Raw genomic sequence first — 276,523 nt, forward strand, 5'->3', positions numbered from 1 at the left:
GTGTGTGTGTGTGTGTGTGTGTGTGTGTGGGTGGGTGTGGGTGGGTGTGCGTGTGTGCGTGCAGGAGATTGAGAGAGAGAAAGAGAGAGAGACAAGCACATACCTGTCCCACTGCCCCCTGTAAACCCTGGAATGACTAGGAGTCAATATACGAGAGTGAGGACCACCACAGTTTTCAACAGTTGTTTCTATCCATTAGGCTTTACTGTCACTATAAACCCAGAACTTGGCAATATTACCAATCACAAGGTACAGGACTACATAGCAGTGGTGAAATATCTTTACCTGCAGTATTCTGCATATCATTAATTAACAATGTGGCAAAGTTATTTGCCTATTATTTATTATTGTACATCACACAGATTACTCTATGTGAAACTGATTTATTTTAAAACTCCACTCTTGGAACACATTCAGTTTGGTCATATACATTGGGCATAAATAAAGTAGACCTATATAAAGTATTTTCAGGTGCTAATCTGCAAACTCCAAAGCAGAATCCGTGTGCTTTTCCATCTTCTGAAGAGAGACATGCTATAAAAAAGATAATTCCTTCCTGCATGATGAAGCAAACCCTGGAGTCAGTCAACTGACAACGAAAGGGACACTTCCTTTCTCAACACATGATGAGAACCAAAGCAACTGAAAAAAAAAAAAAATGATCTGGACATTTTCTGGGTTGCAACTATAAGTAATTGAGATTTTCATTTTTAAATTTCAAAAAATGTATGATAATGATCCACTTAACATTTCAATGCTTTCTTCTAAATTAAATGTCTGTTAAAGGTGCTGTATTTTCCTGTGATTTTCTGTTAGTCATATACTGTCAGGTATCTATGCTTAAAACCATCAAAGTTACAAAACTTGATGTAGAAATGTTCCCTGCAAATTAAGCTTTAAGCTTTAATTAGTCCTGAAAGCTTTATTTGCAACATTTTTTTTACCTTGACAATGAGCTGACATCAGCACATGCCATCTGCTCCATAGCCTTTTTTTGCCAAGGGTTAATCATGAGTTGTCTACTCTTATATTTTGGATTGTATATTAGCTTGATGTATGGATGTATTTAAGAGGTCGACATTTCAAGTAAAGACTGACAAAAAGTGGTAAACAACTATAGCTTGGTTCATGACCAATCAGAACAGAGGGAGGCCTTAAAGAGACAGGAGCTAAAACAGCTTGTTTCAGATAGAGGCTGAACTCAATGACTACATAAATGGTCAGTATGAGTTAAATAAGACTTTTATGTAATTGTTAACTATTCAAGTAGAGCCCCAGATTAGCTTAGCGCAAAGATAAAGCTAGCCTTGCTCTGTATATCCTATATCCATGTATAGTATGTATCTTTATTGTTTAATAGTACTTAACTCTAATGTCCTGTAAACAACATGACATTTTTTTCACTTCAGTTTTAGACATATGATATGCTGATTAGTGAGGTTCAGCTAAAACTAAGCTAAGCTAAACTAAGAAGCTTCAAAAAATGGAACTCTTTAACACTAGATTTACTTTGCAGATCCTAACAGCTAGCCTACTTATACTGAAGTTTCTCTTATGAGAGATTTTGATTAAACTTTTCATTCTGAAAGCCTACTTTGTACTCTTTTCTGCCAAATTTAGTTACAAAGAGGTTTGACAGTGAGAATAGGAACTACAACTATAGCAAAATGGCAAGACGCTGGCAACATGGCAAACTCTTTACTCCAAACAACCCTGAAACATCAAGTGGGGGGATAAAACGACTCCTCCTGTTTCTCATTCCTTCCATCTGTGTTTGTCTTTGTGGGTTGAGACAGTGAGAAAGGACAGAGAGACAAAGAGAAATCAGTCGATGGAGAGAATATAGGGAATAAGTACAAATAAGAAAAACATTAAAAAATGCATTGAGGAAAAAATGAGATTAAAATGAAAAGTGAAGAAGAAGAAGAAGAGGAAGAAGAAGTAGGTAAACTGAGGAGAACAGAGGCAGTAGAGTAGATTTTAACCAGATGCAGAACTTTCACAGTGGACGTCAGCCAACAGGCATGTACTCATGCTTTAGCTATGTCATGGGCTGCCCGTGCTCCCCTTAAACCTCCTCCCCTTCCTTAACTCTCTCTATTTCCTTCAACCCCTCTCTCTCTCTCTCTCTCTCTCTCTCTCTCTCTCTCTCTCTCTCTCTCTCTCTCTCTCTCTCTCTCACACACACACACTCTTTCTCACTTTACCCCTCTTCTTTTAACCTCTCTAAACCCTGTTACCCCCTCGTCTCTCAGTGTTTGGCCCCTCCTTTCAATCGTGCCTCTGACTCATTCACATACTGTATAAACAGATGTCTGACAAAAGGAGAAATATGGACTGAATATGTGTAGATTGTGGTGATAAATACAGGTTATGAATTTTGTCTAGTCTTGGTAATAAGTAGTGCGGCAAATTTAAAGAACATTGTTTAGGAATACAACAACTGGTTTCATGTCAGCCCAGTTACACTCCAGGACTTTGTGTTTAAGTGAGTTTGAACAGACGCACAGGCGAGTATTTGCTATGATGGTGATTTTCCATTGAGCGGTCAAGAAATGAGAGAGAGAGAAAATCATCCACACAGACAGAGAGAGAGAGAGAGAGAGAGAGAGAGAGAGAGAGAGAGAAAGAGAAAGAGGAGGAGGAGGAGGGACTAGACAAAAGAAACTTGGGGGGAAAAAAATAAAACCATCTGTAATTCTCAAATGGAATTTCTTCCATCATTAGCCAAACCTCCAAATGTATTGAAGGAAGTCAACACACACACACACACACACACACATGCACACTAAGTCTGGTTTATCTAGTAGTCTACATTAACCCATCAACACAGAAACCTCCTATGACTACTATTACTAAAATGAGCTTATTCTTGGTTGTATTATCCAGAATGCATGGCTTATTCAGAAAACCTAAATTGATTTTTTTTTCATGATTAAATCACCTCATTTTCTTAGTATTTTATTTTAGTTTCAAACCACATGTAACCTTGATAGTAGTAGGTGGTGGTAAGTTAGCTTAAGTTGTTACATACCCTAAAAAGACAATAAGGGGTCCACCTCACCCAGCATGTAATGACATCATCGGGCCAGTCCAAATGGCCAAGCTGGCAGGGGGTGCGAACTTTAACAATAACTTTAATGTGGGAAAGACAAGCCCCTGCCACTTTAAGACTCATGTGCCCACCACATGGCTCCACAGGGCTGTAATGTGTTCCAGGTGCCAGGGGACATACACCGAAAAACATCAATTCACTCCATCACACAAATACTTGTATACATACACAGACAAATAGTGTTTATTACACTCTCTGGACTCACCAAAATGGTTTTGTACAAAGAAAAATTCACATGCCACAAATGAAATACACACGTACACATTTTCTCATTCAAGTGAATGGGAAGGCGTGTCCAAACTTTTGACTGGTACTATACTGCTTGTGTTTTTTTCCAGATACATCATATCAAAACTTATGAGATTAAGTTCGACCTTCCATAATCTGTTTCCTGTCAACTTCTTTCTCACAGTGCAAACCAGACAGTTAATCATGGCAGAGTAACATATTCAGAGGACTACACCGGAAACATAAAGCACTTAAAGCCAAGCAGCAAGCTCCTGTGGAGGAGACTGTAGCTGTAGGAGTACTCACATTAACTCTGAGCAATTTACTAATTAGCAAGTTATAGTAAACACGATCCCTGTCTGTAGAAGCCTTGCTGTTCCTTGTGATTTATATTTTTATAACCAGGAACAGCTTTATTATGGACAGAAAGGGAAATTATTCATTTGACTAATTATCTTTTTCAGGGTTCTTCACAGTGCACATGAGCCTGCACATACAGTAGATAATAAAATACCTAACATTCAATACTACATTGTGATCTTTGTTGTTTCCTCATATGTGCAACATCATTACAGTGAATATTTCATTCTTATGTTGCACTGTATAGTTTTAAAGGCAGCACTGTGCACTACAGTGGTGTGTAACAGTCTTCACCTCAAGGCCTGGCTGCTTGTAAGGACTGTAATAAACAGACTCGGTCAGCCACTAACTCCCAAACAAACTACCTGCACTTACAGCTGCTCAGCAGGAACTCACCTGGGGTTTTCCTGAAGCAACCCACATCTTCACCAATTAGTGAATGTGCTCCACTTTCCTAATAAAGTCTCCCTAATGCTCTAGACTCATTGGAGTAGATGGACTGTCACTTAAGGATCCACAGCTAACAATTTCTTCTATTTTTAGAGTAGTAATAAAGTAGAAGTAGAAACACAAACACTTACTTTACAGCTAATCAGATGTATTCATTGTGCTATATTGTGTATTGTATTTCATATGTAGTAAAAGATTGTGTGTGCTACCTAGGGACTGCCAATGCTAGTCAGCTAGTGCTTTAAGCAAGTAAGTACATAACGGTATTTTCCTTAAGCACCCAAATCTAAAGTCTTTTTGTCAATAAAATAAGTAGCACCCTTTAATGTTCAATTGTCTTGCACAAATATGAGGTTATTAGTACAGCATTGGTTTCCAGTAAGAGTCAGGTTCAACTTGCAGAGAGGAGGGACCATCAGATTAGCCTCCACCCACATTGTTTAAAAGCAATATTACCCCCAAATACGTTTCAACTGAAAATGCTGCCCAAATAAGCGTTTTTCTGAGCTTTTAAATAAAACAGTGAGAATCCGTATCAAGTACAAACAGCAGTGTTTTAAATCTGTATCTTGAAACCGTATCACAGGACGTTTAAAAAACGTTTCCCTGCACTAACTTGAGTTTTCTTTTTTTCTCTCTCTCCTTTTGTTTGGCTCTGCAGAGTGTTTTCTCTGGACAGCAAACCCTAACATTTGGACTGTGATCCAAACCCATGGATCCAGACAAGCTGTGCTACAGGCATAGAAGAAAAGAGATGAGAGGAAAACTGAGGGAGAGAGACACGAGGAGGAGAAGGAGGAGGAGGAGGCAGAGGAGGAGGAGGAGGAGAGGAGAAGTGATGATGTGGAGCTTGTGAAACTAGAATGTAGTCAGAGTGAGGTGGATTTTTTAGAAAAAGAGATAGAGAGGAAAAAAGGGATGAGTATGCCATGTGTACTGTGCATGCATGTCTGTTATAGAAGAACAGAGTCATAATACTTTATAAATTACTTCTTTCAAAACTGATACTAAAAGACAATCTAATAATTTGTTTTTTGTTGACAAACAAGATAGATCTAAATTGGAAAGTGTCAATAATTCACTTCAGTTCAATTAAAGCTTCTTTGAGAGAACAAACAATGTAATTAAAGGTTTTGATTAAATTAAACATCAGTTAATCCCTTGTTTTTTTATTAGAGGGATTTCTTTCCCTCTTTCTCCTTTGTAGCCTGCTCTTTTTGGATGACTTCATGCTGCATGTTGTGCTGGGTCCTGCTTATGCAGAACTTCCTCATCATCAGCATCCCCCTCATTCCAACTCCTGCTTGCACGACAGCACGGGGGTCTCGAGGCAGAGGCTCCTCCTGCTACAAATCTAGATCAGAAGGAACTTCCTTGCATTCTTTAGTTTAGCAGAAACTGCATTTCTGGTGTAAGCTTCTCACCTCCCGTCACCTCATGACAACATGGCAGCTAGGCTGAACACGTGATCTATAAGTTCCTTAACATCTGAGAGCCACGTCAACATACAGAAGCCATTGTCCAAATCAGAGTTGGAGCTGTGATGTACTGTATATGTAAGGGGATGAATTGGTAATGGTTACAAAACTGAATTTATTTTCAAACTACTTTTGAATTGAATTATTTTGCTATTTCTCTTGTGTAGTGTACCTGTCACAAGTAGCCATAGCCTAATATTTCATGTATGTAAAAACTTTGTTTTATGCAACTTCTGAGGTGAGCTAAGAAACTTAATTGCTAGCCAGTGATTCTGTGTTTTTTTGCAGGAGATCATTATTCTGATTATGGTGACCAAAAATGCAGTTGTAAGAAAATACCTAATATTTGTTGTAGCTTATATGTTTCTCAAACAAACATCAAAATCATTTCAGTTGTAAAATAGTTCAACAAAATCAAATAGCTTTGTCCAACGCGGTCTTCAATGAACCACTAGCTGGTTTTTCTGCTGCCGATAGGAGATGTCTTCCACCCACTGCTTCAGCTTCTACTAAAACAACCCTCCTCCCCCTGGCTTAGCGGGTGGAAAAAATGACACAGCAGCAGACTAAAATGCAAGAGGTGAAGCTGCTCCCAGACAGAATGATCAAATGGAGACAGACCAAAAAAAAAAAAAAAAACACAGCCCCACAGCTTACTTCTTTAGGCTTTATTCAGAACATACACTGTTCATGTACTTAACACAAAGAAAAAGTGACATACTTAAATGTGTAACACAAAAGATTCAGATTGATCACTAACTACAGAGTGTAACAACAACATATGGAACATGTTCAACTGTGGAGACGGATGTAGATGGTATTCCAGCCCACCTACCACTCACTCTCTCTCACACACACACACACAAACACACACACACACACACACAGTCTACTTACTCTTACCCAAAGCCATCAATTTCAAGAGTGTAGAGTTTGGAGTTTACATGTGCCTGCCATGTAAGCACCATAGTCTTCATAATGACTGAAGCAAAGTACATCATTTTTTCATGTCCACTAAATATCTTCTTTTCACAGTTGTGAATCTAGAAATACAATCATTATTTCATTGAAGCTCAAATTACTAATCTAAGTTGTCACATTACTGATCAAAAAATGGAGATTTGCAGGCAACCAAATAGACTAGCTTCATATAACTTATATGAAACCACTTCTTTGTTTCTCCTCCAACCTGATGAGTTAAGGTTTCAGCTGTGACAGTAGTTTTATCTTTGTCCTCAGGCTGCATCATTTTACCACAAGTATGGGGAAGTTTAAAAGGCTGATTGCCCTCAGCAAGCATCCACCAGGTGTTTTATGTGGCAGGTGGTGGTTTGATTGGTAGCAGGTGGCAGACAGTTCAACAACTCATTTAAGTCCATAACCCAGTAAAGACAGGGCACAGTCCTATACAGAGGTTCACTACACCAACAAATCCCCTCAGAGACAAGGAAATATTTGCTAAAAACAAAGACACTGCAGTGCTTTGAGCTGGTCTCAGTTCAGTTAAATTGACCATCGTTCTACAATGGTGTAAAATACACACAGTGCTTGGTTCACAAAATTGAGGGATACAGAGTTTGTGATTATGGTCAGCATTAAAGTATGGTTAGTTATACAATTCATTCAACATTTTTATCCAGCTGTTTTCAACACTGAACAATAGGGCATGACTGATTTGTGGTGTGGTCAATATGTATTTCATTATTCTTGATGAAGTATGAAAATAAAATAAACCTGAAGGGCATTTTGGAAATATAAAGTGAATGTGCATTTCATAACCAAGCACCTACATAACCTAAACAAACCAAAGTCCAATGTCCACCCTTTCACCCAATATTGTCAACCTTTTTTATATTCCTTCTCTAGTATTTTTAAGGCTAAACATAAAACATACTAACACGATCTTAAGTCAATACCTATTCTAAACTAGAGATGTCCTGTGCCCTTTTAATACAATCAGACTATAAAGTAACACATGAAAGCTCATTCTTGACCTTGGAAGCAGTTGTTTGACTATGTTCAAACAACTGCTTCCAAGGTCAAAACTCAGGTTTCAATCACCTTTGTATTATAGATATATATATGTTTAACTATATCACAAGGTCCACATCAGTAAATGGGGTTTTATTATATATTTTTATTTCCATTTAACTTACACACCAACAGAAGTCCCAAAAGTGTCAACAGGTCCATCTTCATGACAACTGAGCAAACTCAATCTGCTCATGAAGATTGTGGTATGGTTGAACAGCCACACTACAAGAAATGGTCACCTTGTGTAGTTATATACTGATACATGCACTTTTGATACTTCTGACATAATATGCGCTTTTGTGGTGTTGGGTGTTGTTGGTCAGCTACAGACAGTCCACTGCCCTTAACCCTTGTGTATTTCAGCTATTTCTAACATTGTCATATTTTTTAGATTGTATGTGAGTAAATTAATTGTATGAATTGTAATGTACTGAATGTGTACTTGTTTGTAAACTCGCTTGCCTCAAATTTCCCCTTGAGGGACGAGTGAAGTTGAACAGTTTGAAAGCTTTGTCAGACACCTTCAACTATATTGTAGCCAGTTTGGGTCAATTTACTCTAGAAAACTTCTCTCTCAAAGAAAGATTCCTGTAATGACTCTCAAATCTAACCCTATGTCCAAGCTCCATTCGAACTGGTCAGTGTTAGGGTTTGTCCCATTTCAAGTCCATAAGCCACTTGCTGCTTCTAAGTTTCAATTCAAACTATTGAGACTCATTAAAGAATAACTTCAGTCATTTCAAGTCTTTTGAAATGTTACTCACGCACTTCCACTGTTTCACATTGTTTAACTTCTAGTTTGTATGACATACAAGTCATAATTCACAAGTTTAATCAATAATATAATCAAATAGCCCGTTTACAAGTTTACACAGCAACATGAAATAAGTAAAAACTTTCCCCCTGCATCAAAAACCCTGCCTAGCTTTACAGGATCCAGCAGTTTTGTTCCTTCCCATCTGTGAAACCATTCAAGTGCAGAGGAGGTCTGGAGGAGTCATCTTACTTCCTTGTTGTCACACCGATTGCAGCCATAAAAAGCCTGGAGAGTCCAGGCACTGGAGTTCTCCCTGACAAAAACTCACACATTTTGCGAGTAAAGATAAATTATTTAAATTCATATGTGCCACATCACTGAAACTAATTTGTATCCGAGAAGCCCTTCAGCTTCTAGGGATGTCATGAGCCACAGAACTTTCAATTTTGCTCTCTCCAGTATGTTTCCTTTGAGACAACAATACCTGCAAAAACTGAAAAACTAGCCTTATAATAAGAAATACTGGTGAAAGAAGATGGAAAAAATGGTGTTTCATGTCAGGGTTCCCTAAATGCATATCTGCTCTTTACAACACATGGAAGGTTTGAGGTCAGGAATGAAGAAGCTGGCATATGTGGGCCTTTAAGTCATGTGTGGAGGGGTTTTTTCTCTTTTCAACTTTGACCTCACCTCTATAACTCTTGTTTGCCACCCATCGTTCACACTGCAGGGACTCTACCACCTTTGTGTACATGTGTCTTGGAGAAGAAAAAAAGGGGAAAGAACAAGAAAACAGGAAAGAGGAAAGAGGGAGCTTCCAGACCATTTCCACTTATTCCAAACTGCATCTGCAAAAAACGAAACTCAACTATCCAGACAGAATAAACTGTGGAGGCAGCTGAAGTAATGGAAGCAATATCATTGTGGTATGTGGACCTGGGACTGAAGGGAAACAGTTTCCATACTGGAAAAAAAGAAGTGTAGAGATTCCTCCCTCCCTCTTGAATGCTCAGCCAGTCAACATCTATCATCAGAAAAAATAAAACTGCAGGAACCAGAGCAATTTGAAAGGGGCGGACTTATTAAGGGGAAGTAATGGGAGGAGTCAAAGAACGTGATGTCTCAGATTTCCATTGATGTTAATATTAATCTTACAGTTTGTCTCGTTCACATCTTTTTCTGGGCTTTTGTTTAACAGTATGAAGATGTTTGTTGCTCCATACCAGCCCTCACATTCTCTGTCTTAGAGTATAGCGTTAGAGTTCATTTGTTCAACAGAGCTAGTTAGACCATTTAGCTTTTTTACATTTTTGGTTGTTTTCAAACTGTTATTCATTTATCACAGAGGTTGGTTACGGATAGAGAGCATTGTCTCTCTTTTCTCTGGTGTGTAATCCGGGGCTCTGAGTGCATTTTCCCAGATGTGTAATGATATACGGCTGTGCTGAACTTGCCCCTTACCAGCTAGTGAGTGAGAGAGAGAGAGAGAGAGAGAGAGAGTGAGTAAGAAAGAGAGAGAGGGAGAGAGAGACTCCAGACAGCTGAACTCACTTAAATGTGTTCCTCATGTGTGCTGTAATATGGAAAAGATTTCAGCCCCTCCACTCACCATAACTGGGCTCAGCTTAACCCTTGAACAGCCGGCACACTCTGACTTCTGATTACTGAAAAGTGCAGGGCCTGTTGTCCATCTTTTACTGTATCAACAGAACACTCTCTCTCTTTAACATAATCTCCACATTTGCCATCATGTTTATTACAGTCATATGATAATATTCAATCAAAAAAAGACAACTGAAATTAGTTTAATTTAATAAAAAAGGGCTAAAAAAATATATGCTGTCAGTGTAAGTGGCCCATTTTTTTATGCTGTCGTATAGTTCTTTGAACAAAACTATGCTTCACAGCAAGAGTAATTCTTCATAACACCTTCAATACTGTATAAAGATGTTTGTGACTGCAAGATAGAAACCAAAAGTAAAGACACATAATGTATGCATGTATGCTTGCCAAGTGGTTGAGATTTTGATAGCCAATCAATGTTTGTGTTGGCAATGCCTGCAAAATAAAAAGCAGGTAAAACAGCTGTGCAAAGACACGCAAATTATAGGGTGCTGCATCCAACATGAAACTTTCATAACTTATTGTTAGTTTACACTAATACGCTACTACAACTAGTATGATGATATTAAAATGCATATTTGATTTTTTACATTAGCATTTTTCCACCATGGAAGTAAGGTAACGTTGGCTTGCATACGTGAGTTAACAGTTAGCCAGGATGCTACCAGCCAAAACTGATCAGCATTGCTATCTTTCTAGCTCAAATTGAAACAATGTCAAAGTGATATTTAGATGTTCATATTTTTATAGCAAATGAGAAAGCAAAGCCGATATTAACCACGCTTTTAAAGTGTACTGTAAATATACATAATACTTGACTCTACCCTTTTTTTCATATTTAAAAGGCACTAGCAAAATATCTAGCTTTAGCTAACAAAGGATAAACTTCAACGAGGATAGTGATACCTTTGGCCTGCAGCAGGCAACAAGCAACAATGAGAGCTGAGATCAAAATCTATTCAGTATGCTGCTGCAACTCATAGAGTACTGTTTAACATCAGAGTTTCCTATAATAACACTTTGTCTAATGCTATCCAAGAGTTAGGGATACTCAGGCAATTTTTGGGCAATATTGCAAAAGTAGATATATTTTAAAAGCATCATAATAATTAAAGTGTAGCAGACTATTGTAAATGAATGAGTAAATCTGAGACTTATCCATGTGATGGTCTGAAGGCAACTTCATACAATATCATACAAAGCAATGTTGATTTAAGAATATGCATTACGTAACTTTTTGGGCAACATACCTGGTAACAGAAAATAAAGGGAAAATATATACGATATAATATGTCTGTGCAACAAGAAATAGCCATATAATCATGATGCAGTGTTGAGATATCCCCTTTTGCAATATTGCCCAAAAGTGTTTTGGGTCATTTTTCATGGAAAGGTGATTATGACGCAATACTGTCCTAATGTTTACAACTTACTAAGATTCTGTGTAATTTACTCAACATAACAAAATGTGTCTGGAATAGTGGAATAATAAGTGATTTTGCATAATTTAAATAATTTAATTAATAGTTTAATAATAAGTGTTTAGTATAGTACTGCATCTACAAGCAGTAACTAATCATCATTAACACTGTATCTAGCAGTACTCTTAAGTAATTTATCATTATCTACATCTACAGTGCCTATTAAAAATATTCACCCCCTTGGATTTTATTGCTTTTATATGTGAAGTGAAGTGAAAATAGATTTCTACAAAGTTAATGTCAATTAATTAAAAATATATATTGTAAAATAGGTGATTGCATAAATATTCACCCCCCTAAAAGTGACTGGCCTAATTCAATAGAAGTCCAGTCAATTATTGCTAGTATTCTCACAAATAGTGAAATGGAGATCACCTGAGTACAGTGAATGTGTCTCAAGTGATTATAGTATAAAAACACCTGTGTCTGGAAGGTCCTATCACTAGTTCGTCAGTATTCATGCTAAAGTTACACCATGAAGACAAAAGAACAGTCCAAGAAACTCCAAGAAAAGGTTATTGAAAAGTATAAGTGAGGAGATGGATACAAAAATAATTCCAAGTCACTGAACATCCCCTGGAGTTCAGTTAAATCCATCATGAAGAAATGGAAGGCATATGGCACATGTGTCAATCTGCCTAGAGCAGGCCGCCTGTGACTAGCAGCTGAGGTGGGAGAGACTCTGCATACGACAACTGTTGCTTTATGGGAGAGTGTCAAAGAGAAAACCACTGTTAAAGAAAACTCATATTAAATCCTGACTAGAGTTTGCCCTAAGGTATGTGGGAGACTCCAAGTTCAACTGGAAGAACGTTATTTGGTCTGATGAGACCAAATTGGAGCTTTTGGCCATCAGACTAGATGCTATGTTTGTCTGACACCAAACACTGCACGTCACCACAAACACATCATCCCCACCATGCAAAGGTAAAGGGTAAAATGAATACAGCAAACTATAGGGAAATCCTTGAGGACAATCTGATTCATTCTGCAAGAGAACCATGGGAGAGGATATATTTTCCAGCAAGACAATTACACACAGCCCACAGTGAAACCTACACACACACACCTACACACATTTGTGGCTGGACTTGAAAAAGGCTGTACACATCTGATCCTCTTGCAACCTGACAGAGCTTGAGCAGTTTTGCAGAGAAGAATGGAGTAAAATTGCAGTGTCCGGATATGTAAGCCAAAGGTGCATCTACTAAATACTGACTTCAAGGGGGTGATTATTTATGCAGTCACCTATTTTACATTATATATTTCTAGTTAATTGACATTACTTTGTAGAAATCTGTTTTCACTTTGACATTAAAGAGTCGTTTTTTGTAAATTATTTTTATTAAAAGCCAAATTATATTGACCATGATTCAATTTATAAAAGCAATAAAAGGGGAAAACGTCCAAGGGGGTGAATACTTTTTTATAGGTACTGTATATCCTGGTATTTGTGATATTCAGAAACTACTTGCTAGTTCTTAATTATTAATTACTTTTGCAATCTATGTTTCCAGGTTCCTTAGTAAACATTTTGTAAAGTTTATCCTTGAAAATGAGAACATTAGTTTTACCAAAACTCAAAGCTCCACTGACAACTAGCCTGTGGACAAACATAGAGCTTTTGATAAAGCTACTCGGAATATGTTGAGTATCAAATTATAGGAGTTGTATTGATAAACCAGTGTGATCAGGGAAAAGGACATTATAAAAATTCATTCATACATTTAAACAAAGAAATGCTATCCATAAACCAGCTCACCATAATTAATCATGGTGGATGGAGATAATAACCCACCAAATAATGAGTAAATCAGTGGCTGGATCTATGCATAAATAGAAATCGGTTGTGTTTCATGGATTAAACTTCCATAAATTCCTGAACTCACTTCATGATTTAGTAAAATTTTGCTTCTAGAGAATAATGGCCACGAAATCCTTGACTGAACTTACAAAATAAAATTGTCAGTTTAACCCCCTTTGCATATTTGTGCAGCCTTAAAAAGAAAAAAAAACATTAAAAGAAAAATGGACATGGACACTCAGTTGCTCTGCTCTTATATGAACTGGACTCTTTTTTTCCCCTCTCTCAAACCACTGCCCAGCGCTATCTAGCAATTAACTGCCTGCCGTGGACTCTGGTGACATTGTGTGGGGATATTTCTGTCACGTTTATTATGCCTTTGCTGACCAGACTGTGAGTCATGTGGACACACAGTCAAATCTAACCATGTGTTAGTCCCAGCCAAGGGAGGTTCCCTACTTTGATTTTCAACCTCTTGCCTCCAGCTCTTTTAGTTATTCTCACGTTCTTTCGCATCACTTCGGTTCGTTCATTGACAAAAAGGCTTTTCAGGGGAATTGATTTTGCTTAAATATTGATATGTCCTTTGAGATACAATTCAAGAAACAAAGAAGAATCCATATTTAGTAAAGGTTGTCCTGCTTTAGCTTGAGAGGGAGAATTTTCTTTGGCTTGTTGGTATGTGTATCTCCTGTGGAAGAACTATTCCCTCTGACTCAACTTCTCCGCCTGTCTTGTCTTTCCTGACATACATTTACAGTCTTTCCCCTACCCCTCACTCCCTCTCCTTTCATGCACCCTTTCCCAAAACGACATTAGATCGGCTTTTCAATGACCCCGCCCCCCCCAGAGCTAAGGGCTAAACGCTCTAGAAAGATATTCCAAACAGCCTGCAGATGTGGTAACCTGAGGGAGTGAACACCACCAGGGAGGAAGAGAGACAAAGGCTGTGATGGTGGTGCATGCAGAGGGAAACATTGACTTATATGAGAGACGTAGGTGGAAGAGAAAACAGTAAAAGCAAGGAAGGGAATTAGAGTGAAATGGCGACACATCACATAGACACATCACAAACGTGGCCGTGTAGTTGTATATTTTGAAGCACTTAAAGTAAATGAGTGCTCCTTAAAAAGCCGGGTCTGTATTTTACTAGTTTTACCCCAGTTCCTTCCTTCCTGGGTGCTGCACACTCAGTCAGTAGGGTGAATAATGTCAGTGGCCTCAGCATGCTGATATACGCTCGGGCCTGTCGGGCCAACAAGTGAGCTGAATTCTTTGACTCAGCCTGCCTTTTTAATCTTGCTTAAAGACTTAAAGACTTAAAGACGGAAGTGCCAGCTGCTTCCGTTTCTCTTCTAAAAAACAGAATGGATTTTTGGTTCAGTTTTGGACTAAAGAAACATTTTAGTGATAAACTAAACTAAACTAAACTAAACTATTCCACTGTCTGTAACATGTCTTACTGGCTGACTGACTGTCTGGAGGAGCAGTGACTCACTGCCTATCACATTGATATAAAATGAGTTACTATGTTGCTGCCTAATTTAATCTGCTGCCTGTGCTGCCAGTGGATAAGCCATTATGTGCAAGTAGTTTCCAAAGATACCATGTCAAGGTGAAGTTGAGGGAAATGTGTATTAAAATGATGAACAAGACATTAAGCATGTTTTCATTTGATGGAATGGTACATGGATTGCTTGGTTTAGATTCAACTTCAACTACAACAAAAATAATTAAAATCTACCTACAAATGAAAGCTACATTCATAAGCATTAAAGCACAACAACACAGTTAAAATGCCCTACACGGTCTGGTATGACCAGACGCTTGTGGTTGATAATTTTAGCTAGTATACGATGACTTAGACATTACTGAGCCAGTTTGCTGACTTTATTTCTTTTCTGAACTAGCTTTGCTTTAGCATGTCAGTCAGTTCTCAGTCAAATCACTTAATGATGCCTTTAATCAAATAACTTAAGAAAATCTTAATCTTAAGAAAAAAAGCAAATACAATAAATAAACCTTTCTCAGCACACAGTGCACCAAGTGCCACAAAGCGACATTTTAGTTATATTTACGTGACAAAGCCCTCTAGTGGTTGTAACAGTCATGACAGGAGCAAAAGAAATCAGATGACATAGTTATATAGTGACAATTTTTCATTTTCCATTTCCAGCTGAAAGGCTGAAAATCATTTTTTCACACCATTACAATGATTGTCCCCTAACCTGAAGCACATGGTTATAATTGTAACCATGACAATGAAGGTCCCCTAACTGTAAAGGAAGTCATCATTTTAACCCAAATCACAATGTTTCCCTAAAAACATACATATTTGAACCCAAACTATAATGCTTTCTTAAACCTAACCAGACTTCACTATAACATTGTGATTTGTAACAGTTTTGGAATGCAGAAACAAATGCTGTCATATTGCTAAGGGCGCTAGATCTGAAAATGCCTGGATGTGGCTAGCTGTTTTCCCCTGTTTCCAGTCTTTAGCTAAGCTAACTGGCAGCTAACTACAGCTCCATACGAGAGTGGCATGAATCTTCTTTGTTAACTCTCTGCAAAGAAGAGAGAATAAATGTGCTTTCCAAATGCTGAACTATTTCTTTAAAGCAACTTAAGTGGAAAATGATGGGAGAAAATGAGGACTGAACAGCCTGTATTGTCATTTCATAATCAAGATATATACTATGTTCTGAATCGCATATTTCTACCTTTAGTACATATTGAAGCTGTCCTTAGAAAGTATACTTTTGCATGCATTAAGTACTTATGCATGCATACAATTGGGACAAACTGCTTCATTTGCCATTGCAGCTTCTGTGGTTGCACTGTCAATGCGCTATCATTGGTCTGTTTTCTCTCAGTGGCTAGGTCAATGTGACGTATCTTCAGTTGCGAGGATTTTGGGTCAATAGCCAGAAAAGCATGCTGACCTGCATGCGACCAGATGCAGTAAGACATCCTGGTACTTTTGGTGCACTGCATTGAATATACTGTGTATCAAGACATATTCAATCTTTTCCCGTTACACTACATATTATGGTAATATGAATCAGAACCCACCCATACACTGATCAAGATCTCTAAGAAAACACTGTTGTTAGTTACTGCCAGAATGTAAAATAGCCGCTAGTGCTTATTTTTATTTTACCACCCTTAACTCCACAGATTAAAAAGGATAATTAATTATTCAACAAAAGCACTTTCATCACAGTCAAGCTAAGTTTCACTGAGTTCCTAGTTTTAAAAGTTTCTTGTGTGGAAAGTTTGTGACAAGTTTTCAGGGCAGAAAAAGAAAGAGAAAAACTGCCTGAAATATAGGCTGTAATTTGGAAACCTCAACCGCTCCTGCATGTCTGCTGATGTGTGTGTTACTGTGTGTGCGTGCAGCGCCCTGTTTAATTTGCGCCTACCTCTCTCTCTGTCTGAGTGTCACAGAGGGCAGCGTGTCTGAACCTTTTATTCCATCACTCTCTACTTCCTTCAACCCATTTTTTGATAGTCTCCCATCTCTGTCTCCTCTCCCTTTGCTTCAGTCGGTGAGACGATTACAGGTGTGTGTGTATGCTCCTCCTCTTTAATTACTAACTCTCTCTTTCTCTCTGCGCCATCACCAAACTTCCCCTACAAATAAATGCATGCATCTAAAGTGTGTGGGCCACATAACCATACCAGCTACTTTATTCTACAGGAGAAATACAGGTTTTGAGATGCAGAAGAAGGTGGAAATCATCATCACCTCAGGATCAGGTTTTCACCCTACACATGTTTTGAGTCCCCTGCAATTTATATGAAATAAAAAGCTCCCAGTTCCAACAAACATTCAGAATATGGCTTTAAAAAGACAAAGACCTATGGCAAATTAAAGGAAACATCTGAATAAATAAGTGGAGAAACAAAATAAATGCAGATGCTTCTATACAGGAGTTACATTTTCCATCTGGGGATCAAGATCCCGTTCAATGTAATGTAATCCTATGCAATCCTATGATGAATCATTTCTATGCTGATGGAAGTGGGGGCCTCCAAAATAACAGTGCCCCACTTCAGGTTGTTTTGAAATGAAAATGATGTGAATTATATGCCATAGCTTCCACAGTCACCAGCTCTCAACCCAACTGAACCATTGGATTGAACATCTGTGAAAAGCTGGTGTGGTGTTCACCCCTCCAGTAGAGTTCAAGACACTTGAAGAATCTTTGCCAAGAAGCACTGAAGCTTTAATTAACTTGCCACATCAATATGAGCTTTGCTATTATAGATATTATTGTAAGATATGGATTAAATTTGACTTCATGATAATCATTGGAACATTTGTATGTATTTATTTAATGGAGTGCCATGAGTGCTAATTATTTTATTTATAATTCACATACTGACATTCATTTGCTGTTTTCAGAGCCTTTATGCTTCATATCATGTCAGCTGATGTGATACCATCCGATTCTTTCAGTGATTCGTGAAATGAAAACATCAGATACACTCTGTTTTGCTTCCAAAGATGCACTAATTTTACAACTCCAGCAATCTTATTTGAACCTAATCTCTCTGGTTGCCTGCTCTTTTGCTTACCAGCTGGCTGACAGGTGGACAGCCACTCTTGACATGAGAGGATCTGCTCCACCCATAATCCTTAGCGTTCGCCTCCGCATCAGAAGGGAAATATGAGACTGAGGACAGTGAGGAAACAACTCAGACAGCCAATTGGAGCGCAGCACATCTGGAGGAATCTGTCTGTAGACCCAGCTGGCAGCACTATTGGAGACAGAGGAGAGAGGCAAGATGTTTGATTCAAAATGGCTGAATTATATACCCAACTGGTCTTTCCCTCTGGAACCTGCTTATTAAAAGAACAAATCCACGATTAAAGGAACAACTACCTTTGAAGGCAAAGATTTAGCTAGTCTCCACATTTGACTTTAACTGAAAGTTGAACTAAGAGATGACAGCAGTGAGAATGGGTTACCAGAGTCTCTGTCAGTACCATTTGCATACCATTTTTTCCCCAGGAGTACATTGAAATATTTATGAATGATTTAAGATTTAGTTCTTGAATCTGTCATGTCACATTTCTTAAAAGAAGAAGAAGCTGTATCAGCAACTTTAGCATATGCAGAGCTTTAATACGTGTAGGGTAACCTAGCTGTCAGTGATGAAAATCTTGACCTTGGGCACCATCCCATTCTTGAGGAAAGGATGAATGGTCCATGCAAACTGCAAAATTAAACTCAAGGAGCAGTTGGTGAAAAAAAAGAAAAAAACTTTTCATTATTTTGTTATTACTACAGGACTTGTATTCTGTCCTGCTCACAACCCATTGCTTTTAGAGTTAAACTGACTTTTTTCATATTGTATAATCTTCTAATAGATGCTTTAAAAATGATCTACAAATAGCAACAATTGATAAGGATAAAATAAAACTGTGTGTTTGACGTGGAAGGTTGTTGAATCAATAAGAAAAAAGGCTGATGATGTGGAGCTTTGCGGCCATCTTTGATTTCATACGCCGCCTGTCTATTCTCTCCAGCTACTTCAAGGCTTTAGCTCCTCTGCAAACATGAGAATGTAACTCTGCAGTGAGTGGGAGCTCTGCCATCTTTAAAACACGTTTCATCTCACTCACCCCTCCTCCCCTTCTGTCTCTGTCTTTCTGTCTCTGTCATTTGACTCAGGAAAGAGTTGAGGTGAAGTTGTCGGGAGTGTCCAACAATGACTTTTTTCTTGCACAGAGGGGGAGGGAATACAGCAGGCATGTCCATAGGCAGTAGGAAAAGAAGAGTTGTGCAGTTATTTGGGAGAGATTAATAGAGTGTAAGAGGGCAGAGCCAATATGTAACCTTTCTGAATCCTTTTCATATCCACCTGCAACATTTTACTTGGCAGATGCACTCCTTTACATATTTAATGTAACAGGCAAATGTATCTTGAGGAAATATAAAAAATAAGGCATGTCCTGCTGATTTAAGTTGCAATAAAAGCATTTTCCACACTTCCTGGCTTCCACATACTAGGAGAAAAGGAGGAAAATTATTTTTACCTTTCGTTCAACTTGACCAAATCCTGAACTCCAAGATAACCTACAACCTGCCCCCATTTCATCCATCTTGGCTACAGGGCTGCCCAATTTAACCTAAAAACACATATTTGTTTTAATGGTCTTTGCTTTCTGCTAGTTGTGAAAATGCATGTGTTTAGACATTGAGCACATCCCTGCTTTTGTCCATATAATGATTTAGGATTATGTGCTATGTATGTTATTCACTTAAATTGACAGGGAGTGTGTGAGGGCCACACTGAGTGATGTTAGAGTGGTAGTAGAGCAGATGACATGTCTGGTCATGTGGGCAGGTAAGAGCTGCTCAAAGAGAGAGAGAGAGAGAGAGAGAGAGAGAGAGAGAGAGAGGTTGGAATTAGATCTCTCCTTCACACCTGCCTATGTGTAAAGCTGCAGCAGTGTATGTTGTATATGTTGTACGTGACACACTTTACAAAGTAAATGTTCCAGTGAATTATTTTATTAGACTGTTCAGGAAATGATTGGTAGGCTACATATGTTCTGCACGTGAGTGGAAAAAATGAAGCATGACATAAAAATGGCTTGACTGCATTATGGATATATATTATATTCATATATTGCGCAAAATAAAAAGTTGAAACTAGAATGCCTTCCATAGCAGTAAAAAAAATAAGGCTGAAGTATCAGAATTGTTCAAAAAAATATATCCGTGCGTAAAAATGGCAGACTAAAAGTCCATGCTCCATTTGATCAAAAGGAATTCAACCGATATTCATACACTCTCCCTAAAATATTTTTTCCCTATGAAATCCAATGGAGAGAAGACCCAGGCCCTCCCGGTGCCAACTCATGCCCATCTATACGCACCAAACCGGGCATATTTTACGCGCAAATCTAAACTGTGCGCAAGGTTGAACGTCTCGCGCCCGTATCTCCCTGTATACTGACACTCCGGATTCACTTCAACCCGTAAAAGAAGGAAAAAAAGTAGGCCTTCTTCTCCCTTTTAAACCTCGACGCTGTCCACGTCCTCAAAAAGAATGGATCTAATTAAACGTTGCACTCGTCATCATCGCCAAAGTTTTGCCAAACGGTTTCTGGTGGAGAGGAGGCTGGGAGATGCAGGACCACATGACTGACTCCGAGCTGCAGAGGGATGGGAGTCAGATTGGGTTTCTCTTCTCTCATTGGCTGGTGGGCTGACTTTTGACACGCAGACCAGGGACCCTCCTGCCGTATAAATAGGCCTGATAGAACTTTATTATTCTAGCATCACGGCTGCAGGCTTCTGCTAAGTTTGGAGTTACTCTCGTCACCACAACTGTATGCCTGCTTGAAGGTGGTTTAAAAACAAGGGGCACAGCAGCACAAGGAGTCTGCATGTCCATTTAGACATGCTCAGCTTTGTGGATACCCGGATTCTGTTGCTGCTTGCAGTAACTTCATACCTAGCATCATGTCAATGTAAGTTTTAATATCTGCTCTTTTCTGTGATGGATATTTTTTTTCGTGGTCCCACTGCTTGAGGATCTTGCGCTTGGCTTTTGTTTGGGACTTACATCAAGGTCAACCTGAAGACAGCTCAAAGCACTGCTGAATAAAACTCTACGGATTGAGTTCGTGCTGAGGATTCTTCACTTTTTTTTCCAAGGATACAATAATTATCATTTGATTAGTTTCCGAGAGGGATAAGTCGCGCTCCTCAAAAAAAGTTGTGTGGCTTTGAAAGAGACGTGTAAAGTAGTTTGCCTAGAGTCTTTTCAAAGCATATAGTGCATGCAGAATGATCAAAATAGGATAAATGCGGGTTTTCTTTTAGTCATAGGATTAAAAGGTTTGGGGCGTTGGACACATTGTTCCATGCAGACGTCCAGGGAATGAAGCTTTATTATAGGAAATTACATTATCTCCCCCTGGTGGCCGTTTGTGCAAACATCCTCTTGGCACCAATTTTGATTTTCTCCTCCTTCAAAGGAGACAAATCTGTTTCTCAAAGCCAAAGTAAAAAATGTAGCTAAATTTTTAACATTAAACAGTATTACTAGATGTTGTTAAACTAAATAGCCTTTTCTATAACTTTATTGACAGTTAAAGTCTGCATAGTTTAATGTCAGTTCAGTCACAAAATATGTAATGAAAAGTTTTTTTAAAACTAAGGCTTTAAGCTTTTTGCAACGTTTTCAATATTAAAGTACCTTAAGTGGGGAGATGAAAAGTCTCACATCACTCCAAATGTCTTAGTGCGCCACCTTGTGGTCCAGATTTGACATGATGTTTTAAGAGTTCATGGGGAGGTCCCAGCTGGGCCAAACCCAGTCATATCAGCTGGTCCAGACTCAGAGAGGGCAGCTGACGTCCAGTTGCACTGATCTGTAATACCTGCAACCAGGTTTTGATACAAGATACAATCATCAGCCAAGTGAAGGATACAGTCATCAGATGATGATAAACAACACCTTTTAAACACATTTGGATGACAGAAATCAGTCTAATTGGGATCAAATTCATTCATTTTTAACAGCCCTGTGTGTCTTCATATTGCAGCATTAATATCAGATATCGCAGTGCTGTAGTTCTTATCTTTGCAGCAGCAGGACAACTATTCCTGTCCTGAGGGTATGAACTACCTGTTCAGGCCTGTCAGCAGTCACAGCTTTAATATAAGTCTGGAATGCTATATTGAACACTGAGATTCACATTCATTACAAAGTTAGACAGTTTGAAGTGTGCTGTGATTCACACACAGTGCAGAGATGGAGCCCAGCTATACTTTTGGTTGGGTTGAGACATGTCGTAGAGGAAGAAAGTTGTTAGTAGAAAAAAAAACAGTGTGGGGAAATTAATTGGTTTAGGCATGACAGAGGCATTTGCAACATTGTGACTCTGACACATTTTTATGCCCCAGATGTAGCTTAACACCCGCAGAAAACACATAAAAAGTCTACATTTCTATTTCACACTGAATATTCTTTAATTACTGTCATGTTCAGCCTTAGTTCTACATAATGGACATACTCCTTTTTCAGTCTACATTTTTCGAGACTTTTTTCTCATGCTGAGGAAAGAACAACACTTTCCTCTAACAAATAGGAAGAGGTTAACACATTGAAGAAGAATTTAAAAGGATGCAAATGACACTGTTTCTTTTTCAGATGACTGTTAAAAAAAATGCCTGATATGTTTTAACGGAGTATTCCCTTTTCTCTCCCCACCCTCCTCATCTCCCTCTTCCTCCTCCTCATCTCTCCAACGCCACAGACTCGGTTAGTACATATGCATGCAATTATGACAAGAATTTTCTTAAAAACAGCTGTACCTTCTCATTTTTGCCTTTTTGCCTTCCAAAACTTGTGAAACATCCCACTGAAAGAGGGCTTCTCTGTTCTTCTCGACCGTTTGAGCAATCTCATTGATGGCAGAGCATTTTCATTTAGGATTGTCAACCCCTGACCAAAGTTGTTTCTCTTGAGTTTTCTCGCTGCCTGTCCATGAATAGGTGAGGGTCCTATTGGCTAAAGATTGTGTCAATGAAAGCTAAAACTGCAGTGCTGAGGCACCCATGGGGCCTGGTACAAAGGATCCTTTCTGAGGATGGCAGTGAGGGGCAGAGGGGGATTTACTTATAACAGCTGGCTTTGGGTCAGTTTGCTCCTTCATTGGAATTTGAATTAAGGAAGGAAAACCTGGTCTCAGACCAGCAGTTAAAAGTTGAGATATACACTTTAGATTGAACAAAGAAAAGAAAAATATTTAACTAAAATGTTTTTGAGGCCCAACATCAAAGACCAAATAGTCCCTGATGATTGTTTCTTTGAATTATTCTGGTCATAATTGAGATTTCCCAAAATGAAATACAAGACAGAATGTTCGCAGCAGAATTTTAAAGGTTTAAAGGTGCAATACACACTGTGTTCCTATGGTAATATTTCATTGGATTAACAGTCTCTTATTGCTAAGAGGCTGTTGAGTCTGCTTTGGGACGCTTCATAGCATCTCTGTGGACATGTTGATCATTTATATCACATGCTCATTGCTCTGCTCTGTTTAAATCTTCATTCCTGTATCTGCATGAGCATGTTCCAGGTATCCTTGTAAAGGATACAACAATATTTTGCATGCGTTATTTGATTCAAAATGTTACCTCAGTATCATGCTTATGCAAAAGGAAGAAATATCTTTGATTATATTGAACTGATATTCAATGTAACCGAAATGTTAAATGACATGAAGAATCCCTGAAAAGACTAAATAAATAAATCTTACATTTATTTATCTTCTTTTCTATTTGGGGAACCCTCAAGGTGAGCACATAATGTCATTTTTATGTGTCATTTAGCACCTAGAGTGTGGCATATCAGACACGGAAAAGGTCAAAGGGAATCACTGAGATGTCTAGTCTAAACTGAAATGTGTTTAACTTGCTTTTCCAAGTTTGTTTGCATACACATTTTATAATTGCAAACCAGGTCATTTAAACACAATTCAAATGTGATTCTCACTTTGCCTTTAGTTATATTTACTATGGTTCAGATGAGAAAGAGTGGTCTGCTTTGCTTGAAGAATAGTTTGGAGCTGACAGATTGTTTAAGTCATTGAGCCATCTGCTCTGTGTTTTGGGCTGACTGAGTGATTTTTCTGCCGCAGGGTCCCAGAGGAGACAAAGGACCTCGAGGTGACAGGGTAAGCTGAAGTGAAACTGCTATTTTTGAAGCAACAAAGTTGTTAAAAGTGTAATTTAAGTGTTTAATGTGGTATGTTTATGAAGCATCTTTGGCACAATATTTGTTGACATCATTTGACCTCCTGACCTCAGTAGGCCACACCCCTTTGTTTACATCCCCAATTGTATTTACATTAACAATTGTAATGTGAATAGACGGATATGTCAGGATGGAACAGATACAACAGATGCTATTTGAAATATTGTGACCTGATTTATTTTAATACAATAGCTTTTTTTAAACAGAAACACAGTTTTTCTTTTTCTTTCTGACATTAAATCTACGCCCATCATGCAGTATATTACAAAAACATATTAACATATGCTACAACAGCTGCTTTATCTGTTTATCTGCATATCTACTGTGCAGTGTGCTTATTCATGTATTATCACAAGAAACAAGCCTTCCTGCTACTGCAGGGTTCACTTCGTGGCAGCATCCTTAGCCATCAGCAGCTGTTTTTTTCATTCAATCATTTTGTTTACTCACAATGTATCATCTTTGTTTTACAGGGTCCTCAAGGACCTAATGGAAGAGATGGCCAACCCGGACAACCTGGCCCCGCTGGCCCCCCTGGGCCCCCTGGACTCGGAGGAGTAAGTCTACTGATTGTATTTGCAAAATAACTAGCCTGGCTTCACAGTGTTTATCTCAAAAGCACTCCAAAACTTTGTATTGATTATTTTTGGTTGCCAGTATTGTTTATAATGCAAACTCAGATATCTTGTATGAATGACCCACATTCAGTACATTTAGGGATACCCATGAAACCCATAACTAATTTGTTTAATTACCCCTGTTGACCTTACTGCCTCATTAATGATGTCATAAACTTGTGACCTTTGACCTTTTGTCCTTTACTCATTTGACCCAATGGCCTTCATAAAAGATTAAACATGGTTGATACACAATCAGGCTACAAGTGTGAAAGCAAAATTGCTTTCAGGTCAAACCCTTAGAAATAATATAGGTAGCCTGCTTCCAACTTATGTTAAATAACTTTTTTTGCCAACAGGCACATATTTGTGTTAGATAATGATTTATTATATTTAATTATTGTATCATAACAGGTTTGTAGTATGCACAACTAACCAGTTACTTATTTGTACTGTTTAACAGAACTTTGCTGCTCAGTATGATGGTGTGAAAGCTCCTGATCCCGGCCCTGGACCTTCTGTAAGCACCCCTTCCTCTCTCTCATACACATGCATTTACCAAAGCATAATAAGACAAACACACGCATTCACCAAAGCATATAAGGCCATCACACACATTGCCCAACAGTACACTGATGCATGTCCATTTATAGCACTATTCACCAACATGTTCCAAGCTATAAGCTGTCAATTATTTTTGTTCATTTCTCTGAATTTTAAATCAAAGTCATTATTTATTGTTTTCTCCTTCTCAGGGTATGATGGGACCTAGAGGCCCACCTGGACCTCCTGGACCCCCTGTAAGTTGACTCTTTCACATAGTTGTATTATCTATATTGTATTGTCTGATCCATCAGCCATGAACTAAAAAAACAACCTGTTGTTGCACTTGTTACGCTGTCTACATCATGACTAATTGCTGTGCCTCTTATTCAACAGGGAGCTCAGGGACACACCGGACATGCTGGTGAGCCTGGAGAGCCCGGACAGACAGTAAGATTATCCTCTAAAATATTCACAATCATTCTAATTCTTAGAGCTGCAACAATTAGTTGATCAATCAGTTGGTCGCCATCTATGAAATGAATCCCCTACTGTTTTGATAATCGATCATTTGGAGTCATTCTTTAAGAGAAAATTGTCAAAATAAGTCCAGCTTCTCAAATATGAATATTTTCTGTAGTATAAACTATATATTTTAGTTCTGGACTGTAGATCAGGACAAAAAACAATTAAAGGATGTCATCTTGGCCTTTGAAAAACAGTGACTGACTTTTTTTAAGCATTTTTTGACAATTTATGGACCAAACAACTAATAAACTTTTCAAGAAAATAAGATGAATCAATAATGAAAATCATTGTTAGTTGCAGGCCTACAAATGATTATATTATATAATCTGTGAAATCTTATCAATGCTCTGATTTTCTTTCCAAGGGACCCCTCGGTGCTCGTGGACCCCCAGGAGCTCCTGGCAAAGCTGGAGAGGACGTACGTATATACATTTGTTTTTCTGCATAAGCACTTTTTAGGAGCTATTTTTGTTTTAAATGTTTCGTAAAGTCTTCTTGGGATTGTATTGAGTTGTTGATATAGAGTTTCACGTTAGTTCAGAGTCAAATGTTAAAGGCTATTTTTGTTGACTCACAGGGTAACAATGGCAGACCTGGCAAGCCCGGAGACAGAGGTACCCCCGGCCCTCAGGTAAGTGATTTTCACCAAAACACCAAATACAACCAGTGACATAATGTGAAGTGCTTAAAGTAGTAAATTAGTTGAACACAAAAGGTGAAGTATACCTTAGTAATGCTCTCTTTCTTTTGACTTCCAGGGTGCTCGTGGATTCCCCGGAACCCCTGGACTTCCTGGAATGAAGGGACACAGAGTGAGTGCTAATCTTTTCTGGCTTCTTTACCTGCTCTGTCCTGCTCACCTGAGTCCTGCTGGATTGAGCCAAGCATCTGAAACTGCAAAAGAAAATATTGGAGGAAGATAGACACACCTGTCCTTTATAAAAGTGGACGTTATATTTTGGAAGCTGTGTTCCACATAACGAAGGACACTGGGAGTCAATATGGACCCAACCTTCTTCTTCCTGTCTCCTGAGGAGCTAACTAGAAATACCGAAGTACTTTACTTTACTTTACTAAATATCTGTTGATTGGACTGACAGAAAGTAGCAAGCTTTACTGCTGTCATTTTTGATGCCACCTCATAGATGTGGCTAAGGTGTCTTCCATATAAACCAGAGCCAGAGGATAAACCTCCTGTGGAACTAGCTTTCCTTCATGTTTCCCATGAGAGTTTGAATGTCTCCTATCCTATATGTGTTCTTAACAGGGCTCAAAAAGATTATATTCTAGAATTTGGGTACATTGAACATAGATCCCTGTCTCCTCAACTGATCCTTAGCTTTCCTTTTTTGGCTTAGAGTGTGGCTCTAGGGCAGTACACCACAATTTTTTCTCCTTATCCCTCAATTCTAGATATTCTTGACTATTATCAATTATGTGATATCTTGTAGCCCTTTCCCTTGTAAACATCTTCCATCATTTCTTTCTGTCTGTGTTTTAGGGTTACACTGGTCTGGATGGACGCAAGGGAGAGCCTGGTGCTGCTGGCCTTAAGGTAAGAAAGGCACAATAACAAATTTTATCCCAGTTTATTGTAGTTATGTATTGCTTTTGAGTGAGTTTTGAATATCCCAGAGGAATAGATTACTTTTTGTTGCATGTTTTTTATCTGACCTATTAACTTATAACTTTGAGTCACTCATCACCCTAATCCACCTTCTCCTGCCTCTTTATAGGGTGAGCCTGGTGCACATGGAGCTGCTGGAAGCCCTGGACTTGCTGTAAGTTCTTGATCAAGCTCAAGCATCACCATTTATGCATGAAACATTAGCAATGTGTTTAGCAATCAGTTTCACATAGTTTATTACTGTTCCAACCAAATGTCAAGTTATGGCAATATAAACTATATAATATAATATACTACATATTCTTGCCTGTCATTTTTTATTCTCCATGAATTGTCACAAACATGTACAAGTTATCAGTCATGTTATTACTTCTGCTCATTCACCAGAATTCATCCTTTAGCCATTACATGATTGGAGTAAGGACATTTTTTCTGATCTCTCCTGCTTTCTGTTTATTTTCCCTTTAGGGAGCTCGTGGTTCTAATGGTGAGAGAGGTCGCGTTGGCCCTGCTGGCCCTGCTGGTGCTCGTGGTGCTGATGGCAATGTTGGACCCACTGGCGCCGCTGTAAGTATCAAACACTTTTTATATTATAAGATTAAAGCATTCTGTGAATAGGTAATAGTGTCATCAAGATACATATCCAGAAAGTACCTAAGGACAGGTGTCCTAAGTACCAAAAGAAAAAGTAATTAATGTCCCATTTTAGACATTTAATGTCCCATTTTAGACAAAAACTTTTTTTTTAAGCTTTGACCTGAATTTGAACTCTGACCTGTATGACAAGCATCCTGACATCATATCTGCTGCTCTTCTTCACAGGGACCCATTGGTGCTGCTGGTCCCCCAGGTTTCCCCGGTGGTCCCGGCCCCAAGGTAGGTCCTGTGGCATTTCCTCTCCTTTGACGATATTGCCTCCCACAGAGGTTCCTGTTTATGGTCGCAAAAGGAGACACTTCTAATTAATACACAGTATAAGCATCATTCAGAGGAATGTCCATGTCTTACTTACTAATCTTTTTGATGCATCATCTATCATTGTTCATCATACCAATAGTTTATTGTACCGTATAATATCCCCAAGGGAATAGTTTACACACAACAGCTCCAATTAATATTTCAACATTAAATACAGTACTGCTCACACTATGACACTAACAGCCACCAGGTATCAATGAGACAGTGTTTGATTATGGATGTGTTTGGTCTTTGACAGGGAGAGATTGGAGGTGCTGGAGCTACTGGCCCATCTGGACCTCAGGGATCTAGAGGAGAGCCCGGACCCAATGGTGCTGTTGGCCCCGTTGGTCCACCTGTAAGTACACAAATATGCTGCTGCCATGATTCCCATTGTCATTTTCTTGTCACTCATAACCAGGCCTGCAACAATTATTGGACACAAGAATGTTTTTTAGTTTGTGTTTAAATTCTCTTGATTTTCAAAAGACTGTTGTTCCTAGCAAGATCAGTCAATTTTTTCGACTGTCCATTAAATAAGTATTTAAGTTGCTGAAGTTCTGTAAACTTTGATATGTAATGTTATCAAATATTACATATAAGGTTTAAGATTACTTTTCAAAATAAGTTATCTTTGTATTCTTGTTTAATTTTAATTTGTTTTGATAAAATTCTCTGTTTTCTTGTCCTTTTTCCCTAGGGTAACCCTGGTAATAATGGCCTGAATGGAGCAAAGGGAGCTGCTGTAAGTATTCAAACAGTACCAGAATGTGTCAAAGGTCATCTAGGGTCACCTACAGGTTACAGCAATCATGCTACACACACCACACATAATAAGGTTGTTTCAGTTACAGGACACATTACTGATAGAACTGTGTTATCTATTTTTCTATATAGATTTATAAGAATATAATCTTTATTAAAAATGTATAATGGTAAATCCAAAACAAATGAATTAAGGGAAGAGATAAAATACAGACAATTTTTCAAGTTAAGCTGTTGAGTAATGCTCACCTGTCCAACATGGCTGTCATTTAGGGCCTCCCTGGTGTTGCTGGAGCTCCTGGCTTCCCTGGACCAAGAGGAGGACCTGGACCCCAGGGCCCTCAGGGTGCTGCTGGTGCCAGAGGTTTGGCTGTGAGTACTAGTGCACAAAAACATTCACAAAAACAAATGTACACACTTATTCATATAATGCATACACCATGATTAATAATTATTTGTGTTCAGTAATTGTCTGTTTATCTATTTTAGGGAGATCCAGGTGCTCAGGGTGTGAAGGGAGAGTCTGGTGCCAAAGGAGAGCCTGTGAGTTTTAATCATATCCCAATCATGTTCTTTATATTATATATATATGAAAATATATCAAACTGTTTCTGCGGATGTCTGGGTGGTGCCCTTTACCTTCTCTGTTGCCTTGCTCAGGGTAACGCTGGACCTCAGGGAGCCACTGGACCTCAGGGTGAGGAGGGCAAGAGAGGACCTACTGGTGAGCTTGGTGGCCCTGGACCCGTTGGAAACCGTGGAGCTAGAGTGAGTACCAGATCACTGCTTGTGATAGGTGGTGTTGTATCCATACAGATCAAAATCCATAGGCATGGATAACCTGCTAATGCTTGTGTGTGTCTTCTACAGGGTGCTCCTGGAAGCCGTGGTATGCCTGGTTCTGAGGGAAGAACTGGTCCCATTGTAAGTGTTCAATAAACAAATCTCATTCCACCAGCATGCAACATAGTCAGAAATATAGTATAATACAGTCAGCATTCAGTCATGTGATTAAACTTCCTCCTCATTTCTGTTCCACTTCTCACAGGGTATGCCTGGTGCCCGTGGCGCCACTGGCTCAGGTGGATCTCGTGGACCCCCTGGAGATGCTGGCCGTGCTGGTGAGCCTGGTGCTGCTGGTCTCAGGGTGAGTTCTCTGCTAAATTCTCTGCTAAATTTTGTTTTTGAATAGTATATAGGGATCTGAAGTCACAAAGAAGAGATGAGAAGGAGGATAGGCCTGTGGTCATTTGACATAGCTGTGTTTAAATAGTTCAGAGACATTGTGGTATAATGTCATGAGTATCACGTTATTGTCAGATGTGAACTAGTCTGTTTTATTTTTTTATTTAAAACCCTAGATTCCATAAAAGACAGCTGTAATCATCTCTAACTGGAGAGGTCAGATTAAACAGCACAATTTAATGACATTACATCTAAGACTGACCAATGTTTATTTTCTACAGGGTCTCCCAGGAAGCCCTGGAAGCTCTGGACCCCCAGGAAAGGAGGGACCTGCTGTGAGTAAACCTGAATTTTACAAATATTAATTTATTTCAATCACACGCACATAGTGCCATTGGTCTCAGTCATCTCTATGATCATGTTTGCTCTAATGAATACAATCAGCATCACTTCCTCCTCCTACTTCCTGTTTCACCCAGGGTCCTGCTGGACAAGATGGCCGCTCTGGCCCACCCGGCCCAACTGGACCCAGAGGCCAGCCTGGAAACATTGGCTTCCCAGGACCCAAAGGACCTTCTGTAAGTAAAAACAAGGCCACGACTGGACCAGGAAATGATCGTGTGAAATGATATAACATGTTTTTTATAATAACTTCATCATAACCTGTGCTTAAATTACCTCTTTTTACATCCTTCAGGGTGACGCTGGCAAGCCTGGAGATAAGGGAGCCACTGGCCCCACTGGACTGAGAGTAAGTCAAATGATACTCAACAATTTTTTCCTTTTTTCACTGATTCAAGATCTTGAAAAAGAAGAAAGGAAAGGTCTGTTGTCTGTTGTCATGACATGTCACCGTGTACCTGTCTCTGTTTTTAGGGACTTCCTGGAGCTGATGGCAACAATGGAGCCACTGGAGCTATGGGACCTGCTGTAAGAATGCTTGCATATATACACTTTGGTAGCATTAAATGTAGTAGAAGTTTCACATTTTTCTGACAAATACATAGAATATTCTCAATTCTGCTGCTATATCCATCAGTGTGTCTTTTTTAAAACAATGGTCTTCTCTCTTTTTCCCAACAGGGCGGCTCTGGTGAGAAAGGAGAACAGGGACCATCTGGAGCTCCTGGCTTCCAGGTTTGAATCCATCATCTATCTCTATATAAACGAGCAATTTAGACTGAATTTTAACTTCACTTTCCAGTTTAGTTTTACCCAGTACATGTTTTATTGTCCTTAAGGCCAGCATTTTGAACCAAGTTTGATGCACCAGTCATCAGTTCATTGTTAATAGAGCTAAGAAATAACCCCAAAAGTAACATGTTCACAAACAATGAACAAACTCTAATTCTACCTTTCACCTTTATTTCAGTGTACTTTTTTGGATAGCAGTATTTGCATAAATATTACTTTTGATTCCACTGGTGCTGATGTTGCAACTTGATATTTACAGGGTCTGCCTGGCCCCGCTGGACCTGGTGGAGAGGCTGGCAAGCCTGGAGACAGAGTAAGTAATACGGAATAACACGTGGAGCTTGACAACGTCAGCAGGCAAAAGCCCATGTCATATACAAACAAAGCAATAAATTGTAAAAGTCACACTACATCTCTAAGCAAACCATTCATGTATCACCTTTCAGGGTATCCCAGGAGACCAGGGAGCTGCTGGACCTGCTGGTGGCAAGGTACGTTCACCTGTCATAGCCTTTGTTTTCTGGAGCACACAGCTACTTATAGCACCTTCTTCATATTGCTAGATTCTATTGAATATTAACATTTTCAAATTTTAAGAAGCACTGTGTCTGTTTGTACCAAATGAGTCAAGGCCTATAGCTTCCAATGCTCTTTTATTTCCTAGTTTGCTTACAGTTGTATAACAAATCAAATTATTCCAATCAGAAAATTTCCCTTAGATTAATTTTGCATGTTTGTGATGAGGTATACATACAGACAATAGACCATCCACTGACTTACTCTGTGTGTTCTTCAAGGGAGAGCGTGGTAACCCTGGTGTTGCTGGAGCTGCTGGATCTCAGGGACCAATTGGACCCCGTGGACCCGCTGGAGCACCTGGTGCCGATGGTGGCAAGGTATGGTAGCTGGGGAAAAACCTATAAACAAAGGTTATAGATGATCTTCAGACATATAGACTGCACTGGAGAAAATGTTATCTGCAGAAGTTGACTAGTTCTTAATCAAATCTATATAAACGATTTTGTGCCTCACATACACACAGCTGTATTCTACAAAAGGGATCAGTAACATGCATAATAAGCCAGTGCCAGATCAATAGATATAGTAGTGTTTCAAAACCATCTGTGTTTTCAAAAATGAACCATAGTTTGCCTTGTCCGTTTCCAGGGAGAGCCTGGCGCTCTTGGAGCTGCTGGTGCTCCTGGACACCAGGGACCCGGTGGCATGCCTGGTGAGCGTGGAGGTGCTGGCACTCCCGGAGGAAAGGGAGAGAAGGTATGTGCAAAAAATATATCATCCAGAAAATTGGCAGGAGTCAGGAGTGACATGCAATAACAGTAGGTCAATTTTAAACGAAGGTGCTACCGCTACTTTCATTAACAGCTGTTAATGAAAATGAATATCCTCTCTACCATTTAGGGAGAGCCTGGACACAGAGGACCTGATGGCAATGGTGGAAGAGATGGTGCCCGTGTAAGTACATATTTCTTCTTTAAGCTGTTGATATTAAAATTGTAGCCATTCAGTAGTTCGATCACAACAACCAGACTCTTGATCTTAGCATCCTTTTTGTCTCTTTTTCTAGGGACTGCAAGGACCCAGTGGACCCCCTGGACCTACTGGAGCCAATGGTGATAAGGTATGTAGGTGACAGAAACCACCACAATGAAAGTGTTTAGGGTGACACTGTAACATCGAGAAATAGCACAGAACTTTATTGCAATTTAGAAATGGCTACCATCAACTTTATTCAACAAGATGGCAGACTGACTTCCATACCAGTGATGCCTCACAGTAGAAAACCATCAGTACTATATCCTATATCCAGTCCTAATCTAACTGAACATGGTCAGTCTATACGCTTAGACCTGTCACTGCTCTGAAGCAGCAATTGTGATAACCCACTAACAGTGTTGTACTATAGAGTACGTGAAGGTAGGACCTCAATACTGCCACCTGATGGCCAATGTATAATATTACATCACTGATTCACCCACATATATACTTATATTAATAAATGCATCAAACAAATAAACAACTTTGATACATGTTAAAATATTTTCTGCTTTCTGACATTTATATAAACAATGAATTACCATCTATAGTACTAAGTCAGCTGATTAAGTTTTCAGTTGAGGAAATATTATTAAATAATCAGATGGCAGCAATTTTTTGTTTATCTTTGTTGGTTCTACTGTTATTAGTATATTTGGCACAACTCATTAGAGTACATTCCATATCATGCTCAAGGGTTAGGGTTACTCATGCACATAAACATATCTACTCTGCTGACCCTCCATCACTTTTCTCCTTCAGGGTGAGAGTGGTTCCTTCGGACCCGCTGGCCCCGCTGGACCCCGTGGATCTCCTGTAAGTAGCTGCGGCTCCCTTTCCTCATATTAACAGATATCAGCTGCTCTACTATATTTACCCCAAATGATCTGTGGACATGAATATTGAACAAAATAACCCAATACAACACTTCAATGGCTTTTAAATCAGCCAGTTTCTAACCAACTACCTGTTTTCCACAGGGAGAGCGTGGAGAGGGTGGACCTGCTGGATCTGCTGGATTCGCTGGACCCCCTGTAAGCCAGCAGCCAATCACCTTGCAATATAATATACCATATTTACAACCTGTCCAAGCTACAGAATATCACCTAAATTTATATCAACACACAAATATTGCACATAAGCATATACAATTGCACGGATGTTGACCCAACCCTACTGCTTCCCCACCCTACAGGGTGCTGATGGTCAGCCCGGTGCAAGAGGAGAGCGTGGCCCTGCAGGAGGAAAGGGAGAAGTTGGCCCCTCTGGCCCTGCTGGACCCGCTGGACAGTCTGGACCTCCTGTTAGTATCTTTCACAGTGGACAAATGCACTTTTCATTGCAGCATAACTCTCTGAGATAACACGAGGATTGTTTTATTTTGTTTATTAATTCTGATGACGTTTTCCTCTGTTTATTTAGGGTGCTTCCGGCCCCTCTGGACCCACTGGTGCCCGTGGAGACAATGGCCCTCCTGTGAGTATTTAAATATACAAATAATTAATTCCTGATGACGCATCCATAAGTGCTGTATAAGAGATACACACTTACTTGAGCTGTCCAGGCATTATTAGCCCTTTAATACCAAGCAATCAACCAGCTACAAAATAACATGTAGTGGTTGGAAATGATAATCAAGACACCTTGAGAGCATCTAATCATTAGACTAAATCAGTAATGTGAGTTTTATTTTTTACCAAATGACAAATTCAAAGAAAGGGTATATTCATTTTTTTTATATGATTTCCACAACAAGCACTACAAAGACACTTTTTCCTGCATCTTGAGTTAACAAATTCGCCAATATGATGCTCATTTTGGCCCATCATTGTTGCAGATGTTCACCAGACTCATTACATAACCTTCATCCCTTTTGAACAGCGACATAGGTACCTTTTATTTTAGTCAAAATCTCAATCTAGGTAGTGAAATGGGACTTTCTTTGTTCTTTCTGAGCGTTTTTTCTTAGTTCAGTAAAGGAAATACTATGATCTTATCTCTGACACCCACTCACACATGCATAAACACACACACACCACACGTTCTCAATGATGGCTCCATAACCTTTGACTGTGTGTTTTTGATGTCAGGGTCTGACTGGTTTCCCTGGAGCTGCTGGCAGAGTTGGTGCTGCTGGTCCTGCTGTGAGTATTGATTTATATTTTAAATGATATGACTAATGTACAAACACACATTGAATTACAATAACTTTCACAGACCTCCACACTTATACTTTGTACTTTCTCACCCCACTTACACACTCAAATACACGTGCACACACACACACACACACACATATCTGACATTAACCCACTCTCTTCCTCCTCCCTCAGGGTATTGTTGGACCCCCTGGTCCTGCCGGTCTCGCTGGTAAGGATGGTCCCCGTGGTCTCCGTGGTGATTCAGGTCCTTCTGGTCCCTCTGGAGACCAGGGTATGGTTGGACCACCTGGTCCAGCTGGAGAGAAAGGACCCTCTGGAGAGGCTGGTCCCCCTGTAAGATATAGCCTAATTGTTTCCAGCTAAATCAAGTCAAATTTACTATTTACAGTTTATACAAACAACTGAGCTTATGTTTGTATTGTACCAATATAGACCTACAGATCTCCATTGTCAACTCATGTTGTGTGTGTATATTTAGGGTCCTGCTGGTATGGCTGGAATTCCTGGTAGCATTGGTCTTCAAGGATTCGTTGGTCTGCCTGGAGCTAGAGGAGATCGTGGTTCACCTGGTGGTGCTGGTGGAGCTGTAAGTACAAATAAATGTTGATGTTACCCCTAAAGGATTCACCTGTACTATAACCACCTCAGAACCATGTTATAAAAGCATTTCTAATTAATTTGAATCAATATAATCATTAGAATTGCCCCAAGTATGTATTGGCATTACATTTTATCAGTTCAAACAATCAATACAAATTTGTGAAATTACACTCATACTGAGCTGCATGCATGCAAAATTAACTGTATGCATCAATGAGAAATTATTTTCAAAAATGTATACATTACTTAATAATTACAGTCACATGACCGTTTGGTTTGCTGGTTCGAATTAAGATATGCACCTTTATTCAAGCGAAGATCACCCAAAAAGTAAAATAGATAAATAAATAAAAAATTACATATCAGTACATATTAGTTTAGGTACAGTTTAAAGTCTGAAGTCAGTGTGACTCAGTGATTCTCTCTTTATCTTTTCATAGGGAGAGGCTGGTAGAGTTGGACCCACTGGTGCTCCTGGAGCCCGTGGTCCTCCTGGCAACATTGGCCTGCCTGGTATGACTGGACCTCAGGGAGAGGCTGGACGTGAGGTAAGGATTTAACATGCCAATACGACGTGGTCCAGAAACCTATAATGATGACCTGTGAAGTATTCAAATATCTCACTTGAGTACAATAACTTGCTGTACAAAGTACGTTTTTTAAATTTAAAACTCCACAAAAGCTCCTCCATCAACTAATAACAACTTTGCCATTCACAGGGTAGCCCTGGTAATGATGGACCTCCTGGCCGTCCTGGTGTTGCTGGATTCAAGGTAATGTCCACTCTTATGCCTTAAAGCATGTGTGTTCACATAGTACACTCATACATACTCTGCTCTGACCTAAATGTACCCTTTTTCTCCATGCTTAGGGAGACCGTGGTGAGCCTGGATCCAGTGGAGCCATGGGACTTGCTGGAGCCCCTGGACCTGCTGGACCCAGTGGAGGTGCTGGCAGACCTGGAAACCGTGGAGAGTCTGTGAGTATCAACAGCAGCCCATTTTCATCACTGAAAAATAGCAACAGGACACAAAATTGCTAACATATATTTTGCTCATTCCAGTCTTTTATTATTTTTTATTTATTATTTTATTCTTGTCTTTCTTCATCTCTAGGGCCCCAGTGGACCTGCTGGAGCTGTTGGACCTGCCGGAGCTAGAGGTGGCGCTGTAAGTATAAATAAAAAGTGTAGTCATAACAACAGCACATAGAAAATTAAGTTGTTGACCAGCAAAAAATGTTTTGTACATGAAAATTGTATCCTGCGACATGATAGTCCTGGCAAAGTCCATATGTTTGTCTGTGTGTGTGTTGTAGGGACCTGCTGGACCCCGTGGTGAGAAGGGAGGTGCTGGAGACAAGGGAGAGAGAGGCATGAAGGGTCTGCGTGGACATCCTGGTCTGCAGGGAATGCCCGGACCTTCTGTGAGTGATGCACACATAATATACAACCACATGTGCTGATATTTTGACCTACAACACATATTGATATCATTTACATGGAGTCCAAATGTATCTTAGGATTGGCAGATGTATGTTAAAATTTTATTAACACTGTCACTACCATGTCATTTATTGATGCGGTTTCTCTCCTCTTAGGGGCCTGCTGGTGACACTGGACCCGCTGGTCTAAACGGACCTTCTGGACCTAGAGTAAGTGGAATCTTAATTACCCACAATACAACAGTGGTTAGGGTGGAGGCCCTAGCAAAACCATTGTGTCCCTATCCAAAACTTGAATTAGGAGAACTGAATCCAGGTAAGCAGGGCAGATTTATATCATATAAACAGAGGAGTTATCCAGGGATTTCCATTTTAATATGATTAATTACACTCATGCAAAGCCCATCCAGAATTTCCTGTTGAATCACTAAAGCACCACAAGTAGGGCATTCTCTATTTTGTAGTTATATAAATTATGCTTAGGTATAATACAGTATATATGATGATTTCCTCTTCAGGGCCCTGCTGGACCCCACGGACCCGCTGGTAAGGATGGCAGAGCTGGCGGTCATGGTACTATTGGCTCCCCTGGTGCTCGTGGACCCCCTGGATACGTTGGCCCCGCTGTAAGTACACTGTTTTCTGTTATTTTGTAAATTAGGAAGTTGAGCTCTGTTGTCTTTTCCATCAACTGTAACTGTATCAATCCCCTCTATTATCCATCTCAGGGTCCTCCTGGATCTCCTGGTCTGCCCGGACCTCCCGGTCCCGCCGGTGGTGGATACGATGTCTCTGGTGGTTACGATATGGAGTACAGAGCTGATCAGCCTGCCCTGAGAGCCAAGGACTACGAGGTTGATGCTACCATCAAGTCCCTCAACACTCAGATCGATAACCTTCTCACTCCTGAGGGATCCAGGAAGAACCCTGCCCGTACCTGCCGTGACATCAGACTTAGCCACCCTGAATGGAGCAGTGGTAAGATGAAAATTCATTTGATACAGTGCGACAAATATCCCCTAGCCTGTATTAAGAGCTATATTCTCTATATTCCATCATTTTGACTATCTGTTCTTTCCCTTGTAGGATTCTACTGGATTGACCCCAACCAGGGCTGCACCAATGATGCCATCAAGGTCTTCTGTGACTTCACCACCCGTGAGACCTGCATCTACGCCCACCCTGAGAGCATTGCCCGCAAGAACTGGTTCAGAAGCACCGAGGGCAAGAAGCACGTCTGGTTCGGAGAGACCATCAACGGTGGTACTGAGGTGAGCAACTACAGAGGGGAGGCATATTTGACTATTTGAAATAAATGGGGTTGTGACGCACCTATGTATAGAAGACTGAGGTAGTAACATCTGTTGTTTCCTCCCTGCAGTTTACCTACAACGATGAGACCCTCAGCCCCCAGAGCATGGCCACCCAGCTGGCCTTCATGCGTCTGCTGTCCAACCAGGCTAGTCAGAATGTCACCTACCACTGCAAGAACAGCGTTGCCTACATGGATGGTGAGAGCGGCAACCTGAAGAAGGCAGTGGTGCTCCAGGGCTCCAACGATGTGGAGCTGAGGGCAGAGGGCAACAGCCGCTTCACCTTCTCCGTGCTGGAGGACGGCTGCACTGTGAGTAGCTCTTTTGCTTTTGGCCATCTTTTATGTTAGTTTCATTGTCTCAGTTTAATTCTCAATCATGAGAGTGACAGCATACATCAGGGTAATATTAGCCTTTTGCCCAGCTGTGGCACCATTAACAGTAATGATAAGCAATGTGCATTGTCTCTGGTAGATTAACTGCTAAATAAATGCCATAGTGTCATCAGACAGAGCATATCTCTGTGTCAGAGCTGCATGATGTGAATTGTTTTGCCTCTATGCACTATTCTGAAATTCAGTCTCTCCTTTTCTTCGTCTACCCCTACAGAGACACACTGGTGAGTGGAGCAAGACAGTGATTGAGTACAGAACAAATAAACCATCTCGCCTGCCCATCCTCGACATTGCACCTTTGGACATTGGTGGAGCTGATCAGGAGTTTGGTTTGGACATTGGCCCAGTCTGTTTCAAATAAATAGACTCATGTTAAATTAACACCAAAAAAGAGAGAAAGAACGAAAAAAGAAATCTCTGCCCTTTCTGTGTTGTTTTTTTATACCGAATGCTGACTTCTCTCTGCGCATCCACTTGCTTAAGATGGGCAACTATCGGAGAGGACTGAATGGACTGAACGGAGCGTTTGTGCAATGCAAATTAATACAGCAACTCAAAGGGGACGAAGGAAAACACCTTGTTGTGGGACATCATGTCATCCTTTTGTAAAAAATAAAAGAAGTGTAATAAAAACGCTGAAAGTATGCATCACTTTGTGGTCTTTGTATATCTTCCAAAGAGGAGGTTTAAAACCACAATTTCCATGAAAATAAGGTTTAAACTACCTCATGCCTGTACTTAAAGAAAATACTATTGACAAAACCTGGGTCCACAACCGAGATGTTAAGACTTCTAATGCTTCAAGCTTTGTCCCGTATCGGAAGGTGCTCAGTTACTTGAAGCAGAGATATATGGTGCTAATATGCAGCTGTGGAGCAAACCACTTTTTACTGTATTACTTTGTATTGACATCTGAGGAGTCTTGCATACGTCCCCTGATACTCCCCCACTTTAAGCAGGTGGAACCTGATGTCTGTTTTTTTTTCTTTTTTTTTGGTTCTTTTTTTGTTTTGTCTAGGCGGTTTGTTATTTTTGTTTGTTTGTTTGTTTTGGTTTTTCTTTTGTTTTTGTTCAGGCTTTTTACTCTTCAAATCCAACACAGTGTTCATACTGACAGCACATATTTCATCCAATTCTGAACGGTTTTTAGGCGGCCTCTCTCTCTCTCAAAAAGTGACATCACAAAGTCTATTGTACCTATTTTGTATATGTGAGATGTTTAAATAAATTGTGAAAAGTTCTGAAATAAAGCATGTCCAATGTTCCAAAACACACTACTCAGTGACTTAAGTGCTTTCATGTTTTAATGACACCATTGAAGGTGTGTCACTGTATTTTGGTTCTAGTTCAGCTGATGATTTACACATCATCACTGACTTAAACATCTTCCTTTTATGGAAGCACAGCCATATCCTGATTTACCTTCCCCCCTCTTCTTGCTTTACAACAGTACATCCAATTTTAAATGTACAGTAAATTCCTGTGTACATTGTCCATGCCAATGTGTGATTACTAACGTGCATTGTTTCTTGTAAATATGCATCCTCTGATGTTGCCTTTCCTTGCATATTACAGCTTTTGCATCCAAATAAATTTCTGTGATTTGGATCAAGGCTTGAATTGCAGTGATACATGCACACAATTATTAGTTAGGTTCGTTATAGGAACATTACATTCCTGTGGATATCACTTGTTTTGTCACTTTCTCACAGATAAGAATCAGTGTGAGTTTAGTGTGTTGAAGGAACTGGAATATGCAGACTTTGTGGGAAAATGTCATTTAATTATACATCCACATAGAGGCAGACCTACTCAGGGTGAGTTGCGGCAAACGCAATAAAAGGTCACCTGCAATACTTCCTATAACCACTAGAGAGCAGCGTGACGTTTTTTTTTTTTTGTTTTGTTTTGTTTTATTTTTATTAGCAATACAACTTAAGGTGCCATATATACAGACTTTAGGGATTGTGAACCACTCTCCCCACCCAGATTTTCTCAGTCAGTCATCACAAGATGTATCTAGGTTCTATGGGTCCTCAAAATCTTTCATACCTAGAACCAATAATACTAAATCCACAGTTTGGACTTTAAATGGTATAGACAATAGGCTACAAACACACACTGCATTTTTCCTTTTTTTACATGAAATGTGTCTGTCATGCCCAGGTGAAGGAAAAAAAATCAAGCAGTGTGTAAATAATGTGACAACAGAGTGGAGAGTGAAATGGTACTTCAAAAAGTTTCCCAGCCATGTACAGAAGAGCCAGGGCATGGAGTATGTCGGAGGCATCCAAAGAAATGCCAGACATCTTTGATTGATTTAAAGGCCAAACCAAGATATGTGAGCAGCCCATGCACAGATTACATAGACTGCAATACAAAACCAAGTACAAGCATCTCAGTGAATAAACAACTCAACACATTATATGTTATTCAAACACACTAAAGTAGTTTATACGACTAAATAGTGCTAAAAAAGCTTAATAATTTAAATTTTAAATAGATGAAACAAAATTATTAAATCAAAGTAAATCAGTTACATTAATTCATATTACATTTTTAATGTAAAAATTGTGATAACAATATAACAAAAAGTAGACAAATTCCGTAAAAATTAAATGATAAAATCAACCGTCTCCACTGTGTACTTTATATGGGCATTGTAAAAAATTGTATAAAATGTTACCAAAAACTAAAGTAAAAATGATCAGATAAAATTAAAATCAATAAAATTAGAAATTAAATCACATTACAAATGAAATTAATTAAGTTAAATATCAAATAAAAAATGTAATCAATTAAATCACACTAAATTAAATCTGATAGACAAATATTTATTTGTTGACTGAATATCATGTTATTTTATGGTGTTATGACCTGAGTCAAGTGGCCACAACAAAAAGGTAGACACGCAGGTACTAAACATTAACAGAAGATGAGACTTAACTGAACATTTAAAGCATGGTGTGTGGAAAGGAGTGTATAAGTTTCATAAGTGGAGAATGTGGATGTGTGAGTGCTGTAAAGTTCTGGAAAACAAAGCAATAAACTTGCATAAACAAAAAAAAAACAGATGCCTGTAGGGAAATAAGGAGCTGCAGTAGCAAGGCAGCCAAGTGTCACAGAACCTTAGGGGGACTACAGATTCAATAAATAGGCTATAGATTATAAGAAAGACTTATGTTAAAAGAGAGTTTTCAAAAGTAACTTGTTACATTTTCCATTCTAAGATTCTGGGGCAGTTCGTTCCATAATAGCGGTACCCTGACAAAAAAGGCTTGGTTTCCTTCAGTCCTTGGCCTCGCATTAGTAACAACTGGGGGCTTCTTGCCAGAGGACCTCAAACGGTGAGCAGGTTGCAGGTCCACTTTGCTGCTGTAAAGCTGTATCTCATCTTATCTTACCTCATCTTATACAAGATTCAAGTTTATTTGTCATTTTACATGTTTGCACATGCAAACGAAATTTGTACTCAGGTCCAGCAGCGTACAATACAATTAAGTCTACCACAATGAAGTGGTAGACTTCACAGTGTTTTCCAGCCATGTACAGAAGAACCAGGGCAGGGGATGCAGTATGTTGCTGGCACCCAAAGATGTGTCAGAAAAAGAGTGTCAGGTGAGAGTGTACAGAGCTCAACTAGTATACAAAACAAGCACACGCACACACACACACACACACACACACACACACACACACACAGAGAGAGAGAGAGAGAGAGAGAGAGAGAGAGAGAGAGAGAGAGAGAGAGAGAGAGAGATCACAGATCACCCCACACACAGATAACAGATCAAAGTGCAAGCGTCATCAAACAACTCATCACGTTATTTACGTATAGGTCATAGTAGTAGTAGGCCTACATATAATCCCTCCCTGACCATTTTCAAGTACCAGTTAAAAACCTTTCTCTTCAATGAACACTTCCTCTTCCTCTTCCTTGCTCAGTCTTGATTTAAAAATATATATATAGCCTATATCTCATTTTTTTATTGTTAGTTTTGTTTATTTGTTTGTTTTATTCGCGTCCTTGGGTTTGTGAAAGTAAGGCGCTATACTATTTAAGTCTATTTTTATCATTATTATTATTATTATTATTAGGCTATAATCAAACACAGTAGACCTAAACATAGTAAGAAGGTTATATGACTCCTAAATGGTGCTGAAAATTCCTAGCAAAGAGTTAGATGTAAGTTTAACGACAATACCAAGAACGTTCGGATATGCACTTAGGCTACAAAAATAGGTAATTAAAACATTTACTAATTGCAAATGATATCATAAGTGACTTAATAGAATACCGCAAGGAACCAAATGTGCAAGGAAAAACAGTCAAGTTAATAAAACACAAAGGACCACCCATACACCGTGAGCAAACCCCAGGTAAGCCACACCTTGTCACTTTTAAAGAACAGTTCAACGACATTCCACCTGTTGGTCTACTGCCTCATCCTTTGAATGAGCTTTACTTTCATATCATCCAATAAACTAGTCTACAGAACTGCCAGTGGCTTTATTTGAACGTCGGTCACCCTCAGCCTTATTTTGAGCTGCACCTGCCCGCTGGTGATGGAGAAGGAGGCGGCGGCGCAGCATGCAGCAGAGCCGGCAGATGGTGCACCGGGAGGAGCTCAGCCGCCAGACCGCACAGCTGCCTGTTGTCATGGAGGAGCAAAGATGGCGGTCCTGGCCTATAGCCTGGGCAAACGCGAAATAAATCAACATTTTACTGTTAAAAATGCTAAATCAATATCGCTGGTAGTCGTTATTTTACTCGTCGTGTTTCACACAGCTTCGCGGTACTATGGAGGTAAGTGAGGGCTCCTGCTTGTTAACGTTACTGTTTACGCAAAGCAGGGAAACACTAACGCTAGTTAGCTGTTTGTGTCTAGCAGTGGCTCCTCTGTGCGGATGGGCTGCACTGTTGTTTTCCAGTGCTAATTTTAAAAGGTGAAACGCACATGTTGCATGTCTTACGTAAAGCAGATAGATGATAGCATACGGTTAAATTCAATACTGGTTAGCAGCATTAACTTAAGTCGGCTTTGTCCCACTGGCTAGTTGACCAAAGCTAACACTGCATTTAGCTGTGTTTACATGCTCCTGTCAGTACACGCATGTTTTTTTCTGGGGGAACCGTGTGTAGGTTGAGGAGGTTTAACTAACATCTGACAGGACAAGACTTTTGGTTTTGGGTGACTAAGGCTATTTAAATCGCCAGTACTGTTACTGTTGAGTAAACCTCCAGCTGTCAAATGCTTACTGTAAGTTTGTTAAGCTAACGAAACAGCTCAGCTTTGTGGTCTTCAGCAGCAGCGTAGCAGCCTGCTTTCAGTCTCAGCTCTTTTTTTTTAACTTCGCATCGGGCATAAATATAAACATATAAGTAGCTGTATTCCTCAAAACATATTCATTTTTTCAGGTAATTTCATTTTGCTTGTCCCACATCCCAGGACCAAGAATGCCAGCGATGGCACTAAGCCCAGAGCTGTGAATATAAAGAAATATTACGATGGCATACATCCACCTCCCAGCTGGGTCGCATAGAGTGGACTTTGTTCATGAAAGGGAGTAGGAACCAGAGACCTCTGTGTACACGCAGAGAGCAGCTGCTCTGGCTGGCGATGACACCAAATGCCCACGTCTCTCGCCAGCCTGCAGACCCTTGATGTTCACTAGTTTCTATGGATTGATTCAATTGCAGATGGCTCTATTCATTTTGCACACAAATGAATAGCTGGAGAGATTTATGGTTGAGATAAATTGCTGATGGCTTCATTTTGTACCATGGCCCCTAGCAGAGCCATGCATTGTATTCAGGCCCTTTGACACCACTGAATGAAAAGTCAGGGTACTATTGAGAGAGCAGGTTTCAGTCATCGTCAGATAGTAACGATGACTGAAAGCAGGAACAGTATATCCTGTTTGGTCTCACAAGCAGGCTTCTCTGTGTCTTGCCTCCAGGCGGAGACTCATGTGAATGGCTGCTGTCCAGAGGACGTTACTTGGGAGAGAACGTATGGCAGCCTCATGGCTGCATGATGCACAAATACAAAAGCATGTGAGTCACGCAAACAGTGCAGGGTTACTCAATGTACATTTGAGACAAAGAGCCAAGTGTGTAGTAGCAGTGTGTTTGTGTTTGTGTATGTGTGTGCATGTGTCTGGAAGGGTGGATGGATAATTCATGAGTCAAATAACCAATTAAGAAGATAATATCACATGTACAGACTGTGTAATATGATCCACTTTTGATTAAGTTATAGAAAACAATGAACCACCCCACCACATAAATAATTTCCATCTGCAGTTGTCATGATGTACGTCTTTCAGATTCCTCATTGTTATTTTTGTCTTACAGTGAAGCTGAAAAATGCCTTGCTCAAAAGCGAGTGGCCTTCATTGGTGATTCACGAATAAGGCAGCTATTTTACTCCTTCATCAAAATTATTGACCCTGGACAAAGAGAAGATGGAAACAAGGTATGGTGGGGAACAGCACTTTGTAAACCCAGGGTTTTTCTCAGGAAATAGTTTTGGCAGATCTGTGGCACAAGAACTGTAGTGGTAACAGTGCTCAGTATACTGTTCCATGGATGTGGAGCACAACTGTGTATCAAATAACCTAATTAATCAATGTAATTTACATAAATTCATAAAAAAAAATTTCATTGTTTCATTTATTATGGAGGTCTTAAACAAACAGCTGTAGGAAAAACTTAACATAGGTAGCTTTAGAAATAAAAATGATAAAAATGGTTTGCACATGAAGTCAAAAAATGTGGGAGAATGTGTGGCGGTAATGCAGCAGTCATAACTACTGTATTTTGGTCTGATTTTAATTGGGGGCCACAACGCTATCTGCCTAACACACTCTCTCTCTGTCTGTCCATCCACATGTAATTTTTGAAGCACAAGGACATTTCCTTTGAAGATGAAAGCTCCTCTGTTCATGTGGTGAGCTATTTGTAGCTGTGTTTTTATCTCCTGTACTGAGTTTGTAAAAATGTGCTTAGATAAAAAAGTCATAAACATCTACTTCCGCTTTTGTGATTAGGACTTTCTGTGGCATCCAGAGGCAAATAATTCAATGAAGGATCGCTTGATATCATGGACATACGTGAGTATAGATCTAAGTTCTGCTATTAGAAATTTGGGGAGGTTTCATGGTCTAGACATGGATTTGCTTTTGTAAGTGCAACTTCTGTAACGTCCATTGCAGGAAGGTTCAGCAAAGCCCGATGTCATCATCCTTGGGGCTGCCACGGTAAGCTGTGTACATAAGAGTTTTACAATGCTGATGCATTGCATTAAAGACAAAAACAAGGTGGGGTCTGAGTAATGTCAGTATTAATCTCATCTCTTTATCCATTTACCACAGTGGTCCATCAAGTTGCACAGTGGCAGCAGCGAGGCCCTGCAGCAGTACAAAGCCAATCTGACGGCCATTGCTGTTCCTCTGGAGAACCTGGCTGACCACGGAGAGGTCTACTGGGTCCTGCAAGGTAGGCTTAGTTTCCAGTAGAAGATCCTAGCATAGGAGTTTATTATTATCTATCATCTCAGTCTGGTTACTAAAGTATTACCGCCTTTACCCTAGTGATTAATCTCTCATGTGATTACCGCATTTTTGTCAAACGGTACCACCATTGGAGGGACTTGATTGTTCAAAGCATTTATTCCAAAGCGTTCACAAATTCCAAGTCATTTTAAATCAACAAAGACCTTGAATAAAGTATTGGTTACGCTTGGATTACATCATATTTTCACTGCCTTGTTACTAAAAATCAAAGCATATCCTTCAGCAAATGAAACAGTCAAGTAAAAACAAAAAAACATGCTCTTTAAAGGTATTTTAGATGCTACAACGATCTCATGAATGCACAGTTTTGTTAATATTAACTTTACAAATATGCAGCCTCTCAATTTAACCTCTTTTTCTGTTTGCACTTTACAATAGACCCAGTAAATGAGGAGGTGCTGAGTGACAACAGGAAGATGATCACCAACCAACAGCTAGATCTGTACAATGAAGCGGCGGTGGATGCACTCAACAGCAGTAAGCGTAACAGCAGGTCCCGGGTCAAGTTGCTGGTTGCGACCCGCCAGGCTGCACTGCAGACCATCTCCCAGTCAGACGACGGTTTGCACCTGCCTGAGAGCACACGGAATGTGGTAAGCAGGATTTATGTTCATTAGGTGGCAATTAGATTAGAATTAGATTAGATTGCAGCAGCACATTGTTTTCTTTTTAACTTTGACTTAAAGCGATGGTTCGGCGTAATTTCGACCTAGCGTCATATGCACCATGAGGTCTATCTAATCAGTGCCTCAGCCATTTATTTTCATTTGGTCGGAAAATAAGAGCCATCAGCCGAATGGCTTAGTACAGTCGCTAACGGGACCACCAGTGTATCTCGTAAATTACCTCACTTATAATGCCTGGATTGTTATCAAACTTCTACAGTAGTACAAATAATGTCTTTACTCATAAATCGATGCATTGAAAAGTTTGTAAGTACACCAGGAGTTTATTAAAATACACACTTACCTGATGGCGTTTACTCTGCTGCTACTGCTAAAGCTGTAAACATCGTTGAAATATCGCGCGATCACTGAAATACTGTGTGGTCTAGCGAGACACCCGCACAGCACATCTAGAGATCTGTGCGTGATCGTGCGATATTTCGACGATATGACGCTAGGTCGAAATTACGCCGAACCATCATTTTAAACTCTTCTTGACCACCCTGTATAACTGTTCTGTCAGGGGGCCACGATCCTTATGAACTCTGTGTGCAACAAAGTGCTGAGGCCCATTGATGGCTCCTGCTGCCAGATGTTGCCACCCCCCAACTTCCTCCAGAAAATGTCAGCATGTTTCTTCCTGGGCTCGGCTGTGGTTTTCCTGGTCTTACACGTACTTGGCAACAACCGTCATCGCCGACCTGTGCCCCCTGATGTGGAGAGTCTAGAGGAGAAGAAGCCAACAACCGCAGCTGTGCCCCTGGGTCAAAAGGCAGCTTTCCAGGCCCTCTGTAGGATGGGGATCATCATGGGATACTTCTACCTTTGTGACAGGGCAGATGTGTTCATGAAAGAGCAGAAGTTCTACACACACTCCACATTCTTCATCCCTCTCATCTATATATTTGTCCTAGGGGTGTTCTACAGTGAGAACAGCAAGGAGGTAAGACGACGACGATGTTCAATGTGATATTTCTTATTTTGGGGAAGCACGGTTATATATTTAAACAGCACAGTCTTCTCATGTCCTGAATATAGTTAGAAAGTATGTTGAACGGTGAGCTCAGTCCAACTTAGTTGACGTCAATGGTTCATTTAACTGTTCTATATCTGAGACAATTTCAGACCAGGTAACAAAGTCCTTTGTTTAATAATTAATTAATTCAAAATGTTATTACAGTCATTCTCAGTCTTATCTCTTTTCCAAACAGACCAAATTACTCAATCGAGAGCAAACAGATGAGTGGAAGGGGTGGATGCAGCTTGTTATCCTTATCTATCACATATCCGGAGCCAGTGCTGTGAGTCCTAAATATGTCCTTCTATACATCCACATTGGAGTAACCTACAGCATGTGTTTTATTTCAATTATTTTTTTCTCTCTTTCAGTTCATTCCAGTGTACATGCATGTGCGTGTGCTGGTGGCAGCATACCTTTTTCAGACTGGCTATGGACACTTTTCCTTTTTTTGGCTCAAAGGAGACTTTGGCCTGTATAGAGTGTGCCAGGTGAGAATAAAGTCAGTTATATTTTAACCAGGATTTTGCAATGATTCTTGATCCTGGTAGACACTTTATACAGTATAAAAGGGTAAAGGCCAAAAGCATTTTAATTGTAACCCTAACCCAGCTGCGATACAGCTGCTAATGTTCTTTTAATAAATGATGCATAAGACTGAATGTAATTGACCAGAAAACAATCATATTATTGTTAGTAACACATTATTGATTGATCTGTGTATGTTTGTGTGTTTTCCACTGCAGGTGCTATTTCGTCTGAACTTTCTGGTCCTGGTTCTGTGTGTGGTAATGGACAGACAATACCAGTTCTATTACTTTGTCCCATTAGTCACCTTCTGGTTTGTCATCATCTACGCCACGCTGGCCTTATGGCCTCAGATTCTCCAGAAGAGAGCCAACGGTAGGTGTCAGATCTTGTAAAAAGTCCTGGACTGTGTATATTCAACATACACAATTCATGCTATATAATAAATGTGATATCTGTCATAAGTGTCAACATTAGGGTTGCATTTAGAAAAATGTGTTTGCTTACTGCAGTCTTGTTTTCTGAACAGCTAGTGGCATGTGGCACCTTGGGGTCTTGGCGAAGTTACTGGCCCTCCTGCTCTTCATCTGCTTGTTTGCTTATTCACAGGTGAGCACAGTCAAAATGTTTTCATCCTACCAGTTACACCTGTAACAAATAATAGTTTTGCCTTTTTTTAACTTTTTTTATTTAGATATGTCTTTACACAGTGCAGTCTAAGACCTCAGATTGGCTCTCAAATTTGAAAGAAAGTACATCAAGAATGTGTTGTAGATCACATTTGTGTGTTTTAGCACAAATGAAATAAATATAAATTAATATATATTAAAAATAATCGAGTTACACATTTTGTACATAGTTTTTACTCATATTCATGATTTGGTCCTTTAAAACTCTTTTATGTGATGTTCATATTTTGGCTTCATGATTCCAGGGTTTCTTTGAGAGTATCTTTTCCGTGTGGCCCATCTCCAAGCTTTTTGAGTTACACGGAAGTATCCACGAGTGGTGGTTCAGATGGAAGCTGGACCGATTTGTAAGTCAAATAAGTTTTGCATGCGAGTTGTGTAGCCAATATTTGCATAAACGCAGTCTTTGAAATGTAATATTTGACAGAGTAGTTTATAATATTTTTCACATTGTCCAAAGTTTGTAAAACCCTTTTTTATTGTGGCTGTGTTCTCTTGCAGGCGGTGATACACGGCATGTTATTTGCCTTCATCTATCTGGTGCTTCAGAAGCGACAGGGGTTGACAGAGGGCAAAGGAGAGGCCCTCTTCCCTGCCAAGATTTCCAACCTGCTTCTCTTCCTCTCTGTCATCTCCTTTATAGTAAGACCCTTCACACTTGGGTACTGGGGTGTAGACTCCACTGTATACTATCCACTGTCTTTTTTTCCCCCCCTCAAATTTGCAAATGCCTTTAAGAGGAACATGTGTGCTTGCCACAGCAGCAACACAAGGAGTGATGAGTATTTGATAAAGTGACTGCACCTGGTAACTGACTTTACAATTTGTTTGCTATGTGGTTAAAGGTCCTGTATTCATTGAGACCGGTCTGTGAACTCAATATATTTACCTGACAATCAAAATGCCAGCCTGCCTTAATCTTAATCTCTGATGGCTAAAGCAGTACATACAATGTGTAGCCCCGAGGCAGCTCCCTGTCTCTTGCTGATTTCACCAAACCAGTTTGGGGTTGCAGTAATTGTGTTGGGCTAAAGAAGTCTACTATTTTCATGTCTTTGTTGTAGCTGACAATTAAAACCGGTTATTCAACTTCTCCTGTTTCCCTGTTAATCTAGACGTACTCAATATGGGCTAGCAGCTGCAAGAACAAAACCGAGTGCAATGAGATGCATCCTTACATCTCTGTGGTGCAGGTACAGTCATTGTCTGTCCTCCTCTCTCTCTTTCTGTATATGTACTGTCATCAGCCTATGTGGGGTTTTGCAGCAAACATGTCTCTCTTGCTATATTGCTCTATTGCTTTTGTATTTGCCACCTCTCCTCATGACATGACAGGATAATATTATGAGTGTAACAAGGGAGTTGCCTTCTTTCATCTGTAAATATACTACTGGTGTTATCTAGATTCCAGTGCACACTGGAATCTAGATAACTTATCTAGAGTGCTTACTGTTTATGATGGTTCCCTCCTCTAAATAAACTAAGAACTCATGATTTTGTGACTCTGTATCATTCTGATCTTTCCACTTCAGGACTGCAACTTTTAAATGATTTGACTATCATGGTAGGAACCAGTTTGTCTTCATGCTTTGACTCTCAGAAATGTCTTTGCTCTCTTGTGCACAGATTTTGGCCTTCATTCTAATCAGGAACATTCCTGGCTACGCCCGCTCTATATATAGCTCATTCTTTGCATGGTTTGGAAAGATCTCCTTGGAGGTAAGATAGACCCTACAGGATGTTTGCAACAATATCAGAATAATGCATTTTATTAACAAGCCCTTGTAGAAGTATTATGCAAAGGGTAATGTTTAACAGTAAGAGAAATGAGTAAACAGTAAAACACATAATTATAACACAAGGCAGCAGGATCAGTAAAATACCAGTAATAGAGGTGTTACTGCAAATAATGATCAGAAAGCAACTGATCATTCTTCCCCGCTTCCCAGTGTTCTGTATCTCCCTGGAGGCAGTAGTTTTAAAGTATTACATTACATGTTGCACCATTTATTTAACATGCGCTGTTTGTCTCCCCCAGCTGTTCATTTGCCAGTACCACATCTGGCTGGCTGCAGACACCAAGGGAATTTTGGTCCTGATTCCAGGGAATCCAACACTCAACATCATGGTCAGCACCTTCATCTTTGTTTGTGTAGCTCATGAAATTTCTCTCATCACCAATGACCTTGCCCAGGTGGTCATCCCTAAAGACAGCATGGCCCTGCTGAAGAGACTGGGGGTCGTGGGGTTCTTCACTCTGGTTGTACTGCTGCTTGCCAGGGGCAGCAAGCCAATGCCTGATGCCTGATAGAAACCTCTCGGTGGGTGTGGGGGCGGAGCAGACTCACCAAGCCCAGCTGGGTTTGAGGTGCGGTGCAGATCCAAGCCCGGAGCACGCCCAGTCTTTTAAGGCTGCTGGTGGCCACAAGAGACAACCTCAGAAGTGTTGAGTGACAGCTCATGAACTTGTGTGAGGACAGTGTCTCCCTGCTGACCAAGTTTAAGCAGACTCTGTACTTTTTGACTGCTGTGAAAGTCGCACACTGAAGAAAATGCTCAAAAAGGGGGACTTGCTCCTTTTCAGGGCGAAGTGCAAATTGCAAGAGAGGAAAAAAAAGAACAAAATGCTCAAAACGTTTACATTATCCGAATAAGACAGAAGGAGCAGTCTGGGACAAACTTGGACAGGAGGACATTTATTTAAAACAAAAAGAGGGCCTTCTCATTTTGAGACCTCATACTTGCGTGAATTTTTGCAGCATTGCTTCTCCCCAGCCAAACACGCTAATAAGAATTTAGTACAGTACTTCCTGTCATTGCTTCACTCTGGAAGGGATCACTTTGGCACACACTCCGTCCACATGTGGCAGTAGCAGTTGAAAGTGTTTTCACACAGGTGGATCCATAACCGACATATTCAGATATCTACTCATTTACGACAAAATGCTCAAGTGCGCTGCATTTTATTATCAATATTACTTTGTACAGTATTTCTGGTGACTGTAAAATAGTATTAGGTATCTAAATATGCAAAATATGGACCAACAACTGGCTTGGGTGATCAAAAACTGTTAAAAACTGACTAAATTCAAATTTGGAGTGCAATCGTTAAAATGTTGGAATACTCTTCGGCTTATTTTTGCTATTGTTTTTTGTGAGTACCTTTAGAAATATTTGCCTTGTGCTGAAAGGTCCATGGTCACCTGCTGTATTTCAGAAATTCTATGTGATATGTACAGTATTTAATGATTTAAATTAAGCTTATATTTTATACTTTTTTTTTTTTTGGCTTTATTTTATACTTTGCGCCCATGACTGCTGTTTGGTGAAGGAAGTATTACATAGATCAATTTGTACCCATCCCAGCATCTCGTACACCATTACCTGCCTCAGAGACACATTGCAGAGGTTGAGCCTTTACAGACTTTACTGACGCCCACCTGTCCTATTAGCAGTCACTTCATAGTCGGTGTATATTTGTATGATAAAGTGAGAATTATTTTATACAGCCATGCTTCCACTGCGTTTCTCGTCATGCCTTGTAGCACTCTGACAGAAAACACGTTGGGTTGCAGATATTCTTGTACAATAGAACTAACAGTTACAAAACACACCCTCCCTTTGTTGTCACAACCAGTGAACTTTTTGGTCAATACTGTGTTCACAGTCTTAGTGTACTTAGTGGCATCAGAACCACATTGACATTTAAAAATGACTACTTGGTGACACTGACTGATCTGAGAAGACATATTACTGTTGCTTAAATGTCAATGTTGTGTATTTTATCAACTGACAAATGGGTGGTGTCTCCTTTATCTATTTATCCTCACAGACATTGAAGCGCAATTAGCACTCTGATGTGTTTAAAGATTTCAATTTGGTGCAGATAAACAGGTTTTCATTGGAGGTCTATGGGATAATAACAGATTAGGGTGTCAATTATTTTCTACAATCTGATGTTGCTTCTCTTTAAAGGCAAAATGTGGGTCCACAAAAACATCTTTAATTTTAACATCAGTGGAACAACCTCTCTCGTCATTTATCTCATGATGTACAGTTCAGGTTTTTGTTCTCAAGCTGAGTAAGAGCCAATTATAAATTTGTAATTTCTATAACCAGTCATCACCTCATTTTAGAGATGGGAATGGCATTTCCATGTTGCAGTTTCCCTTGGTGTGTAAAGTTTACTTGTCATGTTATTACTGATCAACAGCTATGAATTTGGTAATTGTTTCAGGCCTTAATTGATCTTTTTGGTCATGTAAAAGCAACAACTATTTATACCCCTGTGCAGGGCCTCTGAAATATGTTATATGTAAATATTTTGTGATGTCTTAAAAATGTGAAATGTATCCATATTATTTATAAATGCCTTTATTCCCTTATACATTGTTAATAATACCTTCATAAAATGTGCTGTTTTGGGGATTTTTTTTTTTCTTGGACAAAAAAACATACCTTTCATTTCAGTTAGACATTAGTATAGTATTAATTATTGAGAAGAATTCAAAAACAAATGATTTTTGAAAGAATTTATTATCATGTGACACGTTACATACAATAACATGACAACTAAAGCATTTCCATGTAAAACTCCCTTTTCCTTTGAAGAGGACCATTGTGCAAAGCAAGTAGAAATACAAACATATTACTCATTTTTAACATTTACACACATATTCCAAAATATTCTAATGTATTTATATAATCAGCTAAGCTCTCTTGTTCTCTTTCACACTCACTCTTCAAGGTGTAAGTGCATATGGACGCTAGAGTTCTGTTAAGACACTTTTGAGACATGCAGGTTGGCACAGATGTTAGAAAAAACGGAAACAAAATCTGCTCCAAACAGTCTGGTCACAAATTCAGTGCTTCAGCCACCTTCCTCTCCTCAGGAATACCATTTACCTAAAATAAATTAGGAAACAGATGTTAAATTGTATCACCATGAATTATGATCAAAATATATTATGTGCCATTTCCTTTTTTTGGTGGAAAAGATGATACAACACACTTTGCCTTCATTGGAAATAATTTGCCTTTCTTACTGTTGCTAGAGAGAATCTCATAAATCAGCATTCATTTTTACATTAACTTATAAATGGACCGCAGCACCTACCTCCAACCTTCGAAATGTTGACATGACATAATTCTCTCCTTTGTTAGCAGTGAACAGAGAAAGCGGCAGGTTAGTGCTAGAACCATCATGCAGCTAACCATCATGCACACAGGAGGGCACTCACGCACCAACACCACAATTAGTTGTCTCTCACGGTGGTTGACATGCCACAAGACAAGAACTAAAGCTTTAATGCCTGATTTGCTCTTGATAATCTATGTCCAATTGAACAGAGTCTGGATCCTTGAAGTTTTACAGTAATGCAAACGCAAGATAATCTAAGGACAAACTGAGGCTGAGACCAAGACAGCCAAGTTACTGAAGATGTAATATTGCCTGTAATGTAACTTTTTCAGGTTAGTGAGATGTCAGAACTCCCCTTATATATATAATACAAGTTGATTTAAACTCAAGCCTGCTGCAGCATCATTGTTTTTAGTAATTAAATGAAAGACAGTCTGTATTTGTCATTTACATGCAAACACATGCAGAGAAAGTGAGACAGAGTACAAAGACTGGAGGTGACACTAACCTGATGGACGTTGCTGTGGTATTGTAATCTGGTTTTGCAGGTTCCTGGAAAAAAAACAAAAAACAAAAAAACATTCACATACAGGAGCCTTTAGTATCATGTGAAAGTGTTATTTACTTATTAGCTAATTTTTCTGAGTTGGAAGCCCATTAGGAGAAATCATGGGACAGCTTGAATCTCTTCTTAACGATAACACACACAGCTTGAAATTCTTTGAATTTCTTAAGGCTTGACTTGCTTGCTGCAGCTTTAGCAGTAAATATGGTATAGTCAGAAATAACAACAAGCAAGATTAACCGATAATGGTTTTGTTAAACCATAATGAAGCCTATAAGCCATACAGCTGCATGCCTGCTAATGAGCACGGACGGGTGTTATGTGTGTGTTTGTTTCTGACTCTCTATAGAATATGTACATACACTTGAACACGTGAGCATGTACGTTTCCCTCTATGCAAAACCCAATAATCTCCAGACTCACGTCTGTGTCTGCATGAGGGGCATGCTGGTGGTCTCGTAGTTGTCCGGGTGGATGGGCGGAACCACCTCGCCGCTGACTGGGTTGAAGACAGGCAGGGTGGAGAGGGGCCAAGAGATTTCCCGGTTCTTAGACATGCTCCTCAGCTCCTTGGTGGACTTCTGGATGGCACTGTGGTGAACCAGCTGGATGCTGGAGAGGTGAGAGGCAGTGAAGTGAACACTTATGAGCTTTTTGTTGTCGTCATTCATTTGTTTCCTTCCTGTGTGAAATGCTTTATTTACTGAAACACATACATAATATTTAACAATGCAATTCATTTGCATCTACTATAGTGAGCTCTGCACTCAATGTTGTATGCACAACAGAAATTTAACATCAACCTTTACTTTCGGTACACTGAGAGACTTGAGATTCATTCCTTTCCAAGTGTAAGCGCTTTATTACTGCTAATAATCTTAATTCCCTACATCTGGTCATTATATTTTTGAGCAGCCCATTAGATGAACGAATGTCAACACACAGATGAGCATATGAATGGTTATGAAAAAGCCATCAATGACAACATAGATGACAAAACTGCAAACCAAAAAGAGGGAGGAGGGGGACAGAAACAGACCCGAAATAAAGAAACACAGGAGAGGTAAAACACTTACTCTGGTGTTTGCATGTTTCTTTTTTGCCTAGAAACAAAACAAAATGGATGAATTAAATACTAATATTAATAGTTAAAGAGACAATCTACACACAAGTGAATGGATTGTTGGGTAAAGACAAGATGGACATGGTTGGTGGTTGTGGGACATTGATTTGAGCGAGGGGGGGCACGTCTCTCCCGGCCTGTAAATGATGGAGAATGATGAAATGATTTATCGTGTATGAATGGCCATCAATGTCATGGATGTGCTTCAAAACATTAAAATGTACATGATGGAATTAACAAAAATCTGTGACAGATATTCATGGAGAACTTAACATACATGGATCATACAACAGGATGGTAATGATAAGCTGCAGTTCCAGTCCAGATCATTACTCTTACCTAAATATCCTGCTGATAACTGCCCTGCACTCTCCATCCTGTTTGTAATTTGGCTCTCGTACACTTAACAGTTTCTTTGTTTTTCCTCAAATGTTTGTTGGGGTGTTTTGGTGCAATATCTGCATAAGAAGAAATATAAGACCAAGCACACTTACACCCCTTCACGTCGACAGCACAAAGTGTAGCCGAGGATGAAGAGGAGGACTACCGCCACCGCAGAGGGAACAGCCAGCGTGACGAGGAAGTCGGAAAAGTAGTCCCGGCTCTTCAGAGACTCAGACGGGGGTTTGTAGACCCCAAACTCAGGCAGGACTCCTGTTCCTGGGTCAGCACGGGTAATGTATACCGGGACTACTTTGTTTATGTCAACCTAAATAAATAAAACAGGAGTTAATTGAGCATCTGTGAGCGAACAGAAGGTGGTTTGAACTGAAAAAGAAAATCTGTGTCAGAGATTCTTGTTACATACAACACTTAGACAAAAACATTGCTTTTGTAGCACAAGCAACTGTTGTATGCTTGTCCCCCTTTTTCCTTAGCATTAAAAACCTGCAATTTTCAAATGATATAAATCCGTACAAAAGAATCCTCACCAGAGAAATCTTACACCAGTCGATGTGAAACTGAGCTCTGAACTTCTTGTCACAGCTGATGACAGGCTCCATCTCCTGACTGCAGCGCAGCTGGTTATGTGGGCTTTCCACCTCCCGCAGGCACGATGAGAAGGGAACATCAGCACCAACCATCACATACACTCTAGAGAGAGAAGGAGGAGAAAGTCAGATATGAAGCATGAGAGAAGAGAAGAAAAGACAAGAGAAGAGGATTATTTTACATGTTTATGCTGAGGCTTGTAATAGTCGAAGCATTTCTCCTCTGAGGCTTCTCCTTGATACTTTCATCTTCCAAAATGCCAGCATCAATCTTTGATGCACAACTTATGGCAGTTCATGTGGGCTATTCCCTTCTGAACTAAACCAACTGACAGTATCTGTCAGTGCTGATGGCCAAGTGTACTCATCTAATTTAGAGAGAACAATGGATCCCCAAAGCCCTAATTAAAAAAATGTCAGTATGATGTGAGTGAGCATAAAATATATGATTTGTTTGACTGAGACAGGTGAAGAGTTTACTCATGCACAGAATCAAACATTGTTAGACCTCATACTTTTTGAGTATGAGTTATACAGAAGAAACATTCTTAAATCAAAACACTAAACACTTAGACAAAATCAACATCTGTGTTTAAAAAAATAGGAAGCAGCTGATTTCTGCAATGAAAAACTATAATTTTTGTTTTTCAGGTATGGAAAAGCATTCCATGTATTTAAAACAGTAAAATTGTGATCCAAATCTGGCTCAACCTCCAAAATCCTCACCCTTCCTTCAGGTTGTTGATGGGCAGGGGCACACGGCCGCCACGGTCCAGTGCTGAGGTGATGTTGATAGCGTTGAGGCGCTCAGGCTGCCATACGTTCTTCACTGCTCCCAGGAAGTCCCCCAGGACCTCGCTGGCCAGCATCTCTTCCACATTCATGTTTTTGATGTAAAACTCTGCCTGGTAGGGGAGGGGGAACTCTGTACACAGAGATGAAGATGAGACAGTTAAAATATGGCGAAAAGTTGAAAGGCAGAAAGATGAGGTGGAAAAAAGAACGAACACCTAACCCTGAGAAAAGAGCGATGATGCAGCAGTGCTCTGCTGGCTGAGACATCATTATTACTTTATTATTCCTGCATGGCTGACTCTGTGAAATCACAGTATCTTGATTGTACAGACCAGCAGACGCTGGTGTGTCTGCTCCACTCTGTTATGACTTGGCCTCCGTCTGGGGCCAGATGGCAGGTGACATCACAGTACAGGAAGAGTGATGTCGCGTTAGCACTGCGAAACATCTGCTAAGCGCTCACCTGACTAGTTTCATATTGAACTGCATGTACCGTGACTGGTCAACAAGCCAGTATACTAACATACAGATGCACAGATGTGATGTGTAGGTCTAGAGATGAAAATAAACAGCTGGTTTACATAGTAATACTGCACTATTTCATAACTACAACATTCAAATACACAACTGTATTTTTCACAGAAGCCACACCACATCATACTGATTTATCTGACACTTTGAGAAAGATCAGAGCATGACTGTCTATTAATTAAGACACATCTTTTAGTTAATCTGAAGACTAACAATACTGATTTAGATTGCTGACAAAATAATCTCATTTCAAGCTCCATTTAGTAGCTGATCTGGAACTTTTGATCATATCACATAATCAGGAGATGGAGTTTAGTAAATTGGCACTGAATTTTTCTGAGCACTTTTAGCACTTCCTCTTCCTGAAAACACTCCACAACATTATACTCCATCTGCTGATGGAATTGAGGTAATGTAATTGAAAGCTCCAGAACACCTACTAAATGGACCTTGTGGTGAGGTTATTTTGTCGACTGTTGATTCCAATATGGTTCATTATTTGGCAAATGAGAATAAGCTATTAATTACTTAAAGCGTTTACGATAGAATTAGGTTTGGTGCATTAAAAACACAATAAATAATTTAGATACATATGTATAAAAATGATAGTGTAACAATGAAATAGATGTAGTATACACTGGGGTAATAAGAGATATTGCACGATGTGATTATTGCACAGTGGTTAGAAATGATTGATTGATGTTGGTGACAAAAGTAATTAAAGGCAACATTTTCTCTTTAGAAAAGCCCATTAGACTCCAGCACTGAATGTGCCCTCAAGATTTAATCATGGAATTTGCACAGTCTGATCTCAGTGCTCTAAGCTCTCATACTGGCGCCTCTTACCTTCTGTGGCCATGATGTTTATGACCAAGTTGTGCCGTGCTGTCTCGAAAGTGCGTCTGTTATAGGCAGTAATCTGCAACACACAGGGGTGAAAGTTTAAACCCAGATCAGTGCAGCTTATATGGCAGCAGTTCTCTGGACAAGGCTGAGCTAGATACCCAACGCAGGCTGCACCGACTGAGACACCTTATAGAGGCACATGTGAACTGCTGGGAACGTTAAGCCTTTTGGGAAAAGAATTTCTACAGTAGCTTACAGAGGACAAAGAATGCATAAAAAACTTGAAGAACTACGAGTGTAACATATGCTACCACTGAACACATAAAAATTAGCTGAGTTCAGTAAAATCAAATGTACATGTTTATTTACTATTACCTTCGTGTGTGTCCTGGCAAAGACTATTAAGTATGTTATAGTCTTTTATTTAAATGACTGAACTTGATGGGTTCTGTTCATTTGATCATCTTTCATTTTGTTAAATGCTTCAAGCACAAAAAGCATCAATCCTTTTGCTTCCCTGACATATTAAAGCACAAAAATGCCTTCATCTCTACTTTGAAAGCGGTCCAACCACCCACCTCTATGACGTTGGGCTTGCCAACATGCTCTGCAGTGGGGGAGCCATAGAGCACTCCGTCGCTATGAGGAGTCCTCTGGATGTAGCGCAGCCAACCTGGCCTGTCGGGGTAGCCCATCAGGTTGGTGTTGAAAGTGATCGGGTCATTGCTGGGGTCACCTGCAAGCAGAGCAGGTTAATGAGGTGAATTCTGGTGTTCTGTTTTGTGTCTGCATCAATTTACTAATGTACACTCAGAGTCTCTGGCAGAATTGTAGACATTGTGGCAACAGTGAACAGTTTTCTACCCGTGGAATATTACAAATGGATAATGCACCATTGCCTTTACATGATGGTTGTTCCGACAACTTTGTGTGTAAATAATGAAATATTTCAACGCTATTAATCACTGCAACAAAGTGCTGAAACTGTGGATGTGACTGTGTTGTACCTGATTTGGGGTAAGGTGGAAACTCTCCTTTGAAGTACTCTCTTTCTAGTACATGGACGAACAGCACTCCTGCAGATGGGTAGACATTACGGTCTGCGTGCGACCTCGACAAGATGGTGACCACTAAAATGCAAATTGAGAACGGAAAAAGGAATTAGACCCTAGCAGCAGAGCAGCTCCTACTCTGTGTGTGTGTTATCATTAATGAACTACAAGCAGTGCTAATTGTAAAATGAGAAATAATGTTAATAGGAGGTGAAAACAAACGATTGGAGATCTATAGTGCTAGATTTGTTTACTTTTCTTGCTTCACTCTTGTAAAAGGTGAATGCATTTGATTCCCAAAGGTCCAAAATGCAAAAGCTCAAATTTCCCCTTGTTAGCTGCTAGAAAATCCTATGATTCATAGTGGCACACTGTGCTATTACACCAAACCAATGAATTTCAGGGGCAAAAAGCTGAGGTACTGTGAGTAGAAGCAGCAGTAATGAGCGTCATTCGGATAGTATAGAGTTGTTTCAATGCCCAAGTCCCACTCTGTCTCCATTATGCTCTCTGTTTCGCCCCACTTCATTTCAAACACAAACATTTAAGTCTTTATTTGTGAAAGGAATCGCTAGAAAAATGGCAGCCCCTTAACGAAAGTTTACACAATGGAAGACCGGAGGTGATTTGTGCCTCAGCTCCTCTTCAACCAGCTCTCTCTATCTCTCTTTCACTATTTCCCCCTCGCTTGCTCATTTGTCTTTTTTCAACCTCTCAGCGTTTTTTTGCGAAGCATTTTTCCTTTTCTCACCACCCCCCCCCCCCCCCCCCCCTCCCAACCCCACCACCTCTTCTCTCTCCCTCAGTGGGTGGGCACTCAATTTTTAATCACCATGGGAGACTGAGTGTATGAGGAAGAAAACAAGGAGTGTGGGGAAAGGGGGGGGGCTGGAGATCTGTGCTATGAACTGTTCTGGCCTGCAGACACATAGCTCCAGACGCATTAAGCAGCTAGATGAAGGCATTGGAAAGCTGTAAGTGTGTGTTTACTTTCTCGCTGGCAAAATGTTGTTTGTTTCACCCATTTTTATCTTCTATTTCATCTTCTCATCAGCATCAAACTGACATATTTTACATAACTATCATGAACACCGAATATGAAGCGGTCTCAACTACAGTATGTTAAGTCCTCTCCTTGAACAGAAGCTGATTTCCTGGGTGAATCTCAGCTGAGGAGACTAATAGGGTAGGATTTACATCTTAATCCATGTGCATGAAAGAGGAAGTCATCATGTGATCTTTGGTTGTTAAGAGTTATATATTACCAGGGTGCACACAGGGGTTGAAAATTAGGTAACACAGTAAGGTGCAGATTATTAAGTAGGTCCACATCAACAAGACCAAATAGCCTAACTGCAATCAAAGTGCTCTGATAAGCTCCTGGAAGGGTTAAATTATAAAATGTCCCCATATGTATGTTAAACTGGGCAACATCTGCAGCCACAAACAGACACTGAACTGGCCATATGTCTGATATTCCCAAGGGTTCAGTCACAGCTAGATACAATCAATAGCATTTAAGCGGCCACTTCATGTGGTGTAACATATTGAAACCTGAGGTTATATCCTCCACATCTCTTTCCAAGGACAGACTGAGGGAACCACCTGAGCATGACTAATCCCTGCGATAGCTCTTTTTGCTGCTACAACTGCCCCCATGACATTAGGATCTAGGTTATTCAGAAACCAAGAATAAAACTTCATCCAGTCCCAACGCCCTGGTGGTGCCCTCTATGACGACTTCAGTCGATCTGCAAATCCTACTCTGAATGCTCAGATTCTATTACCCGACCCACTGGGCCTCATCAATTCTTCGCCACACAAAAGGACCAACAGCCACACACTCCCGCTCAAGGTCAAGCACTAACTATTCTATTCTAGTCACAATCTGACTCGATGTGGTGTAAACATTTGTGACACGTCCACAGATGAGACAGGCAGGACATACAAGAGAGCCCAGATGGCCTGGTCTCTCTTAATGGTTTGAAGAATAAGAAATGACCTATGGGAATTGAAATGTGTTTTAGTCAATCAACACTGAAGCTTTCATTCAACAACCAACATTTAGGACTAACGCACACTCCTGGCAACCTCAAGTTAGCTGGTCTAGCTTACAGGTTCCTACTGGACTGTGTATATCACCCTCACCTTTGATACAACCCCTCATTCTCGCTTCCATTGAAGGAAAAGCTAGTGTAAGTAAAGATCACTGACTAAGCTACACCAAAGCTTTGCTAATAGCATCAGATCTGATTATTTGTGGCGGCCTCACTTTCTGCCAGGTCTTCTCGAGATGATGAACTGCAGTGCTCCTCCTGTACATAATACATCACCAATTAAAGGTTAATACTAAACTTTGCACTACAGACTCACCTGGCTGCTCGGGCTGAAGGACAAATGTACAGACAGACGAGATGATGAGGATGCACAAAATGAGCTATATTTTTGAGCGTGACACTGTGAACTCACGTAATCACTAACCCTCAAGTATTCTCCATAAATTTAATATCATCACACACACACGGTTCTTGGAATTGGCACACATGCCCATAAATGCCATAATAGATCACTAACAGGCCCTGGGGGGGTGGAGGAAATGGCTAACCAGATTTCATGCTTTTCTGGGCCGACCTTGGACTGGCTGAAGTCTCAGGAATGATGCCTTAGTTACAAACGCCACTGGCAACTTATAGAGAATACACCACCCTTGTCCCTCTAATGGCTCCAGCTAGCTGAGGCCTCTAGCTAGCTGAGGCAGAGACAAGGGAGGGATATCCTTTGGTTCTGTTGAATCAACTTTGTATGTGTATGTCGTTTGGGTCAGGAGGAATGCATGTGCTTCTTTGAGGTTTAACGGGGAAGAACAGACAACAAGGATTGCTACTGTTTAATCTGAGGCTTTGCTATTCCGCCTGTAATAAGTTTGTGCTTCTTTTTCTAAACACAGACCTGGAAGTGAAAGTAGGTGCTGTCACAACAAGCAGAAACCAAGGGTTGAGGACAAGTGTGGATATGAAGCAGCCGGTTCTAGCACTTTAACTTTGTCTTCAAAGGTAAGGATTTGCTTTGTTGAGAAGTTCTATGTCATCTGCAGTGTTTAATCAATGTTAAACAGAAGGGAAAAAAATGTGTTTCATTGTTAATGATTTAGGACAAATCCTGCTTCTAGCAAGGACAAGGTTTAGACTAAATTTAAATTGGGCAAACTGCTGTTACAGCAAAACTACGAGCGCCAAGTCTGGGGGACAGCAGACAACTGAAAACAATAATGCCAGTATTAATGGGGAACCAGTTGAGCGTGACACTGTGTTATGACGGGGGAGGGGACAGCGGGTCAACACATGAAGTGCACCACTGCACACACCCACTCACCATCTCTGTACAGGGCTGTTCTCTGCTTCAAGCCCACGGATCGTTCCATGTGGACATATCTCTCATGTAAAGCTGTGTGTTTGGCATCATAGGCATGCACAATGAAGACTATTGGATCAATGAGTACAAGCATGAAAGGAAGTGGGTCTTTCAGGAGCATTTTGAATCACACACTCAGTTTTCAGTTAATTACGTACACCTAGCTACAACTAATACAGTCTAATAACAGCCCTGCCACAAATGCTACCTTCATGACCGATATAATACATTTCTGTTGAAAGTGTTCATTCAACTTTATGGGTATTTTTGGAGGTTGTAGTTCGTGCTGCTGTTGATCTATATTGCAATATACTGAGATGTTGTTATATTTAATCTAGTAATAATTTACATAAAGGGGGTGGACAAAATATTAGAAACACCTCTCATACATATCAAAAGCACCACAAACTACAGCCTCCAAAATTATCATTAAAAGGTATACTATGCAGGATTTGTCAGCTGGTGTTTGTAAATACAGCTGAGAGAGAGAGAGAGAGAGAGAGAGAGAGAGAGAGAGAGAGAGAGAGAGAGAGAGAGAGAGAGTGAGAGAGAGAGAGGAGAGAGAGAGGCGGTCAAGCAAGCTAGAGAGTGAATGAAGAGAGCAAGCAGCGCTGGGAGATTCTTGAATCAGATAAATAAAATGTTATTTTCTGATTGTTACTTTCTAAAGCACAAATACTGTAAACACATCCACACAACTGTGCGGGAAAGTGCTGCATTGCCAGATTATGCGTGAATGCAGAGCTTCATCCTGTCCACTATAGCCTCTCTGCTCTCTAAAGATAAATAAACTGCCACACACCTCAAGTGGATCATAAGTGATGTTAAAAAATTACTATTTTTGTATCAACCTATTCAATGTGTTTTTAGGAAAATCCTGCATAGTGTACCTTTAAGTTTAATCAAAAAAACTCTAAAACATTAGCAACAAAACAAGTCAAGTTTATGTTTGTACCTTTCGAGGTAAAGTGTTTTACATAAAACCAGAAATGATTTGGTAGACTTAATATGCAATAAAACAGATAAAACTGAATAAACTGTAGCATTAAAACATGTTGTTTAAAAGGGTTAAACCTTCATTTGAATGAAGTATTTTCTGGATGTAATAAGCAAACCTGTCTTGACGGAGATCATATTCATTCAGTGCTTACTTACTCCTTTAAATGAACTCTGACACACAAAAAGCCACTCTGAGAACTAGACTGATGTGTCTACTTTGGCCTTAGTGAGGACTGACTTTTTTGAATTTTTGAACATAACAGAAAGATTAAAAAATATATATATATTATAAGTCTTGCTAAGACTTTAATATTGCCACGTTTTACAGCCATTATGCTTCAAATTGAAGCTGGAGTCCATATAACACTAAGACTTCTGTCATGTCAATTCTGGTTGGTAGTTTTTAATCATTAAGGGATAACATGAGCACCACCTGGAAAAAAACTAGGTATGTATGTAGGTAGATGTTGTTAACAAACTGGCAAACTGTGAGCATATTTGCCTAAGAATAATGTTGATGATAAACAGCTATGATGATGAGCTGAGCTTTAGTGTTGCCCACATGTAATTAATGATGTGCTGCTAACATTAGATACTTAATTAGCCTATATAACTCACTAGGTGATTGTCACATAAACACAGGCCTGGGTAAATAGGCTTTTTTTCTCAGAAGTAACATATTTAACTAGCAGGAAAATTAGCTACATGTTCTTACATTAAGTTAGAGTACTATGGATAAATATGAGGCTTAATGTTGGAGGTACTCCACCCAAATAACGGTATAGCTATACTAGTGGCCATGCCTCTATGTCTCCTCCTCTGCCGCCTGGAAAATATGAGAGGAGCAGCTAAACAGCAGCAGGCTAACTAGCCATCTGGCTAACTACTAGCATGGATTCCGCATCAAAGCCAAACGCCTGAAAAATATCCGGATATTTCCCAGGTTAACCGGTACATACCCGTGCCCAGCCATACCGCGACGGCAGCAGCGGACATCTTGCTGATCATCCTCCCAAATCTTACATGAAAAATGATGCTTTTTCCCCTCTAATCGCCACTGGGTTTGACAGCCATAATAATGAGCATCCTGCAGCATTCCTTCCTCCGCCTCCTTCCTTAACTGGAAGCAGAGGGAGCGACTTCTCATTGGCTGAACATCTGGATGGAAAAAGATGGTTGTCTCATCAAAGAAATGAGGCAAAAAACACGATGTGGGTCAGAATAGCAGAGACACGCCTTCAGCAAATCAGACTCGGTTATTATAGCAAATGTCTTAAAATAAACACAAGGAGAGGCTTCCAGTGCATCGATGTGTTTCCTTTTCTGCTGATCTGCCTGTATCCTTGTGATCTAAGACAGCATGCAGGTGTCATATCATTGTCACTTAATAATTATTAAACAGGAAGTAAAGGAATGCAATGAATCTCTTTCACCCCTTTTGCATTTACCAGCTTGATTATTCCTTGTTGATGTCTGCCCCCCTGAATTTCGATCAGGCCACTTGGGCACACATGCATACACAAACACACACCATCACCCAGCTTTTGACCTCTTAAGTCCAGCTGTATGAGGGCAGAGACATGTTTGAGAGGTCTCCTCCAATCTGTGCAGACCCCCTGCAGAGACAGTCCTAACGGACAGATGGTCATGTTTTGCCCCCTTGGCTCCCAGTCAGTCCTGCTGAAAGGACTGCGGGGCCCTTAATTCACCCCTTGTGCTCCCTGATGTTGACTACCACCAAGACAGCGCTTTAATCCTACAGAAAACATGCTGACAGTGGACACTGCATGGCTCTTGTTGGATAAAGGTGTGTTTAAAACTGGATTCATGGCTTTCTCTGCTGCTGATAAACATGATGCCATCCATCCACTGTGCTCTGCAGTGCGTGGCTGTTCTGTTCTCACCCTCCCTTTTATCCCCTTAAGATTATTTTTAGGTTGCTTAGCAACATCTTGACATAGCCTGTGTTTGAGCTGTATGAATCACAACAATCATTATAGGTCTATGCATGCACTAAGATGCATAGTGATGAAGACTGGGAAAATGCAGAATTTACCTCCTGGCAAGAGGCTAGAGTGGCACACATTTTTATTTGATACTGATTTGAACTGATTTCAGTGGCAGTATGTTTCAGCACAGTTATCAATTAGTACCAATTTACACAGCAATTGTCCTAAATTTGCTTGTTTTGAGTAGTGAGGCGATATGCTTAATTCTTACTCTCCATATTTTGTGGGGCCATCCTCAGTAATGGGAGCGGTTGGGGAAAATAATAACTCCTGCTGTACAGCAGTTACAGCAGTCCGCATGGCAAAGAAATACTATTTTATATAGTTCAGTCTCTGAAAAGTCAAGACGCCTGCAGCAGTGCGACTGCAGTTGGGTACTAAAACTGTGTAGAGGGAATAAGTAACAATTATAAGAAAACACTAGCCTACTGTACTTTGCTTCAAGTGAATTCAGCTTGAACTGAACTGGTTGCATAATAGTGATGTAAATGGCATGTTTTGGCAAATGTTATGATTGCACATATTTATAAGTTAGATTTATATTGGAGTTTATTTGAGGTGACAAAAAATGCCTTTCAATGTTTTTTTCAATGTAGTCCATTTATTAATCCGATAAATTATATTACATTTTGTTACATATTTAGGCTTCACGTTTCTCCTTTTCAGATTTCTTTACACTATAATCATTTCTGCTCTCAAAACAGGTACATAAGCAACAGTGCTGTGTATTATAACACATCGAAATCAGTTATATAACTCAGTGCTGTTGGTTAAATTAATCACATATTGGGACGTTAACAAAGCTTCCTTTCTAGTGCTTCATCACATGAATTCAGTCCTGTGCTTTTGGTGGTGTCTGTTGACTGCTTTGTGACCCAGCTAGCTATAATTTTTACTCTCTTCTAAGACTGTTGAAATATTAATGCTAGTTGAGTAATTGGGGAAACAGACTGCAAACTTTATAAACCTCTGCATCCTTTAAAATATGCATTTAGTCATTTTGTTTGTGTTCAGTAGCCAACTTTAATATATTTATGTAGGGCATTTAATTGAATTGCATTTGATTTATACATCTAATACATTTTCCATCCTGAGGGAGTAACATTTGCATGATTTATCAATATTCTTTCTTTCGATTAATTTATGCAAAACTTCAAACATTAGTTGTTTAGTCAATCACCAGAAAGTTAATCGGCAGCTATCTTGATACTCGATTAATCGTTTAGTCATTATTTTTAAAGGGCAATTGCTAAAAATCTCTGGTCCAGCTCTGTGAAAATGTTATGTTTTTCAAACAATTAATTGAATATTTTAAGATTCTGGACTGTTGGTTGGACAAAACAAAAGATAAGATAGATATTTTCTTAAAAATAAAGAATATTGAAAATAATATTAAATTGTAGCCCTTACTTGTGCACCAACAGTGAAATCAAACTTTGCTTAATTTTGAGCTATACCCCCCTCTAAACTCCCCAAGGCCCCCTGGTGGACCCCCTAATCGCACTTTGGGCAGCCTTAATTTGAACACTCATCACATAACCTGCGTGGCCCTTGACCCCTTCTACCCCACCCAAACCCCATTGATTAACAATGAGCAGCCAGTGAAGTTACAGTTGCTGTGTGCTGGTATTTATGCCAGACTGCAGCTCTTTGAAAGAAACCCCCTCCGCGCAGCGCAGATTATCGGACCAAACCATTACTGCAGTTCAGGTTTTAACACCTGTCACATGAGGCTTTACATTTGCAAATCGCCGGCTATCATTACAGTTAAGTATGCTTACTTTACTATACTGCAGAAGTATACCGGACGCTGTCACCTTGCAAATGCAGCCACAGTGCAGCTCTCGGTGAGATGAGCTGCCAAATTGCACCGACACCCCTATTGTGCGTCTGGCAGCATCACGCACTGCCTGCAATGGCGTTGTAGCGGCTCCAGTGTGTCCAAACGTTTCTGTAGCGGCGATTCCGTCCCGGACTATTTACAAGCGTGGGATAGAAATGTTATTTTCGAGAGGTTTTGCAACGAGAGCATCAGTATTTTCCACGAGTTTACCCCTCTGGATTACAGTTCATTTATATCGCGCGTCAAGCGAAGCCGAAGCCATGAATGTAAGTCTGACTCTTTTGTTTTTGTAACATTGAAGCAACATCGCTGTGGTTTGTGGTTAACAGTGAACTTGATCTTGGTTTTTTGAATCATATATGTTCCGCGTTTCATAATTCTATTTTAGCAGAGGTCTGTACAGGAGGAAAGATGTAAAGAAATACATGTTTAACAGTGTCAGAAGGAGGGGGAAACCTGAGCTGTCATGTTGTGTGCGGTGTGGCTGATGTGCGGCACTGCCTGTTTGTCTGATCCCACTGACACAATATTAAAGCCTCAATTTCATCTTTCATCTTTCACCTCTAACTTTATCTGCCTCTGTGCGGTATCGTCCTCCATAGAAGCACGGGCTGTTCCTCAGATAGGTCTACATATTGCACTAAGATTTCATATAGGTGTGTTATCATGGACCGGCAAGAGTCCAGCATGGTGATGGTTATTGAATCAGGACATTCAGGTTTCAGCCACTGCTGCTGTTGCTGCTGCATCCACACCATAAAGGCTGTGGGTTTCAGCACAACTTAGATGAATGGATCCTCTGTGTCCCAGATGAATGTTGTTGCTGTTTTTTTATCTCAGTCTTATTTGTGTCATATTTCACCACCCTATTTGTGCATTGCCAAACAGGATTAAACATTAATGGCTGTGAGTATGGAATATTTAACTAGTATGCTAACCCTGCACCCTGCTCTATCCCTGTTTTTATGCACTAATGGATGGGTAAAGGCATAATCTCAGTATTTAAACGGCAACTCTTTGGGTTTATGAAATGTTTTATATTTTATCTGTGGGTGGTATCAAGACATCTTTTGGTGCATTCAACAAAATTTTTCTCTGTGAAGTCAGGTTTTGTCGGGCATGTATTGCTTTGTCGGACAGCTGGCATTTAGTAGGAGCAACCATAATGTCAGTATTGGTTTAGAGAGCCACGGGATGTGGCAGTGTACAAGGGTCACTGCTTACTATAGAAAATAGAGGAAGGGGAAGAGATTGAGAGAAAGAAACAAAGAAGATAGCACCGTATTTCATAGAGTATTGCACTAGTTTAAACATAGAATGCTTACATTTTTATATACTGATGTCTCTGCAAAGTATTGATTTTAGAATGTAAATAGCCAAGCAATGCTGAATAGACAAGATAATCAGAGTGCTTTGAGAGTCCAATATGCTTTTGTAACTAGTTGCCTTGTATTAAGAGCTTTTATGTGACACATCAGCATCTGCAATTCATGTGGCCACTGTGTCATTGATGCAAGGGGGAAATGAGCTCTCTTTAAGCTCTTTAACCAGACTTTTGATTAGAAAACACCACTTTCAGTTTTTGTATTGTGCTTAATTTTCTGTAATTGTGTTATTGTGTGAATGTTTAGTCACCTATCTTGAACTCACTTTTTCATGCCACGTTACTAAATGTCTCTGTCTCTGCAGGTGTGAACGGGCCGAAAGGAACTATATAACTACATCAGCTGGATCAGATTAGACAGCGCTGCAGTAGGTCAAACGAGACTCCTTACTCCCACGTTCTAATGAGGTCACTGCAATGCTGACATCCCCTCTGAATCCAAAGACATCATCATGCTGAAGACGGAGGCCTCGGGGGAGAGGACCAGCCTCCGGAGTGCCTCCCCCCACCGTAATGCCTATCGGGCTGAGTTTCAGGCACTCAAGAAGGCCTTTGACCAGCCTCGTATTGATGGAGACTCAAGGCCCAAAGACATCGAACGGGTGAAACAACCAAGGGGTCGCCAGTATGGCGGCCATGTCAGCCGCATCAAGGACATGTTCATGCAGATGGGCACAGAAACTACAACAGCTAAGACCAGGGGTCGAGAAGAATCCTCACCACAGAAGCTAGTCAAGCCCACCAACTTCATCAACAAGGCTGACGGAACAGTGATAAGACTCCAGCATTCCTCATCGGCTGAAAGGGTTGGAGGTGCTGGAGCAAAGTTCTCTGAAACCAGGAAGCTGTTTGAACAACAGTTACGTGACCAGTCCCAATCACCAGTCTTTCCCTGCGGACGTGATAAAAGGGGTTCCCATGAGCACTTGGATGATTGGCGAGGTGCAAGGTCCAATCGAGGCAGCACGGACTCGTTGGACTCACTTTGCTCCAGAACAGAGGCGTCATCGCCAACTGTTAGTCAACTCAGTGCTGTTTTTGAGAATGCCGACCACCACAGCCAGGGTGCGCTCTACAGAGGAGTCAGCAGACGGGCCCTGTACTCACCAGATGGATTCAATCGCCAGGGAGGTGATGTCAGTGAGGATGATTCACGACAATCTCCAGTTCAGGGAACCTACCGGAGCAGGATAGGGGGAAAGTTGCCCACATCCTCATCCTCTGAGGACCTCCTGAGCCCCAGTCCTGGGGCAGAGACTGAAGAGTTGAAACCAGCTCCAAAAGAGGAGGAAGCTCAAGACAAACCTGGTGAAACTACAGGCGCAGACAGACGGCGTCTCTCTGGTGCCACCATTAATGGAAGCCAGGTCAATGGATCCTGTGAAGAAGAGGAGAAAACCACAGACACAAAACAATATATTGAGGATCTAATGGTGTCCAAAGCTTCAAAACCTTCAGATGATACAGTGGTTACCAACAAAGCTTTCGAGGACGCCACCCCTGATTCTCTGCCCACCCCGACTACACCACCTGGGGAGAGCCAGGAGGACCGGGATGCTACAAGAGAAGACAAAGCCTCTGCATCTCCCAAGGACCAGGTGGATGAAGCGGATGAGGAATACACTGGGAATGAGCGAGTGATTTTTAACGCAGATGGGGACGCCTGTTACCAAGGTTGGGGAGAAAGCTGCACAGATCCTGAGGATGACCTCTACGGAGACGACGAAGATATTGTCTATGACCCAGGCTCTGATCTGACAGAGATTCCTGGTCTGCCAGAAGAAAACAAGGATGACATCCCTACAAAGAGGAAGATTTGCTTCAGCACTGCTCCAATTATAGTAAGTTGGGTGCGGTACAGAACTGTTGTGGAAGCCTAAATTGTGTAAACACATGGAACACAATCCAACATAAAAGCCCTTGTGCGGCTCTTATCAAAAGTAGGTTAAAACAACAGAGAGCTTATATTATATTCAGTGCCTTCTTTTTATGGCCTCATATTTATAGTTACTGTTGAACTAGTCATTGTTGTTAGCTCAGGTTTTCACTTACATTTTTATGAGGTCATATAATATGATAATGATAAAATGATCTGACTAGTAATCCATATACATATAAAACCTTTTATACTGAGCTCTCATATATTCATATTTTCCTCCTTTACAATATTCTAGTACATGGTAGATAACATGGCAAATTATCATTTCTTATAGCTATGGCTCTCTGATTGCAGGGGTTGTAGCTATTCTATGATGCAGAGTTTGAGGGTCAAAGCCTAGCCCTGTAGGGAAATCGACATGTTCATAAGCAGAACATCTGTGCATGTGTTAGTCATGCTGGTGCTGCACCCACACAGTTTTCACACTAGATGCTGTGTTTGTTTTTCTCAAGCAGCTTCATCCCTGTCTTTTAAATCAAGAAAGCCATTTATCTGACTATTTGATGAGGATGTTTTGTATATAACAGTGACAGAGTCTACATATCAAATAGACTGTACATAGCTTATAGTAGGACCTAGTGTGGTGTCTTATGTGTAACCTTGTTGTGTCTGCTATGCTCAGTGATATATCAGTAAACTTATGGCGGAAGAAGCACATGCACAGCGCTTTTACAGGGGAGGGAGAAATGCTATAGTTACAGCTCACCACAATAAGATTTGTACTTATGAAACAACAAGGTCTTTGTTTACAGTGAAAACGCAATGATGCCAATTTCATAGTTTCATATCCCTGCTAACAGGCCTGTTACATTTTTTGGTTGTTGTTGTTCTATAGATTTATCTTTTCCCAGTATTTGTTACATCATCTGCTTTGAAGTATTTCAATACTGTTTTCAGTACTGTGTTGGACACAATGAGGCTAGTGTTGTTTGTGGATTGGGAAAATGGATTTGGAAGATTATGAGAAATATTTTTCAGTCTTTATCCTCAAGTATTTGGAATCTAAGCTTAGAATTTGTAGTAGTAAACAACATGCTTTAGGTCACCTCATTCATTTTGATCCTTTTTATTTAATTTGTCCGTGAACTCTGTTTTTATTCTCCAAATTTGTGTGTGGTGACATATAAGTAATGTGTTTGTTTGTTGTGTAGATTAAATACATGAAGGGTGGTGATTGACATAAACATACCACAGGTTGAGGATCAATCCTATTAACATGCTGTTACGAACCAGGACAATTAGCCCAGTTATTCTGAGGTGAAAACGTGATGTTGGCTCACTAATTATCCCGTACTGTCTCTGAAATAATGTGTCCTTTCACTCCTCCCTCTCAGGACTCAACACACGTGCCTGAAAACACACTTGAACAGAAGTTAGATTCATGTTAAATTCTTACATTATCTGGCTTAAACACACAAATAACATTCAACATATTATTGTTCATGCTGCATTGAAGATACTACAAAACCTATTTTTGACCATTTGAAAAATGGGCTTGATACAAATTCTGCACATTTTATTGTCACTATTGAGCAAATTCGAGCACTACAAAGCTCGTTACCCCATTTAGGTCAAACAGACGGTGAATATGCTCCTCTGTTGTCTGTCCTTTCAAGGCTCCTGGTTTGTATGAAAAGGACTGACGCTCGTTCATCATATGGAATATTCAAGAGAGGCACTGCCCCCCCCCCACCCCTCCTCCTCACACAGACGCACGCACAATTAGACATGCACCCCTCCCACTTCTCCAATATACGCCCACCTCCTCTCTGCACATGAGGAACAAACAGGGTTCTGTCTTTTGTTCGTCTATATAGTGAGAGAGACAAAGCTATTTTCTCAGCCCTCTGCCCTGCACGAGTCCAGCTTGACCCTTGTGGGAGGAGACTTCAGAGAAGACCTTGGAAAAAAAAAACACACACACAATCTTTTAATCTTATACTTTCCTCCACTTAGTGTAATATTTCTTAGTCCTGCTCTGTTAAGAAGATAAATCATTTCAACATCCTAGATTTGAAACCATAATTGATTTACAAATCATCATGGCAACCACTGGGAAAAGATGACAAAATCAGTTTTTGGCAGCATTTTGTAAACATGAACATTGAGTACTTCTGTTTGAGAATGATAGACGCCAGATGAACATTGGATAGTATTTTTTTCTGCTCAAAGAAGCAGAATTTGATTTCACTGATTTTGAAATTTTGAAATCTAGTTAGTAACACAACATTTTCATTTATTTTTATTAAAGATTATTTCTGCATCCTTACACTCAACTGAAAGATTGTGACCCAGTGAGAAGTGACTGCTGTGGGCTAGCAGAGGCGAAGGCAGCCTGCATTCCCGGAGGCGCTGACCTACAGAAAAGAATCAGATCTCATGTTCATTCAAGCAACTGGTTTTTATCCTTGACACCAGTGCCTCCAAGTTGGTAGTTCAATCTGAGGCACATACAGTAGACTGATGTAGTGGCATTGAAGTAGGTTCAATCTTTTCAAAGTATTACGTTCCTTGCAGCTGATATGTCTTTGCACACAGATCCAGAAGTTTATAGCTATCTCACACTTGTTACTAACTTTTCGCTACGCATTGCATTTTTCTGTCCTTGTTTAGCCCCACCCCAGGAGTTTGACAGAAGTGGTCTTCTACCACTGCTCGCATTCTGCTGTGTCAGTCTCCTCTAGTTTTCCTCTCTCTCTCTCACGGAAGGCATTTATATTGTCTTTTTTTAATTATACTTTGTGTGCATGTAGAGCAACAGCGTTTTCATCAGTCCAGACAATGTGATATCTTAATGGAATTAAGCGGACGTGATGAGTGGAGCACCGGTTAAATGGCTGCTGAAGTGGCTCTGTAATCAGCCCCTCCGCTATGCATGCTGTCAGTTACTGGATCAAAGAGACTGGCGTTTTGTCCATTAGATTCTGCTGCTGCACCGTTAGTGGAATGCTGAGTAGCATGGATCTGAGCTGGGAGCCATAATCAATATGATAGATGTGTGTCACTCTTCCTCTTTGTGACAATTATTTTGTAGCTGCAACACTCTGAAGATTTGTATGAATGTCTTTTGTTCCACAGCATATAAACGATGGCCCTGCTCATTATTTTTCAGTGGTTTATAAATGTCTCTGTGGTGTAATTATTTCTTGATGAATATTTTGAATTTGGAGATGAAGTTTCCTGCGTGTGGTATGCACAGGGGGATATGAGGTCACTGAGTCATTTGGCACAGACAGACATGTTCATGCTGGCAGATTAGATTCCACTACAGACATTTGTTTGCAAAAAACAAACTACACACATTTTCTCTGTGTACTTTTGCTGTATGTAGGCTTGCATCTCAGGCTGCAGTACATCAATCCAATTTAGAGACTCATCTCGTACTTTACTGGAGCATGAAAGAACATAAAGACAAAGTCGCTGATGCTTAAAACCAGAGAAAAATGCCAACCAACACCCTTTCATTGCCATTCCACAGATGTGCCAGGAATTAAGAGACAGTTATTTCTCTTGATGATTTGGGAGTTCATTCGACTGTCCTTAATACACAACATGACAAACCGAGGCTCCCAGATTTTTGTCAAGAAGTAACTTCTGGCATATCTTCACTACAGTTTAAATCCAACCATGTTGTTTTATACATGCAGCAGCAGTAAAAATCTGCATGACTCTAACAGCATCTTTATCTGGAGCGTCCCCTCGTATAGTCTTGTGTTTCCCAAGCTGAAATGAGATGGCCTTCAGCCAGGAACTTTGCTCTCTGACCGTGTTTTCTGATGGAAAGGATTACTCTACTTTAGGGCAGTCTGTCTTTCTGGCTGATGATATATGTGTAACAACATAGCTCAAATTTTGGACCCAATGCTGACATGGACTTAAGCAATGTCATTTGTAAATAGTATGTAGCTCTGCAACAGCATTGCTTAGCCTCCTTCAGCATAGTGTATTGTTGATGTCTTTTTTTAGATGAAAATGAGTTTTGCAATCCCAATGACAGATACAGAGTACAGCTACTATATTATTTGCATTACATGACTTTCTTAATATCTTTCAAGTGGGGAGATCTTGCACACCCAGTTCTTCTCCACCGAATTCTCATGTTTTCCATCTGTGAGCTGAGTGAAGCTGGCTGTCAACTTGCTAATTATTATAATCTATGGGACAGAGCAGGATTTTTTTTTTTAGGAGAGAGCTCCAACACTTTGTGATAGCAGCTACTGTATGTAACAGCTGACATTTTGGTTTGAACAGTGAAAACAGCGACTGAGCTCAGTCAGAACGACAGTCGGTATTTGACAGTATTTTGGTTAAGCTTCTTTTCATGCGGCTAAATCGAAAATCTCGACTAACCGCTAGACTTCTTACAAATTATCAAGCATGCAGGATTTGTGCAGCTTTATATATTATTATGTACTGTGGGTATTTGCAGTTAAAACGTTGATGTAAATGTTCATAAACAGCTCAAACATTCATAAGATATTATGTTTTATGTTGTAGTCAAGCCATGAATGGATTTTTCCTTCCTCTCTTATCTCTGACGTCTACAACTACTCCAAACTCTGGGGTTTGATGTGTGCGTATTTGTGCATGCTTAGTCACTCTATTATTAATGTAGCGGTGTTTTTGTTTGCTTGTTTCTGTGCCACCCGATCCTCCCTGGGGGATGCATATTTAATGATCCAGGAAAGGCGAGACGTGCCTTGTGGGTTCTGAGGCTGGTCAGTTGCCACAGTGGATTTTATCATGAACCATCACCCAACCCCAACCTACCCAATCTGGTCCCTTAATGATATCATCAGTGTGTTACCAACTTTTATAGCTGTAAAAAGAACTGCACAGAGCGCAATCTCTCAGTTACGCAATGTTCTCAATACGTGCAGAGAAAGGCCCAGACTGTTGCACTGTTCCTGTTTATAGTGAACCAGGAACAACACTAAGATGAACTGTCTGAAATTAAACTTAATAAGATACCCAAATGTCTAACTGTGGACTGATTTTTGTCCATGTGCACAAACATAGTAGTCCAGATCACACAGGGTGGTTATTACGCAGTGTAGAATATTAAAACTGAGTGTGAACCCAAACTGTGCCAAGTCATTGCTGCAGCCTAATGAATTAGATAGAGGGCATGTACTGTAACAAGCAACATGTTGTTGTTGTGCTACTTCTGATCCCAGCCTCCCACTCACTGTATATGACCAAGACATGACACAAAGCACGGCATTGTCTGCGGTCATTCAGTCGCAGTTGTTTACTATTCCCCCTCGCCCCTGTTTTAATCTGACCTCTCTCTCTCTCTCTCTCTCTCTCTCTCTCTCTCTCTCTCTCTCTCTCTCTCTCTCTCTCTCTCTCTCTCTCTCTCTCTCTCTCTCTCTCTCTCTCTCTCTCTCTCTCTCTCACTCTCCCTCTCTCTGTCCAGTAGTTGGCTCACCACTCAGTTTGGTTGCTGGGAGTGTGTGTGTGTGTGTGTGTGTGTGTGTGAGTGGACGGAGATGCGTTTCTCAAGAGTGAAACAAGCAGGATTCAGAGACAGCAGCCAAAAAAACCTGGTTTGCTCAGTTAGACTGGGAGATAAATCAAATCGTAATTACATTAGAAGAGAGTACTTTGGCTGCGTTTCTCTTTTCAAGATGTTATCTTTTATGAACAGTACGTGTCTACTCTGTATGCAGAAGCTGAATCTGAAGTTAAAAAAAGAACCGCTGACTTATGAGATTGTGGCTTTCAACGACAAATCAAATGCCAGTGTCACTTCCTCACATGGGGGTAATGTATTCAAAGATGACGGGTACTTTTTCCTCAAACTGACTGTACGTCCTTACATATGTTTATAATAAACCAAATACTGTCTGTCTCTGTTTGTTTCTCTCCTTTTCTCACTCCTTCTTCTTCCCATCTCCACCTCTTTATATCTGTCAGTCTCAGTCTGTTCTTGCAAGACATTAATTCATTTCCATCATCAGCAACTGTCTCATCCCCTCAGCGCTCAGACACTTTCCTCAGCACCTGTCAGCTCTCCAGCATGGTGTGTGTACGTGCTTGTGTGTGTGAGTCTAGGTGTATGGCCATAGGTAGACCTAATGGAATGCAAATGTGCTGAGCTGTCGCAGCAGAGCAGATTCTGTGTGTGTGTGTGTGTGTGTGTGTGTGTGTGTGTGTGTGTGTGTGTGTGTGTGTGTGTGTGTGTGTGTGTGTGTGTGTGTGTCAGGCTGTAGTTAATCCACTGCAGGGTTTGCTGGGCTCGTGCCACAGCTGTAAGAACATTTCTCCTGGGTGAGTGATGGCAATGGCACGGACACACCAAAGGCCCAGTTTAATACCATCAGAGGCGGTTGGCCGGGCATGGGCACCATGCCGTGACATCTGAGAAAGGAACTCAAACATCCCTTGTGCAAATTACCCCTAGCCTTGCCTGCACCTAAGTTTTTTTTCATTTTTTTCATTTTTTTTCTTTATTTCGTTTTTTGCTGTTTCACTCCTCAATAGCCTCACTGTCTGCTGCTGCTGTAAACCATGAATCATATGAGTCATTCTCTTTCTCTCGCTCAGTGGATATCGCCTCCCATCTTCTGTAAACTCAATTCTTCCTTTTCATTTACTACTCCTCCATTTTCTCATCATCTGAAAGCTTTTTGCATCTCTTCCTAGCTCTTGTCCAAAGTTTCGATGCCTTCTTTGAACTACTCCCTTCTCCCTCTACTTCTCCCCCTTTAAATATTCTCTCCTTTTTTTTACCATTTCTCATCCAACCTTACCCCCATGTACTGTTGCGCTCCCGTTACTTCTCTTCCCCTGTGACTTAGCAAGCCCTCGGTTATTCCCAGCTCTTCCGTCCCAGAGGGGAGCAACCTAGCTAGCCCAACAGACATCCAGAGAGACTGACTGACAGTCATGATGTGGTTGTTGGGTTTTCATCCTGTGTTTGAAGGCAGTATTTGAAAAGTATCTTCAGCATGCCAGCTTAGCATATATGAATACATGTACAGACATGTACACAGCTGCATATTCAAACACACAAAGCCTACATGCATTCTTTCTTTATTGTTATCGCTGAAATACCTGATATGCATTTTCCGCATAAACACTCAAACACCCATATACAAACACGGGGACAGGGAAGAGGTGCTTCTCGGCTTTATCGAAGTCAGTGGCTGTATCTGCAGTGTCATAGCAGCTGCAGCAGCCTCCACAGATGTCAGAAAACCTGCATTTCAGAAGAGTCAAACCAAAATGTCTCTCTCCTCCTGTGAGACCTAGAGATCAGATAACAAGACTGCCAAGCCTGTGTGTGTGTGTGTGTGTGTGTGTGTGTGTGTGTGTGTGTGTGTGTGTGTGTGTGTGTGTGTGTGTGTGGTATCAAGGGCATCTATCAGTGTGTCATGTGGAGGAGGGATGAGTATCAGCAGAGGAAAAGGAAAGATATCGGTTGATACACGGAGGGATGACAAAGTGAGAGAGAGGAGAGGCAGTCATTATCAGATCTCAGAGACTGCATGTGTATTGTATGTGAGTACATGAGTTTGTTAGTGGATGTATGATAGGTATGATTATGAAAGAGTTACTGTAAGATTAGATAAGAGAAGGGTGCATGTTGCCCCCAATTTAAACTAGCCGTTATACAATAATGCTATAATGCTATGGTTGTGAAATGTAGCATTTATGTAGTGGCAAAATAATCTGAAAAATTAGTTAATTTATTGCCAAGCTAGAACAATTTAGAAAGTAAATATTTTGCAGCACAACTTGCCAAAAGTTGACATCACTTTCGTAAAAACATGGCAGACGAACAAACAAACTTTCGCTCACATGTAATTTATAAGATAGTATTAGATTGAAACCTAGAGTAGTGACCTAGATTAGTTAGAAAAGTTATTAATTACTATAAATCCTGATAACAAGTCTGGGACAAAATACAGCACATCTTCGTGAACACACTGAAGTCGAAAAACTCCCCAACTCCAATAAGCATGTGAATGCATAAACCATGAATAAAAGTTTTACATTAAGTTTTTTTTTTGTATTAACAGAAAGATGTTCGCATACAACTTCAATACCAGAATCTATGAAACTATTTAAAATTCCACTCTGTTATTTTAAATATATGTGGTCAGCCATCTAAAAATAAGCCTGTTTTATATTAATAGTAAAAAATATGACTTTTGTCAGGAGAAGCACTTTTCATCCAAAGTGTTCAGCTTGAAAGAATGTGCAGGCAGTGGAAAGGAATATATTTACATGTAAATGCTTGTGTATTGTTTAATCCTCCAAAAGACTATTTCCATTCAATTCCAGAGGGGCGTCACATGGGAAGACTGGCCATTATACTCCAGTCTGATTCCATTTATAGTAGTTGTCCTTGTGTGCTTCCTCTTTCGATAAAAATGGAATTACAGTTGAGTGTAATGATCTGCTTCGGCACACACCAACTGTTTGCATGAAAGAGGAAAATGTGTAGGTACCCGTCATCTTGATGTGATGAGGATATAGATTTCACACTAAAGTTGTGATGCTCTGACACTGCTGTTTCCAGGGATCATTTTATCGGATTATATAGGTCAATATATTGATATGCATCATATTACATTTGATGGAGCTGTCAAGTTTTATTTTATCTCTTGAGACTGTCAATGGACAGACAATGTTAGGCTGTGTCAGCACTGCCAAGCTCTAAAATTTGATAAACAAGTGAATAATCGACATGCATGCCATGATGTTCTCACACCTATCATACTGCATCACTACCTGGTTACAGGCCTCACAATCAACTATAAAACCAATCTTATCACTATATGGCTAAGCAATAAAAATCATGGATACAAAAACAAACATCATTGTCACATTTTGAAAAGACAGAAAATGTTCAGTTTCCAAAGTTACATGATCATGCTCCCTCATTGGCCTTAACTAAATTTAACTGTTGTATTTCAAGGTGCAGGTGAAATGCAGAACATGCCTAAAAGAGAAACAACACCTGTACTTGTATGTATGTACTTGTCGTGTATGAATCCTTATGTTTCCTCTCTTATTTTTCCTTTACATTGTAACTTTTTTAAAGCCTCCCGTGGACAGGTGTCATAAATTAGTGTTTCACTACAAACAGTAAACATAGTGCATCTGCTGCATGTGCATCATTGCATTACTATTGTGATTCCCATGTCAAATAAAATACACTTAACCAACTTCACTGAAATTGTGCATCCTAAAAAAGGCCAATAATAACCTTTTGTCAGAGAAACCTGCACTTAAAAATTATACACGTGTTAATTACAGTTAATTAAATTCAACATATGTAAATGTAAATGCTGTATATGTTGAATATGGCCATTATACATGGGTGAACAGTGGCGGCATTTATCAGTCGTGGTTTCCAGCTTCATGTCTGGTCCTGTAGTCTTGCCGTTTTTTTAACTCCCTGCAGTAATACAAGCAGCAGGCAGCAATATCCTACCAGTCTGCCAAGGTTAAACATGATCACATTCTCTCTTTCTATCTGCTTTTTTTCTTATCTCTCCTTTTACTTCAGGTCATAATGTGCTTTTTTTGGCTGAGCAGAATCCAATTATTGTCTGAGAACAAGAAGATACAGTATTACACAACTTATCTTAGAAGAGAAATGTGAACATTTTGTTCAATTCAATGCAAACCTGAAGCAGGATGAGAAGACTTCTGTTGAATTAGTTATCAGGCTGCACTGATTAAACTTTACATTTCAGAAGCTATTCTACCTTTTTGATCCCTTTTTAATCTTTTTTTTTTTTTAGCTTTTTGAGCTGTGGTCTTTCTTTGTGAGCCTTTATATTTCCCAAACTGACTGAACATGGATTTTCCTCACTGGGATACTCGATGGTGTTCAAACAACCCAAAGATCTTGCAGTTTCTTGCAGGGTCATATAACAGTCAAGTTTCTTCATCTGGTGGGTAAATGATTTCTGTTTGATGTCGTCCTCTCTCTTTGTTTTCACTCCCTTCCTGCCTACCTATTTCTTATTTCCCTCGTGCACTCTGTTTCATTCATCTTGTCAGTCTCTCCGTCCATCACTGTCGTTCTTGTCCATCCGTTGCTTTTTCCCTTCATTCGTCTCCCTTTTTTTTTTAGAGTCCTCCTGCCCCTCTCTTATCTGTGTCCATCACTGCACTTTCTCTTAGAGATCCACCCTCATCTGTCCTCATCTCTCTCCTTATGACCTACTCTCTCTCTCTCCCTCTTTCTCTCAAGTGACTAGCCACAGGTTAATTGTATTTGTAGATAGCGTACAGTGACTGAGAGAGCCCATTAGAGTACTGTACTGGCTGCCAACGGTAACATCGGGTCCAGGACATCCAGGACAGTGCAAATGCTGGTGTTAGCATTTGTCAGCAATGTGTGTTTGAGAGGGGTGTGTGGGTATCAGTGCATGTGTGTGTGTGTGTCTGTGTGCGTGTTAGCGTTAATAATGCAGGGCTGTTGATCACACTAAATGATTGATGACAGGGAGGTCATGGATAGAGCTCACGCAGGCTCACACACAGGAAAGAATAAAAGCCAACCCTAGCAGCGTCACGCTACATCAATATGCCCAAGCTGTGTGTACAACCCTAACAGTTAAACACACCACCATTTTAAAATTATTTCCTGTTCCTTGCATCATTATCACCATGTGTTGTGGTATTACTCAAACTCATGCCACATCAGCTACATTAGTACAGAGTGAAAAAAACTTTAAACATTTTTTATGTGAACTGAACTTGTTTACCCTCATTATCATTGTCCTTCACAGTCCCAACAGTGCTTAATTATTGATTCATGAAGCAGGCGTTGCTTATGGTACGTGTCATGACCTTACATAGCTGAGATCTCGCCCCATTTCTGCACACACACTAAGTGACTAACGTAAATCTAGCTTTAGGCTTTAGTCAATACATGCTTTGTGACACAACACCTTATTGATCCCCACTGAAGAATATATTTCCTCTTCCAGCCCTTTCAAAGAGGCTGTTAGGCAGTGACTGTCTTGCTCGATGACACTACAGCAGAGCAGATGGAAAACTTTAGGAATGAGATGTTGTATGATATGTATCCCCAGTGACGTGTGTGTGTGTGTGTGATGGTTCATTCCCCTCATCTGCTGTAGCTGGTAGCTGAAATTCTTGTGATCACAAATTGTCATGGATAGGATGATAAACTGATGTGGCACTTCTTTTCAGATTTTAATAACAGTAGCTGCAGTCATTGTGGGCGTTTCTGACTGAAAGACATGTAAGCGTGCCTACGTATCCTCGTAAACATTATGCTTACCACTGTACCGATTTTTTTAGCACTAACAGTCAGAGTTCTTCAGAGTGCCGCACTACAGACGTTGGAGTCAGCTTCTCTCCCTCTCTCCTCCTCCTCCTCCTCCTCCTCCTCTTCCTCTTCCTCTTCCTCCTCAATGCAGTGAGAAAGAGAATGCATGGCTTGGGATGAGATGTGAAGTGACAGCTGACTCTTGCAGTGGTTCCTGTGAGGTGCAGCCTCTCACAGGAAGAGAAAAGCATCACTAGCCCACATCTTTACCTAATGCTTCCCTGACTTACAGTTTGTTATTGGTGAATGGGCTGATTTATGGTCGTGGTTGTGGCTTTGCTATAAGGAGCTTTGTTTACTCTGAAGTTGTCAGCACTGTTGTGTAGATAATGCTTAAAAGAAGACTTGTCTTTTGCATGGTTGGGAAGATAAAAGCCCTTTTTTTACTTCCATCTATATTCAGAAACTTGTAAAGTAGCAGCAGTACTTCCTCACCTGCAGAGCACTCACTGTAATCATCAAAAGAGTAAAGGTGTCTTATTTGCAGGAGCTGTAATTGTTACTATACCCAACTTTTTATGTGAAAACAAAAACCTGTTCTTTGATTTAACCCATTTAGAACTGTATAATAACTCTCACACTTCCATAAACATATCAAATCATGCCAATGTGGTGGTTTAGCTTTTCTTACCTCCTTTATTTGAACGTGTGTGCCCAACTACCACTAACTCCTTGTGCTTCCTTTTCAGGTGTTCAACACCTATTCCAATGAGGACTATGACCGTCGTAATGAGGAGGTGGATCCTGTAGCCTCCTCCGCAGAGTACGAGCTGGAGAAGAGGGTGGAGAAACTGGAGCTGTTCCCTGTGGAGCTGGAGAAAGGTGGGAAGTATGAAAAAATCATTAAGTAGGAGGTGGATCCTGTTGGTTACCCAGTGGACAGATTCGCCCACATATAGGATGTCACATTTTTTATTATTAAGGTGTGAAATTTCTTTGATTAACATGAGATATGTGAGGTGACCATCTAGGTACTTTATTTGTTACATTTTAATGGCATGCTATAAAAACATCATCTGCTTATTTAGCTCTAAAAGACATCCAAGTGCACTTCCCTAGCATGAGCTACCTCCTGACTTGTCTTTGCCTCTTGAGATTTTGCTGCTCACAAGCCTAATATGGCCAATGACCCAAAATAGAATGACTTTATTTTGTAGGATTTCGCCATCCATTCCCTGTTATGTAACCCTAACAACTTGTGAATAATTAATGTAGGATGGAAAGGGACAAATGCTACACTGAAAGGGAATTTCCCATCCTGCACATTTCCTATTCATGTGAAGTCCAGCGTGAGTTTAGTAAATGCTGCTTCCCCTTTTTCCCCATTAATAAATCAATAATTTTTCTGTCTATTTTTGTTAACATATTCATTCATCAGTTTTTCCAGATGCCCATCACTCCATCTGACTTTACATTTCTGGAAGCCATTTTTGGTTTGGTGCTGATGTATTGATTGGATCCTAAATGCAGAACATCATTGTATGCACATACATACTCACGCATGTTGTTGTGTGTTCTGTATGTTTCCAGATGAAGATGGCCTGGGGATCAGTATAATAGGCATGGGTGTTGGTGCTGATGCAGGCCTGGAGAAACTGGGCATCTTTGTCAAGACCGTCATCGAGGGCGGAGCTGCTGAGAGAGACGGCAGGTGAGAGTTTCTGTAGTGTTGAATATTACACGTATAAATGAGTTACTCTGGAGTCACATCAAAGCAAACAAGCAGATGAAAAGTCAGTGTGTGCAGGAATTGTGCACTTCTTGTACAAAAAGGCACACAACAAATTAGCTATTTTGCTTCCATCTCCACCACACTCTCGCTTGTTCTCTCTTTTACACACACACACACACACACACACACACACACACACACACACACACACACACACAACTACAGTCACACTCTGTCCCTGTCAGATTTAGCAGCAGGGGTTTGGATTAGATTCGCTGGGAAAGGCACAGCCTGGGACATGAAGTCTCACGCAGGACTTTTGGTGTGAAGGTGTGTGTTTGTGTGTGCGTATGAATGAAAATACTTTATATGTGTTGTGTGACAGAAGCATTGCATTAGATGGTATTGTCTCTTGTTTTTGTGTCAGTTTGCTAGAATCTGTGTGCAGACGAGGACTGTTTTCCACATTTACACTATCTGTGTCCCTGGGTGATGTGTCTGTGTGTTGCTTTGTTTTTTTTGTGTGTCTTTGTGCATTGTTAGAGCCTGAACAGTGCTGAGTAAGCACTCCGCCAGGGGTAGATGAGGAGAAGACAGCCTCCCAGCGTGCGAGCTGTGGTTTTCTGCCTCTAAACCAGCTTCTACCTATTAGTGTGTCTGTGTGGTTCAAGTTCCACCTAAACAGATTAAAAACCGATAGGCAGCTCCACTCAATCCAGTAAGAGAGCAGTAAATATTGTCAGCTCTACATGCACACTGGGAACCTAATGCACTGGGGTTGTTTGTGATAGGTGTGTTTTCTTCTGGGATTAAGTTTTTTTTTGTGGCAGCCTTGGTATGGGCTTAAATTAGGGTCTTATGTATTGTAGCTGTGTTTCACCATATGTGAATGTATGAAACATATAGCACCTTCCATACAAGAAATCCAGCTCAAAATGCTTTACAACTAAAGAAATGACATGCTTGAACAACACATAAAAGAACATAAAATCGTGTAAAAACCATTCATGTAATATGAGATGGGAAATAAAACCCACTTGATAACATTATTAAACACAAGATAAAATAAAGTGAAAATACAATGTAAAGAGTGTGTACATCAGTGGTGGTAATTTAAGACTTAATAAGCAAAAACTCACCCTGTGTACACAATCTATTAATCAGCGCCTCAGTCTCTGAAGCCATCAGCAAACAGAACCTCCTTTTTCCCAACAGACACAGACTCACCACAAAAAATCTGAACAAATAGATTAAATTGTTTTCCAACCTTTTTTGTAACTACAAACCTTTATGCGAAGCTTTGTTATGCGGTCTCACACACACACACACACACACACACACACACACACTGGAAATGATTGGTGCAAATCTTTTTTAATTTGTTCAAAGAATGTCATGCACAGTTACAGATCTCCTTATGAATACAAAAAATTTAATGTATTTGTTCAGATATTTTTTCACACATTCAAACATTTTGGAATGTAATCATGTAAAATGTTTTCACACGTTCTGATATGGTGATACACAGCTACAATACATATGACTAATTGAAGCCCATATGGGCTGCCATTTTCAGGAGCATGTGTAGAGATCAGTTAAAATGCAGCGAGCTAGAGAGCTGGAAGAGAGGAATAGTGAACGAGGGGAAAGAAACAAACAGCTTGTTAAAAAAGTGTGAAATGTTGATCCTTTCCTAAGATGACAGTTGCTCTGACTCTGAAAAGTCTAATTTGCCTCACTGAGTGGAAGAAGCAAGTATGGAAAGTGGAAAAGATCAGAGGAAAGCTATGCTGGAGCTCAAGTAAATGGATCTCTGAGTCTGTGGGTTAGGGTCTTTTTTTATTTCAATCTGATTAATTCATTATTAGTGGTTCTCAGCAGTCCACAATGTATCCAGAGGAGTGTAGCCTAGTTACATACATGACTCAGTAGACAAGACCTGTGTTGATCTTAATAAACTATGTATGTCTTTATTGTTTTGAAATCCAGTTTCACTTGATTTTAAAGTAGTAATCCAGTAATCACATTGGACTAATATTGTACTGTAAGCCTTATTTCATTAAATTGAGATTGTTTATCTTTTAGAGTAGATTATATAAGATTAAATTTAGACGCAGTAGGTACCACTGTAACAAAATGCAATTAGCATCCTAACAGAGCAAATACTAGTAAATGCCTTCATATAAGTAGATAATAGTATGTACATAAGAATGAGTCATGTACTGTATATGAAGCATATGGACAGACTATTGGTTTATGGTTTGTATCTGAAACATTTTTTATAAAAAACAAACTCAGGACATCTAATGCATGTCACTGCTATCTCTTCATGTTTATTATCTGTATCTGCACTTTTCAATGAAGTAAAAAAAATCATCATTCACCAGCTCATCAACCGTATCTTAACTTGCATTAGAGGTAGAGAGAGTAATTTGTGCACTTACTGTGAAAACACTTATCAGCGTTTCAGTCAGTAAAACTCCAATCCCATTTGCTGCTGACCTTTTAAAAAAAAAAAAAAAAGCAGCAGATGGAGGACAAATGTAAAATGTATTCTTGACATCCTGTAAAAATGTTACAGCTTTTGATAGTGTAGGTCAGCTTTATGCAGAGTTCACATGATCAATATTTCTAATAGATGGTGGATAGAGAATCACCCTTGTCTGCTATTCTGCAGCTCTGCCTGAGTCACTGTGATTCTCCATAAGCCTTGAACACAATATGAGCAGTAAACTGAAGACTAAAGACTGTCTTGATAGCTATAAATACTGGAAAACTTGTGCAAATTAATTTGTCCTCTAAGTGCTAAGTGCTAAGTCACACGCACACACACACACACACACACACACACAGACACACATACATATATAGAGGGGAGGCGTCACCAGCCAGAAAGTAATTTCCTTCCGTCATTACCTCTCCATCTTTTGGGCTCTCTCTCTCTCTCTCTCTCTCTCTCTCTCTCTCTCTCTCTCTCTCTCTCTCTCTCTCTCTCTCTCTCTCTTGCTGAGTCAGACTTAATGGTCTGATACACACACACACAAACACAGGGGCACACACACACACACACACACAGGCAGGCAAGCAGACAGATAAATGAGCTTTGCTGCGTCTCACTGTTATGTCTGGTGCTGATGACCCAAGGTGTGTGTGTGGGGGTAGATTACTTGAGGTTGTCTGTGCATCCTTGTGTTGTCAGTTTTGGTTTATTTGCATTAACTGTCATCTTCCTTTGTTGTCACGTTGTGTTTTTCCTTCATTCTTCCCTCTGTTCGGAAGCTGTATGCTTGCCAGCCTCGACCACACAAAGCCAGATTACAACGTTAGATATTGTGAAGGTCAGAAAAGTGTCTGAGCTGCCGACTGACAGACAACCAGCATGCTTTCTTTCTAACTGTCAGGCCAGTGCGTTTCTATACATCCATACATACATGGTGTCACAGGTAGATTAAATCTTACTCTGCAGCTGCTGCACTGACAGACTCAGTGTGGCTGAATGGGAAACTGCAGCCATTAAAAAAACATTGTTAAATTCTGTGGAAAATCTGTTCAGAAATTCAAATGCAAATTGTAGTTTTTGTATTAAAATGCTAGTTGTATTGTAGGAATGATAAAGTATAATTTTAACTCACTGGATGCCCAAGGATCTTTTTTACACCCTTGAAATTGATTGAAATTTCATCCCAACCTTTATTTTCCTCTTCTTTTCTTTTCAAAAAAATAGGTTAAAATAGGCCCTCAGTTGTACTATCATCCGGCACATTAAGAAAAATGAAGCCAAGACTTCATCATCATTGTCAAGATGCTGTTCAGATTTCCATTTTTTATCAAATACAAAGCATTAAACTCCTTTGAATGTGTTGAATGTGAAAGAGAATTTGTTCCTCTTCTGACTAATGACTGATAATTTAAAGGTTCAGGATAAATGGAGGCTATTGTATGATAGTGAAGGTTAAATGAATAATGCTCATCTATTTATCCTAGTAGAATTAGTCAGTATCCTATCAATCATTGTCAGCTTTATGCAGTGGAATGTGCTTATTTGACAAGATTAAAATGGTCTTTGTTCACAGATATTGAAAAGTTTGATAGAAGATTCACTCATCTTGTGCTTTGTGCCACATTATTTACTCCAGGAGACATTGCCTTGGCAAGGTTGAAGCCAAACCTGTGATCTATGTGATGTGCTTTCATGACTTCATGCAGTGAAGTATTAAAACTATGTGCTGTTTTCTTGAAAACTTAATGAGAGATATTTTTGTTTTCTTCATTTGTCAAACAGCCAATTCAGAATCCCTCTAGGTCTGCTTTTATACCGATTTTCAAGCAGAAATAAATTGAATATTTAGTAAGGACATCTTTTTTAAGTGATGTATTCACAAGTTCTCCTTTCATTAGTCGTGAATCACAGGAGTCTCATCTCAGGACAAGAACTTATCCGACCTCCCCTCATGTCCAGAGCGGGGCAGAAATGCCCGCTGTGTTGTGGCCTGGAGTGAAAGCCCGGCTGTCCTCCGTGTCCTTGTTAACCCTCCTAGTTTGTTTTGATCCTCATCTCTTCTGTCTCTTGTTTCAGTAATAGTCTGGAGCTATCGCAGTGGAAAGTCTGCCACTGTTGCAATTTGAAAATGTTGTGAATATGCATGGTAGGGTAATCATTTGTCTCTTGCACTTCCATTTTCAAGAGGAACAGTGCGTTCTACTTTCAGTTAACATTTGCACACATATTGTGTATAAGTAAAACTCAATAAATCAGAGATATTTATACTCTGAAGATCATTACCCAAGTGTTAAATGATGCTTTTGTGTGTGTGTGTGTGTGTGTGTGTGTGTTTGTCAGGATTAAGGTGAATGACCAGATCGTGGAGGTGGATGGGACCAGCCTGGTGGGCGTCACGCAGAGTTTTGCCGCCTCCGTCCTCAGGAACACATCAGGAGTAGTCCGGTAAGACATGCACACAAACGCTACTTAAAGCAAATGATTTGTTTTTCTTAAAGCACCTAAAGAATTCTACTTTGAGAGCAACATAGTGACACACACATTACTTTAAAACTAATGAGAATTAATTTAAGAAAGTAATTGCAACAAGGGGAATTAAATTGGACAGTTAAAATTATGAGACTTTAATATTAAATATAATTTTAGATTCAGTGCTGGAGGAATTTCTTTTCATGGCACACACACACACACACACACACACATACACACACACACACAACACTTGGACATTTTATTAGTCATTTAATTAGTTAGTTATTTAATTAGTTATGTGACCCATATATATTTGTCACACCTGTGAGTACTCATGTAATTTGGCTGAGCGAACCTGAAGAAGCTACAGGCGAAACACACACGTTGATAGCTCCCAATAAAGTCCCAGCAAAGTTATTTGAATGTGTGGTGGATATTTTTAATCTTCACCTAATATGCACCTGCGACTGACCAGCACCTGATTGAAAATAATGACTGCATGGGGAGTTTTGTTCACTTGTATATTTTCACCCACTATTGAGGATATGTGGATTACCATAAGATTATAGAAACTTAAGTCTGTCAAGCAGCTATCAATCCTAAAATGCAGACTCCTGTCAGTTCCCAACATAATTACTAACAAACATATGCCTCTAAATGACATCCTTTTACTTTCAGCAATAAGTGAGGTTTCAGTGGGAAAAGACAGAGAACAATCTTCACTTTGACTACCACTTTGTGCTGTAATTCTGAATGCTTTTAGTCTTGTTGTCATGGTGCAGAAGTTGCTTCATAAAGCAGCCGTGCTGAGCTGCAGCACACTGTGAGCAAGATTTTCCTTGGCAGACTCTTTAACTTCATTAGTACTTCTGAGATAGGTGAAGAAGTGGAAGCATAATATCTGACAAAAGTCTTGTGTGTTTGACAGTGGAGCAGTTTCTGGCAGGGGTACACTCAGAGCAGAACCAAGCAGTGGGAAGGCAGACAGCACACACACACACACTCACACACACACTGACACTCAGCATGACAGGAAGGCTTTGATTTGGGAAGCCAGAGCTGTCCTTGGCGACGCCGTAGGCCTGCCATCTCAGCATTCAGTTGTTTCTTGTCTTTCTTTTTTATATGGCTTAGTGTTGTATTTTCTGTCTCTGTTTTGCCACCATCCTCAGCCTTAGTGCGACCGCTTTTCCCTCAGACCCCTGATTTTACTCTTCCTCTCTATCACTATCCCTTGCTTCCTCTCTCAACATCTCTTGTGCTGTTTTCATACCTCCTGTTTATACCTTTTTCTCCCTTTGTCCTACTTCTGTTTAATTTTCTCCATTCATCCATCCATCCATCCATCCTTCTATATACATACTACACAGTGACAAGACAGCTGTTATATTGCTGTTGAATAAACCAAAGGTCTCAGTGTGGTTTTCACCCTCAGTCTCCACGTTCCCTGTAGGATACAGATTTGGAAAGATAGATGGGTGTATGGACAGCACAATGTCTAATGAAAACTGGTGGCTGAACAAAGACATGTCCAACAGGAACAGAACACACTGTCAATTGGACAGATGCTGTTTGCTGAACTAATATTGACAGTGAAGGTTTTCCACATACCAGGATCTGATTGTAAAGGTGAGGCAGCCTTGAAAAGGTGCCACCTATCACCTGTGCATCTATTTATCAAGTAAAATAGATTAATATGAGCTCTGCAGATAGATTTGTAGTCTAAAAGTCTATGATTACTCTTAAAATATAACTCAATTGAATTAAAACATATGAATCTAATATTTGAAATTACAATAGTGTTACAGTTTTAATAATTTGGGATGACAGTGGTCGCTCTTTATTTTTATCTTTATTTTTTTAATCACCAGACCTATTTTCACTCTTCTCTTCCTCTCTCCTCTCTCACTTTTCAATTTTTCTCCATCACGTCATCCACTCTGTACACCACCTCCTCCTACTTCTCGGTAAATCCTTCCCCCTCTCTGTCTGATCACTAGAGGTTTTATGGCCAACTGTCCTAGATTTGCCATTTTAGCTATATTTAACCCTGACTTCCAGCAGCAAATTGTCCAGGTTTTGAAGTCAGACCACAACCCCCTCAGGGTGAAGAAACTATATTTTTAAGATGCTGTCATAGAGATCAGCTAGGGGGAAACACAAAAAAAATATTTCGTAACATAATGTAAAACATAGAAATCATGGCTTGTCTCACCTCTAGAAGATAGTTGTTGAATTTAGACTTTAACCCAAAATTATATAATCCACTTTAGTCAGCCAAAAAGCACTCAGACTAATTGTGTGAGTCGCATTAACATAATAATCTTAAACTCTGAAAGGGCCAAGCTGACATGCATTTTCAGCACCTGTCTTTGTAAAATCCCCTTACACCTCAACATATTTCTTTTGACAGAACAAAGCATTAAATCTAATTATTTTCACCATCTTCCATCGATAGTTCTTTTTTAATTATATGGTTTGCAATATTCTACATTCTACATGTCAAAATGACCAAAACTAACAATTAATTGATCCTATTAACAATTGTTGCATGTGTAACCCTGATATACCTTTGTGTCATAGAGCTCCACTGTTGTTCAAAAAACTACTGAAACCACATAAATGAGCCACACTGTTGCACAGGGTGATATTTTCCTCCATTATGGCAATGGGTACTGGTTTATTTTTAGTCACCATATCGTCCCTGTGTAAACACTCACTAGAACACCAAATGTGTATTAATCTGCAGCTAAAAATAGTCCCTAACAAATGTTTTGGTTATTCCTGTTTGAGTAACGTTTAATAAAATCTACAATGCAGAGCTGTTTAAGGAAACAATTTAGCTTTTTTTTTAAAGAATTGAATTATATATTTGTAATCCATCTATTTTTTTAAGATATACATCATCTGTAAGATTGAATGGGTTTAGAGCTGATTGTCACAAGATAGACTAACACATATTACTTTTGGTCTTTTAACGGGATTCATGGAAATTGAGAACAAATAAGAATATGTTATAAGATATGTTAAATGATGATAGTGAGAAAATATAAAATAACACCATGATTATCAGTAAGTCTATAACAATACACCAAATGTTCACAAGGAAATCTCAGCTTGACCTTAAAACATAATAGATACTACATCTCCACCATGGTTGACCAGTTATATCTGTTATGTTTGAACCTGTACTGACATCCTCAAATGTCTGTCAACCCATGACTATCTAATGGAGAAGACACATGTCCTGACCTATACCACTTCTCCCTGCATCACTTCTCCATTCTTCTTTCTGTACTTGAACTTTACGTTTCACACATCACGATCTTGATCAGTGTAGAATCCCTTTGAGTTCCTGTACATACTGTATATTCAGCACAAGTTATGCCTGTATTAAAAGGAGTAAATGAGATTGATTGTGAAGTTTCAGCAATTGAATTGACATAACGCTGTGTGTGGCAGCCCCAGAACAGTGGGAGGCAGGGAGGCACCAAGACAGACTCCCCATGCGTGAGGAGGCTGTTTCCAGGTCAGCTGCTCCTCAGACCTCCCTGCTGTCCAAAGGCTTCATCCACTACAGCACTTAGCTTGGCTAGCATCCTCATTTTTTCTCTCTCTCTCTCTCTGTCCTACCCTTCAGTTGTTCCTTCACATGTAGATCAAGTACGCCTCTCTTCTGGAGCATAAGGCCTTTTCTACATCGCCTTTAGAAATATATGAAAGAGCTCTTGGGAACTGAATTCATTTGATTAGACCCTGTCTCGAAGCTTCTCTCTCACTCTCTCTTTCTGTCTATCTCTGCACACAGACAGCACATACTGTAGGAACAAGCTCACACACGCACAAACACACACACATCACATACACACACACACACACACACACACACACACACACACACACACAGTTATACGGTCCCTGCTGGGTCGGAGATTTCCTGGAATAGGTCAGAGAAATTGTTATCCATCGCTACTTGGTTTTGGCAGAGTTAGAGAGGAGAATAAACTAAAGATTATGTTATGAATTTTCTTTTGGATAGCAGTATCATTATTTATAATAATGTTATGAGGTTTGGGCAGAAGCATGCAGGGAGGAATACATCATTCTGCTTTCAGATTAATGATAATGGGAAATATGCGCCCTTGAATGTAGACTTCCTCCAACACACGCACAGCTTGCAGGAAAGCATATTATTAACTTCAGTTTCAAAGGAGTGATTGCATAATTTTCAGTTTTCCAAATGTCATCTTGTGCTCTCTCTCCCCATTTTATTCTTTTTTTCATGTCTTTCAACTCCCTGGTTAACTCTTATGGTGCTTGTAACAGGATATATACTGTAGTAAGGTCCCATGTCAATAGCTTGGGGGCACAGCCTGTGGCTCTCTCCACCTCCGTGCCAGGCTAATGACAGGCTGCCTGGCTGAGCTGACTGCCCTCTCACATTATTATGTGTGTCCTGTCTCCCGGCCCTGCCCTGATACGTCAGCAGATATCGCTGTCATTGCTATGTGGCTGTGGGTGTCTGCTGCTCTCGCAGAGCGACGGCTGTGTTCATTTCTCTGTACAAACACGCACCGCTTTCTCAACACTATGAGAGAAATGGAGTAGAAATTTCATAAATGTTTAAATGTATACATGCCTTTTAAAAGGTCATACGTATTAGGTATGATCTTCATGTCACTGTGGAAAGTTTTTCAAAAAATGATGTCCTGTTTATAAATAGCATTGTAAAACACGTAGTTACCATAAACAAGCTTACATAAATGGTTGCCCCATTTTTGAACATTTATAATATGTTTTGCACGAGCATTTATCAGAGGAGGTATTTCCCATAAGATTTGCCACATCCTGTTATAGCTACCCTTTCCACTAGAAGCACTCGAGCAGATTTTCTGGAAAAAAAAAAAGCTCATACACTGACGATAAAATTGTTTGTTTATGAAATCAAAATGCTCATGTGAGTGTCAGCTTTGTTTTTAAAAATGTGCAGTAACTGTTATGTAAGCACAGGCTGCTTGACTCAGTGTGTGTGTGCACATTGCCAGGACTGTCTACAACAGTTCGTGTTGTTGCAGGTTTGTGATTGGCCGAGAGCGTCCAGGTCAGCAGAGCGAGGTGGCCACACTCATCCAGCAGACCCTGGAGCAGGAGAGGAGACAGAGAGAGCTACTCGAGCAGCAGTACGCCCAATACGACGCTGATGATGATGAGGTAATGACCAATACCATTTTCATTTGACCATACACTACTGGACACAGCCTCTGTGCTGAAGGTGGATTAAAGTGTTGTACTCACACAATAATGTAGAGTGGATGCAAATAGCCAAGATACAGCTCACTTGATAACAGTTTTTAGACTCATAAAGGTCATTATATTTGAATTAATTTAAAGTTCATCTGCATACCTCACCTTATACATGACACTAAATATGGAAAATGAGGCTAAATAAGTTCCCTTCCAATGACAGTTTCAGCTTCATAACTCCATAAAGCTGATTGACAGTAAGCTTTGATGCCGACAAAATAAAACACTCTCTCATACACACACACACACACACACACACACACACACACACACACACATGCTAGGAGGACACCATGTGAGCTTCAGACCTAGAAAGCATCACTCAGCGTTTCCCCTTCTATTTCTGCTGCTTACTCACACTGCATTTAATCCACCAGCTACTGAGCTCACGGCTCTGCAACTCATAGTGTGTGTGTGTGTGTGTGTGTGTGTGTGTGTGTGTGTGTGTGTGTGTGTGTGTGTGTGTGTGTGTGTGTGTGTGTGTGTGTGTGTGTGTGTGTGTGTGTGTATGTATCCTGGAGACACACAAGCATGCAAATACACTCAAACAACATAGTAACATCAATCAATGTGCAGTGCACCCTTGCTAATACACACCAGAACAGCTGCACTCATGCATAGATTTACATTCAGACACACACATACACACACACACACATACATACACTCTCACTCAGGCATACCCTCTCTCTCCCCGTGCCATCTTCATCAGTGTTGTCTGAAGTCTCTCATTTCCTGGTGGACATGGGATTGAGAGCCCTCATGCATAAGAAACTCCTCTCCAGGCACTGGAAGCTGATCCCAGCAGCCATAATCACAGCCACATACACATGTAAAACTGTCAGCTCTCATTAAAGGTCCTATAGAGAATCAAGACTGGAATCCAGTTGTATGAGAAGACCTCACAATGTAGAGCCTAATTTAAGCACACAGGAAACCTTACTTCTTGTGTTATCTTCCAAAGCTCTACCATGGCTTTGCATCTTGGCGATATAATGAAAATAAAACTTGAACAGCCTTTTCAGTCATTCCAGTGTTCCTCCAAGGATGCATAAACATAAGAATAGTGATTGTTAATTGCTAATCCATACATAGATAACAAACTGCTTTAAAAATACACTTCAAACCGTGGCGCAGCAGCTACCGATATGGTAAACAGTTTCAAAACCAATGCAAAGATCTATGGCACAATAAAAAAAAGCTCATCAATATTAACGTCTCTATAAATATTAGAACGAGTTCTCACTGGGTGGGCAGGGAGGGACGTCATTTCTCACTTAGTGCTACCCGGGTCGACGTGAAAGACAGCTTTTCATTGGAGGCCGGGGCCCGGGTCCCAAGTGCTCCCTCGGTTAGTAATAAACATCACACACACACACACATCAGACTACTTTTGGCTGTGATTATATGTAATCTAACACACATGCAGGCCCATCTGTCAGTAGTTAGATGTCAACACACACATGGGAAAAGCACTGACACACACATGCAAAACAAAATATTAAAGTCTGATGATTCCCATATTAACCCTTAAAAACAACAGAAAGACTAAACTGAATAAATTAAAGAAATGCTTAAACAATTATTCGTTTAGTTTTTATTGTTTATTATATTTAACTGAATAAAAGGCAGATTGTCCCACAGAAGTCAACAAATTAACACCATCTTTAGGCACAAACACACACATGCTGTGTTCATCATAGAAGATGGTTAGTGAAGATACACAACTTAAGATCTTTCATGACATAAAACAACTCAACAGGGTTGTATTATTGCTGTTTAAAATACTGTGATTTAACAAATATCCATGTTTTTTTATTACAATTACTTTGAACAACAGAGTTAGGTTGACATGAGGCATCCATATGCTTATTCAAGAGCTATCAGAAAAAAATTCCCTGTCGTAAAAATGCTCATTTTTGTAAGAGAGGTAGTTTCTCTATTGATATAAATATAAATATAGGCTACAAAATTATCAAATATAACCTTAAGTGATCAAATAACATTAAGTCTACACTATATTCCATTTATATATATGTATGATAGTATGATACTGTGTATAGTATTAAATATTCTGTAAGCTCATACACTGACTCAAAGCTTCGTGCAGTGGCTCTTGTGCAGTCAAAGGAGCAGTCATAGCCCTGTCCTCTAGTAAGTCATTATGCAAACATCATACTTGTATTAGACATTCATAGTGCAGGTCATCATGTGCTGAGCACCCTCTAAACAACAACAGGATTTCTCCTCAGATTGTCCCATCCTCCTCTGATTCTTCATGCATGTGGTTGGAGGGGATGCATTTATCATATGCAAATTAGTGTTTGACTGCCTTCACATGTATTCAACGGTTAACTCCACCTCCAGTAAATGAGACCTTAATATACAATGCTGGTACCATGGCAACAGGCAAGCCTATTATGAAGTGGAGCTATGCGTGCAAACAAATCAAGCCTGGATACCGTTATCTGGGTGGGAGATGGATGGAGGGCAGTGCAGTGAAATAGATGAGGAGAGGATGTAAGCCAAGAAGATGAGCAAGTATGAGACCGTGTGTGTGTGTGTGTGTGTGTGTGTGTGTGTGTGTGTGTGTGTGTGTGTGTGTGTGTGTGTGTGTGTGTGTGTGTGTGTGTGTCTCACGTGTGTGGGAGAGATTAAGACAGAAAGATGGCAGAGAGAAAGATAGATTGTAGATAGAGATGCAGGGCCATTTACATGTAAATTCACATATAAATGATAAAACGACATCAATCTGGTTGCTCAGGAACATTTTTAAAAGACTGATTTGATAGGAAGAAAGAAAGTTAGATAGGATAGTTGTGTGATTTCAAGAGGAAGGCAGCAAATATTTCAACTGAAAATATCCGGCTCAGTTGGTCATTTGCCAAAAAGTGAATCAACTGATCCACATAGATCTAACTCCTAATGGCCGATGTCACTATTCATTACACAGACACTAACACAGGGTGGAATACATTCAGTCTAATAGCCTATATTACTGGCAAGCCACAAAATATAGATCAAATGTTGTTTAATACAACTTCTAAAAGCAATAATAATCATTATTTGATTTTTATTCAGGATTTTGAATAAAAGATGAATAAGTCTGTAACATTCTTGCACATGACACAAGATATTGACTAGTATTTAAAGATCCCATCAAGACAATACACCCCGTTGACTAATGATCTGTTACTCAAATTTTTCCACAAAAAAGTTGAATTACGTACTTAAAAATTCTGAAGACTACATCTCCTCCTCTCCCCTCACTGAAAAATTCAGAATTAATTATGAAGAATGAAAATAAGTTTAACTACTGGACACAAAATGTCTCTTATGTCACTTAAATGTCTATTCTCAGTGTTTATGCGCTGGAGGCTTCAAGTATCCACATCACACTTGTATAATTGGACCAGGAGCTGGCTCCAAACTATTTGTGACGTCACAAATCCTGCACATAGGTTCACATATTACACTCAGATTTAAAATGAGTACAGAGAAACTTTCTTCTTCAGTAGGTAAATGTGAAAACTGCCTGCTAGTGTCAAACTCTGCACACACATCATTCTGCACACTGAAGCTTAAACATTATGATTAAGGAACAGGGGGAAAAACACATTTTTGACTGGAGGGGACTTTAAAAATCATGAAAAGTGATGTTCATGATTTTGCAGCTGTTCTTTATTTTTATAGAAGTGACACTTACGCTTCACTGGTCTGTCAAAGCAATTCATTTTTGACAAAGTTTTGGGAAACTAAGCGGGTTTCCAAAATGTTACATAAAGGATAGCATTAAAATAGCATTACTTCTGCAAAATAGAAAGTAAAAAGAGAGTGGCATGAGGTAAACGGATAGGAGTTATTTTTAGAGCCCGACACGCAACGTGTAGCAGGTAGAGTAACGTGATGCACTCTGACTGCTGCTGCTTTTAGAGTTGATGTGAGACAGAAGAAGAGGGAGATAGATGACAAACAGATGCTGCAGTTGGACAGCTGGGTGAAGCTGCTGAATCCTTAAAGTACTCTATAGGCTCACATTTAAAAAAAAAAAATACTTACATGTCCTTATGTGCACTGAAATATATTCATTCCATACTGGTTGTGAAGAGATCACTTCTTAATGTACTTTTAACGTAAGTGATTAAGGACAAAACCCACAGTCTTGGTTCGGTGAAAAAAATGTGTTCAAAACTTGAAGCTGAAGCTAATATGAGGCTTAATGAAAGCGAGTAGACTGTGTACTGACTTTGCACTCCCTCTTAAAGCAGACAGGGGAGTACGCCACAGATGATGAGGACACGGGGACAACGGTGGCAGGTGGCGAGAAGAGCATCGAGGTGTTTGACTTGCCAGAGACAGAGGACATCCTGTCTCCATCGGAGTTAGACGCCACCAAACTCTACCAGAAGTTCAGAGAGGTAAATGACTTTCTCATTTACACTTCAATCACTGCTCCTGAATATCCCTGTGTGAGGATAACACAACTGGGAGCCCACCATAATTATCTCTGTCAGTGCTTTGAAGCATAAATTGCAAATATACCCACACACACTGGAGTAACTTGGCCACAGAAAAAAGGTGATTCAATTAAGTAACAAAAGATGCTGACACAATGGAATCTAGCAGCCCTGCTTTGCTTGGCAGAGTTTTATTCTTTTGTTAAAATCTAAGATTTGTTTAGTCTGCCTAATCCCTAATCTGGATGATTAGAAGTGTGCATAGAAAAGCGATGGAAAACCCATGCTCATTACATCGCTAATTATTTGTGTTTGGTTAAAACCCACCGAGGAGGACCTGTTAAAACCTCTGAATCAATTTATATCCTGGTCTTGGCAGCCAGCCTCTGAGAATAGAAACTCATTTTGTTAAACTTTTGCTTGACATCTGTAAAACTGAGGTTGCCCTAAAACTGCGGCTATAAAATGGAGAACCAATTTACTGACAGTTAACTTGTTCATGCTTTTTTAGGCTGCTGAGAGGCTGGTAATATTGATTGAACACTCCAGCACTGTTTTTGGCATTTTATGTAGACTGCCACAATGGCTGTATGACACATTTAACAAATGGCTTCAGCTGCACTGCAGGCACCGCAGGGGATATCGAGTGAAGCAATAATGTAATCCCTGCTCTCAGGATGTATGCATCCATTTTCTCTATATACTGACCTCTCTCACTAGTGTAGTTTTTTCCTTTTTTTCTTTTAAACGGCTCTTGTCTTGGCTGTCTTTTAACAAACTCACCCAAGGAGAAAAGGAAGCCAAGCACATGGGGAAATAATACAGGCAGAAGATTACTTTTTTATTTGATTTAACTATTCTCTTCCATGCTGCTGTTCAGATCCCTTTAATTTTTAATGGGTTTTTTTAACTATGTTTTGTGGCCAAGTGCGACTAATACTTACTTTGTCAACACAGTAGAGAGACAGAGTATTGCTAATACAGAACACACATACTACTAAAATGCTTTCCTTAAATCTCTGTCGCACATCTCATTAGAAACTGTTTGGGAATGCTCCACACAGTCTGCTCACCATCAGAGAGAGTAACAAGCTACAGAGCTAGATGCTATTAGTGCAATCAGCTTCTTGATATTCACTGAATTGTAAGTGCAGTATCTAGGTTGTGTGCATAGATTTCATTCTCATTTAACCAACTTACAAATGTGAGTTTCTATTTCTCTTTAAGCTGCTACCTTCAACAAAAACCTGGTGTGTGTGTGGCCCAACAAAACCTTCATTTAAATAAATTTAGGAGTATTTTAAGTGAAAAATAAAGCTTCAAAATGTAGAAAAAATAAGTCTGATTGGTGGGGATATAGTTGCATTTCACCTCTGAATGTTCCCGTCTTCACTCCTTCACCTTTATGTCATTTCTCCCTCACTCACGTTCTACTTCTCTTGCTGGATCTCTCATTTTACTTCTCTTCCTATTTCCTCATCTCTTGTTCCGTATCTAGGTCTATCCCTCAATTTTTCTCATTATCTTTCTCCCTCTCTCTCTCTGTCTCTGTCTCTAAATGACTGACTTCGCATACATAACTCCTTGTTGCTCTTCGTTTCCAACTCTTTTTTCCCATATAACACACCACATATCATGCAATATCTAAGCCATTTTGTTTCCACTTCAGTCTTAAAACTTTTTCAGATATTACATCAGAAAGAAGTAATGTATTTCAGTTATCTCACAAAATTACCACTTTAAGGTCAGAGAAATGTATGAGTTTTTAGATTTAATGTTATGTTAAATACAGATCTGTCCATATCCATTGCCTTTCCATGCCTCTTCTCTGAGAGTGCGTGTCAGTGCTGGAGCTGGGATGCTGTCAGGGGAGGACAGGGTCTGCTGCCTCTGTCCGTCACACTGTATCGACAGCAGAGAGAGGCTGCCCAGCCATGCATTTGATTTTCTGACCGCCCTCTCTTTCCTCTCCTATCTCCTCTGTTCTCCGCCACTGTTTCCTACAGCTCCAGATCAAACACACAGTGACCGAGGCCGAGATCCAGAAGCTTAAAAACAAGGTAAGAGATTAAAACTGTCAATGTGCAGACTGTGTGTTGGTTCAAATGACAGAGGTTTGTCCGAGTTCGAACTATAAAAGATGCTGAACTTGTGTCAGGACAACAAATGATCAGGGGTTCAAGCTAGGTAGGAAAGCTTTAGGAATAGATCTTATACATTAGAAAGGGATAGAAAACTAATTACTTTCCTTAATAGTTATAATTTTGTAATCTGTTTCTTAAAAAAGGATTTTAAGTACAGTATCTACAAATATGAGATATTTTTAAAAAATCAACCTTCCTGTAATAATCTGTAATTGTTTTCTTTGCAGTTTCATCTTAGACAGAAAGTCTATTGCAATTGCATATATATTTCAGTAGTGTGCCTTCAGTTTTCTGTAAAATGTCCATGTCCTTCTCAGTGTTGACAGTGTCCCCTAAGTAAGTAAGAAAGTGTGAACACCAGGTAGTATCTGTTTGTTTCTCTTTCTGCAGCAATGTATAATTTATTACATTTAGTATAAGTCATAAGAAAAGTGGTGCCTTAAAACATTTTAATAATGCAGAAGATAATGCAATTTGTACTCTACATGCAGAGTTGGTTCCACATGTTTTTTAATGATGCAGATTTGTTTTAGTCTTGAATGTGTAGTAGATAGCAGAAAACCTTGTAATGCTTTCATATGAGGGACACTACACACTTTATTATAGTATTTACTATGAAATGGCAAAATGTATTCCAAAACATATAACCTTCTGTTTAAAACGTATAGTGTTCCTTGATCGGTAATGCTGTTTTACATTGCACCATTTTTTATCGTTCCTCTGTTTTTACCCTCTTCCAGTTGGCATCAGTGGAGCGAGAGAAGCAGCGGTGGGAGAAGGAGAAGAGCCAGCTGAAGGCCAGCATCGAGGAGAACAAGGAGAGGATGTTGAAGCTGGAGAGCTACTGGATTGAGGCGCAGACCCTCTGCCACACGGTCAATGAACACCTGAAAGAGGCCCAGGCCCAGTACCAGACTTTAGAGAAAAAGTACAACAAAGCCAAGAAACTCATCAAAGACTTCCAGCAGAAGTGAGTGTGATGGTCATCCTAGAGAGGGTAAAGGTGCTGACTATGACTTACAAGATGAGGAAAGGACTGTTTCTGGTTAAAGACACACATTCAACATTATTTCAATTTTGGTACAACATTGTGGCTGATTGTGCTCTAAAATTCTGTCTATTGCACAGGTTGGAATAGAAAGTCAGAGGAATTAATTTTGCTTATGATTGAGACAATTTATGTCAATTAAATTGTTCATCTTTGTGGTGAAACCACATATGATCACAGAACGTCTTCAGACTTTACTTTACGCACTACTGGAAACAACAATAATCAGCATGTCAGACAGAAATGATCAAGAAAAAACATTTTTATGTGATAAAAATGTTAGTTTCAATCAAGCTTTGTTTGTGGAAAAAATTGTATCCTTATGTGCATTGCTGTCTCCCACAGTGTTTCTTGATACTACCTCTGAGGGGCGCCAAAATCGAAAAGCTCCAAATTGTAAACACACTGGCTTGATCCAAAGAAAAGATGAAGTTCTGTAAAGTCTAAATTTAGTGCAAGACAAGGCTAAAGTTTGATACATTTTTTAGCAATCTCACAGTCTTTATCAGCAGATGGTGTTTGCTTACTTGTCCAGGAAACTTTCCAGTGGTCTTAGCATTTACTTGATCATGTTATAACAGGTGGTTGCATATAATGGAGAGATCTAACCTCTCTCTCTCTCTTGCCTCTCTTGATGTGAATGCCCTCCTGTATCTCCTCCTTAATCTGTTGATTCCAGGCTGCCTGTCTGAACTCACAATTGATCTTTATTTAGTCTGTCCTCCTCTCTGTCTTATCAATGTTGAGCTCTATGTCTTCCAGTCCAGACCGGTTGCTTTTGTTGTCGTAGTCTAAGGTAGAATAACTGATAGAAACTCCTGCCACTGTGCGCGTAACAGCTTGAAATGATTTACATGTATACTATATCTCCTACACTTGAACCGTTTCTTAAATGAGGTCATTGCTTCAATCTTGCCGTTAAATGTGCGCTTTAATAAATAATTTCAGATTAAGTTATTCATTATTCCTTTTACAGCCGCCCTCACTTGCATCAGTGAGCAGAGAAGAGAATATCTTCTACATTTCCATCTCTAAGGCAGAGCCACTCTTTTTATAGCCCAAGTCTTATCCCATTTCACCAGAAAGAATCAAGTTTCCATTCTTATGCAGCCCAGCTCTGCTTCTTTTCAGTGCGTTGATCTCTTTGGTCAGTCCCATCACAACCTCTCCTGTTCACCTCCGGTCTGACTGCTACTAATTGGCTGTGGCCCTGCAGGTCAAATGGATTCTAACTGATGAAACAAAATGCTCCATGCTGATCTGTAGCAGAGGAGAGAAAGCAAGCTTCCAATCCAAAAGCAGTGTAGGCATGAGGAAGTGGTTGTATTAGGGATGTGTGTGTGCTCTGTGGGTGTAGATATGTGACTTCCTAAAAACAGCCTTGGCACTCTGTCGCAGAGAGAGAGCCAGGCACTGTCACACATAGTGACACACACCCACACACACACATAAATGTGTCCTGTTTTCTTGTGTTAACACACACCCACTCAGCTCATTACAATCTCTTCTCCCACTTGTCCCTCCAGAGAGGTGGAGTTTATCCAGAAGGAGGATGCAGAGAGGAGGCGACTGGAGGAGGCTGAGAAAGCTCACCTGGCTGAGATCCAGGGACTGCAAGTCAGGGTAAACCAGATCCTTTTCTGGCTATCTCTTACTTCTATCCTTCTCTGTAGATCTCTCACTGTAGCTGTTGGTCTCCTTACATAACATACATCTCTGAAGTTGAAATAACCTCATTAACACTGCAGTTCTTACTTTGGCTTAATTATCCACAATATTGCTGGGTTTTCTTTTATACCATAGGCTGTAAATGTCATAACATGAAATTCAACCCAAATCCAGTAATCAGCATGATCAAAAGCAGTTTGTCTTGTTCACAGCATTCTATCGCAACTTTTCCCCCTCCAGCATGCTTTTAAATGTAGCATTTTCTGCAACGTATTAAACTGTCTGTCTCCTCAAAGGACAGTGACAGCAGGCAGCTTTGGTATCCGGGGACCTGTGGTCAGTTGTGTTGTCAAACCCTGTATTGATTTTCTGCTTTCCTAGTCTAAGAACATGACAGATGTGTTGTTTTCTGCTCAAATCTCAGGCCATGCCCCACAGTTGAATGGGTAATCAACCAGACTGTGCCCTACTATTATTCTGCACACTGAGCACTTTTTCTCCTACTGCACTGCATTGTGAAGGGTGAATGGTAAAGTGTGGCACAGGAAAGAGTGATGGAAAAACAGTATAATCTGAACAAGAAGACAGGAGGGTTATGCTTTCACTTAACTTCTACACTGTTAAAAAATCTGTACGTCATGTGCACTTTGCCAACCCCTGCTAGAGACGTTAGTATTTTCAAATGCAATATCCAAAGATGAATTATGCACTCCTCATAATGTCAGCCATTTATTCCAGTGTTTCAGAGCAGATGTTTTGACAGGTAAAAGCCTACAGCTGATTAACATTGATCGGTTCCTCCCTGTCTCTGCAGATTGCAGCATTAGAGTCCGAGCTAATGCAACTGATGAAACAGAACGGCATCCAGGTCAACAACAACAACAGCAACAGTGCTGAGAGGCTCAGTGCTCAACAACACAGCCCCAACATAGCTGCAGCACAAGCCAGAGGTCAGTTTAAGTGTGCACGAGGATCATTATTAACATGTTTCTGCTTTAATGGATAAAATGCACTTGGCTGATCCCTAAACTAGGAGACAGTAATTGTGACAGCTCCTAATACTTATGTCTGAAAATACTTTAAATACATTTTCAAGTGTTAAACGTATTGACCCATTATCCACCTCTCAACAATACTGTTGTAATGTTGATTCTTTGTACCTTGAGAAGGACATCCAAAAGTTTGGACCATAGACTGTAAAAAATATTGGGCCGAGCCACCATCACTCATTGGTTTGATAACTCCTGTTTTGAAGCCTCAGGTTTGGCATTTTGACTGTCACCATCTTGGATGTACAGTATGGAGCCAGAGACAATATTATTTGGATGAGAGCATGAAGCTAACCTTTGCACTAACTGCTAGCTTGGATAGCATGGTGCAGTCTATGGTTAACTGTGATAAGGCTAATGCTAATGCTAATTTTCACTAGCAACAAAGTCTTAAAACCATTAAAACTAAGTGCACTTACCAGAAAAACTGAACGTGCTGCTCCTTAGAGGGTCTTTCAGTACAACCAAATGGTTAACAAGACCTTTTTAAGCACACAAAATATTACAGTTAACTTTCATAAATTGAAAACAAATTGAAATATTGAAATCACTTCTGCCTTGGCTTCATTTTCAGAGCTAGGTTTGGATTGTCTTGTTCTGTACTCTAAATAAAAATGATCATCCACACACACACACACACACACATTTCTTACACAGATCACAAATCTTCCCCTCCTCTCTGCTGCCTCAGCCCCCACGTGCACTTTCACCTTTGGCTCTAGTTTCACTTTGGACTTCAACAAACAAAACAAGTAATCTATTCTGAGCGTATCTGTCCAGCTTTGTTCTCTTAGATTCTTTTTAAGCTCAGCTGGCTTCATTTCAGTGGGTGCATCTGTCAGAGCAGAGTGTGTGCACAGAGAAGTGCCATATCTGATACTGTGCAGTGTGGACATGATAACAGAATGATTGCATCTGCACTGATCCAAATGGCACAGACCATTATGCAACATTAAAAATGGGGGTGTTGTGGGAGACGGCTGGAACAAGATATAAAGGAGAGAGAGCCTTTGGGAGGAGGAGGCAAAATTGCCTGAAATGATCTCTTTCAAATTCTAATGATTCAGTCTTTGTCTCAACAGACAGCATCTCCCTAAAGTCTCTGTGAAAGAGCAGAAAAATTATAATTGCCCTCCTAATTATTAGTATTACTTATAGGGGGAGACTTCATATTTTTTCAGCTAATGTTTTTTAATAGACTTATTTAAAGGGGGTGTCAACACTGGGCCCAGGCCAAATGAAGTGCCTCTTAATGAGATTGAAACTGAAGACAACTAATGCTTTTTTTTTGGAAGAAATGTATTACGCCACAGTATATTCTTTACTCTGTAAAGGTACATTTGCCATTTCTGTGTGTTTGTGTGTATGTTTGTGTATATAGACCTGAGGGAGGGCTCTCCCCACTCACCCAGCAAAAAGAAGGGCTATAGAGGAGTTGCCCGAGACAGCATCAGCTCCATAGAGGGAGAGGTTCGTATAAAAAAAGCACACACACACACACAAACGTTCTTACTTTTGACTTACTGTCGAACAACATCTGTTGAAATATTGGGCAGATATGCTGATGAGTTTCATTATTCTTATTACATTATTCCCACACTTAATAAATTAAAATTTCACCACAGGGTGTTTGATTAGTATGTGCGTGTTTGTGTGTCCATCAGTATGTTTGCGTGTCTTAAAACCCTGTCCATCCCACTTAATTCCTTTAATGGATTAATTGCTATGTGTTGCTCTGCGGCACTAATTGAGTCTGTGGCGCTGTCACAACTTATTGTCTCTCCCAGTGTGATAATAACAGCGACAGTATTTTTCTGGATGAAAGGCTCTTGTCTGGCTAATGCTGTCACTTAACTCAGCGAGAGCAGGAATGAGTTCAGATTGGATAAACAACTTGGATCAGAATTGGCAGGAGCACAGAGACCAGGCAGTGTGAAGCTTCCAGGGGAAAAGAGGTCAAGAAATTAGAAATGGTGAAAGTATGTCAAGTGACTTCTTTCAGTTTAGTCTGCGGCACTGGCTGTTCAGCTCGGTTTCCCCCTGTGGGACCATTTCCTGTGCCTTTCCTTTTTCCCTCTTCCAATTTTGTCCATCACAATTCTCTCCATCCACCTTTCTCCTCATCCCACCCTTGCCTTCATTGCTCCTCATGTTCAGGTCTTAGAGGGACACGGCAGTCCAGCCCACAGTCGTTCTGGTTCGATTCGTAGTGTGGCTTCTTCTGATGGCGGAGCGGTGGCCCTCAAGGCCCCGGGCAGTGCAGAGAACTCCCCCAGACGAACACGACACTTGTCGTCCACTGTGGGAGCGCACCAGGACGGTTAGTGCTCACACAAACCTCACCATGTCCCATAAATTAGTTTTATCTAACTGCAACTGTATCTATTAATAGATATTTTCCTACAGCAACAGTCAGGATTCCAAATATGTATCCTTGTAACTAAGATTTTTTTAAATTGCTATTTATAAAAGTTCATTAATTGAAGCAGGAGTAGTCTCAGTTTTGGGTGTTTGTGATCACAGATTCTCAGTCTGCTGCAGTGTCGAGCCCCTCACGCAGGCGGGACGAGCACAGTCAAGCTCTTGACCCTGGGTAAGATGATGAAAAAATGCTCTATTTTTGTTTTGAGTTGTTCTTGTGCCAAGAAACAATACACAGCAAACTCGTACAGTGTTGAAAGAATGAAGAATTTGAATGATAATCAGCATCCAAAAGGATTTGTCAGTTTTATTTATGTGGGGTCAACCTGTTCTAGAGAGGAATTAAAAGCAATTTAAAGTACTGTTATTTACGTATTTGTTATGGAACTTCCTCCACTCTGAACATATGTATATAAAATAATTGTAATGGCTGAAGATTATTTTTTTTTAAATATATCATCAGAAACTGTTCATGAAGCATCACATCTGACCTCTGTTTAATTTCTCTCATGTCTTTCTCTCTCAGCTCCAGTGAGCCATCAGCAGAGGACAGTCCAGAGAAACTCAAGGCGAAGGTACATGAGGTTTTGGTGACTGGTACTGTACAGTGGACAAATAATGATTCACTTTATAGATACATAACAGTTAGGACATGTGAAGGGCACTTTCCCCTCTATATTGTTCATGTATGTTCAGTCAGAGCAGGCTTCTTGCCAGTGGCTCAATGGTATGTTTCATAACCATCATCTATCTCTTTATGAAAGCACAAACAGCTCCAGTATGTGGGTTGTACTGACCAGTGGTATAACAGTATGTTAGATCCGCAGCATACTTTTGGTTTTGTTATGATTTACCATTTAGCTTTGATGTATTGTTTTATTTCTGTTGAACAGACCTCCCTTACATGGCCCCACTTCTTCTCCTATTCATATTACTTGGTATTGTATTCCTTTGTGTTTTGTTCAATTATGTCTTGATCTACTGCAATGGAAGTGAGTTGGTACTAAGTGGGGTAAACAGGGTTTAGTAGCGTAGGGACTCACTATATCACAATCATAAAAATGCGTGATTGCATTATTAATTGCAAGAAAATCAATGAGTGTACGTAATCCCAAAATATCTCTATTCTAAGGTATTCAGTGACACTGCAAAAATATCCATTTTAGTGACTGTAAATTAGATTAAATTGTATTTTTGTGGGGAAGAAAAAAGCTTTCACCAAGTTATCCCAGAGCAAGTCAATTTTTTTTCATATTGAATCTTGATTTACCTAAATTGATACAATGAGATTAAAATGAGATTAAAGTTGTTAACATGGGCATTTGTTGCAGTGGAGGAATTTGCATGGAAACTCTTTCTAATCCTGTATACAATCAGATGCGGTTACCATAAGATTACAAATTACATTTGTTTTGATCCTGCATCAATCCCACTCCTTTTTTCCCTTTCTAAGGACATGCTCTCAGCTCAAGACAAGTGCACATGAAAAGATAAATCAATCCAGACTATGCATATTAGTTATGTGGGGTTTTTAGGTAAAAATTCATCCCAGAAAGTCTAAACCTGTAAGTCTAAAACTGTAAGATTAGTCTCACTTTTACCTCAGACAGTACTGAGACTCAAAGAACTGCTTTAAGAAACAGCATATAACCTTATGTAAGACAAAGCTCTACATACTGTAAATGTAATGTTACACTTTGTCTTCAATTCTCAATCAGTCTGTCTTTTTTTCTACATTACTCTATTTATTGGATAACATAACATTTTGGCCTTGATCAGATGAAGACACACAGCCGTATTTTTTACGGCGCAAGTGTTGGACCCACTTTTCGCCCCTGATAGTTTATTTTTCTCAGCAGCTTGAGCTGTTTGAGCACATATCGTGGATCTTAATACTATGATTCCCAGAATGTTCACACTCTCTCACACTCAGAGGGACTCAGACAGAATGATTTCTTGAGTTGGATGGCATCCAGCTACAGCTATGCTACATAATTTGACTATCATTCTGACCACTAAATACTTTCATAGTTTGTGCTCCCATGGAAAATCTTAAAATTGAGGAATGTGCACAACCCTGCCTTCTAACTGCTTAAATATATTAAGTCCTCTGCACTTTTTAGTAATCAATCAATCATTGTGGTACATGTTCCATGGAAAAGCATTCATTTTCTTTATTCTTTCACTCATGCAGTCTCTCTGTTTAAGAAGTAATTTGAATAACTCATACTTGATTAAATTTACAGTATCAACATACTAATGTAACACTATGTCGCTTTTAGTCCATAACACTTCACAGAAACATAGATAAAAGTGAAGCATTCCATCTAATCAACAAAATTCAGCATCGGAGCCAGATGGCTCTCACCACGAGTCTTACATGTGTGCTGTCAATTTCTCAGGGACCTGCTTTGAACGATGATCTGAGTGCAAGCAGCAACAGCTCAGTGGAGATCAGTGGCCTGATGAGTGAAGCCAAGATGTCGGGACGCTCACACACCCTGGTGCTCTCCTCAGACGAGGTACACATGCTTGTATAATCTTTTTTTTTTTAAATGCATGTTCATTTTTTGTTGATTAATGGGCAAGATTACATTCAGTGTCAAAAAGTTTGCACATGATTTGTCAAGGTGCACCACCTAAAATAAACGTAAAGAATAAACTGAACATACTGTAAAACACAACTTATATTGAGCTTTGAGGGGTCCAGCATGTAAACATCTTCCCAGTTCAAATGTAGCCAAATGCTGAAACCAGGTAGAAAAGTTACAGGACTCCCACACATTTTCTAGCAGAAAATTAATAATAAAAATAATAATAATATTGGGTTTTTTTCACTCAAAACTTTAAACAAATATAGTTTCAGATTCCATTAATCTTTACGGATGTCTCAGAAAGAAAGAAAAATACAGGAAGTAGCATCTCTCAAATTCTCATGGCAGAAAACGACAAGCTAAAAATCCATGAACCACTTTGGACTCATTGCATTCAATTGCTGGCATGGGCTGCTGTGTAGAGGATGACATTTTGTTTCTGCTGTTAACAACCCAGTCTCTTTCTGTTGTTTTTTACGCTGCCACATTCAGAGTCTGGATATGATAGATGATGAGGTGAGCTTAAGGCTGCAAACTTCCAAAGGACATATTTTTCTGCATGCATGTCTTGTTGTTTGTTGAGCATAAATCATTTGTCATTCAACTCATACCCACATATCATTTATGATGACAAATGCATGTCTAACAGGTTTACAGTAACTACTAAGTAGTTACTGAGTAGTTACTGTAGTCACTTGGTTGTTACTGTTATTGGTTTCATCTGAACCCATTAGTCATCTAGTGGTCTGTGAAAGATATACTTGTAAAGCATAATAAGATACTCCTATATCTTCTTCTGTCTCTGTTGTATATTAATGTTCAGATCCTAGATGAGGGACAATTTTCGAAGCAGTATCAGTGGCAGAACCGCATCGTCACAGAATGGACCTCCCAGCAGGTTTCTCTCTGGCTCATGGGCCTCAACTTAGAAGATCATATCCCTGAATTCACTGCCAAAAATATAGATGGAGAACAGCTGCTACAACTGGATAGTCCTGAGCTCAAGGTAAGTTAATATTTCATGTTTATTTACATGCAAATATCAGTATCGTATATCAGTATTGTCTTCTGTTTCAGTATGTGTTATTGGAACACATATTTATCCTTATTTAACATGTTTTTCAGCTCTTGGAAAACAATGTTGGTATCCGTCTTAAAAATCCACTCTTGGTAAATAGGTGCATACAGTAGGCAGACCTAAGTCAGGAGGATTTTTATATATATGTACTTTTTTTTAGGCCCTTGGAGTAACTTCTTCCCAGGACCGGGCCCTGATCAAGAAAAAGATCAAAGACCTGAAAGTTCTGATGGAGAAGGCCAAAAGGAACCGTGAGAAAGTGGAGAAGCAGCGCGAGAAGCTACGAAAGAGAGAGCTGGAGCACCAGCAGAAAGAGGCGCGCAAAGAAAGCACGGCAGAGTGAAATTAAACTTTAGATCACCTCCCGCTTTACTGTAGCACCTCACCAAGTAGCATCTCAAAGAACAGAACGTCAGTAGGCCCCACAAACAAACCCTGTGGGATGCCTACTTAGTAGTTCACTAGTTCTCAGTGGTGGAGCTCCACATCTAACTGTTGGAGAGTGTTGAGTGACTTCTTCACCAAGCAAATTAAACCAAAATGAGCAGTTGGATAATAGGATGCTGCCCCTTCATTTGCCTCATTTTACACCAATCCTGTGTTGTTAGCCATGTAAGAATTTACTCAGTTTTATTTATTTTGCTGTTTATTGCTGTAAATTGGGTTTATTTATTCATATCCGGAGTAAGTCTGTAAAACCCTCATCTCATCCTCATCCCATATCATCTCCAGAGCTGTCTGTGCTACCCATCACAATAACTTTAGACATAACAATGATAAATACAGATATAAATATGTCTAATGTGCCATTTTAATAGACTTACTGTATGTATATCCTGTTCAGATACATAGATCACTGGAACCTCTCTATTGTTTTGATGAAACATATACAGGTCGGGCCTCGGTGGTGGACTATATGAGGCAGTACTTATGTTGCACCACTGGGTGTCCCCATGCTGCTTATTGACACTACTGAAGAAGGCAACACTGGAACTTTAGTAACTGAAGCAGGAACCAGCTTTCTTTGGGAGAAACATGCTGTCTCTTGACTGCAAGGACACTGGAAGTACGAACACTGTAAATTTAACCTCTGCACTGGCTTGTCCAATGCTCCTTACAGAATTCATGTACCACACTAAAGCAGTTCTCAAACTAACAGATGACAAGGACACACTGTACTCATTGGACTGGTTCTAATGAAGACTTCAGGTACATTGTAATCATGAAATTTGTAACTTACCGAACCCATACCACAATAGCAATCAAACAAAAAAAAAAGATAAAATGAAACTTCCTGCTTATATGCATAATGTTGCTTTGAATCTGCTTGTAACCTGCTTTTGACCTCTTTTTATATTCTCTCTCAATAACAGAGTAATACCCGGCCACTGCCTTTAGAAATTCTAGAGAAGTAGAATTTTTCTCAGATCTACCCGCTTCTGTGTGACTGTCGAAGCAAATACAGTAGACTAAATATTTGTTGCTTTCTTTCAGAAAAAAATCACAGGTTAAAGTTCACCATGAAAATGACTCCAGAATACTTTGAATAATGTGTAGGAAAGATGCCATATAGATGGTTTATCTTTGTGATCAGGTAGACAAAAGAATGCAGAGGACAGCTGCAGCAAGGGCAGAAATTGCCTATAAGGTTACTGTACCTGATACTCATATGTACACTGGAAATTGCAACAGATATTTGCAATGTCTTTTTTTTCTTATGAAACCAGTTCAGTAAGACAATTATTTTGATTTACATGTTAGATTTTTTAAAAATGATTTTGACATATGTTCTTTATGCAAACAGTTATTCTTGTTTTAGGATTATGAAGCTCACTGAGAGACATGTTCCCTGTGTTACTTCTTTATCATTCCCAAGTATCATTCTGTAGGTTTACAATAAATATAGAGACAGCGGTGTCACCGTGATAGAAATAAAGGCAGCTCTGGTTATGAACTCCTTTTGTCTTTAAAGGCCCTGCCTGGTGTACTGTTAACGGATTAAGAACAAGAATAGGGTTACGGATGTGTTGATGCCTCCATGCAATGCCACAGGTATCGATCTGAGATTGATCTGTTATTGTTATTATTTATTTATTTCTGTATTTAATGAAGCAACTGACTATTGTTTATGATAACATACGCAAAATAAGAGTATTATTAACACCTAATAATGATTTATCCAGAATTGTATGATTACTTCCTTTTGCCAAAACATAATTAAAACTGTTAATTAAATGTGATTTATATTCAAGTAAACTGTGAAGGATTTAAGGTTTGGAAATGCAAAGCAAGAAGAAAACTTACTCCCATTGTGCTTGTGGTTTTAGCCTTCCTCTTATACAACCATAGTGCTGCTCCAGTGCTACTCCAATAAACTGGTCATGATGTGTTCTTACAAAATATTTTTTAACACTTGAACCTTTCTGTGAATATCCCCACCCTCTCAAGTCAGTCAGCAGACTGCACTCTTTTGACTCTTTTGTATGTATAGTAAAACACTGAGAGCAATATGCTGTAAGAATCCTAAAGAAGCCTTGTTTTCTATTGTGTCAGTGTGTGTGTGTGTGTGTGCGTGTGTGTGTGTGTGTATGTGCGTGCACAGGTATCGGAGGGCTAAAGAGGTTCAAAGGTCCAAACTGAGCCGAAATTTGATATCAGATCTTTTACAAGCGGTTGACTGAGCATGATGAAACAAACGTATGGGTGAGACCCTGGTGCTCCTGGCAGGCAAAAACACAAATGTGAGTCATGTCCGGAAGGGCTCACTGGACGTTTGTCTTTCATGTATGAAGAGGGCAAAAAGATAATCACCACACAAACTGCTAGCCATGCTTTTCCTCTTTTAAGAGCTGTGCTTATTTTCCTTCTCCTATTTTGTCATTACCTTTGCTCTCTTTTTCGCATTCTGAAAAGTTTGAAAGGGCAGCTACCTGTCACACTGAATAAAATGTGCAGTCACTGTCCATACTTTGCTTTTGTTTCCTCTTTCTTTCATCTTTCCTCTAAATAGTGTTAATGGTAATTTGCAAGCCAGAAGCAGAAATGTGTCCCATGCACCTGAACAGATCAAAAAGGTGCAGAACAATCGGATAGAGTGCACAAAACTCACCTTATGTCTGGAAATTATGTTTTATTTGAATTCCCTCATGGTAAACCTGGCACTGATAGTTTAAATTATTGAAAAACAAATAAATATCTGCTGTGCCCCTGTCGTGTTCAAATGGTCTGTTATTTTAGCATGTGACCCTCAACTAGAAAGTGACTTTCTCTTTGTGGACTTCCCAGCAGACTGCCACAGTCAGCTCGAGCTCTCCAGTCCCTCCCTCTCCCCTTTCTATTTATATTCAGCCTAATTTCACTCCAGAGCTATTTTCCTCCACCACTTGTTGCCCCTCTTCTTGTACTTGATTTCCGTCTTCCCTCCTCATACACCTCACACACGGTGGCCAATGGCTAGGACTACAGAGGCCTTCCGTTGTGGGTATGTTTGACTCCTTCATTATCACTATTTGTGTGTTCTTTTCTAATCTCCTACATGCTGTGTGGAGAGCATTAGTGTCTGAGGTAACTGGTTTAGCTGTGCCATACGAGGAGCAAGGCCCTTCTCTTGGGGTGTTCATGGAGGAGCTGAGCCCCAGACAACTAGCTGTCAAACAGTTGAAGCAATGCTTCCTGGAGGCCTTAAAGGCCAATAATGCCCAGGAGGTCCTCAAGATTCTCCACACCAGCAACTTAGACATTGACACTGTGCTGGAGGTGGAGGACCCCAGCATGGTTCTGGCCTCATACAAACAAGGTAAGCAGACAGTAAGTAGGATGAGATCAACCCAGATTTCACCTGCAGCAGTAAAATGATTGATTCAGATACATAAACTTTTTTGCCTGTCTTGACAGAAAATCTTGATGATATTGTTGAGAACAGTTTATGTAACAAGAGGCCCAGAAAGATAAGCAGTCATGTAAATCCAAATCGGAATGTAGATAATAAGTTTGCTAGTTTATTCACTAGGTGGTGCTAAAGCTCCATGGATCCAACAGCTAGAAACTAGTAGAAACACTGTTTACACTGGATAAATTACAATAACATGCTTCCTCAGGCTGCTGTGGTATAAACATATTGCAATACAATATCCTTAGCCATCATTTAAAGTATATGTAAAAACCATCACTATACTTGTTAATCTTCAAAACTCAAAAGTCACAAAGCCATTATGAACATGGACATTTACTCTAACTTTAGCATTTACTGTTGCAGTGAAACACCTCTTGGTTGTCTAATTTGCTACAGGATATTGGCTGCCAGGCTACAAACTGGAGCATTCCTGGGCCATGGGTATTCATGTATCTGTGATGTACAATGCTGTGGAAACAGCACTGGTGCTCCTTAAGGAAGGTGCAGCCATCAACCGTATGCCCAATGGGAAGACGCCACTGCATGTGGCCTGCAAGGTCTCCCACAGTGAATGTGTGGCAGTGCTTTTAGCCCATGGGTCAAAGGTCAACAGTCTGTCACTGAGCGGACACACAGCACTGCACTACTGCATCACCAAAGAGTCAGTGGACTGTGCCAAACAGCTCATCCTTAAAGGTCAGGAGGCAAGAATGCATGGATAGATCAGTAAACGGATGAAATACAAATACTGTAAAAGCCACTATAGCAATAAAACAATCTTTTTTTTGGAGGTGCAAAAGTCAACATGCCCAGCCAAAACAATGAGGAGGACACACCGTTACACACTGCATCCAGATTTGGTGTCCCAGAGCTGGTGGCTCTCTATCTGGCCCACAGAGCATCTGTGGATGCAGTCAATTCACTCCAGGAGACACCCCTGATGACTGCAGCTTTCTGGGCCTTTGATGCCAAAGAGCAAACCTTCAGCCAAGATCACCATTTGGTCTGTCGTCTCCTTCTGGACCACAAAGCAGGTGAGAGGCTCTGGATCAGTTTCTTTCCACGTAATTTTCACTGGTAACACTACTGTCATTATTGTGTATGATGGCTGCTCTTTATTTGCCTCCTGTTGCAGATCCCAATCTCATAGAAGAAGACCATAAAACAGCTCTTCACAAGGCAGCCTGGAACTGTGATCACGTCCTGATGCAGATGTTGCTGGAGGCAGGAGCAGATTCACGAGCCATGGACATCAATGGCTGCGCTCCCATTCAGTATCTCCTCAAAGTGACTGATGTGAGGCCTATGGCCATACCTGAGCTGTGCTATCAGCTTCTGCTCAACTACAATGCACCACGGGTCTACCCACCTCAGTTCTACAAGGTACAGAGATCTAGACAAGATGTGGTTTGGCACCAGTATATGCATGCTTTAGCAATTAACAGATTACATTACTAAAAGAAAATTCTTGCCAGATTGTTTTGTTGTACCATGCCATTTGTGTGTTGTTTTGTGCAGGTGTTGCAGTCCTGCCATGACTACCCAAGAGTAATAGAAATCATGGTGAACTCTTACGAACATTTAAAGCCCACAAATAAGTGGAGATCTGCCATTCCTGATGACTGCTACAAGGTAGTATTAGGATGTAATGAATAGCATTAAGTGTGCTCAGAGTAGATTCAAGTAGATTCCCAACTCTCCTCTTCAGCTTTATCTAATTGCTCGTTTTAAAAGGTATCGTTTTTAAAATTATTTACAAAGCAATAAGAAACTAACACCTATTTTTTCCAGCTGTGAACGGTAAAAATTACCTTACTGAATACTATTGTCTTGTAATTCAAGTTGGTCTATAATGGTTTCTGTTTCTCCTCAGCGGCATAAAGGATTCTATGACTCTCTGTTTGCCGTTTGCACCAACACTCCTCGTAGCCTGCTTCACCTGGCCAGATGTGCCATCAGAGCTGGCCTGGGTGGCTTCTGTGATAGAGGTGTAGCACAGCTTCCTCTGCCATCAACTATTAAGAAATATGTATTACTGAACCCTGAGGGGATATTGTACTGACTGACTTTTGTACATCAAATACAACTGGCATATGACATGATGCTTTATATATATTATATTATATCACTTGGATGATTCCATCAGGAACATTCACTACCTCTCTGCAGACTGTGAAAATGGAAAAGCTGGAGCTGACACTAAGTGGTGTGCCTTTTTTTTTATTTTTTTCATGCGCACCAGTCCCAGAAGCTTTGGTCTGGAATGTAAAGAGCATATCGGGATAAAAGAGTGTATTGAATAACTGTGTCACCAAAAGACAGACGTCCCTCTTTAATGTTTGACTGTTTGAAGAAGAAACTATATGCAAGCTCCATCATCACTGGAGTGAAAAATTCTCATGACTCATTATGAAACAGATTGAATCCATAACTGTTCATCCAAATCATGCTTCATCCATGGTGAGTGACAAGTATTAATATTTGACTGCTGAAGAATGTGGAATCAATAGCCTATCAAATACTTTACTCTTTTTATCTTTGTATTTTTTGTATCATCTTCCATAGAGGCCTTATCTTCAGTGCTGTCTCATGCTTCAGAGGATCCAAATCTGCCTGGCAACCAGCCTTGATTCTCGAACAGCTTGTGCTCTCCTGATACTATTTGCAGAACAAACACTTGATAAACCGCTCCTCAACAAGTGATTGTTTTTCCAGTGGACTGCACTCGGACGACTTAGCAAACCAAAACTGTATACATGAGAGCGGAGGTCACAGTGAAAAGTGTCATAGTTACTTAATATCCTCATCAGGTTTGTTGTCTTCGAATTCGAACTGCTTTCCATCCGGATTTCTACTTTCGAGTGTACTTTCTGTACAAAATGCACTGTAGATTCTCACCAAAGGAAGATCACTTTGACAAAGTCTCAAGAAGACCTTTAATTCTCTCTGGAGCGTGACCTGGTCCATTCATGCCAGTCACAACAGCATGCTGTAATAGTGTGAGTGTCTCAGTCTATTTTATCTAAGTGTTAACTCCAATTTAACAAGGGGTGATAATGCTAGTGTACTATAGAGGGAAGTACTCAATAGACTGAGGCTGACTGGAGAAAAAAAGAGCTGCTACGCTATTAGTCTTTTTGTTGGAGGAGATACCAAAGAGGAGAAAATGAACTGGCAACCTGAGGAAACATTAAGAATAAGGCTGCTCAGCTTTCGATAATGAGGGCTGAATTAGGATGGGAGAAAGGAGATGGAGTTTACTTGTTTTTTGATTTTTTTCATCCCTAGTTGGAATTTTTTTTTTTTTAAAGTATTACTTAAAAGATACAACTGAGACTGAGTTTTTACAAGCAGCATTTCAAATAATGGTGGCATTTCAAATAATAGCTTGGGTTTGTTGGTTTTAAAAAATTCTGGTTTTCACAGCCATTAAACATCCCAGTGTATCTCTTCATCTTTGAATGAAATGCCACATGGATAAATGACTTCAGCATGTAACCACAGCTGTTTGTAATTGTGGTGTTGATTTAATCATTATGGACCTTATGATCCATAGGTCACACAAATAAACAGGTGTTATTGTATATAACAGTACATGTGGCTTATTATTGGAAGAGACTGTCAGTAGAAATATTTTTTAATAATTGCATATCCTAACGTTCATGAACATCTCAGTTCAACTGTCATATTAGTTTAAAAGCAAACATGATTATACAACAAAACCATGTTGGATGTTCCTGTGTCAGCATGTGCCCATTTGCATGACTGCAGAGGGTGTGGCACAAACACATGGTGAATCAGTGATTGTCAAGTTCAAAGCTGGTGGCCTTGGAATGAACTGTTATGCTGTGCAGGTGGAACAGAATGCATTAATACCCAGAACCTCACAGATATAGTGGTGCTGCAAGCTACTAGATGTACATTTATGACGTTTTGATAAAAGCCTACACCAAAGGTAATTCAGAAATCAAAGTGAAATCTCTGCTATAGCTCCTCAGGTCTGCATGTGTACCAGACGTCTCATTGAAAGGGAGCACTGAATGACTGAAGGGTCAGGCTGTGCTGCCTGGACTCTTAAAATAAACCACTCAGGCAGAGAGAGATTACATTATTGAATCAGACATTGTAATGATGGCAAAGGAAGACAGTTAAACAGATAATTAATGGTGATTCTGATATTGAGGTGTTCTTATTTTTACTTTTCATTCTGTTACCTTTGAGAATGAGTTTGTATTATGCTGTATTTCTGTCGCTGTAGAGAGGAAAAAGTAACAAAACCAGGACAGGCTGTGACATGTGGGCATGCTAATGAAGGGGAAAAACAGAGAAGGACAGCCAGTTCTCTGCCCACATTGGCAGCTGGCCACAAAAAGCCACTGGACTGTGTCTGCTGCAGTTACAGACAAACAAAGCAAAGTTTCCTAAAACAAGCTGTGGAGGGAGAGGAGGGAGTCTGGAGGACAATGGGGGCAGCAACAACTTCCAGGAATGTTATAGAGGACAGTGACACATTAAGTTGTTGACTTTAAAAACAATATACAGCATCTTGTCACAGCCTAATATATGTGCAAACAATGTAAGAACAGTAAATGATAAAAAATAGGTGAATTACTTGAGCTTTACAGATTCAATATCTGAAGCTTAAAAATGAAAGGATGTGTTTTATCAGTTGTGTTTATCAGTATTTAACCAGGCTCAACTTAGGCAATATATCATCTTAATATATTTCCACAATATGCTTGTAAATTCTTTAAATGCTGTATTGTTGAGAATATTTCTTTTCTTAATGCTTTTTCATGTTATTCTATGGGTTTGGCTAAATGACTTGATATAACTCTTTACTACGACAAATGCATCATGTTCATCAACATACCAGACAAACAAGGCAGAAGAAATGACGTATTGAGGAGTGACATGAGAGCTTTATTTTCTACATTCACTGGTCCTTTCAGTGGTGAACCACAACTTTAGTACAGTAACACTTGGCCTTTGAGAGTGATGTTAATACAGCATAAAATGTCAACTGTTAAACATTTAGTTCAAAGACAATCATAAAAACCTAAAACTTGTGAAATTAATACTTTAACATTTGGTTCTCACTGCAATACTAATGGCTTAAAACTAGGCAGTGGCAGACTTGAGAAGCACATTGTAGGAAAGTATGTAATGAGGAGAAGGATGCTTTTGAAACAGATAAAGTAATATCTGTAATTCAGCTTGCATATTGCAATAACTGGCATATTGCTTCACAGTTGCTGAACATCTTTCCATATTGTTCATCTGTGTCTTTTAGACTGGACTCAAACTGTGTATCATTTAATCAGATACAGATAAAATGCTACACAAGTCTGAGTATGATGCCTTGTTATACAGTACAGTACTAAAGCACAGTTCCCTGCAGTACAACATATGGGTTTAACACAGGCCTTCAAACCCTCCAGAGTAAGTATATAAACAATGCATATGTCATTACAAAGCACTTCAGTGATATTATTCCATTACCATCGACATACATGTAGAAATCCACTGTGCAATTATACACTAACTCTTACAAAACACTGAAAACTTTCTTGAAAAAAGTTCATGTTGACTTTATGTCAACAGAATATTGTGGAGTTCATGGCTAACGTGGGATCTGTTTCACCTGAAGGACAATCCCAGAATTCATTATCAATTATTCACAATTCACCAATTCACAAAATCAAACACATTAACTTCAAATATATTGCAATACTAGGTTTAAACAATCCCACCTCTCCAGAAGAGCACATCTCATTTTTCCTTATGGAAACAAACATCCATCAAGCATATTCATGCTTACATTTTGCTTACATGCTTCATCTGATATTCACAGCAGTCCAAATTAAACAAGACTAGGTCAAAACCTAGTATATGGCTAGTGTATGGAAGGCCTACTATATGGCAGATCATCCTGTGTTTGAGGCATTTGATCTTTTCCCTTCAGGTCAGAGGTACAAGCATCCCAGGGCAAAGTGCAATTGATTTCAATTTTCCTTCGTCCCTATATAACAAATTGCAAGCTTAACTTGCACAAAAGGTAATAGTTACCTAGCATTTATGCACTTTTTGCTCACATTTAACACTTGAGCTAATCCAATCCTAAACAGTGTATTGTCATTTTTTTATCAGTGCTCTGCTGCAAGCCAAATTATCCTCTGTGGGACAAAAGTACTGAGATGAACTGACAGTGGATTTAACGCTACAGGGTTTCTAATTGGGGAGCAGAGGTGAATGATGAAGTTACATCACTCAGTCAGTGAAGGACAGACATTTGCTTTTATAGGGCTGGTTCTTGCAGTCCAGCCAAAAAATTATCTCAAGCTTGCATGAGTTCAACACCAGTGCTCCAGGTAGGTAGTTTACTGAAATTCACAATCCTCTATTGTCAGGATCACATTGTATTTACATTTCATTGAAGAAGCGAAAAGACAATAAATGGCACAACTGACATAGCATTTATGTGATTAAGGCAAATTAATTTCAGACTTGTTTTAGTGTCTGAAATGTTTCAGTAGTGTGAAAACTGACGATGACATGCATTAAGTTGTGTGTATGAAATAAAGTAAATACCTACGTGAACAAAAGAGGGGGAACTAACTTTCCTCCCTTTGTTCTTATGATGGGACCAAACATGTTTAGTTTGAGTGACCCCACTGTGCCTTGACAGGGCTTTGAGTTTTACAAATCAATATAATGCAAAATCACAGCTTGCGTGCTTGTTTCACAGTGCAACCACGTTATTACAACTTAACTTGTTCCATTACTATTAGCAGCCTGTAATCGTCGTATAATGAAATGAAATGTGGAGCGCTATTGTTGGGTTTAATTGCCCATTGGATGGTTTGAAATCACGCTCAGGCAGTAATAGCTCAGTAATATTTCATATATCTGATTCTTGACATATGATATGTGATTTTCTCTTCTCACACTCCTTTCTTGGGAGAAAAAAGGAATCCAGATTCCACATTGCCCAAGTCAAGGTCCAGCAACATGTCTCCTCCCACTTACAGTACAAGTTCATCCATTTCTCCCCACATGGAACCTCTTCTTAATTCTATGATTTCTTTATTTCTTTCTATTATTTAAGAGTCTCCTCTGCTTTAGTCCACCTTCAGGGAACCCTCTCATACTTGCCCAGTTTCTTTGGATCCTTGCTGGGCATGCACCAGTCATCAGCCTCTGTGCTGGTCTGGTAATGCCGTAAGGCAGACTTGTTGAAAACAGGAAGTCTCTCCACTGATTCTGAAGACAGCGCCTGTGAAACATTACACATGTGAATTTATCAGTCTGGATCCTTATTGCAACATATAAACGTGAACTGACATTGTCACATGCAGGTTCTTTCATAAAGTGTTTCATCTGTGCTTGACGAAATGTGAAATCTATACCGACTTCGCCTTCACGGTTATTTCTGACATAGTCGATATGGAGGTTGTGTTGTTCTCACCTTCAAGTATATGACAGCTGAGGTTCCATAGCCCTCCATAGAGTAGAGTTGCAGGTCTCCCTGGAAATACTTGGCATACAAACGGGAGATGGGCAGGCCATACCCAAAACCAGCCTGAAGGAAGGAAGGAGAGATGGGAAAATAACAGTTACAGTATCTTTACAGATTAGAGTATCTGTGCCAGCTTCTAAAATATTATCACATGAAACATAAACCTTGTTCTGCAGAGGGGTTGCTTTGTAAACAGGTGTTCAGTTTGTCACATGGGTTCAGTTTAATCCAATGATATGCTGCTGACTGCTTTCCCCTTCGCAATAAACTAATCTAGAACCAAGCTCAACCATGTGAGCCTTGTCTAAAACATTGAGAATAACATTTTAGTTTAATTTTTAAAAGCGACGCAGTGAGATTTTACTCAAGTGTGTCTCATGTTTAAAATGCAAAAAACAAGGCTTTGAGGCCTTGTAGCATATTGTGTTCTGACTAAGACAAGACATGACTTATGAATAAAAACATGCAAGTGTAATAAGCTTTTAGTGCAACGGGTTCGTCTCACCAGAGGTGCGTTACGAGAGTTGTCTGCATGGACAGGACTGGGAGCTGTGGAGTACATGTAGCTGAATAGGCGCTCGATCTTCCTCAGAGGGACTCCACCTCCTCTGTCAGACATCTAAAAATAAAGGAGAGGCATGTTAAGGGTCCTCTTTGTTCTGCCAGCAGGCTCACGTCTCTTGGACTCATCATTTGCCATTTGAACAGAATCTAAACAATGTCATACTTTGCATATCAAGTCATCATGTTTAGTTTTTTAAGGTCTGATCCACTAAACCATTTCCACATGGAGCCACATACAGTATCTGTAATGAATGATGTACTGCACAGACTGTCTCTGTTAGTGCAGACTTAGAACACTTGTTTCTGTCGTGATGTATTAACTCTCAGTGTCCTCATCTACCTTGATAGTGAGGTCCTCGGTGCCCAGTGAAACTCGTACTTTGATCGGGGGTAATTCCGGGCTCGTCTCATGTGTCTCTACTGTTGCTCTCATGGCGTTCTGACAAAGTACAGGCAACAGTGCATTACACAGAGAATAAGCAGACATGATGAGGACTAATAAATGTTTGGTTGTCAGGTTTGTTGGTTACTGTACCTTGAATAGCTCAAACAGCATATGGTAGAGATGGGATGGAACATAGACAATGTGGAGGGGATGGCCAGGGTTTTTGGCTGTGAAAAAGAAAAAAATACTTAACATGTAAATATGTTTAAACTATGACGACCATGGCACCCTGGTTGAAAACGAGGATTAATGAAAAAAGGCATCTTGGAAAACTTGGTATTTTACTGAACTTTAAATAACTCCTGCCCTGAGATAAGTTGGAAAGTAATTAGAGCCACTCATGCCAAGTTAAACCTTCAACTTAACTTCATTTGTCATGTCGATTTATTTTCTCTAGAGCTTATCTGCCAAGAACATGATGGTCAAATATTTGCATTTAAAGCACTAGAAGATGTTCTGATGGATATACTACAACAAGAATCAGGAAGATGGATCTATTAAGAGCATATTGTAACAATAGTTTCCACATCTAAAAACATTTTTTTACTAAATGACATATGCATTTTATAATGTTAGTTTTTGATACTGTGTAATCATACTATGCAGTGTTGGTATAACCTTTAGTATATGGTTCAAATTAAGTAATGTCTAATGCTGACATTGTTTCTTGGCAGATTCAGCTAACAAGAAACAGAAGGCCTCAGTCAAACCAACAAAGATTATGGGGGAACACCAGTGAAACTATTCTCTCACACAGCAGAAAATATTCCAGTAAAATAAAGAATATATAGTGTATGCCTGTTAAAAAGGAAGAACGCTAATATGCAAATAGGGACATTAGGTTTTTTTTTTAAGACTTACAATTTACTTCTATGATCTCCATGTGAGGAGAGGCCAGGTAATACTGCTCACACAGCATCTTGGAAGTCTCATATGCATCTACAAAGTGAAACAAACAAACAAAGCAAAACAAAAAACTGTGGTTACTTTTGGCTCAAGAAAATTCTGATGATGTAAGATTACAATGCTAATTGGAGAACAACAGTAGCAGAGCAGACATATTTTCTTTCTCTTGGTCAATCAGTTTACACAAAATTCATTTTTTTGCCATTCACTTGCAACTCAGTATGTTGACTTTAAAAAGATTGGAGGCCTGAGAACCAGAGAGCTCCCAACTTTGTCTAAAAAGAATAGCAAAGAGTCGTAGCTTATGAGTGATTTAGGAAAATTCTCAGAGCAACTTTAAATAAGGAAGGGACAGAAACGTTTACCTTAGTGAGGACGTGTGGTTGCTGTTGCTAAGTATGACTCATTCTTTTAAAAAGGTGCAATTGATTAATCAAAAAAAGAAAGAAAAATACACTCTGAGTGATAATGGGCATAGAGTGGACAGTGAAAGTGATACTGATCTGCCTAATCATAGAATTTAGACACACTGTCATTATGAGTGCTATTTTATGTAATGAACATCTCTGTTAAATTAACTATTTTAAAAGTAGCCAATGAAATGTTTAAAAATACAGGCCGACTTGTGCAGTAACCTGTTCACATGCTGTTAGTGTTATACTTATTTTCTAACATTTATTTACCATGCTGGTCATTTTAGCACACTCATCTATTTAATATTAACAAGAGAAAAATATCACAGCTTTCATCAGTTTCTATGATTGCTGATCAGTCTATATAAGTTGGTTGGCATATCAATGTTTTCCAGCTGACAGCAAATTCCATATTTTTCCAGCTGCCTAATATTTTATTGTTGTGATCACTGTCATTTCTGGTGTTATAGTGTTAACAGTGTTATCCTTTACCAGGATCTAGTCTTAAATGTGAGGGGAAAACATAAGTCTTTTCTCAAAATGTCTTGACTAGGAACAACACAAGCTCTATAAATACAGCCCCAGATAATTAAACAGTCATAAACCTGTACAAACATTGAGCATTGGAAAACAGATAACACACCCAGAGTATGTGTGTACTGTATATAGACAGCAGTACTGCAGCTGATACAGATCATTCATTACCTTTTACTACCTCCACGACATCACAGCTGGGATCAATGCCGCCAATATGTTTGGGATGGGCTGGGTTCGCACTGCCATCGAAGATTAATGCTGAAGGGCAGAGTGCAAAACAACAGTGTCGGTGACTCCAAAAATATAAATGTAGAGACATAATCCACCGTCCATAAATGTTGCACGTATGTGAATATTTTGTATAGTAAGTTCTTTGCAGTAGGGAATATAAAGAACAGCTTAACACTGCTGTCTTGCATTCATCTTTTAGTGCAAAAAAAAGTGCTATACTGCTGTAAAACCATTAAGCTAGATGTGGACTATGAGACACTCCCTAACAGCATTTAAACCTTACACATTTGAGATCACTATGACTCAGGTCAACCACTTTAAATGCCAGCTTTCAAAAGCATTATCAGCACTCCGTTTTTTAATTGAATGATATGAGCTTTCGGGTGTGAGGAACTGTGTTGTAACTCACAGATAATCACAGAGTGCTATACTGACTGTGCTGGTTCATGAGCATGCGTGTGGAGATGCGGCTCATGTAGAAGCGGTCCAGGAAGTACTGGACGTTCTGGTTGGTGACGGGGTCCACGCCAAAGGCCTCCTTGTACTCCACCACACCCTGAGCCATGGTGGGCACTACGTCGTTGTGCCGATTACGGACATTAACCAGAGTGTTTGTAAAGCTGTGGGAAAAGAAAAGATGGATGTATGAGCACATGATGATGATAGGTGATACACCATGTTTGTTAGGATATGTACACACAGCCTATTTTTTAATTTAAATATCAAGGTTTTAAGTTGTCTGGTTGAGTCTATCATACCTCTGATTATTTTCACAATTCATGGTATTAAAAATAAAGGACACAATTTAAAGATTACAATGGACAAAACCCCCTCATTATCTTGCACAATATAAAATACACATTAAAGATAACAAGCATGCAAACACACATGCATACATAAACACTCACATAAGCCTACTAGAGATGTAACACTATTCAATATCTAGTATCACTTATTCTAGCCTGGAGACTTGGGAGGTTGCCACTAGTCGCACACTTTATAATGCTACAATATCTAATAGTGACAACAGCAGGGTATAATATATATATACTAAGTATAATAGTACTAAACTATTGCCCATTTAAGGAAACTTTGAAAGCAGTTTAAGTTTCTACAAATTACTTACCTTGTCAGGACATCCTTATCATCTGGATCTCTCTCTAAAAAATCTATAAGATCCAACAAACTCTGTGAATACCTGATGGACACACAAAAAAAGAAACATTTAAAAACAGAATACAGAAACACCAGCAATTCTAGTTTATTAAATAATATCGTACAGTAACTAGGCAGGATCCATAACAGTACCACATTTTTAGATAACAGTTATTTATCTTATCATTGCTACACAGTCTTCTTATGCGGACCGGTGAATGAAGACTCGAGTGCTTAGCTCACTTAGTCACATACTGTTGCACTCTCTGGCAATAGAAAAAGTAGGTGAAAGGTGAAATGAAGTGTCGCCATGATTTCAACAGGCTGCATTTGTCCCTCAGCTGACCTTCAGTTCTCTACTTTGGCTAACGTCCCCTCATGCAAACAGATGTACATCTTGAAATAGACTATTGCGCAAGTTGTATTTTCACAAGCTTGCATTGACAAGTGATAGATGAACTTATGTGTTGTAGAGCTCTACAGAAGCGTCATAGTACAGGAGGTACACGGCTAAATATAGACATTAGACGCTAATGTAAAGACTGGGAGTAACGACCTTTGTTGTTACTATATATGCAAGTGAGTTGCACACTAGCACTTAAACAGTGGAGATATAAGTAGATCTACATGGCAAAGTAAAGTCTGGAGTAGAGTACTGGTTTTCTACAGATGTGGTGGAAAAAACAACTCATTACACAGAAACAAGACTGCTGTTTTGGCTTCAACAAACAAATAAGCAAAGAAAAGCTGCACGGTCAAATACACACTGGACTGTATGTTGGGACTAACCTATTACTAGCCTGTATAGTTACATTCATGCTGGAGACCCTGTGAAGCAGATGTAATGATTACCATATTCACTGTGTTTGGATTTAGTGTGTTAACATGTAAACATTTGCTAAATACCACCACACACAAAGTATAACTGAGGCTGACAGGAATGGCATGAGTTCTGCAGGTGTGTGGTTATAAACAAAAGTTTGGACAAAATGAAACTTTGACTAGATGATGGCGCCAGATAAAACGCCAAAGATCGAAGTTATTACGATTCATCCTCTTTGGACCATACATGTGTGCACCAAATTTTACAGCAACTCATCCAATAGTTGTTAAGATATTTCAACGCTGAACAAACAGGTCAGTCTTACAGTAGATCTAGTGGAAATGTCAAAGGTTAACCAAAGTCATTAGAAAGTGCCCCTTCGGAACACTGAATACCTGTTATACATTTCATCTGTTAGTTGTGAAGATATTTTGCTTACAACAAATGTCAACAAATGTCAACCTCATGGTGGCACTGAAGGAAAAGCCAGGAATTCACTGAAGTCAGTAGGATACACCCTCTGGTAGATATTTCAGTCTGGACTAAAGGTTGGGCTGTCTCTAGAGCCTTGCTGCTAGCATAGCTACAAACAGGAAGTAAAAGACGGGGCATGAATCCAACATCCAATATTCACTAGTGTGACCCCTGTCAAATGCATTCGGAGAGCATTTTATAACACGTCATCAGTACAAGTGACAATGATCACAGCTATTCTGCTGACAAGTGAATATATCAAACTAACGTAACTGTCATTTCACCTACACACCATGCTTGAGTTCACCCTCAGTTTATAGCCTTCCACTCTTTACACCATGAACAGTGCCTTGATATGAGTGTGTACTGTGTACACACAGATTCAAACATGTTGATAATGCCATACCTGTCTGTGGGTCACTACTATCAACACAAGTGCTGGCGTTGTAATGCTGGTATGCATACATGCTTCAACATTCAAAATCTGTGCTGCATGCTTATGGCACAACACTGATCCACTGAGTTGAAAAGGTCCTTTACATAAGAATAACATATCAACGTGGAAGGGAGACATAGCGGATATACAGCACGTAGTGTCAGCCTTATCTTATTCAAACTCAGGTCATCAGGTTTATTCCCAGATCTAGCCAGTGAGTTCACCAAGGGCACACAGCATTAACAGGAGGCTAATAATTCAATGAGATTATAAAGGCCTGTGATTAGACGAGTCCACCAAAGTGAGGCAAACTGCATACGGAAAGAATCTGTTTTATATTTGAAGCTAAATATCTGATCACTGAGACATTGGGGGGGATATGCTTTGAGATGGTAAGGTCCCATGCTGGAACGTTGAGTGTCTATACTGCAAGGCATTGTGTACTTTAAGAGAGAGTACCAATGACCTTGGCTGAATAACAATAGTCTGGGACACCTGAAAATAAACAAGACATCCACTTGCTTCAACGTTGTTGCAGAGATCTGTGGGGAGACTTGATAAAACACTAATATTTCATTAATCATGGAGCTTGGTAACAACGGCTTATTCACAACATATAACATAAAAAGAGATGTAGTCATGGAGATCCTACCAGCTGGTAAGGAGCTTTAAGGAAGGAGTGCTGAGGAGCTTGTCAGGGAGGAAATCAATTTCCTTCATGATGTTGGCCAGTCTGACAGGAAGCTCCTGCCGTAGGAACACAAAGGAGGTCTTCTCACATGCATTGGCCGAGCCTGCAGTCACATGAGGGGACAGAGTCAGGAAAAAAGAAAATCACTGAGCAAGCATCCAACTTTGACCCCATTCTGTCAAAGGAAAGAAAACACTGCTTTATATCCTAAATATTAATTTATGGAATCTATCATGGGCCATTTGTAGATATGATCCTTAAATGCTAAAGAAGAATCATAATGCATTATACAAATATAGAAAGAAACTGTGATAAAATGATCAGTATTTTTGATTTGACAAATTATTATGCTTAATTTCCTTGATTTCATCTCAATGCAGAGATCAACAATCGTAGCTTTTGTTTTTTTCTGTTTTGTGTCAGCATTATGGTCATTTTACTTTTCATGTGCCTGTAGTGACATAACATCAGCACAGGAACATCTGTATGCATGTGTATTTTACTGGTATTGGCTGTATTTGTCTGTCGATGACCTAATTACTGCCAAGTCAGCTGTCATCATAGTAACAAAGAGAATAACGTGAGTTGAGCAACTGCCATGTGAGTGTGGGGGAAAACATTAAGTAACATGCATTGACCAGTAAAATCAATAGTCTACTACTGGAAAAACTTACCAAAGTCAATGAACTGCTTCATGGATAATGGAGATGGGGAAAACTTGGAAAACCTCTCCACTTGTTTCGGGATCCCAGCTACTGAGCTGTTTTTTAGCAAAAACTGAGCGAACTTCATTTTTCCTCTCCTTCACAGACCGACGGTCAGTGTAAAGTTACCAGGGACAAACAGTCCTTTCTCTCTTCAGCACGCTCCAGTTTGGCAACTTTTCGCTTGGGTTAAAGATAGACGTCACACATTGGTTAAATTAACATCTTTCACGATGGTGATTACGAGTTTTTCTTGAGCAGCTCCCCCGCATCTTGGGCAAGTTGTAAAAAACAACCCCTGAATGTGCAGCTGCTAACACTGATCGTTGTGTGTATTGTTGTTGGGCGGAGAAAAAGACAGATTGACATCAAAATCAACCAATGAGCGGCCTAGATGTTACTGCTTTTCTTTTTGAGGGCGTTCCTGATTGTGTCTGGTCTAAATGATAACCCTAGATTTGGGAAAGATCTCGCGAGAGAGATCATTTCAACACAAACCATGATCTTTTCCTAGCCGTCACCAAGTCTTTTGTGCTTAAACATAACCAAATATTTATCACAGTATTTAATTATTTTTGTACAATGACGAACAACACGCACAATAAAGGACCGACGCATACAAATCTCGCGAGAGTTTTGCAGCTGTAGGGTTACCATTGAGACCCCTGGACCATTAAAACTCTGCCGACTGTAATGAATGCTTTATTATAGCACCCCCTACCGACAAGCTACTTCAAGCACTTATTTATTATACATTTGTGAACGCTTAAGATTGGTAACAAACGCATATTTTGATAACTACACGAAATTTGATAGAGCAGTTACTTTACTTTAACCGTTACGACCGTTACCCAGTGACCGCATTACCTGCCACCGGGGGTAAAAGAATCAATGCGCCATCTCAAATTCATTATGTTTTCAGCCCCGTGTTTGGCTCTTTTTTTTTCTTATTTAAAAAAGTTAACAAAAGGCTTATTGTTAAACACATAGACATATATACGTATATATGTCTATGGTTAAACATACATCCAAAATTAGTCATTTGTGAAGTTGTGGTAAATTCAACTCATTTCTCCAAATGCCCAGGAGATGGCGGTGTTGCTAAGACATGATATGATTGCTTGGTTCTTGTCAAAGGAGGTGGGATTTCCTCTCCTCCGTCTGCACATCATCTTTACTCCTGACTGAGAGGGATGCATCGGCGTGCAGTGCACCTGTTTCATGCTTTATTTGGGTCATCGGCCGCTGAAATGCTCTGTGTCAACCGGTATCACTAACAGTAACCCCACGGAAAGGTTCAAACCACCTATTCGAAGAAAGGCCTCGGTTAAGAGTGATTTAGCTAGACAGAGGATGTGTTGAGTCCTTTGGTCGGGGTGCAGCAGTGAGACAGCATCTTTGCCGGTGACACATCATTATCAGTGCGAGTGGACAAGGTACGAGGCAAATGTTAACAGCACATTATTTCCTTTTTATGGAAGCTAATCACCGCAAAATCTATTATTGTAATTATGACAAGGCCTCAAACATAATGACGTTATCTATGTATGAAATGTAAGATTTGTTATGAGCTAGCTGCGAATGCTTTTATGACCTAGCCTTGCTATTTAATCAAACTCAGGATAAATGATGTATCTTTCTTCCTATATGTATGTTTAGCTGGTGTTATATGGCTTAATTGTGTTGTCTGTTGTGGTTATCCTTCACTTTATACGAGGAGACACAAAGGGCTGCATCTCTTTAGTTTTTTTTTTCTTTCTTTCTAAAATTTGGTTCCAATTAGCTTTAGCAGACGTTTTTAAACCTCCAGATCAGGCTCTGTTCATTTCCATTATCTGAAGGATGTGGCACTGTCCTAATAGCCAACAAATCACTGGTCAATCTGCATACTGCTATAAATAGGTAGCCCACCTTCCTGTAACACCTCAGAGGCATTGTTAGTTAGCCTGATTCAAGATCCTAACTTTAATGCTTCAGTTAGTCTATTTTTCCACCACTTAGTCTTAATTTAGTTTTTAATTAGCAAGTATTTGCTATATGACCACAAATTCTGGAGTTCAGAATTTGTTCAGAATCTGAACAGTGCATTGCAATAAAAATGAGCTGCTGAATTTGTGAAAATGTAATCTAAATAGACCAAGGTAATGGTTTCTATTCTGCATATATTATGTACACTATACACTGAATTTGACTGACATTAAATGGAAGAAATAGCTGAAACATGGCTTACATGGACTAGATCAGGTGGAATGACTTTCACACCAATATGACAATCCCTTTTGGCTGAATGTGGCCTATTGATCACTATTGGCTCCTTGACCTGCAAGGTTGTGGATCCACTGTATATGAATTTATAACAGCCACACCCAACAGGCGACCCTCTGTCTTGAAGCCCTATAGAAGACCATGTCGGACAAAAGTGACCTAAAAGCAGAGCTGGAGCGCAAGAAGCAGCGCCTCGCCCAGATCAGGGAGGAAAAAAAGAGAAAAGAGGAGGAGAGGAAGAAGAAAGAGGTAAGAAAGAAAGTGAGTAAATTCACACAACTGGCACTCATACTGTATCACACACTAGTGTGTATTGTTTGTGTATTCGATTGCTTTTTGTTAGGCCGTGACACTTAAAAGGCTGAGGTTGTGTGTGTCCATGCGTGCATACAAACATCAATGTGTGTACAGAAGGTTGGTGTTAGATTTTTTCAATTAAAATGTGCATGCCTTTGCATGTTTGAACTTTAACTCATGATGGGGTAAGCTCACATTGCTCTGTGTGTTCTGTGCAGTCAGAGAGCCAGCAGAAGACTGAGGCAACCCCAGAGGATTCAGACTTAGACCGTAAGCGCAGGGAGACTGAGGCCTTGCTACAGAGTATTGGGATTTCACCAGAGCCTCCACTAGGTACATAAAACTCTTCTACTCTAAACAATGAAAGAAAGGGTGCTCAGAGTATCTTTTTGTCCTAATCACAGGAGAGTGGATCTAGCACAGACTTTGTTATAGATATGACTCTAAACATAAATTCTCCACTAATTGTATCCCAATATCCTCTGAGGACTCTTCATTTTTTTATAATATAATGTATAATACAGCCGATGTAGGATACACACAGTAATCCACAATGTTATTTGATCAAAATTACGAGTTCAATCCTTTTTTATTGATTTGTAAATGGTCACAGAACTCAAGTACAATGATATCTGTGTTGCCATGTCTGTGAAAAATATATTACTTCAGTGAGACATATTATTTAATAAGGTTTCATCAGACATTACAGTCTTTTTTTCCTATGTTAATTCCATGGTTTGTCATGCACATTGTCCTTGGACTGTGCTGAACATTTGTGTCATTTTTGTGTCAACTCCCTTTTATTTATTTGTTTTTTAATTTGTTCTGTTGTGCATGTGTGTGTGTACCTTTTGTGTGTGTCATACTTTCTAATAGTCTATTTGGACATAAATATTATGTCTAACCTGAAGTATATGGATTGATTATTATACAGAAATAGAAATGTATCTGCTCAAAAGATCCTTCTTTCACTTGTGCTCAAATCTTCTAGATTAGGTTGACTCCACAGGGTGTCTGTCACCTCCAGAAAGCTTTTGGAAGTACTGTTCTCTAGTGGTCTGAAATTGTAACAACACCCTCAACACCTCAGAATCGGGTCACTGCTACTTCGTTGTTTTTTAATGCATCTTCAAAAAAATGAATAAATACAAAATTGACAACCCATTTGATGAACTCCTCTCCCCTTCCTTCCTTCCTGTTAAACATCAATTTTATTTGTTCATCACTCGTTTTACTTTGTTGCTTTTCATCCAAATTGCTTTGAGTAGTCCATCCTCTGCAGCATTTAATGTTAGACTCATGTTATTTTCATTATTTAGTCCCGACCCCTGTGTCCCCCTCCAAATCAGTGAGCACGCCCAGTGAGACGGGGAGCCAGGATTCAGCTGATGGGGGAGCAGCAGGCAGGTAGGCCAACATCTGCCACGTGACTGCATATTAAAGTAGAGTAAATATTGTAACTCCAGGGGTCTTGTTCACTTTTTTTTTACTGTTATTTCTGATGTTTTGTGTAAAGCAAGACCAGTTTAAAGTTCAAAAGATGCATGAAAATGCTTCAATCATTTCTCATATATTTATGTAACCAAAAAGAAATTATCATAAAGAAACAAGACACCTGGAAATTGTGTAGCAGAAGATAATACCAGGCTTGCTTTTGGGAGGTTACCAATAAACTATATTTGGAACCAGAACCTTTTAACTTGAAGGCATCCTGTGGCCTCACAATGATGATAATAAGAGGGTGTTTGGGGCTGTTTGGCACATTTTCTTTCTTTTGACATATATCCTGTCTCTTTTCTTGTCATTGGCACAACAGGTTTAGGTAAGGATGAGTGTCACTAGGTGAAGTTGTGGTGCCTTATTAGGTTTTTGAATGTGGTATCTGTCATGTGTCATGGCATCCAGTGTTTTGATGACCACTGTACAGCTTGTTGCTTCTGATAGCTAGCCCCGAGAAATCACATTTGAGCTCAAGGTAAGTCTCAGATTGAAGTGTCTAGATATTATCAGTACAAAGAAGAACCATATTGGTAAACTTTCAGAAGGCATCCTTGGTGAACCAGTTAGCATGACCCATATGTTTATAGTTAATAAAAGTAGCTGATTTGAGCATGTGTGACAAAATGTAAGCTTTTCCTTTTTTGCCACTGTTCTGTGGGGTGATACAGCTTCATGTACAGTGCTTAGTTGCTCACGTGTCATACATGCACTTGCCACCGCAGCATTTCTCTGTGGCATATTCATAACACAGCAGGCCTGTGCAACAACTATCTATGTTCTGCACATGGCTGCTCTGGTGAATTAAAGTTGCAGTTGAGAAGAGAGTGGTCATCAAGCGCTTTCCATTTGCTATCCAATGGCAGCTGACTTGTAGAGGTCAATGTGTGAGTGATGCCCTCAGGGGTCATTAGTGATGTGATAGTGTTGTTCTGGTATGGCCAGGGGTGGAATTGGGGCTGAAGAATATGTGCAAATGAACTAAGTTTGGAGTGTGAACAGATTCTCTTATGTAAGATTTGGGATTTTCATTTCTTTTTTAGCTTTTACAAATTGGATTTTACAAATTGGTGAGTTAGTCTAATGCCTGGAATGAAAGATTTTCCCCCCAAATCCACCCTGGATGATGGCATGCCATTTTGAGCTTCTCCATTTGTGGCTGTGTATGTGTGTGTCCCTTCTTAGGTCAGGTTTCTCTAAAAACAAGTCACAAGCACAAAGCTCAAGGTAAGCATTTTCACGTCAAACCTAGGAACCCACCCCTCCCACCCCCCTACCTCCCACCTTTCTTTAGCTGAGTCTACCCTCATATGAACACAGAGAGGCACTGATGTGTTCCCATCATAATTTATAAGATCAAAACAGCGCAGCGCCCCTTCTTCCTTCATTCCTCCGCTCTCCCATGGCGACTTCCTGTTTGAAGCCCTGCTGTCTCCCGTAATACCAGCTCGAAAGATATCCGTTCGCATGAGTTGAGCCACAGAAGTCATTTCAGCCTTCACAGAGTTGACAATCTACTGCTTAAAGTGTCATCGCTGTTACTGTAAAACAGCCAGTCTGTCAGGCTAAAGAAATGTCTTGCCACTCTCACCTGGCGCTCTGTGGCACAAACTGAAGGTCTAATAGGCGTGTTCAGTGGCCCTAAAAGGTATCATCAAAAAGTGTAGTGGGGTTGGAAATGTTATCCTCTCACAGATGTTAGATATTTCACCACCAGCATGCCATATAACTGTATAGGTTTCAGTTGATTTTGGATTTTCCTGTAAATAAGTGAGTCTTACCTACCCAATATAAAACAAGCGATAACTGCTGAAGCGCCCTGAAAATGCACTGAATGAATTCCCTCATGGTTTGTCACACTCGCTTATCATGCATGGCAAGTATCTTGTCATGCATGTCAAGCAAGCTTAATTTTAATACAGAGGTTTTAATTTGATTTTCATATGCTGAATGTGCTCATGTAAATATACATACATGATGAATGTTGTGCCGTGGCTATGAGATGTAACACATTTTTTACATGTATTATTTGGTGCCCATTTGCACATCAAACATCAAAAGACTTGAGTGAATTTCTGTGTCGTCACACAAATATAATCCAGGCTGTATGAGTAAAAATGTCAGAAAAAAATCAGATGGATTTATTTCTTGCTGTGCTGTGAAATGCTAAAAATCGTTAAATAAACATTTCTGCAGAGTTTTCCTGCATTTAAAAGTCATCAGGTCAAATCATTTTCCCACTGAAAACAATCAAACCACAAACATTTTTAGTCCACAAACATATCAGAGTTTTTTTGTGATAGATTCCTGGCAGCAAACCAAAAAATCTATTACAAGTGATGAGCAGATCTTTAAATAAGTAGCATATTGAACTATAATGAAATGTAATGCCTCCCTAATGTATAGCCCTCCTACACTATATCCACTTATCAAAGTATTTTTTTCCATTAACTGCATGAAAAATTCGATGGGAATTCCCTTGTTAAGCTGTTCTCTAGATAAGTGGTCTGTGTGTGAATGTGTGTGAGCATACTGTACACGAGGTAATATATTATATATATATATATGTAAGTGTGTGTTTGTGTGCTTGTGTTATTGTTTCAGTTTGTAAACATGCATGTCCTCTCTTGCTCCCCCTGTTGGTGACATCAGGACTCTGCAATGGGACACAGACCCCTCTGTGCTGCAGCTGCAGGCTGATTCTGAGCTCGGGTACATCTTCCTCTTTTCCACCTTCTCTTCTGTTGGTCACTCATTGCAAAGGAATGACACTGGAAAACACGTTGGCATTGCATGGCACATCCTAAAGATTTTTAATTTAATTACATAGTGAATTTAAAGGGTTAATGCACGTATATAGCTTCTCTAACCACTCTAAAGCTGCAAACTTCTGACTATTAAATTATTTGTTGCTACAGTTATAAACTGTACATGTAAATCATTGTTTTAAACTTTTGTCTGTGGAAAAAATGGCAATCCACAGAATAACTCTACTCATGACAATATCTTTTCTCTGTAACCCAGGCGGAGGATGCAGAGGCTGGGGGCCTCCAAGATCACACAGGTAGACTTCCTTCCCAAAGAGGTGGTCTCTTACTGCAAGGAGACACAAACGCCACTGACCGCCCACCTATCTGAAGGTAAACATTTTCGTGTGTCTATGTTCGTAAGCAACTTTAAAACATATTGTCTTGACATACCATATAAACATCTCTCTAAGATTGAAATATTTTTTTAACTAAAAAATACTAAAGGTCAAAAAAGCCAAAAGAACGTTTCACATTGCAACGAGTGTTCTCGTTGTGTGGTTGAATTTGATACTCCTTCGGTTAGCCAGTTCACAGCCTGTAAACCTGGAGTGATTTAAAGATCTTACAAAAAGAGAGAGGGTAGAGAGCAGGGCAAAGAGAAGCTGACAAATGTCTGCCTGTCAATTATTGTGTCTTCAATCATACTACATCATGTTTTTGACTCCTGGTCATAAGTGGAAACAGGCTAACAGATGAAAGTCACCCAAGAGGATTCCTGATAGATGTTGGAACTGCTTTGACTTATATGCAGACAAAAACATTTCTGTGTTTACATATTCATCATATTCTTCAGTTTTAATCTTAAAATTGCATTTATTAGTTAAAATTATTATTATTATTATGACAGTTTAGTATACCTGAATAGAAAAAGCTGTCATTAAATCGGTCATGTTTTGCTTCTGGGAAGAAGTGGTACACAAGCCCAAACAAAAAAAGTGTGTTAGTGCATGTGTGTGGGTGGCTACACATGTGTTTTTAAGCATCTGAGGTTACGTGTGCATACATGTGAAAATATATATGTGCATATTTGTGTCTGTGCAAGTGGGCGTGCACATGTGTGCTTAGCTGCGAAGACTAAACACATCCATATGGTCAAAACTGAGGTTTAGCGCTGCACTGGATTTGGAATAACGAAGATGGTAGCAGATTCAACAGTGTTGAGTGTTATTTATGTTTGAAGAGAATGGGAGAATGAGAGTTATTGATGGATGACATTGTTTCACTAACTTTGCTCTTATTGCAAATGCAGATATTCTACTCTGAAATGTCATATTCAATTGTATGAATGCAAAGTTTACTACACCTACACACTGTCCATCCATACTTAGACATGTACTCACACATGCACACACACCCTCCCTATCATCTTCTCTATCTTCCTGCCTCGAGTTGCCAAGACAGCTGGCAGCCATGTGACTGCGAAGGGGTTGTACTTCCTGCTTCCTGTCATTATAATAGATGGTCTGGTGTGGATTCCACTGCTCCCCTCCACCAGCAACCACCACGCACATACACACATGTCTGTACTGCTCAGCATCCAAATGGCCCGCCTCAGCTTCCCCCATTTCCTTGACAGACCTAGGAATAGATCATTTATTCAACAAGTGCACAGGCACTGACTCACATATGTGTGCTGGTAGACATACACACACCTGTATATACACATACACATACCAGAATCACAATCACATACACACGATTCCAGTTGTCAAAGCTTGCCAGTATACCTATATAAAGCGCCAAAAACAACATACATACAGATGTTACAAGCTGCACAGGGCAATTAGGCAAAGAGATAAAGACTAACAATTAAACAGCAACTCAAATAAACATGCAGGAGTTACTGTATACAGGTCAAGTAATCTGTGTACACATACAAACAAATACACTGTGACTGCTTATCGCTTGTGTGTTGGCCCATTTAGGTTTGTTTGTTTTCAGCTTCCAAGAGCATGTTCAGGAGGTCTGTATGGGTCTGTATGTGTGTGTGTGTGTGTGCGCCAGAACATCTGGGAGCCAGAGCAGAGCTGTGGTGGTCTACGGGGAGGTGACCCTGGCCTTAGGAGACCCGTCCTTTGGAGACTACTACAAAGCTTGTTGTGTGTGGAGAAAGAGGAAAAGAGACTGATGGTAGCACCTGCCTACGTTTCTGGCTGTGTTTGTTCAGGCCAGTTCCTTTTGTTGATTACTGTTGAACACAACACACATAATTTCCAGGGTGTAGCCACAGCTTGTGCACATCATTTGTTAGGCTATGACTTCAAACTTTAGTGTTGCTATGTACTCAGCCAACAAATAAAGCTGGTTAGAGATCTAAGTTGAATTTTGGAGGTGTAGCTCTTATTTACTCTGTATTTTATCACCTCTCTTTCTTATTTCTTTGCATCCATCATTGCCTCTCTTCCTACCTTCCCTCTCTGTCTTCAGGGTCTGATCCAGGTTAAAGTGTTGTGTCTAGTTTGACACTAATGCTACCTTTGTGTTGTGTTAAAGCAGATATTATACAGAGATAGTAGGAAGAGAAGAGTGGGATAAAGTGGGGGAGAAACCCACATGTCTTCAGTGGAGGAATGAAACAGAAGAGTAAATATGTCGGGGGAAAAAAAAAAAAAGTCGTCTTAATGATAGTGGTGTGTCCCAGGGGTGTGTGAAGCACATTGGACGGATCTCCAGTCTTCCAGTTTGTATATCTCTTTGTAAACCTGTGTTTTAAATACTTTTAGTTGTTATTTAGGAGAACTTCCACAGTATTACTGAATGTTCCTCAGGCTGCAGACTGGTGCTGGCTGGACTGTAGCTGAGGTTGACCTCTGACCTAACACACTGAAAACATTATTATCTAGTCTACTCTATAAGTAGATTCAGTATCATTGCGATCATTTCCTTTATCATCCTTAATGTGGGAGGTGGTTTCATATTAAAATTCTAATATTGACATTGTGGCACGAGTTTGTGTGAAAGGAAGCATCAGTGTAGTCTCATTGTAATCCTTTTAAATTGGATGACTCAGGGATTCTCTCATGGCTCATGAACTTCTGACCTCCCTGGTTCTCATATCAGACCTTATGCTCAAGATCGGTGCCTGCGTGTGTTTGTGTGACTGGAGTCTACAGGAGCGTGTGTGTTTGAGCCTGAATGCAACTTTATCAAATTGGATTGATTTGACTCTGTGAACGTGTGTGTGTGTTTCCTTCTACATAAGTGTGTGTGTGTGTGTGTGTGTGTGTGTGTGTGTGTGTGTGTGTGTGTGTGTGTGTGACTCTCATTTAAACCAGTTAATGATATAGCTTTTCATTTCCGTGACCAATTTGCCTCTCTATAATCGTGATGTGTAGCTGTCTATGTGTGTTCCTTTTCCCATTGGCTGCTCAGTGATCTGTCTGTCCCGAGTGTCCATTGTGTCAGGCAATCGGATTAACCCCAGTCACGGTTGGCTCCAGCTATTTACTGCTCTCTTAATGGGTATGAATGGACATGCTTGTCATGAGGGACGGATGCTTTGTCTAAGGACATAGCAGGGAAATAAAGTAAGGTCTAACATGGTGTGTGATAGTAACCTAAGCTACTGAGGTCAAACAAAGTGTGTGTGAAGGGTAGCTGGTGTTTCATGCCTCTGTCTCGTGTCTATCTGTGTTGAAGTGTTCTTGAGAAAGAGTTGTGGTTTCATTTCAAATTGGCGTTGTGCTTTTCATGCAAAAAAAAAGACAAAAACACTAAAACTCACGCAATGTTGTTATTTGGCTAACCTATTTGGTTATTTAAGTGCTATTTTCCTGTATAAAAATATTGTATTTGTAAAAACAACAAAGGCAAGTTCATACCCAGCAAAGATAGCCACTACAATTCAGGAGTTAAGGTCTTTAGTTTTTAATACTCAAGAATGGACACCAGGTGGACACTTTTGACATTGACTAATGACTGTTCTTATTAATCATTAACATATAAGTCTTTTTAATTAGTCAAGTAATAATTTATTGTATAAACAATCAACAATTTAACCACTATTTCAAAAACAAGAGGCTACAGCCGTGCTAACAGCTCTGTGAGTCTGTAATAAAACATAGCAGTGCTTTGAGCTAATTGCTAATGTTAGCATGGCAACAGTGCCAACATGCTGATGTTTAACAGGTGATGGTTGCATGTTAGTTTAATGTGTTACGGTAGCATGGTAACATTTGGTAATTAGTGCGAAACACAAAGCACAGCTTAGGCTTTGGGAATTAGTTTTGCAGCTGTGTGTACACAAACTACTCTACAGTACTGAATCCACTTGGAACTGTGAACGTCTCTGCAAAATTGCATGTTAATTATTTCAATAACTAAAGATTGTTGCGTTGGACCGACTGACCAACACTGCCAAATAGTCGTATTGCAAGGCTGGCGAAAAATACAAGATGAAACTATTATATTACTATAATACTAGTATAATATTAGTAAGTCATATTAGACAGAAATGATTATTTTGGACATCTGTTGAAAATCTGATGTTTTTGGTTAAAGAGAAAACTAGAAGAACAAATTGCTGTTACTCCACCAAGACTTCCAGCCCGCCGAATCTTTGAACATTTTTTAATAACATGCCAATATAGTGAAAGTTTTAACAGAGCATTGGCTCATGAAATTAAGGTTGTGTTGGACCCACTTATTTGGTTTACCGAAAATATTACTTTCTATTGACAGTCCTACATTTTCTACATGATTTTTATGTTTTTGTTCTGACATTCTAAAATAAAAATGTAATTATCACTGTTCACTGTAATTATCAATATTGTAGACAAAGTAGAAGACTGTAAACTCTCCACTCATGTCCACAGCGTAACCGCAGCATTTGACATGTTCCATTCGCTTCAGGTCTGTCAATATTTTGCAGAGCCAAGTTTTGAACACTCAGCACATGGAAGACGGAGTGAGATTTCACATAGTTTCAGCAAAATGTGGGCAACCTTTCTTTCTCCCTCTTTGTTTCTCCCTCCACAGCTTTTCTGGACCAGCCAGTACTCTGACAACCCCACTCTTTTATTCCACTGATCTCAATCTGAAGATAACTATCAGTGTGTGTGTGTGCACTTACTTGGGATGTTGGCAAGAAATGGAAAGGTCAAGGAGATTTTGTGCATGTGGTTGTGCACGTATACACATGTGCAGGTTGGCACGGGTGTAGTGTGAGTCTGACCCAGTTTATAGTAAATTGGTTTCGCTCATTGGAGCCTTAAAAGACCCATAATAGGCCGCAGTAGAAAAGCTGCCAAAGAAATAGAGAGAAAATGAAAGGATGGTAGAAGGAAACAATATAAAGGATTAGAAGAAGACACATGAAAATAAACAGAGGGATGGAAGAGAAAGACCAAGAGAGAAACAAATGGATTAGAGGCAGCAGAGGCCACTGAGGGACGTTGTAGCAGTTATGATATTTGAGAAGTAATTGTTTGCAGTGAACCACAAGCAGACCCTCAGCAATACAACTCTGTATGTGTGTTTTTGTATAATTTGATGTTGCAACTTTGGAAAATCCCTTTCTTTGGGTTAAAAGTTCACAGGGTCAAGAGTGTGCGTTAATGTTTGTGCATCCGTATGCAAAAATATGTGTGCATGACCCCACCCCCACCCCCCCACCCCACCCCCAAACCCACTTGTAGTATTTTCTGGGCCATTAGTTTTCAGGGTCTGTACAGCTTGAGTGTGTAGTTGGTCAGTAATTCACTCCTTAAGTATATTTACTGCAATGAGGGACTCTCTTTTGACATGTGGTGGACTGGTAATTGCTTATAATTGCAAGAGAAAACCCATTTCCAAGCACTAATCTGAAGACACACTGACATGCTTTTATGTACACACACAAACACATATAAGTATACAGATTCACAAATGTAAACATACATGTGCAGACTAACATGCTTAGTAGTAAACAAAAAAAAAAACATGCTGGCAAACTGACTGCGCGCACATGCATCACCTGCACGCTAGATAATCCCATAATAGAGCAGTTAAGAAAGCAAAGTGCAAATATATGAAATGATCCTGACCATTGGCAGCACATTGGCCCAATTAGAGTGTTTACTTTTGTGTTTTTCCCCCCACACACTACTAAATATATTTAATATGGTGCAACCAGTCTTGAACTGTTTATCAACAGTTACGCTGAAAATGTCTCTTCAGATTTAATAGGGGTGAATTGGAATTGGCACCAAAACAACATGGACCATGGACATGATTTTAATAGTTATCATTTGTTTATTGAAGGTTTTGAATATATGCAAGTTTGTAACACATAACAGTGGAACAGTGCTATTAAACATCAGTTTAAAAAATGTGATTTTGCATTGATATATAAATGTTTAACTTAATTTACCTCATGTAAGTAGGTATCTTTGTTACAATGTTTACATTTATACAATAAATTAATGAATAAAATGTTCAGGGGTGCCTGACCAAGGCCAAAGGATTAAAGTGCTGACCATAAACCGAAACATCCTTGGTAGGTGCACAGCTGGGAACCTTTGTTGCATGTTATTCTCTCTCTCTCTCTCCTTGTTTACTGTCATTTATCTTCCCTCAACAATATAATTAAAAAGTTAATAAAGTGTAATAATGGTGCTAAAGCAAGTGAGCCAAAATGTCAAACAATATTAATTTCTTGCTGGTGTGAAGCATAAGTACAGTAACATAAAAAAAACCTCTGTTATGTAACTATCTATAGATAGATAGATAGATAGATAGATAGATAGATAAATTAATGCTTGAGCATAGGAAGAATTGATTGAGGCTGATGTTTTGTCCACTTTCTCCTGTAAGACATCATCAGGAGGGAAAGTATTACTGTGTCAGATGGCAAGCTGAGCCTGATACTGTACCGAACACTCATAGCTCTGAGGTTGAGGTCCTTTAAGTTCTCTCAGATAATTTATCTTGCGTCGGTCTTTGGCTTTTTCTACAATCCAACAATATATTCAAATAAAAACAGAGAACGTAACACGCTCCCAGTCTATATGAAACCGACATGACTGAGGGGTTTGTGGGCGGATTTCAATGTTCTGGAGGGAGGAATGTGGTTGCATGAGTGTGTGTTTTGCATAGTTAGGTACTTATGTGTTCCTCTATGTGTCTGCGTATGTGCGTATATATATGTGTATGCAGCCACATATGGAAGTGCTTGTCTCATACATTGTTGTTGTTCCAGCCAGGCGGCTACAACAGACTGAACAGACCAGAGGGCGTGCACGCACGTGTGTGTGTGTGTGTGTGACAATGTGTGTGTGTTTTTCAAAGGCAAAAGTCATGTAAAGAATTACCACAGTGAGTGCACCCAAAGGACCCTGTACAAAATGTACTGGTTTAAAAAGTACTCCTCAAAAGTAAAACTCAAAGTACATCTAAAACATATATGTTTGGTGACATACACACTTGCACTTCAGATCAGGCTTGTATTTTGCTTCTGTGATCTCCCCTCGTCTTTCTCCTGCAGATGCACATAATCGGCCGACGCTTCTCACCATCTCTCTTTGTAAAACGACTCTTGAGTTTGGCTTTCATCGTCATCGCCCTCAGAAGGGCACAGCCTTCACTCCTGTTTTCACTCCCAAAATTGATGCAGCGTCCCAAGTGGTCTCTGTCAAAATGGATGTGGCAGTCAAAATCCAAAGAAACTCTTGATATTAGAGAGAAATAATGTGTTTCGCAGTGTGTAAGGTATTCCAAGTGAGTCACAGATGATTGCAATTTTCCCCTATGACCACCGTATAATAAGGTACATGAACCCCTTCTCCATCTCCCTTTCTCTCTTTTTCTCTCTTTCTTTGGCAAAATGGCCATCATCCAAAATAATATTTGCCATCTGATGAGTGCCCGAGATGAGTAGGAATACAGTTTCACATGTTTTCTCTTTTCAACTGTTTTCTTTTTTCCCCCTTTTCCCTTGTATTTTGTTGAACTTGACTTTTTGACATGACCCCCCCCCCCACCCCCCCCCCCCCCCTTGCATTTTTTATTCATGTGTAAAGCAACGGTGGGTCTTGAACGTTTGCCTGGGTGGTCTCCCTTGTACTATGAGATCCATTCGACTCTCCAGGGGTTTTCATTTGAGAGGGTAGCGGTTCACTGCCATGGCTAGCCTGCAGCTTGTAGCCCTGCTTCAGTTAGTTGTTTCAGTTTGATGTTTATTAACCCTTTGTATGTTTAGTTTGTGACTTTATTTCATACTCTACGTTGAAGAAATTATGCTAAGTTGAGCTAGACAATTAATAACTAATAATACAATTATTTGTGAATTATTTGCTTCAAGCAAGGTTGAAATTACACTACAAAAATGATCTTCCAATTTGAGCCAGGCATGGAAGCTGCATTGAATTCAACTCTTCTAGTTTCACTGATTCAGACCTTACATTTCCAGATCATTATCACAGTTTATAGCTTGACAGTTGAGTGATGAGAAATTTGATAACCATGCTGGCTCTGTGTTTGGCTGCAGTGTGGCATGTTATTCTACAACTCTCCAGCAGGGAGCACTCTTGGCACATACAGTATACTGAAGGGCTCCCTCAAACTCTCACCAAAGAAAAGTGTCTAAGATTTGTGTTAGAAATGAGTATCAGATGAAACAGAATTATAGCATTTACAATGATCTCAAATGTGTTAAATGTCAAATGATATCAAAATTCAACTGCACGGATGGACAGTGCTTTCTATGCAAGCTATGGAGCTTATTTTTCAATTATGATTTATGTATTTATTTGGCGGTGTTGTTGAGGTGCTGTGAATATTGTTTCTTATCTATTTTTGTATATAACCCAGAAGGATTTAACCAAGGTTGATGCCTTGTAGCAGAGCCTATGAAAACAGTTAGTCCCATCTGTCCATCTGCCCCTCATTAAAACAAAATGAAACACCATCGTCATCCAAGTGGCAAACACAGACCACCAATCACCATGAAACACACACACAGATGCAAGCTCTGTTTCTGAGTGACACAGATCCCTGCTCAGATGATGCGTTGAAAACAGAGTTGATGCCACAGCAGTGATTTTTATGTAAGACCTTTTCTTTCTGTCTTTCTCTTTTTCACTCTCTTTCTTTCTCTTTCTCTTTCTCTTTCTCTCTCTCTCTCTCTCTCTCTCTCTCTCTCTCTCTCTCTCTCTCTCTCTCTCTCTCTCTCTCTCTCTCTCTCTCTCTCTCTGTCTTTGACTGGGTTTTTGACAGTTTGGAAAGTTTGAAGTCATGGGTTTTAATCAGGGCCCTGCGGCCGGACTGGGAGCATGGTGTGGCGTGGCATGATGGCTCAGTTTAAAGATGTGGGTCTGGGTAAGGGCCAAGCCTGGGTGGCACTGTAAGAAAGAAAGGAGGGTGAGACAGAGAGAGAAAGAGAGAAAGAGAGAGAATCTACTCAGCCTGCGCCCACAGCACACAGCAGAGTTGGCCGCAGACCCCCAAAGGCCTGAATGGGCTGCATTAATGAAAGCTGATTATGTGCGGGCATGCATGTGTGCATACGACGTAGACTCGGGTGTGCACAAACTTGAGCACACACACATTTACACAATGTTTGATCAGTGTGGGTAAGTGTGGTGAAGAGATGAATTAATCTAAATCATCCTGTGGGTTTTAGCCTCGCCAGTTTAACATCAGGTCCTGCTGCTAATGTGTGTGTATTGTGGGGAATACTTTTACCCCTACTGTGGCAATCATGACTTGATGAACAGTGATGAATTTTAAACATTATTATTTAAAACAAATAGAAAGGCTAAAAACCCCACCAAGAAGAGAATTAAGAAACTTAAGTTAAAGGATTATCAGTACCTGATGTTTGACAATGACTTAACTAAAATCCTGAGTCACTCTGAGGGAAATTGAGTATTTTACAAGCAATTACTAAACTTTCGACCAACTTTGTAGGAGGCTCAAGTGATGTTGTGCCCCTGGAAAGCATTTTCCTTGGAAGAGGTTGCGACTGTGGACCTATCTGCCTTGACTATCTACAGATCAGTAGGATTGTTGAGCAGGTTGGTCTGCCCTCTCACCTCTCAGAAAAAGATCTGTTCGACTTTACTGCATGGCTGGCTCTAACCCATCAATTTGCTTTCCAACCTGGCTGACACTCATTGCCCCTAAAATATTAGCAGAGCTTCTCTTTGTTCAAAGACATAGTTTTTATTTTAGGCCAGGTGAGGCTAGGCAGTATTTCAATATTGTCGTATTCTCAGAGGAATTGTGTGGTGGTGATACGATGTTGTCATCACATTATTGTACTGAGCAAACTGGGAATAAAACTTAGACATAAATAGATCTTGATCTCATACAACAGTGGAGTTGCTTGGCACAGCTTAAACACCAGCTTGATTATTTTATACATATATTTATACTTGCCATATTCTGGTATATTGATATCATAAAATATCTTCTTTCTGAAACTGAAGTCAGCTTTATCACTCAGCTATAAACCTAGGTGCATATTAGCAAAACCCAGTGATGTGTCTCAGGTTTCAGGAGGATTCTTGGAAGTGTGTAGAAGGCTTGCATAACTGGTACTTTGCAGCATGACTGATCTAACTGTCAAAAGCATGAAAAATAAAGTAGAGTTTATTTTAATCTCTAGGAGCACGTACTAAAAAAATGGACCATGAGTTTGTTCCAGATGGCTAAAAAACATCATGTTACAGTTTTAGTGTCCCAAAACAACAGACTTCAGCTAAATTGTGTAAGTTGGGTTGTAAGTAACAATAACTTTGATTACCAATTAATCTGGTAAATATTTTCATGATAAATCAAATAATCGGTTTGGTGTATAAAATATCAGAAAACAATGAAAAATGACTGAAGGATGGATTTACTAGAATCTAAGATAATATATTCACAGGTCTTGTTTTGTATGACCAAGAGTCCAAAACCCCTAGATAGCAGTTATGACAAAGAAAAGCATGAAATCATCACATTTGAGAAGCTGAAACAAGACAATATTTGGCATTTTTGCTAAGAATATGATTAAAATGGTGAATCAATCAAAACAGTGACTCATTTTCTGTATCGACTAATCGATTAATCAAATAATCATTGCAGCTCGTATCGTAGGAACCTATAAGACCTGAGAACAAGCACGAGCACTGATTTCCAGAGATGTTGCTCACTTCTAAATCTTTACAGCATGAGCCTATGAATAGGTATCTTGTTAAAAAATAAAAATAACATTCATTGTTTCCTTGAGTCATATCAGATCACATTTTATTTCCCGCAGCATTGTGTCATTTTATTTGTGACTGGTATCGTTATTTCAGATGTGTAAAATCAGTGTGGTTATATAAATCTTTTTTTGCTACTTGGATTACGAGTATTATATTACTGGAGGTGGGACAAATAAAAATGAGAGAATTCCCCTGATGCCTCGGGTCATATGTAATTTATGCAGGGGTGAAGAGGATGGTGTGTGTGTATGTGTGAGTTGTGTCTCTCTCTAACAATGCGAGTTGTTCTCAGTGAAGTTAATGCATATGTGTGTGTGTGTGTGTGTGTGTGTCGTGCCAGGGCCACATTAGAGAAGCCTTTCAAGTCGTCTTGGCCTCCTCCTACTCCTCTGCATAGTGCTTGTGTTGTGGTCTGCCCAACAGCCAACCTCCCAGAACCCCTGCAAACTGTGTGTGTGTGTGTGTGTGTGTGTGTGTGTGTGTGTGTGTATGTATGTGTGTGTGTGTGTGTGTGTGTGCCCCCATAGGAGTGTGTATATGATGTTGTTGGGTTATTCCCAGTGCGTGGGATCCCTTAAAATCCTGCTAGATTTCTCTCTTGTGTCCCTCCCTCCGTTTCTGCCGCCTCTTCCTTCTCATATCAGTGTCTCTCTTTCTTTGTGATTAAAACAATAGAGAAGTATAAAAATGATGAGTACTGTCAACTTTGACTGTGTGTGAGTCAGTTGTGCAGTCACCTCCATACCACCATGATAAATGTGCGGCTCTGCTCCCATAATATTGTCGATGACAAAGTTGGGGCCTGGTCTCATCCTCCCTCTATACACACATACACACACAAACACACACACACACACACACACACACACACACACAGCTCTTTGATAACTCTGCCAATTGCTCCAAGCATGCGCTAACACATTTCAGCGCTAGCACTTACTATGGATTGGTTTCAGACTAAAAGGTTAGCTAAGATCCTTACCAAACAGAACACATGGTAACACATTACTGCTGTGACACACCATGCCACTGTACATTATGTACCAACTGAAGAGTAGCAGAAGACAGTGTGCAACTTTTATGCGCACTGTCAGTATCTTTAAAACTCTTCTCTCCACAGGCTCGATAGTCACTGCATACTGTGAAATAATACAAGATGTTTAAGCTAATGAAACTCTCAGCGGTATATCAGCTTTCATTAAGACTATGTTTTCTTTATTCCACTAACAGATCAGCTCATTACTCTCACCTGAACTATTTCACTTTTATGTTAGTCTATAAAAGCAGTAATGATGCTTATAAGCTAACAATAGCCTCATACACTGAAAAGATTTTAATAAAGTGTTAATACAGATAGATAGTTTGCTAAATATTTGCTCATTACTGTACAACACAGAGTAATCGATATGTGGAAGTACAGTAAAAGTAAAAGTAATTGATATTTTGGTGAGAGTTGTTACTTTATATTTCCCTTCAATGCAAAAAGCATGAAAGAACAGAAAGTTCAAACTACTTTATTGTCTTCATGACAAAATAGTTTCATTAAAAAATCTGTTCTCTGCCAGCTAACTTTTCACTGTGACTTGCTTGGCTGCAGGATGAAATCAATATTACAATATTCATTCATATGTTTTTTCCTGATTTTGATCACTTACACATGTACGATGATAATTATGACAATATGAATGAGAAGTCCTAGAACAACTCAGAATCACAAGTGTGATACGCTCAAAAGCTCTAGAACAAGCAAGAAAGTGGACTTTGAGATGAGATTGTTTTGCCAACATAGAAAGTAATCAAGCTCATGTTCAGTTCAATGAACTGTGTTCCACTGTTACACATTATAATCCCAAGAATATCCACAGCTTGCTTGGATTCGTTAATTTTGACCACACAATTTTGTGTGACAATAAGACGTTTTGTGATGAAGATTGATATACTATAACATCAAACAACAGCCCATTCCTGACTTGCACCAGTATTGGTTGTAATTTGTACAAAGAGCCTGACAGAGCATATGAAACTATCTCTGAACTGGACTGAAGCTTCACACATTCCCCTTCTGTGTGTGTGTGTGCATTTGCATTTACCAACACTTTTACACATTTGTGTGTGTGTGTGTGCGTATGTACTTTTGTTTGTTTCTCCACGCTATGAATCTGTGTGTCTACATACCTGCTGAGCTGTTCTGAATTGACTGAGTCTGGTCAGCTTGAGTAAGCAGCCAGGGGAAGATTGAGGCAGCCAGATGCGGTGGCCCCGGGCTACCGAAGATATCATTACCCCGAGTGTGTAGCCGGCCAACACGGGAGCCCCCAAGCAGAGTTTCATCAAGGTGGACCCCTGTCTGCGACGAGTGGGAGGATACCAGTTAACCTGTTGTCCTGCAGTGAAGAGCGGTATTAAGCGGCAGGTGGAAAGAGAAAGCATCCTGTGACTGGAATGAGGTAGAAACAAGAAAGTGTGCACATACTTACAGGGTAGCAGGCAGTCACACTCAAACTGTGGTAGATTGTCTCTTTTGATATCCCTCCTCTGCTCCTTTTCCAACGTAGCAAAAAGCCCTGTAGTGCCTCTGTGTGTGTTTGCATGTGCATTTTGCATTTTGCATAAAGTTTTATATTATCATTCCATAACCCATGGTTCCTACTTTCCAGTATCTTTTACCGCAACATAGCTTTTGCTTTACTGTAAGCACACATAGAAATATATCTCTGAAAATTTCCATTCAGAGGAAATAGCCGGGATATTTTTGGTGCGGGACTGTGACAGAACAACTTGATGCATGGCTGCTGGCAACAACATCAGCAATATCTTCATACGGGAATTGGACCGTTTCCCCTCTGTGAGGTAACCCATAGGCCATGAATCATGCTGCCTTGCTCCAGAGTCCTGTGGTCCTGGGGGTTGACAGTTTGACCGCTCCTCAATGTGGTCTCTCTCTCTCTCCTCTCCTGACGCTCCTCCCATCTCCATCACCACACATTCCAACCACCGGACCGGTCACGCAAGGTCAAGAAAATAGAAAAGGAGAGAACAGAGTAGAAAAGGATAAAATAGAAGTTACTACACTGAGATGGTTAGCAGGACTCATTTGCTGTTTCACATCCCACATTTTGCAGATTAGTCACCGCATTTTGTGGAGGGGAAGAATGACTGATGCATAGTAAAAAAAACAAAAAAACAGAATAACAGCTTTAAAAAGTGTGTTTTTTGAAAGCAATATTCCGGTGCGTTTCTCTTTGCAGCTTGTCTGTTTTGGCAGCTCAGAAACGGAGCTAGTCTGGCAGCCTGCCTGTCTGGTCCTCTCTGGTCTCTCCTCCATACTGGTGGGTCACTGGTGTTTGGATCACTACAGCTGGCTGTTAACCACCGACTTGGACCGGAGCTCTACCGCCATGTGTTTGATTTAGCTTAGTCATTTATTATATACACACAGTATGAAAATTAAAGTCGTATATCAAAAAAACATTTACTTGGAAGCAAAAAAGAAAAGAAAACACAAAGACGAGGATAAGAGAGGGACATACTTGGAAGCCTGAAATAATGAATAAAACAGTTCCAGAAATTATTGTAATGCATGATAATAGTAATATCAGCATTTCAGCGACCTAGTCCACCAATTAGAATCGTATTTGTAGCTTTTAACAGAGAAGCAGTGAGTTCATCAGCAGCTTAGGCAAGTCCAAGTGATAAATGGACAGTTCATCGGGTGCAAGAGCGACCCTTCAGCGAGTGGTTTTAACAGTGCCCCGGGCCATACTCCAGCTGTGTTAAACACACCCTGACGTGTGGGTGTGTGTGTGTGTGTGTGTGAGAGAGGGAGAGAGAGAGAGCGAGAGAGAGACATGACACGTCTAAGGGTGTGATGTAGTCACTTCCTCCCACTGGACTGAGCAACTGTTGTCAGCTTGACCCTGCACCAGTTAACCCCTCGCCACCCCTGGCACTGTGGGTGAGAGTCCCGGGTGTGTGCGTTCAAGAGTGAGAGAAAGACTGATTGTATGTGTGTACACAGCGTGTGTGTTGGCAGACCACAGGTGTCTGGTCGCGGTGTTAAGAGGTCTTCAGAGAGGCCCCCGTCTCTCAGCATCTGTTTCAGAGGGAGGGAGTGGGAGAAAAGAGGAGGAGAGGTTGGCGAGGGTTACCAACACATACCCTGAGGGGTGCTGAGGGGTTTTTGGGGGGCAGTAGCTGACAAGCAGGTGCCTATGTTGATAGTAACCCTTCATGCTTGAACCCCACCTCCATCCAAACACACACGCCGCACACACTTTACAATAAATTCTGGAGAGTCGGGCGTAATTGCAGAGCCTGATTGGAGGGAATCCAAAGGGAATCCCCTTTTACACACACACAGACCATTGGCTCTTTTAGCTTGGGGTCAAAGTTGAGAGAGAGAGAGAGGAGAGTGCACACAACTCTGACATTTCCTGCTGTCTGTGTGTTTCTGTGTGTGCATGGTACTTACATGCACAGTGAGTAATATATCCACACATGTGGGCCATGTGAACACATGCTCTAGCCACAACACGGAAATGTTTCCTGTTATAATTCTTTTCCCTTAGACATATGTACTCTGTACTTAATATACATATACAGCAGTTGTGTCCATTCTGCAGATTTGTTTATGCTTTCTATGTTTGTGTTTTCTAAAGAGAAAATGCAAGTGCGTGTGTTTGTAAATGAAACCCATTTGGACCAAATGTTAGTTAGTCAGGTGTACCAGCGCATGTCTGGGAATGATTATTTTGGCAAGAAGGGGGGGAAGGAGGTACACAGCAGGAGGGAAAATTGGAACAGCTGTTGATTAACATGAGTGCTCTCTTCTCCTTTCTTTTTTCTTTTTTTTTTTTACTCTCTCTCAGTAGAGGAGGAGGAAGAAGATGAGGAGTTGATGGAGGCAAAGCCAGGCCCTGAATCAGAGCAGCAGGACGAAGATGACAACAAGGAAACCAAAGAAGGTACAACACGGATGCATGAGGGAACAGTAGAAACTGTTACGGTCAGGTATTGATTAATTAATTAATTAATCATTCTAGTCATTTTATCTCTTTATAAATTAAGTTAATATATGAGCAGTTATAACCTCAGTTACCTCTCATACACAACTTCCCATTCTTCATCCTTCAGTCCTCTTCTTCCGGTGACTTCTGACATGTTGCTGGTCGAGCTGTCACGAAACACGGTCACTCGTGTGTGACACCCTCTGCCAGCCAGTGGGTGTATCAGATGGAAGGGTGGGGGTAGGTTACGGTTAGGGTTAAGGCGGGTCCAGCATATCAGCTCCATGGCATGTGGGGGTCAGCGCTGATTAAAAACCTGTCACTTGACCCCCCGACCACACTTCAAAGCGGAGAGGAATGGAGTGTGTGTGTGTGTGTGTGTGTGTGTGTGTGTGTGTGTGTGTGTGTGTGTGTGTGTGTGTGTGTGTGTGTGTGTGTGTGTGTGTGTTAAGGGTTCATGTAGTAAATAATAGAGAAAAGGCAGAAGCATTGTGCAGATTAAAACACAACACAGGAGACATATGAGAGATAGATATATTCATATTTACACACACACACATAACTGTGACTGTTCTGTGTGTGACTCAAACACACACATAGACAGATGTATGCACGCATACACACGCACTCATAAACACACAGTCATCCGTCTCCTCTCCATCCTGGCCTATTAGAAGGTCTGGCCTTTGATCTCTGCCACTCAATTCACTGGGTCTTTTCTGACAACTGGTAAGAAATACAAAGGGATGGAGGGGGATCAAAGTCAAGAGCCAGGGTAAAGGTCGATATATGTGTGTCTCTACATGTTCGTGTGTGTGTGTGTGTGTGTGTGTAAAATCCCATGTGTGCTTGGGGACAGTGACTTCAAATACTGGACGCCTTGCTGTGCAGCCATTACGTTCAAAGGGAGGCGGGTTCGCTCAGAGGGCTTTGTTTTTCTCTTGTTTATGAAGTTCTTACTGTAGTGTTTTATTAGAAAACATGCATTAGGAACTGTTTGTAGTTTATTATGTCCTGGATGCGATTCTGGTTTTGATAGAGATGAAGTGAATGTTAATATGACATCAGAAGCACATGATGTACTCTCACAGCTTTTATAGTTGTAGACATAACAGTACCACATGTGTGTTTGTTTTATACATAATAATAAAATATATATATCTGTTTTTATAGAGTAGAATGTCATAATGTCAACTGGCATTTTTATGTAGGATCTGTAGCTACCATTATGGCTGTGACAGTGGTTCATGTAGGTTATTTCAGGCTAGAGATGCTTGGCAAAAAACAAACATGAAGATAAACATGAAATTTAATACATATTTAAAATTTAAAGGAAAAGGAAAAATCAGCAACTCCCTAAAATGAAGAGAATGTATTTATAGTATTTATAGTATTTGTATTTGTATTATTGATTATAAGAAACCTTTTTCTAGAAATAAAGCACAAAAACAACCAGATGTATGGGGAATGGAGAGGTGGGGGTGCAGGTAAGTGAAAAGGCTTGACAGGGTGGATGTATAGGATGGATGGATGCTACTCAGGGACAGACAGGTGACAGACTGAATAATGATATGACAAATGTGTGCAAATGTTGAAATGAAAGATTGAGAAAGAGAAAGGGGAAAAGAATGTTGTTCAATCTATATATTGAGAAGCAAAATTGTAATATCTGGAATAAACAGTGAAAATGTTGTACCCAATTTTTTTTTGTCTTATGTGACACTGGATTCTTTGGGTTTTGAAAATAAATGAAACATTTTAATACTGTATGTCACCATGGGCTTTTCCACTGTGTTCTAACAAGTTATAGACCAAAATAGAGAATAGTCAGTAAGGAAAGATGTTAAATCCAAATGTCTTGTTGATACACTGTCTCTCTATGTTGATGTTCCTTCCAACAGGCTCATTCCCAGTGCTGCGGGAGCTGACAGAAGAGGAGAGACAGCAGATTCTTCACTCTTCTGAGTTTCAGAGTTTCTTTGACTGCAGCATCCGAGTGATGGAAAGAGCTCTGGCTGAAGACGGTGACATCTTCTTCGACTACAGCGGGCGAGACCTGGAGGACAAAGAGGGGTGAGCAGGGAAGAGACGAGAGGGTAGGATAGGAGGAGGAAGGAAAGAGTCCATGTCTGGATGTGAGAGCACCTGCGAGTGTTTACTTTGCGTGCCTCAAAGTAAGAAATGTGCCAAGACTGACTCATGCCCACTGTGACACTCCAGGGCCCTGGGAGCTCCTTTGTTCTTCAAAATACATGTCTGTACTGCTGATGTCACAGTCTCAGGGGGTTAACAACTCCTGTGAAGTGACAACCAAGTCATGTCTTAGGGAGCATTGTCATCTAAAGGGTTGCTTCCAAATGGAGGTTATCAAAGTGTTGGTTGAAGTTATAAGAGGCATAAGTGCAAAGCTGTTTTAGTATACTGCTCTGCTATTATGGAGGAATGCCGCTTTTACAGACTCACTTCAACTTTGACCACTGCAGCCACAGAGAAGCATCAAGCCTGTGGTCAAATATACATTATGTCTAAAACAGGCCATGGCCCAGTACTTCAGTCCTCCTCTTTTTTCCACAGACATGTTTTTTTTTTCTTCCAAAAATGTAGCAACATTTTTACTACTCACTTTCATTACTGTTCATGTTCACATAGTATTACACAGAAAGTGGATTATCATTCATTTATATTGGTGAATTAGATGTGATTAACACTTAATTATCATTCATGGGCCCAGATCTACAAACTAAGATGTGGTAGCTTTGCCCTTACTGAGTTGACTAGGAGGGTTCAGACAAACAAAAACTGTGCCGGTAGTCGATTCCCTTTTTTCTTATGGAGGCACAAACACGCCCACTTTTTATTTCAGCACCCCTAAAATACCTTTCTTATATTAATTGTAGCCCTCTGAAGTTAGATTTTGCTGACTTGTCTGAGGGCTTGAATGTGCATGGTTTAATTAGTGTATGAGAATCATCGTGTTTTTGTTACCTTAGAATGAGCCCTTTATATCCGGATCGGGAGCGGGTCCTCTTTCACAGAACCCGCCACATTGAACCACAGTAGCTTCTACAGTAGCCCAGAAGGTACAAACCAAACACTGACTCTAGAGAGAGCCTTTAGCATTTTTCACAGGTTTTGCAGCCACCATAGGTTATCCTACATGGTCAGAATGGGAGGGGTATTCTGTTGGTTGAAGTCTGCAACAGCTAGATGCCACTAAATTCTACACTATGAACCTTTAAATGCATTTGAATTGAAAATCTGCACTGTTCTATACTTCCTGCCCACCCCTAGTTTCAAACTGAGTGTGCGAGATGTAACTAGGTAGCAAATTTAGGATTTCGTGACACAGGAAAACACAAGTTGAAATGTTGGAAATTTGTTGATTTGATTCATTTGGCCATCACCAAAAATCGACATAATTTAAATTTTACAGGTGAAAAAGTGATGAGACACTAACCTTGTTTCAGAACGAGCCATGATGTTAATTGTCAGTTTCAGATTTTAACTTTATTAGCGATCTCACTAGCTAGCTAGCATCAGCTAATGCTTGCTCTCTGGTTGTCAGCGCAAAGAGGGAGAGAGGAGGAGAGAGAAGGAGAGAGCAGGATGGAGTAGACAGAGAGAGAGAGAGAACGATAGAGCAAGAACCAGGTGAGAAAGGACAGGTTTTCAAAACCACATAGATAGAAAGCTGTTATTTTGTCCATATTCAGTGCTGCGGACTCCACAATGTTGTACATTTGTTAACGTCATAAATACTCTCTTTGTTTGTTTTATTTATTATCAGAATATAAGCCATTTTCTAGTTTGAATACAATATGTTTGTGTGTGATTGTCAGTGCAAAGAGGGAGAGAGGAGGATAGAGACAGAGAGAGGAAAGAGAAAGCGTGAGCAAGGTCAGGATGAACCAGGTGAGGAGAATGACAGATTATCTTATAAACTAAGTGATGGCTTTGTGGCTCAACATTAAAATAAGTTTTCTCAGATTAGTTGGTGTCTCTCTAATCACATAATTGAATAGTAGATGTATAAGGGAAATGCTTTTAATAATACGTCTGAGATGGTCAGCAGAGAGTTACTGAACAAACTGAAAACTCTTAATTACAATAACACATGCAGTTGTGTGCGTAGTGGCAAATCAGTTAGAGGTCTGTCAGGTTGCATGGACTTTACTTGTAGATAGCAGTTTCCAAGTATCAGCACAGACTCTTCATAATACTCTAAACATGGCTTGAACTGGATCACTGCCACTCCAAGATTGAAGCTAACCTATAAACCCATTCTTTATTTCTGGAGTACATATGTGATGCCCTTTGTTGAGTCTGCACAATAAAGTGTGGGTTTGTATGAAGTCAAAACCTTTTAATGTATTTTTTTTCTGACCACGGTACCTTGGACCATTTACCACTCAGGTCTTTGATGAGTTTTACTTAGGAAAAAAATAATGGCTTCTTTCCTGCCATCAAGCCACACGGCCCACACTGGTACAGCATCCAAAAAATGTGACTCAAGCCTTTCTCATATTGTAGCCACTACCAACAAAGTTGTTTTGGTCTCAGATTGTTTTTTTACTCTTACACTTCTTGCCCAGGTGCACAGATTGGTGGGACAGTCTGATTTGGCAATATCTGTATTGTATTATGCTTCTTTCAGTGCTTGATGATATGGTGAACTGTCCCCATGGGATGACTTCCCTAAAGGTTTGATCCTTGAATTGCACCTGGCTGGAACTACTTTCTGACGTGGCCAGATCTAATTTGACCACAGGGAACATGTTCTTCAGTAGCTGAAATTACTGACTCACGAGGGTAATATTCCAGTCAGTTGTGACCAACTTCCTCCAACACTAATTCAACATGTGGTGTTTCTTATAAATGTCATAGTGTGATCGCAAATGACCGAAGCCAGTGTTTCTTTCTTGGCCGGTACCTTTTTGTACAATACACAACTAACTGTTTTGCCACTGGAAGAGAACTCTTCATGTTGTGATCCCAAATTAATCTTTGACTGTTATCTCTGCTGTTTGTGTCCAGAGACCTGGCAGGCGGCTCCAGTCTGTCCTGCAGTAGGCTCTTCTATGATGAACACTGGTCGAAACATCGTGTTATTACCTGTCTTGACTGGTCTCCTCAGGTGAGTCCTGTGATCTCGAGTTTTGTCGCTTTGAGTTAAGCATCCCTATTATATGTGTCACAGTTTTATATTTTGTGTTCATTGTGTATCATTATGCATTTATTATTCTCCTCTTCTTCTTTGTCTGCCTCTCTCGTAGTATCCTGAGTTGCTTGTTGCCTCCTATAACAACAACGAAGACGCTCCCCATGAACCAGATGGTGTCGCCCTGGTGTGGAACATCAAGTTTAAGAAGAACACACCAGAGTACATCTTTCACTGTCAGGTACTTGGTGCCAGTGTATTATTTTAACCAAACCTCACTAAAAAATCTCAAAACCATCCATCCATGATGGCAGTATGGAAGATGTTAGGTTTGTGTTCAACTTGTTTATTTTCTTTCCTGTGATGGACTGACGAGCAACTACCACAGAACTGGATGTTGAAAAAAACAAAAAACAAAACATGAATCTCTTTGTCAGTTTCTCAGAAGTCCTGTATGGCTTTTTTTCTCTGGTTTACACTATAATGACAAATTCCTTGACTGGAAAATAACGAATGAGGTAAAGGGAAATGAAGATCAGCTCCATTAGAATTCATTTGACCCTCTAGATTGGATTATAGCTGAACACTACCACTGGAGACCAGTTTTAATAGAAGAGAGTGAGGTTTTGCTGGGAAAGAAACTCCTTGACGGGTGTGATGCTAATGGTAAATGACACTGGGAAAACGGTAGAAGGCAGGAGAGGAAGGATTGGGCGTGGGGGGCTTCCTATATCCCAGAAGACAGGCAAGTCCATATAGAGACGTCTTGGTAGTAAAATGATGTGGCCTACCACTTCCTAATCCAACACTGCCACATGTGTGCGTTGGCCCACCCACATTGATGCTGCGTCTTAACGTCAGCAGTGCTGTTTCCCAATAATTGACATCAACCTCTTACACATCACTGCAAACACAGAAATACACCTGTAATAGTATTGATGTCACTACTTAGAGATGATGCTAGAAAATGCACACACATTCAAGCTTCATTCTAATAAGGGATTTAACACACATATTCCTGCAGAGTGCACGCTGCGTGCAAATATTTCTATATGAAGCTTGCCATAAAAGTCCAGCTCCACTCACCATTCTTTCACCACACCATAATTTATGCCGCTACTGAAATCCATGTGGTCTCATGGATAGATTACAGCTATGCATCTTGTAGTTAAAGGATTCAGTAGTTTTTCCATGCGGTTGTCTAATGAAATATGTACCGTACATCTGACTTTATTAACAATGCATCTTCTGAACATGCTGATCTGTGAATTGTCAGTGTTTTACTAGGATATTTGTGTAAGCAGCTGATAAAATGCTCAGTGTGTCAAACAGGGTCAATCAGCACTAAATTTGAGAGGAGTGTGTCCAGGGAGAGAAGAATTATATACGAAAATACTTGAGAGATGACAGGAACTCACTGGAATCTGTTTGCACTGAATGAAAAAGAGAGAAATTTCCATCAGTAACATAAAGAGGCATTGTTTGCTTTTGATTCTCCAACACATACAAACCACTTATGCAAACACAGTCAACTCACTCACATAAGAAAAATTGTTTTAAGTGAGTGTTTACTGGAAAGATGTTCACTTAGATGAAGTGATATCAGATGGAGGAAAGACAAGAAGAAAGACAGAGAACAGAAACTCCCAAGTGCCTCATTTTCCTACCACCCCATGTTAGTCATTGAGTTAGTGTGGCCTGGGGCTGTGCCATGCTCTTTCATGAGGGGGGAGAAAGAAAAAAAAAGAAAGTAAATGACCGAAAAACAGTGAAACACAGAGAGAAAAAAGAAAGATAGAGTGGGGACTTTGGAATGAAGTGCTGATATAAAGAGTAGAAGATAAAATGGGAGATAACAAAGAAAGAAAGAGGAGGTTTCAAGTCATTTGGCATCCCCTTTTACTCCTCCTGTTGCTGCTGGATTTGGATGAAAGGTACACAGGAGCAGTTAGAGGAGGAGAGAAGTGCTCTCTCTTTCTCTCTGCATGGCCTTTTGAAAAAACAACAGTCGCGGCTCCCTAGTTTAGCCGCGGATCAGATGGCTCTTAATGTGCGAGCATGTTCTGCCATTTAACCCCCCGAAACCACAGGGCTCTGTGCCTCTTCCCCTCTCTTTCTCTACTTTCTCCTCTTTTTTTGTTCACCTTCCACCTCTCCTCCTCAGCCACAGGAAGCCACTCAAATGCTTTCCCCTTTGCATCTCCAATCAAACCAACCCGTTGTTTACCGTACACATGCATCACACGCATTCACATATACATGGGTTAGCTTAGCAGGCCCCAGGAGACGGTTTAGCAGCAGCGTGTCAGCCATTTGTGTTTTTCCAGACTTGCCTACAGAAGCTGCTTTCATCTGGTGGGTGGATAGGTAGATGACTAAAAAACTGTTAGTGTGTGTATGTGGTGAGCATTAAGGGGGACACAGATACAAAAGAATGACAGTGCTAGGTTGGTATTGGAGGGTTGGGGTTTGTGGCTGAGGTCTGGTTCAGCGGAGGCTTTATTGTGTAAGGCTATGGCTTACAGAAGGTTTCGCGTTTCAGATGGGGTTTTGGTGAGGTCAGGCTCCTATATTTCCTGTCGGGCTGTGCAGTTTAGTGAATGGACGTAAAAATACAAAAGCTGTAGGCTGATAATCAGTGGTAATATGATTTTGCTGTTACTCTTTACTGTTACTTTGAGATAATCTACAGTTGTTGTTTTGTTTATGTTGTTTTCAGTTTCAAGACTTTTTAGCTGCAGTTTATTGAAACAAAATAGATAAACATCTTGTTTATTTTCATTAGATCATTTTTTATTTTGAATTAGTATTGTTGAGGTTTGTGGCCTTGAGCAGCTGGTGTTGTGTAATCTAAATCATTTAAAAGCTGGTGTTTTCTGGGAGGGGTCTCAATGTATCTGACTTTAAGTTGTGCAATATGTTGATCGCACACAAACATTTTTGGCAACATACAACAGTGTTGTAATGTTGCACTGTACTGCAATACTCCACAGACTCAGCTCCTGGTTTGACAAATGTTGTTCCCATGTGGACTAAACAGATGTGATAGAAAGATATGCATTCATTCTTCCATTCCTCTGTCCTCTTCCTGTTCTGATTATATTTTTCCTCCTTTTTCAGCTCTCTGTTATTGTTCACAGGAACACTGCGGTCCTGACGTTTGCACGTTACTAAAATGTAATTGATTGAATGAAATTTTTGTTTTTTGTCCCTTTGAATAAGTTGTAAAATACAAAAAGCATAGTGAGCATGGTTCCAATGTCAGAGTCATTTTATTGCAGATGTATCAATGCACATGGTAGAGAATACACTATAATGGTATTAAATATATTTAGATATCAAATCTGTCAAAATAATTTTTCATTTTATCTTTCCAGTTTTGCTTTTATGAAGTCTCATCTTTAGACATTTGGTAAGATAGTTCCATCTTTAAGTCATTTAGTTATTCAGTTATTTGAAAGGTATGTTTTATTATGTACTGGTGTATTGAAAATGTCTTTGATTATCATGAAACACACTATAAAAATGAAGTGTATTATTATTCTCTAACTCAGTGAATAAACAGCATCCAAAATTATTATAATCAGTATGTGGGAAGCCCTTTACAATCCTTTTAAGGACCCGTGGCAGTCGCATTACCACACTGTGCGGCCCATTAATCTGTAATATAGTGAAGGAAGTGTGTGATCCATCAGCATGTGAGATGGGCTTGCTCTTCAGGAAAGGGGGCAGCTGCTGCCATACGGATTCTAGTACCACTTGAGCGTGCCTCCCTTCATTGCAGACGTCCTAGCAGTTGGACCCATCATCACCCCGTCCCAGTTGGGTCCAATCTTGTAACTTCACACCAGCCTCTCAAGTGGGCAAGGTTGCACCACATTAAAGGGCCCATTTGACTTAAAACCTCTGCTGAACCCCCCAAACCACACGCCGCCCTTTAACAACCCCCGCCGCTACTGTCATATCCCATTGAGCTCTGTCATATTTTTATTAATATCTTGCTGCCTTGCATTTCTAGGCCTTTGGCACTTCCCAAAAGGTTGAGTAGGAGAAGGGGAGTAAGAGGAGAGGAAAGATGGAGGGGAGGGTGATTGTAGAGAGAGTTAAAAAAGGGGAGACCAGTGCAGCAGCAGTTTTTGCAGGCCTTTTGTGAGTTGGAACCCATGTGAAATTACACTTGGAGGATGAAGCCGCGTTGTTTTGAGAAAGCTTAGCAGAGAATTCCTATAAATGCTTGCTGAGCAGAAGAGTTCAGACTGTGTGACTGTTTGATTTGTGGCCCATTAAACAGATGCAGCTTTTACTGGTGAAGATCATTCAGAGTTGAATTTTGTGGTAAATTAGTTTATTTTTACAGCTTTGACTGTACTAATCAGATGTTGTTTTAATTAGTTTTACATGAAGACATGTTTTTTTCTAACTACATAAAACTACTAATAGAGAATCACAGTATATAAGATGCTTAATGTGTAAATTGACAAAACGACAAGAAAAAACATCACTTAAACGTTTTAAATATGTAAATGTTTTGCCAGGTAGTCATTCTTACAAGTGTGTGTCACCCATTTTCTAATTTTTATTAGTGAAATGAAAACTTAGATGCCATCCTTAGAGTCTAGCTATCAAACTCAAATCGTTTTTGAGTACCCACAAATGTGTCAACAGCATTACATGTAAGTGTTAGGAAGTGCCAAGTTTCAATAGTTGACATTGAATGCTTGAATTCTAACTTATGATTGTATTGTATTAAAGGCATAGTGTGGACCTTTTGAAGTGGGGTTCTATGAGGTAGTTATCTATAAATGTTCTTAATAAAAGAACGTGGAAGACACACTGTATCACACAGCAGAACAGCTTTTTGGGTCAGAAAGTGCTGCTGCAGCATGATACAGTGCTCTGCATGTGTAGGAATATGTAAGTTCTACGGTTGAGAAAATGTAGTGCCAAAGGAAGGGGCTGTGTGACGTTAAGGTAAAGCAGTGAAAGTACTCTAAATATTGCATGTACTTAAACTGATATTGATTTTTTAAAAGATGTTTTGCTGCTGGCCCTGTCCATTGCTTAACCTCTGTGCCGGTACTACTGCCAACAGTTTGGCATATTTTCTTAAATGGTAAAAAAAATGTTTATACTCACAAAAATAAGGTATCAATTCAGATGCTGTATTTGCATTTAAATTGCCCATGTTTAAAGAATAATCAGCTCTATTTCAGCTCCAAGTGGTCAATGGGAATTAAGATTTTAGGAGCTGAAATGTTATCTGAAATCATTCAGTTACCACTGAAGTTTGGTAAATACATCAGTATCAATTTAAAAGTAAAATTCTGTAATTTTGTTTGAAGAAACTGACCTGAAAGCATCAGTTTCATATCAAATAAGAGTATGGTTGAACTGAACAGTCATCATATTTACAACACAAATCCTACTCTCAAGCAACAAGCTGGCAAAACTGAAAATATGAGTCAGGCAAACAAACAAGATATGGAAAATAAAGGGAAAGGAGCTCTGGTAGGGAGAGAGAGAGAAAGGCCTGTTTGTGTTCCCGGGAGCCTTCTCCTCATGCTTTCGCTCAAGTCAAGCCCTCATTCTTTGCCTGGTGAAATAGACACTCGGCTTGGTATTTCTCTCTCTTTGCCAGAAACCACAGAGTGACAAAATCCGTGGGGTGTCATAAACGAGCGAAGCCAGGGGGAGAAAGGGAGGAGAAAGGTGGTTGGGAAGGAGGAGGGTGGGGGGTTGGGGGGTTTGCGAAGCGGGGATGCAAGAGAAGACAGTCGGATCCATCTGGTCCTGATAAGGCAGAGTGGAAAACAGATGAGTGCGGTGAGTGAGGGAAGGTTGGGGAGGGGGGGCGGGGGGGATTGGGGGGCAGCAAGATGGAGCGTGGATCTACTTGGGAGGATATACTGTCTGGCAGGCCCTATCAGCCCCCCCCCGCCTCCCCTTTTCTTCTCTCCATGGCACTCTTGCGCCATTTCTGCCTTCCCAAGCTGACTTTAGCAACAGTTTGTTGCCCGAGGAAAGAAAGAAAGAGAGGAGGATGCAACAAAGGAGGGAGTGTTACCCTCTCTCTAGCTTTCTTTCTCTCTCTGTCATTCCTTCAAACCTCCCTAATCCCTCGCTGGGTGCCATCTTTCATCATGGCCTACCATGTGTGTATTATCCTCTACAGAACACTTCCCATTAATATAATAAGGGCTGCCAGAAGCACTTAGCCTTGTGAGCCTATGTGAGATATGGTAGATGATACTTTGTGTGTGTGTGTGTGTGTGTGTGTGTGTGTGTGTGTCTGTGTGTGAGTTTCTCCCTCATACACACACACACACACACACACACTGTAAACCTTGCTTGAGGAAAGAAATGGAATCTGCTGTTCTGTTCTGACTGCACGAGTGTCTCCTTGTAAAACTTCCACAATTTATCCTGGGCCCCATATACCGAAGTGACTCTCGCCGCTGTTTTTTCTTAGCTGTAGCTGTCACTCCCCACATCCTCTCTGTCTGTGCTGGCAGGAGATGACTTGGCAGGTGTCTGACCCATGCTGCATGCGAGATGAGAACCATCCACAGAGCCAGCCGGAGTTTGGAAATGAAATGTCAGGCTCGGTATCGAGTCAGACCTGATAAGGAGATGCAATCATAGCGGGAGTGTTCCCAACATGGTAGTTTTCTAGATGTTATTTAAACAGATGTGGCACTCGTTTGACTGGCATGTCCAGATGTGTGAATCTAGAAATTATGTTGAGCTGAATGGGAAGGAAGTAGAAAGTCTGCATTGTATTTGATTTAATATAGTAGCCCATTTTCAAGTCAGAAGAGAGCTCAAACATAACACAGCTCCCCATAATTCAGCTCTAAACTCTGTCCTTTATTTGCTACATGACATTCACATTGAGAAGCCGCTTTAAAGTGTTAACCAATTCCCCCTGAGCTTAAATCATAAACTTCCTTATTGTGCGGGACAAATTGATCTCATTTCAACGGCTAATGATATACAGTGCATTTAAATAGCATATAACTCCAGAACATATGTGCTGATGTGACATTTGATTAGAGGCATTTACAGAGATTGGCTTTTATTTTAAGTCCAAGTCGCTGCTGGCAGACACCTCAAAGTGCACGACAGGGACAAAGTCAGCTAATTTTCAGTAGCTCTCTCACTAAGCCTTACAGTATGATGGCATAACCTGTGGTTTCTCAAAGAGGGGATTCAGAGTTTAGTCAGGATTTTCCCTCTTAAGATGGGGACACTGATAGGGCTTAAGAGTTCAACTAACATATGGAGCAAATAGAAGGGTCTCTTGATTTGATTTGGCTTTTCTTTGTCATTACTTATGTGGGGTAGAGATGTTTATTTAGGGTGATAACTGCTGGAAGAATAATGAGAGAGTGGGGATGTTTTCGATTTTGTGTCTGTATATGCTTGTGGATTTGAGTTTGTAATCTTAATTTTTGATGGTGTTAATAGTGAAGTATGGTCACCTTGGTCTTTGCTGGAAAGATAAAAGAATCATATTTGTGAGGTAGTATACAGTCAGTGTTGTACTCTGGATTGTTCCAATTTGAGATATTTAAAACACAAATGAGAAATTGCACTTTTATAGGAGTCTTATGGTTGATTATTTTATGCAATTAAGTAAGCCTCAACAATATCAGCAACTATGGAGGAAAAAGCCAGGGCAGTTCGACCTTTTAGGAAATAAGCCTATTTGCTTTCTGCAGAAAATAATAAGATGATTGATACCATTCTCATAGCTGCAGGATAATATAAAGCTACTGTACAGCAGCTGAGGTGCTGGGTTTTAGAGGTGGTAGGCAAAATGTATTATCTTTGGAACAGAGCTAGTCTAGCTGTTCCCCTCCAGTTCTTATGCTAAACTAGGCTAAATGGCTCCTAGCTGTGCCTTGTAGTTAACCTTGTATTGAGCTCCTGTCTCTTGAACACCCCCTTCCCTATGAGCCCTCTCTGTTCTGATTGGCCAGCTTTTCAGAGGGCAGTAGTATCAGAGTCATGTGAAGTTACCATTGATGCAAACCCAACAATTCCTGCTTTACTGTTTAATATTAAAAGCTTTTAAATTACTAAATAATGGGAGACTTTTATTGTGAGGAATTTACAGGAAATGAATCATGTTCCTCACTGATTAGCGGGGCTCTGTTAGTGGAGCTAAAAGCCAGTCAAAACAACAACATATTGAGATATTTGGAGGTATTTATTCAGCAGATCAGTTAGAAATAACACAGGGAGGAATACTACAAGCAGGAACAGCAACAATGATGATGATGTTTGATGAAGAGCTGTAGATGACCAGCACACCTCCAACTACTTATTTTACTTTGCGTAATTGTGTTGTGTAATGGAAAAACACTCAAGGTTTTGCCAGCTTAACTTGAATCATTAATTGACAAGACCACCCCCAAAACAATGAGAAAGCACTATGGCCTTATAAAGAAATCTGTCACGAGCTGACATCAGTTGGGGCTGAATTAGAAAAAATGTTTAAAACCAAGAGTTCAGAGCAGTCTGAAGCCAGTCCTTTTTGCTCAAAGTGATTTCTTACATATGTTTACCTAAGTTTTTGACAATTTGGCCATGTTTAATATGAACAAGTTCCAAAACAAGGCTTCAACCTGCCCTGAATGCATCATTTGCAACGGGTTTTTTTACCGTGTCGATAAACTCCAGATTATTTGCTCATGTGCATAAATGGCTGTCTGTTCCGTAGCCTTTGTTGCTAATTAAGGCTGTAGATAATGTTTTTCTCTGTGTTGTCCACCATCACATTTCAGATCAGATATGACATGTGATGGTATGTATTTGAGAATTTGATATTTCAATTAAAAAATGAGGAAAAAGTAGTGAAACTCTACTACTATAGTTTGTTGGGCTCCTCAGGAAGGGGGCCTTAAAGCGAAAGGAGTTAAAATGCCTGTTTCAGACAAAGGCTGAACAGAGAGGCTGCAATCTGGGTTTGTATAAGTTAAGTAAAAAAGTTAAAAAAAAATAAAAATAAAAATATAGACCTGTAAATGTGCATAACATCTCCCCTTTTGGAATGTAGAATCATTAAGCTGTTTTTGATGTTTATGATTCTTTGGGTTTGGGTTTATTAGTCCACTGATGGAGTCTGGGGAAACAGACCTCAGACAGCAGCCTGTCAGACGACCACAAAGGGTAAAGGTCATCCCAAAATTCTGGGATATCAAAAGTGATGAAGTTCAAGGCCAAATCTGTTTGAGTTCTGTGTGTGAGTTAAAGGCTTGTTGTAGATTTACTCTTATAAAACCAAACCAAACCGTATAACCTTTTTATACTTTTAGACATTTTATTGTCTATACTTATAGGTCATGGTTAAAATTATAATTTAATTGTATTTGTGGTCGGACTATTAAATCTTATTTGCTAATTTGTGCTAATGAACCCAGATCCCTTTTCATCTGACTGTGTAAATAAACGTTTCGTAGAGTGCCTCCTTGCTGGCTTATGAGCGACTTTATTTTTACCACTGAAGTTCAGTTTATTTTGAGTCCTGACATCTGAAGCGACTACCGAGCCATTCCTCTGGAAGCCGTGACTCCTCAGAAGCAACAAAAAAGAGAGAAAAGAGTGTGCAGTGTTTTCTTTCCCTCTGGTTTGTTTTCCAGTCTCCTTTCAAAATGAACTGGGGTTTGGAGTTGGCTGCTTTGCACGTGGTGTGGTGGTAGGGATGGAGAGAGAGAAAAGGGGAGAGATGCAGGGACAGAAAATGCAAAGAGAAATGAAAAATAAGACAAATATTATTCTATTGCAGACTTGTAAGTTGTCTTAGTTCAGTAGTTTATATTCCCATTGATCCATTGTAATCCATTTTGATGCTGCCATAGCACGGTCAGGTTTCAGTGGTCAAAATGAATTGTTTTGTACTTCAGTGTATTAAACATCACAGCTGTTAATTAGTGATGTCTCTTTAGTCACATAACATTGGACAAATGTTAAACTCAGGACTCTCCCACAGTTTCCCATGTCATTGTAAAACATTTTCCTTCTGCTTCTTCATCTGAGTTTGTAACTTCGATCTATGGTGGATTATCACAACACAACATTAACCACTACCTGTTACCTGTGTCTGGGATAGAGACCTTGACAATCTCAGATTTTAATTGAATAACATATGAAGTAATGTTTTCTCCTCTTCCATGAACCTTGCTCATTAGCTGATGCATTTGAAGTTTGTACATAGAGTCTAAGTTCCACCAGACTTACTTACAGACAACTTAATAATAGTGATCTATGTGACAGGTGTTCCCATTCTGAACTAGGAAGTTACAAAGTGACCGCAGTGGCTGCTGTTTATTAAAAAGTTACATAACCTTACTTCATTACTGTCCACCATAGACACCCATGTTTTTGATTGTTGTTGCAGTGTTATTGATGTTCAACATTAAAAACACCTGTTTATTAGGGCTATAAATGTTCAAGTTTGGCTTGTTGTCAACCTGTGTTGCTTTTTCTAAACATGAGCACATGAGTGACTACCTACCTACCTACTAACATCTTGCTGGCAGTTGAAACATTATTTCTCCTTCCGTACAAAAATGGTAATAAGCATCAGTGTGTGTTTTTACAGGGAGTTCTGTGCTGGACATAGCAAGACTAGCAGTCTCCTTGTGTTTCCATTGTTTATGCTAAACTAATCAGCTGTTGGCTGTAGCTTAATATTAACAGACACATATGACAGTGGTCAAGAAAGCAAATATGCACATATCCCAAAATGTCAAACCATCCCTTTAAAGAAAGCATTCCTATGAGAGGATTCATGTAAGCTACAATTGTTTTACAGAAGGATTGTTAGAGTGGTTGTTAGATTAATCAAAAATGATATTGTAATATTTTTTTAATTTGAATTAAATGAATAAAAATCATATTCATTGTTATCTTATTGTCTATTAAACCACCTACAGATAAACTGTATCTGAAGCTGAAGTCCTCTAACTCTGTTACCGTTTGTATTGCACACTATACTGTACATGCATTCTGATAAATCTCACCATTATTGCCTTGTTCGTACAGTAATTGATTTGAGAGAACTCAAACACAGGACTGTTGTTCCAATAACAACATTTTCTAACAGACTGTTTTCAGGAACAGTAAAACTGCCAGGGACATTTTTTCTAACAAAATCTACAACCATATTAGGCAAGAGTGCTTTTTGCGAAATGCACCCTGCATGTATTTATAGTTTTGCTGTTTTTAATTGTGATGCGTGTCTTCAAGCTTCTCATTTAATGCTCTCTTGGCTCTGTCTTCCTTGTAAATTATTGTTCCTCTCAGCATGACTGTGCTGGTGTAGTAGATGCAAGGATGAATTTGTCAATGCATAACACCACTTGAACTTCTGTAGCGCTACGATGCTGAAACATTTTCTCATAACTCCTCAGCGTGATGCTTCAGTGGCTCTGGGTCAGGGAAAGCTAGCTGTTGCACGCAGAATCCCATATGGAACGAGCACTGAAGAGGAACCAAAACTCAATAAACACGGCAATGGGGAGGGGAGGGAGTTCAAGGGTGCGCTTGTCATGATGGAGGCTACAGTGAGCGCTCCAGTGGCTGCTGGGGTTTTGATGCTGTAATGTGAAACGGCTGGGGGAAAAGAGGACTACAATTCCCCTCTTTGTCTGGTCTCCACCCCAGCCTCACCCCTCTCTCCTCTCCTCAGCGGACCCTCACCATAGCCAAACTCATCATCTCCCCCCGCCGTCTATCTCCTCATGACTGCCACCCATCACGCACCCTTGATCACTCATTCTCACTCGCGCTCCATCTAGCGTTACCGCTTTCAGTTCATATCTTTGTTTGTTTTTGCTTTTTTTTCTCTCCATCTGCTGTTTTATCTCCACATTTCATCTGACCGCTCTCTTGCCGTCTTCCTCTTTCTGTCAGTTCATGATATTGCATCTTTTTCAGCTGCTTTCCCATGAAACATCCTCACACCAGAATAAAATGAAGTGATCTCTCATCCTCTCCTTTTTTTTCCCTCTCTCTTTCTCTCTCCTCAGTCTCCAGTAGTGTCTGTGGGATTCGCCAGGTTTCATCCCAACCTGGTGGTGGGGGGAACTTACTCGGGGCAGATCGTCCTGTGGGATAACCGCAGTCACCGTCGGACCCCTGTCCAGAGGACTCCCCTGTCTGCTGCTGCACACACCGTAGGGTTTGCTTCAGTATCAATATGACATATAATCTATGTTCTTTACAACTAAATGTGGGCCTGCAGTTTTTAAGAGTTGGTTTTAGAGCTAAAATCACAATTCTGATCGTTATATTTATTATATTCCATAGTCGAAATGATTCATTGCAATTGATAATGAAAACAATAATCAGTTGAAGCTCTGTTATGGTTAAAGTGCTATTAGCTAATTAGCTCTTACATGAAAAAGCTCTTAGTTGCAACAAAAACAAAAAAAAAATGTAATACAATGATTAATTAGCAACAAAGAATATTAAATAAACATCCTGATGAATCGATATTGAATTATAACACACCACATTCTGTTTCATAACTAAGCATTTTATTTTTTTACATGATAATGAATGAAACCCTGCAGCTTTGAGACTGATAATTCTCACAACACACACACACACACATGCACACACACACACTCACTCACTTACACACACTTGACTGGAGCAAAATCTAGACATAACTGAGAGGGCAGCTCAGTTAAGATGCACCAGTGAACTCACTGACCCTCAACAAATTACTGACTGGTATACACTAGCAATATGTTAAGACCCGGGGCCCGTTAATAATCACAGGTAGAGAAGGCATGTAGACACACAGACTGCTACATGCCATCCATGCTGTAGGTTTAAAGTGGCTGTGGACTCCAATAATGAGGCCGTCGCTCTTGTCCTCTCCAGTCAGTGAGTCCAGCCAGCTTAGCATGGTGCTGATTGCTGAAAGGATTCTTTGTGCGGCCCAGTACACAAATCAATTACTGCCCAGTAATGACATAATGGTTTCACACACTCCTGCGGATTTGCACTGCGGCACATGTCTCGAACGTAGAGTCATTTGAAAGGTGGCTGCACACTGGCATGTAAACTGTCTATGAGCCTGGCGCATATTTAAAATCTATTGTTATAATCTGTGTCTTTTTTTTTGACTTGGACTTGTGTGTGTGTGTGTGTGTTTGTGTGTAGCACCCTGTGTACTGTGTGAATGTGGTCGGCACGCAGAATGCCAACAACCTGATCACGGTGTCTACAGACGGCAGGATGTGCTCCTGGAGTCTGGACATGCTCTCCCAGCCTCAGGTACCCTACACACACACACACACCTGTGGCTCAAAATGTCAGTCCAGTGAAGAGTTTAAAATGACAAAACCTTTAATGACTCACTACTAGTGTAAATGATTTGTTAAGACGGAGAGTTTTAGTGTGGTTGGTTGTGTAATAACATGTTTCTGTGCGTCATTGTGTGTATTTCATATATGGACACACATTAATGCTGTGTGTGTAGGAGACCATGGAGCTGGTGTACAATAAATCCAAACCGGTGGCGGTGACAGGCATGGCTTTCCCCACGGGAGACGTTAACAATTATGTGGTGGGGAGTGAGGAGGGCACTGTGTACACTGCATCCAGACATGGCAGGTTGGTGGACACACACACACACACATGCATAAAAGATTGCAGAAAAATCGGAACATGATTGCATGATCATAGTGTTGACTGGTAATTTAAGCCTTATTGCAAAACATTGTCCAACTGTACTGTTTACATGATGCAGAGCAGAGGTTTTCACACTGTGTTTGAGTTGAAGGAGGGTGTGGAAGGAGAGACGTGAGGTCTGAGCCGCAATTTGCGTCAAAACTCATATTCCATTGAGTCATAACTCACTAAAATCTGAACACGCAGACAAGATGCACACATTTTTAGATGCAGCATGACTTAGACTTCCTTCCTCATCATCTCTCTCTCTCCCTATATATATATAGATATATGTATCTATACGCACTGCCAATAAATCTTCCTAAGTCCACAGAAAAAAAGACTCTTCGTGGCTTGCGTGAACATTTTCATGTTTTTAAGTTTTCTTGGGTGTCATGGTAATCAGTGACAGTTGGCTTTATATCCATGGACACATTGCAAACTGGAACTGATAATAGCTTAATTGGCATACATTTTACAGTGCCAATTTGCTCAAATGTAAACAAGTTGTAACCCACAACTAAGACACTGTAGTTCCCAAAAAATGAGAGCATGATTATCCTCTAAATTGAAATTAGACAAATAATAATAATAGGAGTGTCAAAATGCATTAATATTGACTTTTTCATGCAGCTCTATCAGTTATTACTAATGCTTAGAACTGACTTCCTCCTTTATATACAGATACATGCCCTTGGTTGAAAACAAGTGGACGTAAAGGCAAAAAACTGAATTCTTAAACTTTGAAATTGTGTATGGGGGGGGGGGGGGCGACAGTAGATCAGGGGTTCCTGGTGGGCACAGTTGTCTCAATTGTCTGATTGTGGGCTTGCAGTGTCAATCTTTGAAAACCCCTGATATAGAGTTATGACATCACTCATCAATAAGTCAGTAAATATACTTTTAGGAGGCCAATGAACACTGATATTAAAGCTGTGTGTTTATTTTTATATTATGTCCATTCAAGTGTGTTTTTTTTTCAAGTGAAATTGATTATTTTCCCTCAATTTAAGGAGTTAAACATTTACTACAGTGTCTATTGTTTGCATGAGCATTTCCACTGAGATGGAAACCACTCCACTTACATTTAAACAACTAAAGACCTTTAAAACCCTCCAGAACTGACTTTTGTAGTTATGGATGTCATACTTGTGTCGCCCCTCTCCAGTAAGGCAGGTATCTGTGAGATGTTCGAGGGCCACCAGGGGCCGGTGACAGGTATCAGCTGTCACAACGCAGTGGGCACCGTTGACTTTTCTCACCTTTTCATCACGTCGTCCTTTGACTGGACTGTCAAACTCTGGAGCACTAAGGTACAGTGTGTTTGTATGTGTTTGTGTGTGTGTGCTCGACAGAAAGAGAGAGAGAGAGGATGTGTGGGGGGTTGATTGTGGACTCAGAGGCTGCAAAGAGAAATGTGTTAGAGAGAGACTTTTTAGAAAATCTGTCTTTCTCTTAGTATTTGTGTGTGAGTGTGTAGGAGGGGTGGTGGTGGGTTGGGTGAGGTCTATTGCTCGGTGTATACATATATACGGTTATGCAATGCAATGTAAAGTTATACATTGTAAGTGTCTATGGAATCGGAATTGTTGTCAGTCACCTACCAGACTATTAGATACTTTGTATTAGTCGTCAGTCCTTTCAAAATTGTTGCACCTCTTCTGATAAATGACCAGAAATGTTTTCTTCAGTGTGCATGTGAAAGCACCTGTGTGTTTGTGTGTGTGCGTGCGTGCATGTATGTGTGTCTGTCTCTCACTCCCCCATTCCTGCGAAACAGAAATGCACTGATGGGACAGCGCTGCCCACCCGCCCGCAGGTGCACTCAGTGAATCTACCTCAGACACACTCTTAAAGGCGGGCGCTCCTCCTATCGCCGGTTTCTGAGTGACCTCGTCCACTCAGGGCATTTGTTCTCCTTTCAAACCGATGTGATGAATTCCATTTGGCAGCATTTTCAGCAGAGGTAAAAAAAAAAAGAAAAAAGAAAGAAAAACAGTCACTGTTACTGTCAAAGTGAGTGTCGGGAGACCAGACAAGTTAGCTAATACATTGAAAGGACACAGCGAGACACAGAGGAGTCAGCTCAGGTTCATTTGAGACTCTGCACAAGAATAAAGAATAAAGTCTGTCTAAGTCTCTCTGAGGTGAGGAGGATAAACATCCCACAACTCTCATAGCAGAAACAGGAGTCCAGGTGATGCAGACACAGGAGGCAGGGATGGAAAGAAAAAAAACTGGCGACAATAAAGCGGATGGAAGAGTCAGGAGGGGTGAGCAAGGGGGAAAAAGACAAAAAGAAATTTCAAGGTTAATATTGGAAAGTGATGCTAACATTGAAGGACAGAGGGATCAACATGACCAGGGCGTCTAACAGCAAACACAGCCAGAAATCAAAGAGAGCACTGTTCAGTATGAGGATAATACATAATGCATATTGCATAATACCTTCAACTTTATGCAAGATCCAGTTACAGTTTTCACTGTGTGACAGGCAGTAAAGCACTCTCAATTCTAGCTCGTGTTTGCATGCAGACACTCCATAAGTCTTGTGCGAAGAGTCCCGTGACACATATTAAAACATTTCTGCGGATTTTCATCAGTGGAGTGTGTTATTTTTCAGGATTTGGGAATTCCCTTTCCTTTGAGGGACACCACAGGAATGTGCGTCTGTCTCTTATCCCACATAACCCATATTTGTGTGTGGGCAGGCGGAATACCTGAGTGCGTGTGTGCATGTGTGTGCGCGCGCATGTGCAAACACAGACACACCGCACATGCCTCACGTACACCTTAGGCAAGCTGCCTTTGCTTACCTAAAGTCCCGTCGAGGGGTTTTGACTTCAACCCACCAATCACAGCCATCGCAAACTGTTGTAACATGCACACGCACACACACACACACACACACACACACACACACACACACACACACACACACACACACAGTTTCAAAGTGAATTCTCTTCACATTCACACGTTTTCCCCTCACGGTTCAAAAAGGCCGTCACACAGAAGTCTGCTGATGTTTTTACACTCAGCGGTGCAAATATTGTGGTTAGTGAAATCATTTAGTGTCGGCCAGAGTCTGAAGACGTCGCGACAGCTGGGAGTGGGTTTATGATTGTGCATAACTTGAACCATCTTGCTCTCTTGACCCCAAAACCAGCGTCTACTAAGTGATTGGATGAAGCATAATCATTCCACTTTTGCTCTCTTAAGAACTTAATTAAAGGGCTCGATCGCTGTCAGTTCAGGTGATTGTTAATGAGTGTGGATAATATTCCAGATGAGTGTCTGCACAGATTTGGAAAAGAGAAAATTAGATTGTAGTCTTCATCTCCAGTCGAGGGTTTTGCCCCATGTGCTCTTGTGAGACATTTCTAGTTAGAGGACATCTTCTTAATCACCTCGGGGTGTTGTTATTAAATCTGGTGTAAAGCTAATAAGCCAGCGTGATGTTTGTGATGCAGACACAGCTGAGAAGGGACCAGCGAAGACTCTTTGGATCTCTCTGCAAGGCACAGTGATGAGAGATTGAATTTGAAGTCGGGACACGCAGAAAAGTTAGTCATCTGTTCATCCATTTTTCTACACATGCTTAACTATTCAGAGTCATGGGCATACCGAGACATGATGTCAATAAATTGGCATTGCACTGTGATGTTTACAGTCAGTATCCAAGTGTATCAGTGATGCTTTTCCAGTTCAAACGCGCTAGAAGCTCCCCAGCACAGGAAAGATAATGACAGTTACTTCACTTGCGGCGCCACGAGGATTAAGCTTCATTTTCAGATTAGTTTTTAAGACTCGCTGCTGCAGATTATTTACTGAAATCACCTTCTGTAAGAATGGTAGATTACACTCAGACTACAGTAAAATAGTAGTTTAGATTTTGAACAGTCAGGAGACACAAGGAGGACTTTGTTCGTCTCATCCTGTCTCCCAAGTGATGTATCGCTTGAATTGTCGGAGCAAATAAGTGAAGGATTTCATAAATCAGTATAAATAATAAACTCGGGGTTACGAAACGCTGTAAAGTTAGTGGCTGAGTAAACGAGTGAAGACACGCGGACTAAAACAAGAAGACGGAGAGAGATTACATAAACAGGGATCACTCAGCTGTTCGAATGCTGAAAGCGTGAGATGGAGATAAATGACCTCTGCCGTCACCTCGCCGGCTGGTCCGATCAAGGCTCGAAATTGGCTCGGCTCTGTTCGTTCGCCGTCTGTCCGCAGGCATCGCAGCGTTTAAGAAAAACCGTGGAGTGGCAGATAACAGTGATGAGGGAAAAAAAGAAAAGGAATGAGAGAGAGACCACATTCTTTCATTTGCTCCTCCAGCCAACCTGTCTCCTCTCCACGACCCCGCCCACTCTACCTGTCAGGAATGCAGTTTGTGAGCGTTTGGAGTCCTAACAGCCGGTCTGAGGGATGGAGACAAACACATATATATTTGTATTAACCTTTATACACATTGTAGCAAGAAAAACAAACCTCTTGGATGAGTGGAGAGTCTGTACGAATTTAAATATTTATAGATACTTACTATTAGATTCTGATTTTTTCTTTTTTTTTGTAAAGGTACATTGAGATTACACCTCATTCATTTTGCTTTTTTCAGCAGCAGTGAGCTCAGGGTCAAAGGTCACTTTCGGCACAGTGTAGAACTGTCACCAATAAACACACAACATAGACACTAATAGTGGAGGTGTGTGCCGGTTACACTTCAGATTACCTTTACTCATAATTTAGACTAAACTGACTACTGATTTTTTTGTAATTGTCCTCACCATGCTCCTCTTGTCATGTGGTCTCCAGTTTACAAGAGTGGAGAATACAATTATTATATCAATATTAGCCAATCAGAATTAATAATAGAAAAAACACTAGTGTCTTTATTATATCGTTTGTCCACCAGAGAGCACTGACAAGTTTTTTTTCAGCTGTGAAATATACCCACTAAGTACACATCTTACAGCTTTTTGAAAAACAGATTTAAGAGATCCTTGTCAAAAATGTTTGTTTTATGGTCTACAACTGGTCTGCGTTTATGTAACACCTTTATCCAAAGTTCTTCAGAATTTGCCTCATTCACTCACGGCAGCGAGCATCTGGAACAATTTGGGATTTGGCGCTCAAGGACGCTTCCACATGTGGACAGGAGGGGTCAAACATGCGATCAATGGACGACCTGCTCTACCGGCTGAGCCACAGTCGCACCACGTGTGTTTTTGTCCATCTGTCACGATCACTTTTTTTTTTTTTTTTTTTTAACTGTCAAATGTCAATATCGGTCACCAAATATCCAGCTTCTGTCAGACTCCACACCCACATCCTAATTCCAGAGCGTCTTCCTCTCTGTCCACCCCTCCTCTTCCTCCTGTTTCCCATCCCTCTCTCTCTCTCTCTCTCTCTCTCTCTCTCCCTCTCTCTCTCTCTCTCTCTCAGACAGCTGTTGTGTTGAGGTTACAGTACACCTTGTGGAGGGGCCCTCCCTTTCATCTCTCCCAGCGGTTTTATGGCGCTGTGTGAATGTGCGAGGCTTTTTAATTAGGCTCTGCACCCAGACAGGCCCCAAGGCTGAGGCAGCGCCACTCTGTCTGAAGCTCGCTCACTCCCTCTCTCCATTCCTTCTCTCTCTCTCTCTCTCTCTCTCTCTCTCTCTCTCTCTCTCTCTCTTTCTCTCTGTCTTTCCTTTCTATCTCTAGTGTGTCATCTCCTATAATCCCTCACTCTCTCTCTCTCTCTCTCTCTCTCTCTCTCTCTCTCTACAGCTCTGCTTCACACCATCATAAACCTTTTCTTTGTCTTTCAGCACAACAAGCCTCTGTACTCTTTTGAGGACAACGCTGACTATGTGTATGACGTCATGTGGTCGCCCGTGCACCCTGCGCTGTTTGCTGCCGTGGACGGCATGGGCCGCCTGGACCTGTGGAACCTCAACAACGACACTGAGGTGTGTGTGTGTGTGTGTGTGTGTGTGTGTGTGTGTGTGTGCGTGTAAAGGTGGGTGAATAAAGGTCATCATGGGTGTGTTGTCTATGTCATCTCTTTGTGTGTTGATGTGTGTTTGGTGTCCTCAGGGCCTGTCGCTGGGCCTCAGCCGAACCACACAGCCAAACACCCAAGCCTTTCCCTCCCATAAATCGCACCCCTCCACCCCACCCCTTCTCACACACACACACAGACACACTCACACACACAGCCCCTCCACATCCCTTCCCTACACACACACACATACACACAGACAAGATTCAAGATTCCCCTGTGGGCGTTTCCCACAGCCCTCGCTTTAAATCAAACTTTGGTGACATCTCCTCATCCCCGGCTCCCATCCAGCCGTCCCGCCAAACATTCCTACAACCTCCGTCCAACGTTCAGGCAACCTCGGGACCCCACCATCCTGTCCCGTCCTCCTCCCACATTCTGTCCCATCAGTGAAGTGCGCACATGTGCAGGAGACCACGAGCAGCGAACCCCAGCCCTCACAGTCCGCAGTCCCATGCTGGAGTCAAAAGATGATTAAAAAAAGAAAGTTCAGGCCCGGGGTTGAGTTTCTCAGTGCTGCATTTATTTTGAGATGAGTACATTTGAGGTCAGTGAATGATAGATCATCTCACTCTTCAGTTCAGTGACATTCGCTTGTTTGCTTTCTTGCAGTGAGTTGGTGGAGTCGATTGATACTACTCTCAGGTCTGTACACTAAGCTGCAGTTGACTTAGCTTAGCACAAAGACTGAAAACAGAAGGAAACAGCTATCACTGTGTCCAAAGGTAATTCATTAACATGACAAATTGGTAGTTTTACTTCGGGTTACATGCCGAACTATTTCTTGGCCGGGAGCAGCCCATTCCTACAAACAGCTGCTAATGCTGACGCTAAGCTACTGTAAATGAATTGTCTGTCTCATATTTAGACAGGGAGACAGGAAAAGTGGCACGACTCTTCTCATCTAACTCAAGAAGATGAATAAGCCTGTTTCTCAAAGTTGAGCTAATCCGTTAAAGAAGAAAAAAGTTGCTCTTTAGTGAGGATATAACTTCAGCTGTGAGTATGGAAACCATACTTTATCACAGCTGAGATAGGGGGGAGTGGATACCGAACCTTTGATCACTCAGGTGAAAGCAGGGGATGAAAGGATACTCCATTCTCCGTCTCTCTTGGTTTCCATGGAGACAACACCCACAATGCCTTCAACCTTAATACAAGTCTGCATCTCTAGAAATATTCTCCCCTTTTCTCTCGTAATGCTCTTTCACTCTCATTCTCAGTTTCGTTCAGCCCCAAAGCATTGTACCCACACATGTACATTATGAATCATCTTATCTCCCAGGATTTTATGTTACATCCACTGCCTCATGTCGTCTTTTCTCTCTGTTACTGTTCCAACCTCAACACTCCACTCATCCTGTCTCTGACGCTGGGTCTTCCCTCTGCAGCAGGCACACAGATGACAAGTTTCCCATGGTCCCCCTCAACAGCGGCCTTTTCACCGACAGAGGAAGAGTTCATTACTGACGGTCTAACTCAGCTAACAATGTGCTTTATGAGAAACATTTGCTCAGACACACACACACACACACACACACACACACACACACACACACACACACAAACGGATGTACCCAACACATGCACCCACATTCACTCACACAGTCTAATAGCAACAGACGTCCATTGTTGCCATCATATTAAAAACACACAGTCATAACGACATTAACGGAGCAGTGTGGCGCGCCTGGTTCTCATTTCCAGCACACACACACACACAGACATATACAGCCAATTGAAAGCGCTCAGTTCAGATCAACACTGAGTGCTGGAAGCTAGCAGGCTAATGGCAGTCAGTCTGTGGTTAGCGCTGCTTTAAATACGCAGAAGCTCTGTGTGTGAGGCGACATGATGCCAAGGCCTCTGTCTCCACCGGTGACATGTGTCAGACTCGCCTGCCACATGTCAGCAACAGTTTATGGAAATGCTGCAGATGGTTTTAAGTTTTCAGAAAGGTGCAATACAGGCACTGGTGTTTACTAAGAACATCAGCTCACCCACAACAGCAAATACGAGCGCAGTCATTATACAGTAGGTGGCCTTGTGTGTCCACGTTTGAATGAGAAGTTGTAAATTTGACAGCTATGTTTGTCTAACCTCCAGAGTATTTGGATAAAGTTCCCTTTTTATGCAGTAAAATGTGATCTGTAAATTGGACGATAATGGCATAATGCTCCCTCACTCCAATAAACAGTGAGAAGAATAGCTGAAACTGCAGTAAGATCATTAAATAAAAAATAAATAAAGACTCAGGGGACCACGGTGTGAGTGTAAATCTTTATTTCAGTGGATTTTGTTTAAAAATGTAATATCCAGTGAATTTGTGTGGATGTTTTTGGATGCAAAGCAGCTATTAAAAAACACTTTTTTCCTGTAAGTGGCAGGCTGGGGGGTATCATTGTTTTTATGAATGCTTGAGAAGAGTTTATTAAGGTTTATGTGCATCGTTAAAGGAATCACATAGTATTTACACTTATTTTAAAAGTGAAACAATGTGCTGTTGGTCCTCTGGAAATTGCTCCTGAACAGGACTATCATATAGAAGGATCATATATCTCTATCTGTGATATGTTCCATTTACAGTAGATGTGTAATTTGCAGTTATGTAATCCAATCTACTGTATAGGTGGAAGTTGGCAAGTGTGAAAATTTTGCTGTGACATTTATTATTTATCGTTTTGTTTACTTGTTGAATCTTCCACCAGGTGCCAACTGCCAGCGTGACTATCGAAGGTGCCTCAGCGCTCAACAGGGTCCGCTGGTCATCAGGAGGGAAGGAGGTGGCTGTGGGTGACTCAGAGGGCCGAGTCTGGATCTATGATACTGGAGAGGTACCGATAACCATCATATACATACAATCCCTGTAAAGCACATTAAGTCTCTGAGCAGAATCTTTCACAGTAACCAGAAATAAGTGCAGAGCGAGCGCTCTGTGTTCTTAGGTATCATCTAATCAAAACAGAATAATACCTGTCACATTTTAAATAGTTTTGTTCTGAAGTGTTTCTCATATTAAGTTAATATTTTGGCAGCTTGCTCAGAATTTGCAAAAACACTCTTCTGAGAACATTGTTGTTAGATTTACTGTAAGCGCTGGGATGCATGGGACCGGTGGTTCTCGCGGGTGTAGTTTTCAAACAGTCAAGATTTAATTACACCCTCAGTGCCAAAAGCATGAGTGAACTACAATGATCAAAATTTATTGCACTGCTGCAATGAAGTCATACTACAATGGATTAAGAGATTTTAATATCTGAAATTTGAGTTACACTTCTTGTTAAGGGAAACTGTGCTGTAAATAAAACTGATTAAATCAGGATTTTACAAATATACACTTGCTGCATCTTCAAAGTACAAACTGCACTGTGCTCTTCATGTTTCATGTATATTTGGGCCACTGACTTTGGTGAAAGACATGTTCTATAGACTAGAAATATAAAGTGCTTTTTTCTCCTCAGTAAAACCTCCACATGCACCACCAACGACCATTTTAGGTCTTTTAACCCTGTATGTTTACCCAACTGTCAGCATTTCCATAGATGCATGTGTTTGATTTTTTTCTCCTTCTTTCTTGTCCATGTAAAATGGCCTCCACATGACTCTGCCATCACCACAAAGCGGCCAACCACCCTGCCTGAGCCTGTATGTCCTCTCATGTTCGGAGGGATCTTTGGGCTCTGGTTAGGATCCCCATGTGAGGGTGCGCTAGCCTAGCCACGCAGCTAAATTTAGCATCTTTTTTGTTGTGTGGTGAGTTGGAGAGCTCGGCTGAGCCGGTGGCCTCCACGCTGGGTTGATGGTAACGAAGAGTCATCAATAAAAGTGAGCGCGGTTGAAAGGTTTTACGACTCCAAAAAGGAGTGTGTGTGGTGGGGGTATTTACTTCACTAGAAACTCACCCCCGCATATACTGTAGCTAAAACCAGGAGCAGCATGTGAAGAAAGATGCCAACAATTCCATCCAGAGCGGTGCGGTCCCAACAGTAACCTTTGAGAAAGCTCCATAAAAGAAAAATACCAAACACATTATTATTTTACTCAGTACAAATTAGTTTAAGTAATTTATCAGCTGGGAGTAGAAATATTTTTATTATCTATCATATTTTTGTTCAGATAGCTGTTTGTGTGTGTGTGTGTGTGTGTGTGTGTGTGTCAAATCAAACTAGTTTTCATGTTTAAAGCGCCTAATCACAACAGAAGTTATCTCAGGGCTCTTTTCACAACAAGCAGATCTACACTGTACTCTTTATTTTACAGAGACAACATCCCCCCTTGAGCAGCAAGGAAAAGCTCTCCTTTAACAGGAAGAAACGTGAAGCAGAACTGGGCTCTAGGTGGGCAGCCATTTGCCTTGACCGGTTGGGTTGAGAGAGAAAGGAGAGACACAGAAAAGCACAGCAGCCACACAATATGTGGTTTAATGCTGTTCAATGACATGAAAATGTTTGGGGCTTGCTGCTTTTTAAAGCCTGACAACACAGAATCCAGCGTGTGTTTCTCCCACACGAGAGCCTCTTGTAGTCTGTTAAAGCACCGCTCATGCTGAAGCCACTCAGGCACCATATAGATGATGTTCTGGCAGAGCCCCCTGCTGTGGGGTCTGCCAGCTCTGTGGGGGGTTGGAGGGGTTCAAAATGGCTGCATCCCTCCTCCTGGTTCCTGTTTAATTACAGCCTGGCCATGCAAAGCGGTTGCAGACAGCTTGGATGGTGGCCCCGGCTCCTGTCCCATTCACTGAGACTCCCACAGTGCACGACAGTTGAAGAGGAACAACGTTGAGTTTGACAGGTCCTGTATTAGTTCAGTCGGTGCAGCTCACATCACTGTCCTCTGTGGCGTTGTTCATAGCCTTTATGTCTTCATGCTTCCTCAGAGGTGTTTTTCAGATCATGATGTACTCGTGTGTTTGTGATGTTTTCCTCCAGCTGTCGGTGGCCCACAGTGACGACTGGGCGCGCTTCGCCCGTACCCTGATGGAGATTCGTGCTAACCGGGCAGACGGCGAGGAGGAGGGGCCTATGGAGCTGGCTTCATAGACTCTGAACCAAAGTGGGGATGTGTGTGTATGTGTGTGTGTGTGTGTGTGGTGGGGGGGACTCAGATGCCTAGTGTGCTTTTATTGTTGTCACTATAGCATGTGCTTCTCACTCAGTTGTGTTTCTCCACCTCTCTGTTCATGTTTCTGTCTGATCCAAAACAAGGCAGAGCTTTTACTGTAAATGCAGACTGTCTATTAATGGCTGAGCTGTTGACTTCTACCCTTATTTATTTCTTCAACGACTTAAGGTGATGTGTTGCTTGCAACTCGTGAGCCTACAGTGAATAAAAGTGGCAGACTTATAGCCTTATGAAGATATGTGTACTGTAATGATGCTTTGCACTACTTGTAAAAACAAAGCAGGGTCCATAGATTAGTCATTGTATTCTTGTTTACAAAATGTCACTTTCTGTTGTACTTCTTTTCTCTGTATTCTGCCTGCATGCGACACATTCCTGAAATATTCCAGATGCATAAACATGGAGTCGATATGGTGACGTTATCACATATGGGGAGGGGGGGGTGTTGTGGCTGCTTTATGTCAGTGTTTCGAGGTGTCAGAAGTTGAATCAAGAATCAAGTGGACAAGGGCAGTTTTGGCACTTTGTCTCCTGTATATTCTTTCATGAACTGTAACAATGAACAAGAGGTATATTGTGATGCAGAGAGCTCGCTGTTAAACCTGCTATGTTTGCTATTAAAGCGTCGCTGATCAACTGTTGTTCTTGCTTTTAATTCATCTCAGAAAGCCCACATACACTCAGAAGATGATAACGTGAATAAAAACTCAAGCAGACATCCGCTTTACTAATATAAGTTTCTCTTTACTCTCAGTACACATGTTGCTGCCATACGTACAGTAAGGCACGATTATTACACACCATATGTAACTCCTACATTCTCTGCGCTGTACAGATTTAAATACTCGTTCGAGACACACTACCGAAGTGCAGTCGATGTCAGCTTTTCCTCTCAGACATTGACACACCTGCACACATTTAGACCTGAAACCAAACATCTTAGAACAGTAAACATTGTGTACAGTCAAGAGTGTTACAACTGTGTCTTTACATTCAAGGATTTTTTTTTTTGGTCATATATATTTGTTCGAATCAGCACACGATTGAAAGAGCAACTCAGGATCAAAATAGCCATATAGATATGAAAATATGTCTCTATTCCTCATTTATACAGAAGTGCCACGTGTACGATCAAAGACAGCTATATGATCATATGACAGATGTGCTTTTGAATATAAAGCAGTCAAAGGAAGACACCAGAGAGTTATTAGATATTCCTTCTTGAGGAAAAAAAAAAAGCAAGCAGTTAAGGTGTATTTCAACATCTGCCAGTCCTTCTGCTGCCTGTGTGCATATATACTGTACCAGTTGAACTGTATGAAAAACATAACTCAGTATAATGCAACTGAAAACAATGTCAATCAAAGGTGAATTAAAACAAATACTGCACAGATCCTACAAAGAGTTTCTCTTTGTGTCGCCTGTGTTATTTGGCTCACTATTGCATATGGTTTCATATAAACTAACATAAATGTATGTTAAGAGAAGACATAATAAATTATTTTAAATAGTTAACTTAAAACACTGGACTAGTTTGATGTCTTTCATTGCCTCATGTATGAAAAACATTCCCTCTTTCTACTTTTTCTCACTCAACCCCCCTCTCCTTGCCCCCCAATCTATGTCAAGACCAAGTGAGCGGTTCAGGGGGTGCTGGCGTTAGAGGGGTCCTCCGTCACCACTGTGTATCGAGGGAGATGGAGTCCAAACTTGCTCTCGATGCCAACGAACGTGGCCACGGCCAACCTGAAGCCTCCGATGTGGTCTGGGTTGGGCGCCGGCAGGCTGATCCGAGACTTGGGGGTGGGCTCTGAGCCAGCCGGTTTTCTGTGGTGTGGAGAGAGACAGAAAGAAAGAAAGAAAGAAAGAGAGACGGAGGAGAGAGCCAGAGGCATGGCGGGAAATGAGGGAGGAAGGAGTTGGAGGAAGGTGAGGAGCGGTGGAGGAAAAGAGATGAGTGTGAAACAACATAAACACAGCACAAGATGTTATGTTAACCGAATAGAGGAGAGAGTGAGTTTTATTATGATTATTAAAATCTTACATTTTACCGCAGAAATAAACATCTTCATAGAAAATCTTGAGTTGGACAGTTTGCATTTTTCCCACAAAGCAGAACTAAATCAAATCCCTCATTGATTTCACGCAATGCTCTGTGACTCGCTGCCAACACGGACAGCAAAGGAGCACAGATCAACTCCAAACCGCACCGAATATTCACTGGATCTGCCACTGATTTTGTTTCACTCACATAGAGAAAAGCAGCTACATGAAAAAGTAACGAGCCCATCCAACGGATACATGCATGTGAAATACAGCCTCGGCTGTCCATTAAAAGAAGCATTTTGAGAGGTTCACCACCTCTATTCTCTGCCGGACCTTTTCGACTTCACAGAGGCAGTGAATTATTCCTAAGTGTGACCTATTTTCAGGCGGAAAATGAGCTTGTTTCAATCCCAGAAGTGGAGAAAGTACGTGTGGACGTCAAATGGGTGCTGCCTGCCCTGATCATGGTGCGGTGAAATTCTTGAGTTTGAGAAAATTGTTACATCCAGATCTCTGAGCGAGGGCTTCAGTCTGTCAGCTAATGTGCTCAAAAATTATTTTTGGTCTTGCGGCATTTCTTTCTCTGGCAGAGGAGGGTGGACACCCACCAAGAGCGGTTATGTTGAAATGAACCCCTATTGTTCTACAAGGAGGTGGTGGTCTTTGATAAAAGGATGAATAATCTGCAGTCTTCTGTCTTAAAACAGAAATAACTACAATCAAGCAGCAGAAATGTTTTAGAAAACGTTTACTGCAGTGTGGTTGACAGTAAACAGGCAACGAAGCTGGAGAGAGAGAGAGAGAGAGAGAGAGAGAGAGAGACTTACTGTCCTCCAAAGTCGATATAGAACCAGCGCTGCAGAAGCTCATAGGTCACCAGGGTCACACCAAACTGGGGCGAAGATCGAAACACTCGAGCTGCAGGAAAGGATGGAAATCTGTTCATTCACAGTTATAAAGACGCTCATCTACACAAACACATAATCAAGGGGTACAGTTTTGGTTTTGGGGGGGGCGGGGGTGACATCAGAGGGTCTTTATCAGAAAAACAAAAGTATATTTAACACATGGACAAAAACTAAAGAGAAATATGTTATGACATTATTTGTACTTTCATATACTTAAGATGACATGTTCATGTGAAAACTTACTAGACTTACTAAACTGTTATAGTTTGTGCACTGAATAGTAAAACATAGTCCTGATTAAAGACTTTTTTCTTCATGTACTAGTAAATTAAATTTAAATGTTCTTCTTTTGGACTGATCTGATTGAACATCCAATTTATAATATTTTAATATAAAAACACTGTAAAACTCTGTATTGTTAATTTAAAGTTTAAAGTTAAATCCTGTTCAGTCTCTCAGATACAGACTCAATACTTGATATTATGGATAATGTTTAGTGTCTTCACAGTCCTTCACTATTATATATTTGCCTAATATCCAATTCTAGCATATGTCAGCAACTGTACCTCCAGCTCCTTTCCAAAATGCTCGGGGTCCCTCTTCTCTGAGAATCTTCCAGAAGCAGTCCACCAGGCCGCTGTAGGTGGTCTGGCCCGCACGTGCTGCCACCTGTAGCCTGGTCTTGATCACGTCTGCTGGGGTCACCAGAGAGGCCGCTGGCATGCCTGGAGGAGGAAGAATGCACGAGTGAACTTGTGTGACACTTTTTTTTCCTTCTTTTTTTTTAAAGCAGTCTGATGTGTTTGATTCTAAATAGAACACACGTTTAAAATCAGCCCCCAACAAATGAGATGGTTTGTAGAAAGCAGCCATCAGGATCTTGCATATCATCGTAACATGCATCTGATAGAGTGGTTTTATCATTCTTTGTTCGCCCCTTTAAAACACGTCATCTTGGGTTTTGACCATCTTGCAGCAAGTCCGCCGCGTACATACACTATACACAAGTAGGGGCCAGTTCCTATCACTTCACCATCAACCAATCCATACCACCAGCGAGGCCATTATTTAATCTCTACCTTTTCTCTTCCTTTCCTCTCTCTCCCACTTTTCTTACAGCCGTTTGAAAGGGGCCAGACAATGGACGGTAATGAGAGCAATGCACACTGTGCCCCGTGTGCCTGTGAAAGTGACTGGCTGACTGAAGGGAGTGACTGCAAAGCCCCCACTCCATCCACTTCAGCCATGAATGGGCTCAATCATTGATGGCTCGGTCATTACCATCAACTGCCCTCTTGACGATTTACTCTGACTTCTTGGTTTTTGTGGCGGCCAAACGAGCTATTCAGTGGGCCTGATCAACTCAGCATTAGGTAGCCGACTGGCACCCGGCGGAGACTGACCACCTGCACTGAACTCAAGAGAGGAAGTAGAAAGGAGAGGAGAGGAGAGGAGAGGAGAGGAGAGGAGAGGAGAGGAGAGGAGAGGAGAAGGAGAGCAGAGGAGAGCAGAGGAGAGGAGAGGAGACGAGAGGAGAGGAGAGGAGAAGAGAGGAGAGGAGATAAGAGGAGGAGAGGAGAGGAGAGGAGAAGAGAGGAGAGGAGAAGGAGAGGAGAGGAGAGGAGGAGGAGGGGGACAGGAGAAGGAGAGGAGAGGAGAGGAGAAGAGAAGAGAGGAGAGGGGAGGAGAGGAGAGGAGTGGAGAAGAGAGGAGAGGAGAAGAGAAGAGAAGAGAGGAGAGGAGAGGAGAAGAGAGGAGAGGAGAAGAGAGGAGAAGAGAGGAGAAGAGAGGAGAGGAGAGGAGAGGAGAGGAGAAGAGAGGAGAAGAGAGGAGAAGAGAGGAGAGGAGAGGAGAGGAGAGGAGAGGAGAGGAGAAGGAGAGGAGAAGAGAGGAGAGGGACAGGAGAAGGAGAGGAGAAGAGAGGAGAGGAGAGGAGAGGAGAGGAGAAGGAGGAGGAGAAGAGAGGAGAGGAGAGGAGAGGAGAGGGACAGGAGAAGGAGAGGAGAGGAGAGGAGGAGAGGAGAGGAGGAGAGGAGAGGAGAAGAGAGGAATGAGGATGTTTGAAGTGTTCCTGGTATGTGCATAACATGTTTATGTTCAGCTCTGTAGTCTTTGCTCTGTCTCTATTTATGTGTCTTCTTGAAACTTGTGTATTAGGACACTGAGAACCAGAACAAAACAAAGTTGAATTCCTTGCATGTGTAAACATATTTGGCCTATAAATCAGATTCCAATGTTTTCTGTGGTTTTTGACATGCAACAGAAAATAGTTGGAAATGGAGATAAAAGAAAGTTTAAAAGAACAAGCGACCTGAAGTGAGCTAGTGTAGACACTCTGAACCTCCAAAGATTAAAACCAAGTGGATACTGCAGAATAATTTATGTTGTCTTTTAAAGAGGAAACTGATTCATGCTAAGGATACTTTATACATGAATAATTTGGTATTTCGTTTAATTTTGTAAGCATTAAAAGTGTAGCCCTGAGATATATCAATGACTACATGGCTGCTAATTAAATAATTAATTAACTAATTCATTATTTACTTTATACTAATTAATTATTTACTACTAATTATTGTAATGAACAATTAATCTGTGGGTCATTTTTTGATTAACTCATTGTTTTTCTAAAAATTGTCACAAAAGTGTGAAAGATGTGCAACATGATTTCCCAACATGATGTCTTCAACAGTTTAAGACCTAAAAATGTTCCTTTTACAGAACAGAGAAAAAAAAGCAAATACTCACATTTTTGAAACTGGAACAACCAAATACTTTTCAATATATTCATTTATGGAATTTAAAGGTGTCTTAAACAATTGATCAATTATTATTATCAACAATTAACATAATATGCAATATATGCAAATCAACATATGCAGAGTGATTTCTGTGAATCAACAAACTGTTTCAGCTCTACGTGGCTAAAATCCAAACTTTATTTGGTGTGGTTCAAATATTTGACCTGCCAGCTGTACAGTAAAGGTAGGTCTTCTGTCTGGGCACCATTAATAATATTTATAACAGATTTTATGCTAATGTGGCCAGTAGTTGTTGGCATATTGACGAAGGGACAGACTTAACAAGACTTATATTCCTCACACCCTACAGCCAATAAAGCCAAAAACTCCCTACATGATTCTCATTCTCTTTATGGGAGGGCTAATGCGAGTTAGAGATGGCCAACACTATGTTCTTCACAGACCAGAGCAATGCCTGACTAAATAATGCTGAACAAACTCAGCATGTAATTCAATTTCCTGTGCTGACTGTAAAACACTAATTGCCAGAATGCTGAAACCGCTGATAAATACATGTGAAAGGAGGATGATAAATGTGTCGATGTAATGAAAAAAATAAAGAAATCATGGAGCTGGTTTCAGCTCGGAGTCTGTGGGCCGTGGCTGCCAGTCTTGTGGTGAGAAACCAAAGTAAAAAATGAAGGAGGGAGAAAAAATTTATGATTTTTCCGTGTTGTGCCATGCCTCGGCGTCAAAAAGAGAGTGCTGCCGCTCACACATCTCTGAGGATTCAAAACAAATAGAAATCTTTTTATGCAAATGTTCAAAAACCTTGACAGGGGAGTGCTGGGCTGTTATTAATGTTTTCTTTTGGATAAATCAAGTATTAAAACATAGATATGCACAAATAGCACAAAAAGGACTGTATACATTTTGACATGCATAAAGTATGCACACCACAGTTTGTGTGGGTGTGTGTGCTAGTGTGCTTGCATGCATGCGTGTATGTGCATGTACAACATATTAGGATTGGAAAGCCTCCCTGCCGGCCTGGTTGGCAGGCATCTGAGGCGCTTCCCTGCTGCAGGGCTCCAAAACCTCAGTCCCCCAATCACTGAGCAGCGCTCTAATTAGCAGCTACCGCCATGGAGCCTGCGGTCAGGGGCTGCCTGGCTTCCAAACTCAGAGCTCTGCTACTGTTACTGCAGCCTGTGGAGGTCTGAGGCGAGAGCAGAGTGAGACCTGCTCTCACACTTTGTTCCAAACATTTCTTTTCATGAACTTCAAGGCGCTGCTGTTCTCCTCAGGGACTGAAGCTGACTTTGGTTCACTAGGGACAGTCAGATATTTTACATGCCAAAATGCTTACCTATAATGTTACCTATAAGCTCATACTATAACAATGCATCATGTCATTAATTGGATCATTTTTTCTGCTGATGACCCACTAAAATGAAGTGATGTCTACGTGTGACCTGCCTGAGAGAGGACATGAGTTGTGATTCTGTGATTCTCTCAGATTGCTTCATTTGTAACAAAAAAGAAAAAAAAGAAGAGAAAGGTCAAACATAAATTGATATCTGATATGAAATTCCACTTTGTTTAACCCCCACAAATATATAAACACTTAATTTTTCATATCACACAAGTTGATCATTTAATAGCCCGCTGCTATTGGTAAGAATCAAATGTCAAGAGGAAAAATGCATATTTCCATAGCACTTACTCAGAAATGTTTGATGGATAAAGTTCATATTCAAAGTAAAAAACAAGAACTATTTACTTTTACCACTGAAAAAAATAGGAGACATTTTACTAGTTTTCTTCTTATTCTTGTGTACATATTCAGGATTGAATCACTACTCTGAATGACATCTCAGAAAATACACAAAGGTGCGCTTGATTTTGATTGTTATCCAAAGATCCCGCAGGTACAATTCTGATGTTATTTGGGAATTTCAGACTCCCCGCTACATTTAAGCTTGATTAAACTTCTCTATCCCTTGACAGCTGAAGTATAAAGGCGCTAGGGGTCAAGTGTTTTACCTGCCAGAGCTCCAGCAAGCAGCATCTTGGCTGGCCCTATCCGCCCATCCTCATCAGAGAAGTAAGTCTTGCCGTGAGCGTAGCAGGGGAAGTAAATGGCTGAGAAGGGGATGTCCCGCAGGAAACAAGCTTTGGAACCCTGGAGAACAACAAAAAGAGATATTTCAGATCATATTATTGGAATGGGAATTGAACATTCAGAAAGAGAAAACAAAGATAAAAAGGAAACGGTAGCAGAGGAAGAGTGATGGAGCTCGGGGGGATTCAGACCTTGACTGCTGGCCGGGCTCTTTAAAAGATGAATCGTTTTTTTTCTTGCAACAATATGAAACATCAACTGTCCAGATGCTCAAATGCAAAAAGGACCTGCTTCCAAAACTCTTACATGAAATATCAACCACAACATGCCAAAAAAACACAAAACACGTGTCTCTGTGTGAAAACGCTCCATATGTTGTCCTCAGCAGCAGGTGAGGTAGGCAGCTACAAAACCGAGGGGGGAAAAAAAAAAGACAGATCGGCTGACTGAAATAAATCTAGGGATGGGGAGAGGAGAAGAAGATGGCTCCTTGTCTGCCACTGTAAACAACACTATATCATCAAGACTATTTAGTTTCCTGATGCATTTCAAGCCTGTTGGCCCATTGCCACCTTCTTGATACAGTAACTACAGTCAACAGAAAGCGTTTAAAGAGCTGGGCAGGGTCTCCCCATTTTGGACAGGCTTCATTTAACTCCTGTGGGATAATCCTTTGGTTCCTACACACACACACACACATACACACACACACATACACACACATACACACAGGATTGGCAGATACCTGGGCTATCTCTTTCCCTCTCTTTCCTCTGGCACTTCTTGTCTGCCTGTCCCTCTTGTTCGCTGGCTGGGGCCCGAGTGCTGCTGAAAGCTAGGAGATTCTATCGTGGCGGGACAGACAAGCAGCGTCACAGGGACTGGGAGCAGCAGCCTTAATATTAGGGTAATGGTGTTGGGTTGTGTTGGGTAATGCACTGGCAGAACGGATCCAGAGAGAGTATGCACATATGTCCACGTGAATCCTTTTGTACCAACATGACATGCATAACTTTTCGTTCAGTGAGAAGAGACAAAATCTAAATCTATCTACAAATTCACATCTCTGATTAACTTCTGCACATGATTCGATTTAAACTTGACTTTATATTCATGAAACATCATCTGGATCCATATTCCTACAATGACAACTTTCCCCCAGTGATGAATGGTGGCGCTAGAGTGTCAGCCACCCTACCAGCCGGTAGCTCCACCAGCGGAGGGTGAGCGTCAGGATAATTACCCTGACAAAGGCAGCTCTGTGCCTGGGTGCAGCCCCTCCGGAGCCAGCCCGTCTGGGGCTTTTGCAGGCTGGAGCTCGTCTCCTCCCCACCTCCCCACCACCATCACCACAGCCAACACTGCTACGGCTTTCTCAATGCACTTTGTCTCCTCTCCGTGCACGCTGCAGAAGACGAGCGCAAAAGTGTGTGTGTGCAAGAACATGCACATGTTTAAACACACACTCTTGTGGTTAGTGCAGCTCTGAGCAGCATTCTCACAGACAGTTGAATGGAGACAATAGTTATATGGACTCGCACACACACACGCACACACACACACACACACACACACACACACACACACACACACACAAACAGGTCGGCAGGTAGACGAGACAAGAGGAGACTCCACATACTTTTACAGCCTTGTTAACAAAACCAAAAGGTTTACATGGAAGTTGTCTGTGCTGACAGGTGGCCACACCAGCAGAGAGACAGAGACAGCACACAGACAAGCTGGGAAACATGACAGTCCAGTGTTGTAAATAAGCAGCCAAAGATCGTTCACTAATTCAAATTTGACAACAAGGACAAAAATCATCTTACTTAACTAAAATTAGGCTAATTAATACAACCACAGGTACAAGATTGACATTTTCACAGTTGATTGTGTTTACAGTTGAAGCAGAATCTCTCCTGCTAAGCTCCATTAAGACTAATTTATGTAATTTCATTAGACATTAGGCTCTGTTTCACCCTGAGGGCTGTCCTTGTGTAGCCAGTTAAGCTGCTAATGTTAGCGGTAGCCACAGCTCGTTCATTGATTCCTATAGCTCTTCTGTCTGATAGCAAAATCCACAGCTGCATGTGTTTGTGTGTGTTTGCGTGTCAGTGTGCGTATGTGAAAGGCAGAGAGAAAAATACAGAAAAATTACAGAAAAACTTGCCCTCATGTCAGCACTACCAAGAAAATATTTCTATAACACAACAGCATTGCTATATTAGCCACTAATATGACATTGTAAGCTTTCGTCCTTCCTTTACAATATGTTGGGTGCATAATATCACACTACCCTAATATGTTCAAACAGTGCGCTGTAATTTTTACCCTGTGCCATTGAAAAATACCAATTATGGCAATTAAGGTTAAATACAGCTTTTAGCAGGAATTGTGCCTTTTCTTGTTCTTGAACAGAAGACCACATGGAATTGTTGATTTAAATGATAGCTGATGTGGGGTAAGGTAATATGTATAATTGTGCAAAAGTTAATAGAAAATCACATACGATTAAGTCATAATAGTAACGAGAAATAATGGATTGTTGTGAAGTTGTGAAGCTGATGAAAATACAATACAGTGGATATTGGACGTCTGGCAACAATTTGACTATTAACTGAGTAGAAACAAATCAAACATGAATTCAGAGTAATGTACAATCTGTTTCGGCTTTGAGCTTCATCCAATTTACAGATAAATGCAATTTTCTTTGTCAAATTTTCAAGTGTTTTGTCACCAAAAAAGTAAATGCCCAGTATCCTCCTAAATACCAAAAATGATGCTCTCCCCACATTTTCCTTCGTAATGAACTACATGTCACTGCCCCCAGTATGAATGGCCACCCTAAAGACTAAAAGAAGAGGTTTTTTTAACTCTAATTATTTCACCCAGTTTTAACAACGAGGCTTGCTTTGTAGGATAAAGTGCTGCTCTTCATTCTGCATACAATCTTGCACAAATGAGCCTCTCTGGCACATTTAGTATGACATGGGCGTTAGCATTAATATCAAATAACTTTAAACAATAACTCCAAAACCAGCCACAGTAACATACATCAGAATAAATGAAATGAACAACTGAGATGTAAATTTATTGTATGTAAAATATGTATTTTTATTTCAAGAGAGATGTCTCTCTTGATTTATTGTATATTAATATTGCATTTAAATTTCATGTATTAAATTGAATGTCTTAAAAACTACATTCTGTGTGCTGATGGAAATAACACGATCATATGTTTTAAAAATACTGCAGCAGTTTTAAACCTTAAAAAAAAACACGTGTGGTTCAGACACTGGGTCACACAGGTTATAACAATGAGTAACACAGCTCCATATCAGCAACCACTACAAGCTACATCAACAAATGACATGAGCCCATCAGTGCGCTGGTTACATCAGTGCACCTGGTTACATTGTGTGTGTGTGATGATTCATACATGCACCTTTTGACCTCAACATTTCCCACCTTGTAAAGTCCGAAGAAGCCAAGGTCTCTGATGACAGACAGGGCACTGACCCTCGGCCCTGTGGTGATCTCTCCTGCCACCTGCAGACGGATCTTTACAATCTCCAGTGGATTGGTGAAGATTACCTGGGAGCCACCAGCCTGGAGGAACAGAGACAAAAAGAGATGAAAATGACTGACTTAAAAAAGAAACGGACTAGATATACTCTATTTCAATATTTATTTCATCGGTGTAACGTGAGATTTCGTGTGTGTGTTGCCTGAGCTCAACTGAAAAGAGGTATTCATTTCAACAAATTAATTAAAAAGAAACTATAGAATTATAATAAAATCAAGACCGTGTGAGAACAAGTGATGTAATTTCACAGTCGTGCAGCCTCAGCAAAACAGCTGCAAAACAAACATGTAGAGAGGAGGAGAGTACAGGAGAGTGCCGGGAATCCAGCTGATGCAGTCAAGTCTGTCAGCTGTTTGTCTTCACCACACAGACCCTGCGGCGACTCTGACTTCTCTTTTTCTGTCCAACTGTCTTACTTTACACCATTCTCAAAACCTGTACTTGTGAAGGAAGGGCGACAGTACTGCTGCAAGTTCAGACTGGTTTCTTTGCCTTTCAGGTCGGCAGGGCTTTAAAGTATAAGAGGTAGCTGTGGTGGAGTTGTGGCAAGACAAACGCTTAACTGTGTCTCGTCCGGGAACTTGACAGCATTTCCAGAATTCTTGTAGATACTGGGCAATTTTTACAACGTTTGAAGACATTTTATTGCTGGGATTTGTCCGTCTTCAATTTTCCTTTTTCATCGTCTCAGTCTCTTCCTCTGCCATCTTTGGAGTATTGTCTCTCTTTCTGTCACTCTCTTTCTTTCTTTGACCTCCTCTCAAACGATCTCTCTCATCTTCTCTAATATTGTCCCTCTCTCTCGCTACGGTTGCCAGTGGTTACTGTAGCTACACGCAAAAGGGCAGCACATCGCAATTAGATAGCAATCGGTTGCCATGGCACCATCCCTGTCTTAAATAGGCCTGGTCCTGTTTGTTGTTGTTTCTCTCCCCCTTCTCTCCTCCTTCTTTCGCTTCGTTATGAATGATGGATTGTGTTCATCGACTCATGCTTTACGGGAAGGCATCAAGCTCCAATCTGCAACATGGGCAATTTTTTTTTTTTTTTTTTTGCTAAAAGTCCCTCAGAATAAAGTGTTACCATATATTACCTAAGATAAGGGAGGAGGGGGGGGGGGGAGATAAATCATAATCGTCTCATTGAAGGTGTGTGCAGCTGCTTTTTAAATAATAGTAAGTATAGTGGGCTACGCTTTTACTTTCAAGACCAGCAAGAGGCTGTGAATAGGAGGAAGGCTGCTGCTACATCTCACAGTTAAGTCTTTATGACTTGTTTTATGGAAATAACCAAGTTGATTACATGTTGGCTAATAGCGCGAGCATTAAGAGGCTATTGGTTCTGGCCCCTAACAGTGTTGGCGGATTCAATTGGACACTAATGAGATTGGAGATGGAGGAAATGGAGATGTTGTTTACTCAAGGAGAGTAAACAACAACATTGTTCAGAGAGATGAGCTGACAATTAGACCCGACAACATGAGATGAAACGAGTGACGGTGCAAAGCGTTTTGTGCGAGTCACTATCCCACGTGCCCTATTTTGGCAGAGCTCTATTCAACTGTGGAAACTACCTTTGGAAACATTGGACTTTGAGGACAGTAAAAAGGGGAGAATCAGACAAATAAACAAAGGGAGCTAATGAGAGAGAGAGAAAGATAGTGAGAGAGAAACAGAGAGAGGTGTAGTCAAAACAAGAGAAGTGCAGGAAGGTCGAGGTTGAGGTGGAGAGGTTGAGAGTTGTGATTATGGAGTGACAGCGTCGGCAGCCCTCTGATGATTCCCAGGTAATTACAAGGCAAGGTGATCCTTAGAAACCTGGGACGTCAGCACCTTATGCACGCACCACAGCTCCTGGCTATGTGTGTGTGTGTGTGTGTGTGTTGGTTGGAGAGCAGAAAAGGACCCCCTCCCAAAACATCTACACACACACACACGCCAACCATTCACTTAAAGCAAACTGGAAAAAAAATATTAACCACCATCCATAAATAACAATCACACTTTCATTTGTGCTGAACAGCCTTCGTGCTACAAGTGCAAGTCCTGCGTGTGTGCGTGTGCTAGATTCTCCGATAATGTTTTCATAATTCACGTCAGAGTCATTACAAAGACTTAAACCAACCGTTCAAACTGTGATACATTTACAACGGATACTAACACAGTGTTGCTGCACTTTTACTCTCAGTCTCACCCCACTCCTCCTTTCAGCAATGACCCAGTAAGTATTGTGTAACTTAAGTCTTAAAATGCAGGCCAGTAACTGCCAGATAAGCATCCAGCCAGCTCAGTCAACGGAGCATGCCATTCTTACCAAATAATCATTAGAAACTGGCAACGTACACTGGAGCTTAATGGTGCTGAGCCGCAGGTTTAGAGAGAGAAAGAGGAGGAGGTGAGGAGAGGAAAGGGTAGGTGAGAAAAGCCTAAAAGGAGCAAGAAATGAAAAGATGAGATGAAGATGGTGACGAAGAAGCTGCTTGAAATAAAAAAAGGTGCACACGAAACATTACGAGTCCCCTGTTTTCTCTGTTTTTCTCCCTTTCGTTCTGTCCTCTTCTTTATAGACTGCGGATCCGCGGCCGCCACTGTGGTCCAAACCAACACTTTCACAGCTACCAAATGATATAAACAGATTTCATGTGCTGTGGCTGGAGCTTTGCTAAAACACAGTTCAGGAGGGTTTCGACTTGTGTGTGTGTGTGTGTGTATGTGCATGTGTGTGTGTGTGTGTGTGTGTGTGTGTGTGTGTGTGTGTAAGATAAAGTGGCAGGCAGAGTGCAGTGCCAGCACTAACACCGGGGCCTCAGCCAGGATGAAAGGAGCTGTCACGACGGCTCACGGAGGAAAAGAGGAAAAATCCATCCATCCACACTCCTCTCCTCTACATTTATCCTCTCCTCTCCCTCTGCTTCTGTTATGGTTCTGCTTCTGAATCCATATGTGTTGTATAAAAAGGCAACCGCTATTTTTCACACCCAGTACAGTGGACAATATATCTCCAGTATATTAGCTTTCTTGTAGGTGAAGCGTTGTGCTCTTTAAATATAAAACAAATAAATTCGATATCCAGAACACGTGAAAATAAACTGCGCTAAAACATTTTTCAAACATATTCCCAGAACTAATAAGGTCAATTGAATGTGCCTGAGTGGGCCTAAACCTATAATGACTTGTGTATCCTGCTTTAGTGATCAGCATCAAAAGAGGCTTGAGTGAAAGACCTTCTTTCATTTGCTCAGGCTAAAGCTGGCGAGCTTGGTGGACCCACTATGTGTGTGTGTGTGTCTCTGTGTGTGTGTGTGTGTGTGTGTGTGTGTGTGCGTGTGCGTGCGTGCGTGTGTGTGTGCATGCATTGGGGGTAGACTGTGACAGCTCAGTGATCAAAACCTATGATGGGATTGAAGCAGGTAACAGACTGGGGGCGGGAGTCTCAGGTAGCAGCCACTGTCAATCTCTGTCCATTCCCTTAAATGTGTGTGTGTGTGTGTGTGTGTGTGTGTGTGTGCGTGTGCATGTCTGTGCACCTGTATGCTCTTCTGTTTGTCACACACGCACACACTCATGAAAACATGTACAGTATGGACGTTTGCTCTTTCACGTATGATCTCTACACGTTCCATCAACAAACAGTGACTGCTGGCCTCAAAACAGGTCAATGTCTGTCTGCTCAACTGTCAGAGGGGCGGCACTCAGAAAACAGGTAAACATAGTTAAGAGATGTATGCTGCCTTAGTACTGTACACACTGTCTGTGTACTGTACAGCATCGTTTCAGCACAGTGCACTTTGAAGAGCCAGGATGATGAAGAGGGAGAGAGGGGCAACATGTTTGGGGTATTATGAGAAAAAAGGTGCAAACTAAAATATTCAATGTTGACAGTATTTGAGTGAAATGCTCGTAGACTTTTGCAAACAAGATGAATATCTAGGGGCATGTTCACACAGAATGCTGTGAAACCGTTAGCAGGAGACAAACAAAATGGGGATTAACTCATAAAAAAACTTGCTCTGTAGAACTACTAAAAAGGTCAAAAACTCTACAGGGTTCCTTTTACTTGTCTTAGAAATCATTATTATGGAGTTCCAGTGTCTGACAGATTTAGGAAAAATTTCTCAGTGTGAATCTGAGTAAGACAACCAAGAACTTTATCTCAGTGAAGACAGGTGATGGTTATGAAAGATTAAACATTGTCACTGGTTGATGAAGCAGAGTCTCAGCTCTGCTCTTTTAGTTATTCAGAAGACGCGTACAGAAGCAGGCATCATATTGAAATGTAGTCTACAATTCAGCAAGTGCAGTTCACATTATATTTCTATGCATTGTGTACTTCTGTTTTCTCCTCAAGCTGCGTAAGAGTTTCAAGCATAAATGTCAACTTTAATGCAGCAAAAACTGAAGTCCAGTGCAATGTGGACAATTTACTTTAGAGCTGCGAAAACTGGTCGATTAATCACTTAGTCAATCCACAGAAAATTAATCAGTAACTGTTTTGATAAAAAGATAATAGTTTTTAGTCATTTTTAAGAAAAAAAACATTTAAATTCTCTGGTTCCCGCCTCTCAAACTAATGTAATACATATGATTATTTTCAGGTTTCTTTTGTGTTTTTTGGATAAAACAAGACAAGATTTGAGGTTGTTACCTTGGACAGTAATCAACATTTTTCACCTTTTTCTGATTGATTAATAATGAAAGTCATCATTACTTTCAGCCTTCAATTACTTTTCTGCTTGTTTTTGTAAAACAAAAAATGCAGAAAACACTGGCTGGCAATGAGGTGTGTGAACACCACCATTGAGACATTTTTATTTCATTGTCCAGTACAGGTATTCCGTGCCCTCAAAATTACCACAATGGAAATCAGTGGAATGAATACTGCTTTCCACTAGAAATCCCACAATACAGTGCATGTTACAGTTGTAAGAATATTGTGCAACTTAACAGCTGTCAGCAATGATGCAAAATGATGATAAGTATCGATCTCAATTTACTGCTCACTATAGGGTGTCTAGTATATAGACAGTACTGGGTGAGTAATGGAAGTTATTTCAGACACAGCCCTTATCTTTGTATTTCAATACATCATGTACAGTTACACGTCACAATTCACAAAGTAATATATAAAATGAGATTTGATTAGATTTGACAGTTTTGCTGTGAAAGTCAAAACATTTAAAATGGTAAAATAGTTGGAATAACACAAAAAGCCAAATGTCTTATTACCACTGTGGTCCCAGTAGTGGAACTGTCCCTGAGAGGGAGGTCTGCTTATAATATAGTCTTACATAGGGTCTTGGCTAAATGCGCAGATTGTTGAGTCTTTTGAGTTGTTAGTATAAAAAAACCTCTTGAATGTATCACTCAATGGTCAAATGGTTTAAATTCTGAACAAGGAGAAAAAATCCAAGGCACTGTGAGTCTTGTGGATAATAATATTTAATATTTCATGGCAGACACCAACACATTTTGGCTAAACGCCTTAGTCAGGATCTACACCCTGGGTGTAGGTTATACTGGGTGTACTCAGAACTCTGAGTACCTTGGATTTTCCTTATTGCTTGCAATTCTTAAGAAACTTGACTCTAATGAGCAACTTTTACCATCTGTTAAAGTATCAAAAATGGAATCGTCTTTTTTTAACAGTCTTAAATTCTAATGATCTAACTCTCCACATTACATTACATAAAGCCTGATTTGAGACTCACACATGCACCAGCCATGATCTCAGCAGGCAGAGGGACCGTGCCATCTTTCTGCCTGGTCTTTCCTCGCACGAAGTCATTCACCTAGAAACACAAAAGTTACAACATCATGCAAAGACCAACAAATTAATATATATACAGGCTATACAATATTTTATGCAGGACATAAATATAGTCAATAGTAGACTATATTTTGTTTACACTTAAAGATACACTTGTATTAATTTAAATGTACATCTTTGGTATCAGTGCTATTAACAAGCATTAAACATTATCAGGTATTGGTTGTAACTGATATTATTACTAATTTTAGCTACATACATTAAATTCTTTGTCTCATCAAGAGACCCGATGGACATTTAACAGATGCAGGTATATTGTAATGTTGCTAACTGTCCTGTGGTTATGTGGTCACATTCATATGTGTGTTGTGTGTGTATAAAATACATATCAAACATCAAAACGATGGAATAACTGCTTGGATCTCTTTCTGTGTCAATGTGCATGTCTGCGTGCTTGCTAACGCAGTGACTTACTGTGAGCTTTATGGCTTTCTCGGGCGCCACACCCAGTAGCTGTGGTACCAGACCTATCATTAGGAAATGACGAGATGATTAGAAAAAAAGAGTGCTGTGGTCCCCCTACTCACACACTAACACACTCTCTCTCACACACACAGACACACACACACACACACACCACTTCCACACACTCCACATGAAGTGCGGCTTCCCGCTGCATGCGTTCGACCCTACAAGATCCCCCAGACGCTAATGAAATCTACTGATGTGGAGTGTGGGGACATCAGAGTAGCAACAGGAGAGAGAGGAAGACGGGGTAAAGAGAGGATGAAGAGAGAGAAACTGTTTCCCAGAATAGGAAAAAAGGGCACAGTATAAAACAAACCGACCAAAAGTTTACGCAGACCTCAATTACAACCCAGAGCCGGATAAAAATAAACAAAATAATCACAACAGAGCACAATGAAACTTGGCCCCCTACCCAGCCCAAAGGCAAGAAGCACAGACACACACATACACACACATTTCCTGAAAGTAACAAACACAGTTAATAATCTACAGTCGTTTGTGTGCAGCGAGGCCACACACACACATAATCATATACTCAATTTGGAACTTGGCTAAAGGACCTGCTTGGAACCAAAATCATTTTTGAAATATTTTTTCAAAGTGCTCACATACTTTCTTCAACACAGCATATACACATACATACACCCACACGGACATGGAAAAATCTTGGAACTATACTCGCTGTTTCTCTTGTGCTGTTTTGTTTATGAGAGATCCCGGCATCATACTACAAAAGCAACCGTGCCAATTTTCCGATGCTGATTCTTCGCTAAGCAGATTTTTTTTGACAGTGAAGGCACTTTCAACTTGTATTACATAACTACAGTTTGGCGGTCAGAATACTGGTCTGGCCATCCATCTGGAGCCAGACCTGTCTGTCTCTGTGTCTGTGAAGCCTTTTCCATTCTTGATGGCCTTTGTGTTTCCCACAGAAATTCAAGCATTCAAGTTTCCTCTAGGGAGCCCAAAGCTGTCAATCAAAATCATGAGATTTTAAAAAGGGTCCGCCACCATTTCAAAAGTCCTCTTTTTTTCAGTTCTTCTAAGACCTCAACAATACGGACGCAGACACACTAACCCCTGTTTCTGAAGACAGGGCAGGTAGTCATTAGAGATGTCATGCCCTGGTATGTGTGTACCTGCATGCCCAAGTAGTTGCTGCATGGTGCATACTTGTGTGTCTGCTTTGGATGTGTATGTGCTCCTTTGAGTGTGTAAGTTCAGACTTACGACATCACCACTTTGTGACACAGGCCTAAAGGTATGTGGCCTTGCGTGTGACGTTCATTGTCCTGCTCTGAAAGTCCGCAGAAAACCGGTAATCACTTCAAAGGAGACAGGTCAACAGAGAGGTGAACTCACACCGCCCTCCTGTCCACCCTACACTTTTCTTCTCCTCTCGTCTCCCTTCTCTTCTCTTTTATTGTCCTCACTATTCACTTGTTCTTTTTTCTCTCCCATCTAAGATCTTTTTTTTCTTCTCAAAACCTGTTTTGTGGATTTGGGTGCCTGTGAGTTGTTTTTGGGATGGATTTTGGCCAATTTATTTTTGTTTTGACTTAATAACATATATTGAATGTAAAACCCAAATGTGTACATTGCTCTCTAGCATGACCATGGTGGCCACTACAATCGGATGAAAATACTTTTGTCTGAGTTCCTATATGACAAAAAGAATGACAAACTACTTATGTTGCATCATAGTGAATGTATAATATACATTCAAGCTATATAACAAACTAAATTCTGCTTGATGCCAACAGTACAGTTTGTAACCATGACCTATTAGCACCAACAAGTGTATATGGCTGTATGAACATGGGGCGTTTGAGTTTGTGTTTGAGCATACTGACCTCGGTAAAGGCCGAAGGCGCCCTCGTAGCGGACCACCTTCTTAAAGCAGTCGAAGCTGCTCTTGTACATGAGTTCTCCCACCAGAGAGCCGCTGCTCCTCTGGTTTTGCATGCGTGTCTTCACCAGGTCGATGGGATACACGGCTGTGGCACCCACAGCTATCAAAAGAAAACAACCCCAAAAAACAAGCATTTAGATATTAATTGCATGTTATGAAGATACTGTCCACTTATTTTAACACATATTGCTGGTATCATCATACTACTATTGTCTTCACTCTGTCTTAAAGGAATAGTTTTAAAACAGAGATTTGACTGAGAAGATTGATATCTTCCTTTAACCAGCATCCAGATTCAACTCCCACACTTGTGCTTACATATTTATAATTAATTGAACACTTCAGTATGCGTACTGACATTATGATCATAGATTATCCATGCCATCCATAGCTTTTACTTTAAATGGGTCACATAATGCTACAAAGCTACAACCTCAACCACATTTTAATTTAATCAATTATTTAATTGATTGACTTTGCAGATTGTAGTGTGCAGAAGTTTTTTTGCTTGTACCGCTTGTTGTTGCCCGTACCAATGAAGTGGCAGCAACTTTAATCCTTTAAAAAAATGCTACTGGCATGGAAAAGAATGGAAAAGATGTTGCTTGGGTTATGGGAAATTTTGATGATAATGACTTTCTCGTAACTTTCTTTCATTTTAGAAAACATTTTCATACAAGCTATTTGGCATGACCTGATAGAAATGTAGATTAAGTAGCTAAAACAAGTAAACTTTTATATTCAGTGGATTATTAAGAGTAAGAGAAACATTGCTTCTGGAAAGAGATGTTGCTGCAAACTTCCATTCTCCTCCATTACATTAAGGTGGCAAATCAAAACACAACTGGATGAGGAGATAGGTAAAGAGTGACAAATTATGTTTTTTGTAATTTAGGTGAACTGACCATTAGGAGGAGAAAGAAAAAGAGGAGGAGCGAGAAGGGGAAGTTTATAGGAGTAATGTTAAGAAAGACATTGAAGGAAGTGTTTTGAGTCGCGGTGTATTCGGCCAGTCAGACGGACACAAACAAAAAGAACTGACCCAAGGCGACAGACTTAATTAGAGAGAGGGACTGAGAGAGAAGAAGGGATGGCAGACCCATACCTCCTTATTAAGCTGTCTCCCTTGGGATACAAGGAGGAGGAGAGGAGAGGAATGAAGGAAGGAAGGGAGGAGTAAAGAAAACAAAGCAGTGGGGAGTCTGAAGCCAAACACAAGATCTGGGCACCCACCCTTCACCCCCCCCACACCCTCATCCTCCCTCTTCTGATCACTCACACAGGTACAAAAGAATCCACACAAGAGGGTTTTCCCATGGCACGCAGAGAGGCGAGAGACAGGACAGAGTGAGAGAGAGAGGGAAGGTAGACAGAGGGAAAGAGATAGAGATAGATTGAGCGAGAACAAGAAAGAGAGAGAGCGCACTTCTCTTTAAGCAGGGGAGCGACCGTTGCTCTTGTGAGCAAAGGAGAGGGCAATAAAGGGACCATTGTCCTCTGTCTCTCACCCTTTTCTTAGGAGGACAGCAGAGGGTGGGGGTTGGGGGGGGGCAGGTAGGCAGGCAAGCAGGTAGCTGAGGTGGGTGGATGGTGGGATGAAGTGGATGGGTATGCAGGGAGCCAATGGGGCGTGACTCTTACCCCCTGCCACTGATCCAAGGGCGAACCTGTAGACTGACTCTGCAACCTGGATGAGGATGGGGCGGGAGCCGTCACTGCCCAACTGCTGCTTGCACAGAGGAAAAGAGACAATAAAGACATTAGAGATTAATGATCTTTTGAATACACAAATAAAAACAGACTGGAAAAAGACATGACACAAGACAAGCGGCTGTTTCAGACATTTATTTCTCTACACCAATCTGAAAATATTTCAGTGCGTTTCTCATCTTTGCATGCCACACTCTTAATTCCCCCAGATCTGCGAGCTAAATTGCATGCTATTAAATCAATCATTTGTCATATTTGCTGTACAGTGTTTGACAGCGGGACATTTGTGCATGATGGTCATTTCATAAAATTATGTTGACAAGAAAATTAAATGTTTTTAATTTAAGGTTTACAATTTAAGGCGCACAAATAAAAATGTCTTTAAAGTCATAGATTACAATGATGGTTTAGTATGTCGTCAGTACGTTCTGTGTTAAATTATTTTATGGTAAAAGTATGACATAATATTAAGATATAATTGTGATTGAATGCAACAGAAAGTCCTGCACAAGTGATCATATGGTTGATTAGTTCAAACTGCCAGAATTAGTGAACTTTGAAACTAGAAGCTACTGTTCATAAAAGGCTCGATTCACAGGTTTTATGTACGAGTCTGTGAATCTGCACTCGATTGCTCTTCCTCAGCAACCGTGTCTCAGTGATCCAAGATTGAATTGCAAAAAATGAATATGAATTGTGAGAACTGAATGTGGAAGTATTAAAAGTTGAATTTTCAGTGAGGATCTAATACAGATTCAGAGCAACTGAATCAATTTCATAATATTACATTCACTTTTATTGGAATGCAGTTCCAAACTAATAAAAATACATTTCAAATTGGTTCAGATTCAGTTTTTCAATGCAATGATTAAAAGTAAACACAAATTGAAGTTATGTGATTCAAATTCAGTTTCAATGCAATTATTCAATTATAAATTATTCAAATTCAGTTTCTAGTGACAAATATTTCTTCCCACATGAAACTTTTTCACAGTAATGTAGAACTTTTAAAAAGTTTCATCTCAAAGTTCATTTTCAGATGTAATTACAATTCATGTCTATAATTCATGTCTATCAGACTTCTAATTGAAAAATAATGAGTAATTCTTTCAGCAAAACTATAAAAAAGTTAAAAACCCTTTAAATGTAATATTTAACAACTTTACTGAAATACACATATTTCATGCATTGCTCTTCTCCACCTGAAATGAAGGATACATGCAGAGGTGTTTTTGTTATTCGTTTTTTATTGCTCACTTGGATTGATGTTAGTCTTCAAAAAATCACTCAGTGTAACTTAATCTGTCTAAAACCGGTGTGTAATGCCATTAGTCAATTAAAACTGGAATCAAACTGATCATCACCACTATGCAGAGAGCAGAAGAGTGTTAGTAGCCAGCATTAGCCACAGAGTAACATTAGCAACACTCCCCCCCTCCACCTGAGGTACCTGTTGCCTTGCCTGGTCTGCCCAGCCCTGGCCTCTCGACCCTGGGGAGAGGGGGTTGGAGTGTGGTAAGTATGCATACGTGTGTGTGTGTGTGTGTGTGTGTGTGAATGAGTTTGTGAGTATGTGAGAGGGGGATGGGAGTCTCTAGAACAGGTCCACCTGTCGAAGTGAACTTCCACCCCCCTCCACAATTTATCCCCAGAGGTTTCTACCCAAACCTCCCCTTTACACAACCTCCTCCACTTGTGCCATCCTCCTCAGCTCTGTCTGCCTGTGGACTGGTGAAGCTTGGCAATACTTACTGACAGGATTTTGAGGGGAAAAGAGGGAACAAGTTAACAGGATACAGAGAAAAAGGCAAACCAGCAAAACATGTAGAGAAATAGGAGAAGAGGGAGAGAGACTAGATCAAAAAAGGAAATAGAGAGAACAAGCAAAAGATGAGGAGAGACAGCTCCAGCTAGCTGGCGGCCAGCCCCTGAGGCCAAACCACAAGGGCCTAAAGTGGCTCATTGTGGTGGGACTGGCGTCTGTGTAGTCTTGGGCCCCTTTGCTTGCTCCCCTTTGGCCCCAGCCTGCTCCAATATGGCCTGGCCAAGCCTTCACTGTAGCGCTGGAACCCACCAGGCAACACAACTCTGACCAAGCAGCCCGAGAAAGAAAACAGCCCTCTGCTCATCTGTCTGGCTGTCCATATGTCCTTCTTCCTTGTCCTTGTTACAAATTGCTTGTTAGATGCTGCAAAGCCTCTTCACAACTATCATTTGCAACTTGAAGCATGTTTGAGGTTCATTCATTCTTGAGCATGGCTTTGCTTTGCATTTACATGGATTTGTGAATTTTGTGTGTATGTTTTCTTAAGACATCAACCACATGTCAGGGAGAGGTCTAGTGGTGTTTTCTCTCAAGAAATTCTCTTTAAGTTCAAGTATATGATGGGAAGTTATTTGGACATAACTTGGTCTGAACCCTGGTATGAACTTTTGAAAATGAATACAACTGACAAAAAAACTGTCAGACTGGTATTTTGGGGTAAACTTTCTACTTTATACCTGACAAATCTTGTTTAGATCTGTGTCTCCTGTATTTGTTTCTCCCACTCATATATATAACTCTACAACAACGTCTCAATGAATTAGTTCTAAAAGTGAAATTAATGCCAAAACCACAAATCAAACTGATGTTATGGTGTTGAGGAGGCATTACTTGTGAACAGGAGATATCATTATCCTTAATTATAAATGTTAGTCATCTGTGCTGTGACAACTAGCCCAAAGGAATATACTGAGCTGAAAAAGAGCTGCCAGTGTGGAAGAGGAAACCAAACACATCAACAGGTTTTCATATTCTGTACCTGTCTCTGGACTTCAGCCAAGTTGTAGGGCAGGGCGCCCTCCTCCAGAGGAGCGATCTTCTCAATGTCTACTAAACCAACACGCCTGTTGAATTGAGAGAAGGAAGAGAGTGAGCGGTTTGAAGTAATTTTAAACTGCTGTAAAAACGCAGAAGATTATAAAATTTCATCCATGCATCACTTAGTCCGTGACCTTTGCAAGCACAATCTGTCAGTCTAAAGTTACTCAAAGTTTAAAGATACTTTGCCATCGTTCCATGTGAAAATATCGGTGCACTCACAAAACCAGACCTGGGCTTGCTATGATTGAGTATGGCAACTGATCTAAAGGAACTCCCATTCCTTTACCCGTTCATCCAAGTATAACAAAGATATTTAACCTTTGGATCGAAAAATACTGCCTCTTTCCATTGCATTCTGTGACGTCCCTAGATTCCCAGGCTGAGGGAATGGGGAACACCAAATCCCCCCACACCCCTCTCCTCTGAATATTCAGGCTATTATCTCTTGCATCTCCAATCAAGGGCAGCAGAGATGGCTATTAAAGTATCCCATTGCCCAGAAATAATAATCAGGTGGTGTCTCAGGCTGGGGTTAGAAATTATGAGTGCACTGGTTGGGCCGCGAGGCAGACGCAAAGGAAGTGGGGGAATGTGAGACACATACAGTTGTTTTGTGCTACGGATCATAGGCGGTGGAATTATCTTTTTTTTTAAGATAAATGGGAGTTTGAAATGGTTTTTGACTGAAAGAGGATTCTCTGGCGCTGATGTAGTCCTATCTGATTAATTGCAGAGTAGTTTGAGAAGGAAGAAAGCACTTGTCTCTCTGAGGTATAGACCCTCAGGCTAAAGGTGCACTTTGGGGGGTAAGTTTGGGATTGACTTACTCTCTACAACTCCCTGACAAGCAGGAGAAAAATACATGAGTAAAATATGAATTCAGTAGTTAGATGCTATTCCTCTGCACTGTTGTCCTTTTCTCAGTGAAACACAATAAAAACCTCGACATGCTTGGCCATCATATGACCATTAATGCTGATTATTTCCTTGAAGATCATTTGTATCACCGTGGACATGATTAAATGTATAAAGGCAACAATAGTTACACATAAAATATGGTCAAATTATAAAAAATTGAGCCATTAAATGAAAACATGCTTTTTTTCTTGATAGTTATGTTATGTGTTTTTTGTGTGTGTGTGTGTGTGTGTGTGTGTAAGCAAATTGTAGTATGTCTGTCTTACCCACGAGGCTCTGACAGGTCAGCCAGCTGAAAAAGGATGTCCACCTCCATGGGTGTCACCTGGCCAAATCTCTGAGCTGCCACAATGAACTCCTCTACACAGAAGAAAGAAAGAAAGACAAATTCTTGATTAGATAATAACTAAATTTACATGTATGACCATAGAAAAGGGTTCTCCAGCATATTAGTATGATTTTCGACTTTGAAAGTATCAGTGCCAAAAGAGGAATTAAACATCTGTTGACTGCATCGGACACATAAACTAAACTTAATTTGTTGAAGTGCCCCTTTAGAAAACTGGTAAATACAACAATATGTAAGAACTGGCATACAATAAAACATCTTAATTCCATATCCACCCATTTTCAATGTCTATAGTATTTGCAGAAAACTAAGCAGATGTTGTTTCAAGAGTCCAAACATTTTTTCTCCTCAGTCACTTCCGCTAGCTCATCCTGAGGTATCCAAATGCGTTCCCTGGCCAGATGGGATAAATATATATGATATGATGATTATGATACTCCACATGTTCTTCCCCTGTGGAGGTCCCCACATCCAGAACATAATGGATGAATTGCTATGTGTGTGTATATATATATATATACATACATACATACATACACATACACATACACACACACACACACACACACACACACACACACACACACACACACACACACATAACGTGGAGTATCATGATTGGGCATCTAAATCACGTCAATTGGCTCATTCTAATGAGAAAGAGACACTGATCCACTCTGAGCTCCTTCTGAATGATGGAGCTCTGAGCTACCAACCTCAAAGCTCATGGCCACGGGTAATATTAGATTGCAAATTGACAGATAAATCGACAGCCTTGCTTTCAGGCTCAGTTCCCTTTTTTAACATTACAGTACAAGGAAACATCCTCATGATTGCGGACAGGGAACCAATCTACTTGTCCATGTCATGCTCCATTATGCAAACCCTCACTTGATAAAATAACTATGATGCCACTATCCTCAACCCGGAGGGCGCTTTTTTCCAAAAATTTGAACTTGCTGACACTGACTCCTAACAGCTACACAGATGGCTGCAAACCACCACAGTGCTTGCTGGAGGTTATGTCCTAATGAAGCCAACAGAACTACATCATCAGCAAAGAGCGACGCAATTGTGATATCACCAAACTGGATACTCTCAACTCCTTGGCTGTGCTTTTCAATTCTGTCCAAGAATATTATTAACAGAATAGGTGATAAAGAACAGCCCTGGTGGCTCCGAAAGCCCGCTGAGAACACATCTGACTCTCAGTCCAGTCTAGCTCTACAACGACTGGATGGCTTCAAGGAACAACGCTGGAATCATGTTTTATGGCAATAATATCAATGCAGGGACGGACTGTTCAACAATCAGGACAAAATCAGCATTGCTTCTCCTGAAACCAAGTTCAACAAACTGTTTCTATAATGTCAAAAGGTAATGACAACTACTTATGTCTTGAGATTTTAAGGATGTTTGAACTTAACAATTCTTCTATTCATCTGTTTTCTCACAGTTTGGGCCTGGAATAAACCAAAAATATCAACATCATAAATTACAACTTTTTTTAAAAATGCCGCACAGTTTTTTGGTACTTATCTGCAGTTGGTCATGATATATCTTCATTAATTCCTACACAACATGACAAAAGTCAAAATATGTAGTACTGTGCTGAATCTCTTTTTGTTACAATCTTTATTACAAGCAATAACATGGGAACAGAAACTATTGACATTATAATTCATATTACATAACATACCAACCGTTTCCTGTGTCTGGCAACTCTTTTACCAAATATTTCCATAAACTAATCATAATACTATGTCAAAGACTCAGTAACATCATCAATAACGTATAAGCCTTAATGGAAAAATCCACAGAGCTTTTCTTTCACTTTCTTGGTGTTTCCATTTCCCAATAACCCGCCTCATTAGTCAGTGATTTGCTCAATAACTTCTGACAACCCAAAAAATTAGAGACTTAAATTTCAATCTGTGATGAGCGTACAGTATCTAAACAAAAACAGATGTCCAATAAGAAATTGAACTGTGCGCAACATTGCATTATAGTCTTGTTGCTCTTGTTAACTACAGATGGCTGCATACATAAAATAAGAAAATTAGACTGATAAAGTTGCCCATGACATGCAGAATGTATAGTCAATAGCGGTTTTAAACTTCAGTACCCTATGGTTCTGTCAAGTTCTGTCACTCACACCAATTTCCCTCTGTGAATTACTTATAACTCACAAGTGAGATGTGTCAAAGCATGTTGAAGTCATCATAAAAAAATAGAATATGGACATGGAGAGTTATGGACTTTAAGAGGTCTTTGAGGCAGCTTTCGTATGTCGTAACTTAAGACCTGGTCTATTGTTGGTGGAATAAAGAACAGGTTGACTGTAGGCTGGCTTACAGTGGAGGAGTCAGCATTGTTTGACCTGTTTTATTCAAAGAGCAGCAGGCTGGGATTGTGACAAAGTCGTCCTACACTGGAGCCATTCACCCCGCCAAGGCTCAGCTTACCCCTGAGGCATGCTCTCTTTCTCTTTCTCTCTCTCTCTCACACACACACACACACACACACACATAACCATGGGTACATGCAGGTAATACTCATAGGCATGTGAGGGAGCATACTTACACGAGAACCAACTCACACACACACACACACACACACACACACACACACACACACACACACACACACACACACACACTTAGACATAGAGACAGTTCTGTCTGGGGAGATCACAGATCACAATGCTGATAACCTGTCTACCTGTAGTCACCACACACACACACACACACACACACACATACACACACACACACACACACACTTAGACATAGAGACACACTCTGTACACATATTATAACTACCTGCCTCTTTGTGAAGTGGGTCAGCCATTAGTCTACTAAAATGATAAGCTGAGTCACACAAACCTGAGTTGTCCATACACAGTTACACAGTTCCCTGATAGTATATGAACTGCAAGTCAAAATGTGCAGCTCCGTCTTTAAAATATAAACATATTACATTTTGTCTGTACTTTTAATCTGAATATAAAGAAAAATAAGAGTGATGTCAAAGTTTGTTTTCGTACTGAAACACATTTAAAGAGAGATATTACAGAGTTTTTGGACTTCATCTCTTTTTTAATTCTTCCCATTCTTGTGAAACCTAATGGTCTGTTCAGACTACTACATTAATTGTTATTTATACAGCATTTTGAAAATAATTTTAAAAGTGCAAAGGCAAGACAAACAAATATTATGATTTCATTACATAACAGCAAGAGTAAAAACAAAAATCTCTACCAAACATGCTGATGACCCTTGTGATGCTTTACTTCAGCTCTGTGGTGCTTTTAGCTAAATGCTAATATCAGCATGTTTAATAGGCATAATTTTACTATAGTTACCATCTTAGTTAGCATACTAATATTTTCTAATTAGCGCCAAACACAAAGTATGGTGAGGCTGATGGGAATGCCATTAGTTTTACAGGTACTTGGTTTCATACTGAGAGGAACACTGAAGTCTGTACTAAATGTCATAGCAATTCATACAACAGTTGTTAAGACATTTCGCTCAAAATCACTGATGTGGACCAAAGTGGTAGACTGTTGAACTGACTGACAGACTGCTTCCCTAGAGATATGCTAGCATAGCTATGAATTAAGAATAAAGCAACCTGATATTGTTAAATGGTCGAGAAACCCTATTGCCAAAAATCTGATAACTTCAAGTTACATCAAAGATCATTGGGGATGTGACCAAGCATCATCAGCTGTGAACTGGCTCTTTCAGTCACCAGTTCTGGTACTATCAAATAAAAAATCAAAGTATTATATTTAAACACGTATACCTCATCAACAGATACTTGATTTTAACCTGTTCACAAAGGTGCACAGTCATGATTTCCCTTGTGTTTGAGCAGTGCTGCCTCAATAAAACGTATTCTGTACATGCCTCCCTTGCATAGACACACACAAATTCTTCTACACATGCACTCAGTTTTGCGTAGGCGTTAAGCACTCTAATGGCGTCCCCAAGGCAAAACAGTGGCCTTGCTGCACATACGGAATCAATCAGGATTCTTACGCATGTGTGCATGCTTGTCTGTGTTAATGCATTTGAATGCTTGTATGTGAGAAAAGTGTATTACAAAATACGCACACACTTGAGACATGTGGATGTGTGTACACTATGTGTTTGTGGGCCAGTGAGTAGTACACTGAGTCAAACACTCACAGTCCCAGAGGAGGCTTAATGACTCCAGGAGTGGAGGGTGGATGGGTGGTGGCTGTGGAGGTCTGGCTGGCTACAGGCCACCATGGGTCGAGCCAAGCCAAGCCTCGGTGTACCCATTGTGGGAACAGCCTGGGGAGCGTATGGGCTCTTGGTCTGGGTTGGGTAGGGTCCACACCCCTGATAAGGCTTCAGATAGCATCATAAGGCTACACTAGTGGCCCAAAGCCATGTGGAGAGAGGTCAGAATGGTTTCTTAAAGCCGACCAGAGCAGGAGAGTTACTCAGGGAAAAAAAGAGAGAGAAATGGCGAGAGTTAGAAAAAGCCAACTGGGCTCCTTGCCAAGTATTGAGGAAAGGAATGAGAGACAGCAAGTGGGGCAAACAAGTGAAAGAGATAAGGATTTAAAGAAACTAACCATGGTAGAGAGAGGGAGGGAGGGGGGAGAGAGAGAGAGAGAGAGAGAGAGAGAGAGAGAGAGAGAGAGAGAGAAATGTCAAAAAAGGACAAAATTTCACCTCAGTGCAGCGTAATATCTTTTCTCTAGAGTCATTTGGATGATGTAGTTAAGACAAAAGGTTATACTATATTATAAAGTAATTTTAACTACTTTAAGTAGACTCAATCTTCAGGATGTGAACACACATCCCTGCTGCAAAAGTGGTCACAGCATTCTGACAAATCAAGCATTCCTGATTTTTGTCTGTTTTCTGATGGATTGGAAGTGTTGTTGTCATCCAAAACACCCCAGGATGGATAGAGTGGTCCTCAGATCAGTGCCAGGATGTCTAACAGACAAGACAGGCATCATCAGGGATCGTGGGTATGCAGTAAGTGAGCTGGGATGGATCCAGCGTGCCCATTTAAATGCTACTGGGAAGGAAGAAAACTAAACAAAAACAAGTTTCCATCCTCCTTTTGACACACACAGACATAAATACGTTATCTGGACAACACATCTAATACCGCCTGCAGACCAGGACTGTATCAGTTTGTGAATGTGAGCACGTGCAGTACATGCACACATGTCCTGTGTGTACGTTCTGCGCAGCATACATGTAGACAACACAAATCTACTTTTTTCTTGTCTCTTTCAAAATATGTTTGTCTGTGAGTTTTTGTGTGTACATGTTTTTCCCCAGGTACCTTTGGTAGCTTCAATATCTCTGCGGTGGCCAGCCAGGGTGCTGTAGATCTTTCTGATCAGCTCCATGTTGTTGAGAAGTGAGTTGAAGCCGTTGAAGTAAGAGAAGCTGACCTTATGAGATGTGCTGCCTCCCGCAACCTGGACAAGGAAGAGAGGTGATTTAAAATGCAATAGAGTATCCTGCATGCACAAAGACAAACACACCGCACCGTACTCTGTATAGAATAAATGCTTGAGAGATCATATAAATATTAGGATCGTGTGTAATTAAACACAGAAGTAACATGCTAAAACATCACATCAAGAGGGAGTCTTGACACACCAGAGGTTAATCTGCAACGTTCCTCTCTGCTCCACAGGGAGAAGTAAACCTGTTTTAGCTGATAGTTTTTCCATCACACAACGAACACTCTCAGGGAGTTTAATTAACTTTCTTTATGAGGTGGAGGAAGTGGTAAAAGAACAGAAAATAGAAAAAAGGTAACAGATTAAAAATAGATGCCGGGCTCTCGAGGACATTCCAGCCTACCCACAACCTCTTTTATGTGAACCGGGATTGCATCTTTATTAAACCAGGCTCTCAAAATCTTGTTACTGTTAAAGCCTGGTGTAAACAGAGACAACATTTTTAAACTGGCAGCTCTAAACGTTCTCTGTTTTTTTTTAAATATGTGTTTAAAGGATGTTCTTTGAATGTTTTCGCCTGTTTTGGGTATCTTGGGTCAGAGTACAAGATGAGCCTTGAGGCTTCCTAACAGTGTTGGGAGTTGGGGGAGTAGAAAATTTAGAGCTCCCTTTCACTAGATGGCACTGTTTGCTTTACAGACACATGTAGGGAGGCTGCTCATGGATCTCTATGTTTGCAATAGGAGAGTAAAGCTCTGGCTTGGGTGAAACTGCCCTAACAGAGAGACACTTTTGTATCTGTTCATATCTATGAGCCTATAGGAATGGATCTTCCCACGATATCCAACAGAGAGTTTCACAGAGGGGGACGGGAGAAAAATATTTGGGTGAAAAGGGTGCAGCGCTGATCATTTATCATGTTTGGTGAGTGAATTAAAAAGTTGCTTTCTCACTGTTTGTGTTCTGCCATAATACTGCCTCTAATGTGTCTGCAGTGTTTATGGGGTTTTAAATTGTGTGTGTGTGTGTGTGTGTGTGCATGTGTGTGTATGTGAGCATGGGCGCATGAGTGTATGTGAGAGAGTTTACTAACAGCACACCAAGATGTCTGGTCGGCGAGGTAAACACAGCAGAGAAAATGACAGAGTCCACAAGGTGTTTATGAAATGGGGCAAGACATGGACACAGACACAAGACACACACGTACGCGCAACAAAAACACTAACACACATAAAGGAAAGACAAGACACAAAAAAAGACAAACATCTCGCAGTTCAAAACAAATAGAGTACACACACACACACATACACACACACATACACACACACACACATACAAACACACAAACACACAAGCAAAGATGATGGACTGTAAAGCTCCAGGCTTCATCTATCTCTGTCTCCATCTTCCCATTCAGCTGGCCTGCTTGGCTTTGACACTGCCAGAGAGGTTAGACTTAATGACATGTTGGGAGAGAGACAGAGACACGTGGGGGAGGGAGGAAGGGAGGAAGGGAGGGAGGGAGAGAAAGAGGGGCGGTTAAGTGAGAGAGATAGAGATAGAGAGAGAGAGAGACAGAGAGAGAGAGAGAGAGACAGAGAGAGAGAGAAATGAAGGGAGGGAAGAAGAGAAGGGACAAATGAGAGGTGACAGAAAAGGTAAAGAGGAAGAAGAAATGAGAGATAGACACCTAAGAGGGACAGAGAAAACCACTGTGTTTGGTTGGAGGAGAGCGAGAGATGGAAGAGAACAGAAAGGGAACAGAAACGACAATAAAAGTATTGAGATAGAATGAAACAGTCCTGCCTTTGCGTCTTTTATGGAGAACACAGTAATGCTAGGTTGCTTGGCTTGCTAGCTAACTTTAGTGACCAAATTCATAGCAAACATTACTTTCATAGTTTATACACACGTATTCCAGACTGTGCATCATCTTACATTGGATTATACAAAGATTTGTTTGCTATATATAGTTACATATCAGTATTACAATATTGCTAAGATGTAATGTTAACTTATCACAATATTATGATAAGTTAACATATGACTGAATTTATAAATGAGGTGCTGCTGAATGCACCCAATTTGTTTTTCTAAACAAAGTATCATAGCAGTGACAGTCTGCACTATTTTTAACCAGACTCACTTTGGTTCTTGTGGACGACAGTAAAACAAACAAATAGAAGAGAGAACCGCGGGGCCGGACAAAAAACCCACCGCCACGAGGCATTCCTCCACGAAGGGTGTGAGCATGTGCGGGCGGATGGTGACCATGATGTCCCTGAAGTCCAGGGCTGAGATGGAGCCGCTGTGGGCTTGGTCCCGCTGGACAAAAGCCTGCCGCGCGTGTTCCAGCTGCATCTCCTGTGGAAGAGAAAAGAGGAAAATCTAGGTGTTAGATCACACGTATAGCGTAATGCATATTATTGCATGCATGTGTGGGTCATACACCTCCTTAAGTCGCCTTCATAAATTTAAAATCCACATAAACTCACACACGTATAAACACGTACGCATGAAAACACAGCAGTTGCTTTGATGAGCCCCCAGGTGCTGACTCCCCCTCTCAGTTTCGGGGAGCGGGCGTTTGGCAGAGCTTCAGCCTTGTCTCCTCTCCCAACAGCGGCCTGCCTACTGTGAGGCGTCGCTTGGGCTTTTCACACCCTCCCAAATCCCCATTAAACCCATTTGAGGGAGAAACATACAAACACACACACACACACACACAAACACAGACACAGACGTGCACACACAGGCAAGATGGCTAATCACCCAACTGCTCACTTTGTCTCTCTTCTTGCACACACATACACACAAAGGTCCACGGGGACAACAGACTGTGGTGGGGACAGTTCCCACAAGGCTTTTGAAATTAGCCGCCATTATCGGTACCTGCAACCACAAGTCTACAGAGAGAAGCTGTGAACAAACCGCTGCCACCAATGCTTCCTCTGTCTTACAACAAGGAACTCAGGTAGAGCAAAAGACGGGGGCATCAGAACAATAATCCACCAGTAGCCATTGTGAAAAAAACCCAAAAGCTTGAGGACTAATCGAGCTAAAGCTGGATGCTTTGGCTGTTGACTCACCTGCACCTATGTTATTTCAAAAGAGCAATATTGCAAAAAACACAAGGCCGATGAATGTTTTTGCGTGTGGTTTCTGACATATGGTGACACAATGTCAGAGACCTAAATGGCCAATTCAAGCATAATACTTCAAAAATAGTTTGAAAACTTTCCTTAATTATCTTTAGCAATTTCCTACATTTATTTAAGAAAATTACTCAGCAACTATTTTGGTAATCAATTCAAATTTCAAATTTTAGCTTTGGTTTCTGAAGAAAACTGGAATTAAACTTTTGCCTATTTTCCAATATTTTATAGACCAAATGATAATAAATAAATAAAGAAAATAATCAGCAGATTAGTTGATAATGAAAATAATCAGCAGCCCTGCATACATCTAGTATGAGACTATGGAATATTTGTATTTAAAAAGGCAATATTAAGTTAAATGCAGATTCATGTCAGAAGAAATTAAATTAAGTACTAGCGGTTAGTTTAGTAATTCATCACAAAGTGAATGATTATCAACTTTTTTTTTTTTAAAGCTTGTCGGACAAAATTTTATTGCATGTGAACTTATTCAGTCTTGAACATGTATGGCATTATTCAATTGATTTATTCACATGTTATTGTTATAAATGGAACTTAAAAAAAGTGGTATTACCACAACACAAAACCCTATGAGACTATGACTTATTGTTGTGTTGAATTTGAGTGATATTTCGCTGACAGCATAACTGATCGAACTACAGATTCACAGCGCCCAAGAGAAACGACTGGCGAAGAGTGACATTTACACAAAGCTGAGTGGAGACCGAAGGGGAGTAAGAATAGACATTGCAACAAAAGAGCCACATTTGCAAAAACAGAAAATGTAGCAGCCCTGTGTCAGTATCACCTATGAGCACAGCGGGGGGCTCCGGAGAGTGCATGAGTGAGTGGAAGGCAAGGAAACCAAGAGAGATTGACACACATAAACACTCCCAAAGTAAATAAGGTGAGATATTTTGGTGTCGGCATCCTGAGTGTCGTGACTCACTTCTCCGGTCGGTTGTGAGTAGGTCAAAACACTTTGATGAGAAATAAACTGGGGAGAGGAAAGGGAGGAGGAGAGCTGAATATCTAAAACCAAAACAACAACAAAAATAGAGAAAATATGGAAGAGAATTATTTTTTGTGTGCGTGCATAACAGTGTGTATATGCAGATATGAAGGTAAGCGTTTGTCTGCGTGTTTGCGTCCATTTGTAAATAAAGGGGTGGGAACAAAACTAGATCCCCCTCACTCTGGATGAGAAGTTTGAGCGTCATACAACAACCACAGAGCAACAAAACAACTGTGGTCCAGGGGATGGAGCAGTTTATAGTCTCAGCCTCTTAAAACTTTAACTTGTTGCAACTGTATGAGTGTTTCAGGGGCCTGGTTTTTATTTAGGAGGGGAGTGTGGGAGGCTGGAGACATAAAGCTGGGGGCTTAAGACAGCCAACGAGAGACCGCTGAGGTATTTGCAGTCACTTTAATTGTCCTTGGACAAGAATAAAAACACGTGATAAGCCACCTCTGTTTGTTTTCAATGAATGTGATTCTTCCCCACTCCACACCTCTTCATAACTTAAACAATACATATAGATAATAATCGAGTGGCGTGGTATTGTTTCTGTCTTTTTTCCAGTCTCTGTTTCTCATCAGCTCTGAGCTAAAGCTATTACAAGAAGAAGCTTAAGCACAACTGCCCATTTACATGTGTGCCAGTGAGCCCTCTACACATTGATGTTAAGAGCTGCCCACTGATTCTTGGGAGAGTCAAACATATAATTGGGACTTTTAAAATTTCAGCTATGCCAACAATCCACTTTTTTGAGTGCTTTGGAAAGAAGTGGGACATGTGGTGTCCCCTCCACGTAATTCAAGCCCTAAACTTGCCAGCATTTATAATATGGGCTACTACATGCCACTATGTGCCACTTCTCTGGACAACGGTAATACCATTGCCAGAGACAACACCACACTGACAGTGCGAGCTGAGCCTTGGCCAATATCCACGCGTGAGACGGGAAAAATGCATGTAATTGGTGAGAATCTCTGGCTTCCATCAAGACAGTAATTGGCCAGAGAGAGCCCTTGTGAGAAATATGCGGCGCAAACGTTTTCCCCGATAATCCCATCTTGTGAGCATCTGGCAGTGGCGTGGTTACAATGGCAGAAAAACACAATAAACACATGCATGTATGGCAGGAAGAGGAGGAAATAAAGGATGGGAACATTCTTGGGATGGAGGGGGAGGGGGAGGTGAAGCTGGATGATAGAACATTTTAAAAATAACTGAAAAATATTCAGAATATGGTGTTTTTTTGGATATGGTGTTCACAAATAGAACTTTATATAGCTGTGCAGTCTACTTTTCTTTCTGGATGGCATTTACTAATGTTTTGTCTGTTAATAAAGGTAGCCTGACATCGAAGTAGTGCAATCACAAAGATTGCACAGGTTTAAAATTCTGGCTCAGGAAATGTTGTTGTGCTTTTCTTAATTGCCCTGTCATCAATCACTGGAGCAGCTGATAACACACTGTTGGAACAGACTGCCTGGATTTTACTTAGTACCATATTAGCAAAGTGATACCATCACTGTAACAATAATGTCTTATTAAGGTGACATGTTAATAAAGCAGTTAAAACAGTTATTATAGTATTTTAGAAATACCAGCACACCAGTGAAGTAAGTGAGAAAGGATGAAGTCCAGGACGATATTTACAACACTTTCAAGACATTCCTTACCCTGTCGTACACAGAAAAGCATCCCGCAGTTACATAAAATTCTCTTCTGCCATTTATTAAGGAATGAATCAAAACCTATGAGAAATGATCAAATACAGACAGCGTAAGCAGGAAATGTGCATTTCATACTTGAGCAATGAGTGCGGCTGGCTGCGAGCCCGCTGCTGTGAGGAGCTGGAAACCACTGAGTGACTGACTGGGAGAGAACCGGGCGCGCTGTCAATGCAAAGTACAGCGTCTACTGGCCGCAACGCCACACTCTTGCACTCATGCGCACACGCAGGCAAAAACAAGCAACAACAGATGCACAAAAGCGTTCGCGCTACTGCCTACACATACGGTTAAAGTGCACGAGTAAAATAAACACATGTATGTCTAACCGCGCGGCAGCATGCACGCACACACATACACACACTCGCATTATGTTCAAATACACAAGCACACACACACGCACACAAAGACGCACGCATGTATAACAATATCCCAATATCCATGCATTGCTGCCCACTGTGTGTAAGCCATCTGGTCTAAGTTAAGTGTAATATAAAAAGCTCATTCAGATACATGGTGAGTGTGGATGCAAACTTGGCACAGCTCTCCCACCCCCACCACCACCTCTCCCTGCTTAGGCCTGATTTAAGTCTAGACATCATATTGGAAAATGGCTCACACGCCACAAACACACTAGGAATATTCCAGCTTTACTATTTATGGAGGTAGAACTGCGTCTCTACCTGCTTCAGAATAGGTGGAGTGGAGTAATGTTAGGTGTACGTCAGCTACTGTAATGGAAAACAAATGCAGAAAATGTCCCAAATATATAACCAGTGTTTCATTAATGACTAATCTAGTCAATATGGAGAGCTGTGTTTGGCAGGGGTAGATATAGTGCCTGTATGTGCGCACACTTAGATAAGTACCCGACAATGCAGTTACATGCTGGAAAGGTTGTAAACATGTGAGGATAAGGCAAAGTGTGCATGTAAAAGCACATAAATCAGTTGATGCAGATTTATTGGCTGCCACTGATGGTCACTGGATGATAGAAATAAGGAAGACAGACTGAAAGGCAGACCCACAGCATGACAAAGACAGATGTGATTACATAAGATTATAAGAAAAATCCAGGTGAAAAAGAAGGAGAGGAGACAGGAAGAGGAGGTGATCCACATTAAAAACCCACCAGAAGAAACTGAGTGAACTCTCCATAGCTGAGCTGCTTGTCCCTCTCCATGCCAAAGTGCAGCCGTATGAACTCACTGTCCCAGTTGAAGGGGATGTGTTGGTGGATGGTGGTCTGGCTGAAGACCTGCTTCACATCCCCTGTGGAGGAGACAAACACAGACACACGTTACTTTTATAATTGACTGAATTATGACAGGTGCATCTGACAGCCTAATAACAAGCTGCAACAACTCAATATGGTAGCATTTCCTGTGAGACCTACTGTACAGAAAATATCGAACATTTGAACAAAAAGCAAGCAAGCAACGAAGCATCAAATTGTCAGGCTGAAGCAAAATACTGCATCTATAAATCCTTTGCGATTACAAAATATTGGCTCTGTTTAGGTTTTACAGATTAAACATTATTTTAGGGCTAATGACTTTACATCGACCACGCATAAGGACTGACCCACCATTAAAAACATCCATATTCCATAGTCTCCTTTTTGTACGTTCATGTTTTCATAACAAACAATTATCAAATACTTCTCAGAGCTTACGTTTTTAGTTAGCTCTAATTAAGACCTTAAATCTGTTGGTACAAAGTCTTGTGAGTCAAAGCCTTAACAAATAACATGTGTTTCCTATTTTGTGGTTAACATTAGTAATTATTAAATTTTGAGAAAAAAATGTCTGTGATTGATTCTGACACAATGTCAACGTCAATCTCCCAAACACAATTCTACTCTGATTGAGTTCCTTTAACACTACATCAGTCTTGAATGACACATGGCAGAACTTGTTTAAGCTGTGTAGGCTCTGTATTCAGAAGGAAAAGCCTTTTCTTCTCACTTATGTTCCTCTGCCTGAACCCTCTAAGCCTCTACAGCCAGTGGAGTGGAGAGACACTGAACATGAGTCCTAAATTACAGCCTTACTAAAGAAACAAAAACAAACCAATAGAGCGACCTGTTTCTTATTACCAAACAAGCTGCGCTGAACGAATGGAGGAAAGAAACTATTTTTTTATAAAGACAGACAGGGAGCGGAATAGAGAGAGAGAGAGAGAGAAAGGTGATATTTACTTCAGCTCTGCCTTACCTTCAGAGGGAAGACAGCTTGTGCATTGTTTTTTTTTTTTTTTTTGGGGGGGGGGGGCGTTTACACTTTAATGAGGCAATAAATATACAGTCTTTAACTCTTTAAAGGAGAGGCCGCTCCTGAGCCACGGCGTTTATATTATCAGCTTTTATAGACCTGTCAACACTCAGTCCTCTTTTAGTTTTTTCTTTTTTTTTTTTTGTCTCTCTGGCTGAGACACAACTGCATTTCATATGCTGTTACGTTGCAATTTTTATGAACTCAACATTCCACCAAATTATGCATTTATTTTTCGAGCGCTAAAAAAAAAAAAAAAGAAATCAGAGCACTGCGCCGCCTGTACTTAACAGAAATTACTCGGGTTATTATCAAATAAAAACGGCTTTACAGAAAAATTAAATAAAAAGAAAAATGAGCGTACAGACGTTTATTGCATGTGAAAACAAACGGGGCTTTAATGCAACATAAGCTGCAGCTGTTAATATTTTTTAATAGGTAATAAAGAAGGGAGCTCTTTATGTTTCGTTGGTGCCTTTTAATCTAATGAATGGCAAACGAGGAAAGGAGAAGGGGAGAAAAAAGAGAGAATTCTGTAATGTATCACTATAAAGCAACTTTGACAAGTCTATAATCTGAGTCAGAACTTATTTGCTTTTGGTGAAATGGTAGCCCGATGCAAGTGGCAGACACTGCAGTCAGTGTTTGTGCGTGGCAATGATGTGCGTTATGTTTTTCATGCAATTTTCCACTTGTGTGCAAGCCTCATAGCTCATAGGCATTGGGATATTCATTAACCTTTGGGAGACGCAGAAAAACAGCAGACCTTTTAATTGCCACCAAGACAACGTCACTCTAATTGATCCTTTTAAATATGAACATTTACATATGTGCATATATAATCACCTGCAATGATCTTGCACCCTGTCGACAGCAACAATTAAAATGAAATTCACTTACTCTTCCCTGTTTGTGAGCGGGATGTGTGCCCTGCATTTCAAATCAAGTCTAATGTGCTAACGCCTCGCACACCTACAGAAGGCTGGCATTAGACTTGTTTAAATCAATTAGGCAAATGTGAAATAAGCAACGAGTACAAATGTCTTCCCTTTTCACCTCCGAGCTTCCAGGCATCAGAGTAATGGTGCCAATCATGCACAAACACACACACTGACGCGCACGCACACACACACACACACACACACACAGCTACCCACCCCCTCCTCCATCTTTATCTCCAATCCTTTAGTTGCCACCAGCCCTCTCCACCTCCAAACCTAACCTCATCTTTTTTAAACAGACCACATGCAGTATTTTTGTTTGTGGATGCAACCACAACAAAATAGATGAGCTGAGGTCAGACCTCACATAAATAAAAAGAGGATTTTGTGTGAAAACTTCTTGAGTGGCACTTTCAACATCCCTCAGTCCTCTGTCAGGATTGGCCCATTAAGTCCTTTCTTAAATGTCAAAAGTAAAGCAGTAAAGCAACAAGTGCAGTGTTTGAGACATTAACTTTTATTTTATGTTTACATAACACCATTAGAGTTACACTAATCATCAGATAAGTAGCCGCTTCAGTTACCACTGCATCCTAAATTCATATTTGTTAGTTAGTATCCTCTCAAGTGGCCATTGAGTGTGAGGTTTAGTTTGTTTTTATAAGAAAATGTACCTCACCACAATAAGATTTCTCTACTAATTCATGACAGAAGGTAAGAGGTGAGATAGTGGGGTTTTGAGTGATTTAAAAAAAAAGATGCATGAAGAAAAAGTTACAGGCCTACAGTTTATAAGGGAAAGTAACATTAGCCGAAGAAACAATCAATACCGTAAAAGCAGTACTTTAAAATGAGTAAGACGTGTGTTTGTGTTATGAAAGTGCACACAAGTTTCTTAAGCTATGCATTTATCAAGAATCCTTCTGAAGGTCTCTTGTAAAGCACATTACATATATACATGCTAACGGTTATTATTTCATCTAAACCTTTACATCAGAGGCAGTTACTTACCAAAAGTGGTCATTCCATTCCCCGCTTTATCAAACAGCAGGAAGGCAACCATGAATAGAGAGTCTGGAGCACACAGCACCGTTTCGAACGCAACAAACTCTTGAAAGGAGATCAGCCTGAAGGAGGAGAGAAGGATAGAGAGAAAGAGGAAAGGTAAGAGACTTTTAAATATGGTCATCGCACTAAAAACCTGCCAGTCGATTCTTTAATATCTTGCCATTAATACATATTTAATCAGTTACACATGTGAGACACTGGCTCATTGATATTCATATTGAGACTTAAGCTAAATTACACTAATAAAAAAAAAATATTCAATTACAAAAACTAGTCATTTTAACACTGCATTAAACCACAAACTCCATTATAATTACTGCCAGTTAGACAACCTATCAATCCACGCTGCATGTAATTCAAGCAGACTTTTTTTTTATCCAGTAGTCTGTTATTCCATACGTAACGTCATAAACTCATCGAGTGTGACAGCAAGAAAATAAAACATTTTTAAAAACTCAGTGTGTGTTCCCGGTCTGAGCTGGCAGCTGGTATAGAGAAGGCCAACTTTATAGCAGCAAAGAAAAAAAAAAAAAAAAGGGAGATGAAATATGAAGTTTTATATTTTAGTGTGCCATTTTAAACAAGTAGACAGACGAGCAGGGAGTCGGGAGCCAGTTATGGAAATACAATTCAATTCAATATAAACTTAATACAATTTGAGGTTCAGGGTGAAAATAAGGAGAGACCAAGTTGGATATCTTTTTTTAAATGTGAACTGGAACAAAAAAAAAACTCTGCAACGCTTAAATGCGAATGAGTTGAAAGTAAACACTACAGATATGTTTACTTTATTTCACTTTCTCTCTATTTCATTTTTGTCTGTGTTTTGATAAATACTATTGGATCTCCAGCGTCTCCACAGTAACACAAATGGCCACATGCATCATCAACAAGAAAAAAGAAATAAACATAAACACCCCTATTGTGTGAACCCACTGAGAGCCCCCTTGGGAGAGTCCTGCTGTGGGGAACTGGACCACGCAGTCTAGCCTTTATTTAGGCCCTGGTTCACTGTTGCCACAAGTCCATTATGAATTTCACAAATGGATCTGATAATTACAGGAAGGGTCAGTGCTAATGAGCGGTCCCCAAGCATCCCTCTATTAAACCTATTTCAATTTCTGACGGGGGGGGAGTGTGTGTGAGGAGGGGTGCAATGATTACATTTTCCTGGTTGCAGTAATTAATTATGTTACTGATGAAATTTAGAGGCATTCATTTGGCCTCTGAGTGCTTCCGGTTTGCATGTGGGTGCACATGTACATCCTTATATGTACTTACAAGCAAAAACATAAGGTACAGAAGAAACAGAACGACAAAGAGACGAGCTGACAAAAGTACTGCTCATCTAAATAATACCTAGAAAAGTAACATATTCTTGAAATTGGTGAGTGCTAGAGATCTCTAATAAAAGGTTGAAAATCACAGTTTAGATTGATGCCTTTAAAGTCTTGTAGTAATATAGTCTGCAAAAAATGTTATTCTTCCAGTCAAACATTCTCGAAAAATATGAGAAGCCAAAACAGTCAACACAAAAGGCTTGGATTAATACCTGCTTTCAACAAAAACTCAGAAATACCTATTCCTATGATGGCTTCAGTAGACGTGTGTTGGATCGAGTGCAGCAGAGGGACTAAGAGGAAAACGGAGAGGGAATTAAAGTGAGCATACAGTTTTCCACTGTGGCAAATGAAATTAGCTGTCGTTGTTTCAAAGGCGAGACTAATTGTTTTATTAACTAAGCAGGTAGTTCTTAAGAGCAGGGCCCTGCTGATGGCAAGTAGGTGGAATGGGGCACAAAAGAACACTGCTGAGACTGTGGATCCACTGTTAAAAACAAAGCCAATACCATCATTGCTCACGCTGCTGGATTATTATCAAACTCTTGAATAATGTTCAGTCCTTTGTGACAGATGTATAGTACACGCTGAAATTATACTTCCGAGCGGTTAATAAAGGAGTTTAAGCGAGCTGTAGAGCAAAGATTCAGAGAGCAATAGTGTTCCCAGATAGAACTGAGGGGAAAAGTCAGATTTCTTCCTCTTCTTTTTTTTCACACGCATCATTTTACATGCATTCTGGTCGTCCTGTCTGTGTTTTCCCAGACGTGGATAATCAGCATATTAGTGTAACTGAGAGGGCTCCTGATCACGGAGGGATTGGACCATAGTTTAGGCCGGGGAGTCCGGACAAGATCCAGGGGGCATCTCCATAACAGAAACATTCCACATACTCGTAAGCATTTACGCACAGCTCTGTAGCCAGGGATGAAGCTTATGATGGTTGATTAGCAGCGCCATGACGGCGGCAAAATGATTACCATGAGAGTTGGGGGAGGCCATCGTTTTTGCTATGCAGACCAACCCCAATGAGACACTCAATAATCAAATCAACCAACAACATCTCCCAACCATCAAGTGCTGTGGCGTGTGTCCAGGCCTGCCCGATCCACACAGCCTGGGATGAACTTAGGAGACAGGACTAACAGGATACTGTACCCATGGCATCTCTTCATCTCTTCAGTGCACTGTACTTACTTCACTCCACAGGATTTTGTTAAATCTTTAAACAGGCATAGACATATCCGTGACATGTATCAGACGAGAGATGTAACACACAAGACATAAACAAAGACTTGATTCTATCGTGTTTGTCTATGGATGACAGCTGAATGACGCTTTTGTTATGATGCCAATACAATGCAATTTAAACTGTCAGCGATACGTCTGTCCAGCATAAAAATTCCACCCTATATTCTATATATTTTTGTTTGTTTTTATCTTATCTTCGTCACCCTGCTTTTATCTCTGTCTCCTCTCAGCGGGTTTCTAAATACACTCCTCTGCACTGAAAACCAGGCTTGGAAACATTGTTTACAAGTAACATAAATGCATGGTGTTGGTTAGGCCAGGCTGATAGAAAGACAGCTCTTCTTCGTTGATAGTAGTGGGAGAGAGGGGCCTAGAGGGGCTTCAATAATCTCCTGTCCCTGGCATCTTGGCATTGTTACTGACAGCCTTCCACCCACCTAGAGCGTGCCTTCACACAGACACACCCATAAACCCATAAACACACACACACACACACACACACACACACACACACACAGGTGAGTGCTAGCTGGCAGTATCTGTTAAGTTCCTACGAGTGGACACCCACCAGTTCAAGTCCAGAATGCCCGAAGCAGCTGGCAGACTGCTATTTTCCCAGCACGCTCTCTTAACAAAGTTTTTTCTTTTTTTTTTTAAACCTCCATGAGTCTACTGGGGAAGTGTTTTTTTCACACTGGAACAGATGCGAGAGAGAGAGAGAGAGAGAGAGAGAGAGAGGGAGAGAGAGAGAGAGCCCAAATGAAATGGTGGGAGCTCTGAGTGCATTATGGTATGTAAGAGTGTAAAGAAAGTGAAGATGAGGAGGAAGAAGCAGAAAAAGAAGAGAGGACATGGATAGTCGAGTGAAAGAGGAACATCTTTAAACAATCTCGCCATTCTGTATGTCGGCGAGCACGTACACAAAATGTTTGATTCCTAGAAATTGAGACATCCCCACCCTCCCAAAGCTCCATCTCTCTTTCTCACTTTCTTTATCATCTATCTGTCTCTCTCTGTCTCGCTGGGAGCGGGGAGAATAAGAGAGAGAAAAGTGATTTCCACATAACAGATTGTTACGGCTGTCACTATATCCCCTGATTTACACAGTCACAGAGGGGGAGGCAGACAAATGCATTTTCACTGTTTACATCCCCCACCCCACCCCACCCCAAACACACACACACACACTCAAACACACACTGGCATCTAAGTAAAATTTCTCTCACACAGTCACACTCCAGCAGAAAAGTAAGCGAGCACGCCGCCTGCCATCTGACCCCCTGCTAAATCTATTACCCCTGACTCATCTTGTTGAAATTGAGTCCTACCTCGCGAAAAAAAAAAAAAAAAAACAGCAACAGGCGCACTAGCTTCAAATATACTACGCTCATATACCAAACGAAACTTATTTTTCACAACGTATTTGCACAAGATCAGGCACGTTGGATGAAAATACGGCCGTTAAAGTGGTTTGTTTTGTTTTGCTCCTGTTCTTTTTCATGAGGTTTGCTTAAAAAAAAAATTTTTTAAAAACCAATGAATCTGTTTTTTTTCAGCTAGCACTGATTGAGCTGATTGTATCTATCTCTATCTCTGCTTTCTATATCTATTTGTTTTGTGTTTTCATGAGGCACAGGTCCACAAAAGAATGATCTATACTCTGTCTTGTCAAATCATTTATCCATCGAAGTTCAGGAGGAGGAAAATAACAAAAGTGTGAGCATCATGAGGCCTTCACAATGTCAGCTGTGAAAAAAAAAAAAAAAAAAAAAAAAAGAATCACATTTATGCCTTGGTCTAAACATTATTTGGGAGAACGGAAATAAAAAAAACTGACTTTTTTTTCCTGTTTTGCCCTCATATCATTTCCATTCCCCTCCACAAAACCAAAATGAGGTTTAGATACAAAGCCTGGGCCATGGGTTCCTAATAGATTTACCCTGATGCCACGGCCACCATTTATCCTGCTCCAAAGCCGCACAATGCAACAGAGTGCTCCTGAATAGCATGGGCAATTACAGTGCACGTGTGTGTTTTTTTATGTGTGTGTGTGTGTGTGTATGTGTGTGTGTGTGTGTGTGACTGCATGTGTGTGTGTGTGGGTCCCTTGCTCTCTCTTTTTCCAATTCCAAAACCCCCACTACTCCATCTCACCGTCCTCTGGGCTCGCAGGCGTGCGCGCACACACACATTCACCTTAAAGCAGATGTAATAACATGAAACTACGCAGCCATGTGCACTTTGCTCTTTGTAGAAGCCCAGGTGGTTACCATGGCAATGTGTTGGGGGTTTTTTTTTTTATCTTTTTTGACTTACCCTAACATTTTATTACCCATCATTATGTATCATTAAATACATACATATTAATGTAAAAAACAGGGCTGATGGGGATGGGGGGAGGAGTAAGTGTGAAATTGGGGGTGTATCTACAAAAAAGGAAACACCTGAAAGGGGCCTTTGGTGGTTTGATGTCTCTTTGCTATATAATTCAAGTATGAACATCCTTCTGTGCATTTTTTACACCAAAGGATTCAGTCATTGGTTTGTTTATGAAATGCAAAATAACACGAGAAAGCTAGTCACACAAGATCAAAGGGATACATAATACATGCACTAATTCAGAGTCTGCCATTAGCTTACTACTTAGCAGTTGGCTTCATTTTAATAAGGAGAGATAGATTTGTGGCTTAAAGCAGAACAATTTCATACCCAAATCAGCAACTTCTGCCAGAAATATTGTCCAACAGCAATGACGTCAATCCTCATGAGACACTCTGTTGTTGATCCTTGTAAAAAACTGTCTATATTTGTATCTATTACATTTTGTGCATAACGCTACTTACAACAGCAATTATAGTGTAATACCCCTCCAAGCTACAAGGATTATTTAAACATTGACTACCTCATTTGAACTGTTTTAAAACAAAATGATATATTAATTGTGTCTGCAGTGACACGCAACACCAACCCATCTTTCTTTTGGTCCACCACACCAGCCAGCAGTTTTGTGGCCTCGTCTGACAGCCGAATGTTTGTGTGGGCATGGAGGAAACGGCCCACAAAGTCCTCCGGTGACATGAAGGACTCCTCATTCTTCTTGATGCTGGCATACTGTAAAGACAAAAACAGATGGATGCAGATACAAGGACGCATGCCGAGCTTTAGTTGCTAAAAAAAAACAACTGAATCAAATGATAAAAAGCTTCTTTGTGAAGAGGTAAAATCCCACCTTTTCAAAAATGGCTTTCAACTCAGTGGGGTCGGCCCTCCTAGGCAGAACTGCCTGCAAAAGCAACAAGAAGTTAATACCATAAATAATAACATTATCTAAATACAAGTACGGAATCAGGTTTGTATCAAAACCACACTCATCCCAGTGGTCTCAGTGCATCTTTTGTGTATCTCTATAGAAGACGATCCTGCTGGTGTGACTTTTAAAAATGAAAGACTCAAACGCTCACATGGAGGTTGAAGAAGTGAGCTCTTGTTTTTGCTTTGGTTGTGCCACAGTGACTTCTCTTTTGTTTCCAGTTTTGATCTGTACAGTGAGTCACTTGGTGACTCCTTGCTGATGCTGTGCTGACAGACTTTTGAATCATTAGTATTGTGAAAACTGCAGAGATTTTGCTGTGCTTTTGTTTAGTCTGTGCTGTTTTTGGTTCTTGTTGATTTTTTGTCTTTTATACTTGTGCGTTTGTATTAATGTTCCTTTTTTTAACTATAAAAGTTAGATAACAACTGGTACCAACTATTCAATGATTCACATCAGGAGTTAGTGTATAATGTCCCTTCTTAAAATGTATACTAACTAATTAAATCGCAAACAATGACAGGAGAGGTGTTGCTTTACCCTCAGGTCCATAGGAATAACAGACACCAACAGGTAGTTTATGTCAGGGATGCCACAGCATATAGCATGATGCTAACCAAGGTTACCGGTGTCTACCACCGGCTTTTTTATACTCAAACCCAGACCGGTGAGCAGGAGAAGGGGCCTGGGAGGAGCAGGGTGGATGAGGTACAGGTGGGGTGACATTATTCTCGCGCTGTGTCACTTTTTTTTAAATTACAACTCAGTCAGCTTCACTTAGGTACCGTTAGCTAAATGTACATTAAGCAGCTAACCGGCTACTGTAAAGCCTCAATGTCATTGGCGTATGGCCGGTGTTAACCTCTAGCACATCCTCTTAGCAGGCTAACCGACAGACAGCGAGCACTCCGGGCAGACATCAGTCCTGACACCGGGCTCCGGAGGACACCGGGCTCTGGAGGACACACACCCGGAGAGCACACCCTTGAAGAGGCGAACATCTCTCCAGAAACAGGAGAAACTGTTGTGGAAATAACTCATCCGCTTACCTTTGCTGCCATGCTAAGCAAGCTGACTGTCAAATAGTCCTGTTCACTTCCTCCTGCGTGACGACGTTCCCATGGAGATCACGCAGCCGGTGCAGTGAAAGGAGGACGAGAGAGGATAAGCCGTTGTGTGCACGTGGTGCAGGGCACGAGGGGCCACCGTCAACGGGTCAGTGCCTCGTGCATGTCACATCCATGCATTGATCCGTTGAAAAGTGTGCGTGTATATCAGTCTCCATCTATGTCTTAGATATTACAATAGCCACTCACTGGCCTCTTCATTAGGTACACCTGTGCAATCTAATTCAATCCAATGCAACAGCATTGCCTTCAATTCTACTTTTTTGAAGTTTATAAATTTTCCATTTTTGTTAACATTGTCTAAAAAGTGATACTTTCATTATATGTTTATTACTGAGGTCGGTATTCCTAATATTTTTCCTCAAATAGCCCCAAAAAGTGGTCAAAATATAAGGAACACCATTCAATATAATGCACCCTACACCACCATCACCCATTATGACCTCAATAATAAACATTAAGTAGTCTCACCTTCTTAACCATGTCAACAAAAATTGAAAATGTAGGCTATAAGCTTCATAAATGTTTAAAATTATAGCAGAGCGCGGTACTGGTTTAGATTGCACAGGTGTAACTAATGAAAAGGCCAGTGAGTGTATATCATAAATCCATTATCATGTTGTTATCCTATTCTTTGCTGTATTTCTCTAATTTGTATTATTCTGTTCTGTACACATGAACAACTCTGTTCATACTGAAGAGGATCCTTGCTCTGTTACTCTTTCTGGGATTTCTTTTCCCCCTTTAAGGTTTTTTTTTTAGGGAGTGTGAGTTAAGGACAGAGGATGTTGTATTGCACAGTCTGTAGCCTAAAGCCCCTGGCACAGAAAAAAAGTGATGATAAAATTGATTTTTGACGTGTTATTATCTATCCTACTGTGTTTAGAATGTTGTGCGGACAATTTAGTAAAGCCTTAAATCAGCTTCTGTCCCACCTCTGTGCATATGATCATTCAGATGGATCACTGAAGGGGCTTACACAGATTCAGTGGCCCGTAAGCAAAAGTATCTGTTTGACGTCACTCAGTGGCTCAGTCAGTCCGAACTGGGAAAATCCCCCTTTTTAACCCTGACCCAGAATAATGAGTATCTGCTGATAGTAAGCTTCATCTATTATTAATTTTTTGTTAGTTTTTCCTTCTAATAAGGCTAATGGTATTACATTAACTTAGTAAAGCAATTTAAATATGTTTAACAGCAAAACAGCCCCGCTTGATGAAATATAACCTGCATCACAAGTTTCCTTTGATGGTGTACTGTGATATTTAACTTTTCTTATGGTTTTTGTGGAGTGTCATTTTGGATGGTATTTGAGAACTTCTCTTTAACAACAGGAGTTTCAACCAAAAACAAAACTTTAGAGTTAAAGTTACCCTGAAAAAAACACCCTGATCAATGTTGTTGATTGTTCTTGTAGTTAGGACGGAGGGCATTTTATGTGTCTGTGTCATGGTCTGTGCCCAGAGGCCTAATGACTGCATTCATGGTAATCATGTGAACAACTGGACCACTTCCTTTTTGAAAAGTCATCATACTCAACAGCACACGTGTTATGGGACTTAATTATGCCTTCAGTGGCGTGTGTGTGTGGTTATTTCATGACATATTTGCTGCAATATTCACTTGAAGCTTTATTAAACATGGTTATCTCTATGTGGGTTTATTCTTATGTAGATAGAGTCTCTTATATACCTGGGAACAGAGGTCTGTAGATGTAAGATAAAAGCCTTAGTTCCTTTCTCATGCCTCATCTTTCCTCACAGTAAATGGTTCCTATACTTTATTTCCAGCTTTTCCAACCCACCTGTGCTTTGTGCCAGGAGGGAAAAAGGTGCACAGAGAATTTCATGACTACAAAAGCAAAGGTTAACATTACTCACAGCATAAAAACAATTTAAAAGGGAGCAAAAGGGCTCTAATGGCCCGACAGTCTTCAAAGAAAATGTATTTTGCGCTCAAAATAATTCATAGCTTTTTGCCAGTGGCTTTTCAGCTTCCCGGAGACCCAGCATGAACCACTGTATTTTTCCCAGCAGGCTCTCTGCTCCTCGCAAAATGGCCTTCGCCAGGGCATACCTCACATCCCCTCCAAATATTGACAGCACCGAGTCCATCGTTTATTGGAAAAATGGCTGTAAGTAATGTTTTATCAGCCAATGCAATCTCCACACCTGTATTTTCTCCTGTCATATGACAATATTTGACAAGATTAATGATTTGATCCCATGACATTTTATTTCCCATCACTGTCAATCTGCCAGCAAACAACTCACTTACTTGTGGCATTTAGTGTAGGAAGCATGTAGCAGGGTTTGCTTTGCTCTTGTATTATTCATGACTTGCAAAATTTACTTGAGCCATGTAAACTGCAGTGTCTAGCTGCTCTGACATGAAACTCTTGACTGTTAACATGGAATATTCTTTCAAATTTAAACTCGGTGAAATGATTTTGTTTGTCATGTCTAGAAAAGCTTTGTATATTTAGTCTCTATTTTTAGGAATCAAACCAACAATGATTCTGTCAGTTGTCAAAGAGTAAGTGGGGGTAATAATGATAAACCTTGTGCCCTTTGAACTTCCATGGCTTGAGGGGTCTCCTGCCCTCGTCCCCAAGGGCCCACGTGTCCTGACAGCTAGAGCGATGAGTGGCGGACGGCTGTCTCAATCTCTCCCAGCTATTTTTAACCCACACTAAACATAGAGCTTCCAAAATAGACCCACGCTCTAAACAAATGATTAATAGGGCACTTAGAGGTCTCCCCACTGACCAGCGTGTCCCTATTAACAGCCAATAACGGAGGCCCTCTGGGGTCAAAAGGTTTAAAGACTTTCTAATAAAAGTAACAAGAGACATGGAGATGTGTTTAAGAGGAGAAAAAGTTGTGTCTCAGTTTGAAATGCTGACAAGTTAATAATCCCTTCTCAAATGGCCCTACCGCAGTAAAATGGCCAGTTTGTTCTTACTTTTATTGCTATCATCTGTCAGTCACTCACATCTTTCTTTCCTTTTTTTCCTGTCTCTTCTTAAGTGGACTGAAAGAACTAAAACAGTAAATGTTCTCGCCGGGGCTTTATTCTCATTCCCTGCTCTTTCCTTTCTTTTTTGGTTGAATGTGAATTTTTATTGTAGTTTTAGGCAGGAAATGCCTAATGGATTCCCAAAGACGTATTCATGACATGGTAATGAGATTCAAATTTGTAAGACATTTTTGACCTGAAAAAAGCAGCCGCTTGTGGCAGTGGCTTTGTCCTGTTTTTTCTACAGCTCAAGAATACTGTTTCTGTCACTATCACTCTTCCTAATGTCATTTCAAACTCCATGCAGATACAAAGCAGTTAAAAAGAGTTAAAATGTGGAAATAACTGAAGAATATATTGGTCTGTCACTTGTTGTCACAACAAAGTTTCCTAATCATGGAGCTAAACTAGAGTGCCAAAAAACAGAATTGATGGAGCGCATGGGTCAATGGCAAATTGTATTGAATTTTTATCTATTAATCTTTGATGCAATTTATGAAAAAGCTGTGTTTTCCTTTTCCATATAATACTGATTTTAAATATGGTGTTTTGAAGCTTTGGCAAAGTGTACTGTGATATTACCAGTGACTTTTCTTACCATTCAGCTGAACAGACACACAGAGAAGTAACTATTTTCAAGAAGTAAAAACATTTAAAAGGGATAAACTGGGGTTTTTCAGATTGGCTAAATTAAATTTTATGCCCCCACTGGGTGGTCCAGACCTAACCACTGCCTTAATTCTTCCAAAAATCATCATCTCTCTTCACAGTTTTCAGTTAATCAGCTGATGCTTCTTTTCAGACCTGCCAAGAAGAGGTCGGAGTTAAACGTCATGCTCAACAACACATCAGTATACACATGACTGTTGATGGACACAGTGGCTATGAACCTGCAAACCGCTTGATTATAACAACTTTACTTTACCCTCTAATTAAATATGTTTCGTGTGAGAACTAAGACTGATGCCAAAGTCGTTCCAGTTGTGCTTCAGCATTTGAAAAACGCAAACTCACTGATGAAAACACCCATTGTGCAACGGAAAAACCATAGCAAACTTCACACTTGCCAAAGTGGGAGTTTTATATAACTTGGGAACAGACACAAGGCAGACAGACTGCCCAGATAGTGTGGGACGATTCAGACAAATCTGTTTTGCATAAAAGATAGGATGGGAGAAAACAGCATGGTGGTGAACTTCTTATTTGAAAAAAAACTCTCTAATCCATCTAATTTGCTGTATTTACAAGACAGAAAATATGTGTCTCATGACAAACATGACATTTTATGCTTCTTTTATGCCTTTTTTTATGGTAAATTACCTCTCTCATAAGAAAAACATAATTTGTACATAAAAACCTATTATATCCTTTCTTTATCAGTCATATAGGCAGCCTAGTTCACTCTGTATGCAAAGTCTCTGCTGCCTGTCTAACAACAAAACAATGCCTTGTATAATCTACTTTCATTTTTCCAATCAGTTGGTTGTCAAACACCATCCTTAATCATCATACATAACATACACTGCATTAAAGTGGCATTCTTGTAAACACCATATCTGTAATAGCGTGTGACAAGCCGCCTTTGTTTACACCATAATAACTGGATGTTTGAATAACTTCTCAATGACTTTAAGTAACCAGCCAGACTCACTCTGCTTTCATTCAGCTGTGCAGTGTGATAACCTGGACTGACGTTTGGCTCAGAGTGGACTGTGGATTAAACCAAACAGTAGGCTGAATGGATTTTTCAGTTGTTTCACCTTGGGACATGGGAGTGCAATTCCTGCGCACGCATTACGGATGTAGTGTATATCCGCTTGTCTCATTATGCAAATACTGACGTGTGCATTCATAAACAAGTAAGTTGCATGTAAGGTTGCTATCAGCCACACCCACCCCCACACATAGACACATTTATTTGAAATACCAGATTTGCTTCCTCTGCACGCTGTCCCTCTTTTCCATCTGCCATGAAACCCTCCTAAACCTCAAAGGGGGCTGTCTGTGCTGTAGCTTCTGGATGAATCTGTTTAGAATCTTTCAGTTCAGATGAAGCACTACACTAACCATGCTTCAGGGCATCTGGGATGGGTCGGGGGCCTGGGGAAGCAAGGGGAGGGGTGGATGGGAGCTTTGAGATGGTCCAGACAGGCTAGTGGGCAGGCCGAAGCTCTTCTTTTCCACAACAAGGACCCACACTGAAGCTCAGACCCTGCAACCCGAGAGGGCACAGGGGTCCTCAGGCCTGCCTGGGCCGGGATAAATGAACCCAGATGCTTCCCGCAAATGCAGAGCGACCAGGCTTAGGGAGTGAGGGAGGGAGTAGGGAGGGCGGTAGAGTAGGTGGTAGAAACAGAAAACAAGGAGGCTCACCTTTTTTTCCTCTTCCCCCTGGTTGAGGTAGTTGTCTGTTCGATTCCTGTGCTTTCTCATAACCGTTGATCACAGAGGCCTCCGTGTGCAAGGAGCATTGTGGGAAATGATCAGAGGGGCATTTGTCTTTGAAGGAGAATGAGAGCAGCAGCGAATATTTAAGTCCTTTCCTGTTCCTCTTCCTGTCAAGCTGCCACCTGGACTGAAAGAGGAAGAAGGAGTGAGAGAATGTTTGAGAGCATGGTCACATTTGTCATAATTGCTTAATTTATGTTTGCGTTGATGTAGGATTCAAACCAGAGTTTTACAATGCAACATGAATAATGTGATGAAATGTTTTCCGGGGATTTATATATGTGGAATTGCCATTCATCTCAACAGAGCTCTTGATATAAGATGCTGAGTTGTCACTCTGCTGATGATTGCCATCTATATAGTACCTGTTGCAGTTTTCCTTTGAAAAAAAAGTTCAACATTTCAGTATTATATATATATAGTATATTTATTCACATTCTTGTCAATATAAGGCTACAGCTAGCAGCAGAAGAAAATAGCTATAGCATACAGACATGACAGTGGTGTCAATCTTCTCATCTAAGTCTCAGCAAGAAAGAGAATAAGCAAATGTTGAGCTTTTCCTCTTAAACACCTACAGTATGCTTGTCTGCTATCCCTCTTGCTCTCAAAGTGCTGATTGGAGCACGGACATCGAGATGTGCAAATATATCGGCCTTCTTCTCTTGACTGATTTTCACTTTTCCAAACTAACTCTTACCAGTGGTCCACTTGCAACCGTATCCTCAACCAGAAGTGGGTGGTGTAATAAAAAAGTACTAGCTGCATGAAAAATTTGGAATGTGTGTTCTTTCCTTCTTTACGCAGTAGCCCTTCAAAGTTCCTTTTCCACTGCAGACTGCAGCGATGTGTTTCTCACCAGGGACCTCGGGAGTAACCTGTGTCACTACCAATCTGCCAGGCCCTCCTGATGCCATCCAGATGCCCCATCCTGAAACACACACCGGCCTCTTTGTTTGCTCCACTTTAAGTTTAGAGGCCTTTTTTTTTCACCTCGATGGACATGCACTAACACATACACAGACGCACACACATGCTTACACCAATTTACAAGCATAGATACACACTTTCAAATCGACAAAGATGTTGGAACACACATACGCTCACCCACACACATTCACAAACCACCCCCTCTCTGAAGCACATGCAGCAATAAGGAATAAACGACAAATTTCCTATTTCATTTCACAAAGTCTCGCCTGTTTAAGCTCACTCCTAACCTGCCTTGCCACGTCGGAAGACTAAGAGTTAAATCAGAGAGGACTACATTTCCTGAAATGAAACGACTGTCAACTCAACTTTGCTCCATCATCTCAGAAGAGTGCAAGACAAACGCCCGGTCCCTTCCATTCTGTTTTTGCATAATGAACAGCAAACAGAGTTTGAAATATCAAAGGAAATCCTGGTAAAAGGAATCACTCTCAAATGAATTATGAAAGAAAGTTGAGTTGTTTTACTCTGTCTTTGATGTATGAGATTTGTAGCAAGCCAGCAGCATGTTGCTCCTGTATATGTCATCATGACCATTAGGAAGTGCTGACATGTATCTGATTAGGATGACAAAACAGCGAGCACCTGTGTTTAAATGTGTGTGTGTGTGTGTGTTCTTGGATCGCCAACTGCCATTCACATCTGCTGTCCAAAGTGTCCGTGCACTTGCATGAATGTATGTTTTTGTGCATCTCGCCTTCAGTACGCATCTATTTACACTTTGCTTGCGTGCATTCTTGCACACTGAGTTTATGTGAAGGCGTGTGCAAATTCTGTTCTTCCACATCTGTGTGTGCGTGTGTGTGTGTGTACGAGGATGAGAGAGTGCATGCCTGCGTGGTGTGCTGGCTGGCTGTCCTGCCTTGAGGGGAGATAAATGGCTGAGTGTTGTTGTTGTCCAGAGAGCAGACACTCAGACAGCCGCTCGCACATGATTAATTGTTTCCTTGTTGGGACTGGGACCAGTTGACTGTGGCTGGGCCAAGGCCTCCCACCCAGCCTTTTCCAGATGAATATGTGTGTGTAATATGTGTGTGTGCGTGTGTGAGACAGAGAGAGAGAGAGAGAGAGAGAGAGAGAGAGAGAGAGAGAGAGAGAGAGAGAGTGATGAAAGGCAAAGACAGCAAAAGAGAGAGAGAGAATGTTATGTCCTCTTTTATGAGTTTGTCTGTCACTGTACCCTCTTTTTAAACATGTGCTATTGTTTTGAGCCTGGCCACACAGTGAAGTGGTGAGGTTTTCAGTTGAATGTGGTGAAAATGATCGATGTGATTTGAGGGTATGAATTTGTCCTGTAAAGCTTTTCATGTTAACTTGACTTGGATTGTGCAATGTTAAAGGTCTTTAATGGACTTTTTCCTGCAATTGTCTCCCTCCCTGGTGAAGTGATGATGCAGATGCTGTGACATGTAATTAACCATGCTCTAATTACTTGGTCCATCTGAAACAAGCTGTTGCCATGAATCATGGCTGCACATTGATTTCTCATAGGTCAACACTGCTCAGGTTGATCTACAGTGATGCTGGGTTTCATGGGAGTGCATGAGTGAGTCTGATGATTGATTAATTACAATTATCAGAGGCCTGATAATTCACCAGAGATGATAATAACATCAAGTGTGCTTTGTTGCTCTGGCGGAAAAAGTCTCTCCGGTGTCTAAATTGTCCCCCCTGTTAATTTCTCTTCCTTCACTGTCCAATGCTTTTAAGTGCAGCAGGACAGGTGGATGGCTGATCCGGTGTGTTCAAATATTGGAGGTTTGGGGAGGGGACGTGGGGTAAAAACCGGGAGAAAAAATAGAAAACAAACTCCCTAATTGCCAGGTATCACGGGTGTACGGGAAGGAAACGCGGCAGGGGGTGTTGTTGCCACAGACGTCACAGTTAAAAACACGCTGCCATCCTTGCAGGGCCATTCGGCTCGGTTGCACATTGTGGTTTAATGATTGCATGAGGATGACTCACATGCAACACTGATTCACTTTACATTAGACCCTTAATCACAGCAGCTATTATCCCCCCTTTGTGTTGATAAAAGTACTGGACACCACCAAGACTTGTGTTTAATAGATACAAAACATTTACTCAGTGAGAGTTTCTACTTCAGTCGTGTTATTTTAAAGCGTAGGCAGGCTGTAGGCTGCTATCAGCCTGGTATATGATTGACTTAGGTTGCTCATGGATGGAATAAAACAGTACCAGTTTTGTTGGTATATTATGGGCTCACAATGTGTCATATTTCACAGGCAAGGATCACATAACTCTACCTATAGCCTTTTATATGCATTCCTTGCACTTCTTGTTTCTCCTATATGAAATTATACATTTATCTGTCAAAGACCTGCGAGATGGATCGTGTCATAAACTGCACGGCTGACACTAGGCACTCATAATCCGTCCTGACATCAAACCAAAGTCTTGTGTTTTCATAGTGACTCAACCACCAGGGATAGCGTTAAACTGAAACATACCCATCTGTTTCTTTCCGTGTGCCAACACGTCAGATTGGGTTAAAATCTGAACGGGTTTAAGTGACAGTGAGGCCGCAGCGTGATCCCATACTGTCTCAACTATCCAGTGTCATGTTCACATGCTCGGATGAGTTTATACTCATTTTCAGCTGAGCTGTGATGGCTCTCATGAAAAGCACATAGGGGTTTCAGAGAAAAGCATGAAATATAAGCCAGGTATTGCATCTGTAAGTTATATGTGTAACTAGGTGAGGTAAAATATTTCCATTTTAGATACTTTCCATCAACCACAAGCATGACATTTTGGGTCAAACTATAGCACTTGATGCTCACTGGAGATTCAAAACATCTTTATTTAGTTTAATTGAGGTATCACGTCTTTTTTCAAAAGGCAATTCCGATTTTTATGTTATATGTTATATTCATGATAGTCTTGCATTGCACTTTCACAAATCTTATTTATACAGCTGTTTTCTGTATTTGTGTACCTTATGCATATGACTCCAGAAAAAGCTACAACTCAGAACACTTCCCTATGCATTATTTTCTTTGCTTTCTTTTTAGATTTAATATAAGCGCAATATGCATTTTGAAAATTAGATACATATTTGGTGTAATTTCACACATTTTTCCCTTAATTTCCCCCTTTCTTGTCATTTCTGCCCCATGAACATATACTACAGAATGCAGACCTTTATTTCACTTTGCACATCATATTATTGGTATGTTTTCAGATTGCACATGTTCCTGGGGTTCTTCTGATCCCATAGAAAAGGGGACAACCATTCAAGACCGTACAGGATCATTTTGATGGGAATGAATAGAGCTTAAAAAGTAGCCTGTGGTCAGTCCATACTGGTTAATTGAGGCAGTTAGGGTAGAAGAGACTTAAAAGCTACAGTCCTCCTTGACACTGATGGCTGTCCTATAAGGGACCCTCAGTAGGGCCCTCAGGTCTTTTGATAGGGCACTCGCCAGCGTCCTCTGGGGCTGTTTCACCCCCCACAATAAACAGGCAGCCCTTTGTCACCAGGAGTAGGGGGGTCTGGAGGGTTGCTCCTCGTTATTATTTTCTGAAGTAATTATACCTTATTATCTGTGTTTACTTTAGCGGGGGTGCGAGCGTGCAGGTGTGGGCCATTCGGCAGTCGGTTGGCAGTCTCACTGGTGAACGCACCCCTGAGTGTCTTTTTTCTTTTTTTTTTTTAACTCTCTCCCCTCCATCTTTACTTGGAGGTTTTTGGGGGTTTTAGTAGTAGTATTGTAGCCCCACTGCTAATTTCAGCCCAACAAAAGAAACGTGCAATTAGGGCTATTATAGTAGCAGCTGCATGCTTCCTAGCTGTGCAGCAACAGCTCCGTCTTCTCCCTGGCTCGGCGGTGGAGGGATTGGGGAGGAGAGAAGCAGAGAGAGCAGGCCCTGCAGCAGTGGGGAGAGAGCTGGAATGGTCACAGTAGCCTCCACTGTCTGCAGAAAAGACAGGAAAATATAGCCTTGGAGGCTGGTGTGTTTCTTCAGTGTGGACACAGCAGGGACTCTCGCCCACAGGCTCGTGGGCCTTGAGAACAATGGATCTGCCATCTCCCAACATGAAGTGTTATGAAATAGTCCTCGCCACAGTTCTATTGGCTGCTCTCTTGCATGAAGTCATGTGGTCTCAGGTCTCAGAACTGCGTGGGCCGAGGGAGATTTGCAAATAAGAAAATGCTTTTTGAAGAATTGGGGCTTTCACAAAGGCAAGAATCGGTTTACAGAAATTGCTGCATTCAGTAGTTTTCCAATTAGACTGATCCTTAATGCAATCTGGTGAAAGTATTATACATAGCTTGGATTTCTGTGTGAAGACCAAACTTTGGCTCCACTAGGACAGCAAACAGTCTGTCAAAGAGGTTACCCATTGTTTTAAAGATTTAAAATGAAGCCTTTCAGTGATGTCAAAAGAGTTTGTTATTCAGGTCTTTCATCAGTCAATATCAGCCGTGGTGAGCATTCACTGTCAAGGTGAATCATGCGGGTCACAAAGGAACAACAAAAATGCTTGCACAAATTAAAGTCATGATTAAATTGGCTCAAAGAAAAACTAGTGCCAAGACACCAAAAAGCCCGGTGATCTGTACAGGGTTGAATATTGAGGGCCCATTGAGGCCCTCACGGCGTCAAACACAAGGGACCAATCTTACGCTCTCAGCACAAACAAAATGGTCACAGGTCCTCCTCTGTTGCTCTCACTTAACGATTCTCTCACTTCACTGACTTCCCAACCCTTAGAATAATCATCTGGCCCAGGGCCCTTAGTTTCAAGGGCATTAACAGGTCTCAGTATCCCGCATGGCTGTGTCTATGAGTCCGAGCATGTTGAGTTCATTTGATGAACACATGACATTGCTTTGTTTCCTGTAGCACAAGTCAAAAAAACATTTGTTTTCATAATTGACACGTACTGTATATCAGTAGCAGCTGGAGCATTGTCTTTCAATCACAATATAGGCTGTGTACTCAGGAGAGCTGTCGGGTTGTGATTGGGATAATAACTCGTAGTAAACAGGGATTTTGTATTTTCCCCAGAGAGAACGAGAGACTGTCAGCATGCTTTCACTTGCCAACATTTAAATAATTGACCTGAGATAACAGATTTACACTTCCACTTTTTCCAGCCTTCAATGCCAACATCTGAATGTAACACTCTGAAGTCCAGAAATGTATCTTTCCAAATGTAAACTGACACACAACAGAAAATAGCTCAAGTTAATCAGCAGCACAAGTGGAAATGAATGAAAGCTGGTTTGACTGGCCACCCACGGGCAGAAAGCATTCATTGTTTTCAAATGAAAGTCAGAAAGAATTTGCTTTCAAATACACCGGTATGGCTGCTGTCAGTGCTTTGTTGCATTAAGTTGTTAATATATTTGTAATACTGCAATTAATTGAGTCACTCTGTATACATGTGTGCCCCTTAGAATCAGGAAGTAACATGCAAGAAACTGTGTACCTTAATTTATAATATTGTATAGAGAACAAGGATGGTGATACTTCTCATAGAATTAAGTGAAGTTAAAACAATCTAAAATACTATTGCGCAAAATAAGATATGGATTACTGATACTAGTACTACAGAAATTTTGATAAATACGGTTACCATATATTTCTGCTGTAAATATCTCCATATTGTCATTTTTTTATGATTCTAGTGCAATGACCAATTTTATTTTTTCATATTTCAAAGTACATACACAAACATTTGTGGAAAATTCCTGAGACAAGATTGTTTCTATTAGAAATATGTTGACAGTATCTCACTGTAGCGGCAGATTTTTGAGACTAGACTTTATAAGATGGCGATGTTTAGAAGTGTATGAACATGTTGAGCCCATTGTTTGTTTTATAACGCATTAAAAAGTATGTTTTCATATCAAATGAGTAAAAGTTGAAATTGAAATTGTACAAAAACAAAAATTGTACATAAATACAGTACTTGAGTCAATGTATTTAGGTTAATTTCCACTCCTGGAGGAGGAAGATGGATGTTGTTTTCAGGATGAAAGCTGCTCTTGCAGTCTTGGTCTTACTGGCATCCATTTCACCTCATTAGGACCCTGGGACTGAGAGTCGACAAAACACTGAGAGAAATCATTTTGCCGGGGGAGTGTAGCGGGGATAAATTGGCCTCTGGTTCAGTACGAGAATCCCCGCTGTGCCAAGCGGAAGAGAAGGGCCTGGCTGGCAGTAGGGGCAGGCCCAGGCAAGGCAGGCTGGGAGGCCCCATGCTGAGACCCCCTCCCTGCCTCTGACAAACACGGCAGTGGATAATCTCTCCTTCAGGGACCCGACCTAGCGCTGTGGGGCTGAAAGTGAAGGGGGCTGTTATACAGCACAGTGCAGAGGAACTGCCTCTGTGTGTATGTAGCATGCGCTACAAACACACTTACACACACACTTGTTTGCATTGTGTGTATTTCCACTGTGCACAGCTTATGCACATCTCCATTTCCCTGTGTACACTTTTTTTCTCCGTCTCCCTCACACAGACATCACTTTGGCAGCTTCAATAAACAGAGGCTCACATAAAAGTCGTTAGGTAGTGATCATGAAGATCTCCGAAAAATTCCACTGAGAGCTTAAACTTGAGAATCATTATGCAACATTCACGTAGTCCAAAAAAAATATGAAATGTGTTGCAGGGCAACAAGCCATCCATTACAGGTAAACGGTAGACTGTAGGTGACTTGGCAGGTGTTCTTGTGAGATCTTACAAGACTGTAATTTGTAGATATTTTGTCCAAACTGTGAGTAATCTTTCAAATGAAAACTAATAACTGTAAAGATGTTTTTTAGATTATGTATCAACGACTAAGAGCAGTCCAATGAGCCAGACACAGGCTAGATTTCTGGTCTATATCTATTAAATGTAGCCAAAGGTTATGCCACATGAATTAGAGGTATGAAGGAAAATTTGACTTATTCATCTACCATTACAGCTTGCAGATTTTAGCCAAGTTCATATGATTATTAAAGAAATGCAATCCCATTTCTTCAGGCGAGATGACAAGGTTTTTATATCAGATCATACATTCTTTAAATAGCACCTAACCATTTGCAGATAAGTCGGTCAGTAAAAACACTTGAAAGGAATTGTTTTCTCCAAACACTTTACTTTCATCAACATTTCTTACAAATAAAAAATAAACTAATTAACACCCTCAGAACCATTTCTGGTTTCTGGTTTGTGGTCAGCCAGTAATATTCAAACATGAATGTCCATATCCAATGTCATCAAATACTTAAAGGGCTTGTCAGCCGCTATGACGTCTCCATCTTGTAACCATGTTTTTCCAGCTCCGCTCTGCAGGGAGGAAAAGGAAAATAGAAAGATCAAGTCAGCAGAGATGATTACAGGTGGGTGGTTGAGGCATAAGTACCCTCTGCTATTGATTGTGAGAACCATTAAGAGAAGGGAGTGAAAAAAATATATAAATATTGCATAATGCGTGCAGCTATGGATTTGATGATTACATGTATATACATATATGATGGCTATGCCCTTTAACAATAATGATATCTTTAAGAAATACCTTAATAGCATGGCTATCATAATTGGTCTAAATAAAACAATACCATGTTACTCTCTAAAGTGGATTCAAATAAAAACAGCCCAGCCACTTATCAACAGTTATTGATTATTCAATGAGTGCAAGTGCCAAAAGCAGATCCTATAATGATAACTTTGATGTGTTATATTCTACACTAAATGTTTAACACTGTTAAGCCTACAAAAGTAAGTTACTGTTTGACAATCTATGTGTTTTAGAGGCATTTATACCTTCTCTCATATACAATGAGACATGCAACAGCCCACCGCAGTGAACAACAAACCTACACTATTAAAGAGAATCTGCACAACGGCTACAGAGAAAGTAAAATCAAAGAAAGCAACGGCAATATCAGGTACTTGAATTTCCGAAAAGCAAGATTAATTTACCTACAATTCAGGCATTTAAAATTAATGTTTCACCCCAACACTAAAAACACATATTGTACAATGGACTTCTATCCTCAATTAAAGCAAGTCACTTAATTGCTCTTTTAGAAAAAATGTATGACTATGAATAATGATTGTAGCTTTGTCATGATGTGATTGCTGCTGAAAATATTAATAGAAACATTAAATTGACATTAGTATTTAATCAACTCTCATGAAGATAAACGACTATTTGAACAATGTCTATTATGACTGATATGACTAACTGGTCCTGTCAGGTCTGTACAGAAACGTTTCAATATGAACTACAATTTATTTGTGGGTTTTTCTTGAACATGCTTATGTGCTCTACCAGTCACAATTTATTAATAACACTATAATAATCATATCGTTGTCTAATAATTTCATGATTATACAAATTATTGGGCATAAGTATGTCTGTCAATCAAACCTATATTTATCTAAATACTTAAAAGTGCTCTGTGTCTCATTGATTAGTTCAGTGCTATGAACCAGAGCATTTATCAGTGTAATTTAATCCAACTGTGCCTGGTGTTGTGACTGCTAGGTCTGATGCACTGGACACACTTGACAGAACATGGGAATGTATTAACACATGTCTTTTGTGTATCTTAACTATTTGTTTTGTTTTAGGATTACCTCAGCTGATTTGAGAAATCATCCTCTACATTGTCATCGTCCCAGTTGTCTTCCCAAACATGAGCATCCTCATCTTCATCCAGTCCCGTCCAATCTGGAAATTCAACCGAGAAACATCAACAACATTAGCTAATAAAGATTCAGTTTCGTATCCTACATCAACAGTTTATGCCAAGTAGAAATTGAAAAAGAGTTCCGTTTAAACCAAACACAGCATGTGCCCAAGTCCGCTTACACTATTATATTGAACAATTTAGCTTTCTGACTCAGATTGTTTTAATCGCAAGCTAACGTTAGCTAGCTACAGCTAATGTAGGTTAGCTACAGTTGCTAGCAGACTACCCATCACACACACATGTGAAATGTCAAAACATATGAATTTTGGCCAGCCTGACGGACTAGCACTAAATCGCGTTACACTAGTCAAACAACTTCAGTATGCTTAATCAGCTAGCTGTGACGTGTTTAAATTACAAACAATTTCGGTAGCTAATGCTAACACGGCTAGGCTAGCTGAGTCACTGTAGCAGGGCCAAGCATCGTCTTATCTTCACGGTTACCGACGGTCAGTAAACACAAACAAAAAAGCAGTACCACATAAAATAAGATCTATATTAGTTACCCTCGGCTGGGAATTCTTCAAACTCGTCGTCCTCCTCCAGTAGACCGAGGTCCACAGTCTGTTTTTTGTCTGACATGTTAGCGACTCACCGTTGTATTGCTGTGTGTTAATGGAAGAGTCACGCAGGAGTTGGAGTTGGTACTCTGAAAGCTGTTCACGCGGGTCGTGATTGCGCCGACTGCGCAGGAAAACGCAGTAGTGCTATTCTGCAACGCAAGGTAAGATGATTTTTTATCTATATCGTACATTTTATGACAATACGAGCAAATGTGTCATACCCACATTTACCACCCAGACATAAAGCATAAACTCAAACAGCGTCATGACCCTTAACTAGTTTCTCACAGGAATAAATCCTCTAACTTAGAAATAAGTCCTCTAACCTTTTATAGCACTGACATGATTTTCAGAGTCCAAAATAACAATTCCTTATCCATGCTATTAAGATATTCTAATTAATTCTTGACATTCATTCATTTATATCATACAGTTTGCGAGCTTGTCACAGACATGACAATATCATATTTTATGTGCATGGAAAGGATTGAATGAATGAAGACGTAGGCCTACCTGCAGGCCACACCATTGAAATTTCCTGAGGTAGGCCTCTAAGTTGTATATAGACTTGTACATCACCATATAAATTATGCGTGTGGTTTTTTTGTAATTTATAAAGGGAAACACTTTCATTTTTAAAGACTGTTAACACAAATTTGAGGTAGTTATGCAGAATTTTATTAGGGTATTAGTTAAATTGTTACTAATGTGCATGTTGATTTAAACCTCTCTTGTACCTTGTGGTTTTTGGGGAGGAAGTGAATATTTCTGACATTATTCAGTTTTCTGATCATTCAAAATATCCACAAATCCACAGTAAATGCACTGGCACTAACTGCTTACATTTTTCTGTTGTGGAACAATGGCATGATGCCTTAAGGAAAGATGTGAACAACAAAAATATTTCTTTGAATTTGAAGTTTTAAAAAAATAATTTCATATAATTTATTATTCCCTGGAATCCACTGGTTTGCAAAGACTATCACCATCAACCTTGTATATATAGCTACTATAAATAATTTGTTTGCTTTTCCTGTGTTTACAGCATGAATGGTTTTCAGTAACAGTGGAGCAAATCTTAGAAAACACTTGGAAATATTTTGGAAAACAGAAAACGGGGTATGTAAGTGCTTTCCTATTTCTCTCTGACTCTCTCACTTTCCCTGTGTATGTTTCTCTCTCTCTCTGTCTCCCAGACACACGTTCTCTATTCCACACCACCACAAAAGACTTACAGTCCTCTTCCCTCAAAACATATGCACAAAAGTCAGTCAGATTTCAGCAAAGATTTTTGATTTAGGGAACAAATGCACATTGTAACCCATGTGGCCTATTCAAATAATGAAGCGGCAGCCACAGCTTAGGATGTATTTTAGATAAATGAGAGTGCACATTTACCACAAAACCACTTGTACCACAATGAAAATTGCTCTGCAGCTGTCATATGCTGACAGATGGAGCAAACCTCAACTTAGGCTCTGCGTACTTATTCTATTTTCAAATTATTTTGTAATCATCCTAAGCCTTTACACATGACAATGCCACAACATTAGTAGGAAAGGGGGAACAAGACATGGAGAGAGAGTGCAGGAAGTAAACGCCATTGTTTGTCCAAATAGCTTCACACCAGTCAGGGGAATTCATGCTTAAAACTGCAGGTTTTAATTTTAAAAGAAAATTTAAAAGAGAATATAAGACTTGTGCACAAATTGCAGTACAATTTAGAAATATTTTTAAAGACTCAAAATCTTGTTTTCATGTGAAACAGTGGATGAAAGAGTGTAACATGCTTTTACTCTTTACAAGACACAGAGTACCTTTTAGTTATCAGCTGCTCTCAGGGCCAGAGCCTTAAAAAAACTGTTAAAAGAATAGGTATGTGTTACCATGTCCATTTTCAAAGAGGCTACTGCATTGCAATAATGGGTGTGATTATGAAAAAAAAATAGGACTGAAAACTGAATTTCATCCTCATCCTCATCCATGGAGAATTTGATTTCTAAATGACAGACTGTCTCGCTTTGAGCTGCCCTCCCTGAGGTATAGCTGATTCTTGTGCCCGCGTCACTCAGTCTCAGGTGCAGGTGAAGCCCTGGGAAGTGGCTTGCTATATCCGCCCAGCATACCTGAGACTGCAGTTACACCGCGCCTGGCGCCTGGAGTCTCCTCTGCTCAGGAAAAATAGGAGGAGGAAGGTAGATGGGTGGTGTTGGGGATGTGGGGGAAGGCGGGGGGGGGGGGGGGGGGGCAGATAGAACATGGCCACCACATCACAGACTCCACCATGACTTGTGTCTGAGCAGCAGCATCACATTTCTGTCCTTTCACAAAGCCCCTCTGGGGAAGGACAGGTCGGCAGCCGCTGTAAGTACATTGAAAGAGTCAGTCAGACAGAGACAGAGGGAGATATAGGAAGACTCCAGCTGAAGCCGGCCCGGCAAGTCTGACAGTCTGCTCCCACCCCCCACCACCACCGCCACCACCACTGCTGCTATGTGGCTCTTTATCACAGGCCCGGCTCATGATATGGCCTTGAGGCGGTGCACAGTGAGAGGTAGATGGAGGGAAATCGCTTGTGATTTGAGAGAGTAGAGAGAAGTCTGTATGTGTGTCCTTCAGCTGCAAAATCAACCCTCCACCCCTCCTCACTGCATAATCCAGATCACCTCCCAAAGATAAGTGACCGACAAGACCTCTTCTTCCACATTTTGGAGAAAGTGACAGTGTATAAAAAGACAGCTGACTGTCTGCTGTGCCATCTAACCGTATACTTTCTGTACCTGTGGACACTTTGTCTAGACACCCTCCCTCCCCCTCCAACCCCACAACCCAATAATTATACTTTGCATTGTCGTTTTCCCCGTTTCCTATGGTGTCACTCAAATCAGCGCATGTGAATGCTAATGCTTAACTTTGTTGTCAAATCTGTGAAGCATTACGGGAAGAAAGTAATGGGATATATGAGTTTAAAGAAATGCCATAAGACATACAAGAAAGTGATCATCATGGATTAAGGGGACTTAACTTGCCAATTAATGAGGCAAATCCAAGAAAGAACATGTAAGCTTTGCTCCTAGGAAATCTGCAGCGAGAGCGATCTGCTTCCAGGATATGTCTGTCAAGATCCTGTATTAAATTTAATCCCAGCCAGTCAGTAAGTCTACTCCATTGTGTGTTGTATGGAAACCTAGGCTCCTTTTTCATAAAAATACTTCTGCAGCAGAGAGAGGAGGATATTGATTATGTCATTCAGAAACTTGGCAATGAAATCAAATTGATTCCCTGTTTGGCATCAAATTAACTTAAAAATATAAAAATGAAAGGATCTTTTTATGTTTGTTTTGTTGTACAGAACCATTTTTTTCTCATGCTCTTGTTCATTGAGATGTCTGTCATGAAGAATTTAAGTTTCATATTTTCCCCCCTGTCCGTCTTGAAAAGCTCTGTCATCTTGGGCTTGAGGTACAGTTTGCCAAGAGGCTAATGGCCCTTTATGACAGTACAATCTGATGCCTGTCCTGGCTACCCTCCAGGTAATCCTGTCGACCCCGGCGGCTTAGTCCTGCTCGGGCTTAAGTTGCATATTTCGTTTTTATCAGGACACTGCTGATAAATGCTATCAGCGAGAGAGAAATGAAATATGGGGGGTCTAGCTCCATTTCCAAAAATGGAGCGAGCATTGCCTGAGCCCCTGGTTGAAATCTAGAGTTGAGGAACAATGACACCTCTATTGGTGGATCTAGATTGTGTAGGGTAGAGGATATAAACTAAGAATGAGCAGCATACTATTTACAATGTTTGTTATATTTTTGCTACAATGCTCTTCAGTATTATTACGAAAACTGAGGTGGTAAAAATTCTGCTCACAGGCTTTGCAAAGCATTTTAGATTTTAAATGTCTTTGCATAAATGCATGATTATCCCGCTGCTCCAAACACTTTCAATCACAATTACAGCTGTTGTACTTTTAGACCCCCAAAATATAATTTAATAAAATCATAAAATTACATGCTAATTTATTTCCAGTAATGTGAGCTAATAGTGTGCTACCTCTGTGTCCATGGTCCAATGCCATGGACCTATACTGTATGTGAAAAGCACTCACACACTCTTACCATAGGTGATAACCCCCTCTGTGAAAAGCACTCTTATTGGAAGTACCCATTATCTGCAAAGTCTATCCTCATGCTGACACTAAGTCATTAGCTTAAGCTGTCCTCTGTGTAAAATCATAGTTAATTTCTTTTGCAATGGTGCATGGTGAATTGAAACATTGTCATTGACTGCTGCAAATAAATTACAGCTGAATTAAGTAACCGAATCAACAGTATAATATAACTATCACTATTCAGGTACAGGGCTTTATGATGTGTCATAATTTCATTGGAAAATGTCTTACTTCATTTTTATTTTTTTTTACAAATTAAATACTGTATAAATCTCATTTAGGCTAAGAAGGTAAAATGATACACGTTCTCTTTTCTTCATGCTCATTGAGCCTTTGCTGATTTAGGCCTGAAGTGCATCTATTGTGCTGTGACGTGTTCCAAGATCAGCACCACAATAGGGCTTTGTGAGCGATGACACATGTCACATGTCCACAGAGAAATGCTGGCTACCTGAATGTCTAACCCTTACACTTTTAAAAGTCTTTAGCTGATGCTGCCAAACAAATACACCTCTTCCCTTCCGGAGACTTTATACACTCCTTCCGTTTCTTTGTCTGCTTGATATTTTAAGAGGATCATTACATATTGTTTGTTGCATCCATATCTATCATCACCCATGTCTCTCTTTTCTCCCATTTATCTCCCTTTTTCTCTCCCTAGTCATTTTCTATTTCTCTATCTATCACACACAGAAACAGACACACCTCCCTCTCCCTCTCTAGTTATAGTCATGGTATGTCAAAGTGTGCATGTCTCACAGTTGGGGGGTTTCAGTGGATGAGTGACAAGACCTGCTCTGCTCTTCTCTGACACCTGTCAGACCCTCACCTGTCATCTCTGTACAGAGATGGAAATGAGCAGGAGTGACACAACATGCCAGAGGTGACGGTGACAGCTCACCTCTTTCTGCAGGCTTCTAAATCAGTTGCTTGGCTCGCAGCTCGTCTGCTGGCTGGGTAACAATAATTATCTACTCCAAGCTTTCAGATGAACCTTATTTGTAATGCAGTGATGTCACACCACTCAGACTTTTGATGCTGCTGACATGGCACAGGAATCGTGCACAACTCGTGTCCATCTGCACATGTCTAATTCTCTTATACTGCAAATGAGTTTGGAATTTGTGTTGCCACGTACATCAGTTCTCACATAAGTCCGTAGATGCTTGAATTTACATTGATAGACGATACCAACTACACATTGATCAAGCTGCAAATGTAGTGTAATCCAACTCCTTTCACTGTTGATTTGCCATAATCTCTAACTGACTACGTCTCCACAATTTGGTTGTAGTGAATTCCATGCACCTAATCCCCAACATGTGGCCGTCCCTAGCCCCGGAAAAGTCTCTGATTGGTCTGATTGATAAATGAAGCCCTCCTTATGCTTTTGGGCGTCCGTTCGAAGGGGGCCTCTATGGGTCTGGACTATGTCCAGGAAACCTGGGACAGCCACTTATTAAGTAGTTAGACCCTCAAGACGAGGCTGCAGACAGGGACCGCTGGTGGTCACCTGGGCTTGGATTTAGCTTTGGCATCCGTCAGCCATCAGTCAGGTCTGGGGATCTGACTGTGGTTTCAAGTTGTGAATGGGACACAATCCTCTCTTCTGCACGAAGGTCAAGAGTCATGTGTTTGTTCAGCCTGGTCAGGTAAAGAGATGTAATTATTAGCTCTTTATCAAAACAACCAGGAAACCATCCAGTGTTTTCATAATCCACAGATGCAAGTTTGTCTGCAAAATAGAAATTCTTTCTATTGTAAATTAAGTTTAGCAAGTGAAGTATGTCTTTAAATACAGGTGTGCCCCCCCTACCCGCCACCGCCGCCCCCCATCGCCTTCCCCCAGACAATATAAAATCAAAGTTTTTAATTAAGCTTTTCCAGTCCTTGTTAACTTCACCCCCTTGGTATCAATTTAGATTCTCTTCACAGTAATTGTTATTGTATTGGGGAAGTTAATGGTAAAACAGCGAGGAAGGTAAAGTCATTACACTTTCTTAATTGTTTCTTCTCCTTCGATGAATTTGAACACCAAGATGCACTGTGTGTCTGTTTATCATCAATTTCCCAAGTTTCTGGGGTAAGAAGAGAAAATAAACACCCTAAATTGAGCATAGAGGAAAACCACATGCATGTGCTATTGCAGTATTTCCTTACTTTAGTTCTCACACATGCAGAATTTAAAGCGAGAAGAAATATGATGCAGGAGTATCAATAGCAGAACAAAACAAAACACCACTACTGAAAATGAAGAAATAGCATAGTCAGTATTTTTAGTTTGAGTACAGAGGAGCGCTGTAGTAACAGCCAGTGGTAACAGTAAAAGTTAGTTTGGCACAGAAGTCCAGGCAGGCGTAAAACCAAAAGTTTTTCTTTTTTTTTCTTTTTTTGGTCAATACGGCCATAGGCGAGGATTAAGTGGCTCAGCTACTGATGCAGCGCTCAGTATCGCAGCCGAGCACCCTGGGTAGAGCCCAGATGAAACACTAGGAGGTGAAAGGGAAAGTGGTGATTTGTCATTAAGACTTTTCAAAGAAAGGCCGATGCCAAGGGTCCAATTTATGCCTGTTATAATTTCACCCTGGTCGCTCCCCCACACCCCTAAACACATTCTTCATCCAGATATCCACACAACGCCACACAAGTTACAACTGAAAGCAGAAACATCACAATGCCAGACATTTTTTATAATGTTGCTATTAATGTTCTACTTGCATTTTTGATTGCACTTTGTCATTTTAAAAATATAAGCTGTTATAACCAGTCTCTGTTTAAAGTAATAGAATCCAGATCTGCATCTATTCAGCTTCAGAGCTGAGTGTTTGCATTACTGTTTGTCGTGCAATATGTTTGGCATCTGTCTTACAACTGTATGTAATCTATTTTGGCTTTGAGTCCGAGCTGTTTCTGTGCTCATTAATACTGTGAGAAGGTGAGGAAAGCCTTTTTCAGTGTGACTGCCAGGTACAGTTTCTTTTGGCCCGCGCAGCATTTGTAAAACAAGCTCTCATAAAACCGAAATCAAACGCTCCAATTCTTGAATGGGATGTTGGAAAATTATTTACAGGCAAATAAAGTTGCGTGCGACCATTTAAAAAGCCGCCCAGTTTGGTGTATGGTTCTGTTTAGCTGAAATCATTTTCACTCCGAAATTTGGAAGTGTCGCCTGTGATTTGCTGCAGACTCTTGTTAATCCCTTGCACACGCTTGAAAGTTGATCATCTAAATTTAAAACAGCTCACGCCTCCTGCAGACTGCAACAACATGATTTTGTGTGTGTGCGTGTGTGTTTGTGTGTGCATACAGTTGCTTGTCCATGTGTACAAGTGTGTGTGTGTGGTGTGTGTGTGGTGTGTGTGTGTGTGTGTGTGTGTGTGTGTGTGTGTGTGTGTGTGTGTGTGTGTGTGTGTGTGTGTGTGTGTGTGTGTGTGTGTGTGTGTAGTGGGAAATAGATTACCATTTTATTTAAAGATGTCAGAAGAGGCATGCTGCTCAGTACCTTCCTGCCTGCACACACAGACACACAGATGTGCATGATCACTGGTTGATTGTTGGTGACCTTGGCTGATTGAACTGGTAAAGGGCAGCCAGTTGTGCAGCTGTGGCTGGTTGTCTGGCCAGCCAGGGCGCTGGGGTGCTAAGGGGAGAAAATGGTAGCGTGACTGTGAGGGACTGCGGAGCAGCTATATCATGACCCCAGCAGACACGCTCGCAGTCTGCGCACTGTGCTGCACTTGTTCCCCTGACAGAGACAGCAGAGACAAAAGAGCAAGGAACTTCCCCAGACCTTCATTTGGGGTGTTTGGACAACTCTAAGGCCCCCTCAGTGCCCCCAGGGGCAGCTCAGCTGGCTTGGAGAGTGAGAGTGAATGAGAATTAAGAGAGGAAGTGTGTGTGCTCTTCCATGCTTGTGTGTGTGTGTGTGTGTGTGTGTGTGTGTGTGTGTGTGTGTGTGTGTTATGAGCGAGCTATGTGGTGATGAGGAATCCATGACATCACTGTTGCAAAGTATTTATGAAAGCCATTTGTCACATATATGGCTGCAGCCATTTTGTTTTTGTTTGTTTGTGTAAATTTCACCAAAACATTTTCAGTAATTTTGTCGCAAAAACTTGCGTCGTCACTTTTTTGCAACTTTGATTGATGACAGGAAATTTGGAAGATAAATTTCTCTTCTGTTTTTATTAGTTTGTGAAAAGCCTTCCTTTTTATCGAGCGTGTCTATGACTTTTATGGTCACATAAAGTCTGGCTTACTCTATTATTATCGCTTGAGTATACAGGAAGCATACATAAAATCAAATATTTGCCCAGTTTATATTAACAGGGTAACCATATCCAGTGTTTTATAGACCTATGACTCATGGTTTCTCCATTGCATGTTTATTTGTTTGTTTATTTGTTGGCCATATATTTTCGTGGATAATGACCCACCTCAGCGAACCACGTAAAGCAAAAGGGAAACATTTGTAATGGCCTATGGATAGCTTGCTTTTCCAGCATAAGTTATAGCCAAAAACAACGAACAAAACAGGCTGCTACTCCCTTGCGAACAGAAACAAAACCATCAGTCAAAAGAAACCAAAGTGAGCCTTGGACCATGGCAGTCTGTAAGTGTTCAATTATCCTCATATGGAGGGATAGAAAGAAAACAATTGTAAAGCGTTTGGTAAAGAGGCTGTTGTGAGTTGAGACGTCGGAGCTTCAAGGAAGTAGTTGAAAGGGTGAGTCAAAAAGTCATCAAAAGAGGTTTTTAGCAAGGGGAGCGACAGAGAGGAGAAAGGTTTGGGTGTAGTTACATGAACGCAACTTGGCCTCGTCGGATGACAAATTGTCCGGCAGTGGGACAGGACGGTTCAGCCAGCTGGTTGGCCCCATCGGTGGGTTGATTGATGGTGTTGATGTTCTAAATCGGCCGCCAACACACCAAGTACAGGACTCGTAATAGCGCAGCTTTAGATTGGCCCTGGAGATAGCAGGAAGTGGATGGGGGGAATGCAAGAAGGGGGGACTGCAGGGGGAAAAAGGACAAGTTCCCATGCATACGGGATATGAGGGTTTGAAACTGCAGCTGCTGGTTTTAAGAGTCCTATAGTCCGCTGAGGTGAAGCTTAGATAGGAGAAAATGTTTGATCAACCTAGGTTACAATTAGTGAAACTTCAATAACCGCGCAGTCGTACAAATGCTAGCAGTGTGTCGTACGCTCATATCAGTGAAGCATCTGTCTCAGATCTTACTTAGTCATGTCTCAACAAAATGCATCCAGGGTCATCATCACTTAGACAAAAGAGGATGAGGTCAAGGCGTGATCATTACTGTCAAACAGAGGTCAGAGCCGGTGCTCTCATGTCCACAATCATCGGACCAACGGGTCCACTAGAAGAGGGGGTGGGGGGATGGGGGGAAGTGATGGAAAAAGTACAACTTCCCACTAATTGTAACAGGAGCCCCTTTATCATGGTTTCAGGCTCTCTGAATAACACAACTGTACCTTTGATCAAGAGCAAGCCAGTCTGGGATTGTGTGGGAGGTTCTTAGATCTCGACACACGCAAAGGGGAAACACAGGGCAGTTCGGGGTTGTACTGGATCCTTTCCATCGTCATTTCAGAGCAAATTTTTCTAAAAGTTCAGATTGCGTTGAAGTCGTTTTAAAGTAAGATGAGAGTTCATTAATAACAAAGTTAATGGGACCCACCCACCTGCTTGAAAGAGATGGTGGAAGAGGAGATTCAGGTACTTTGAGCCAGAATAATTTGAACGTCATCAACATATTTGGTCTGCAGCTGCTGACTGAACGTTTGATATCAGTTAATTCCCCCTAAAAACATTTTCATTCAAAGAAAATTTTCTAGCCACTTAAAAAATACCATATAGTGATGTTTATATGTCTAAAAACAAAAAATCAGTGCTTTGTTGTTGTGGCAGGCCTCTCGTGATAAAGAGCATATTTTTAAAATGCTTTTAACTCTGTGAAAAGATGATAAAGAGTTTAGAATGATGTAACTTTGAGTTGACCTGTTCAGTCAAACACCTCTTCTCATCCATTATGTTAACATGCATGGCTCAGAATAATAACCATCAAAAACATATTGCTGGTAATATCACCACTAACACTGCCTCTTGAGGGCAGAAAGGCTCACTTTTTATCAGCAGTTTTTATTCTGGAAACTTTGCTTATTAATCTCATTTTACTCTGCAAAAATCATCTTTATTTGAAAGCACTGTACAACTTTGTTTCAATAAAAAAGGGAATATCATCAGCAAAGAGTGGTTTATCTTACCAAGAATTTCCACTTACAGACCAGGCTGTTATTTGACTTTAAAATACATCATCCAGAATGTGAGCACAATCTAACTCTCATTTATTTACTGGTTGAGTAGTCTGTCCTGACATAATTGTGTTATGTCCAGAATAGCCTTCTCAAGTTTATGCCTATTGATCTAGCATTGTAAAAGGCTAGAGAACACAGAGTAGCTCTGGATGGCTGCTTGAAGGAAGATAATTGGCGTGAAGCCAGCCAGAGTCGTCTGTATGAGCTGTTGTTGGGCAGACGCCTTTCTGGCCTTGGGCCGCTAGCAGTGGCATCTATGAACCAGGCCCTTTGTTTACGACCTTACATGCACAGACATAAACCTACACACACACACACGCACACACTTAGACATAATGGCCTGTCACGTGTGCTTACACATACAGCAAATGTATGTCTGGAAAAAATGTTATATGCACTCATTCAATGACATTCTTAAAAAAGTAAATACATTAATTTACAGATTACTCAACAGAAAAAGTAATTAGTTACATTATTTACTCCATTACTCTCACTTACTCTGCTCAGCTCCATGAAAGGTGCCTTCAAAGCTTCAAAACTCACACATCAAATCTTCTGTATTTAACATGTGTAGGAACAGAAAAGGAGACATTGGGATTTAACAACTAGCCGGCCTGCTGTTTTACGGTATTTGCTGACTATCAACAGCTTGCTTATTGTTCGCCCCAGTGACTGGAAGTAGGAGCCAACAACTCTTTATCACTGGCTAGGTAGCCAACAGATGACATCATATGTCAAGACAAAATCAGAGTTACTGGGAGGTGTACTTCTCCTCCTTTGGTGGAAGCTAACTGCTCTTTTGCACCTTTAGCCTCTTCACCAACCTAATGCTTATCTGTCCAGGTTCTTCACTGAACACACAGTCAGCGTCAAGCAGTCAAGGGGTTACTGAAAAAGTAAACCGTAAATGTAATGTAATGTGTTACTCTTTAGGCCTATTAGTGCCCAACATAACACACATGAAATGTTAATCACATGACAACTGTTCACTGTCAACAGTCAACATTCATACATGGTTTGCAAAATGTTCACATGCATTGTGTTTCATTTATCTTCCCAACAGTACCTGTTCATTCGGCCACATGTGCCCGTGGAGCATGGTCACTATAGAGACTTACACTGGCTGAGACAGCTAACTTTCAGTTTAGCTCTCTGGCTAGTTTGAATAGGGATAAAACAATTCAATTGTGCAGCTCTTCTAAACTTTTGAAATGTGATCAGTTGTGAAACAAGTAATTTCGCTTGACACTTAGAAAAATGTATCCACTGTTTTTTTCTCACGATTTTATGTTGGAAAAAAATGCTTTTTGGGCCCCTATTGCACCCAACATTTCTAATTCCACAGTTTAAACACTATGTCAAATTGGTTTCAAAGCCCAGCGCTGTTACTGTGGACTTGCTAATGGTTGAGTGGGGGTTTCTAGTTGAAAAACCTGCAAAACAACACAAGGGGAGTCATCCTTTAACCATGCATTTGAGTTGATGAAACCTAACAATATGTAAGAATTCTTGCGCTCTGTCTAATTTGATAAATAAATAGTACATGAACATCTTTTGTGACAAACAGGGTTGCATTTGTCAGTTTGTTACCTTCATTTGATTGAGTCTTAAATCACTACATTGTAATGGGATGAGGTGTGTCACTCTGACCACATTGACAAATAAACACGAATAACACACACACACACACACACACACACACACACACACACACACACACACACACTGTCCTCTTTTCAGAGGGCTTTGCAACCTCCTAGTGTATGATCCACTCTGGACATGTGTGCTGCAGTGTAATTTTCACCCTTTCCTCCTGAATCAAGACACCCCCCACCACACACACACACAGACACACACACACAGACACACACACACACACACACACACACACACACACACACACACACACACACACACACACACACACACACACACACACACACACACTGTTCAGTCTGAATTCTTGGATAATTTTGGTCACTTTTCACCCCTGGCAGACTAGTGCTGTACAAATGACAGAGGCAGAGCAGGCCGTGCAGCTGTGTAGCTGTGTTTCTGAGACCTCATCCACCCCCTAAGAGGTACACATCCACACACACACAGAGTTGCGCGCACACACATAGTCACGCACGCACTTGTTCAAACATACCACCTACTGGCACAGCAGCTGAAAAAAAGGAGACTGTGGTTACCTCACTATGATGTTCTTTGACTATTGTGTGTGTGTGTGTGTGCATGTGTGTACACATGTGCTCATGTATGTGTGTGTTTGATTGTCTCTTTCTCCTTTATCTCGATCTCCCCATGTCTCTCTCTCTCTCTCTGCCCCCTCTCTCTCTCTCTATGTCCTCCTCCTCTCAGATCCTTCTTCCTCGCCATGATTTCACAGACCTCCACTTACTCCATTGTGCCGAGAAACAAAAAAATAAAAAGAAACACAATCGCCTTGTCCTCTTTCTCATCTTAATAAGCAGCTCCAAGTTTGATAATTATACGTTCAGCCCGCCGCATGAGTTTCTATGCAGTGTTCACATCAGGGAGAAAGCCATTGACTCCGCTGTTGAGGGGAGCAACTATTAGGAATGACTGACAACTGTCCCCCTCCCCCTTTTGGTCGGGGAGGCTGTAAAAGTGAGAACAGTGCAGATCAATTCTGTCTCCTCATTAGGGATTGTGTCCCTGAACGCCACCATGTAACCATTGGAGAAGCCAACGGACCACATACGTTGCAAGCCCATAATCCATTCCATAACCTATCGCCATGTGCTGCCGATTAATGGGGTTTCTGCGGAGCAAGCGCCGAGGAGACGGCCAGACTGAGGGTTTTCTTCTGTGGCGGAAGCCAATCTGTTTAGGATTAGGGGAATAACTGGTGTGGCTGACACCGAGGCATCCAACATGCACGGCTAAGGAGAAAAGAGGAGAGAGAGAAAAGAGGAAGGAGTGCAGTGAATGTGTTGACATGGAGTTGATTGTGTTTTGGCAATGGTCTGGTTATTGGTGATGGTTTGAATCTTTAACTGTTGATTGTATTGGGAGTCCAAAATCTGAGAGCCATATGTGGTTGTTTAGTTCATTCCGTTACACCATATTAAGAGAGCATCTTTCTGTATGAAATTTTGCAGGCACTGTCTGATGCTGCTTTGCTCATTTCCATCTTGGTTGACCATTGCAACTTCCAGGTATTCATAAATGCCAACAGTTTGGAGTGTCATCTTATCTCTGATCATCAAAATAAAGGAAACACTGTTCTCCTCTCTTGTGTTTCCAGACTATTTGAAGCAGAGACATACCTTATCTGACTCCTCCAAACAGAGAGGCCTTCTTTTGTGAACCACTGGCCCACTCAGCCATTATGATGGCAATCTTGATGATTAAAGACCCGTGGAACAAACTGGGCTACCTGTTGCCATGATGTCATGTCTAGTCTAGAGCAACTGCAATGATTAAGATGTAAGGCCATTAGAGAACTTTACTGGATGCTGTTTGTGGAAAAATATCAATTAGCTCTTGGCTAAGAAAAAGCGGTTTATGTTTTGGATCTGAAACTCTGGCGCTTAGTGAACATTCAGGGGCACATATATGTGCAAATGTTGCCTTTTTTCGGTTGGAGATGTATAAGAAACAGCTGTTGCTTGAAACCACACTTTTGTATCAAGACTTGAAACAACCAATTATCACTCTTGGATTAAGAGGGTCGGCTCTTCAACTCTTGGCTCTTTTTTAGTGGTAGATTTCTGGGTTTGTATTCATAGCACAGTGCCATATTAATCTAATAGAGCAGAGATACAAAGTGTTTGCAGAATTGGGTACATTTTAATTTATCAAGTCTATATTTCACCCTTTCCAATCAGTTTCATTCATTACTGTCAACAAAATGTGTACATCAATAATGGAAAAAGTGACTACTATTAATGTTGTTGCTCATAGCAATAAACCTACAGAGGATAATCAGGGCATTTTAACTTTTCAGTTTCACACAGCTCTCATCAACTCAAGCCATTTTCTACCACATGCCTAACACCAAACAGCAGAAAGACAAAGTTAGAGCTAGCTAGCTGGTGAAAATTGTGGAGAATATGTCCTCCTTATTGGCATAATCTTTATTGATGGAGTTTCTCTAGAAAGAAATGTCTTGTTGAGATCTAAACTGGTGAAAAGCTGTAAAAGAAACAAGAAAGAAAGAGCAAGATAAAGCTGGGAGAATAGTAGATGCAGAGCAAACAACCATTCAGCAGAAAGCTTCTCACAGGTGTGTGGAGACACACACACACCACCCTTTATGTGCAGACTCCACACTGCAGAAGCCCCTGTTTTAACTTATTGCTTGTTTCATTTGGGTTCATGGGACACGCTCAGCCCTCCTCTGCCCTCTATGACTACAGTTTGCCATGCCTTCTCTACCTATGTAAACCACACAAATAGGCCTGCCAGATATAACACAGATGACACTTTTCATTTTATTTTATTTATCACCGTACACCCCCCCCCCCCCCCCCCCCTTTCCTCCTCCTGCTCCTTACAGGTGGCTGTGCCCCAGCCACACTCACATGGAGGCAGGCTCTTCTCATCGCCTCAGGCCTCGGCCTCTGAAGCACTTCTCTGGGAGATTCCACCAGAGACCAAGGCCTGCACTCTTAATGCAAATGTGCAGCCACACTTGAGCTGAACATCTGAGAGACTGCAGCCCTTGGAACAGAGACATACAGTGTATAACACAGACACCTACGCATGCAACTTAGACACACAACAAAGCACTCACCTTCTCCTCCTTCGTCCCTACATCCTTCCTCATGGCAGTGTTATTTTTGGCACAAACTGGGACATATGTCATTGGGGAGTGCGTGTACTGCCTGGTAAATTAGGGCTACCTCAAAGCAGGCATAAAAATTATTAGGCAGCATTTTAGCTGCTTGTCATGAGTGCATGTCAGCGCTGTAAAACAAAGTTTGAATGAGTGAGTCAGAAAATGTTCTGTAACTAACCATTGCGACCCTGCTGCTCATGGAGAGATTGACATTTCATGTTTCTTTGCTTCAATTCATGAATACATCCTGGCACTTCATGTATATTTTCACAGAAGATGTATACCTTTTCCAGTAGTATTTATTTGTTGTAATCAAGAGGACAGAGTGATGTTTGTCCCACAGTGCGTGCTGTACATGACTCTCCCAACAGAAGAGGTACAACACTGGTATACACCAGAAGCATGCGCAGATGTGTGATATTTTACGATGGCCATTTTGAGGTGGTTATGTAAAAGCAGGGCTGTTTAATTTTGCACTGAAAGCTAATAAATCCCAGTGGTAGTATGACTTAAAGTAAGTGGAACTGTTGTGAAGAAAATAAGTTACACCCAGTAGGTGCTGATGTACTTTACAAGTGAGCTAAGGAAAACTGTGGTAAGAATGTGCTCTGAAATTATACAGGCCCTAAATATATCTGTTTCTTTGGAGGTGTTAGAGTGTGTGGTTGGCCACAGTAGAGACAGGTTTCCCATTTACAGTGAAGGATGCATGCACATTTTCAGTATTTAGAAATAAACAAACTAGCTGGAGGCACACATCCTTCCTTTTCTTACAACTTTTTACAGCGCCACATGTAGACATCACTTGGGTCTAACTAGCTAACATGACAGACTGAATTCAAGTGAGACACAGCAGCTTGTAGCAGTGCTAACCAATAATATACAAAGTTAGCTCTTGCAACTACTAAGAAATGATTTGTGCATGCCACAGCCCATTAACAGGCAGCACAGAAAGCTAAGAGCATAGAAACCCCTGATTCAGAATATTTGTAATGTAAGAGTATATAAAAATCCAGACACTAGATGCCGGATGTTTTACGTCTGGTGAAAATCTTGTAATAGATGACTGTAGTGTATAATGACGAAGCTTACTCATACAAAACTTTTAACGTTATTTATCTGCAACATGAGATCATAAAAAGTGAATTTGCTCATTTTTTGGGTATTTATTTTTTAAATTTAAGACTACCAACGTGATGCATTTCCTATCTGAAAGATATCATTCTGCCATCGAGTACACATGGATGCTCTGCACGAACATCAAACTGATAACTTTGGCATTGTTCAAAGAGGCTCACAAATGTGGGCAGTATTCATAAACAAACATTAACATGGTTTAGCTGTCTTCCAATAAAACTGGCCTTTTCTCATCAGTTTCTGTACAAAACTCTCCACCACTTTATTCAAATCCATGGCTCTGACCAGATTCCTAAATGCTAATGGCTAGTTATAAACTCAGATATGAAAAGGAGGTTTCCTTCTTGGGATATAATTGATAATTCGAATAATAATAATAATAATAATAATTTGAATTTATGGCACAAAACAACTCTTCACGTTGAGCTCCTGTGGCCATAAAGTCTTTATTTTCTACTCCTTGCAGGCACACATCTCTCCATGATGTTGCTCGGAAACCTTAGTATCCCTGGAGGATTTGGTGCCTTGCTCAATGGAAAGTTAACATGCTGATTTAATCTTCAGTCTATTGATAACCCACTGGGGATTAAAGCAACAAACCCTCAGTGACTGACTGATTCACCTGTAGTCGATCATGCACCACTAAATCTCCCTTTCGATCTCAAATTATTAAGACCTTTTAAAAAAAAAAAAATGCTATGAACCAGATTGAGCATAACATTTCCTGTAAAAATGATTCACTATTTTGATGGAAATTGACTTCTTTTTTGCTCTCTTTTTAATGATTGTTTGATTAATATAAAACACAAGAGTATCCACTTTTCATTTTCTTTTCCTCTTAAGTGGAATTCCAGACAAAAGTATCCCATCTGAGGTAAAACACACATCTGCCACTTTTTTTGGACCCATCAGTTTGACATTGATGTAGTATGTCATGCACAAACTCTTTGTCACCTGTTTGTCTTCCTCCAGAGAACACAAAGACTATTGTTTTTGGTTGTGTATGGAGTATTTCTGGCCACTTCACACCTGTCATTCACATCTATCTCAGCCTGTCCATTCAGTGGCGTGAAGGGAGGGTCATTTTTTTCTCTGTGAACCACACTCATGTTCCCAGTGAATGGACAAACCTGTGATTGTCAAATTTACACAAAAGACAGACTACCTGATAATTGTTCCCACGAAGGCAGATTCATGAACAGCCAACAGACATGTCCTCACAATGAATGATGTTAAATTAAATTCTCATGCTCACTCCAGTTCTTTCCTTTCAGTTCATGTATTATCAGATTGTGGTACTAAACACAATAAAACCTTAGCTGTATCTTCTTCTGCCCCAGTATTGTGTGTCTATAAAAGCTCCTATAGCATTGTAGTGTGAGCTGGTTGATTCAAGGGCTCTAGTTTCATGATTCTTGGCCTGGAGGAGAGTGGGTTGTGGTTGGGAGCGAGGGTGCCAACAGAGGCCATGTGATAGGCATTACCTCAGAGCAAGGGTCCATGGAGATTATTACACTTTAACAGCTTTTTAATGCACATCAACACTTCTGACTCCACTCACGCCATGGGTTTAGATCTTGTCTACTTCTCTGCATGACTGACAAAACCTTTCCAACAGAACCACCATGACAAAATGGCATCATTATTCATACAGCATAAGAACAATTCCAGATTTTTCTTAATTTTCAGTGGAATTTTGCAGATCCGGACATAAATAAGTGTCTTTTTTTTGAGTGCCACATTATCTAGACTTTATCCAGATCCTCATAAATCTCCACTTGGAGTTAGTTTGCTGCTACTGGTATTCATTCAAAACCATTCATATAAACAAGTGATTTTACATTGAGCATGCATGTTCACTGAGAGTAGAAAAGGTGTTATTTGGTTATATTCAATACAGGTTTGCCACTTGCCTAGTTTCAAATAAGCATAGAGATGCTCTGTGCACATGTTTTACTCATTGTTCCTGCAAGTTACAGTCATGAGAAAAATATAAAATGGTGATTGTTAGTACAGTATTTTTGTAATAGTCACACAAATAGGTATTTTCCACCTTGCGTGCACACATAAAAGTGATTATGGTGAAAGCAGCATGATCCCTTACTAGAATTAAACATTGCACTATTACACTATTTAAAATTATTACTCTGTCTCTCAATTTTATGAGCCACCATTCAGTGTTTCTCTCCAGTTTTCTCTCCATGCCACTTAAACGTCATGCCTCCTATAGTTTTTGCAATTTGGCATAAATAATTTGGTGATGGCCACATGTTTCACTCCAGAAACATTAGAGAGTTGGAAAGAAAGCTTTATGCTGTTGACTAACTCCAACAGGGAGTTGTTGAAATGTAAAACTTTTAGGTAGTGTTACATTTAAAAATATGATTCATCGTACCATTCTCCTTGCTCAAACCTCAGAGCTTTTTTCCTTGACATTACAGGAGCAGCCATCTTTATTTGTCTACTGGCATGACTTGGCCTCCGCAGATTGGTTTTAGAGGGCAAAATGAGACCTGTAAATGCTGCCAAACCCTAAGAAATTGAGACTAAGGTCTTCACCAAACCATAGCACCAACTGAGCCACTAATCACAGGTTACTAAACCGAGTCTTGAAAGGTAGTATGTTTATGAATGTGCCATAGCACCAGGGGACTAAATGAAAATGGTCAATTACCATTTACTTCCTCCTCTACTCTTTTCATTGTGTGACAAAAGATTCATCATGTCAGCTGCCGGTGATTCAGTCAGTGGTATTGATAAACCAAAAACCTTGAGATGCATCATTCACTTAACTTGATATCTAATGCTAAAACAGAGGTAAATGTGTGTTGTTGTCACACAGCAAGAATACTCAACATCCTTTCAAAACCATCACAATTTCCAGCTTAAAGAAAGAGTTCAATATTTTGAGGAATACACTTATTTGCTTTCTTTTTAAGAGTGTTATGAGAAGATCAATGTATGAACCTGTCTTTGCATTAGGGAGCTGGAATAAGGTTGTGTTTAGCCTAGCTTAGCATAACGAGTGGAGGTGGTATGAATCAGCTAGCCTGGCTTTATCCAAACTAAAGAAAATTACGCCAACTAAGAGCTCTAAAGCTATTTTATTTACACATTATATCGCAACATTTCACTTGTATGTGAACAGAAACGTAAAAATGTGCATTTGTGATTGACAAAAACGTCTGAGTACATCTGTGCAGTGCCCATGGCCACAGCGAGGGTTCCTAGATTTGATTGTTGAACACATGGTTTTGGTCTCTTTTAAAACATGATTGCACCAGATTTGTGAAGTCACTGAACCTGACTATTAGTTCAAACGCAAACTGTTGTTTTTAACATTTCTGTTTATTGATGGTTTAAACATACAATACAACATACAGAGGTTTTGGTAGGCATTTTTTGAACTTTAGATAAAGCTAGGCCAACTGTTCCCCCTTGCCTCCATATTTATTGCTAAGCTAGGCTAAACATGTCCTAACTCCAGCTCCAAACTTAATAAACAGATTAATATCAATCATTTCCTTCTTTGAAATAATTGAAAAAAGCATATTTCACAACTAGTCCTTGAATAAATGTTGAATAGCAAAGACTTAAATCTGACTTCATTGCACAGAACTCTAAAACAACATTACAGGATCCTCCATCATCAGTGAGTTTGGTTTATGTGATTAATACATCTGGGGTTCCCATTAAACAGTGGTTTACTTGAACATTTATGCAACCTCCCAGTCAATTGCAAGGGCCTTGCAAAACTCCCTCAAGTCTTGATTAATTTGATTAATTGATAACAAGGCCAAGTTGAAGCTAACTGCAGAAGATGTATTCAACGCCAAGGACCAACATATTATTGCAAAGTTGAGGCTGAAAAATGGCAAAGGGACACATTGGTTTGTTTTGGCTTGGGAGCCTTGTTCCATTCTATGAAATGGGTTTGCAGACTACTGGTGTGGAGTCGCTCTCTTTTATTTGACTATGTGCCTCACTGCGAGAAAGGAAAAAATGGCTTTGTGTAATCACCAAGCAGCCATATGGCCCAAAAAAAAAAAAAGAAAAAATGTTGGCAACTGTTTTTTGTGCAGAACATTAAAAAGAGAGCAAGAGAGAGAGGGGCATTGGGAGACGTTTCTGACCGCAACTCATAAACCGCACTTTATTTAGACTGGCGTGCACCCATTATTTGTTCACAGGGGCTTTCAGTCAGTCTGAGGGAAATATGTTCCAGCATCTGGGGGGAGGAGAGGCAGAGGGTGATGGAGGGAAAGGGATGATGGAGAAGAGAGAGAGCGAAAGAGAGAGAGAGAGAGAGAGAGAGAGAGAGAGAGAGAGAGAGAGAGGGATGAGGTGGGATGAACTCTTGCCAGGTGTCGGCCGTTGCCATGGCGTTCCATCAGGCGACTCCATTGCGGCTCGGCGGACTCATCAGTGACTGAATGCCAATGGGAGGGCGTTCTCACTGAGGAGAAACCGAAAGTGGCTCTAAAGCACTGGGCTCAAACTAGCTCCCCCCCCCCCCCTCCTCTACTCGCTGCCACCCACCCCACCCTGCGGGAATGTATAGAATGTGACCAGTTAGAGCGATACATGATTGACAGGGGGAGTCTATACAATGCACTCAAGGCCCAGCATTCTCAGTTAAGTGTGTCACTGTGAATTCAACCATTTCTGTGACACATCCAAGATAGCTAGTTTTAAAATAGGGCTTGATAATTCCTGTTATGCGGATGATTTGCTGGTGAGCAGAGTGATGTTGATGTCATGTTTTTTTTTTTTTTTTTTGGCTGTTTCTTTTTTTTTTGTATCCAACCTCAAGCCTTCCAAATACCAGGCTGTATGGGTTTCATTTTTGGAGATTCTTAGGAATGATATGCTCCAGCTGCAGCCATGGCAGGAATTAGGATGTCAGTTTTTTTTATATCCACAAAGCATGATTTGCTTCGAATTCCAAATATTACTGACATTTTGCCTTAACCACACTCACACTGCTATGGCATGAATGGTTTACATTATTATCCTCTCCACTACCCATGGTTCCTAGCAGTGTTTCCATGTTCATGAATATTATGTGGCATTGTTAGAAATGTCACCATCATCATCATTGATACACAAAACAGCCCTATCTCTATTCACCTATATTACTGTTCAGCATCAACTGTACATATTCACAAACTGAATAGGCCTCGCTTGCTGCAACTCTTAGCAACTGTTGCTATGTGTAACATTGTTGAACTCCACCTCTCTCTCGCTCTTCAAACGCGAATGACTAATCCATCACGGAGCACACTGAAAGCTCTTGGTGAGGCCTCTGGAGCCGCTTGACGCCCCCCGTGACCCTCTCCTGGATGTTTCCTCATTACTTTATAATGTATTCACGCTTATGCTTCCATGGCGTTCGCCCTGGCCTCGTAATGGGAGGAAGCAGTGAGCTGTTCCAATGCATACGAGCCCAGCACAATTTGCACTTCATTTTATTAACAAAAAACAGTCAGCCCAGCTTCTGGCGGTGCCTTCCCAAAGCTCACCAGGCTCCAGTGTGCACTGCCGACAAATTTCCTGCAATGTGACGACAGGATAGAGTCTCTCAGCATCAGTGGGGTACCTCCGCTGGCCCCCAGGAGATGCTGTCATTATGTGTGTTTGCAATCATGGGAGCTGAATACCCTGGCTGGAAGTGAGGGAGAGGACTGGCGGAGGCAGAGGGAGGGGGGGGATTGAGGGAGAGCGAGAAGGGGAGAATGAATGTTTCGGCTCCTCTGCTGTGTTTTCAGCTTTCTGAAATGCATGTGCTATCATAGCAATGTTGTGTTTACCACAGCAGGAGGCAAACACAGAGTCACAGAGGAGAGGCACGGAAACGCCAGACACAGTAAAATGAGCAAAATACATACATTAGGACTCTCTGTATTCACTACACACAAGCCGAGCAGAGGGGGAAAAAACTAATTTCAATATAAATGGAAGACAAGCAGCGAGTGTGTGTCTTTATATCAGCTTTTGAACATCCCGTTTCTTTTTTTTTTTTTTGCTCGTCCCATGGAAATATCCAGCAGAAGCCCTGAGACGAGTTTTGCTGGGAAGTCAGGATGTCAATGTTAATTTTCTTCCCGTTGCTAAGGAGACTCTCGCAGAGGCCCTGGTTCCCTCCCCCCTGGTCGCCGTGCTTTCAGTCAAAGAGGCCTTTCTGTTTCCAGTCTTCTCTGTGGTGCAATCAGACACTGAGGAACATCTCCGCGTCAGGCTGCTCTGTGGACCGAGAGACCCCAACATCTGGGGGCTGTATTGTTTTCCATTGGGGGGAAAATGTCTCCCTAGTGAGCTATTCAGAACAGCTACTTTAGCACACGGGCAATCTTCTGCTGTGATTGTCATGCTAGTGTTTTGATGGCAGGGTGTAGTAGCTGCTTGTCTTACACAAGCAGCAACAAGCAAAGCAAGCACTTTAATATATCAATACCATACCCCCCTTTGGGCCAGAGACTTAGCTGGTAGCCAAATCAAGAGGAAATTGCTAATGTGGGGACAAGTTGCAAGGAAAGCATTGTAAACACTAAACATTTTAGTCTGTCAGCGCCAAGTCAGAAGTGGAAATCACTGACACAAATAGCTGTTGTGTGACTGCCTCAAAATGATCCCTCTCAGCCTCCATAGTCACCTTTCCATCTGACACTCTGTGCTAGTTATCATGTAACACATCAGGAGCTTAAGGGGGTTTAGATGATATGCTGTATGGCTTGCATGCACTGCCAGGCATAAAACCCCTTTCACCTTAGCAAGCTTGTTCTCTCCCTGCTATTGCACAGAAATGTTGCAGCTCAGGTCATTCAATTACCACATCCATGTTGTCTGCTATCATATTCTGAGCCATCTTGTTGGAGAAACATTTTCAAATTTTCAAAGTCTGAATCAATCAATCACAAGAGGGGTTTCCTAGTACAGACATCTTATACCACTCAAAGCCTTGATTTCCACCTTTTATAAACCTCTTGCAGCAACATTGTGTTGTTTTATTGTCCTCCTGAAAAGCTTTGTTCCTCTGCTTCCTTTAAAAATGTATTCAACAAGTTCTGTTGTAGGCATTTCAAAAATCGATATATATGTATTTGAAATAAACACCAAAAAGAGAGTATTATGTGGTGGACTTTATTCAGTTTAAAACAGTGAGATACAGTTTGAATGTTTTATTTTCTACTGACAGGTTTAATTACAATACAATTAGACAGGATTTTTCTGCAATTACAACATAATCATTCCACTTTACACATTTATCAATTAGGTTTAAGTACACGCTTGTGTAAATCAGCTTAATAGGAAATGCACTCAAATTCTAAGCCTTTATTCAACAGTCAGATCAGATTAACAGATTAATCCTTTATTCTATGAAATGTTAGAAAAAATGTCAATCAGAGTTTCCCAGAGCCCAAGGTGACATCTTCAAATGTCAAATGTTGTTTTGTCCAACCGAACAAACTCAAACATTCAATTTACAATTCATATAAAACAGGGAACAAGCAGCAAATCATCTCGATAGAAAAGCTGCAAACCAGTTAATGGAATTAAAAAAAAACAATTATTGCAGATTAATTTTCTGTTAACTAATTGTTTTCATATATTTAAGAATGACTTAATGCAGTTGTTTAGTTTTATATGCAGAGCACATACAGACTGTCACTCGTACACTTGCCTTCAACATGGAAATTGCCTGAGCCATAAGACAAGATCTTAAACTGATTCCTTCTAAGTGCACATATGCAGGCAACACAGTTGCTGGCTGAGGGCTAAACAGGGAAAAGACAAAAATGACAGGGATTTCACCACTGAATCCTTTTAGCAGGCCACTGACACATGAATGAGGGCAAAGAGAGAGAACGGAGAGAAGAGAGAGAGAGAGTGAGGGAGGGAGAAAGAGAGAGAGAGAGAGAGAGAGAGAGAGAGAGAGAGAGAGAGAGAGAGAGAGAGAGAGAAAAAAGAGTAGACAACCAATTTGGGAGTAATGCAACTAAAAACTGACAAGTGTAATTTCATCCATCTGGGCCGATGTGTAAAAAGCGCTGCTCCGAACATTCCCCATGATTCCCCCTGATTGATCTTCCCCCGGTCTGAAACACCTATTATTAGCCACGAGCCTAATAGCACCAGGATGGCTCAGCGCTCTCCCAGGGGCCAATTCTCCGGTCATCTGCCCCTCACTCACCACAGCTGTGGAAACCAACCAGGGAGAGGGAGGAGAGACGGAGGGGGGAGGCAGGGAGATGGAGCTGCCAAGAGAGGATGGAGGCGTACCTGAGGGATGTGTGTGTGTGTGTGTGTGTGGTTTTTTTGAGGGGGGGGGGGGGGGGATTGAAGGAAACGGGAGAGAGAAAGGGTGGCAGAGGGGCGAGAGATGTGGGGTTAGGGAGAGAGAGCGTGGTTGAGGGGAGAGGAAGAGTGGGGTAGAGTGGGTATGAAGAGGGAGATGGAGAGGAGAGAAGGGGACCACTAGCTGGACATGGATGGGGGGGGGGGTGGAGGGCATGAGAGGAAGGTGGGCGGAATGGAAAAGCCAGGGAGAGATATTGGAGAGGGGGAAAACAGGGAGACAAAGAGAACAAAAGTTATTTCGAAACATTTATCCTCTCAACAACAACAAAAAAACAAAACAAAAATCAAATCACCTTTTTATTCTTTTCACTGCTTGTTAAAATCAAATATTAAATTAAAACCTTATCCAGTATATTCACTCACTCAGTGTTCTTTTTAATTATTCAGGTGGTAAAAAATCAGTGAAAAGGACATGATGCCTGACTCATTTTCATTTTTCTATGTTCCTCAGCAGCACAACACTGTTTAGAGGTGAAGCTGCTAATGCCGAGCCTACAATCCACAATACATCTAAAAGACCCTGACAGGGGGAACAATGAGCTCGTTTAAATTGAATTAAAACACCGACCCATGCATTACTTTCAGATACATTGCTGCAAAATGACAATTTCTTGATTTTTTCTTATCGTGGAACATTTCAGTGGTTTTGTGGCCATTTCCTTCTAGTTTTCAAGTTTCTTCAATTAAACTAATTTAAAAAAAAATAATCTCAACTATAATTAAATCATGAAATTTGACTCATTTTAGAAACATTCAAGGTTGAACAAACTAAGAATGGCAAAATCTATTTTTCCGACAATAATGATGAAGGGCAACGTTCAAGGTCCCAAACCCAGAATCGCCATTATGATGCAAAAGGTTAGATGTCAGCGATAAGAAAGTTTGAAACATGAAGCTGAATGAGAAATGTTGATTGCCGTCTGGCCCCTTTTTGGTGATTTTTATGATGGATTAAGGTCATAAGTCATTTGTTAATCGCCCCTTCAGTCTCTTTGATTGAGTGAGCCCTCAGGTGAGGCGTAATGCATTTTCAAGGGCAATGATGACAATAATTGGCTACCTTCACTTCACCAAAATGGACAAAGTCCGAAAATCTGCCCACTTGAAACTGACTGTTAAGAGCAAATGAAAATAAAGGCTCTGAGGGCTTTCCAGGCAACAAATTAATAACTATGATATTATGGCTATACACATGATCTCCTGGCCAAATCATTGAGCTGATCTGTGATCTGTTAACTCAGAGAACCCTGGACTGTCCTGCAAATTGTTTCACAGCAGTTTATATGATTACGCTGGAAAGCCGATACGTTAATTGTCGAGGCCCAAATTACGTTCATAGTTGAGACATAGTTGATTCATAAATGCTGCCTTTTTAATTTCAATAATGAAATATCTGCATTATGCTGCAGGTCACAATATCTGAAAGGACATTAAACTGAGATTTTGTATATTTATTTCCATAAATGTTTCCCCAAAATGCTAATGAAGTTATTTAGAAGATTTAAAGGATCATCATTTCATCATCATTTTTTAGCTGCATTACTGATCTAGGCCCTTTAAGGGACTAGAACAGTAAACAGTAATGCCTAGCTTAAGGGAAGGGATTAATAATAATAATAATAATGATAATTATATGTTTAATACATGTAATTGCCATGAGATATTTTGAGGCAATTTTCTTATTTTTGAATGCAAAAAAAGCATTTTTAATGTATTAAAAACATAAATTATTTCAATAAAGATAGCCCAGAAGCTGCATCCTTGTAAACAAAACAAATTCTGGCTTCAATAAATCTGTTAAGTGTGTGGTGATTTCTTGAAGGAGACATTTTTTGAAACAGATCATTAGTCTGGTCCTTACACTTTCCCCAGTTTGACATTCGTCATCTTTAAAGATCAACATCTCCTCCTTGAATACAAAATGACCATGAATGAATGTCAAGACTTGAGAAGTTGAATTCTTTTGGCAGGTGCAGCTGTATATTTTTACTCAAACTTTCCGTGAACTAGACGATGAATTAAGAAGGCAGAGCATATGACCAAACCAAAACCCAACCTGATCTGAAATGCAGTTTCAGCCAGGAGTGTCTCATGCTGCAGACAAAGGTCTACAGCTGTATCACCTGACAAGACTTCTGCAATCCGCGTCTCATGAGAACCCGAGCAGCATCTGAGAGCAAGACGTACCTGTCCGCCACACTATGTCTCACCAGGTGTGACTCCCTTTCTCTTCACTTTTCTTCCACTTCACTTCACACTGTGCTCTTAGATTTCAGGCTCCTTTATTTTGCGGTCAGTGTTGGCTATTGTGTGCACTGCTTCCTCCAGTGAGGCATTCATTCCTATATGTGAGTCTACTGTTTGAGCACACACTATTTGTTTTTTTGTGTATGGGTGGGGGTGAGAGGTGGGGGTTGGGGGTCTGAGAGATGTATCTAAAAGATATTCCCACCAACAGTTTTTCAAAAGTGATTTTTACACTTCCATGCATGGTTAAATCCTCAACAGGACAAACCTTTTAATGTTATAGCAGTCTATTTTTTCTGCTTTTCTGTTTTCTGCTCTTTCTTTGTGATTTTTTTTTAACAGATTAAGACCCATCTCAGGTCTAAATGAGATTTTAATTGCTAAATATCTGATAAATGCCTGTATTCAACATGTTAAGACTCACAACTAGAATTTCTCCTTCAAACACTATTCTGCTGGCCTGTGTGCACATCAGCCCACGTGGCCCATTTAAAGCATTAGACTTTTGTGGCGTAAACAGTTACAGGACTAAGAAACACTTCAACATTACATGAATTCTGAAACACAGAAATATGTTAGGTTTAATTTCTCTCTTGGTTCTTTAGTGAAAACATCCTTTAAATCCATCGCATTTGTAATCGAGATTAGTATTAGTTTGCCTCACAAGAATATCACACCTCATTAAGAAAGCAGCCATAGTTAATTATCATTAATTACCTAAACGAAAAACAAGAGAGAATATTCCTGTCATGTTCCTGTAATAACGTCGCCACTGTTAACAGCATATTATTATGCTCCTGTTAAAGACTGACATAGTTGTGCTGGGGACATTTAGTATCCTTCCGCAATTTATTATATCCTCTCTTAAGGGTTCACGTTAATCTAGTGAGCCCGGTGTCATTTCGGGGAGATCCACGCAGCGTGTGGCGCGCACTGGAGGCGCGCTCAGAGTCTGAGGAGGATTTAAAGCCACCTGCCTGCTCGGACAGTGCAGACAGTAACCCCTCATGTGCTGACGGTGGCCTTCACACAGGATCTGTCTGTGTGTCTGATCAATAAGCTGAACGAAAAATGACTGCTATGGGCCAAACAATAGTCCTATGTGGATTTACTACTTATTATTTAATGAAATGATTTTAAATGCGTTTTGAAAGTGCAATCTGGCATGCTTCTTTAATAATAATATTTCGATTTTTTTTTTTAACATTCTATATATAAAACATGGTGTTTATGTGAATGTTTTAAAGAATAGCTGCAGTATAATAGGTAATACAGCTACAAGATTCAAACACTTAAAATAAAATGAATGTAATAATGATGATTATGAGCAACAACAGCAAAACCAATATAATAATAATAATACTATACATTCAAAACAAAGACCGTGCAATATGTATTATGTAGCATAGGCCTCTGTGCATTCATTATCATTATATTAGCTATGTGTGATCATCGCTCAACATCTTTACACTTTAAGGTTATAACAGACTTCCTAAATGCTATTAAATTGTGACTCATGTTTTAATATTCCACATTTTTCCCCACTGTGACAGGTCACTGTTCATTTGTGCGTGATTGTTAAACATTTCAGGAGTTTGCTAAATGCCCCTCGTTGTCAAGTATTCTTTCTTAATTTCTTTCTCTTTTTTGCTTCTCTGACACGACAGATGAAAAGGCGCTCTAATTATTCCAGGAGGTTGGGAAATAAATGATTGTCTTTGAAGTAGGCCCGGGCCTTGGACTGCATTAGAAGCCCAGCATGTGATTTGCAACTGTTGAAGTAAAACCCTGACTCTGATGCAGGAGAGAGAGAGAGAGAAAAAAAATTGGAAAAATGAGGAGGGTGGATTCTCGGCAAAAGAAAATGGTATCTTTGTTTGCTCCCCTTTGTTTACCAGGGGATTCTT

The 276,523-nt window shown here is 40.4% G+C and overlaps 8 protein-coding genes and 2 long non-coding RNA genes across 17 annotated transcripts; 5 read left to right on the forward strand and 5 right to left on the reverse strand.

Annotated features, from left to right (window-relative positions):
• The first annotated feature begins 20,645 nt into the window (after window positions 1-20,645).
• col1a2 (collagen, type I, alpha 2) lies at window positions 20,646-39,647 on the forward strand. Of its 3 annotated transcripts, XM_053334759.1 has the most exons (50): window positions 20,646-20,822; window positions 22,003-22,004; window positions 24,003-24,038; window positions 24,592-24,675; window positions 25,199-25,255; window positions 25,491-25,535; window positions 25,675-25,728; window positions 26,171-26,224; window positions 26,384-26,437; window positions 26,565-26,618; window positions 27,308-27,361; window positions 27,543-27,587; window positions 27,902-28,000; window positions 28,256-28,309; window positions 28,650-28,748; window positions 29,091-29,135; window positions 29,429-29,527; window positions 29,645-29,698; window positions 29,816-29,923; window positions 30,026-30,079; window positions 30,204-30,302; window positions 30,622-30,675; window positions 30,820-30,918; window positions 31,038-31,091; window positions 31,217-31,270; window positions 31,424-31,477; window positions 31,794-31,847; window positions 31,981-32,025; window positions 32,332-32,430; window positions 32,702-32,809; window positions 32,954-33,007; window positions 33,120-33,173; window positions 33,851-33,904; window positions 34,069-34,122; window positions 34,284-34,391; window positions 34,511-34,564; window positions 35,179-35,232; window positions 35,422-35,583; window positions 35,729-35,836; window positions 36,291-36,398; window positions 36,570-36,623; window positions 36,722-36,829; window positions 36,966-37,019; window positions 37,168-37,275; window positions 37,450-37,503; window positions 37,812-37,919; window positions 38,022-38,271; window positions 38,380-38,564; window positions 38,675-38,917; window positions 39,216-39,647. In XM_053334759.1, the coding sequence occupies exons 1-50, from the start codon at window positions 20,753-20,755 to the stop codon at window positions 39,360-39,362; spliced, it is 4,062 nt and encodes a 1,353-aa protein (XP_053190734.1). In that variant the 5' UTR covers window positions 20,646-20,752; the 3' UTR covers window positions 39,363-39,647. The 3 variants fall into 3 exon arrangements, with proteins under 3 accessions (XP_053190734.1, XP_053190731.1, XP_053190733.1); XM_053334756.1 differs by lacking the exons at window positions 20,646-20,822; window positions 22,003-22,004 and having other exon boundaries at window positions 23,949-24,038; XM_053334758.1 differs by lacking the exons at window positions 20,646-20,822; window positions 22,003-22,004 and having other exon boundaries at window positions 23,949-24,038; window positions 36,297-36,398.
• Window positions 39,648-43,019: 3,372 nt separating this feature from the next.
• casd1 (CAS1 domain containing 1) lies at window positions 43,020-53,905 on the forward strand. The gene is made up of 18 exons (XM_053333962.1): window positions 43,020-43,808; window positions 44,963-45,059; window positions 45,360-45,480; window positions 45,910-45,954; window positions 46,055-46,117; window positions 46,220-46,264; window positions 46,379-46,502; window positions 46,958-47,172; window positions 47,768-48,187; window positions 48,456-48,545; window positions 48,634-48,753; window positions 49,009-49,165; window positions 49,320-49,399; window positions 49,725-49,826; window positions 49,981-50,121; window positions 50,595-50,672; window positions 51,106-51,198; window positions 51,518-53,905. The coding sequence occupies exons 1-18, from the start codon at window positions 43,568-43,570 to the stop codon at window positions 51,785-51,787; spliced, it is 2,502 nt and encodes an 833-aa protein (XP_053189937.1). The 5' UTR covers window positions 43,020-43,567; the 3' UTR covers window positions 51,788-53,905.
• A 62-nt stretch (window positions 53,906-53,967) lies between these two features.
• On the reverse strand, window positions 53,968-66,034 carry sgce (sarcoglycan, epsilon). 2 transcript variants are annotated; one of them, XM_053333963.1, is made up of 11 exons: window positions 65,893-66,034; window positions 60,479-60,601; window positions 60,050-60,207; window positions 59,472-59,544; window positions 58,026-58,224; window positions 57,240-57,402; window positions 56,802-57,016; window positions 56,261-56,287; window positions 55,608-55,796; window positions 55,128-55,171; window positions 53,968-54,384 (listed from the first exon to the last, which is right to left on the reverse strand). In XM_053333963.1, exons 1-11 carry the CDS (start codon window positions 65,939-65,941, stop codon window positions 54,368-54,370), a joined length of 1,257 nt encoding a protein of 418 aa, XP_053189938.1. In that variant the 5' UTR covers window positions 65,942-66,034; the 3' UTR covers window positions 53,968-54,367. The 2 variants fall into 2 exon arrangements, with proteins under 2 accessions (XP_053189938.1, XP_053189939.1); XM_053333964.1 differs by lacking the exon at window positions 56,261-56,287.
• A 2,861-nt stretch (window positions 66,035-68,895) lies between these two features.
• On the forward strand, window positions 68,896-114,324 carry ppp1r9a (protein phosphatase 1, regulatory subunit 9A). The gene is made up of 19 exons (XM_053334581.1): window positions 68,896-69,051; window positions 70,475-72,010; window positions 84,121-84,253; window positions 84,962-85,082; window positions 89,944-90,048; window positions 95,151-95,286; window positions 99,645-99,797; window positions 101,843-101,896; window positions 102,721-102,950; window positions 104,555-104,651; window positions 105,511-105,646; window positions 107,127-107,215; window positions 107,903-108,065; window positions 108,269-108,338; window positions 108,693-108,741; window positions 109,060-109,104; window positions 110,569-110,688; window positions 111,584-111,766; window positions 111,999-114,324. The coding sequence occupies exons 2-19, from the start codon at window positions 70,622-70,624 to the stop codon at window positions 112,179-112,181; spliced, it is 3,456 nt and encodes a 1,151-aa protein (XP_053190556.1). The 5' UTR covers window positions 68,896-69,051; window positions 70,475-70,621; the 3' UTR covers window positions 112,182-114,324.
• Window positions 102,796-106,410, reverse strand: LOC128374298 (uncharacterized). Its single transcript, XR_008322977.1, has 3 exons — window positions 106,399-106,410; window positions 106,165-106,227; window positions 102,796-102,895 (listed from the first exon to the last, which is right to left on the reverse strand). It is a non-coding gene; the product is annotated as an uncharacterized LOC128374298 (long non-coding RNA).
• Window positions 114,325-115,321: 997 nt separating the features above from the next.
• On the forward strand, window positions 115,322-117,815 carry asb4 (ankyrin repeat and SOCS box containing 4). The gene is made up of 6 exons (XM_053334616.1): window positions 115,322-115,634; window positions 116,127-116,426; window positions 116,522-116,764; window positions 116,866-117,113; window positions 117,249-117,362; window positions 117,604-117,815. The coding sequence occupies exons 1-6, from the start codon at window positions 115,322-115,324 to the stop codon at window positions 117,790-117,792; spliced, it is 1,407 nt and encodes a 468-aa protein (XP_053190591.1). The 3' UTR covers window positions 117,793-117,815.
• Window positions 117,816-120,644: 2,829 nt separating this feature from the next.
• Window positions 120,645-130,915, reverse strand: pdk4 (pyruvate dehydrogenase kinase, isozyme 4). 2 transcript variants are annotated; one of them, XM_053334459.1, is made up of 11 exons: window positions 130,599-130,915; window positions 129,886-130,027; window positions 127,472-127,543; window positions 126,781-126,965; window positions 126,283-126,372; window positions 125,120-125,197; window positions 124,349-124,425; window positions 124,154-124,252; window positions 123,755-123,868; window positions 123,199-123,312; window positions 120,645-123,006 (listed from the first exon to the last, which is right to left on the reverse strand). In XM_053334459.1, the coding sequence occupies exons 1-11, from the start codon at window positions 130,714-130,716 to the stop codon at window positions 122,863-122,865; spliced, it is 1,233 nt and encodes a 410-aa protein (XP_053190434.1). In that variant the 5' UTR covers window positions 130,717-130,915; the 3' UTR covers window positions 120,645-122,862. The 2 variants fall into 2 exon arrangements, 1 of the variants encoding a protein (XP_053190434.1); XR_008322969.1 differs by lacking the exons at window positions 120,645-123,006; window positions 123,199-123,312; window positions 123,755-123,868; window positions 124,154-124,252; window positions 124,349-124,425 and having other exon boundaries at window positions 125,162-125,197; window positions 126,755-126,965.
• A 2,119-nt stretch (window positions 130,916-133,034) lies between these two features.
• Window positions 133,035-183,608, forward strand: LOC128373814 (cytoplasmic dynein 1 intermediate chain 1). Of its 4 annotated transcripts, none has more exons than XM_053334013.1 (16): window positions 133,035-133,142; window positions 133,409-133,523; window positions 134,459-134,597; window positions 137,340-137,399; window positions 137,712-137,827; window positions 153,537-153,629; window positions 155,585-155,744; window positions 158,706-158,805; window positions 158,945-159,070; window positions 170,865-171,011; window positions 172,009-172,122; window positions 172,328-172,461; window positions 173,687-173,831; window positions 178,337-178,477; window positions 181,278-181,403; window positions 183,498-183,608. In XM_053334013.1, the coding sequence occupies exons 1-16, from the start codon at window positions 133,035-133,037 to the stop codon at window positions 183,606-183,608; spliced, it is 1,935 nt and encodes a 644-aa protein (XP_053189988.1). The 4 variants fall into 4 exon arrangements, with proteins under 4 accessions (XP_053189988.1, XP_053189990.1, XP_053189989.1 ...); XM_053334015.1 differs by having other exon boundaries at window positions 134,510-134,597; XM_053334014.1 differs by lacking the exon at window positions 137,340-137,399.
• A 1,725-nt stretch (window positions 183,609-185,333) lies between these two features.
• On the reverse strand, window positions 185,334-231,244 carry LOC128373916 (electrogenic aspartate/glutamate antiporter SLC25A13, mitochondrial). Its single transcript, XM_053334112.1, has 18 exons — window positions 231,233-231,244; window positions 230,612-230,665; window positions 230,351-230,493; window positions 224,735-224,850; window positions 221,642-221,781; window positions 216,830-216,976; window positions 214,486-214,624; window positions 209,063-209,156; window positions 207,817-207,901; window positions 204,944-205,031; window positions 203,244-203,402; window positions 201,337-201,389; window positions 200,804-200,884; window positions 194,979-195,119; window positions 191,432-191,570; window positions 187,211-187,369; window positions 186,564-186,654; window positions 185,334-185,517 (listed from the first exon to the last, which is right to left on the reverse strand). Exons 1-18 carry the CDS (start codon window positions 231,242-231,244, stop codon window positions 185,334-185,336), a joined length of 2,025 nt encoding a protein of 674 aa, XP_053190087.1.
• A 14,132-nt stretch (window positions 231,245-245,376) lies between these two features.
• Window positions 245,377-247,645, reverse strand: LOC128374236 (uncharacterized). Its single transcript, XR_008322970.1, has 3 exons — window positions 247,506-247,645; window positions 246,884-246,977; window positions 245,377-245,587 (listed from the first exon to the last, which is right to left on the reverse strand). It is a non-coding gene; the product is annotated as an uncharacterized LOC128374236 (long non-coding RNA).
• Window positions 247,646-276,523: the final 28,878 nt, after the last annotated feature.

Source organism: Scomber japonicus, chromosome 15 (genome assembly GCF_027409825.1).
Source record: "Scomber japonicus isolate fScoJap1 chromosome 15, fScoJap1.pri, whole genome shotgun sequence".
NCBI classification, from domain to species: Eukaryota; Metazoa; Chordata; class Actinopteri; order Scombriformes; family Scombridae; genus Scomber; species Scomber japonicus.

Excerpts from the sequence above, each read along its gene's own strand:
- col1a2 (XM_053334759.1), top strand. The coding sequence starts at position 20,753 with ATGCTCAGCTTTGTGGATACCCGGATTCTGTTGCTGCTTGCAGTAACT. Across the intron at positions 31,478-31,793 it reads CTGGAGCTCCTGGCTTCCAG|GGTCTGCCTGGCCCCGCTGG; the intron begins GTTTGAATCCAT and ends TGATATTTACAG. Across the intron at positions 33,174-33,850 it reads CTGGAGCCAATGGTGATAAG|GGTGAGAGTGGTTCCTTCGG; the intron begins GTATGTAGGTGA and ends TTTCTCCTTCAG.
- casd1 (XM_053333962.1), top strand. The coding sequence starts at position 43,568 with ATGGAGAAGGAGGCGGCGGCGCAGCATGCAGCAGAGCCGGCAGATGGT. Across the intron at positions 43,809-44,962 it reads AGCTTCGCGGTACTATGGAG|GCGGAGACTCATGTGAATGG; the intron begins GTAAGTGAGGGC and ends TCTTGCCTCCAG. Across the intron at positions 48,754-49,008 it reads GCCTGTATAGAGTGTGCCAG|GTGCTATTTCGTCTGAACTT; the intron begins GTGAGAATAAAG and ends TTTCCACTGCAG.
- sgce (XM_053333963.1), bottom strand. The coding sequence starts at position 65,941 with ATGATCAGCAAGATGTCCGCTGCTGCCGTCGCGGTATGGCTGGGCACG. Across the intron at positions 59,545-60,049 it reads GCAAGCCCAACGTCATAGAG|ATTACTGCCTATAACAGACG; the intron begins GTGGGTGGTTGG and ends TGTGTGTTGCAG. Across the intron at positions 58,225-59,471 it reads AAACATCATGGCCACAGAAG|AGTTCCCCCTCCCCTACCAG; the intron begins GTAAGAGGCGCC and ends CTCTGTGTACAG.
- ppp1r9a (XM_053334581.1), top strand. The coding sequence starts at position 70,622 with ATGCTGAAGACGGAGGCCTCGGGGGAGAGGACCAGCCTCCGGAGTGCC. Across the intron at positions 104,652-105,510 it reads TCCAGGGACTGCAAGTCAGG|ATTGCAGCATTAGAGTCCGA; the intron begins GTAAACCAGATC and ends CTGTCTCTGCAG. Across the intron at positions 111,767-111,998 it reads TGGATAGTCCTGAGCTCAAG|GCCCTTGGAGTAACTTCTTC; the intron begins GTAAGTTAATAT and ends ACTTTTTTTTAG.
- asb4 (XM_053334616.1), top strand. The coding sequence starts at position 115,322 with ATGTTTGACTCCTTCATTATCACTATTTGTGTGTTCTTTTCTAATCTC. Across the intron at positions 115,635-116,126 it reads TCTGGCCTCATACAAACAAG|GATATTGGCTGCCAGGCTAC; the intron begins GTAAGCAGACAG and ends AATTTGCTACAG. Across the intron at positions 117,114-117,248 it reads ACCCACCTCAGTTCTACAAG|GTGTTGCAGTCCTGCCATGA; the intron begins GTACAGAGATCT and ends TGTTTTGTGCAG.
- pdk4 (XM_053334459.1), bottom strand. The coding sequence starts at position 130,716 with ATGAAGTTCGCTCAGTTTTTGCTAAAAAACAGCTCAGTAGCTGGGATC. Across the intron at positions 126,373-126,780 it reads CATGCTCATGAACCAGCACA|CATTAATCTTCGATGGCAGT; the intron begins GTCAGTATAGCA and ends TCTGCCCTTCAG. Across the intron at positions 123,007-123,198 it reads CAGCTGTCATATACTTGAAG|GCGCTGTCTTCAGAATCAGT; the intron begins GTGAGAACAACA and ends AATGTTTCACAG.
- LOC128373814 (XM_053334013.1), top strand. The coding sequence starts at position 133,035 with ATGTCGGACAAAAGTGACCTAAAAGCAGAGCTGGAGCGCAAGAAGCAG. Across the intron at positions 137,400-137,711 it reads CAGGCTGATTCTGAGCTCGG|GCGGAGGATGCAGAGGCTGG; the intron begins GTACATCTTCCT and ends TCTGTAACCCAG. Across the intron at positions 178,478-181,277 it reads ACCTCAACAACGACACTGAG|GTGCCAACTGCCAGCGTGAC; the intron begins GTGTGTGTGTGT and ends ATCTTCCACCAG.
- LOC128373916 (XM_053334112.1), bottom strand. Across the intron at positions 224,851-230,350 it reads GTGGACCAAAAGAAAGATGG|GCTGATCTCCTTTCAAGAGT; the intron begins GTTGGTGTTGCG and ends CTCCTCCTTCAG. Across the intron at positions 185,518-186,563 it reads TATATCGACTTTGGAGGACA|AAAACCGGCTGGCTCAGAGC; the intron begins GTAAGTCTCTCT and ends TCCACACCACAG.